At 43.8% G+C, this 288,358-nt stretch overlaps 1 protein-coding gene and 1 long non-coding RNA gene across 3 annotated transcripts in view; one reads left to right on the forward strand and one right to left on the reverse strand.

The window, feature by feature from the left end:
- Nucleotides 1-66,085: 66,085 nt before the first annotated feature.
- On the reverse strand, nt 66,086-226,212 carry LOC141113859 (caspase-3-like). 2 transcript variants are annotated; one of them, XM_073607202.1, is made up of 9 exons: nt 226,120-226,197; nt 214,770-214,827; nt 190,934-191,006; nt 127,061-127,152; nt 107,796-107,893; nt 101,600-101,752; nt 99,272-99,447; nt 83,438-83,555; nt 66,086-66,398 (listed from the first exon to the last, which is right to left on the reverse strand). In XM_073607202.1, exons 4-9 carry the CDS (start codon nt 127,117-127,119, stop codon nt 66,196-66,198), a joined length of 807 nt encoding a protein of 268 aa, XP_073463303.1. In that variant the 5' UTR covers nt 127,120-127,152; nt 190,934-191,006; nt 214,770-214,827; nt 226,120-226,197; the 3' UTR covers nt 66,086-66,195. The 2 variants fall into 2 exon arrangements, with proteins under 2 accessions (XP_073463303.1, XP_073463295.1); XM_073607194.1 differs by lacking the exon at nt 190,934-191,006 and having other exon boundaries at nt 226,120-226,212.
- A 61,474-nt stretch (nt 226,213-287,686) lies between these two features.
- Nucleotides 287,687-288,358, forward strand: part of LOC141113876 (uncharacterized) — a 12,532-nt gene continuing 11,860 nt past the window's right edge. The window contains exon 1 of the long non-coding RNA XR_012236825.1: nt 287,687-288,358. This exon is cut by the window's right edge and continues 8,974 nt beyond it. This is a non-coding gene — a long non-coding RNA (uncharacterized lncRNA).

The raw sequence follows: 288,358 nt of genomic DNA on the forward strand, positions 1-288,358 counted from the left end.
TAGCCCAATAATAAATAATTACTTTATATGCTAGCCCAATAACAAACCAGAATGCGGCTACAACATATACAAAAATGCGGCTACAACATATACAAGCATTCCTTTAAGTGGCCAGGTATCCGACTAGATCTCCGGACTTTATGGAGATCTTATTCCCTCCCCGTATCTGGGAATCCCTCTCATACACTCTTATCCCTGCTTTATGGAGCAGACAGGGCTTATACTCTCAACCCGTCTATGGTTTATGAGTTAGATGTGAGGTTAAGCATAAGCGTCAGACCCCCAAGCTCACAAGCCCTCAAGTTCCCAATCATGTGAGGTAAGGCGCATTCCGTTGCTTAGTTCAGCAATCCCCTTCTAACTCATACCATCCTTGACAAGGCTCATTCACTTTCTCAACAAGACAGACAAGACAGACACAGACAACAAACAAACAAATAATTCCAGCAATATAAACTAAAATATGCAGTAATTCTAGACTCACCACTACAGAGGCTGGTGTTTTAAAACCAGGAGAACCGTAACTGACAGAACGGATAGGCACAAATCAGGGGAGCACAGAATATAAGAAAAATAAAGCTTTTTCTTACCTGCGCAGGTTTTTTGATCTGTGGTTCCCGGAATGCCTGTCCTTTTATTCCGTCAGCGTAGCTCAGCCACCTCTTGTAGTATCATCGGTGAGTCCCTCGTTCGGGCGCCAAAATGTTAGGTTCAACTTTTAAACAAGTTGCTTTAAGTTTATATTGCTTTGTCAAATTATTGCTTCTATAAGAATAATGACACGGAGTCACATATGTCTGTGTCACAGTCCGGAGCAAAAGAGAACTGCACCCTTTACTTCTTTTATAGGCAGCTCTACAAGCAGTAATCTTATCGGCATTACCAAATGAGGTTAAGGTACAAAGAGTTTCTTATCAGCGAACATGTAATGGTTATTCAGCAGTTCCAAATTCCATCTAGATACAGATTGATACGTACACAGAAGAGAAAAGCACAAACAATTTAAATAGAACAATTGATACGTACACAGGTAAGAAAGGAGCACAAACAATTTAAATAGAACAATTGATACGTACACAATTTAAGTGGAACTCTAAGTCATTATTTCAACCCTATCAAAATGGTCACAAACATGGATTATTCACCAGACCCCATTGTGCCGTGGCATCTCCCTGGCTGCATGATTCATTTAAAGTCCCAAACTTTGCTCCTAATTATTAAATTGCCGGGGATGGAGGTACATTTTGATGTCCTCATATAAAGTCCCAAATTCTTGTCTACCTCTCTTTCTTTGTCCTATTGGGGATGGAATCATGTTCCACACATGGTTTATACTTTATTTGGTAGCATACAGTAAATATCTAACACTGTGGAGACACTTATCAATGTGTCTGGCGATTTTATGATGTCATTTTTGTGATACCATTATGCTGTTATACTAATTTGCTATTATGTATTATGTTTTGGAATCTAAGTTCCCTCACTTTTACTGTATTACATTGTTTATATTATTTTATAATGCCATACGAATGGTCACAATTATGGTATACCCACCAGACATCATTACGCTTTGCTACCTACCTGGCTACATGATTCATAATAAGTCCCAAATTTTGCTTATAACTACCCAAATATCGGGGATGGAAGTCCTCAGTTTCTGCCTTTTTTTCTTTTCAAAACACATGAAAGACTGCTTCAAGTTTGCAAAAAAGCACCTGAAGGACTCTCAGACTGTGGGGAACAAGATTCTCTGGTCTGATTAAACTAGGATTTAACAGTTTGGCCTAAATTCTAAATGTTATATCTGGAGGAAGTCAGGCACTGCTCATCACCTGCCCAATAAGAAAAAGGAAAGCAGCCCTGGGACTTTAAATGAGGTGGGAGAGATTGGGACACTTCCACAATAGGTGCAATAAAATGTTTTATTGATCACAGAATGCTGTGTAGAACACATGGGAACAGCAATAAATGTGCGTTACCCGGCATAGTGGCCTAGTTCTAAGCATACGTAAAAAACAACTACAATTCATAGCACTTGATATATACATCCATAAAAAACACTGTACATAAGTGCACATACATGATATAAATTGGTAAAGTACATAATACATAATACATATGCATAAAATGAAGCAGTGTGTGACCAGCTTCAGGTACCCAACAATATGGGCGTACACGTAGCATCGATGGTACCCTACACGTTTCGCAAGTCTTTTCTCGCTCATCAGGGGCTGATGCATGATTCATGTGTCTATAACAAAAATGTTGGAAATAATGAAAATATATAAGTGACTAAATAAATCGGGGTAAGGGTGAGTTGGCAAGGGAGGTCAATGAAACAACGACCTCATACTTACCACTGGGCTGGAGCAGGACACCAAAACACTGGGTGTCACAAATGGCGGCATTAAACAATGCCGGTCCAGGGGCTGAGGGGACGTGGCACCCAGAAGTCGCAGCAGGAGAACTCAGGACGCATAGCACGGACTGCAGGAGGCATGTGGTTGGTGGTCAGAGTGTATCCATAGCCATGTCTAGAAAAAAAATATATATACAAAAAGATGCATGAGTCTCAGCAGACATACTGAAACCAGACTAAGCATCAAAAAATATTCTCTAACCCTGAGAAATGACCAGGGAGGGTTGTGTTGAAAATAAAAAATGTATATATATGAGATAAAATGGTATCTAGTATGGAATATGGTAGGTGATGTAAAGATCGTCATGACAGATAATTAAGGGCAGGGCTGCGGAGAAGTGCAAGCACTTATTAATATATGATGGAAATTAAACCCAAAATGTATGTGGGTAAATGTGTAAACAAACAATACTAGGTGAGTAATATAGTGTGTAGTGAGACAGTAACACATACACAACAAGTATTGAGTGAGAGGGACCACTGAATGAAGGATATTACCTGAGTGAGAGTGATGAGTCCCAGGCATGTAAATGCACTGCACAGACCTCTGATCATAACCGCAGACCAACAGAACACAAATGCAAGCTGCAGCTGCGCCGAGCGTCAAGATATACCCACAGCGGCCACAGAAGCTCCGCCCCCAGTGTCATGTATGGATGGCGATAGGCAGACATAGGAACCGCCAACCCGGGAGACCGGGTGAGCGTGTCAGCCATCAATCGCCCATCCGGGATGTTCCACACAGCTCCAAGGATGTGAGGTCATCACATAGTGGGCGTGGAAAACATGACGCCGACGTGTAGGTGGCCCCACCCGCCCGTGAGGACAGATGAGGACAGCAGGAGGTCAAGTAAACCTCCCTTGTGCACGTCGCAGCCCCCCATACCGGAAGTGCAACGCCACCATCAGACAAGAACCAGCGAGAGGGAACCAAGCCGGCCCAGGAGTAAGCCCCGATATTGACCGGATGTAATGGTGGAAATGAACCCGTGGCAGGAGCAGACCAAGTTTTTGGGCTTAATGGGTGTCTTCCACCCGAATATCGAGAAAAGGGGATAATGGTCTGGAAAAACCACTCTAACACCTCCATCCCTAAATGCAACAAGAAAAAGGAAAGCAGCCCTGGGACTTTAAATGAGGTGGGAGAGATTGGGACACTTCCACAATAGGTGCAATAAAATGTTTTATTGATCACAGAATGCTGTGTAGAACACATGGGAACATCAATAAATGTGCGTTACCCGGCATAGTGGCCTAGTTCTAAGCATGCGTAAAAAACAACTACAATTCATAGCACTTGATATATACATCCATAAAAAACACTGTACATAAGTGCACATACATGATATAAATTTGTAAAGTACATAATACATATGCATAAAATGAAGCAGTGTGTGACCAGCTTCAGGTACCCAACAATATGGGCGTACACGTAGCATCGATGGTACCCTACGCGTTTCGCGAGTCTTTTCTCGCTCATCAGGGGCCGATGCATGATTCATGTGTCTATAACAAAAATGTTGGAAATAATGAAAATATATAAGTGACTAAATAAATTGGGGTAAGGGTGAGTTGGCAAGGGAGGTCAATGAAACAACGACCTCATACTTACCACTGGGCTGGAGCAGGTCACCAAAACGCTGGGTGTCACAAATGGCGGCATTAAACAATGCCGGTCCAGGGGCTGAGGGGACGTGGCAACCAGAAGTCGCAGCAGGAGAACTCAGGACGCATAGCACGGACTGCAGGAGGCATGTGGTTGGTGGTCAGAGTGTATCCATAGCCATGTCTAGAAAAAAAATATATATATAAAAAGATGCATGAGTCTCAGCAGACATACTGAAACCAGACTAAGCATCAAAAAATATTCTCTAACCCTGAGAAATGACCAGGGAGGGTTGTGTTGAAAATAAAAAATGTATATATATGAGATAAAATAGGTATCTAGTATGGAATATGGTAGGTGATGTAAAGATCGTCATGACAGATAATTAAGGGCAGGGCTGCGGAGAAGTGCAAGCACTGCCCAATACCATCCCAACAGTGAAGCATGGTGGTGGCAGTATCATGCTGTGGGGGTGTTTTTCAGCAGCAGGGACTTGGAGACTGGTCAGGGTTGAGGGAACGCTGAATGGAGCAAAGTACAGACATATCCTCAATGAAAACCTGTTCCACTGTGCTCAGGACCTCAGAATGGGATGAAGGCTCACCTTCCAACATGACAACAATCCTAAGCACACAGCCAAGGCAACAGAGGAGTGGGTCAGGGACAACTCTGTAAATGTCCTACAGTGGCCCAGCCAGAGAGACCCGATTTGAACCCTATAGAACAGGGATATGCAATTAGCGGACCTCCAGCTGTTGCAGAACTACAAGTCCCATGAGGCATAGCAAGACTTTGACAGCCATAAGCATGACACCCAGAGGCAGAGGCATGATGGGACTTGTAGTTTTGGAACAGCTGGAGGTCCACTAATTGCATATCCCTGCTATAGAACATCTCTGGAGAGACCTGAAAATGGCTGTCTACCAAGCTTGAGACAGAATGACAGAAAATCTTCTGTGCAAAAGAGTGTCGCGTCATACCCAAAAAACTCAAGGCTGTAGTTGCTGCCAAAGGAGCTTCAACAAAGTACTGAGTAAAGGGTCTGAATACTTAAAGCGGAGTTCCAGTCACCTGTAGAAAAAATAAAATTCAGCAGCTACCAAAATGTAGCTGCTTACGTTTAAAAAAACAGACACTCTCCTGTCCCACGGTCCAGCAGTGTGCTCACCCCAGTCTGTCTCACACGCTGTCTTCGGTCCCCAGCGCCTCCACAATGGGCACCCAGCTGTGACAGCTTGCGGCTTCACAGCCAGGTGCCTACTGCGCTTGTGTGAGTCATGCTGGGTATGTGAAAGGTGGATGCAATCTTCTGGGACCTGTCGGTGTCCCAGAAGACTGCAGTGGGGGCGGGAGGGGGGAGAATTTCAGTTTCTGACCATCGTGCAGTGCTATGTCTTGTATATAAAGAACGCAGCGCTGGATTTGTATATAAGTGAAAAATATACGGTGAAAAATATTTTAACGGTGAAAAATATTTTGTTAGTGAAAAATATTTTGTTATGTGCAAATAATCACTAAAATAATGTCCATGAGTTAAACAAAACCAAAATATGATTAAACGTCCATGGGATACGTGAAACACCACTCTGGATATCTGACTTCCACCGCTGTGAGACCCGTCACCAGAAAGATTGAAGGCTTACTGGACCGCCTTTTAAAAAAGGCATGAATCAATCACTGCTATGGATGCTGTCCCTCTCATAGATGGATCCTGCTGTGAAGCACTAGATGGTTGATCTCAAATCAGTTAGCCATGGAGGAGAGCCGATCCCGGTGGTATAGATATCAGCAGGCAAGGAAGGCTTTCGAGCAGTGCGGTTTATCCCACTGTGATGACAAAGTGAAGGAGCTTATGGAGGAATATTTTGGCAGTTCGAAGGAAGGTGAAGACGTCGAGGGCAAGATTGTGAAGGGTGCTGTGATGGTGAAGAGGATTCAGAAAGACTGGATGCCTTCTACTTCAGGGTAGGTTGTATATTGCTGATCGGAATCTGTCTCCATGTGTTCATCTTGTGCTCATGTGTTCATATTTGTACACATGAGCACAATATATATTTTTTCATAGATTTATATCTTCATTTACAACAATTTACACCTAGCGCAAATTTTTCCTTTTAGAATAATTAAGTGCTATGTCTTGGCCTAGGCCGACAAGGCCCAGGCCTAGGGCGGCACTTTGCGGAGGGCAACAAAAAAGCCGCCCCCCCCACAAGCAAAAAGCTCCCCGTCCCGGTTCCCGTGGCCGCCTTCCGCACAAATACAGCCACGGCGGCCACCTTGTAAATATTGTGGGCATATGTGGGCATATATGGAGCGTGCTTGGCCGGCCAGGAGGGGGTGGGGCGGGAGCGACGACGACTCGCACCCCCATAAGCAGTCGGTGATTGGCCAGGACAGCAGAACATAATCTGACTGGCGGAGGCGGAGCTCAATCCTCCACCCACTCTCCTCCGCACGGCTTTCTTCTTCACTGCATCTTCTCCCCGGCCTGTGGCGATATGAGGAGGAGAGAGAGAGAGAGAGAGATAGAGAGTAGCACGAGGGGAATCCCCAGCCAGTGGCCAGGACAGAAGGTTATGTGACTATTACTAATGTGTGTGTCAAGTGCTCAATATGGAAGTTATTATACTGATGGCCACTGGTGAGCTGCACTGTTATGGTCGCTGATGAGCTGCACTGATATGGGCACTGATGAGCTGCACTGATATGTGCGCTGATGAGCTGCACTGATATGGGCGCTGATAGGCTGCACTGATGAGCTGCACTGATATGGGCACTGATAGGCTGCACTGATATGGGCGTTGATGAGCTGCACTGATATGGGCACTGATAGGCTGCACTGATATGGGCGCTGATAGGCTGCACTGATATGGGCGCTGATAGGCTGCACTGATATGGGCGCTGATGAGCTGCACTAATATGGGCGCTGATGAGCTGCACTGATATGAGCACTGATGAGCTGCACTGATATGGGCACTGATGAGCTGCACTGATATGGACACTGATGAGCTGAACTGATATGGACACTGATGAGCTGCACTGATATGGGCGCTGATGAGCTGCACTGATATGAGCACTGATGAGCTGCACTGATATGGGCACTGATGAGCTGCACTGATATGGACACTGATGAGCTGAACTGATATGGACACTGATGAGCTGCACTGATATGGGCACTGATAGGCTGCACTAATGAGCACTGTGATAGACTGCACTGATGAGCACTGTGATAGACTGCACTGATGGGCACTATTCGGCTGCACTTGTTGCCCCTGATGAGGCCACGTTGATGGCCACTGATGAGGATGCTCTGATGGGCACTGATAAGACTGTACTGATGGGCACTAATAGGCTGCACTGGTTGCCCCTGATGAGGCCGCACTGATGGCCACTGAGGAGCTGCACTGTTGGGCACTGATGGGGCTGCTCTGATGAGCACTGATAAGGCTGTACTGATGGTCACTGATGAGCTGCACTGATGGACACTAATAGGCTGCACTGGTTGCCCCTGATAAGGCCGCACAGATGGCCAATGATGAGCTGCACTGTATGGTCACTGAGGAGGCTGCACTGATGAGCACTGATAGGCGTCACTGATGGGCACTATTAAGCTGCACTGGTTGCCCCTGATGAGGCTGCACTCATGGCCACTGATGAGCTGCAATGTTGGGCACTGATGAGGCTGTGCTGCACTGATAAAGCAGCATTGATATGGGCACTGATGGGACTGTACTGATGGGCACTGATAAGGCGGCACTCTTAAGCTGCACTGATAAGGCTGCACTGATAAAGCAGCACTGATGGCCACTGACTGATGAGGCCACTTGGTACCCACTTTTAATGTACAGAGCCGAAGAGGTGGCGCTCTAAAAGGAAAAGGTGGAGCCTAAACAGGAAAGGGTGTGGTTTACAGATAGGGCGGTTCTTAAACGGGAAGGGGTGTGGCCTTGACAGAAAGGGGTGGCCCATATTTTAATTAGGGGGTGCATGAGTTTAGTAAGGCCTAGGGCAGCACAAAACCTAAATACACCACTGCCGCCATGGTGGTTGGAACAGAAGTGGGAAGTGGGTACCTGTCAAAATCAAGTACCTGCCCCCCCCCCCCCCGCTCCTCAAAAGTGCCAATTGTTCAAGAGGAACAGGGAACGAGTCCTTAAAGCGGAGCTTCTTTTGGGTGGAGCTCCACTTTAAATACATGTGAGATTTCATTTTTTTTCTTTTTAATAAATTTACAGACATTCTAAAATTGTGGTACTGAGTGTAGATTAATGATAAAAAAATGAATTCAAACAACTGTATTATTAGGCTGCAGATGACAAAACTGAAAGAAGTGAAGGAGGTCTGAATATTTTATGAATGCACTGTACTTTGTGCTGAAGGTGCTCCTCTATGCCGTCTCAGAAAGTTCCGTATGGGCAAGTTCTAAGCATAACTCCTCTCACCGATTTCTGATTTCTCCAATTCTTTGCAGAGCTACTAAAAAATCTCATATTCATAAATACAAAAAAGTGCCACTACCTGATAGAATTAGTCAGCTACAGCAATATATAATATTCCCAATGTCCTTGCTTATGATTACTTTCTAATAAATAAACATTTCTGAAAGAAATACACATATCAGAGCTGTGAGGGCTTGTTGACACTTGTGGTGCTCTCTGAAGTGTGATCTGCATTTGGAACACATTTGACAGGCGGTGAGGAGGCGATGTATCGGCTGCCCAAGGCACAGCAATGCACGTGGCTGTGGGGCGGTTGCAGCACGGTCCCGTTCACTTGAATAGAACATGTTCGGCAGTTGGTAGTGCCCACCATATGTGGCAGGGAATATAATTTGCTTCATGGTAACAACATGCCTAAGCCCCGGGCTGCTGCATTTCCAGCTAAAGGGGGAGTGGTTGAGGGGCAGTAAAAAAGTGGCTTAACCACAGGGTTTTTCTGCCTCCAGCAGCTAGTGTAATGTCGCGTACACAGGATCGGACTTTCTGCCAACAAAACCGTGGATTTTTGTTCGAAGGATGTTGGCTCAAACTTGTCTTGCATACACACGGTCACACAAATGTTGGCCAACAATTACGAACGTGGGAACTTGGTGATGTACAAGACGTACAACGAGCCGAGACAAAGGAAGTTCAATAGCCAGTGCAGCTCCTTCTGCTTCATTCAGACCATTTGTGAACTGTTGTGTGACGGACTTGTGTACACACGATCGGACTTTCCGACAACAATGTTTTGTTGGCAGAAAATTTGAGAACCTGCTAAGAAACATTTATTGGCGGAAAGTCTGACAGCAAATGTTCGATGGAGCATACACACGGTCGGACTTTCCAACAACAAGCTCACATCCAACATTTCCAGTTGGAAAATCTGACCGTGTGCATGCGGCATTAGAATGCTTCTAAATAATTAGCTTTTCTGGAATTAAAAAGTGAAATTGAAAATTTTATCTGAGAAGTCACAAGAGACATCTGCACATTCATGATAAGTCATAGTTTTTTTATATCCATCCCATGACTTTTGAAAGTGGGAACTACAATATTTCCCAACGTGTTGAATACGCACGGTCAGGAAATATACTAGGGTGTGTTTTTATAAAGTAGTGGTATCCTAAACACATTGAAAACACATCATTAAGGCTGCATTCACACCTGAGCGATTTCAGCTTATAAAACGCTTGTAAAATGCCCGAAAAACACCCAACAAGCAAAATCCCATTCATTTCAATGGCACCTGTTCACATCTGAGCGTTTTGTCACCTAAAGCAAAACGCCTGAAAAACTCCCTGAGCTCAAAAAAAGAACATGCGCTTCTTTGGGGCAGATTACATTGGTGACCTGAACAAAATTGTGGCAAAAGCGCAGCAAAATCACGGTAAAACGGCGGCAAAATCACGGTAAAAACACGCAACTTTGGAGTGCTCAGGTGTGAATGCAGCCTAAAGCAGTAATAAATCAAAATAAAGAAAATGTTACTATAATACAGCTTACTAATTCTTAAATTTGGTGGCTGCACTATTATTATAGGCTTTTTTCCTTTATTTTCAGGTGGTGATCCAGAAAGTAACATACTTTCTGTCTTAGACCGTCTTCACTCCACTGGAGGAGCAACAGAAACACCTTTGGACAGCAGCATTTTCTTATTCAATTTCCTTTAGATTTACCTGCAACTATGTAGTGCAAGGGCCTGCCTGATTGCCAACAAATTGAAAATATTTAGGTTTGACCTCATATTATATGGTTTTGGTAAATCTAAAGGAAAACTGTATAATGTATGGCCATCCTTCAAAGCACTAGCAGAACTAAATGAACTTTAGGGTAAGGGTAACTCTACCTTTGTGGGAAAAAAAAATAGCAAATAAAAAAAATAATATTGAATACTCAATTGCTACAGAAACCATACTGTAAATTATTGTTATTAAAAATTACCTTTCTTTTTCAGTCTGCAGCAGCTGCCATTTTCTATACATTCCTTGCAATATGCTAATTTTGAGGCATTCTGTACACAGTTGGGGTACAGAACAGCCCCAGAAATGTCATCTCCTCCTTGTGTGAAAACCTCAGCAAGATAAAAATCAGGTTTTAGCCATTCTCTGCAACAAAAATGGAATTTTTGGTGAGACACTCCCTAAGGCTCGGTTCACACTGGGACGACTTGTCAGGCGACCTAGGTCGCCTGACAAGTAGCGTCCCGTTCAGCACAATGGAACCATTCTAATCGGAGCGACGCAAGTCGCTCCGACTTAGAAAAAGGTTCCTGTACGACTTCGGGGGCGACTTGGGGCGACTTGCATAGACTTCTATACAGAAGTCGTTTTGCAAGTCGCCCCGGCAGTCATGTGCAGGTCGCCTCGGTGAGGCGACCTGCAAGTCGTGCCGCCTCTGGTGTGAACCGAGGCTAAGGGTTAAGCACTTCTAAAGGGATGCTGATACTGCAACTGTTCTCATCAGAACCATGAAAGTAATCCTTGCAATGCACATTGATCACCCAGAGGGGAATGATTTTTCTCAACAAAAGTGGAGTTATTCTTTCTCTTTCGCAATTTTGTATTCGTCAACAAAGCCACATGATAAAATAAAAAATTCCAACTGCCACGTTTGCAGGATTGATTAGTGTGTTAAAGGAAGTTGCGTGATGAATATAAAAAGAAAAAAAGAAAACTAAAGCGGCCACTACATCTAACAATTGGTAAGCTGCTATATAATATAATAATTAACCACTTCAATACAGGGCACTTATACACCTTCCTGCCCAGAACAATTTTCAGCTTTCAGCGCTGTCGCAGTTTGAATGACAATTGCGCGGTCATCCATCACTGTACCCAAACTAAATTTTTATAATTTTGTTCCCACAAATAGAGCTTTCTTTTGGTGGTATTTGATCACCTCTGCGGTTTTTATTTTTTGCTAAACAAATAAAAAAAGACCGAAAATTTTGAAAAACATAAAAGTTTTGCTTCTGTTTCTGTCATAAAATTTTGTAAATAAGTACATTTTCTCTTTCACTGATGGGCACTGATAAGGCGACACTGACAGGCACTGATAAGGCAGCACCGATGAGGTGGCACCAAGGAGCGGGCACTGACAGGCACTGATATGCGGCACTGATGGGCACTGGTAGGTGGCACTGATGGGTGGCACTGATATGCAGCACTGATGGACATTGATAGGCGGCACTGATGGGCACTCATGGGTGGCACTGATGGGCACTGATAGGCATCCCTGGTGGCACTGGCAGTGGTAGGCATTGTGAGTGTGCACTGATTGGCAGCTGCCTGGGCATTGATTGGCAGCTGCCTGGGCGCAGATTAGTATTTCCCTGGGGGTGTAGGGGGGGCATACCTGGTGGTCCAGTGTGGATGGCCATCCTGGTGGTCCTGGGCGGCATGATGGTGGTCCTGGGCGGGATCCGAGGGGGGCTGTGCTGATAAACAATCAGCACAGACCCCCCCCCCCGTCAGGAGAGCAGCCGATCGGCTCTCCTCTACTCGCGTCTCTCAGACGCGAGTGAGGAAAAGCCGATCACCGGCTCTCCCTATTTACATCGTGATCAGCCATGATTGGACATGGCTAGTCTCCGTCAGAGACTCTTTGACTAGATTGGAGTTGCGGTGTGTCAGACTGACACACCGCAACAACGATCGCCGCGATGCGCGCCCCAGGGGGAGCGCAGCGGCTTAGTATCCTGAGGACATCATATGACGCCCAGTCAGGATATTGAAACCACTTTGCAGCCCTCATTCTGCTATATGGCGGGCGGCAAGTGGTTAAATAGCCCTCCCTCACTCTATACAATATGAAAACCTTACGTTGCTATCATCTTAACAAGTATCCTTACTGGAAGATTTCTCCCCTTTTCCTATTCTGGTGACAATTTAAAAATTTGGATTTTTTTCAGCCCTCGAAGGTGACTCTCTTTGATGAGGACTAAGAAAGTTGTAAAAACTGGACAGGTGTTCATGTGACCCTTCGCTACTTTATCCAAAGCTAAAAAAAAGTCTTTAGATACACTAAATGTTGATAAGATTGAAGGAGAACTGTTTGTTGGGACTTTAAATGAGGATTTATGGGGTTGTTCAACTCCCCTCCTCCATCCCGATTTTAGTACAAAAAAAGAGAGGTAGAACGTAGGGCGGGACTTTGAGTGAGGCACACGGAAGCAGTGGATATGGGCAAAAGACAAATTTAATTGTAAATAGTTAATACATTTCCACATGGCATTACACAAGATCAATATAAATACTTAGTATTGTATCACAATAAGCGGTCCAACATGGACTCGTTTGCAAATATGTAATAAATGAGAAGCACAATAGCATATAACATATAATATACAAGGATACCGATGTTTACAGAATATAGAGGAGAAGAACACAAGAGCACAACTAAAATGGAACGTCCATACATAGTTAATGGTTAGGTACTCAGAATCTTTCCAAATAACTGTTCTGCTTTATTATGACGCAATTGAAGGTTTTTATGCACATGATTACGTAGGTATCACATTAATATTACAATTGTACGTTTATGGTAACAAGGGGTGTTACATAGGCAGGCTAATGCCCCGTACACACGGTCGGACTTTGTTCGGACATTCCGACAACAAAATCCTAGGATTTTTTCCGACGGATGTTGGCTCAAACTTGTCTTGCATACACACGGTCACACAAAGTTGTCGGAAAATCCGATCATTCTGAACGCGGTGACGTAAAACACGTACGTCGGGACTATAAACGGGGCAGTGGCCAATAGCTTTCATCTCTTTATTTATTCTGAGCATGCGTGGCACTTTGTCCGTCAGATTTGTGTACACACGATCGGAATTTCCGACAACGGATTTTGTTGTCGGAAAATTTTATATCTTGCTCTCAAACTTTGTGTGTCGGAAAATCCGATGGAAAATGTGTGATGGAGCCTACACACACACGGTCGGAATTTCCGACAACAAGGTCCTATCACACATTTTCCATCGGAAAATCCAACCGTGTGTACGGGGCATAATTCTAATCAGGATTCGAAAGAATGTAAACATTTACTGAAAACATTATTAGTGCTGTGTACACAGTGAGGGCAATGTGCAATACATACAAAATAGAATACAATTATATACAGAACTTACAAATTTCCCCCTCTTTTGATCAATATTTGATCACTAACCATACCTGCTATCACCTTTAACCTTTAACCTGGAATCTCCACACGCTTAAGTGGAGGTAGTCCTGGCCAAAGAGGCACAAAAACTCCACTGTGGAGAAAATAATAGCTGAGCAACTTTTTCATTACAAAATGACTTTTCATTGTGAAAAACAAATGATTGATAAGACATATTTACAGAGTACTGGCTGTACACTCCTGTGGCCAGAATGGCCTTCTAGCTGAATTGTGGGCATGCTGACTTATCAGCATATGTAAACACAGACAATTCTACATAAAATGGAAAATGTACAAAAGACAAAATATGACTTCAACATGGCTAAACTACTTTTCAAATATATATATCCCTTACATTTAAAGTAATTGAATCAAAAAGTACCCTAGACTGTGATCACAAGAGGGAAACAAATCAAACACAGAGATTTCTTTAATTTAGTAATTTTTGCAGTGTCTGGTGTGGATCCAGGTGACTTTTCCTTCAAGTTTTGCAAAAATTGTACATGAAGTAGATGCTGTATTGAGTCTCCAAACATTTCCTTATATATAAATGTCTCTTAACAATCCAAAAATCGCCTGGCTTTAGTTTTAGATCCTTCCAAACTTTTAGGATCTGGAATTGGGGAGAAAACACATAAATTAGTTTGTCAAAAACCTTAAAAGATCAGCAACATTCTCTGTGAGATCCGAATGGAGGACTTCAGCTGCTGAGACAAAATATAAGCAAGTGAGTAACACACTCCCAAACCAAATCCCATAGGGAGAGAGTCCAACATCCCCCTTAGGGGCTTCATAAAATATAAGAAAACATTCAGGCAAAAGTTTTCTAGTTTCTTACTCTACTTTGTCCGCTACATTGTAGACAGTAGGGTATGTAAAAATAAAACCTCAAAACTTCTAGTAAGGACTCTCCTATAAAAAATGATTTCCTCTGTTACTCTTTGTACTTTCTGCACTCTATATTTACAAACTACTTCTGATAACACTTTTTACTGTGGCCTTTGCAGTAGCATTTGCCACTGGACATCCAGAAAACATGTCCATACAGACAAAATGCATACTGTACTCGTAAGATCCTGATTTGGGCATCTGGATATATCTTTTTTGTAATCTCTGGAAGGGATGTTCAGCTTTTGGTAACACCTTTGGTAACAGGTAAAACAAGAAGTGGTGTGTTATAAAAACAACTGTGGTGAACCCTGGCTCTATCCCACGCTCATTTACTAAGGCAGTCATAACTGCTTGTGACTGATGACACGGTCCATGTGTCAAGCTGTAGGGAAAAGAGTGGCTGGCAGACATAAATGATCACCTTTTCCAAAGTCCTGTTTCATAAGAAGTTGCCCCCTGTGGACCACTTGTTCTTCTCGTTCTGGGGTCCTTAAAGTTGAATTATTAATCCCAGCTATACTGGGCCAGAACTAGGGTGGAATCTGTGAGTTGCACAGACCCATCAAGTGTCCGGGGCTGTAAATGCAGCATCCTAATGCCCTGTACACACGGTCGGACATTGATCGGACATTCCGACAACAAAATCCTAGGATTTTTTCCGACGGATGTTGGCTCAAACTTGTCTTGCATATACACGGTCACACAAAGTTGTCGGAAAATCCGATCATTCTGAACGCGGTGACGTAAAACACGTACGTCGGGACTATAAACGGGGCAGTGGCCAATAGCTTTTATCTCTTTAGTTATTCTGAGCATGCGTGGCACTTTGTCCGTCGGATTTGTGTACACACGATCGGAATTTCCGACAACGGATTTTGTTGTCGGAAAATTTTATATCCTGCTCTCAAACTTTGTGTGTCGGAAAATATGATGGAAAATGTGTGATGGAGCCTACACACGGTCGGAATTTCCGACAACAAGGTCCTATCACACATTTTTCGTCGGAAAATCCGACCGTGTGTACGGGGCATTAGTCACCTGGTCTGCTTCCATGTGTGAAAGTTAATATGGCTACCTCAGCAAGAACCTGGAAGGCTGAAAACAGCCAATCAAATTAACTTGGTATGCTTTATTGGTTTACCTGCCGAAGTAAAAACAAACTTCTGGCCCTTCAAATGGAACCAAAAGCTCTCTATATCCCGACTATCTATATAAATATACATTCTTTTTATAGCTCACAGGCTTTGCTAAAACATGGAGCTCTGCTTCTTGAGCTGGGGAAAAAGGATCCAATGACTTTGAATACAGAGTATCCTTCTGGGTGATAAACTGCATACTCAAATCTACAAAAAATGTAATATCTGGGTCTTCAGGGAGTGTGTCCTGCACTGGGCTCACAGCAGCTGATTCCTACGCCATCAATTTAACACACGTGTCTTCCTTTGTCTCCAGCCTCCTCCAATAGAGGCAATAAGGTGGCTGGATTCAAATGTACGCATTTTTCATTTTTAGATTTGTACATAAACAAACTCATATTTTAAACCTTTCATTAGACAAGCATTTAGTTAGCTGTATATTTGCTGCACAGAATGTTGGACCATTAAAAATTAAATGTTTGACCAAAACAATATCTAACTTTGTCTAATAGCACCTTTGCATAAAAGCTGCAGCTCTGATATATCGGGGTGAACCCTTCATTACTGGGTCCAGCTTGCATAAATATATTACAATGGCTTGTTTTCTATCACACTGTTTGTGTAAGAACTCCAGTTTCATGTTTCAAAAGACAACTTTTTCCTGGCAATATTATAATAAATGATAACAATGCCCTGCGGTCATGGAGAGATGCTCATACATCCAAAATATTCTTCTGCTTATACCACTGTACTTACAAGGAAAAGGGGCACACAATCCACATATTCTGCTTTGGATTTCAAAAATAAAAATAAATAAAAACAAAAAGGATCAACAATCTGTATGATGGACCAGAAAGCTTTAAAAACTATAAAACAACTGGCTGCAGGTGGCATCTATCCTAACAGGGTGTGTGGACTTGATGTGATGGGTCTGTTATATTTAAATTTTTACTTATTATAACTCTCACATCATGGACCGCACATCAAATTATTATCAAAAACCTTAAAATTTCATTTTTGTAGAAAAACTTCTCATGTATCCCATCCATCTTGGCTTTGTTAAATATTATGGCAGCTGTATTCCAAATAACAATCTCATCTTAATCTTTTTTCTCTCAATAAGGGCTTATTGAATAAATGTAAAATTACAAAATTGTTATCTTAATCTAAACTAATCCCATTTTTTCCCCAATAACTTGGATTTCATTTCCAACCAAAGGTTGTCTAAATGAGAGACAAAATGTGGAAACAAATCCAGACAATCACATTGTCTGATTTTTGAAAGAATTTATTTGCAAATTATAGTGGGAAATAAGTATTTGGTCACCTACAAACAAGCAAGATTTCTGGCTCTCACAGACCTGTATCTTCTTCTTTAAGAGGCTCCTCTGTCCTCAACTCATTTCCTGCATTAATGGCACCTGTTTGAACTTGTTATCAGTATAAAAGACACCTGTCCACAACCTCAAACAGTCACACTCCAAACTCCACTATGGTGAAGACCAAAGAGCTGTCGAAGACACCAGAAACAAAATTGTAGACCTGCACCAGGCTGGGAAGACTGAATCTGCAATAGGTAAGCAGCTTGGTGTGAAGAAATCAACTGTGGGAGCAATAATTAGAAAATGGAAGACATACAAGACCACTGATAATCTCCCTCGATCTGGGGGTCCACGCAAGAACTCACCCCGTGGGGTCAAAATGATCAAAAGAACAGTGAGCAAAAATCCCAGAACCACATGGGGGGACCTAGTGAATGACCTGCAGAGAGCTGGGACTAACGTAACAAAGGCTACCATCAGTAACACACTACACCGCCAGGGACTCAGATCCTGCAGTGCCAGACGTGTCCCCCTGCTTAAGCCAGTACATGTCTGGGCCCGTCTGAGGTTTGCTAGAGAGCATTTGGATGATCCAGAAGAGGATTGGGAGAATGTCATATGGTCAGATGAAACCAAAGTAGAACTGTTTGGTAGAAACACAACTCGTCGTGTTTGGAGGAGAGAGAATGCTGAGTTGCAACCAAAGAAAACCATACCTACTATGAAGCATGGGGGTGGCAACATCATGCTTTGGGGCTGTTTCTCTGCAAAGGGAACAGGACGACTGATCCATGTACATGAAAGAATGAATGGTGCCATGTATCGTGAGATTTTGATTGCAAACCTCCTCCCATCAGCAAGGGCATTGAAAATGAAACGTGGCTGGGTCTTTCAGCATGAGAATGATCCCAAACACACTGCCCAGGCAACGAAGGAGTGGCTTCGTAAGAAGCATTTCAAGGTCCTGGAGTGGCCTAGTCAGTCTCCAGATCTCAACCTTTGGAGGGAGTTGAAAGTCCGTGTTGCCCAGCGACAGCCCCAAAACATCACTGCTCTAGAGGAGATCTGCATGGAGAAATGGGCCAACATACCAGCAACAGTGTGTGACAACCTTGTGAAGACTTACAGAAAATATTTGACCTCTGTCATTGCCAACAAAGGATATGTAACAAAGTATTGAGATGAACTTTTGATATTGACCAAATACTTATTTTCCACCATAATTTGCAAATAAATTATTTCAAAAATCAGACAATGTGATTGTCTGGATTTGTTTCCACATTTTGTCTCTCATAGTTGAGGTATACCTATGATGACAATTACAGGCCTCTCTCATCTTTTTAAGTGGGAGGACTTGCACAATTGGTGGCTGACTAAATACTTTTTTGCCCCACTGTATAAACACCAGCCAATGTTTGAGTTGCTTCAGAGAGGGGGAGGGGCCACATAAATGTAGTGGCCCGCCCAGACCCCATCCCATTGGCTGGTGTTTGATGGCCGTTCGGTCCCGCCCACCCCCTACATCACCCTGACATTTTGACAGCTGGTGTCTCTCCCTGCACGCAGTGTTATTATCTGACAGTTTCATACGCTGAACAGCTCTGGCAATTCTCACAATCTGCTGCCTGTGAACCTGTTTCACAGGCAGCGCAGGCTACACACTTGCTTGGATGCAGCATTTTGGGGCAAATCTCTGGAGACAGCACGGGGTGATTAGGGTGTGCCCAGGCACACCTGGCACACCCCGTGCGCACGCCTATGGGTATACCTCAACTATGAGAGACAAAATGTGGAAACAAATCCAGACAATCACATTGTCTGATTTTTGAAAGAATTTATTTGCAAATTATAGTGGGAAATAAGTATTTGGTCACCCACAAACAAGCAAGATTTCTGGCTCTCACAGACCTGTATCTTCTTCTTTAAGAGGCTCCTCTGTCCTCAACTCATTTCCTGCATTAATGGCACCTGTTTGAACTTGTTATCAGTATAAAAGACACCTGTCCACAACCTCAAACAGTCACACTCCAAACTCCACTATGGTGAAGACCAAAGAGCTGTCGAAGGACAACAGAAACAAAATTTTAGACCTGCACCAGGCTGGGAAGACTGAATCTGCAATAGGCAAGCAGCTTGGTGTGAAGAAATCAACTGTGGGAGCAATAATTAGAAAATGGAAGACATACAAGACCACTGTTAATCTCCCTCGATCTGGGGCACCACGCAAGATCTCACCCCGTGGGGTCAAAATGATCACAAGAACGGTGAGCAAAAATCCCAGAACCACATGGGGGGACCTAGAGAATGACCTGCAGAGAGTTGGGACCAACGTAACAAAGGCTACCATCAGTAACACACTATGCCACCAGGGACTCAGATCCTGCAGTGCCAGACGTGTCACCCTGCGTAAGCCAGTACATGTCCGGGCCCGTCTGAGGTTTGCTAGAGAGCATTTGGATGATCCAGAAGAGGATTGGGAGAATGTCATATGGTCAGATGAAACCAAAGTAGAACTGTTTGGTAGAAACACAACTTGTCGTGTTTGGAGGAGAGAGAATGCTGAGTTGCAACCAAAGAACACCATACCTACTGTGAAGCATGGGGGTGGCAACATCATGTTTTGGGGCTGTTTCTCTGCAAAGGGAACATGACGACTGATCCGTGTACATGAAAGAATGAATGGGGCCATGTATCGTGAGATTTTGAGTGCAAACCTCCTCCCATCAGCAAGGGCATTGAAGATGAAACATGGCTGGGTCTTTCAGCATGACAATGATCCCAAACACACCGCCCGGGCAATGAGGGAGTGGCTTCGTAAGAAGCATTTTAAGGTCCTGGAGTGGCCTAGCCAGTCTCCAGATCTCAACCCCATAGAAAACCTTTGGAGGGAGTTGAAAGTCTGTGTTGCCCAGTGACAGCCCCAAAACATCACTGCTCTAGAGGAGATCTGCATGGAGAAATGGGCCAACATACCAGCAACAGTGTGTGACAACCTTGTGAAGACTTACAGAAAACGTTTGACCTCTGTCATTGCCAACAAAGGATATATAACAAAGTTTTGAGACAAACTTGATATTGAAAAAATACTTATTTTCCACCATCATTTGCAAATAAATTCTTTCCAAATCAAACAATGTGATTGTCTGGATTTGTTTCCACATTGTGTCTCTCATAGTTGAGGTATACCTATGATGACAATTACAGGCCTCTTGCACAATTGGTGGCTGACTAAATACTTTTTTGCCCCACTGTATCTCTGCTGCGGCTCCAGTGCGAATTTGTACAGAAGCCCTGTGCATCTTTTGGTCCGTTTCAGGTCCGAATTCAGCCAAAAATTAGGTATGAAATAGGAGCTGAAACGGTGAATGAGGATGCCCCGGACACCTGGGCCTTTCATGTTGTGCAGCCACGGTGGTGAGCGAGTGGACGCTCCCAATACATGTAACAAGCGATTTTTGTTTTTATATCTAGTAAGTGTCCTCTTTTACTGGGGTTTGCATAAAAGTTTTATAGCAGAGAGCACTATGTCGGCTGTGTTTTTGATTACATGATACATGAGTCCCTTGAAGTAGAGGGACAGCTGAATAATCTCGGAGATCAACCCCCTATCTGTGAAGGATACATTGGGTGGAGTGGAGATTGTGAAAGAAAAATTGAAATTGAAACAGCTGAGTCCTGAAAGAAAGAAAAGACGTTTGGGGAGTAAAAATAGAGAGTTCATTTGAGTCTTCCTTACTCATCCTTGAGGTGAGGAGATTAAATAGCTGGTGGTGGTTTGCACAAGCAATAAGAATTATTGAGAAGCACGGTGATATGATAATAGCACTGGAGCACTACTATCAAGATTGATATTGATTTATGGGACATTTATTATGAGTTTTTTATGAATTTGAATTGTATTGCATGTACACATAGCACTAATTATAGCATTGAATTATCACTGTAGTAGCGCTGCACTCTGTTTTTGTGCGTCTTTTGGTACACATACACATATATTTATATATAGTGTGAACCCAGCCTTAATGTTAGGGGAGTTAATACACTGAATGCTAAATTTGGATTGACTGTAATGTACTTTCAAACATCTTCTACAGTTATGAAATAAAACCTGCACTTTGCAATTGAGAATGACCCCTCTTTTTCTCTTGGGTTCCGCTAACTTTGCTTCTTCTTTTTTTTTTCAAGGAAAAAGATTCCAGGTCAAGTGAAGAAGACCCCAATGAAAGCTGCAGATACAAAATGGTTTATGGGTAGATGTGTTATGAAACATTTTACTGATCTGTAAGGCCCCTTTCACACTGGGGCGGGAGGTGCGTCGGCGGTAAAGCGCCACTATTTTTAGCGGCGCTTTACCGTCGGATTTGCGGCGCTATACGGCCGCTAGCGGGGGGGGGGTTACCCCCCCCCCGCTAGCGGCCGAGAAAGGGTTAAAAACCACTGCAAAGCGCCTCTGCAGTGGCACTTTGCCGGCGGTATAGCCGGGGTGCCCTATTCATTTCAATGGGCAGGAGCGGTGGAGGAGCGGTGTATATACCGCTCCTTCACCACTCCAAAGATGCTACTAGCAGGACTTTTCTTACCGTCCTGCTAGTGCACCGCTCGGGGCTTTCACATTGGAGAGACAGCAGGGGCTGTTTCAGGTCAGTTTGCAGGCGCTATTTTTAGCGCAATAGCGCCTGCAAAACGACCCAGTGTGAAAGGAGTCTAAGTGATCTGTAACCAGTGTCGGTATAAGGTCCTCTAGCACCTAAGGTAAAGATACTAAATTGTACTAGCCCCCACAAATTGTAGTTCATTTAAGGAGTAGAACTAAATGGAAAACTTTTTTTATTTTGGATAGAGTAAGGAAGATTTTTTGCTCTTCATGTCCCATAGCCAAAATAGGAAGTCAGAGTAAATTCCTCCAAAGTGAGGCAATCCCTGATTGTCACTAGAGCGAATGTCAAAAGATTTCCTCTCTATTACTGTTCTGGGGACAATGAAAATGCAACAGCCCCTGACGACATCCCCTTGTGACGAATCACGTCAGACAGAGCTTAGCAAGCTGACGTCATCAGGCATGCGTTTGCCACATGTTATTGCCTCTTTCTTTGTAACTAGCCATTGATTTTTATTCATAAATTTAATACTATGCTGGATTATGCTATGTGCTTTGCCTTCTTCCTTTCTATTTCCCATATATGATTCCTCTGAGAAAAATTGACATTGTGTAGCAGTCGCTTTAATTGGATTCCAGGAATGGTCCATAAGCACTTAAGGTCCTAGGCTTCTGGTAAGAGGCTCACTATTTCACTGGTGGAAGAGCACTGAAGTTGTCACATGTGGATATCTTTCATATGATACATATAATGGATATGGACTTTTGCATCATGTGACCTTATCACTTTATTGTTCAAGGAGTTTATATCTTTTCACCTGAATATCATCACTACATCACATTGTTTTAGTGTTGTCATTATATTTTGCCACTTATTGCACTGGTTGCTAGGATGCTGGCGGGTACTGGCTCACTAACAATCAACAGCCCTGAAAAAGGAAGCTGTCATACTAACCAGTGGTAGTAATACTGATGGTTAATTTTTCACTTCACACTGCAGCTGAAGGCTATCTCCAATGAAAACACATTCATCTCTCTATAGACAGTGCAGAGGTCTCCCTCATAAGTGGTAGTAATACCGCTGCTAAATGAATAAATAATGTGTGGTGTAGTGCAGCCCAAAATTATATTGATAATGTTATATGAAGTGTAAATATATTGATATACAATATTTAAATTGCGATAAATAGGTATAAACAACACAATCTCCAACAAAGTGCAAAATTTCCAGTCTGTATAAAAAGTGCTTCCGATGGGCAGGAGGCGGAGCCTAGCGGAGCAGACATGCATTGTTAGAGCTCCACACCGCTGAGGAGAGAAGAGAAGGACAAAGCGGAGCCTGCAGGCTCAAAAGGTATCCATTTGAACCTTTTTGCCCCAGGGAACAAACTGTGAAAGTTTGGGCAGGAAATATGGTACTGGGAAGAAACCGTGGCAGAAATAAAAATCACCTCACAAAGAGCTCACAGACACTCACTGCAGCTGAAGCAGCTCCAGTCACCTCACAAGATACAGCATCAGGGCGCTCTCACAGACAGAAAATGTCACAGCAAGACTCTCCATTTGAGTCAGATACAGAACAAATCCTCTCACAAACTTCTCCACAAGCCTCCTCAGTATCCCCAGTAATATTATTACAATTTGAAAAGATGCTTCATAAGGCTTTAAAACAAACCTCAGACCAAATAACAAACAGCCTAACCAAAGAAATAAGAGAGCTGGGAAACCGCACCGCAGCCTTAGAAATAAAAATGGATGAAATTGAAATTACAACCCAAGAAAATATAACAGAATTGGAACAATTAAAAAAAGAGAATTTAATACTTCAAACTAAGCTTGAAGATTACGAAAATAGAGCCAGACGTTCAAACTTGCGCATAAGGGGAATACCTGAAACTGTGACAGACCTGCAATCTACTATTACTGCTCTATTACAAGAACTAAAGCCAGATATCCCTATTGAACGTTTAGAACTGGACAGAGTACACAGAGCCCTCACAGCCAAAAAGAAAGATGGACCCCCACGTGATATAATCACAAAATTTCATTATTGCAGAACGAAAGAACAAATACTAATTGCTGCAAGAGAAAAAAAGGAACTTAATTTTCAAGGACACAATTATCAAATTTTTGCTGACCTATCCCAACTTACTATTACTAAAAGACGATCCATGAAACCCCAACTAATGGAACTGCAACGCCACAACATTATGTATCAATGGGGCTTCCCATTTTCAGTCAGATTTAACTACCAAGGTACAATTTAAGGAAGCAGATCAGCAGATGAACTACAACAAACCCTTTTAAAATTAAATCTGACAGAACCCACAAGCAGCAACACTCCCACACGCAGAAGAATGGCATCATCTTCACCTTCAGGCAGCACCCAGAAAATTTCAGAACAAAATGGGAATCATCATTCTCACAAAAGAGGCCGTTATGCCACATCATCCATGGACCAAGAAGATTCAATGGACTGACATCCTAATTTCTGATATCTCTTCATTTATTATACTAAGAGATGGTTCTCTATAAAAAACCTATATTTATAACTGAATGTAACTGCATTCTGATAGTCACACACTGTGTGGGATCATGTTACATTCCAGTTATATTTCTTATTACTTCTGATTCATATAGCCTTAGAATATATAAGTGAAATAAGGAAATTCTTGTTCAGTTATATATTATCAGGTAAAAACAATAGATTTATTACTTTTTAGGACAAATATGTTCAATAATCCAGAAGTAATGGAAGCTTTTTCTTTCTTTTCTTAAAACAAATATATTATTACCTAACTAGTTCCTAGAATTATGTTTTTGTTTATTCTAATCTGAAGCAATACAACCTCAATTTTATGAGTTAACATATCTAAACAGTTACATATGAATAAAATATGTAATTGTTTACTCTAAAAGGGTTAAAATCCCCAAATAATTCAAACTATCTTCATCAATACCAAAGTTATTAACAGTACCTTTCTAACTGAATTATTTAGCCTAGGGCAAGACTAACCATATACAACCACCCTGGAATAAATAATTTCAACAAAAACTATATTCTGCACTCCAATTAATGAAACATCATTTTGATGTCTTTTGACATAGCACTTCTCTCCTGTAAGCGGAAGATCCGTGTACCCCCATTAGCCCTCCTCATTCTCCCAACCATATTATGTGGGAGTGTGACGAAGGCACTTATTCCCCTGAGAGAGATATTTATTCTCTTTCACGGGTAAATTGTGATTACTTGCAAAAAATAATTTATACAATGTATCATCTAATCTCATATGTTTTTTGTTTACTCTTTAGTCCAGAATTCACTGGTTTCTTTTCTATCTATTCATCTCTTCAGTCCACACAGGTTGATCTGCGCAGTTAGCTCTGCATAACAAAAAGTAAGTCAAAACTATTTGATCTATTGCCATGGCACCACTGAATATACTTTCCCTGAATGTTCAGGGAATAAATGTCCCTCAAAAAAGGACCAAAGCCTTCCGTACTTTCCATAACAAGAAGGCTCACATAGTATGTCTCCAAGAAACACACTTCACCAAAGATTCTACTCCAAAATATATTTCTCCTTTTTATCAACAAATTTACACGGCTTCTGCCTGTACCAAGCAAAGGGGAACTCTAATTGCATTTCACCGATCCACACCATTCACCTTATCATCAGAAATTAAAGACCCAGAAGGTAGATACCTGATACTCATGGGTTATATAATGGATACAGCAATCACGGTGATTTCCTACTACGCCCCTAACAAACAACCTACACCATTCCTCTCACATATATTACAAGTGATTAATACACACAAAATAGGAACAGTGATAATGTGTGGGGATTCGAACCAAGTCCTCCTCCCATTTCTAGATAAATCACCTTTTACACCATCCAAAATAACCTCTAGATTACCTTTTTCTCAACTTCTTTCCAAATACAATCTGGTAGATTCATGGAGAGAAAGTAACCCAATGAAAAAGAAATTCACTTATTTCTCGCACCCTCATCAAACCTTCACCAGAATAGATCATATTTTTCTAACAATAGGAATGATACCAGAAATTATTGCATCAGATATAATTCCGATTCCGTGGTCTGACCATAATGCAGTATACACTACTATAGCCTCAGCCATACCAAAAGCGCATGACCCAACGTGGTACTTACCGGACATAATGCTCAAACACCCACTACATCAGATGGCCATTGAACAAGCTTTAAAGGAATACATATCAATTAATAATACAACAGACATCTCCCCAATAACACTGTGGGAAGCTCATAAGCCTGTCTTGCGTGGTACAATACAAAGACAAATGGCACTATTTAAACGGGAACGCAAAAATCTAGCAAAAAAACTAGAACTCAATTTTAATGCAGCCTACATATCATTTCAAGATAATCCATCTCAGAGTACAAAATCTCATCTGGAAAAATCTAGATTGGAATACGATCTATTTCTCATTGAGTCAGTTGATAAATCCCTCAAACGCTCCAAACACAATTTCTACATGAATACAAACAAACCAGGTACATATTTGGCTCGGGCATTAAATTCAACTAACAAATCTTTCAAACCAATACGTTTGAAATTATCAAAAAATGTTTACACTTGTAATCCAGTTAAAATAGTCCATAAATTTCACTCACATCTCGCAACTTTATACAAGACAAACAATGAATTTAATCCTACAGAGGCTGAATCCTTCTTCTCAAAAATAACCTTACCTGAGTTATCTCAGAATCAAAAAAGCAGTTTGGATGAGCCTATAACTATAGATGGAGTTGCTAACGCCATAAAAGACCTAAAACTTAACAAAAGACCAGGCCCAGACGGCTACTCGGCTTTATACTATAAAACATTCTCAGAAATACTCTCTCCCATTCTCACTGAAACTTTTAACAAACTTCTAGATGGACATTCTTTTCGGCAAGAAACACTAATGGCAATTGTTTGTATGATCCCAAAACCCCTTTCTGATGATACTTCCTGTGTGAATTATCGGCCTATTTCTCTGTTAAACCTCGATATTAAATTATTAGCAAAAATAATAGCAAAACGCCTCAATAGCATTATAGGAAAATTAATACATAGAGATCAAGTAGGCTTCATGCCAAATAGACAGGCAGGCGATAATATACGCAGGGCAGTGTTATTGGCACATATTGCTAAAAAACGGAAAATCCCTTTATGTTTTCTATCTCTCGATATTAAGAGGGCATTTGACACAGTATCCTGGCAATATATGCAATATTCATTACAAAAATGGGGTTTTGGACCCCACTTTTTAACATGGATCAAAGCATTATATAATAAACCCAAAGCCTATATAAAATATGCTGGATACAAATCTGAAGCCTTTAATATCGAAAGAGGTACCCGACAGGGTTGCCCATTATCTCCCTTATTATTTGCCCTTATACTCGAACCCATGGCCCAATACATCAGAACAAACCAAACTATAACTGGCATTGAAGTAGGAGGTATTACACACAAATTATGTATATTTGCAGACGATATATTACTTTTTCTATCATCACCACAGGTCTCTGGTCCTAACTTAATACCAGCTCTTGATGGATTTGCAGCCCTATCCGGCCTTATGATTAATCCTAAGAAATGCCTAGTGCTTAATATTTCACTCACAAACATGGAATTGATCCCGGCTAGGGCTGCACTCCCATTCACATGGGCAGAAAAATCAATCCCATATCTTGGAATTAATTTAACAGCATCTCATTCTGACTTATTCTCAACCAATTATCCTCCTGTATTAAGACAGATCACAAATCTAATAAAACAATGGTCGCAACTTCCTTTATCCTGGATAGGGAAGATTAATGCAATCAAAATGACTATTCTACCCAAATTGCTTTATCTATTCAGAGTCCTCCCTATTCCAATTCCTTCCTATTTTTTGAGAATAGTACAAAAAAGAGCAACTTCGTTTATATGGGGCTCTTCTAAACCACGTATACCTATACACACACTACATCTTCCCAAAAATAAAGGAGGCCTGGGATACCCTAATTTTACTAACTACTACAGAGCAGCACATTTGGCCAGTCTGTCCAAATACCATGCAAAACAGGAAATACCATTATGGGTATTTATAGAGGCTTCAGAAAATGACCCTCTATTAATATCAAATTTATTATGGCTTGATCCTAAAGACCGCTTTAAAATTCATAATCCCATAACCAAACACTTCTTATCTCTCTGGGATAAACTAAAAACCAAATATCAGTTACAATCTCCACACAATCCTCTCCTTTCTTTTATCAGAAATCCGGCCTTTTATCCGGCATGGATCTACCCAAATGCTTTTAAAGCTTGGACAACATCAGGCATTCAGACACTAAATGACTTCATAGCATCTAAATCATTCCTTTCATTCCCATCGCTTAGAGAAAAATATGATCTACCAAACTCTGAGATATTTAGATATCTCCAAATCAAAAACTTCTATACACCATTCCTAAAGGTGGGTTACACCATTATCCCAATTATCCATTTTTGAATCAATCTGTACAAAAGATCCATTTGCTAAAGGTACAATTTCATCACTTTATAATCAATTATATGGAGTAGCAAATCTTAATAGACCCTCTTACGTTCAGAGGTGGGAGGAGGACCTGGGACGAACTTTAGAAGACACGGACTGGTCTAACATATGGCTCACATCTAAGTCATCTTCACCCAACATCTTAGCACTGGAGACAGCTCTTTGTTTTCGAGGATGCCCAGAAATAGGCACATATTTACACATATGGTGGACGTGCCCAGTAATCCAAACCTTCTGGAAGGAAGTCTTCGTGATTGCATCTAAAATATTTAAAAAAATAATACAACCAGATCCATATTTAACTTTACTTAATCTAAAACCGGAATGGTTAACACTCTCTCAATTCAAACTTATGATCCAACTAATAACGGCTGCAAAACAAACAGTGGCCAAGGCATGGAAATCTCCTACATTGGTACTAGCAGAAACAATTCACAGAATGAATAATACAATGTCACATGCTAAGATGGTAGCCATCGATCAAAATCAAATTCCAAAATTTGAAAAACTTTGGCATCCTTGGATAAAACAACAGTTCCTGTCAAACTTCAATGACTCTGTCCTGTTGCCATGGTAACAGATTAAATGACTTACAGAGACACCCATTCTAAGGCTTCAAAGAGAACTAAAAAGAATAATAAACTGACGAGCGGGACAACCTTGTGGACCATACCTCTACCTTTCAACCCTTTTTCTTCTTTCTCTTTCCTTTTCTCCACCTTACGATTTAAGCTTATTATCAGAATTTATTTGACCTATATACACTCTACTTGTAAACAATATGTATAGTAGGTATAAATCATTTAAATACCTACAAAAGTAACTAAGGAAATGATATATATCTTTAATTTAGGTTTACGTGAACCCAATGTTTAATATTTGAAATTTCATGATATTTACCTATATAAACCCTACTGTAAAACAATGAGCTTACTTTATAGATCCTTGTAAACTTACTTTATGTATCTTTATAACATTGTATACTCAATAAACTTCTTTTGACAAGGAAAAGTGCTTCCAATATATTAGTGCTGATGGCCATCCTGATAGTATGTGCACCCACTTCACTGTGACATGATACTACTAGAACTCTCACCACCACTTAGTGGAATAACAGCATATTATCAATCCAATTCTCTAGATCAGGGGTCTCCAAACTTTCTAAAGAAATGGTCAGTTTACCAGTTTACTGTCCTTCAGACTTTAGAGGGTCCGGACTGTGGCAAGCAGGAATAGAAAATTTTTCTGGCATCGGTGGGAGTAAACAGTGCCCCATCTTTGGTATTGGGGGAGGAATAGTGCCCCATTGTTGGTGTCAGTGCCAAGAATTATGCCCCATTTTTTGGTGTCAGAGGGCAGAATAGTGTATCATATCAGTGCCACGGATATGAAGGATGCGGTCCCTTTAAGTATTCATGCAGCCATAATGCATAACTCTCAGCAAAGTAAGCACAAAGAACAGGTTCCCATACTGTAGTAAGATAAATTAAATGGCAAATTTACTTCACACTGCAGGCAGGAGGTTCTTGAGAAAGAGGGTTCCTACACCCCCCAAATATTAGGTTCTTTCTCTACCTCTTTATTTCTACCAGGCTCTGTTTTCCTCCTCTTCTGTCCTGGGTACTGAATACATGTTGCTATATGACTAAACGTGCCACAGCCATTTCTTTTCTATTTACATAAGACCCCTTTCACACTGGGGCGGTTTGCAGGCGGTATTGCGCTAAAAATACCACCTGCAAACCGCCCCTAAACAGCCTCCGCTGTTTGTTCAGTGTGAAAGCCCGAGGGCTTTCACACTGAAGCGGTGCGCAGGCAGGGCGGTGAAAAAAGTCCTGCAAACCGCTTTTTTGGAGCGGTGAAGGAGCGGTGTATTCACCGCTCCTTCACCGCTCCTGCCCATTGAAATCAATGGGACAGCGCGGCTATACCGCGGCTATAGCCGCGCTGTACGAGGGATTTTAACCCTTTTTCGGCCGCCAGCGGGGGTTAAAACCGCACCGCTAGCGACCGAATACCGCTGCAAGAACGACGGTACAGCAGCGCTAAAAATAGCGCTGTTGTACCGCCGATGCCCCCACCGCCCCAGTGTGAAAGGGGCCTAAGGGTTGTGTCATTATTTATTTACAATTGTTTGACTGGGTAGTGCTTTGCAATCCCCTGGAATAAACAGCAGAGCAAAAACCGTTGCTTTTTCATGCTTGATGTGATGTGATACTTGGATATTTGAACCTACTGTAGAATAGTGCTTTATATGCTAAATACAACTTTGTTTCATACATGGTGTGCTTACTCTGTAAATTTTAAATCACCAAAATGCTGCAGAACTATTATTTATTCCTAACAAATCTAAATTAAATGGTTAAAAAAATATATAGCATAAGATATATATGTGTTTATCTTCCAATTTGTGAATCTATGGGGCTAATTTATGAAAGTGTTGTTCTTACAAACTGCATATTGACTGTAGAAGGTACCTTTAAATACTTATTTACATCATACATCTGAGTGTCCTTGCTATAATTGATTATAGCATAATAGTGGAATGACTAGTTGGCCTCAAATTCCAACATATAACATAAAAGTGCACATTGCACAAGGTATCTATATAATTCCTTTCATTAACCACTTCAGCCCCGGAAGGATTTACCCCCTTCCTGACCAGAGCACTTTTTACAATTTGGCACTGCGTCGCTTTAACTGCTAATTGTGCGGTCATGCAATGCTGTACCCAAACGAAATTTGCATCCTTTTGTTCCCACAAATAGAGCTTTCTTTTGATGGTATTTGATCACCTCTGCGGGTTTTATTTTTTGTGCTATAAACGGAAAAAGACCGAAAATTTTGAAGAAAAATGATATTTCCTACTTTTTGTTATTAAAAAAATCCAATAAACTCAATTTTAGTCATACATTTAGTCCAAAATGTATTCAGCCACATGTCTTTGGTAAAAAAATGTCAATAAGCATAAATTTATTGGTTTGCGCAAAAGTTATAGCGTCTACAAACTAGGGTACATTTTCTGGAATTTACACAGCTTTTAGTTTATGACTGCCTATCTAATTTCTTGAGGTGCTAAAATGGCAGGGCAGTACAAACCCCCCCAAATGACCCCATTTTGGAAAGTAGACACCCCAAGGAAATTGCTGAGAGGCATTTTGAGCCCATTGAATATTAATTTTTTTTGTCCCAAGTGATTGAATAATGACAAAAAAAAAAAAATTACAAAAAGTTGTCACTAAATGATATATTGCTCACACAGGCCATGGGCATATGTGGAATTGCACCCCAAAATACATTTAGCTGCTTCTCCTGAGTATGGAGATACCACATGTGTGGGACTTTTTGGGAGCCTAGCCGCGTACGGGGCCCGAAAACCAAGCACCGGCTTCAGGATTTCTAAGGGCGTAAATTTTTGATTTCACTCCTCACTACCTATCACAGTTTTGAAGGCCATAAAATGCCAGGACAGTTCAACCCCCCCCCCCCACATGACCCCATTTTGGAAAATAGACACCCCAAGCTATTTGCTGAGAGGCATGTTGAGTCCATGGAATATTTTTGCCACAAGTTGCAGGAAAATGACAAACTTTTTTTTTTTTTGCACAAAGTTGTCACTAAATGATATATTGTTCAAACATGCCATGGGCATATGGGGAATTACACCCCAAAATACATTCTGCTGCTTCTCCTGAGTATGGGGATACCACATGTGTGGGATATTTTGGGAGCCTAGCTGTGCACGGGGCCCCGAAAACCAATCACCGCCTTCAGGATTTCTAAGGGTGTAAATTTTTGATTTCACTCCTCACTACCTATCACAGTTTTGAAGGCCATAAAATGCCAAGATGGCACAAAACACCCCAAAATGACCCCATTTTGGAAAGTAGACACCTCAAGCTATTTGCTGAGAGGCATGGTGAGTATTTTGCAGCTCTCATTTGTTTTTGAAAATGAAGAAAGAAAAGAAAAATGTATTTTTTTTTTCTTTTTTCAATTTTCAAAAATTTGTGACAAAAAGCGAGGTCTGCAAAATACTCCCCATACCTTTCAGCAAATAGCTTGGGGTGTCTACTTTCCAAAATGTGGTCAATTGGGGGGAGGGTTTGCCATCTGGGCATTCCATGGCATCCGAAACTGTGATAGGCAGTGAGGAGTGAAATCAAAAATTTACGCCCTTAGAAAGCCTGAAGGCGGTGCTTGGTTTTTGAGGTCCCGTATGCGGCTAGGCTCCCAAAAAGTCTCACACACGTGGCATCCCCGTACTCAGGAGAAGCAACAGAATGTATTTTGGGGTGTAATTTCACATATTCCCATGGCATGTTTGAGCAATATATCATTTAATGACAACTTTGTGCAAAAAAAAAAAAATTTGTCTTTTTCCAGCAACTTGTGTCACAATATAAAATATTCCATGGACTCGACATGCCTCTCAGCAAATAGCTTGGGGTGTCAACTTTCCAAAATGGGGTCATTTGGGGGGGTTTTGAACTGTCCTGGCATTTTGTGCACAACATTTAGAAGCTTATGTCACACATCACCCACTCTTCTAACCACTTGAAGACAAAGCCCTTTCTGACACTATTTGTTTACATGAAAAAATAATTTTTTTTTTGCAAGAAAATTACTTTGAACCCCCAAACATTATATATATTTTTTAAAGCAAAGGCCCTACAGATTAAAATGGTGGGTGTTTCATTTTTTTTTTTCACACAGTATTTGCGCAGCGATTTTTCAAACGCATTTTTTTGGGGAAAGAAACACACTTTTTTTAATTTTAATGCACTAAAACAGACTATATTGCCCAAATGTTTGATGAAATAAAAAAGATGATCTTAGGCTGAGTACATGGATACCAAACATGACATGCTTTAAAATTGCGCACAAACGTGCACCGGCGACAAACTACATACATTTTTAAAAGCCTTTAAAAGCCTTTACAAGTTACCACTTCAGATTTACAGAGGAGGTCTACTGCTAAAATTACTGCCCTCAATCTGACCTTCATGGTGATACCTCACATGCATGGTGCAATTGCTGTATCTTTACCTAAGGTGCTAGAGGACCTTGTACCGACACTGGTTACAGATCACTTAGACCCCTTTCACACTGGGTCGTTTTGCAGGCGCTATTGCGCTAAAAATAGCGCCTGCAAACCGACCTGAAACAGCCGCTGCTGTCTCTCCAATGTGAAATCTAAGTCATGAAATGCTCGTAGCTTCTGGTTTCTTAGGCCATAGAGATGATTAGAGCCATTCTGGTCTCTGATCAGCTCTATGTGTTTAAATTGTATAATGGGGTATGGCGCTCCCTTTAGGGTATAGGGTAGTAGAGTAGTAGGGGGGGATTTTATTGTGTGATTCCTTGTGACTAGTTATTTACTCCAACTGTACCCCTAATGGTGGTACAGAATACCATCAACCCTATAAAGTGCAAAAAACCTAATGTGCAGCAGTGCAATCTTCAATGAAGCAATTCATAACTCATACATGTGACCACATTAGAGAAAGTAAATAAATAAAGAAACTAAACATTTCCAATATTCATGAATCATACATATGACCACCCTGAAAGCAGGGGGGGGGGGTTATATGCTGAACCCCTAATTATATGATAGATCTTCACCAACAAGCCAGCATAAATATTAGTGACTTATTCACAAAAACCATACATACACCTTAAACCAAATTAAATTAATAAATAATATAACCAGTGATAATAGTCCTAAGTGTACTAGATCATTGATTTTCCCTTATATCACATGAACTTCCAAGTGCATTTTTACTCTTATCTTAGGTGAGCACAACCAAACCACACATGTGAAAGGAATCAGGTAGAGAAGCACTGCAGCAAGGAGGGAGCCATGGAGAATATACCTTAAATACACGGTGAGCGGAGACCAATTTGGATACTTCAGATGATCGCGGTGGAGAGGAGTTTGTGGCCGTGATATCCTATGCTGTTTGCCCCTTTTGGGGTTGCGGGATTCGGTGAGTGGGGACCCGTGAGGGGGAGCACAATAAGTCACCATTATCATCTGAAAGCACCTCAGTCACAGTTCCTTGGGAAATTATTTTGAACATTGGATGAAGATTTTGATTACCATATGGACTATAATTATTTAATATTTATTATTATTACTAATTGCTTTGCACACACTTGCACTAATCTGAGTAAAAATGCACTTGGAAGTTCATGTGATATAAGGGAAAATCAATGATCTAGTACACTTAGGACTATTATCACTGGTTATATTATTTATTAATTTAATTTGGTTTAAGGTGTATGTATGGTTTTTGTGAATGAGTCACTAATATTTATGCTGGCTTGTTGGTGAAGATCTATCATATAATTAGGGGTTCAGCATATAACCCCCCGCTGCTTTCAGGGTGGTCACATGTATTATTCATGAATATTGGAAATGTTTAGTTTCTTTATTTATTTACTTTTTCTAATGTGGTAACATGTATGAGTTATGAAATGCTTCATTGAAGATTGCACAGCTGCACATTAGGTTTTTTGCACTTTATAGGGTTGATGGTATTCTGTACCACCATTAGGGGTACAGTTGGAGTAAATAACTAGTCACAAGGAATCACACAATAAAATCCCCCCCACTACTCTACTACCCTATACCCTAAAGGGAGCGCCATACCCCATTATACAATTTAAACACTTTGCGGAGTCTCCTTAAGGAAGCTTCTTTAGGGGGGCTGCATACCTTACATTCTGTCCTAAGCACAGCGGTTTCAGATACACTTAAACTGATCAGCTCTATGGTCAGCTGGCATCACCGGCTGCATTCTCAGGTTACCTGTTGGGACAGGAGAGCCAGAGAAAAACATGGAAGACAGTGGGAGGGGGGACATTCCATCCCATTGCTTGTAAAAGCAGTCTAGAGGCTAATTAGCTGCTAGGATTGATTTTACATGAAAGCCGACTGCTGGCTGAAAAGAATGATACCAAGATGATACCTAAATCTGCAGGCATCATTCTGGTATAACCACTCAAAGATTCTCATTCGTTGGGAGCGATTGCGAGGGGGTGGCCACGAATAAGTGGACCGCCTCGGGCAACGGGGGGGCGTGATGCGCCCCTCGCCCGCGGGAGGCAGATCACGTACCAGGTACGTGATTTTGCCTGCCCGTGCTATTCTGCCGCAGTATATCTGCGTTAGGCGGTCGGCAAGTGGTTAACACAAACCACACCCCCCCCCCTGAGAAAACACACCGGATCCCTGATCATATCGTCTTCAGGAAGAAGAAAATATATATATATATAAATAATGATCCCACACCCATTTATCTATTCATAACCAAAACTCATTTCGTGCAACACATTATTCAAAATATAATTTAAGAAGGAGGCTTTACAGCACCATATTACGTGTATCAAACAATCTACAAAAAGCAAACAGACGCAAACTAAAAAAAAAAAAAAAAGTCTATAATTTCATATTACTATTATCGTGTTCTATTATATTTGGTGTTTTTATTCAGTTTGACCTCTCCTTACTACTTCATATACCTCTCCCCTTTTCATTTCAATATTCCAATCCACTCTTCTTTGTGTGGTTTTCATTACGTGTTGTCTATCCCGTGCCTAGTTTACCATTATAAATTATCGTCTTCCTTTAATTGCTTCAGATCCGGGCCATTGCCAAATGACGGCAACAGCGCGGATCTAAATTGCCGGGACTACGTCTATTGATGTCGTCCCGTGCACGAGCGGCCTGCGCGCCCCCTGCAGGGCGCCCGGCGCGCTCGGTGATCAGCGAGTCTATGAGACTCGCCTGATCACAGATCAGAGTAAGGGGTCGGTCCCGACCCCTTACCACATGATCAGCTGTCAGCCAATGACAGCTGATCATGTGATGTAAACAGAGCCGGTAATCGGCTATTTTTCCTCCTCGCGCTGACAGCGTGAGGAGGAAAAAAAACCCAATCACCGGCGGCCGTGATCGGGACATCAGTCCAGATCATGGTGATCTTCTGACACACAGCAATAGGCAGCAGTGCCGCATATCAGTGCCCACCAGCGTCACCTATCAGTGCCCACAGTGCCATCAATCAGTGCCACCCATCAGTGCCCACAGTGCCACCCATCAGTGCCCACAGTGCCACCCATCAGTGCCACCCATCAGCACCCACATCAGTGCAACAACAGTGCTACACATCAGTGCCACCTATCAGTGCCCATCAGTGTCACCTACCAGTGCCACGTGGCCTATTCTGACGCTTTTGCATCATCTCCCAGAGGATCACCAACTTAAATCTGACGCTCTCCTGTTTTGATGACATTTGGTTGCCTATTATAAACTGCTTAAATGTGAGTACCATTCTGTCATCTGCGTTCAATAAAGAGTGTTTTATGGTTTTACGCTATGGAATCTCCTCTTTCTTCTCTTATGCCTAAAACGTCACCGTGACCCAGAAACAGCCTGTGGATTGCCGCACAGTGGCATACACTGTGTCTGCGCATTACCCCCGCAGGGGTTAAAGAAGCTGGTGAGTGTCCGCATGATCACAAGACACGATCACCTGGTCACCAAGATTAATACAAATACCTGCCTTGTTTTACAAAGATGTCAAGTTTTTCTCTTAAACTGCACTGAGCACTAGTCACGATTTAACCTATGTAATTATTCAGCAATGTTATGTTTGTCAATCACTATATGGGGTTTTTATGCGGATGGAATAGCTTTGGCTAAAGTCATTTTTTGATTTCCCCCTCCCCCAATTCAAAGGGGGCCAACCTAGCCATTATATTTGCTATATGCGATTTTGTTTATATTTTGTTTATAATTTACATGCGATTTTACATGTGGGATCTGGCTACACACGATTTACAAAGTATTTTTTAAGCTAGGACAACGTTACACCTACACACTCCAAAGGGGGTCACTTTGCTGTTTTATGTTTGGTTTTATTTTCGTTGAATTTTTTATTTGCAATTTTGGTTTATACTTTATATGCGACTTTACATATGGGATTTGGCTACACACGATTTACCAAGTATTTCTATGAATTAGGACTGTGCCACACCCACACACTAACCCTTCACTTACCTTCTGTTTTTTCCACCTTTGGTGGAAATCACATTTGTGGAGGCAGCAGTCCTTTATGCGATTTCTTCCATTGTTTCCATTTTTTTTCATTTTCTCCACTTTTTTCTCCACTAGGACAACGTTACACCTACACACTCCAAAGGGGGTCACTTTGCTGTTTTATGTTTGGTTTTATTTTCGTTGAATTTTTTATTTGCAATTTTGGTTTATGCGACTTTACATATGGGATTTGGCTACACACAATTTACCAAGTATTTCTAAAAATTAGGACAGCGCCACACCCACACACTAACCCTTCACTTACCATCTCTCCACTGTGCCTCCCAGGGGGGAGAGAGTAGAAGGGAAAAAAAACAAACCCACCCCCTCCCAATTTCCCCTCACCAGATGCATCCCACAGACTATCCGATCCAAAACACAGCACTATCCTCCATAGGGTTTAATCCGCCCCTATTTCTGAGGAGTAGTACAGCTATCCTGCCCATGTGTCTTTAAATTTATTCTGTTGGTCCTTAACCACTTGCCACCTGCCCTGTTATCAAATGACGGCGGCAAAGTGGTTTGATATTCCTGACCGGACGTCATATGACGTGATCAGGAATATCAAGCCGCTGAGCGCCCCCGGGGACGCGCATCACAGCGATCGTTGTTGCGGGGTGTCAGTCTGACACCCCGCAACACCGATCTAGGTAAAGAGTCTCCGACGGAGACTCTTTACCACGTGATCAGCCGTGTCCAATCACGGCTGATCACGATGTAAATAGGAAGAGCCGGTGATCGGCTTTTCCTCACTCGCATCTGACAGACGCGAGTAGAGGAGAGCCGATCGGCTGCTCTCCTGACAGGGGGGTCTGTGCTGATTGTTTATCAGCACAGCCCCCCTCGGATCCTACCCAGGACCACCAGGGAAGTTGCCCAGGACCACCAGGGAAGCCATCCACACTGGACCACCAGGTATGCCCCTAGACCCCCAGGGAAATGCCACTGTGTGCCCAGGCAGCTGCCAATCAGTGCCCAGGCAGCTGCCAATCAGCGCCCACTTCAATGCCTACCACTGCCAGTGCCACCAGGGATGCCCATCAGTGCCTCATATCAGTGCCACGTATCAGTGCCCAGCAGTGCCGCCTATCAGTGCCCATCAGTGCCCAGCAGTGCCGCCTATCAGTGCCGCCTATCAGCGCCCCCCTTTTAGTGCCCAGCAGTGCTGCCTTTCATTGCCCATCAGTGTCGCCTATCAGTGCCCATCAGTGCCAACCAGTGCCACCCATCAGTGCCCATCAGTGCCGCCTATCAATGCCCATCAGTGCTGCATATGAGTGCCACCCATCAGTGCCGCCTACCAGTGCCCATCGTCAGTGCCCGTCAGTGCCCGCTCATTGGTGCCACCTCATCGGTGCTGCCATATCAGTGCCTGTCAGTGCCGCCTTATCAGTGCCCATCAGTGAAAGAGAAAACTCACTTATTTACAATTTTTTTTAACAGAAACAAAAGCAAAACTTTTATGTTTTTCAAAATTTTCGGTCTTTTTTTATTTGTTTAGCAAAAAATAAAAACCGCAGAGGTGATCAAATACCACCAAAAGAAAGCTCTATTTGTGGGAACAAAATGATAAAAATTTAGTTTAGGTACAGTGTTGTATGACCGCGCAATTGTCATTCAAACTGCGACAGCGCTGAAAGCTGAAAATTGGTCTGGGCAGGAAGGTGTATAAGTGCCCTGTATTGAAGTGGTTAACCATATGTATCCATCTCTCTGCTTCCATTATTTTTTCCACCTTTCTCTTCCAATCCATTATATTGGGACATCCAGACTGTTTCCAAAACCTAGGTATCAATATTTTAGCTGCATTTAGCAGGTGTGGAGTAACTCTTCTCTTATAAAAAGGGCGTTGTGGTGCATGCGCGACTTCCATGGGACCGGCTGCATGACTGAGTAGCTCCGTCCTACTCGATCCGTTTAGCCTGCTTCCCGGGGCCAGAAGTGCACAAAACTTTCCACAACTGCCTCCAGCACCCCCCGGACCACATTGTGCATGCCGCCGAAAAACCAAAAGGGACGGAAGTCCGCACAGAAGTCACTAACTAACTATCTGCTGTGGACTCAGGAACGATATAGCATGTCCCAAGATGGCGCCAACAGCCCTGCTTCCCCATTATCAAAGACTTCTCAGGACATCTCTGCTCCTTCACAGGACTGTGAGTACTCCCCCCCCCCCCTCTTACAAAGGCTGATCTAGACAAGAGCCTGGAGTCTATTTACAGCAAAATAGCCACCAAGTTCCAAACAGAATTGCACAAAAGCACAAATACCCTAACACAGGAGATCTCTGCTTTAGGAGCCTGTACTGATTGCTTAGAGATTAAACATGATGAACTCAGTATAGCCCACAATGACCTCTCTAGAGAATTTAAATCCCTTACTGCGACTGTCTCTCAATTACAATGCCAGTCGAAGGCCTCAACAACCGCAATCGCAGGAACAATCTCAGGATCAGAGGGGTTCCTGACACCACCTCTGACCTTATCCCTGCTATGCACAAATTATTCCAGTCCCTCCTGCCAGACCATGAGATTGACTCTTTTACCTGCGATCGTATACACCGGGCACTCCGCCCTAAAACCCCCACCTGATAAACCCCCTTGTGACATTGTCCTCTTCTTCAAGCACTTCCTCATTAAAGAAGAGATCCTCAGGGCTGCTCGCAACTCTCATATCGCCCTGGATGGTACTCCAATACAAATATTTCCAGACATCTCCCCAGCAACCCTAGACAGACAGCACTGGTAGATTTGCGATCTACCATATGTTAGGTAAATTTAGTAACTTGTTCATTAGGAAGGTTAGGTTTGCCTCTGTTCAAGCTTGGCTGACGTTGTGTGTGTTTCCATACTGACCGGTGGGTGTCGCTGTTATTACTGGTCAGTGTTGGAAAGGCAACGTGTCGAAGCGTATGGATGCTCTTCTGTCCCGGAGACAACTCGGTGGAGGTAGTCCTCCGAGTTGCATTCTGGGCGAGGGTATTTATGGGACAGACGCCATATTGTGGGGTTCGTTTTACAGCCACCTGCTGGCCCTCCTGGCCGACAGGTATGCGTTAGAGAGCAATCTCGTGGTCCTCCGTTCCGGAGGCCCACGTCGCTGCGGCGCAGGGGTGGGCCCAGAAGCTTGTCTGGGGCCTGCCACAGCAGCCGAGGAATGGTCCTGAGCTGTGTATCCAGAGTGAAGAAGCTGGACAACTGAGGAGATCCCAGGGGAGGACCCGTCATGGAAGGATCACGCAGCGTGCTGGTCTATAGAGGGGCCTGGTGACTCGGTTGGAGGACGTATCCTAAAGTAACTATACAGCATAGTGTTGCCGGGTTGACTTAAAGGTTCAAGCACTGTGACTGACATTCATTGCAGAAAAAAACAATACATCCTGTGGCAGAGGATCGTACAGGTTTATCCCAAACAAGTCTGTGGCAGAGACTTCTGTTCGTGCTGTGTACTGGCTGCTAGGCAAGTGAGAGAGGCCTATCCAGGCGTGCAAGGAGTGTGTCCCACGGGGGGGAGCGCATTCTATTGTAATATCCAAATTCTACCAGGACATTTGTCAAGAATCTTACAAGAAGATATTTGAGTTTCTTCTGCAGTTTCCTTTCTGCCTCTTTCCTGCTACTTCCTTAGTAAATTGTTTAATAAAGCATTGAAAACGTACTCAAGTGTTGGTGCGTGTATCGTCCAGAGGTAAACTCAACGGAACCCTAGACCCGGTGCCGGTGAAACAGAGGGAAGGAGAGTGAAGGTAACAAGCCCGCTTAAACCAGCAGCTCCACGGAGAGTTATTGCTACACCACAGTGCTGGCAAAAGCACACATTCGCTACAGATGGGGCTTCCCCTTTAAACTCTCTATTCCCCATAATGGTACAACTTATACAGCAACTACACTCTCAGAGGGACAAGAAATTCTAGTTAAGTTCAGGCCCGGATTTACTCCCTTTGCCGCCCCAAGGCCGGGTCCTTCAATGCGGCCCCCCCCCCCACACACACACACACACACACACACACACCACGTCCTTTATCGATGACTTCTACAATAGATCAATTAAAAACATATCTCCACACACGAGAACACTGAAAATAACTGGCTTTAATTGTACAGACTAAAAATACTTCAGGGTAAGCGCGCGAGGGGTAAGGATTTTTCGCAGGCAAATTTTCAAGGCAATGGCTGGTGTTAGTGCTTCAATCATCCCCGGCACCATGGTTGTTATGGTGTCAGGATGATTGAAACACATTATTTCTATCATTACATTGTAATATAAACTGAAATAGTTCAACTCACCATAATGCAGAATCATTGGGAGCCCTGAGCGTGTCACTTGCCACCATCTCTTGTCACTTGCCACTATGCCTGCCACCAGATGGGGATATCACTTGCCACGCTGCCTGCCACCAGATGGGGATGTCCCTTGCCACGCTGCCTGCCACCAGATGGGGATGTCACTTGCCACGCTGCCTGCCACCAGATGGGGATGTCACTTGCCACGCTGCCTGCCACCAGATGGGGATGTCACTTGCTACGCTGCCTGCCACCAGATGGGGATGTCACTTGCCACGCTGCCTGCCACCAGATGGGGATGTCACTTGCTACGCTGCCTGCCACCAGATGGGGATGTCACTTGCCACGCTGCCTGCCACCAGATGGGGATGTCCCTTGCCACGCTGCCTGCCACTAGATGGGGATGTCACTTGCCACGCTGCCTGCCACCAGATGGGGATGTCACTCGCCACGCTGCCTGCCACCAGATGGAGATGTCACTTGCTACGCTGCCTGCCACCAAATGGGGATGTCCCTTGCCACGCTGCCTGCCACCAGATGGAGATGTCACTTGCCACGCTGCCTGCCACCAGATTGGGATGTCACTTGCCACCATGCCTGCCACCAGATGGGGATGTCACTTGCCACGCTGCCTGCCACCAGATGGGGATGTCACTTGCCACCATGCCTGCCACCAGATGGGGATGTCACTTGCCACCATGCCTGCCACCAGATGGGGATGTCACTTGCCACCATGCCTGCCACCAGATGGGGATGTCCCTTGCCACGCTGCCTGCCACTAGATGGGGATGTCACTTGCCACGCTGCCTGCCACCAGATGGGGATGTCACTTGCTACGCTGCCTGCCACCAGATGGAGATGTCACTTGCCACGCTGCCTGCCACCAGATGGGGATGTCACTTGCCACGCTGCCTGCCACCAGATGGGGATGTCACTTGCCACCAGATGGGGATGTCCTTTGCCATGCTGCCTGCCATCAGAAGGAGGAGGGCGGAACAGCGGTGCGGGCAATGAGAGATGTCATCTTTCTCCCCCACCGCCGCACCGCTACTACTAGCTACTCTCAATTTTTTCAAAAATGGCGCCGGGCGGTGCAATCACGCTACTGCGCATGCGCCGCCCCGCCGAGCGCTTACGAGCTTTCCCGAGCCCGGCCGGCTTCAGAACAGTGCATGCGCAGTTGCGTGGTCGGCTCACGGCCATCTTTTCTATGGGCACTTGTGCCCTTAATAGGCTGTAATCGGCAGCACGAAAGGGGGGGTGGCCGCGAAGTCGCTGCAGGAGCGGCGCCGCCACTACACCACTGCCGCCCCGAGGCCTGGCCTCGGTGGCCTTCTGGCTAATCCGGCCCTGGTTAAGTTGGGCCTCCTGGATGCTGAATCCTTTCCTCGCCCACCCGCCACACCCAGGCTAATGCCCATCTGGCGTACACCATCTCCGAGATGGGAGCGCAGACGCCCCAGACAAGACGCCAGTCAAAACGCCCATCAAAATTGACTGCAGGCACTTTGTTGTCACTATCAAGGATTCTTTCCTACTACTCACAATGAATCCTAGCTATCCTTTGGAATCTTCTGATGTCTGAACACCATCTACTGTCTTTTTTTGGAAGTGACGGTACACAGCTTATCCGATGTTATAAACTATCTCTTACCTCCTTATTCAGAGAAAATTGACGACTGTCCGAGATACTTTTTTTATTTGCATTAACATACAATTTTTCAGGACAAGCTTTCGAGGTATGTCCCCTTCTTCAAGGTCCAAGCAGTACTGATTCACAAATTTTTAAGCAAAATGTTAAAGAAGAAGAAAAAAAAAAAAAAAGAGAAAACCAAACACATACAAATCAATGGTAATAAAGATAGCAGCAAAGTTAGTGAGATAAGACAGAGGGAGAGCTATAGAATGGAGGGGGGATACTAGTCACAGAGGGGTCGTAAAACTTTAGCATAATGTGTAAGGAAACCAATATCTAAATTTAGGCCAATATTTTTTGTGTCAAAAAGAAGTATCATTCTTAGTTCAAACGTTTTCCTTTCCTGGATAGTTCTGAAATTCCCTTTAAGAACTAAAACATTGAGGTCTTCTATAGTGTAGTCCGGTTGTGAGAAATGATGTCCCACAGGTGTGCATAAACTGTTTTCTTTATGTTCTTTGATGGTATGTCTGTGCAAATTCATCCTCGCTTGCAACTTCTGTCCTGTTTCACCAACATAAGATCCTTTGCTGCACCTTTTGCATTGGATGAGGTACACAACATTACTGGAGGTACAGCTGTAAGATCCCATGATATTGAAGGTCCCATTTGTGTGTGTAACATTTTTGTATAGCTTGATCTGGTTGCATAGTTTGCAGCGTTTTTTATTGCAGGGTTTGCTTCCATTATTTGTGACTTCATAATCAGAGTGAAGTTTCCTGCTGATTAGTTTGTGTCTGAGGTTGGGTGGTTGTCTGAAGCCAATAATGGGGGTAGTTGGAATATTCCTTTCAGAGTTTCATCCTCTGTTATAATGGGTTGTAAATCTTTGATTATCTTTTTGATCCCTTCTAGTGCTGGGTTGTATGTGGTGACTAGAGGTACTCCGTTATTTGTTTTTTTCTCTGTGTATTGGAGGAGATTTTCTCTCCGGGTTTTCAAGGCTGTGTTTATGCTGTTGTTGATGGTTTTGTCTTTGTAACCTTTCTTATGGAAGGAGTCTGCCAGTGTTCTGAGATGTTTATCTCTGTCTTCCTTATTCAGCAAACTTTCAGACTACCTTGAAGGTTTGACCTTCCCATCCAAGGTGACTTCTACACCCTTACAGGAAACATTTGGAATACCTGCATATCTTGCCATTTGTACAACCCTTATTCTTCTTTTAGCTGAGATACAACCAGTCTCCCCTTTTTTTTTTTTTTTTTTTTTTTTTTATTGGAGATGGTTACTTCACCTACTCTTTTTTGATATGGTGATTTTTCCGGGACTTTCTTTGTTTTCTATAAGATACGGTCCTCAGACCCTTAGGCATGGAGACAATCCATATAGATTTATTATTGCATGCACATACAAAATGTTATTTGCTTATCTAGCAGGCTAGTTCGGTGGTGGTCGATGCCATGCTACCCCACTCCTCTCATATCCTGTCTTCCTCTGGAATTCTGGATATGACCCTAGGAGTTAAGGGCGCTTTCGCCCTTTATACATCTAATTTCGCTGTTTCAGGTTCTTGCTACTTGCAACCTGACTCAACATTAGTCCAGCACAAAATCATTCTGCTGGATTTTTTTCTTGTTGTTTTTTTGGTTGAACTGTTTCAAGTTATGTTTTTGTTATTTCAGTTACCGTAGCATTCACAGCCTATCATGCTATGATCTTAATACTGAATATTGTATAAGGTGTTTCCTGGTTGGCATTCCCCTTGTGTTGGAGAATTTTTGCGCTGCACTGACATGGCCACTAACACTTTCAGGTGAGCCTAAACTGTTTTCTTTACATAAATGGTGATAACGTGTATTACGCATAATGTGCGGGGCTTTAATTCTCCTCACAAGCGAAAGAAAGCATTTACTAACTATAAGACACTAGGAGCTCAAATTATATTATTACAGGAGACTCACTTTGCTTGTAATAAACACCGACTTTTTTCCATAGGTCATATAAGCAGGCCTTCTATACCCTATACCAAACCAAATGTAGGGGGGTGGCGATATTTTTCTATAACTCATTCCCCCTAGAGGTGAAACAAGTTTATAAGGATCCCGACAGCAGGTTCCTTATAATTAAAGGTTTAGTGGCTGGACGGGAACTCACAATAGCAAATGTGTATGCCCCTAATGCAGCACAAGCTGCTTTCTTTACTACCTTCTTTAAAATCCTTGAACGATACTCTTCAACACACATGTTTGTGGGCGGAGACTTTAACCTGGTGGCCCACCCCCAGATAGACAGAAGCACTGCTTCCCAGCTTAATTCAGCTTTCCCCAATTCAATGTCCAAAACACTACAATCATTCCAATCATCTGATCCATGGAGAGCACACAATACAGGTGCAAGAGATTTCACCTTTTACTCTCACCCTCATAACTCTTTTGCTAGATTAGATTACATTTTCTGCACTCCCATCATTCTGGCTAACTCCACACATTCTGCTATCCACCTCTGCCCTTGGTGTGACTACAATATGGTCACCTTATCTACTTCTTTAATTGGCCTGTCAGATATCCCCTACACGTGGAGATTAAATGATTCCCTCCTCACTGACCCTATAACACGCCAAGAAATTTCTACCACTATCCAAGAATATTTCACTATAAATGCCACCCCAGACATGTCCCCTAGCACTCTTTGGGTTGCCCACAGGGCGGTGTTGAGAGGCCGGCTCATCAGTATAGCATCACGAAAAAACAACAACAAAGAGCGTTGGCAACAAATTTACACGTTAACCACTGAACTGGACAAACTGCACAAAATTCAAAAATGGAACCCATCAAGGTCCAACGAACGTATGGTAGCTCAGAAAAGACTTGAGTTGGATACCCTGTTATCTACCAAGACGGAAAAATCTCTTTGTTGGTCCATTGCCAAATTTCTCCTACATAGCAACAATGCATCCTCTGTTTGCCCATAAATTAAATCAAACCCTGCACCCCCCCCCCCCCATATCTCTATAAACTCCATAATTCATCGGGTAATGTAGTCTCCCACCCCCAGGTCCTGAATATTTTTGAAAATTTTTACTCTAAACTACTTTCTCACCCACCTCCTTTCCCTTCTCAAACCTCTCAGGACTGGCTAGCCTCCCTTCCTCTACCCACATTATCGACATCACAAACGGATCCGGCCCCTTTCACACTGGGGTGTTTTTCAGGCGCTTTAGCGTTAAAAAAAGCGCCTGTAAAGCGCCTGAAAGAAGCCTCATCTGCAATCCCAATGTGAAATCCCGAGTGCTTTCACACTGGGGAGCTGCGCTGGCAGGGTGTCAAAAAAAAAGTTCTGCAAGCAGCTTCTTTGCAGCGCTTTCGTTTTTTGCCACCGGACTGGGTGCGCCGATGGACCAAGCCCTTTTACACTACCAGCACCTGAAAAACTCCCCAGTGTGAAAGGGGTCTTAAGCGGCGCTTTACCAGCGTTTTTCGGGCGCTGGCAGTGTGAAAGGGCTTTTGCATTGGGATTGCAGATGAGGCTTCTTTCAGGTGCTTTTTTAAGACCCCTTTCACACAAAGGCGCTTCAAAAACGCCCTAAAACGCCTTAGCGTTATTACAGTGTTTTTACAGCGTTTTAGGGGCGTTAGCGTTAAAATTAACGCAACGCTGCAGGCGTTTTAACAGCGTTTTTCAAGCGTTATTGAAGCATGTGTTATTGATGCTATCTTTCTGCTTGCATGTTTATCCTTTGTGATATCATGTAAAATAAGCAGTGTCTTGTAAAGTAACAAGCAGTGTCTTGTTTTACTTCAAATCTTAATTTTTCTGGGATTAATTCTTTTTTTTGGCACTTTAATTTTGTTTTTTTGGCACTTTGATGGTCTGTTTAATCATTCTGACCTTCCCACAAGTTCAGTCCTGTTGTTGTAGATGCTCTCTTTTCTGCTTGCATGTTTACCTTTTTGTGAGATCATGTGAATTTTCTACAGCTCAGGCGTTTTTACAGCGTTTTCAATTCATTTCAATGGAGAGGGGCGTTTTTAAAGCGCTTTTTTCAATGCCCAAAAGCTGCTCCAAAGATGCTGCTTGCAGGACTTTTCTCAACACCTCGCCAGCGCAACGCCTCAGTGTGAAAGGGTCCATTGAGATGCATGGGGAGCGTTTTATGAGCATTTTAATAGCGTTTTAATAGCGTTATTTTTAGCGCTAAAACGCTGCAAAAACGCCTTGGTGTGAAAGGGGTCTAACACTAAAACGCCTGAAAAACGCCCCAGTGGGAAAGGGGTCTTACAGGCACTTTTTTTAACGCTAAAGCACCTGAAAAATGCCCCAGTGTGAAAGTTGGGATTTGTGAAACAGACTGGGATGATTGCATGGATGATGCCTGTATGCTTGAAGCTGCTGAAGATGCAGAATTGGCAGACATAGCTGATCACAGCGTTGCTGAATGGAATCCGGGACACGCTGATATTCCCGATGAACTACTGTTAGAAGCCATCGACAATCATGATACCTCAGTGGAACAATAAACAACGTTTTCTCAGCTTGAAGTCACAGCTGTTTGTGATTTTTGCACTGGATGAGTGTTTTTATGGAGGAGCACTGACTTGTATCAGTAAATGGACATCAGGATGCAGAACCTTGAAAATTGGATCAAAGTTTTGAAAACTCTGCACAAATATGCACTTAATAATTTATCCTTCTTTTTAATAAACCCCTCTTTTTATTTTATTTTATGTATGTGTGTTTTGCCATTTAGGGGATGTTCAATAATAATGATATAGTCAAATGTTTAGAACACACTGCAGGTTTAAGGAGCAGTTTGTGTATATGTAGTAAAAATATCATCTCAAATTATACATTTTTGTACTGAAATAGTGCATTCTTGTTATCATTACATTGTATAAAGTTTAAATGAGTATTTGTTATTCAAAGCTAAACTCCGGTATAATAACTTTAATTTTTATAAATTGCTAAGACCCCTTTCACACTGGGGCGTTTTCAGGCGCTTTAGTGTTAAAAAAGCGCCTGAAAGAAGCCTCATCTGCAATCCCAATGTGAAAGCCCAAGCCCTTTCACACTGCCAGTGCCCGAAACATGCTGGTAAAGTGCCGCTTAAGACCCCTTTCACACTGGGGCATTTTTCAGGCGTTTTTCAGGCGCTGGTAGTGTGAAAGGGCTCGGTCCATCGGCACACCCAGCCCGGTGGCAAAAAACGAAAGCGCTGCAAAGAAGCTGCTTGCAGGACTTTTTTTGATGCCCTGCCAGTGCAGCACCCCAGTGTGAAAGCACTCGGGCTTTCACATTGAGATTGCAGATGAGGCTTCTTTCAGGCGCTTTACAGGCGCTTTTTTTAACGCTAAAGCTCCTGAAAAACGCCCCAGTGTGAAAGGGGTCTTAAAGTGGATGTAAACTCTCCATATACCAAGTAAAGTGAACAGCCTCAGATGATAAACAGGGATGAAACAAATCTTCCTAAATAAGTTTTACATGTAAATATGCTGTCTTCACATTTATCTACTGTTTAGAAAGTGCACATTCTGTTAGAATTTTCACTTCCTCATCATAGGTGACTATTCCTGGAACACTGTGAGAAAGCTGATTGGAGGAAAGGCACCCCCTCCCCACACATGCAGAGCGTGTCAGTGAATTGTTTAACTGGCTGCTAATCTATTTATAGCAACTTCCTCCAACACACAGCTCAGGCTGCTGTCTCCCAGAATGAGTGAGAACTTATCAGGCTGATAACAGAGTTAGAAATAGACAGGTAGGAGAAAGAGACAGTTACTGGACTTAGCTCTTTGAAGAGAGATAAGAAAACACTACAGACAGATATGCCCAGCTCAATTTTCATGAATCGGGTTTACATCCACTTTAACCACTTGCCCACTGGGCACTTAAACCCACTTCCTAACCAGACCAATTTTCAGCTTTCAGTGCTCTCACATTTTGAATAACAATTACTCAGTCAGGCAACATTGTACCCATATGAATTTTTTGTCCATTTGATCACCTCTGGGTATTTTTTGCGCTTTAAATGAAAAACCCAAATCAGTGTATATTATTTGGTCTTTGTGAAAGTTATAGGGGTTGATTTACTAAAGGCAACTAGACTGCGCACTTTGCAAAGTGCAGTTGCACTCTGCAGGTGCAATTGCTCCAGAGCTTAGTAAATGAGTTAAAGTTTCACTTTGCAAAGAACACCCAATCACATACAAATGAAAAGAAAAAAACAGCATGTTTGCTTGCATGTGATTGGATGATGGAAGTCAGCAGAGCTTCTGCTCATTTACTAAGCTCTGGTGCAACTGCTCTTGTAGAGTGCAACTGCACTTTGCAAAGTGCACAGTCAATTTGCCTTTAGTAAATCAACCCCATAAAGTCTACAAGCTATTGTGCCCATGACTGAAAATTGATCTCACCTGATAGGCCGTCAGTACATCTCATTTCTTGAGACCCTAACAAGCCAGGACAGTACAAATACCCACCAAATGACCTCTTTTTGGAAAGCAGACAATCCAAGGTATTTAGTAAAAGGCATGGTGAGTTTTTTGAAGTTGCAATTTTTTCCCACAAATCTTTGCAAAATTAAGATTTTTCTTTTTTTTTTTTCACAGAATTGTCATATTAACAGGTTATTTCTCTCACACAGTATTTGCATACCACAAATTACACCACAAAACACATTCTATTACTCCTCCCGAGTATGGCGATACCACATGTGAGACTTTTACATAGTCTGGCCACATACAGAAGCCCAACATGCAGGGACCACCGTCAGGTGTTCTAAATTACACATTACATTTTTTGACTATCTCTTATACTTTTGAAGGCCCTGGAGCACCAGGACAATGTAAACGTCCACAGAATGACCCCATTTTGGAAAGTAAACACCCCAAAGTATATTCTATGAGGCATAATGAGTCTTTTGAGCATGTCATTTTTTTCAACAAGTTTTTGGAAAATGTGGAAAGAAAATGAAAGCGCATTTCTTTTTTTTACACAAAGTTATTCCAGTGCATGTAATGTATAAAAATATGCTGTATATAAGCTTACTTCCGAACTCTGTTCTCCGCTCACGTGACTGCCCACTGGTCTCCTCCTCTCCTTGTCTCAGCTGACCTCAGCGGGGGGTTCCCAGCACCTCCCCCTGCAGCTATCAGATCGGGAGAGGAGACCAGCGGACAGTCAGCTGAGCGCTAACTGGCGCTCCAAAGTAAGCTATTATACAGCATATTTTTATAAATGACTTGCATTGGGGAGCTGAGTGTTATATATCAGAGGGAACTATAGAAGAAAAAACTTAAAGCGGAGTTCCGCGGAAATATTTTTTTTAAAAGTGGAGTTCCGCGGAAATATTTTTTTTAAAGTCAGCAGCTACAAATACTGCAGCTGCTGACTTTTAAAATATGGACACTTACCTGTCCAGGGCTCCCGCGATGTTCTCACCTGAAGCCAACCTGTTGCTCGGCTCCTGGGTGGAGGCGCCAGCATCTTCAGTAAGGGAATCAGTGAGTGAAGCCTTGCGGCTTCACAGCCTGGTTCCCTACTGCGCATGCGCATCTTGACTGGTCCCTGCTGTCTTCTGGGACCTGTGTGTCTCCCAAAAGACAGTGGGGGGGCGGAGGAGGGGCCAGCAATCTATCGCCGGAAGTGGGAACAAATACCTGTATTAGACAGGTATCTGCTCCCCCCTGAAAGGTGCCAAATGTGACACCAGAGGAGGGAGGAACCGGATAAGCAGAAGTTCCATTTTTGGGTGGAACTCCGCTTTAACAAACACTTTATTCTTATACCTCTTTATGACCATAGGGTTTTACCATTTTGTTTTTCTCTTGTTCCTTTTTTGGTTTAAGTAATTTTGTGGTAATATAGGGTTGCAGTACAAGAGAGCTCTGTTTATTGCTTAGAAATACATATATCTCAGCATGTGTGGTTGAGATATATGGGTTTCTGAGCAATAAACATTTCTCTTTAGTGCTGCAGTCCCTCTCAATTTTTTTTCTTTGTGGTGGTTGGGGGGACCTATGTGGCCCCAAAAAAATCATATCAGACATGAAGGAGTTGATATGTAATGGGGGGGGGGCTTGCACCAAATTTTTTTTTACTATGAGGTTCTCCATTAACATCTCTACAGACCTCATCTGGAATATGGACATGGTACTACCTCATCTGGGACATGGGTTTACAAAGAGGAGCAAGCAGCCAGGAGCTATAATTTACCCGCAATTTAAACTGCATTTTTTTATTATTATTATTATACAGGATTAATTTAGCGACAACAGTGTGCGCAGCGCATTACAATATGAGGGAAGACTAATGCCGTTTACACACGGTCGGACTTTCCAACGGGAAATGTTCGGTATGAGCTTGTTGTCGGAAAGTCCGACCGTGTGTATGCTCCATCGAACATTTGTTGTCAGAATTTCCGGCCACAAATGTTTGAGCACAGATTCTCAAATTTTCCGCCAACTTCACTTGTTGTCGGAAAGTCTGATCGTGTGTACACAAGTCCGTCGCACAAAAGTTCACGCATGCTCGGAATCAAGCAGAAGGAGCCCCACTGACCATTGAACTTCCTTTTTCTCGGCTCGTCGTACATCACCGTGTTCTCATGTTCAGAATTTCCGACAACATTTGTGTGACCGTGTGTATGCAAGACAAGTTTGAGCCAACATCCTTTGGAAAAAAATCCACGGTTTTGTTGTCGGAAAATCTGATCGTGTGTATGCGGCATTACAGTTACAATACAATTCAATATAGGTACTGGTACTCGGGCAAATGCTCCCGATGCTTCCCCCGATACCTAGAAGACAGCTGTGATCGGCGTGTGGGGGAGTTACAAGATTCTCCCCCAGCGGCTTTCAGCTGCTTTAGTGACATACAGCGGTGATCGCTCACCGCTGACTGTCAATGCATCCTCCTCCATGCCCCCTCCGTTGCTCCCCTCCGTTCCTCTCTCCTTTTCTGTCCCCCTCCGCTGTCCCCTCCGTTCCTCTCTCCTTCTCTGTGCCTCTCCGCTGTCCCCTCCGTTCCTCTCTCCTTCTCTGTGCCTCTCCGCTGTCCCCCTCCGTTCCTCTCTCCTTTTCTGTCCCCTCCGTTCCTCTCTCCTTCTCTGTGCCTCTCCGCTGTCCCCTCCGTTCCTCTCTCCTTCTCTGTGCCTCTCCGCTGTCCACTCCGTTCCTCTCTCCTTCTCTGTGCCTCTCCACTGTCCCCTCCGTTCCTCTCTCCTTCTCTGTGCCTCTCCGCTGTCCCCCTCCGTTCCTCTCTCCTTTTCTGTCCCCCTCCGCTGTCCCCTCCGTTCTGCTGTGCCTCTCCGCTGTCCCCTCTCCTTCTCTGTCCTCTCCGTTCTCCCCCTCCGTTCCGCCGTCCCCCTCCTCCTTCCTTTGTGAATGGACAGAGTCAGCTGACTCTGTCCATTCACATAACTGAAACATTGTAATCTTCTGTGATTACGATGTGTCAGTTTATGAATGGAGAGGAGCCGCTGTCTTCTCTCCATTCATTTTCAGTGCAGCTGAGGCTGCAGAGAAAGGGACTGGGAAATCTCTATCATCTGTCTCTTTCTCTGTCTCAAGGGGGAGATATCAGAGGTCTGTTAAGACCCCTGATATCTCACCAAAGCCCCCCAACAGGGCTGATTAAAAAAAAAAAAAAAACACATATTGCAATAAAGAATAAAAAAAAAATTATTGTAAAAAATAAAAATTGTAAATTAAAAAAAAAAAAACACACACACACATACACCGTTCACCCCCTGCCCCCCCCCCCCCAAAAAAAAAAGCACTGTTAAAAAAAAACAGGCCAACAGGGCTGATTAAAAAAAAAAACAAAAAAAAAAAAAACACATATTGCAACAAAGAATTAAAAAAAAATTATTGTAAAAAATAAAAATTGTAAATTAAAAAAAAAAAAAAACACACACACATACACCGTTCACCCCCTGCCCCCCCCCCAAAAAAAAAGCACTGTTAAAAAAAAACAAAAAAACAAAAAAAAAACACTGTCACGTGACATAAAAAAAAAAGTTATTCGGTATTCGGTATTCGGTATCGGCGAGTACTTGAAAAAAAGTATCGGTACTTGTACTCGGTCCTAAAAAAGTGGTATCGGGACAACCCTACTTAAGATTAAGCTCAAGTACAATACACAGTCCAATATATATAAGTCCCAGCATGTTCAGCTACAGCACAAATAGTATTCAAAGTCCCACTAAAAGGCAGGCTTACCAAGCAGGAAATTCTAAATTTTTTTCAGACTGCATATGTCTGTACCAGTGACGGTGCGTCCATAAGGGTGCACGTGTGCCGCCCCCTCTCTCCAGCCACCCCCTCTATCACCAATAGATAGATTCATGCATTGCATGAATCTATCTATGGCCACCGCTGCCACCCCCTATTCAGGCGACCGGCCCCTTTTCGGGTGCAGGGCGCCTGAATTACAGCAGTGGGGAGGGTGTTTTTGAAGCACCTGATAGGCTCTAATAGGCGTCAAAAAAGGTGACCTACGAGCGTCATGCTGGGCGCTCGCAGGTCACTTAGCAGTGCTAGAAAAGCATGAAAAATGAATATTCGCTTTCCTAACACTAAACCGCCTCTCTGCCAGTCAGGTGCTCGGATCTGTTACCTGTCACCTGATTGGCTGAAACGACAGTCGCTGAGATTGGACGCCAGGCATCCAATCATAGCAGAGGACAGGAAGAGAAGACGGGAGAAGACATCAAGGAGCTGTCCCACCGAGACAGGTAAGCGCAGATGGCGGGCCGGCGGGCAGCATTTGATATGGCACAGTGGCTGCGTTTGATGGGGCACAGTGGGAGCAATTGATGGGCACAGTGGCTGTATTTTATGGGGCACAGTGGCTGTATTTTATGGGGCACAGTGGCGGCAATTGATGGGCACAGTGGCGGGAATTGATGGGCACAGTGACTGCGAGTGATGGTACAGTGAGGCTGCAATTGATGGGGGTTTTTCAGAATTTTTCAGTTTGTTTGCACCCCCCCCAAAAAACATTTTAAGCACCAGCTGCCACTGGGCTGTACTCTCTGTAGACAGCAAGTAGTAGCCACCCCACTCTCTATTGAGCTACATAAAAGGTGGGGCTAAAGGGTAAGTACCAGCCCTCTACAGTTAAGCTCCTCTTGACCCTGCCCCAAGCAGACTCTACACATAGGGTAGATTGAGCTTTTCTTCAAGAAACGCTAGACCATAGAAGTCTAGAAAAGGGAATGAAACTTTGGCTTTTGACACTGTACTCCAATCTGTCGGCTCAGGTCAAAACTATTGATAGATCTCAGATGCCTTTCCCATATGAAATGGGTGTCCCCCCTGTGAGCAAAATTCACCTGAGACCACGCTCTGGATCAGGTTAAGAAGTTTTCTTTATTTGACTCATACGAGGAGACAAGTTACAACAAAAGGACAGATATTTGCCTATTCGTTCTGACTGCCTGTCACCCGTGCAATAGGGCTGCATAGACAAACAGTCAGCCTGATAGACGCCTATCTGAACAGATAATTGCCCACTGGTTCTGACTTCTATGACCCGTGCAATAGGGCAGCATACATAGAGTTCAGCCTCATGAGCTCCTATCTGACTTGTCTGACTAACAATTGTAAAACTTGCATTTATATACCCTTTTACAAGCCTTATCTTAGCCATCTCTCCTAGATATGATTGGTTGCTAAGATCTACATCAATGTAGCTAACCATAAATCTGACACCTGTTCTACAACCAGACAAACTTATTCTTTGCCAGAATTCCTATATGTTCATTAAAGTGATTTATAACTGGTTTTATCCAATTAAAAACACCTGTGTAGAGACAGTATGGCACCCAGCTGTGTTAAATCAAACCCTCCTTGTCCTGATAAGATTTAACCAACTCAAAGAGAACAGATTTACGACTTTGGGAATATGAACTTTCAATAACCCCACCTTTATGTGTTATATGTCTTATTGTTTCTCACTATAAAATTCTATGTGTATGTATACATATATGGGTTTCACAAAAAGTACTGTATTATCTACATAAAAACCCACATATATATATATATATATATATATATATATATATATATATATATACACACACACACACACATCTATATGTATATACATACACATACATACATCAGTGATCAGTGTTATCCCATTCAATGTATTTTAACAGTTTTAAAGAGGGCTCAAGCAGACCTTGACCCTGTCAAACTTAGGTAATGTACTGTACATAACTTTCCCATATTCCACATAATTATTTCTAAACCCCCTGTGCAAGATGAACTTATCTTATCTCTGTGATTTATATGTATTTTAAGGACTCGAGACAATTCTGTATAACTTGAATCTATCTTAATGAACTTTCACCCCCAGATCGGTTCGCAGATCGCAGTGCGAACTGTAAAATGGTGCAGGAATCGGATAGCATAAGTGTAAACACCCATGGGATTCGACTCCAGTACGGACCAAAAAAAGGGTCCTGCACCATTTTGGGGCGAATACAATGTGATTTCAGCCATACAGTTTGTATGGCTGAAATCGCATCGCACAGACATCGCATGTGATGTGAACAGCAATGCGGTGTGAATCGGATGCAATGTCTTGCATCGCACTAGTGTGAACTGGGCCTAAAGAAGAGGAACATAAACTAGATGCCTATGCTGACAACATAATCTGCTTTTGCAACCTCCCCTCTGATCTCCATAACCCAGTCTTTTGGAAGAATTGCGTAAATATGGAGAGTTATTGAATATTAAAGTTAATTATTCAAGATTTGAAGCAATAGGTGTTGAGATCACTCAGGACCTCAAGACTTATTATTTGTACTCACTTCAGCTTTAAAGACTCCCATATCCATTACTTGGGGACGCATATTTCTACTAACCTGCAACAGATCTTCAAGCTTCCTTTTAGCCCACTACTCAGAATGTTCAAACTAAATTTCCAATGCTGGGATAGGGAAGTCTTTACGTGGTTTGGCCAGAACAATATTATTAAAATGAATGTGAGGCCACACCTTCTATATTTACTCTAGCCTATTGAAGAATATAGAAGATAACTAATATTCTCGTATCTTAAGGGCGTTTCTGGATACATTTCTGGATGAATAGTATTGATAGTCAGATTGACTTACAAAAAGAAAGTGTGAGTTTATTGTCACACAGTTGGCATCATAAATACAATTTAAAAAGTATAACAGTTCAGTTCCATGTAGGAAAAAATATATGAAATAGAAGCAATACTTAAGAAGCATGTGTGTCTTCCATGTGCTTTTCTTCAATTCCGTCTCATGTGACCAAGAAGCAGGAAATGACGTTGCCTTTGGCTCCTGGGAGAAGGCAGCTGTTCCAATTTGTCTGAGGGTCTTCGTGTAAATATGTCTGCGTCATCTCACCTAGAGAGTGTGTGTGTGTCCTTCAATATTAAAGTGTTGGCTTTATATGTTACATGTGAGGGTCATAACCTCACCAAAACTCAGAACCTTGTATGGCACACATAATGCCATCCTAGAGGACGTACTAACTCAGAGTAATATATGGACTTTGATTGACAAGCTCATGTAACACTCTATTTTTGTATTGTAATATGCTGATCGTGTCACATACTGTACGTCTACTAATAATACATATTACCATCTTAAACAACATTAAGTAAATACATACAAACATTATTAATTATGACTGAGACTACACTACACTAATCCCAACTTAACAGTATTTAAACAAATAGGTATTATTTCTCTAACTACATAGATACGTGTCTATATTTGACTTCTCATGACATTTTATACCAAGATACCTTATATGTCATTCTCAAACTAGCTACGTGCCCAGTATGAGATGAAACCATGGGTCAAAACTGGAACAAGCATCCGTTGACTCCCTTGGATCCTGGAATGGTCAGTCCCAGCATCCCTTAAACAACATCCATTTCTAGAGACTGCTCTGCAGGCCACTAGGTCAATTTTTAGGCCTTCCTCTCTCTCACCCTCCCCTAGTCCCATGACCCCCATACCAGGAGCGACAGAATTTCCACAAAGCAAGGATGACTCTCAATTTATTGCCCTTATCCAACAGGGGACCTTCTGGTTGTTGCATTCTTGGTCTAACAATTGTCTTATGATGAACCGGGCATTACAGTATAACTTTTCAGACATGTTGGACTTCTTAAGCTGTGCCCAGTTGGGAACTTACCTTCACTCTCTGCAAGGTGTACAAAATGCTGAGAAAGCAATCCTTATTTGAGCAAACTTGTCTTGACAGGATTACAGTTAGGGATACCCTATCACTATTATATGCCACATTGATAGAAGTAGAGGCGCTACATGAACTCCCTTTGTTACAGTGCTGGGAATTGGGAATTAAATGTTACTTTTTCTCAACCACAAAAGGATTATTCTCTTTGCGCAAAAGACTTCTATAGCAAGAAAATATCAGGCAGGAGGATACAAGCTCTTCACCAGAAGCTACAGAACCCTAGTGGTCAAACTCCACATACTCCCACAGTTTCAAATTAATAATGGCACTGCCATGAGTCAAAAGGCACCTTACTGCACATTTTCTTGGATTGCCCAAAACTCAGAGATTTGTGGAAGATGGTTGAACAAACAATTAAAACCGTTACGGGTGTGTCTTATGAGGTAGATCCTGATAGCATGATACCCCCCTATCTATTAAAAAGTAAATACTCTTTACTGTGGCATCTCCTTACTCCAGCCCAAGCCTGTATTCCTGCACTTTGGAAACAACCTTCACCCCCCTGCTAAGTTGAATTGGGTAGCCATAATTGAGGAAATTCAACAAATGGAAAACTATACTCAGGAGAAGTGCTGGCAGATTTGAACCCCGTACTTCTTTTACAAAGACCAGAGGCCATTAGCCTCCCAGTCCCACTCTCCTTTCCTCTACCTCTCCTTTCCTCTACCCATTTATACCCTATACCTCTCCTTTCTGTTTCCTCTTTCCTAATACCCACCCCCTTCTTAGTAGGTTCTATGTAAATGTTAACCGAACGTGAAACACTGTTTTTTTGGGAGGCAGCAGATGATAATCCGATGTCAGGGACCAAAACTACCTAGCTATCTTAATCAGACTCCGATGATAAGTACTTTAGCTCCTCCCACCTTTGTAGCCTTTGTGCCATTCCACCTATATGTGATTTGTACTTCAGCTTTCCCTAAATATAGAATTTTTTAAAAAATCTCCACAACAGGATAGGTGCAACCTTGACCTTAAAAGATAAGTTCACATTTTACAAAAAAATGTGCATTTCTTATTTATTTACTCTGCAGCCTGTAAGGGATTGCACCTGCGATCAGCAGATTGCGGGTGCAGTGTCAGGATCCTGCAGACACTCAGTACAGCTATCTGTCCATACCTCATATGGGCAGATAGTTACTGAATGGCAGCAAGAATCAATGAACTACGAGGACGCTCACCAGCGCCCTCACAGTTCATTGAGAACTACAAGCTGTTGGCCGTGGGATGCCTATTAAACCCCTACTTTGTTGGAATAGAAGAGTGGTGAAAAATAGGTTATTCTATAGGAAACTGATCTATGTGAAGGATGCCCTGCCAAATTATAGAACAACTAGGGTGGGTGGCTGTGGAGACCTTGCCCAGTTATACAACTGAAATCAAATCACCCAATTACAACTGCATATACTATACTGTATTGGAACAAAGCAAAATATATGCGTAGTATTGTATAGTCTATTTATAGTATTAAATATATATACAGTGGGGGCGTGTCCAAGATGGCGCTGGGAGCGGACGTCTAGTACCAGAGCTCCCACTCCGGACTAATCTCCTGCTAATATCCTGGTGTGGATTTTGCATCTAACTCCCTGCCATATATCACCAGAAACCCCTGGTGGCTCAGGAAATCGCAGATACAAAAAAGGAGCACAGAAATCGCGAGTTCCTGAGCATACAAGAACGCCGCCGAAGTTTGGGCCTTCCCCGCCTAAGGCCTGTAACATGGAGACGCAGACCCCTGCCCTGCCGGATGGCGCGATCCAGGCTGGATCCCAGGCATTCGAGGCTCTGATGCACGCTATCTCCACTTGCCAGTCCACTCTCACCATCAAGATAGATCATGTCCAGGAGGAAACTGCCCTCATTCGACGCGACATGGATCGATTTAGAGAGCGAGTGGGCGAGGCGGAACGGCGGATCTCCACTACGGAAGATGTGCAAAGAGAACAACATGAGGACATTCAGATCCTAAAATCGAAGGTTAAAACACTTGAAGTTAGGGTCGAGGACGCCGAGAACCGGAACCAGAGGAATAATCTCCGAGTTCTCGGCCTCCCGGAGGGCGCAGAGGGGACGGATCCGGTCGGCTTTATGGAGAAACTACTCCCAACCCTATTACCGAAGGCACAGTTCTCCCCACACTTCTCTATCGAACGCGCCCATCGAATGCCCGCCAGCCGAGGCCCACAGGGAGCGCCACCGCGCACTTTCATTTTCAAACTTCTCCATTACAGAGACAGGGACACCGTGCTCCGCTCTGCCCGCATACAAGGAGAGTTACATTATGAGAACACGAAACTCCTTATCTTTCCGGATTACTCTGTGGAGACACAGAGGCAACGGAAGTCTTTTGATCATGTCCGTGCCATGCTCCGAGAAAAAGGGATCAAATACAACATGATATTCCCTGCCAAACTCAGAGTGCAGGACGGTGAAAAAGTGCACTTCTTCACCTCTCCCAGAGAAGCTGCCGCGTGGGCTGACACCATCCGAAGATGATTTCCTCGGGGAAACTGTGAGTACACTGCTGGAGAGGTAGCGGGGGATTAGTTTCCGGAGGGGAGAGTTTGATCCTTTGGGTGCCTCTGTGAACTCCTCTCATGTCATTAATGGCTAGTGGGGGCTAGGTGTTCAACACCCCCCCTGGTTCTATGCCTTTGGATTTGAGCCATGTTTCCCCCCCCTTAGTAGCATACCCATTGGCGCACCAGTATCTTTAACCCCCAGCATGGAAGCAGACAAGGTACCGGATCTGAATCCTGAACTTCACTCCCGAACGGACTTCCCTCATTGATGCTGCCTGTCATAGAAGATAAGCTGGGAACCTTTACCTATGCTGTGAAGCCACTTCGGATGCGGACATGACACTTTATCCTTAATGAGGCCAGTCCCGGTCTGTATGGACACCTCTCTTATTGCATTCCCTTCTCCTTCGCGCTTCCCCTGCCATTTTCTCCAGCATGGCCTCGACCCCGGCCGGGGTCGGGGGTTCATATGAACCAATGCAAGTTTTGTGCCCCCGGGGCTCCGGGTGATCCACACCATTTTTTCTCCTTACCGGAACTTAAAGTATACTTATTTTTCTTTGATTCACAGAGGTTGGTTGCCTCTAGTTCACTGCCTCCATGATCAGCCTTCGGGCTGAAGCAAGTTTGGGGATACAGACCTACCTCCATTTTTGGGGGTCGGGTGGGGTGGGGGGAGGTTTGGGGATATTGAGCCGTGTTCCTGGCTCCCAGTTTTTCGTTTTTGGTTTTGATTTTGTTTTACATTTTTTGACAGTACTGTGTTTGCTCTTTGTACCTAAAGTAATGACAGGCTCTGATTCGCCTCGGGCATTCCTCGTGATGGCTGGTGGTGAATCAGGAGGGGTATATAAGTTGTATCCTGTTTTTCATATGAATAAGATGTATACATGACTAACCTAGATGTCCTCTCCTGGAACACACGTGGCTTAAACTCTCCACTGAAGCGCTCGTTAGTATTTCAATTTATAAAGAAGCATAATCCTCAAATCTGTGTGTTGCAGGAGACACATCTGATTGGTAGCAAAACTCTTAGTTTGAAAAAACCGTGGGTGGGTCATCACTACCACTCAACTTACTCCAATTTTGCTAGAGGGCTTAGTATTTTGATCCTTAAAACCCTCCCTTTTAAGCTCCTTGATTTAGTCCTAGATCCTGATGGGAGATATGTATTAATACATGCCTTGATATATGACTTACCATGGGTACTGGTGGGGGTATATTTGCCCCCCCCCCCCGGCCTCCTTCAGAATCCTCAATTTGATCTCAGGAGTGCTGGCTCGCTTCCCCCCGGATAACGTTGTGTTGATGGGTGACTTTAACCTTGTTCCGGACTCTGGGTTGGACAGGAGTACAGTGGGAGACACCACACGCCGCGATCTGGCAGACTGGGCTGACACGTACGGCCTGGTGGATGTATGGAGGTGGAAGAACCCTCAGGCCAAGGCCTTTACTTGCCATTCTGCCACACATAGATCCTTCTCTCGCATAGACCTGGCCTACGTCGCGGCGCCTGTCCTCCCCAGAGTTCGGGACATCAGCATACTTCTGCGGGGGATCTCGGACCACGCCCCATTGTTGTTATCCCTGGAACTGACGGTGGACCCGTCGGATAGACTCTGGCGGTTATCCAGGTTCTGGATATCCGACGTAGATGTCGACTCTCAGTTTCGGGAAACCGTGCAGCAATTTTGGGAGGTTAACCCGGGAACTGCCTCTGATAATGTGGTTTGGGAAGCCTTTAAGGCCTCATCAAGGGGTCATTACCAATGTGTTATTGCCAAGGTGAGGAGGCTTCGTAGGGCGGAGCTTACCAGACTAGAGACCGAGGCGACCAGACAGGAAGCTTTATATGTCCGTTCACGTGACCCACGAGACTACATAACACTCCAATCTCTTACCCAACAAGCCCTACTGCTACAGACCTCCCTGACACAAAAAAAGCTGTTATACCAGTCCCAACGCATATTCGAGCAGGGGGAAAAGACAGGTCGTCTTTTGGCCTGGCTATCCAGGGAACAATCTGGGGTGACGGCAATAGCGCAGATTCGTGACCGAGATGGGACACTTCACTCTTCCCCAGCGGAAATTAATCGATGCTTTACCAATTACTACCAGCAATTATATAGCTCACGAGTAATGTATGACCAACAAGACCTTACTGACTACTTGGAAGACATTGACATTCCAGTTCTCACACAATCTGCGGCAAACACACTAAACGCCCCCATTCAATTAGATGAGATACAAAAAGCCCTCAAAATGATGCAGGCAGGGAAAACCCCGGGTCCGGATGGATTCCCGGTGGAATTCTATAAGACTTACATGGAAGAGATAACCCCTAGATTGCAGACGGTTTTTGCCTCAGCTTTAAAAACTGGGTCTCTCCCGGCCTCGATGAGCGAGGCAGTTATAGTACTCATCCCTAAGCCGGGGAAGGACCCTACCCTCTGCGCATCTTACCGCCCTATCTCTCTCCTAAATGTTGACGCAAAGGTCCTGGCCAAAATCTTAGCCATCCGTCTAAACAAAGTTGTCACTGCCCTAACACATCCAGACCAAACGGGGTTCATGCCCGGAAGAGGTACGGATATAAATATACGTAGATTACACACTCACATCGCGGTGGCCGATCCGGGGAACCCTGGGGTGGTGGCCTCACTCGATGCAGAGAAAGCCTTTGACTCGGTCGAGTGGGGCTACCTGTGGAGGGTCCTTTCCAGATTTGGCTTTGGCCCAGTCTTTCTCACATGGATCCAAATGCTGTATGCGCAGCCTAAGGCTCGTATACGCACGGGCAGTACCCTGTCGGAGCCCTTCCTCCTGGAGAGGGGAACCCGGCAGGGATGTCCCCTGTCCCCAGCATTATTTGCTTTGGCCCTGGAGCCCTTGATGGCTCATATTAGGAAAGATAAAAATATTAAAGGCATTAAAGTAGGCCCGTTAGAGGAGAAATTGTCCCTTTATGCCGATGACTCCCTCCTTTATTTGGCTGATGCATCTGACTCCCTGAGGGCTGCCTTGTCTCAGTTTGATACTTTCAGCCGTTTTTCAGGAGTTCGTATCAACTGGGACAAATCGGTCCTCTTTCCACTCCACCCATCCATGCCGCGTATCGATACCCGAACCCCCCTTCGATGGGTCGAAGAATTCACATACTTGGGCGTAAGGGTAGCCTTGTCCTTGGACAGATACCTCGACCGTAATCTAATTCCGGTGTTAGACAAACTCACCAAGCAGTGCACAACTTGGCGTAAACTTCCTCTTACGCCAGTGGGCAGAGGGAATTTAATCAAAATGGGGTATTTGCCTAAATTGTTATATTTCTTTCGACACACCCCTGTCCATATTCCCCAGTCAGTGTTCCGGAGATTGGATAGTATTGTGAGCGACTTTGTATGGGCTGGGAGACCTCCGAGAGTGGCCAGGCGGACCCTTTATCTTCCCCTTTCTGGCGGCGGTCTGGCCCTTCCTAACTTCCTTATATACTACTGGGCGGCGGTCTTGGTTACCGTCCGCTGGTGGTTCTCCCAGCCCAGACAGAATCCAGCGGTCACCCTAGAGGCAGCAATACTTGGTTCATATGCAGCCCTTTCTAATTTAGTCTTCAGGGGATGTAAGGCACATCCGGGTGTCACGGTCCCTATGAAAACTGCGATTCGGGTTTGGCAATGTTCCCGGGCGGCCCTCCGGGATCCTTTGGTGGTTTCCCCTCACACTCCCCTATGGGGTAATCCCCTTCTTCCCCAACTAAACACAATACCTGATCCGGCGGCGTGGGCAACGAGGGGTATTGTTACCCTCAGGCATGTAATGCCAGGTGGTAAGATTTTAACATTCCTAGAATTAAGACAAGCATTTAAACTCCCCCGTTCTTTTCAATTTAAATATTGGCAGCTCCGACATGCCCTCGCCGCCCAATTCCCTAACCCAGTCACTTTAAATTCAGACTCTATCGAGAGACTTCTCACTTCGGAGCTTCTGCTCAAACCACTTTCCACCCTCTACATGTATCTCACAGTAGCTCTTGACACGGACACCTCACAACTGCTGGCCAAATGGAAGATAGATATCCCCAACCTAGACGAAGACACATGGGAGGAGTGCGTCTCTACATTTATTTCCTCTGTGATAGCCTCTAGAGACCGTTTTGTCCAATTAACATTTTTACACAGGGCATACTATACCCCACAAAGGTTGGCATCCATTTACCCCTCTCTCAGCCCACTTTGCACGAGATGCTCCACTGAGAGGGGCTCCTTCTTCCACATAGTCTGGACTTGCAACAAGATACAACCTTACTGGAGAGGGGTGGCAGATGTATTGACAAACATCTGCGGCACCCCGCTGACACTGGACCCGCTTGTCTTTCTGCTCAGTTACCTTGGGGACGTGGAGGGTGACTGTTATACTAAACTAGGTTTGATTTATGCCCTTTACTACGCTAGGAGAGAAATCCTCTTGAGATGGAGGGGCACGGATCTCCCTACAGTGGCCTCATGGAAAAGTACAATTAATAAAGTCCTTCCTTTATACAAGATCACATATGAAAGTAGGAACTGCCCAGCGAAATTTGAGAAAATATGGGCACATTGGTCTGACGTTTGCTGAACTCCTAATTTATACAAATGTGATTATATCATATATACTAGCTAATAGGAAGCTGGGAGTGAGTGTGGAGGGGCCCGTGGGCTTTTCGCCCCCTCCTCCCCCCCCCCCCCCAACTCAAAATACTTTCCATCCTCCATACTTCTAGCAGTGGATTGTTGGGATCAATCTTGGCTCAATCCAGGACTACCGTCCGCTCTATAGAAAATACACACCCCTTCTTCTGTTTTGTACTGTTTTATTGATTACTTGTAACTAGCTGTGGATATAGTTCACATCACAGGCTGTCTTCCACCCTTGGGTACTCCGATTTCAATGCTGCCTGGTAATAAATACTTTCTATAGTAATGCAATCTGATGGCAAATACTGTACTGTTTATACTATTGCTGTTTTGTATTCTTATGATTTCTGAATAAATAAAAAACTCTTACTGTCAAATATATATACAGTATGTGAATATATACAGTATGTGTATATATGTAAAAAAAATGTTGCCAAGTGCCTTTAAAATTTCTGTCAAAAGTTTTATAAGTATGTGTATCTAAGTATGCATGTGCCATACCTGTGGGATCCCAGTGGAAGCAGAGAATCACTGTAGTTGTCACCACTTCCACGATGATCACCGCTATCTTCCGAAACCAGTGCTGAGAGGCAAACCTCCTACATAGTGGATACAAGGGGATTATCACTTGCTTGCTTAGCACAGGCGTCAATTACAGAACACCTTGCATTTTTCTCAATGGAAGACAGCGGCAATCACTGTAGTGACTACTACAGTGGTATTACGCTTCCACAGGGATCCCACAGGTTTGGCAGATGCATACTTACATCCAAGCTAAGCCGATGTAAGTATGCAAAAAAGCCATACCTGGAATTCAAATTTCACCATTTACACCTGGTGATTTGGAATTGCTGGCTGCGATTCTGCCCATGATTCCAAATCATGGTAAAATGTTTCACATTCGTTTGGGTGTAATTAAGGCTACTTTCACACAGAGGCACTTTACAAGTGCTATAACGCTAAAAATAGCGCCTGCAAAGCGCCTTGAAAAGAGCCTCGCCTCTCACTCCAATGTGAAAGCCAGAGGGCTTTCACACTGGAGTGGCGCGCTGGCAGGACGGTTAAAAAAAAAAAAAGTCCTGCAAGCCGCATCTTTGCAGCGCTGTAGGAGCGATGTATACATCGCTCCTAAAGCGCCCCTACCCATTGAAATCAATGGACAGCTGCACTTTGCGGGCACTTTTAACCCTTTTTCGGCCGCTAGCGAGGGTTAAAAGCTCCCTGCTAGCGGCCGAAAATCTCTAGTTAGATAGCAATGTTATGAATGAGTTCTACACAGACTATTTATACTTGGACATGTATTAACTGATTGGATTTTGATGTATCTATGATCTTTCTGTGTACTCTCGTGCTGGGTTTCATAAATAAAAAAAAAAAAATTATATATTATATCATGAAGCAAAAACAAATTATATCATGAAGCAAAACAAAGCCTGGTATTCAAAGCCTGGTATTTTTATTAAGAATCAATTTTACAAATATATCCTTCATTAACAGCATGGGAAATGATTCAGTCTGGTTCATTTTCTGGGTGTTTTTTTCTCTTATAGATAGATATCTTTAGTAAGTTTGCTGACAATACAAGGCATTTCTTTTTTTCCACTTGCTTCATATTTGAATGCAACTTTATGGTTTACACGTGTTAAAATCTGCATCAGCTCATATATCTTCCCATACTTTTTCAGCATCTCACACAGCGACTGAATAAACCAGGAGCCATCAAATATGTTTCTGAATGCCACATAACCTTCAGAGAGAGAAAAGGCATTAAGGTCATTGAATCAGTTGTGTTAATTTTGTATTTAACCTAAGATTAAATTAAAAAAAATCAGAGCCTCCATTTTACCAGCCATCATTCTGTCTCAGTCATTTCCTGGACTACCTGTACTTTAGTTCAGGAACTAATGGTAGGTGATCACAAGAATCAGTCTACCCAGAACTGAAGTTTCAGTTTCTGATACCTGGTGGCCATTATGAGAGGTCCCATGGATTTTGTATTTATGTTCTATTTCAAAGAATGCAGCAGGAAATATTAGAACACATACAGTGGGGTGTATTCCATATTTTAATTGTTGTGTATATACTGTATATTCTCTCTCTTTATTATGGTCAGGACTAAACAATACAATTTTTTTTACCTTTTTTTTTTTAGTCAGGTAAAAATGAAATATTGCATTTACCTGTGTATATATATTTTTAAATATTCTTTATTTTAATTTATTGTTGGAGGTAAAGCATGTTTATGTCAAAAAATATCAGTGCATACATAGAAAAAGGATGTATAATAGAGAAGCTGACTATAGCCCCTCAGTTTGACTTCCAAATACTGCAAACTGAAAACAAATTATCAGTTGTCGTGTTACATATCCTTCTGGGTCATCTAGATATACCTGACAGCCAGTAGAATGTCCTGTCTTTCATTGCTAAGCATTGGTTCAGGGAAATAAAAGATACTACAGACTGGTGTAGAAAGGGGAAGGGAGAGAAGGAAAGCAAGGAGGTAAAAAAAAAAAAAAAGAAAAAAAGGAGGGGTTATGGAGGGGGAGAGGGGGTTGGTGTATAAGGTTTGTTTACTTTAAGTATGCATAGAATCAAGGCACAGGAAAAAACTCCCATCGTCCTAATACTCATTGGCATATATATATTTTTAATATTTCAATATCAAGTCAGCAGGTGGAGTTCTGAGCTACTTTTTACATGTTCTAAAGGCTCTCCCTAAAGTATAACTAAAGGTAAAACTTTTTCCTAGGGCCTTCATGGCAGCATACCCCTGATAGAGCTCCACCTCAAACTCGTACTACCAATGAATAGCGTAAAAGGAAAGTCAAGGATGTCTGCAGCATTCTCCATTTTTTTCCCTCATACCTCATGATCAGTGAATTGAAGCCAGATGTCCCTACCTCTGCCTAGTGCAAATTCAGTCTGGGTTCAGCCTCTTCCAGATGCAGCCCCTCGTCCTGGGCTGCAAAGCACACAAATAAGGCTGGGAACACCTTCTGTTGGTCTTTTGGGGTAAGCAGCATCTCCTCACTTGGAGCATTTATCTGTCAGAATATCAATATGGTGTTCGTTTTTGATCGAAGCCAGGAGAGCAGTACATTAACCTTTCCCTATTTTCTTGCAGGCGTTCACTTTCTTTTTCACCTTTGTTACGCTAGGGATTTCATTTTGCTGAATTAACACTGCAATCCCTTGTTTCTTAAGATGCACTGGAGCTTCCTGTTTCCTGTATATGAATGTGGAGATTGGCCACCGTGCTGCATGTGAAAGGGGGGGGGGCGTGATTTCTCCTGTCTATTTTCCACCCTCCTGCTATATTTAAACATTTGGCATTACATTACCCAGGTCCCTTGCATTTTCCTTTCCTGACTTCTCATGTTCAGCCTACTGGTAATTCCTGCTGTCGTCTCTGCTGGTCCATTCTGTACGTTGCTGTTTAATGGTAGGTTCCTGTTCTGTGGAGGTACTTGTTTTAGCTTTTTGCATTCAAGCTAATATGTTCCTTCTACTCCTCTGAGCTGCTTTCCTTGCGGTTGATCACAACGAGTCAATCGCCACCTGCTCGAGACCCTCAAATGTACTAGGTAAGGGACCTACAGTCAGGTAAGTTCATGTTCTGTAAAAGAGTGCCCTAATGCTGCCTTACTCAAGCAGATTAAGGATTCTAAGGAGTTGGTAGCCGCTCTGCTGTTGCAGCGTTCTGCACAAACCCTTCAGAGGGAAGATACTTCCCTGCCTCAACAAGGTCCGTCTATTAGTGACCTCCCTCATTCAGCAGCTATGCGACTGCACAAAGAACTGCCAGAAGAAAACTCTTCCAAGGATTTCATCAGAGGGCTCCTAACTCTCTGGCTTTAGTATTGCACTTATGCAGTCTTATGTCCAGAGAGTAAAGCAGGTCATCGATTGGAAGGAGCCAGAATAGGCCCATAAGAAAACAAGATACAATCCATTTCTCAAAAACATTAATCCTCTTTTCTTTTAAAAGATCCTGTTGACATAACCGTCCCCTCTCTCTTGTTGGAAGAATAAATATTTTAAAAAATGAAAATTCTTCATATATATATATAAACGCCATTCCCCAACTTGGATACCAAACACATTTTTAAAACAATTTGATGCCGCTATCTACTCTTTCATGTGGAGATCTCGCGCCCCCCCCCCCCCCCCCCCAGGCTAAATAAAGGGATTTTCCAGAGGCCTTGGACATAGGGGGGGCTTGCATGTCCGGATTTGCAAAAATACTACTATGCAGCTCTCCTTTCACATGCTCAGACGATTCCAATGCCTCTGTTGTCCTGGAAGCCGCTTTCCTTGATTCCTATGAATTTTTGAAAAATGCTTTATATCGTGGCCTACAGGGACCATTTCCTTTGACACTTTCTATGAAGGCAGTGATAAGGGCATGTCGGATGCAGGTTTGTAAGCGTCATGAGGATCCCCTGCCAACAGGTGATCCCCTGCCACTTCCTTATGGAATAATTCTTGTTTACCCTAATTTCAAACTATCCCAGACCCAGTCAACGAAAAAAATATTGATAATATTTGTGAAGGGGGAACTTTACTATCTTTTGATGTGTTAAAGTAAAGATATGACCTAATAGATATTTTTGTTAGATTTCTGCAACTCAGATATGCTTTATCATCTCAATTTGGTTTGCAATCTATAACTATCCAACAAACTAACATAGAATCTCTTTTACGAGATGACCAGCTGACTAAACCTCTGTCCAATATCTACAAAACACTTCTTCCCTCGGTTCATTTTGGTCTGGAGAGTCTATACTCTAAATGGCAGGAAGATTATCCTGAATTAGACACGGAGGATGTCTGGGAGTACCCTTTCCTTCAACCTTTTCCTTCAACTAATAGCAGTTTGTGATCATCTAATTCAATAAGTTACTCCATCGAATTTGACACCCAAAACCCTAATGCCCCGTACACACGGTCGGATTTTCCGAAGGAAAATGTGTGATAGGACCTTGTTGTTGGAAATTCCGACCGTGTGTAGGCTCCATCACACATTTTCCATCGGATTTTCCGACACACAAAGTTTGAGAGCAGGCTATAAAATTTTCCGACAACAAAAGCCGTTGTCAGAATTTCCGATCGTGTGTACACAAATCCGACGCACAAAGTGCCACGCATGCTCAGAATTAGGGATGAGCCGAACACCCCCCTGTTTGGTTCGCACCAGAACATGCAAACAGGAAAAAAGTTCATTCGAACCCGCGAACACCGTTAAAGTCTATGGGACACGAACATGAATAATCAAAGGTGCTAATTTTAAAGGCTTATATGCAAGTTATTGTCATAAAAAGTGTTTGGGGACCCGGGTCCTGCCCCAGGGGACATGGATCAATGCAAAAAAAAGTTTTAAAAACGGCCGTTTTTTAAGGAGCAGTGATTTTAATAATGCTTAAAGTCAAACAATAAAAGTGTAATATCCCTTTAAATTTAGTAGCTGGGGGGTGTCTATAGTATGCCTGTAAAGGGGCGCATGTTTCCCGTGTTTAGAACAGTCTGACAGCAAAATTACATTTCGAAGGAAAAAAAACATTTAAAACTACTCGCGGCTATTGCATTGCCGACAATACACATAGAAGTTCATTGATAAAAACGGCATGGGAATTCCCCACAGGGGAACCCCGAACCAAAATTTAAAAAAAAAAAAAAAATGACGTGGGGGTTCCCCCTAAATTCCATACCAGACCCTTCAGGTCTGGTATGGATTTTAATGGGAACCCCGCGCCAAAAAAAAAAAAAAAAAAACGGCGTGGGGTCCCCCCAAAAATCCATACCAGAACCTTATCCGAGCACGCAACCTGGCAGGCCGCAGGAAAAGAGGGGGGGACAAGAGTGCGGCCCCCCTCCTGAACCGTACCAGGCCACATGCCCTCAACATTGGGAGGGTGCTTTGGGGTAGCCCCCCAAAACACCTTGTCCCCATGTTGATGAGGACAAGGGCCTCATCCCCACAACCCTGGCCGGTGGTTGTGGGGGTCTGCGGGCAGGGGGCTTATCGGAATCTGGAAGCCCCCTTTAACAAGGGGACCCCCAGATCCCGGCCCCCCCCTGTGTGAAATGGTAAGGGGGTACTTACCCCTACCATTTCACTAAAAAACTGTCAAAAATGTTAAAAATGACAAGAGACAGTTTTTGACAATTCCTTTATTTAAATGCTGCTTCTTTCTTCTATCTTCCTTCATCTTCTTCTTATGGTTCTTCTGGCTCTTCTGGTTCTTCCTCCGGCGTTCTCGTCCAGCATCTCCTCCGCAGCGTCTTCTATCTTCTTCTCCTCGGGCCGCTCCGCACCCATGGCATGGGAGGAGGCTCCCGCTCTTCTCTTCGTTTTCTTCTCTTCTTCCTTTCTTCTCTTCTTCATTACCTTCTCCGGGCCGCTCCGCATCCATGCTGGCATGGAGGGAGGCTCCCGCCGTGTGATGGCGTCTCCTCGTCTGACGGTTCTTAAATAACGGGGGGAGGGGCCACCCGGTGACCCCGCCCCCCTCTGACGCACGGTGACTTGACGGGACTTCCCTGTGACGTCACGGGGAATGCCACAGGGAAGTCCCGTCATGTCCCGTGCGTCAGAGGGGGGCGTGGCCCCACCCCCCGTTATTTAAGAACCGTCAGACGAGGAGACGCCGTCACACAGCGGGAGCCTCCCTCCATGCCAGCATGGGTGCGGAGCGGCCCAGAGAAGAAAAAGAAGAGAAGAAGGAAGAAGAGAAGAAAACGAAGAGAAGAGCGGGAGCCTCCCCCCATGCCATGGGTGTGGAGCTGCCCGAGGAGAAGAAGATAGAAGACGCCACGGAGGAGATGCTGGACGAGAACACCGGGGGAAGAACCAGAAGAAGAAGAAGATGAAGGAAGATAGAAGAAAGAAGAAGCATTTAAATAAAGGAATTGTCAAAAACGGTCTCTTGTCATTTTTAACATTTTTGATAGTTTTTTAGTTAAATGGTAGGGGTAAGTACCCCCTTACCATTTCACACAGGGGGGGGCCGGGATCTGGGGGTCCCCTTGTTAAAGGGGGCTTCCAGATTCTGATAAGCCCCCTGCCCGCAGACCCCCACAACCACCGGCCAGGGTTGTGGGGATGAGGCCCTTGTCCTCATTAACATGGGGACAAGGTGTTTTGGGGGGCTACCCCAAAGCACCCTCCCAATGTTGAGGGCATGTGGCCTTGTACGGTTCAGGAGGGGGGGGCGCACTCTCGTCCCCCCCCTCTTTTCCTGCGGCCTTCCAGGTTGCGTGCTCGGATAAGGGTCTGGTATGGATTCTTGGGGGGACCCCACGCCGTTTTTTTTTGGCGCGGGGTTCCCCTTAAAATCCATACCAGATACCAGACCTGAAGGGTCTGGTATGGAATTTAGGAGGAACCCCACGTCATTTTTTTTTTCAATTTTGGCCGGGGTTCCCCATAATATCCATACCAGACCTGAAGGGCCTGGTATGGAACTTAGGGGGACTCCCACGTCATTTTTTTTTTTTATTTTGTTTCGGGGTTCCCCTGTGCGGAATTCCCATGCCGTTTTTATCAATGAACTTCTATGTGTATTGTCGGCAATGCAATAGCCGCGAGTACATTTCCTTCGAAATGTAATTTTGCTGTCAGACTGTACGGGAAACATGCGCCCCTTTACAGGCATACTATAGACGCCCCCCAGCTACGAAATTTAAAGGAATATTACACTTTTATTGTTTGACTTTAAGCATTATTAAAATCACTGCTCCTGAAAAAACGGCCATTTTTAAACCTTTTTTTCGCATTGATCCATGTCCCCTGGGGCAGGACCCGGGCCCCCAAACACTTTTTATGACAATAACTTGCATATAAGCCTTTAAAATTAGCACTTTTGATTTCTCCCATAGACTTTTAAAGGGTGTTCCGCGGCATTCGAATTTGCCGCGAACACCCCAAATTGTTCGCTGTTCGGCGAACTTGTGAACAGCCAATGTTCGAGTCGAACAAGAGTTTGACTCGAACTCGAAGCTCATCCCTACTCAGAATAAATAAAGAGATGAAAGATATTGGCTACTGCCCCATTTATAGTCCCGACGTACGTGTTTTACGTCACCGCGTTCAGAATAATCGGATTTTCCGACAACTTTGTGTGACCATGTGTATGCAAGACAAGTTTGAGCCAACATCCGTCGGAAAAAATCCTACTACTATCTACTCTGGGACCTCTGACCAATGCTGGAAGTGTGGTAACAATGAGGCAGACTTCCGCGATATGCTATGGTCCTGTCCTAAGATACAATCCTATTGGGAAGGGATTATTCAATTTATAACAACTTTAACAACTATTACAATTCCCTTGACTGTCTCGGTTTGTTTACTGGGCCTGGTAAACCCCCCTAGTGCATCGTAGAGCAACTAAAACTCTACTAGGACTATTGCTATTCTATGTATGAAATAGCCTGAGGAAAAGTCTTTATATTTTTGGAAGACCCTAGTGAATGCAGCTATTGCCCTATACAAAGCTGCATATCTTTCTCGTGGATGCCTGAGTAATTTGACAGAATTTGACATATTTGGCTAGATCCCCAGAATACTAATGCTGAGCAATGTTGAAGGGTTGGATATGCTTAGAATAGCCAGTCTTTAGATTGTCAATACTTTTTTATAACTTACCCAACCTGTGGATTGGCACATACTCTCCCCAGTGCACCTATCTCACAGTATTGTTGTCCATTGCAAATGGTATGTTTAATTGCTACCAAATATGGTATGTGAGTGCGAGCAGTAAAAGTTTTTTTTCCCCTGTTTTACAGGTATTAACCTGAGAGGTCACCCACAGTTGCTACTTTCTCTGTTTTATGTAGAATGAGCCAGGGAATGCCCAGAGGCTCTGTATTGTAAGTCTTTTTTCATAAAACTAATTCAAATAAGTGGTGATTGTAAAAAAAAAAAAAAAAAAGTGACCACTGCAAAAAAAAAAAAATAAAAAATAAAAAAAGAAGATCCTCTTGACAAGGTGCATTTATCTTGAACTTAAAAGATCTTATCAAGCAGCCAGGGGTGCATGCAAACTGACGATAGCACCAAGCAGTCAGGTGACATTATTAAAGGCGAATACGCGAAAAGCCCTTTCTGCTCCACAGGATTTGAAAAAATCTTTTTGACATGAGGCCTGTTCAAACACTTCCAGTCGAGGCCATGTTTAAGCACTTTACATCAGACTGGGTGAGTCATTGTCACGACCTGGGTGGTTTCAACAATTAGTTCTGGTCATTTTTGGAGTTTTCTCTTATCGGCCACCCCACAATTCCTTCACCCCTGCAAAGGATTCCAAGTTCATCCCAGAAGATAATAATTCTATGGAAGCTTAGTTTCTCTACGGGAGCAAGTGGTACAATAAAAAAAAAAATGGTTGGATGGTGTCCTATGAGCTTTCACACTGAAGCGGTGCGCTGGCAGGACGGTGAAAAAAGTCCTGCAAACCGCTTCTTTGGAGCGGTGAAGGAGCGGTGTATTCACCGCTCCTAAACCGCTCCTGCCCATTGAGATCAATGGGACAGCGCGGCTATAGCCGCGCTGTACGAGTGATTTTAACCCTTTTTCGGCCGCCAGCGGGGGTTAAAACCGCACCGCTAGCGGCCGAATACAGCTGCAAGAACGACGGTACAGCAGCGCTAAAAATAGCGCTGTTGTACCGCCGACGCCCCCACCGCCCCAGTGTGAAAGGGGCCTTAGTGTGCAGTCCAGGCTAGCTCACAGAACACAAAGTCTGATGAAGATGTTGATAATCAACTAACAAAAAAATCAGTTATCTCCAGCTCAACAGATGATACACTTCAAAACCTTCAGGGGGTCGGTATCGTTGCCACCCCAGCAGGTAGTAAGAATGAGTAGAGCTCCTGCTTGTTAGCTTCACAGTGTTTGACCCTGATAGGCAGAAGGTTCGCATGCATTCCCCTAGTGCTGTGGACCCACTGGCACCTCAGACTTTTATAGACGGGATTCCTCCCACAGTGGAAGAAGCTTCACCTTACTCAAGTGATCCAGGTATTGGTTGTTTCCCATCACAGGAATCGTATTCAACATGCTGGAACTAGCACTAACGGATTAAGAACCATCCAGTGCTTCTACAGATAGACAACAGAGCTTCAGTTTCACACATCCAGAAGCATAGGGGCACCCACAGCAACTCCCTGCTAAAGGAAGTGGAGCCCAATATGCTATGGGTGGAAAGGAATCTGATGGACCTTAGAGCAATGTACATACCAGGTAATTTAAACATTGAGGCAGTTTGGTTGTCTTGGAATTTCCTGGACAACAACTAGTGGTCCCTTCATCCGCACATCTTCAATCAAGTTGTGCATCTCTGGGGACTACCTCAGATAGCTCTATTTGCTTCAACAATCAACACCAAGCTGCCAAGGGTTACCTCAAACTTTTTCTGTCACATGGCGGAGGGAGTGGATGCTTTTTTGTGCCCTTGGTATTGGATTCTGGCCTACGTCTTTCCTCCGCCCCTACTTATCTTGAAATTCCTCTTGAGACTTGTGACAGTCATAGCCGCCCTTCCTTATTGCCAAGAAGATTGTGGGCCCCTCTGGCTATGAACCTCAGTTCTTGCCCATGTATATCAGCTCCACTCTTATCTTGCCTTCTAACACAGGGGAGGTTCAACCACCTGAATTTGGAGGTTTGAGATTCTAGGCTGCTCACCGAATGTCACTTAGACTCTCCTAAAGCCAAAAAAACCCTAGACAAAATGCAAATATGCTAGAATATGGGAGAAGTTTGTTGCTTGTGCAGTCAGGAAATGTTTTGACCCTCTCTCTCCTTCATCCTCCCACCTTTTGGGGTTCTTCCAAACTGGTCTAGATCTGGGCCTGAGTCTAAGTTCCCTAAAAGGTACAAGATGGGCTGAGAGTTCCCTTGTAATACAGTTTCTCAAAGGGATAATAAGCATTCACTCTCCTAACAGACATCCTTTCCTCAGGTGGGAATCTTACCATAGTTCTGAAGGTCGTAATGGAACAACCCTTTGCAATGGTGGAACAGTCCTCTAACTCTCAAGATAGCATTTTTAATATAGTTCTAACTTCAGGCAGAAGGATTTTTCTTTTTTCCAGACAGATTATACTTATGCCCCTTAGAAATGTTTGCTCCCAAGGTTGCATCTTCCTTGCATTTGGATGAACCCTGGGCCCTGCTAACCTTTACAGATCCTCAAACAAGTTCCTTAAAGGACCAAGACGTTGCCAGAGTCTTATCGGTCTACCCTGAAAGCAGCCTTCAAGTCATCAAACACACAGTTTGTCATTCCTTGGGGAAAAAAAAACAAGGGAAAGAAGCATTGTCTAGAACACATGTTTTTCTGGTTTGTAAAGTTAATTCAAAAAGCCTTTTCGGGTGAAAGTCATGGAGCCTCCTTCAGTGGTGAACGCTCACTCCACGAGGGCAGTAGCAGCATCTTGGGCAGTGCAAACAAAAACAATTTACAGAGCAGCCTCCTGGTCATCGCAACACACCTTCCTGTGGCAGTACCGAGTGGACCCATGTGCCCTTACAACTGAGTTAGAAAGAAAAAAGCTGTTCATTCTGCACTTACCTTCTCTGATTAAAACATTGTTGATCATCATCCCACCCATGTCAGCTATTATTTATCATGTGTATGTTTTCATGGAGGCACCAGGAAAAAACGAAGTTACTTACTGGTAACGTTCTTTCCCGTAGTCTTTCAGGACAGCCACCTGAGAGCTTGGCTCCTCCCCTCTGTTGGAAACACCTGCGCCAGCTTCTATAAATTTCCTCCTCCCCTGCTGGCTCCTCAGTTCTTTAAAGAACGCCTCCAGTCCGCTGGGGAGACACAAGAACATATGATACACATAATTCATTATATCACATTTCCTGTAAGGAAATCTCTGTGTCTTAATACACAATTGGGTGGGTACCCGGCTGTCCTGAAAGACTATGGGAAAGAACGTTACCAGAAAGTAACTTCGTTTTTCCCCTAATCGTCTTTCAGGACAGCCACCTGAGAGGATAAACTAGCGCTTACCCCTAGGGCAGAACCACGGCTTGTAAGACCTTGAGTCCAAAGGTCTGATCTTTAGCCGCCCAAAGATCCACTAAATAGTGTCTTACAAAGGTGGCAAAGCTGGACCAGGTTGCCGTTTTACAAATCTGTTCCGGCGTTGCTCCAGCTCCTTCTGCTTGCGACGCAGCCATTGCCCTGGTGGAGTGTGCCCTGATACCCTCTGGGACCTGCATGCCTCCTAACCTATAAGTCTGTTCAATGGCTTCTTTTAGCCATCTGGCTATGGTGCGTCTTGAGGCCTTATGCCCTTTTCTTACTCCAGAAATCAAAATAAATAAAAAAAAATAATAAATAAATAAAATAAATAAGGAATCCGTCTTCCTAATCTCTTTTGTTGCTTCTAAATAATGCAAGACGCATCTCCTCACATCTATGGAACCTTACTTCCTGTTCTTTAGAAGGATTTGGACAAAACGATGGTAACACAATCTCCTGGCCTCTGTGGAATTTCGAGGCCACTTTAGGCAGAAATGCCGGATCCATCTTAAAGATTATGCGATCCGGAAAAATCTGAAAAAAAGGGGGCCTGATTGATAGGGCCTCCAACTCACAGACCCTTTTTGCTGTAGTAATTGCCACCAAGAAGACTGCTTTAAGCGTCAGCATCTTCAGGTTGCAACTATCCACTGGTTCAAAGGGGTCTACTGTCATAGTTTGCAGCACTAATGACAGATCCCACTTTGGAAAGACTGTAGTTTGTATTGGTCTTTGTCTGCTCAGTGATCTAAAGAGTCTGATTACCCACGGATCAGATACTAATCTCTTTTCCAGGTAAACTGAAAGTGCTGACACTTGACTCTTAAGCGTGCTAAGACTTAGTCCTTTGTCTATCCCATCCTGTAGAAACTCCAGGACTGCTACTGAGCTTTGTATATTAACTTTGTCTGTACACCATCTGTTAAAACATCTCCAGACCTTTTGGTAGATGTTCCGTGTCTCAATCTTCCTGCTTTTCAGCATTGTGTCTATTAGACGGCCTGAGAACCCTTTTGCTTCTAGCAACTGCTCCTCAGACACCATGTGGCCAAGTTCCACCTTTGCACTTGGGGGCAGTGTACTGGACCCTGGGAGAGTAGATCTTCCTGGATCGGTAATAACCAGGGGGGTTCCACCGCGAGTTCTCTGAGCATAGAGAACCACGGTCTCCTGGGCCAATAGGGCGCTATGAGAATTAGTGTTGTATTCTCTGTATGTAACTTCCTTATTACCGCTGGTAGCAGTACCGGTGGGGGAAAGGCACAGCATTTGTTGAATGCCCACGTCTGTGCTAACGCATCTACCCCGAGCGCTCCGTCCTCTCTTTTCAGGGAGAAGAACGCTCTGACTTTCCTGTTTTCCTTTGAGGCAAACAAGTCCACCTGAGGTATTCCCCATTTTTGAGCAATCTGCTCGAATACCTCCTGCTTCAGCGCCCAATCGCCCTCTTTCACTTTTTTCCTGCTGAGGAAATTCGCCACTTTGTTTAAGTCCCCCTTCAAAAGGACTGCTGACAATGAGAGTACGTTTTCTTCTCCCCATTTTAAGATTTCCTCTGCCAAGGACCACAGGGTTCCACTTCTCGTTCCCCCCTGTTTGTTTATATAGGCGATCACTGACGCATTGTCGGACCTGACCTGCAAATGATGACCCCTCAGCTCTTCCTGGAAGGTTTGAAGTGCATACCATACTGCTCTTAATTCCTTCCAGTTGGATGATCTCCTCCTTTCCCCAAATCCCTTGTGATATCTGAGAGCCTAAATGTGCTCCCCACCCTACGCCGCTCGCGTCTGTGGTTAAGATTCAGGAAATGGGTAGGATCCACAGCCGTCCTTTGTTCATGTTCTCTGTTCTCCTCCACCACCATAAGGTTCTTTTTACCCTTGCTGGCAATAGAACCTTGATGTCTAAGGACTCTGCCTGTGATCCCATATCCTTAATAGGAACACCTGCAGTGGCCGGAAATGCAGGCCTGCCCACTGTACTGCTGGGATTGCGGATGTTAACAGTCCCAGTGTTGACATTATCTGCCTTATGGTACATGGTAAGTTGGCTTGTAATCTGCTTACTTCTTTCTGAATCTTCCCTATTTTCTCTTCGGGAAGAAACAGTCTTTGTTGCGCTGAGTCTAACACATACCCCAAGTATACTATTTGCTGACTGGGTTGTAAATTGGATTTTTCCAAATTTACCAGCCAACCTAGAATCTCTAGAAACATTTGTGTATAGCTGAGGTTTTTTAGTAACTTCCTGGGCGACTCTGCCAATAGGAGAAGGTCATCCAAGTAGGCAATGATGGATATGCCTTTGACCCATAATGGTGCCAGAGCTTCGGCCAGAATTTTTGTAAAAATCCTGGGCGATGAGGAGAGGCCGAAGGGTAGAGCCTGAAATTGAAGGTGCATGATTCCTACTTCTGTCTTTATTGCTAATCTTAGGAACTTCTGACACTCCTGGTGTATCGGGATGTGGAGGTACGCGTCCTTTAGGTTAAGGGAGACCATATAACAGTTTGGGGGCAAAAGTGCCCTTACTGAATATATGGACTCCATTCTGAACCTCTTGTAGGTTATGGACAAATTTAGAGGCTTGAGGTTGAGGATTGGTCTGACCTTCCCTGAAGTTTTCTGCACTCCGAATATGTGGGAATAGAAACCTTGCCCTCTTTCTCCTTTTGGTACCTTGATAATCACCCTTTGTTCTTTGAGTTCCTTTAAGGATCTCATTAATCCTCTGGCCTTCTCCTTGATCTTTGGAAGTTTGGTGATGTATAATCTGTTTGGGAGTGATCTTGAGAACTCTAAACGATAACCTTCCTTTATTGTTCTCAGAATAAACGGGTTGGAAGATATTTCTTCCCATTGCGGGAGGAAGGCCCCCAGTCTCCCTCCCACTGCGACTACTTTGTCATTTCTTCTGGGCTTGCTCAGGAGGACGAAAAATCGCCCCTCCCTTGCCTTTCCCTCTCTGAACCCAAGGTTTCCTCTGGGTCTCCATCTTGGGAGTTGTAAAGCGGGATCTTGTATTCCCTCTTTGCCTCTTCTTACTTTGTTGTGGCTGTTTCCAATTAGCTTTACGCTTCAATAGGAATGCCTTCTTCCTATCTGCAGTTCGGTCCAGCACCTTTTCTAACCCTGGTCCGAACAGCAGATCCCCTGTAAAGGAAATCCCGCAGAGCTTGGCTTTGGACGCGCAGTCACCCTGCCATGTCTTAAGCCAAAGAGCCCTTCTTGTGGAATTGGCTAATGCGGAGGACCTGGCTGCCATCCGAACCAGTTCTGCGGAAGCGTCTGCGATATACTCAAGACCTCGCAGCAGAGTGGGAAATGAAGCCAGAATCTGCTCTTTAGCAGTTCCTTCTTCAATGTGAGCCTGTAATTGATTTAACCAGAATTCTACGTTCCTAGCCACCATCGTGACCACCATAGCTGGCTTCAGGCTACCCACTGTCAAGTCCCATGATTTCTTTAACAATGAGTCCATTCTTTTATCCATCGGCTCAGAAAGAACCCCCATGTCCTCAAATGCCAAGTCTGTGTGCCTTGACACCTGCGAGAAGGCTGCATCACACTGATGCTGGATCTTCTGTAAAGGGAAACCGTCTCTTTAAGGCCTTAGAAAAAAAATGGCTTTCTTTCAGGTTCCTGCCACTCTTTCTTAATAGCCTCTATTGGGACCTCATGAACAGGAAAATTCCTCTTTTCTCGTTCCCCTAGGCCCTCATACATTTGATCGTGCAATGATAACGGTTTCTTCTCCGTTGATATACCTAATGTGGTATAAATGGCCCCTAAAAGGTGATCTACCTCCTCTAATGAGAGCTTGTATCGGGATGGCTTCCTGGAATCCCCATCCAGAGCTTCCCCCTCAGAATCTTGGGAGCCAGAAGTTGCACTGTCAGGTTCCTCTTCCACCTCCTCTCTAGGGGCTACTAAAGGACCTGCACTAGTGGAGGGTATTGCCTGTGCTTTCGGTACCGTTGTTGCCAGAGGAGCAGTCTGAAACTGTGGCATCTGAAACCCCTCAAAAAAGTTTTTGAAGGATTCGAATGCATTGGACAATTCTTTAACAGATGCCTCTAGTTCACCCTGCTCTGAAGAATGTTCTTGTACTAGTTTGCTAATATAATCCTTACATAATGGTTTTTCCCAAGAATCTCTCAGGGTAATTTTACAGGAAGGGCACCTCCTTTTTGAAACATGAGAGGCCCTGGTTTTCTCTGTTTTCTGAAAAGACATAAGAAAAAACTCCCAACCATTAATACATAGTACCCTTGCCTGCATAATTGCAGGAGTGCAACACTTTCATACGGGCTTGCCTTACTAGGGGCCCTATGAATCAACCCTCTGACACCTGAGGGTCTTTAACTTGCCCCCCCCCTTCACCTGTCCCACACTAATTATAGGGGGGAGGGGGGGGTTCAGGCCAGGGGAGCTCCACCCTAGGTTCCCCTTACCTTAACATGGCTGGATCTGGTCTCTGCTGGAGCAGTGAGGTCCACATCCTCTGCATCCGCCATCATTGTGTCACCTCTGGAGCTTCTGCTGTCTCTACAGCATGTACAGCTCCTCTCCAGCCCCATGCCTGGCTCCTTTTCAGTATTCGCGGCCGGAACCGGAAGCCGCGAACCCGGAAGTGCGCTCCCCTTTCAGCCGCGCTCGGTGATGAAAAGGGAGCCCCCCCAACCTCAACCTGCGCTCAGGGATGCGGGGGTGGCAATACACAGAAAAAGTTTTCCTGACCAGGTTAGTGACATAACCGCTGTGGGTCAGTACACCAACATCTTCCCTGGTCTGTCCTAGGAGTCTCTACTCCTCTTTCAGGACATGCTGCATGAGCCTCCCTGGCTCTCCTGGCTGGTTCCTGTGGTGTCTCCCCTCTGGAGGAAACAAAAATAACTGAGGAGGAAATTTATAGAAGCTGGCGCAGGCTTTCCAACAGAGGGGGGGAGCCAAGCTCTCAGGTGGCTTGTCCTGAAAGACGATTAGGGGAAAATGGAAAAATTGTATCGATATTTAACATAATTTTCCTTTTCTGGTGTTTATACATGGCAGTACACACTCCCACCCTTGCTATTATATATTTACAGAGAATGCTGAGGGTGTCCTTGTCTTTTCCTTTTGGCTATTCACTGGTCCTTAGGGAAGAGTCCGTGGAGCTCTATCACAGGTGCGCTGCCATGGCCCTCAAAGGCTCTTTAAGAGACCATGGCAGCGCAGGAAAGGTAAATTAGGGTAAGTATTGATACAATTTTGTGTTTTTTTAAGATTTGGATAGAGCTGTGAGGGGTTAGAACCACTGTTTTTATTGCTGTCTGTGTCCCAAATCCAGTTACTATGTGATGCATAATCCTCTTTACGTTAACAAAAAAAAAGTTGCTTTGCCTCTACCAGGTGAGCCAAATCTTTCTTGTGTGTCTCATGTTTCCCCTTTCAGACACTGCATCTGACAGTGGGAGGGCTTAAGCAGCAGAGGCAGTGCTGCCAATCCAGAAATCAGTTGGCAGAACTAGGTGTGGTGAGCTGCTGACTGACAAACTGCATGCCTGCTAATCAGCTGTGTCAAAACTGATAGCCTAACCCTGTGCAACATATTCTCATCCCAAGAGTTAATTGTTAATTTTCCCTAGTAGATTATGAATAAGGTGATATACTTATTTTATGCCCCACTCCCACAGGCTTCCTCCTCTAGTACAACTAGTACCCCCAAAACGGTTTTCCTTCATTGCCTGACTGGTCATAGTTGACATCATCCCAGTCCTGCATTATACTGGGAAAAGCCAAGGGCCCACCCACAACCCATTTTTTTGGACAGCAGAAGCAGTATTGGCTAGTGGGGTGCAAGGAATAAGGTAATCTGCTATGTGGCCTATTTTCTAAAAAAAAATCTGAAATATTTGTATATATGCCTGCACAAGTCAATTACTATAATAAATACTATAATAAATATATAGATATAGATAGATATATATCTAGATATATATATATATCTCTATCTCTATCAAGTTGTAACTTCCCAAACTAAGTTGCGCTTCCTGAAGACACCACTCTGGTGAGACGTATGTAGAAGCCTAGGAGGACCACTTCTTCCGGGTCCTGTATGACATCACATCCGGCCTGGGATCGAAGCTTAGAGTGCATGCTGGCTCTGGATAGGCAGGGTGGGGCAAAACTATTCACAGAAGCTGTATATATTGGTACCGGACATAGGCACCAATACATGTGAGTGTAAATTTTTTTTTGCCATTTACTGTTTTACTATTTTTAATAAATACTACACAATTATATTTTTAATGGTGTCTCCTGCTGGATTGATGTTTGAGTGCCATTAAACTGAAGGAACATAGTGGAGATCAGCCTAAAGTAATAAGAGCCTTTGAAGGCCATAAACGATACCTGACCTACCTGTAAAAAGGGGTCAAACATCTTTGGTGAGTGTGCATCTACAGTTTTGAGCACAAGTGGTGAAGACATGGATTCATTTTTAATAGAAGAGTCACTTTGAAGAATACTGTATCACAGTTTTGGCATTGTGATTAACATCACATTGCACTTTTCGTTTTTTTCTTTGATATTTTGCATTAATATGTTTTTAGCACTATTGTATATTTTAAAGTATGTAAGCGCAATACTTTCATGTTTTTGGTCAAGTTGTATTTTAGTTTAACGGTATGTTTCATGTAATACTCCAGGCTGGTTGCTGTGTGAGCACAGTAAGGAAAGCTGAATCAACAACCGTTAAATTTTACCTGGGGGAGTAGAGTAATGGCAAAGAAAGTCGGCTTCTATTGGAATTCTACCAGTGGATGTTGTGGCCACACTTGCATAGGGAGTCACACCGCTATCAAACTTGTCTCCTCTGCATGCCTTTAAAAAAAAACACGAACACACGCAATAGTTACATCTATTATATCATATTTTATATAGACTACATTTTAGTAGAACTGGTCTCTTAGCTCAATAAATATATTTTACTAAAGTGGACCTTTGACAGGCTGGCCTACTACATTAAACAAGCGTTCCCAGAATCATTTTTTCTATTAAATATGCATGAATATCCACTTTTCATTTTAATAACTTATCTGTACTTGCTATTATGTGCCTATGGATTTTAACTTTTAAAGGGAGTGAAGTTTTCCCATGAAAATTGTTGTGGGTTTACTACATTCCATATGTTTTTTAGGGTGATTTTAGGGCAAAGAGGGTTTTTTCCCTCTTCAAGTGTTGACATTTCTACATATATTCAAATTTAAAAACACAAGCTGATCACCATAGCCGGAATTTAAAACTAAATCCTTTATTGTAATCCATTTAAAAACAATGTAAGGCAGATATAAAAAATGCTCCATGAATAAATAGATTACAGTATAGGATTTTATTTTATTATACAGCTGTGCCGATCAATTCAGAGTTTTAAAGTTGATCTCAATGAAAACTAATGTGAATGTCAACTATGGATAGAATCTGTACAAACGTTGCAACAACCCCCCCAAAAAAAAAAAATCAACACACTTGTTGCTACAGTCACAGGGGTTTTGCAAGTTCCTTAACGTAAAAGTAAAGGCAAAAAAAAAAAAAAAAAGAGAAGGTATTTGCACTTTGAATTTTTGCAAACAGTATGCAGCATATTTATCAGCAGTGGGAAGCAGAGATTTAAACTTTGTTTATATTAGCCTTTCTTTCTACTTTAGGTTAGGTTCACACCTACGCGGCTCTGCAAATTGTGTTTGCGAGGACACAGCAGACCATTCATCTGGTGCTGTGCCTGTGTTTCATGCAGCTGCACCTTTTTTAAAATGCATCCAGAAGGAAATTGCATGGTGCTTTTGTACTATGCGTTTTTCCACAACCAGCTCTGCAGGTGCATGGGGTGCCATTAGGAATGAATGGCAGCCCTGCACGTCTGTAAAGGTGCAGCACGGTTTGGCTGCAGATGGAGGAACAACTGCGAGTCTCATAGTGTCTCACACCCGCAATCACCTGCACAAGTGTGAACCTAGCCTCAAAGCATATCTAAACTTGAGAAAAAAAATTATTATTGTTGAAGCTTCCTTGTCCTTTGACACCCCCATCAAATCATTCTCTGCAGCTATTACCTTTTGTACCATCACCCCCTCCCTTAGAATGTAAGCTCTACGAGCAGGGCCCTCCTGTACCTTTTGTATTGAACTGTACTGTAATTGTGTTGTCCCCCCTATACATTGTAAAGCGTTTCGTAAACTGTTGGCGCTATATAAATCGTGAATAATAATAATAATAATAATAATATGGTGGCTGCATTCGTTTTCTTGTTTCACATTTTTTGCTTTATTTTAATCCTGTCAATAACTCACTTCCTGTCTTCTCGTAGGGTGACATGGTGACAATCATACTGAGCACTGTGGTCACCCAAGGACAAGGATTGTGTTAGGACTATATAGCACTTCCATTTCTTAATGGGGAGGTGTTTTGTAGTCCACTGAGATAGCAGGGAATAATGCTAACTGATAACAGTCCAGAGGCAGAGAGTACAGGAAGTTAACAGCTCACAGGATTTCTGGCTGGGGAGCAAATAAGAGAAATGTATTGTTAGTGTTTCTATAAACTTGAATGTTGCTAAATTGACAAACATAACCTCAACCATGTTCTCACTTTTAAAGCTGTCCTCCATATTTTAGTGAAGTTTAAATAGTTTGTTTAGACCAAGCTGGTCCAAACAAACTATTTACTTCACTAACACATGCAGTGGCTGTCAGCACTGTATGAACTGTTTGTAGCATCAGTGCTTTCCATCCCACTCCCAGAACAAAATCAAGTTGGGGTGAGCACTGTTCAGACATTCACAGGAGGCTTTGTATTCTATGAATGAAAAAAAAAGCTTCATCTGATTGGCAGAGAAGCAGGCTGGTGACATCACAATTCTGAAGCTTTGTATTCATTTATAGTAATGTGAATGGCTGAACAATGCTAAGCCCAATTCGATTTCATTCTAAGACCCCTTTCACACTGCCGGCGCCCGGGCGTCAGCGGTAAAGCTGAGCTTTTTTAGCGGCACTATTCGGCCACTAGCAGGGCAGTTTTAACATCCGCTAGCGGCCGAGAAAGAGTTAAAAACCAGCAGCGAAAGGGTTAAAACCACCGCAAGGCGCTGCTACATTAATTTCAGTGGGCAGGAGCGGTGTATACACCGCTCCTTCACCGCTCCAAAGATGCTGCTAGCAGGACTTTTTTTAGCGTCCTGCCAGCGCACCGCTCCAGTGTGAAAGCCCTTGGGGCGTTCACATTGGAGAGACAGCAGCGGCTGTTTCAGGGCACTTTGCAGGTGCTATTTTTAGTGCTGTAGCGCCTGCAAAGTGCCCCAGTGTGAAAGGGGTCTAAGAGCGGGAAGTTCCTATCACACTGCCAAAACTCAGCGCTGTATACTGTATGTGGCTAAGGCTACATACAGCGCTGACAGCCACTGCATGTGTAAGTGAAGTAAACAGTTTGTTTGAAACAGCCTGGACCAAACAAACTATTTAGACTTCATTAAAACATGAAGATCAGCTTTAAAATAGTTTAGCATTTATTCAACAACCCCCCACGTCCTTATTTGCTTATTACCAAGTTCCATAGACTCTTATTCCAGAAAAAATAGGGCTGTTTCCTTGTATTCTGTATTAAATCAGTTAGGTATACAAATGAATCATGTGTTACTCACAGTTGAGCTGCCAATATATTCTAAAAAAATTTTGGCAAATTTCATGCTGTTGCAATCTCCTTGTGAGAAACCACAAAATGTCTGGAAATTACTGTAAACCTGCAGCGACAGCTTCTGGGACAAGCGGGCATACAATGCATCCTTCCTCTAAATAACATAGCTTTGCACAGTAAGTTTTATAACCAGACACTATTCACTGAATCCACAGTGAATCGCTTTTCAGAGGAAGGTAGAACAGCAGCTGCCAGACATTCAGGAGGCAATGTCCACATAAAAAAAACCTGGGCGTTTAATAAAGAAAATTTACAAGCCCAGGACAAGTGCCCAATATTTACTCTGCCATTCAGGAAGCAATGCCTGTTTTTTTTTTTTGGGGGGGGGGGGGTTTATCCCAAGGGGGACTTTGTATTGAAATACCATGCCGCAAGAGTGAACCAAGCGGATGACTCGCTATTGCGATGCAGTCCTACTGACCTCAATTTACAAGTTTGACAGGCGGCACCGCCATATATTACCACTTTAGTCAAGTGGTACAGTTTGATTTAACCAACTTTCTATTTCCAGTCTGGAAATAAGAGTGTCTTATAGTACTAAATCACTCTAATGCTCAGGTTGCTTATCTTAAATATACTATATATCAGGTCAATAAAATTTACAAGGCTGTGTGGAGCAAAAAGCAGAATAAACTTGCTTTCATTTAAAACTACTGCTATATGAGCTGGCTTGACTTGCTATCACTTCCAAAAGTACAAAGAGAAAAGTCACAACACATGCAGCAAGAAATAACAGAAAATTTCCTATCAAATACTTACCAGTTTCCTTTTCTGATAGACTCCATGGCAGCATATGTTTGGGCTAACCCTGCCTTCACTCCTCCCCTATAGGACCCCTTTCCAATAAATCTTTGCTCAAAGCCAGCGGCCGTGTTCTGTAACTAGCCTACTCCAGACATTTGGGAGGGAACTCCTGCTGTCATGGAGTCTATCAGGAAAGGAAAATTACGGTAAGTATTTGATAGGAAATTTTCAGTTTTCCTGACAGACTCCATGGCAGCATACGTGTGGACTGGGACACAAATTTGGCCCTGGACTTCCTCATGACTGGCCCACTTTAATTTTGAGTGTCCACAACAGCGCCCCCCCTTACATCAGAGTGTCCCCAACAGCGTCCCACTTACATCAGAGTGTCCCCAACAGCGTCCCCCTTACATCAGAGTGTCCCCAACAGCATCCCCCTTACATCAGAGTGTCCCCAACAGCGCCCTCCTTACATCAGAGTGTCCCCAACAGCATCCCCTTTACATCAGCGTGTCCCCAACAGCATCCCCTTACATCAGCGTGTCCCCAACAGCATCCCCTTACATCAGAGTGTCCCCAACAGCGCCCCCCTTACATCAGAGTGTCCCCAACAGCGCCCACTTACATCAGAGTGTCCCCAACAGCATCACCCTTACATCAGAGTGTTCCCAACAGTGTCCCCCTTACATCAGAGTGTCCCCAACAGCATCCCCCTTACATCAGAGTGTCCCCAACAGCATCACCCTTACATCAGAGTGTTCCCAACAGTGTCCCCCTTACATCAGAGTGTCCCCAACAGCATCCCCAACAGCGTCCTCCTTACATCAGAGTGTCCCCAATAGCATCCCCCTTACATCAGAGTGTCCCCAACAGCGCCCCCCTTACATCAGAGTGTCCCCAACAGCGCCCACTTACATCAGAGTGTCCCCAACAGCGTCACCCTTACATCAGTGTCCCAATCAGTAGCTCCCTTCACATCAGAGTGTCCCCAACAGCGTCCCCAACAGCATCCCCCTTACATCAGAGTGTCCCAATCAGCAGCTTCCTTCACATCACAGTAACCACCAGCAGCTCCCTTCACATAACAGTCCCCACCAGCAGCCCTTCACATCACAATCCCCATTAGCAGCCCTTCACATCAGTGTCCTCCATCTCCTCCCCCTCCCACATGTACTCACCGTTTTGAAGGCAGCTTCTCGTTCCTCTCTCCAGTCATGTGATAAGTGATAGGGGAGAGAGGAAGGAAAGTCTGCTGTTGGTCTATTTCCCCCTGCAGGCTGGAGGGAGCATAACGCCTAATGCTCTCTCCAGCAGCATATGATGGAAGCTGCTCCTCCTGACAGGAGTGAAATTACGATCACTCACTGTCAGAGAGGAGCGGCTCCAGGACCGCACCTGACTGGCCCACTGAGCCATCGACCCACCGGGAATCTCCCGGTAGTCCCGATGGCCAGTACATGCCTGCGTGTGGGAAATGTGAATAAATAAGTGCAGCGCTTAAGGTTGCAAAAAAGCAAATTTGCATAAATTATGTAAATGTGACTTAAACATAAATGTATCAAATAAACAGAGATTCATACATGGTGAAATGTGAATCAACCAAAGAAGAAGTGAAATTTCTGAAAAAAATACAGGTATAGTGAAAAATGTGCTAGTATGGTGACATTACCATAAATCAGGTGAGAGATAGAAATGAGGGTGTTAATATTAAACAGAAACACATCAAATAAACAAGGATTAACACATAATGAATGTGAGTCCAAACTTAAAAAAAAAATGAGAATGACTTCTGAAAAATGTGCTAGTATAATAATGTGCTAGTATAACAACTGCACAATAAACAAAGTCCAAAAAACGAAAATGGTGATATGTAAAGTCCAAAAAAATCCAATTAGATGTGCAGTCCCGTTAAAAGAGAAACATAAAAAAAAAAAAAAAAATGCTGGTATAATGAAAAATGTGCTAGTATGGTGACTATACCATAAATAAGGTGAGATATAGAAATTGGGTTGTTAATATTGAACAGAAACACATCAAATAAACGAGGATCAACACATAATGAATGTGAGTTCAAACTCAGAAAAAAATTAGAATAATTTCTGGAAAATGTGCTAGTATAATAATGTGCTAGTATAACTGCACAAGAAACAAAGTTAAAAAAAACAGAAATGGTGAATGGTAAAGTCCAAAGAAATCCAATTAGATGTGCAGTCCCGTTAGACATATGGGGCATTCCAATCACCGTTATGAACTGTGAAGGAAAAAACAGAAGTACCACCACCATAAACAGGGGGAGGCTTACCAGATCTTATTGACTTGGCGGGGCTTACACCACACAAGTCTGCAGAGCTTATTAGGTTGAACACATCTGTTGGAAACAACTGGTCCTAGATCTGTATCAATCAATCGACCTTGGACTGTAATTGAATAGTAACTCGAAGGCTCCAATCATAGTGAGGAGGGTGGAAGGAAAATGCCAGAAGGGATATATCATGCAATGAAAAGATGGGCCAACATAGCGTGATATCGTATAAAAAAGGCAATTTATTAAAAATAGAATAAAACACTCACATTTGGAAGAGTAGAAAAAAGCATGTGTATAACAAAGAGTGAGGTCCACCCGACGCATTTCGACTCCACAGTCATCATCTGGGGTGTGGACCCCCTGCAACAGCATAGCTTATAAAGTAAAAATGACCCCAGAACCTGCTAAACACCAGAAATGGCTCCACATGACATCACTTCTGGTTCCTGTGTCGCGAAGGAAATGGATACCTAGAATATCCAGGTCAACATTATGTGCGGGTCTCCATAGTATATGATGTACATAACAAAATAAAAGGCGGATAAAGTACAGTGCACAGCCCTACAATTACAAAATGTCCTTATGTCAAACCAACACTTCCTTGTAATGAAAATGAGGCTTGGTTTGGTGATATCTGTCATACAATGTGACCAGGACACATTATGAAAACGAGGCTTGGAATTGCGTAATGGCTATCAAATAGGCCAGACAAGCCTCGCTGTGAAAACGAGGCTTGGTTAGCTGGTGTCCATTTAATATGGGAAACCAAGCCTCATCATGAAAACGAGGCTTGGTATAGTAACCTCCGTGTGACTAGGTGAGATAAACATAATAGTATAGTAACCAAGCCTCGCCGTATACACAGAGGGGCCGATCACATGCCGTCCCGAGCCAATCAGCAGAGAGTAAATCACAATAACAGAAAAAACGTCCACCCGCCCCACAGAATGAAGAAAGTGCACATGATTTAGTTATTGATACTAAAGCCAGCTTAAAGGATCAAGGTGTTCTATTGGATGTAAGTCCAACAGCGGCTGCAGCAAGGTCTGAGGTCAGCGGTCAGAAATCAAATGAGATAAATACTTATAACTAAATATAAACCAAATATAGACAAAAAAGACCCTACTCCAAGAGTTAAATGAAAAACTTAAAAATAACATTGTTAACAACAATAGAGAGTGGGTTAGAAATAGCCCATATACACAAATAAATAATACAAATAAATTTGTATGTTGAAAAATTCATAAAAAAGGAGGGGGGGGGGGCTTCCAGGTGATCTCAGAGCAAAAGTAGGCAATTAAGCTCTATTTAAAAAAGAGTTAATGTCCCACTCTACGTTCATTCCCTGTGGATGGTGGGTCTGTAATTCATAGATCCAGAAGGTTTCTAGTCTGGATACCCCTCTCATCCTAGCTCCACCCCTCCATGGGGCAATGTATCTGTCAATAATAAGAAATTGAGTCCCTGTAGGGTCACGTGCATGGTGTTGTCGGTAGTGGCGAGGAACTGTATGTTTAGTTCTACCAAGTTTTATTAGATTGATATGTTCAGTAACTCTAACCGTAAATGTTCGTATAGTTCTACCGACATATTGCTTCACGCAAGGGCAAGTCAGTAAATATACCACATGGGTTGTGGCACAAGTACAGAAATGCTTGATGGTATAAGATCGACCAATTACCTTAGAGCTAAATTCCTTGGTTGCTCTACGACCACAGGAGTTGTGATGCCAGACTAGACACTATTTGCAGGGGTAATAACCTGTCCAGTTGTGAAAAAATGTGGGTCTAACTGGGGGATTGATGATGGATGGTGCAATCTTGCTTTTAAGTGAGGGTGTACCCCGGTAAATGACCTTGGGTCTCTCAGGTAGAATAGGACCAAGTATTTTGTCATTCCTCAAAATTCCCCAGTGCCGTTCAAAAATGTCTTTAATATGTTTATTACCAGTCAGGACCCAGTCGGGAATGACCATTTAAAGTTGTCATCACCTTCTCGCTGAGGTTTGTCTGCCAGCAATGAATCTCGATCGGTATTTAGAATTGTAGAAAGATCTCTATCTACGTCGACCTGATCATAACCTTTGTCCAGGAATCTCTCCCTCAAGATGTTAGCTTGGGACTTGAAGGTGGCAGTGCAGTTTCTGCGAAGCTGCAGAAACTGGCTTTTAGGAACTGAGCTCAACCATGATTTGTGGTGGCAACTGTCTGTGGGTATAAACCCATTCCTATCAGTAGGTTTAAAGTGGGTACTCAATATGAAATGTTGTTCCGATCTTTCAATCACAAGATCCAAAAAGTTGATTCTGGAAGAACTGGATTGGTAAGTTAAAACAATACCTCGATCATTATCATTAAGAGTCAGACAGAATTCTTCCAATGATTCTGAGGTTCCAGCCCATAGGAGGAGGACATCGTCAATGTACCTGGCCCACAAAACCAAATGTGGATGGGCCAGGGCATAGACGACATCCTCCTCCCACTTGGCCATAAAAAGGTTGGCCAGACTGGGAGCGAATTTTGCTCCCATCGCCACACCCGTGAGCTGTAAATAGAAACGACCATCAAACCAAAAATAATTGTGGTGGGTGGCAAAATCTAATAACTCCAAAATAAAATCAACCTGGGGGATGGCGAGAGTGATGTCTCTTTTCAAAAATTCCTGTGCAGCCTTCATTCCTCTCTGATGGGGAATGCAGGTGTACAAGGAAGCGATGTCAGCTGTAGCCATAATGAGGTCACCTTCAATATTAGATTGGGATAGAAGATTAACCACATCCTTGGTGTCCTTAAGGTAGGAAGGTGTTTTTCTAACTAGTGGTTGCAGAAAATAGTCAATGTATTTTTCAATTCGGGAGGTAATGGAATCTATCCCGCTAATTATGGGGCGTCCAGGGGGATGGAGGGGATCTTTATGGATCTTGGGCAAATAATAAATGATAGGGATTTGTGGGGCCAACGGAACAAGAAATTATTTTTCTTTATGATTTAAAATCAAAGAGTCAAACCCTTTGCAGATAAGACTGGTCAATTCCTTTTTATATTTGGATGTAGGGTCATTAGGTAGTTCAATATAAGTGGAGTGGTCACTTAAAATATTATACATTTCCCCCATGTAGTCGGCTTTGTTTAAAAGAACTATACCCCCACCTTTGTCGGCGGGGCGAATAACCAAATCCTTGTTATCACACAAGGATTTGAGACCTGACTCTGGTAAGGGGTTAAAAGTCCGTTTAGGTGGTAATTTAGCTAGATCTTTAAATACAAGGTCTTTAAACATGTTTAAAGCCGGGGCCAACTGAGTCGAGGGGTTAAAAAGAGAAGGGTTAGATAACCCTGAATGGACAGTTCCTGACGTAACTGCCCTTGCAACGTTCCTAGTAGGGTTGGAGGTGATATAACGTTGTATATTGACTTTTCTAATATATTTGTGAACATCCACAAAAGTATCAAACTTATTTAACTTCTGTGGAGGAGCGAATTTAAGGCCCTTATCTAAAACAGTTTTTTCTTCCTGTGTTAATACTGTACTACTTAAGTAAAAAACGCCTTGGCAGCTTATGTTCGCCTTCTTTTTTCGCTTCTGGGTCCTCCTCCCTCCTCTGGACCCTCTTTTGGTCCAGGGTCTCTTTTTCTGCCCTGGGGGTCCTCGTGACAACCCTGATTGTAACGAGGGTTAGAGTTAGGTTGTTGGTAACCATAAGGGGTCTGATTGTGCTCAGCCCTAGGGAATGGATACACTCCTTCTCTATGTTGATCACGAAGTGGAGAGTATCGATTGTAAGTGGATATAGGTGGATGACTATAGAGGGAGGGTGTAGGGCAATTAGTGTATTGATTATAAGATCTAACAGGGGACCCCCTATGATAAGAAGTGTCCCTCTCATAATAATCATAATTATCCTGATGGGAATCTTTTCCTCTGCGTCCTCCCCCTCTATTAAAATTCTGTCCCCTCCCCCTTTGTGTGTTCCTAGGGGTGTGGACATTTTGAGGTCGGCCCCTCTGGGGTTGGGAAGTCTCACCAAATGGTTGGCTTCTACTCATAGAGGGTTTGGGTTGAGATGGAAGTTGAGTTGAGGGTGATAAGGCTATGGTGCCACCATTATTCGTTTCCGTGGCTGGATCCGATATAGATGGTTTTTGCCAACTAAACACCTTGCCTGACCTATAGTCTCCTATATACCATGTATATTTCTTATGTTTCTTTGTTTTCTGGCCCCCATCTTCTTTAATAAGGTAAGCCTGAAGGTTCGAGGATAGGGAATTGTACTCCACTGAGTTTTTATACCTAAGGAGTCCATCTTTTAATTCCTTAATCTCACGATCTAATTCAGAGAGGTGGCTCTGTTTCCTAGTAATGAGGAAGCTTAAGAGTTTAATACCAGCTTCATTAAAATAACTATACCAGGACTCAAGGTCCGTCTCTCCCTGTTGTGGGTGAATGTCCCACCGGAGACTTCGAGGGACCATGTTTTCTGTCACATACTGCTCAAGAAACACAAGGTCCCATTGAAGATGGAGTTCCGACACCATGATGTTTTTGAGCCTTAAAAATAAGCCTTCAACTTCGGTGTCACTGCCAGTTACGACAAACACCCCATCCGTGTTCACTGTGCATGATTCGCGATAGTCAAAAACATCCATATTCAGATAGGATGTGTGAACACTGATAAAACTAATTGGTCACTGCAGCAATATGAAGTCTGATAATACAAAAAATAAAGTTAAAGGAATACTGCGCTGTGAACCTGCAACCTAGCAGCCAGCACAGCTTGTAGACAAAAAGCAAAAACTGAATAAATAAGTGCAGCGGTAAGGTTGCAAAAAAGCAAATTTGCATAAATGATGTAAATGTGACTTAAACATAAATATATCAAATAAACAGAGATTCATACATGGTGAAATGTGAATCAACCAAAGAAGAAGTGAAATTTCTGAAAAAATACAGGTATAGTGAAAAATGTGCTAGTATGGTGAATTTACCATAAATCAGGTGAGAGGTAGAAATTAGGGTGTTAATATTAAACAGAAACACATCAAATAAACAAGGATTAACACATAATGAATGCGAGTCCAAACTCCAACTTTTTTCCAGAAAAAATGAGAATGATTTCTGAAAAATGTGCTAGTATAATAATGTGCTAGTATAACAACTGCACAATAAACAAAGTCCAAAAAACAAAAATGGTGATATGTATAAAAAAGGCAATTTATTAAAAACAGAATAAAACACTCACATTTGGAATAGTAGAAAAAAGCATGTGTATAACAAAGAGCGATGCAAACAGGAGGTCGACCCGAGCATCGCTCTTTGTTATATACATGCTTTTTTCTACTCTTCCAAATTTGAGCGTTTTATGCTATTTTTAATAAATTGCCTTTTTTATACGGTATCACACTATGTTAGCCCATCTTTTCATTGCATGATATATCCCTCCTGGCATTTACCTTCCACACTCCTCACGATGATTGGAGCCTTCAAGTCACTATTCAGTGACAGTCCAAGGTCGATTGATTGATACAGATCTAGGACCAGTTGTTTCCAACAGATGTGTTCAACCTAATAAGCTCTGCAGTCAATAAGATCTGGTAAGCCTCCCCCTGTGTATGGAGGTGGTACTTCTGTTTTTTCCTTCACAGTTCATACCGGTGATTGGAATCCCCCATATGTCTAACGGGACTGCACATCTAATTGGATTTCTTTGGACTTTACCATTCACCATTTCTGTTTTTTGAACTTTGTTTATTGTGCAGTTATACTAGCACATTATTATACTAGCACATTTTTCAGAAATTCTCCTCATTTTTTCTGAGTTTGAACTCACATTCATTATGTGTTAATCCTCGTTTATTTGATCTGTTTCTGTTCAATATTAACACCCCAATTTCTAACTCTCACCTTATTTATGGTATAGTCACCATACTAGCACATTTTTCATTATACCAGCATTTCTTTTTTTTTATGTTTCTTTTTTAAAGGGACTGCACATCTAATTGGATTTTTTTGGACTTTACATATCACCATTTTCGTTTTTTGGACTTTGTTTATTGTGCAGTTATACTAGCACATTATTATACTAGCACATTTTCAGAAATCATTTTCATTTTTTTCTGAATTTGGACTCACATTCATTATGTGTTAATCCTTGTTTATTTGATGTGTTTCTGTTTAATATTAACACCCTAATTTCTATCTCTCACCTGATTTATGGTAAAATCACCATACTAGCACATTTTTCACTATACCTGTATTTTTTCAGAAATTTCACTTCATCTTTGGTTGATTCACATTTCACCATGTATGAATCTGTTTATTTGATATATTTATGTTTAAGTCATATTTACATAATTTATGCAAATTTGCTTTTTTTGCAACCTTAGCGCTGCACTTATTTATTCAGTTTTTGCTTTTTGTCTACAAGCTGTGCTGGCTGCTAGGTTGCAGGTTCACCGCGCAGTAGTCCTTTAACTTTATTATACGTGTGGGAAATAACTCGCCGTACACACCCAGGTGGGCAAAATGTTGAGCAAAGGAAGTTTAACACCGTCAACCGACAGTACTTGTAAGCCAAAATTAACTGAAGATAGGGCAGCTGGTTCAACACAGTATTGGGACACAAACGTGTTCATAGATGACCAGGAAGCCACCCTGCAAGTTACTTCGGGAGCTATATGACGCAAAACTGCCCAAGATGTAGAACCACTACTGGTAGGGTGAGCAGACACTATGTCCAAACGAGCCAAGCCCTTGGCTCTGTGAGCCTGTTGGATGACCTAGACAACCCGTGTTTGATGTGATGTAAGTAAAGACAGCACAAGCCATGACTGTACAGAGGCCATGTTCAGCACAAGCTATTACTGTACAGAAGCCATGTTCATTGAATAACCAGCAGGAATAAGAAACACCACACAGGAAGTGAGTACAACAGCGATGCACCATAGAGTTGCATTTAAAGAAACACAACATCCATGACAATCCGTGCCACAATCGCCCTAGCAGCAGACATCTATTGAACAACTTTGACCAGATTCTCCCATCAACTTTGTCTGCGTTCATTCTTCTCGAATTCAAGAGAGGGGAGATGACTCTGGAAGAGCAGCCGAGGACCTCCAATCTCAAGAACCAGACCGTCAGACGCAACCGTGCCAGACATAGATGTAGAATTTTACTCAGTGTCAGAAGGCCTGGCCTGAGGAGAAGGTGAACTGGGCTCCAGAAGCTGAACTGTGCTAGCAGGGGGAACCATGACCTAATTGGCCGATAAGGCATCACTGCCACTAACACCACAACCCCTGTTTGGAGTCTTCGTAGAAAACCAGAGGTTGACCAGGACTGGAAAAAATGCATAGGTCCTACTGCATTTCCAATGATCCATCAGGGCATCTGCACCTGAAAACCTCCACATGTAGAGACCATTCGTTGTGGACTCTGGAAAGAAAATCTGTTAGAACATTTTGGACTCCGGGAGCATACACCGCTGAGCTGTAGGCTCGATTCTTCTGAGCCCAAGACATAATTGGCTCCGCTTCCTGTAATAGAGAACAGGCTGTGAGTCTCCAGGCTGTCTTTTAACGTAGGAGACCGCCGTAGTGTTGACTAACCTAGGAGCACTGACACTCTCTTTGTTATATGGTGAAAGCCCTGAAATCTGCTTCCTCATTCTCCATCCACATTTCCATCCTTTTCAATATGGCCACAAGAGCCCAGGCCGACTTTCGGTCTATTCACTGCATCTTCCAAGGAAAAGGGACATGCTTGCTCACCTCATTAAGGCCTCAGCCATTTAGAGAGGCAGCCTTTAGATGCTTCACATCCTTATCTCTGAATGGATAGAGCTTGGCCATCTTGCTCAGAAGGGAGGTATGTCTCGCAACCTTGCTCCACATATCCAAAATTATGTCCCCTAATTCTGTTAAGAATGAGAATTTAGAACACTCTCTCTACGGCTATGTCTCAAAGTCGTGCGATTCAGAGTTCAGCCCGATCCAACTTTACAGTCTCTGGATCAAAGTTGCATCAAAAGTCGCATCAAAGTAGCACAGGAACCCCTCAAAATCGCTGCAACTCTAAGTTGCATAGATTGGAACAGGTGCCATTGAACTTAATGGGCTGTGGCCTGCCATGCGAACCCATATGTCCAAAGTCGCATGACAAGTCGCACTAGTGGAAACGGAGCCTAAAGGTGCTTACAGAACTTTCTTCCTCTTGCTTTGCAGGAGACTCTACCTTGGTTGGGACAGTTCCAGTTCTTCCTGGTCAGCCTAGTAGGAGAACACGCCGCAATGGCTGTTGGACTTCGTTTGTGGCTTGTATCCCACTCTGTAAGGAATTCTTGCACCACATGCGTCACTAGGGATTCCATTTGCTGGAAAACACCACCACCTGGACTTAGCATGGCTCACACAGAGACTTGCCCTCTGGGACCGGAGTCCCGCATCCCCAGCAGGTTCCCTCCTTGGAGTGGCTGACATAGCGGTGGATGCATACAGGAGGATTCATAGCTTCTGCTATAAAGGCTGGACCTTGACGGTGACCTATGCAAATACATTTGGAAGAGGAATGTTGTGACTTAATGAGGTCTTTATCATCTTGTGCTGTGTATTGTCAATCTGACCTAGAAGAGCTCACAAAAGCAAAATAGGATAGAAAGAAAATGGTTAAAGAACCCAAAAAGATTACCCAGGTCAGCAAGGAAAGGAAAGGGTTAAACCCACCCTCTCATACCTGCTACACAAGGGCTGGCCACACAGGGGGGCAGTGATACATCCACAGTGTGAACTGCACAGGTGATCAAATCATAGCAGAAGCACACAGAGGCAGCATACCAAGGTGTTAATGCGGAGCATATACCTGTGATGAATGCACACAGCATTTAGGGAAACTGCTGAAACCTGCCCACAGAGAAATCCCAATATCAACAGTAAGGATGAGCTCCGGCGTGTTCGCACACTCCATGTGCAGAGCCCACCAGAAAGTCGGCACGACGCTGCGCTAATCACAGGCAGTGAGACATTTCCCGATCTCTGCAGCCGCACATCGGGAAAATGTCTCACTGCCTGTGATTATCGCACGTGGAGTGTGCGAACACACCGGAGCTCATCCTTAATCAACAATACTGACCGCTGATTGAATTTCTCCACTGAAATGACGCCACCCCCAGCGCACATGCGCTGGGCCTAGAGTTGCCACCTCATTCCTTTAAACCCGAACACATATAAATTATACAGGTTCTGAGACTAATTAAATGCAGATAAGGCACCAAGTGAGTTTAATTACCACCTTAATCAGCCACAGAACCTGTGTAATTAATATGTGTTCGGGTTTAAAGGGATGAGGTGGCAACTCTAGCTGGGCCCCTGGGCAGGAGTAACCCAGGGATCCCTGGCCGGAAGAGAAAGCAGCTGCTTGGAACGCAAATGCGCTCCTGCTACCACAGACTGGAAGACATTAGAGCCAGAGAAGAAACAGACAAACAGAAACACACAAATTACTGCCATGGAATATGTAATATAAAAGTATACATCACAGTACACGGCAACTTCAATCCTGCTTCCACGATCAGAACGGACCAGGTAGGTTGATCACACCGGGCTTGGGGAAGATAGGGCTATCTGGACATTGCACCACTTGCCTGCCAATGGCCAGGCTTTCAGGTAGACGAATAACCAAACTGGTCCTTAGGAGAAGGACAAAAAAGGAACACGGCCGCTGACTTTGAGGAAAGATTTATGGGAGGGGGTGGAGGCGGGGTTATCCCACACGTATGCTGCCATGGAGTCTGTCAGGAAAAAAAGATTACCTGAATAAAGAAAAGTTTTGGCTTCCCGACTAGTTGTTTGCAGCTTTCTCCTTTGAATAGGTTAAACAGGAACTCTTCTTCCATGAAATCATCATAACAGTAAAATCCTCCGTCTTTTCCATGGCTTAATACAACACAAACAAAGCAACCTCTTTGACTGTGATCTTCCTCGGCAACTTAAATACAGAAAAAACAAATGAACTAATAAGAAGAGTAAAAAGTCAATGAACAATTTCATAACAAACACAAACCGAAATAGTGTTATAATAAGCCTCATGCATGAAAGCATCTATAATGACGGTTTAAAACATGAAATGACAGATTTCAGCTTGGTTGTGTTATGATGATGATACATATGTGGGCAAAGATACATTCACTGGCTGTCTTTTTTATTTTTCCCTCTAAATATAGTGGTGCATTGACCTGCAAGAACACTCAGGTGACTATCAGTGTCTAAGGCAGTGGTTCTCAACTCCGGTCCTCAGGGCCCACCAACAGGCCAGGTTTGCCAGATAACTGAAATACATCACAGGTGACATCATCTGCTGCTCAGTGATTGCAGTATTCTAGTCTGCATCTCCCCAAGGTAATACTTAAAATCTGTTCTGTTGGTGGGTCCTGAGGACTGGAGTTGAGAACCACTGGTCTAAGGCAATGGCAGGTGACAAAGGTGTCAGAAGACAGTTGAAATTTGCCTGCATGACGGACCACCTTCCAGTGTCTAAGGGCACCTTAACCATTTGACCTCTGGAAGGTTTTACCCCCTTAATGGCCAGGGCATTGCTTGCTATTCAACTACTTTAACTGGCAATTGCACGGTCATGCAACACTGTATGCAAATTCAATTTATATAGTTTTTACACAAATAGAGCTTTCTTTTGGTGGTATTTGCTCACCAGTAGATTTTTTATCTTTTGCGATCTAAATGAGAAAAGACCAACAATTTGGAAAAAATAATAAAAATAAAAAAATTCTACCTTCTGTTATAAAACATATCCAATAAAAAAATCGAATTTCTTCATAAATTTAGGACGAAATGTATTATGTTATATGTCTTTGGTAGAATTTTTTTTTCAATTAGTGTATATTAATTGTATAGTAATTGGTTTGTGCGAAAGTTATAGCGTGTACAAACTATGGTATATATATATTGGAATTTATGCAGCTATAGATGCTGTACTGTAATGGAATTGAACAGCAATTTATAGTGGGACTGTGATAGGGTGATAGACCCTCCCACTATATGGGAGGGTCACTAACTGACACTGACGTCACTAGTGACACTAATACAGTTATCAGTGATAATACTGCACACTGACACTGTACTAATGGCACTGGCTGATAACATCTAGGGGCAATCAAGGGGTAACTATGTGCCTAACCATGCTTGCTGCTTTTACTTTTGATCTGGCTGTTTTTTCTCTTTAACCACTAGAGGACCAGCCGCCACAGTTATACTGACGCAGGTTGGCTCCCCTGGGCAAATCACCGTAGCTGTACATCGGCCGCTTTAAGACCACTAGGGGGAGCGCCCACGGTGTGACGACGGAGCCGATGTGCGTGCCGGGCGCTCAGGATGTCGGCCGGGCACCCACGATCACTCCTGAGAGAGAGAGAGAGAACGAAGATCTATGTTCTGTCAGGAGAGAGAAGACAGATCTGTTGTTCATACTAAATATGAACAGCGATCGGTCTCCTCCTCCAGGTAGTCCCATCCCCCCACAGTTAGAATCACTCCCTAGGACACACATTTAACCCCTTGATCACCCCCTAGTGTTAACCCATTCCCTGCCAATGACATTTATACAGTAAATATTTTTATTGGGGGGTTATTTATTATAGCAAAAAGTAAAAAATATTTCTTTTTTGTTTATAGCGTTGTAAAGGGTTTACAACCACTTTAAGTGGTTAAAGCTGCACTTCTGTTAGTCAAACAATATTTTTGTTTGTTTATTAAACTTTTTTATTTTACTTTTATTTATAAACAGGTTATATATCACAATGGCTAAATCTGTGTCTATAGAGGATGTTCAAACCTTAATACCATAAATAATAACATGTTAATAGATTTTTACTCCAGGAGTATATAATGAGTTTGGCAATTCTAGAGAAATGCTTAAATAATGCATTACAATTTAACTAAACCCATTCGATTTTAGTCAACTAAAATATAAAACTAAAACAATTCAGATAACTTACATACGACTAAAACTAAAACAATTCAGATGACCAAAATATGACTAAAATTAAAATGCCATTTCAGTCAAAAGACTGTGACAAATTGAAATTTGAGGTCATAAAATAACACTGCTAAGCAGTAATACTGACCTTTTTTCATTACTTCAGCTATTCTTTCAGCTGTTGCATTGTTCTCAATTCTTACTTCGAATTCATAACTTGTAAAGACCTCGCTGAGTGATTCCACATCTTTATTAGTACCTGGTCGATCTCCTGTTTCCAGGTTTTCTCTCTTAATTAGCTCTTAAAAAAACATTAATAAATAAAAAAAACTCATAAAAAGAATATTTCAGCTAAAGAAATATTGTAAATCATTATATATTATAATATATAGTATATAATATCATATAGTAGTGATTTTGAACAGCCTCATGTAGTATGTCTTGAGCCTCTGACAGTCTCCTGCAGTATGTCTACAATCTCTGACAATCTCTTATATCAAGTCTGCAATATCTGACCATCTCCTGTATTATAACCATGGTCTCTTATAATCTCTTATATCATGCCCATAGTCTTTTAATATATCCTGTTGTGTGTTTGCTGCCTCCGATAATGAATGGTCACAGACTGTATGTGGAGCCCTTTGGTGAAGTTGGAAGATGCACTTGAGACCCCTCATATCAAAAAGTTGACCACCACTGGTCTATAGTGTTTAAAATCAGCTACATCAGTTATTTTCAAAACATAAAAAACTGTGGTTAAATTGACATAAATACCATATTGATCAGTAGTGATAACTTTCTAGACATATGTAAGGGGCCTCAGTGTGGTTTTGCTGTCTGCTCGGCCACCCTGCATTCACTGGAGAGCTGGGCTGTAGAGGGGGCGGGAGCAGCCAGTTCAGGCTCTCAGGGGCTCACTGAGAGGCTGAGCCAGGTCTAATCTAATCTAGTTTTTGTAATGGTTTAGATCATGGATCTGCAATTAGCGGAACTAGCTGTTGCAAAACTACAAGTCCCATCATGCCTCTGCCTCTGGGTGTCTTGCTATGCCTCATGGGATTTGTAGTTCTGCAACAGCTGGAGGTCCGCTAATTGCATATGCCTGGTTTAGATGAAAAGGAAGCTTCCTGCTAATTTCAACAAACATAAGTGTGTGTGTGTGGATTTTGTTTGTGCGCTGCCTTTTTGTGTTTTATTATTTATTAATTTTTTCTGTTTTTGCTTATGATAATCCTGCAATTAAATTTTTAGGGGTTTGAGGCGAGGAATTCTGATAACCAAATGTCATGGTTGTTATTAGCTTTGTTTGTATCCCTGCTTTTCTAATGTGATTTTTAATGTGTCTAATTTTTAGTGCCTTACCCTTGTAGCTTGTAAGCAGAGCCCTTCTAATTATATTGTCAAATGATGGAGCATCATTTCCATGCCTTTTTTATTTATTTATTTTTTTCCAAGTACATTAATGTAACAAATGTTTATACTACTGTTGCAATAAAAAGTTGATTGTTTTTTGCTTTATGTTTGATTTTTGCAGACTTTAAATACATATTTTCTATGTGCTCATAGCCCTTCAAATCTGTATTAAATCTAGTTGCATACAAAAGTATTTGGTTGTGCAAACATGCAAGTCCTTGAGTAGAAAGTGTAATGGGGGGGGAGGGGAGAGAGAAAAACAAAAAAACAAAAACAAAAATCCCTGCTCCAGGGCTCTATTAATTCTTTTGTGGACTAGGTAAAATTACCTAGTTTTGTGGACTAGGTAAAATAAAGTGCGCAAACCTAAAAAAACTGTGAAATTATGAAATAATTTTATATCATAAAGTCCACCTAATGATGATAAAAAAGATAAAAATAGTGAATGTCTATATATATTTCAATGCACAAAGTGGATATCCATATATTCAGCAGTGTGTTCTTATTATTTCAAAAAGGAAAAAAAGAAGAAGATTGCCTCTTACCAGACAGGATGGATCCCAAATTATATCAGGTAACCACCTGCAGTATTCCACACTGTTGGCTCCCAAGTGAGCAAGACCTCCTCCCGCTGTACTGATCGATCCACCAGTGATCACGGAATAATGTGCAAACACTTCCCAATCCTTCAATAGGTCAGCTCAGTTGCTCTCCAGCATCTGTCTGAGGAGCCCGAGCCATTGGTAAATGCACAGTCCCAGGTGTCTCCTTGTCCCAGGTGTCTCCTAGTCCAGGCTTCATTGTCTTCAGGATCCCAGGCAGCAGAGATCAGCAGCAGGAAAGGCATAGTGAGCATGGGATCCTGCAGACACTGGAGCCTGGACTAGGAGACACCTGGGACTAGGGGACACCTGGGACTAGGGGACACCTGGGACTAGGGGACACCTGGAACTGTGCATTTACCAATGGCTCGGGCTCCTCAGACAGATTCTGGAGAGCAACTGAGCTGACCTATCGAAGGATTGGGAAGTGTTTGTACATTATTCTGTGACCACTGGTGGATCGTTTAGTACAGCGGGAGGAGGTCTTGGGAGTCGACAGTGTGCAATACTGCAGGTGGTTACCTGATAACAAGAGCTTTTGATCCCTATAATTTGGAATCCATTCTGTCTGCTAAGAGGCCAATCTTCTTCCATTTTCCTTTTATGAAATAATAAGAACACACCGCTGAATATACGGATATCCACTTTGTGCATTGGAATAAGTATAGACATTCACTATTTTTATCTTTTTTATCATCATTATGTGGACTTTATGATATAAGATAATTTCACAGTTTTGTTAGGTTTGTGCACTTTATTTTATATATATATATATGTTGAATTGAGTATATTTTTAGGTTGCTGCACACATATACATATATATGTGTGTGTGTGTGTGTGTATATTTTGCTTTCACTGAATTTTTGCCTGAATTTTTTCTTACATTAATATTTATTTTTGGTTAAGTGCAAGATATTATATTTTAAATATAAACCATGAAATATGTCAACTAAATGTGAATTCTCTCTAAGTACCAAATTAAGAAACAAATACCCCCCAATTTTTTTTTTTTTTTATTTGGCGTGGGGTCCCCCCCAAAATCCAAACTAAGCCCTTTGGGGCATGGATTTTAAGGGGAACTCCACACCCAATTTTTTTTCAAAAATGGCTTGGGGTCCCCCCAAAATCCATCCAAACCCTTATCCGAGCATGCGGCCTGGCAGGTCAGGATAGGGGGGGGGTCGAGCGAGTGCCCCCTCCTAAACTGTACCAGGCCACATGCCCTCAACATGGGGGGTGAGAGTTTTGGGGCAGGGGAGCTCTGCAACCCCCACCCCAAAGCACCTCCTCCCCTTGTTGATGGGGACAAGGGCCTCATCCCGACAACCCTCGGCCGGTGGTTGTCGGGGTCTGTGGGCGGGGGGCTTATCGGAATCTGGAAGCCCCCTTTAATAAGGGGGCCCCCAGATCCAAGCCCCCCCTATTTGAATGGGTATGGGGTATGAATGGGTAATGGGTCATGTGACGTCAAAAGGGGCTGGGTCATCTGGTTATGTCACCGGGTGACCCGCCCTTGGCTATATAACAGCTGTCAAAACGAAGAGACAGCAGTCGGCGTGAGCCCTCCCATGGAGGCAAAGCGTTTTTAGTTTTTTCTATTTTTCGGGTCCGTCAGGCGACTTAATTGACGATGGCTGTACATCGCGGGACACTTTTGTTTCCTTTTTAACCACTTGCCTACAGGGCACTTATACCCCCTTCCTGCCCAAGCCATTTTTCAGCTTTCAGCGCTGTCGCACTTTGAATGACAATTGCACGGTCATGCTACACTGTACCCAAACACATTTTATAATTTTCTTTCTTTCTTTTGGTGGTAGTTAATCACTGCTGGATTTTTTATTTTTTACAAAAAAAAAAAGACCAAAAATTTTGAAAAAAAATTTTTTTTACTTAGTTTCTATCAGTAAATTTTGTAACTAAGTAATTTTTCTCCTTCACTCATGTGCGCTGATGAGGCGGCACTGATGGGCACTGATAGGCTGAACTGGTGGGCATTTATGAGGTGACACTTATGGGCACTGATTAGGTGGCACTGATGAGGAGGCACTAATATGCCGTACTTATGGGCACTGATAGGTGGCACTGATATGTGGCACTGATAGGCGGCACTGATGGGCACTGTTAGGTGGCACTGTTAGGTGGCACTGATGGGCACTAATAGGCGGAACTGGTGGGCACTGATAGGTGGCACGGATAGGCGGTACTGATGGGCACTGATGGGCATTGATGGGTGGCACTGATGGGTGACACTGATGGGCATTGATCGACAGCTGTGATGGGCATTGATGGGCAGCACTGATAGGCGGCACTGATAGCCAGCACTGACTGGCATCGCTATGGGCACTGATTGGTGGCAGTGGTGGGCACTGATTGCTGGCACTGGTAGGCAATGGTGGGCACTGATTGGTGACACTGTTGGATCTATATTGTAATCAGGGCACTGATGATCAGTGCCCTGATTACATGCCTAGATGTCCCCCTGCGTGGAGATGCCGCTGATCAGTCACACTCTGTCAGTGTGAGGCGAGGAGCGCCGATTACCGGCATCTCCATGTTTACATGTGACCAGCTGTGATTGGACACAGCCGATCACATGGCTGCAGACGCAGCTCTTTACAGAGATTGGGGTCATGCCATGTCCTAGCAACACGGCGCAGCCGTGCGAGAGCTGCCGTTCTGGGATGCCTTCATATGATGTTGTCCCAGAACGAGAGCCACACCACCCCGCCGTCATTTGACGGTGGGCGGGTGGCAACTAGTTAATAAAAGAATTGTCAAAAACTGTCTCTTGTTTTTACATTTGGACACTTTTTTGGTGAATGGGTAGGCCTACCCATTCACATGGGGGGGCCGGGATCTGGGGGCCCCCTTGTTAAAGAGGGCTTCCAGCTTCCAATAAGCCCTCCCCCTGCAGACCCTGACAACCACAGCCCAGGGTTGTCAGGAACATGCCCTTGTCCCCATCAACATGGTTACAAGGTCTTTTGGGGTGGGGGTGCAGAGCCCCTCCTGTCCCAAAGCACCCACCTATGTTCAGGGCATGTGGCCTAGTATGGTCCAGGAGGTGGGGTTCGCTTGTCCCCCCCCCGTTCTTCCTGGCCAGCCAGGCTGCATGCTCAGATAAGGGCCTGGTATAGACTGGGGGGGACCCCACGCCATTTTTTATAATCTATGTTGCCGGGAGCCAGCAATACATTACAGCTGCAAGCAAGTTTAAATTAAATTTTTTCCTTTAGAAATATAATTATTGCTGCAGCATGTTCTTGACATCGCACAGATGCACCACTTTACAGGCACATTAGGGGACCCCCAGGCACGAGATTTAAAGGAATATTTCATTTTTATTGTTTCACTTTAGGCATCATTAAAATCACTGCTCCTTTATAAACTATTGTTTTACAAACTTTTTTTGCATTAATACAAGTCCCCCAGGGCAGTACCCAGGTCCCCATACACTTTTTATGCCAATAACTTGCATATAAGCCTTCAAAATTAGGACTTTTAATTTTGCATGTTGGAGTTCCATTGACTTTAAAAATTCGCGCATATGCTGATCTGACATTTACAAAGGCATGTTCACTGGCAATAGCGCACTTTTCCATTTGCATGTTCACCCAGTTAAAGTCTTAATTGGCTGAAATGGGAGTAACTAAATGTAGAGTGACCATTACTTCCTGTATTTCTAAGTAAATGAACCTCAGTGTGTTTGCCTGCATCGGATCACAAGGTATTGAAGTACCATGCCACCCAGTTGCTCTGCATTTTGCAAAAGTAGTGCAGGCACTACTTTTGTTGCAGTCCAGCATGATTTTAACCCATTCAAATGAATGGGCTGAAATCGCACTGCACTGGGGATCACATGTGAATCGCACAGGAACACACAGCATGTTCCTTGGCAATTCATGGTGTGAACCGACCCCAAGTAACAATGTGACTGGGTGACATTGCTGCCAGGTGCGCAGGGCCAAGTAGGAAACACAGTCGGTATTGTGGAGCTGTGGATCGCTAACCAGTTGTATTGAGCATTTGAAATAAGAACTAGCAGTGGTACCACATTGCCAATAAATTAAATTCATGAAAGTCATTTTGGCAACTTTTGTGGCCCTTTTGTTAATTAGAAGCCCAAAATAAATGGGCACCAATCGCACTGCACTGAATTGCATCTGAATTGCACAGGAATGCAGTATAATTCACATGCACTTCATAGTGTGAACCGAGGCTTATTCTTCTAATGTCCCTGCTAAACTAACTGTATTTCATAAGAATAACTGAGCTTAAAGAACACAGATGTCACAATAGTATGATTTGAAAATATTTCTGATTACCTACCAGGAGCCAACTTTTCAATGTTTATAATGACACATACTCCCTTCTTAGGATAATCCATTTCATATTTGTATTTTTTTATGTCTTCAAGGTCTTCATCTCTTGTAATGGAATAATTACAGGTCAGAAATAAGTAGTACATAAATAAAAAAAGTACAAAAAATACACTTACAAATAAAAAAAAACAATAATATAATTTAGGGGTTCAGACCATCCTCCTATGTACATCACAGGCAAAAGTATAATCTTGTTGGCTGTCTTGAACCCAATGAAACAGAAAAGACACACTTGCTGTTGGGTACACATTATAAGGGTTATGTACTACATTTTGGGAACATCATGCAAGTTTATTTTCCAACGTGCTGAGTTTGGTGTTTCAGATTTGTTTTATGCATGATCAAGAAGAGGAAATAGATCACATTTTTTATGCTCTTTATAAAACCTTTTCAAAAACATACTTTTTGTCTCTGTGGTCATTTCTTAAGATGTTTTAAGTAAAGTGAGATCTCAGAGTAATACATCTGGCCACAGGCAGCCAACGTATCATTTCTGGAACAAGAAGCACTTTTTTCCTCCTGTGTACTCCCCATGGCCCTATATAATTATTCATGCCCTGGATTATTGGATTCGTAGTTTGCAACAACAAAATTAGGAAAAACAGAATTGTGGAGCAGGACACCCGAAAGAACTTAAGTCACAGCGAAACATCAAAATATAAAAATAATACTTTATTAGAAAAAGTTTTTTTTCTACAAGAGCTTAACCTCCCTGGCGGTATGATTATTTCAGATTTTTGCGCCTCAAAGCGGTACAATTATTTTGCATAGAAATTTGGTGTTTTATATTGTAGGCCTGTAATTCTTAACAATAACACACTTATATCTGTCCACCAAGAGTCTAGTAGATATCCCGGGTATGATGAAGTTTGAAACACAAAAAAATAAATTATAATATAATAAATAAATATAAATACTTAAAAAAAATAATAATATAATAATAATAAAATAAATTTCCCCACGATTCACTATCGCTCAATTCTGCAAGTGTTCTAATTTACTATCGCTGTTTTCTAGCTGGTCTAAAGCCACTTTTGACATAAAGGGACACTTTTTGGTTGCTATGGACAATCTCCAGTTTCCAGGCAGAAAGAACAGTATATATAATATAAAACTGCATGCAGGGCATTGGACAAAGCACTGGGGACAAAAGGGATGTGAAATAATTTCATACAGAACTGTATTCTGTAAGATTACAGTACTGTATGTGTTATGATTTTTACTTTTTTTTTAAATTTGCTGCCAGGATCCGCCCCTGTGCATCGCGACGCTCGCAGGGAACGGAGCCTGGCACAGAGAGGCTTCGGAGGAGGACAGAGCCCGCAGACACAGCGGGGGACATCGCAGGATCCTGGGGACAAGGTAAGTATACCGCACCAGGATCCTGCAATGTAATCCCGAGTGTGGCTCGGGGTTACCGCTAATGGTGCTGAAATTTAACCCCGAGCCACACTCAGGAATACCGTCAGGGAGGCTACGCACCCAAACCTACACTCCATTAAAAGATAAAAAGAGCAACGTTTTTCTGTATCATAATTAGCCCAGCCCCTCGCTGCAAATAATTCAGATCTTGTAGCCTGACTAATTCTCACATAAACTGGCTCAAGAAATAATAGCAGAGATTTTCCCACATGTACACATATCGACTACACGGATAAACATAGATCTCTTTATAATTGCAGTCCCAGAGATTGGTAAAGCCTTAAAATGGTTCTAAAGTTTTTTACTTTAATGCATTCTCCGCAGCAAGATGAAAAAAAAAAAACATTACTTGTTCTAGCCCTCCTGTCCCTATACACTTTGTTGGCTGCCGTTCCAGTGCTGTCCCAGCTGCAGCACCACTCTCCTCACTTCCTGGTCTCACAGGAGACATTGGGCTCTATTCACAAAAGCATCTTGCATGCAGTAATTAGGTGTCCAGACACATTTTCCCTAAATATCGCATGTGATCCTGAAATTGTCAATTCGCTATACTGTTTTGTGGTATTTACAGCAAAACACTCAAAACTGTAAGTAAATACTGCATGAAAAGGGGTAAAAGTCAATTCACAGAAGGAAATAAATAATTAAATGCATGCGGTAATCAACCGGTTCCCGACCGGCGCATTCTGATGTACGTCGGCAGAATGGCACAGCTGGGCAAATGGGCGTACTCGTACATCCCTTTAAATTTGCCGCCGTGCCATTGCGTGAGCGTCGCCCGGGAGCTCCGTGAGTCGGGTCGCGGGTCCCGCAGACTCAATCGCCGTGGGGATACCCGCCTCACGGCGAGGAAGAACGGGGAGATGCTAGTGTAAACAAGCATCTCCCCGTTCTGCCTAGTGACAGTGTCACTGATCTCTGCTCCCTGTGATCGGGAGCAGAGATCAGTGACACACGTAGCCACGCCCCCCCTCCCACAGTTAGAAACATTCCCCAGGACATACTTAACCCCTACACTGCCACCTAGTGGTTAACCCCTTCACTGCCAGTGTCATTTACACAGGAATCAGTGCATTTGTATAGCACTGATTGCTGTATAAATGACAATGGTCCCAAAAATGTGTCAAACATGTCCGATGTGTCTGCCATAATGTCGCAGTCATGATAAAAATCACTGATCAACGCCATTACTAGTAAAAAAAAAAAAAAATTAATAAAATGCCATAAAACTATACCCTATTTTGTAAACGCTTTAACTTTTGCGCAAACCAATCAATAAACGCTTATTGCAATTTTTTTTTTACCAAAAATATGTAGAAGAATACGTATCGGCCTAAACTGAGGAAAAAAAATGTTTTTTTTTAAATATTTTTTGGGGATATTTATTATTGCAAAAAGTAAAAAATAATGCATTTTTTTCAAAATTGTCACTATTTTTTTGTTTATAGCGCAAAAAATAAAAACCGCAGAGGTGATCAAATACCACAAAAAGAAAGCTCTATTTGTGGGAAAAAAAAGGACATCAATTTTGTTTGGGAGCAACGTCACAAGACCGCACAATTGTCAGTTAAAGGGACGCAGTGCTGAATCGCAAAAAGTGCTCTGATCAGGAAGGGGGTAAATTCTTCCGGGGCTGAAGCGGTTAAGTATTGGTCCATGCATGCAGTATTTAAGGAATGTAAAAATATAATAGACAATGTTGAGTAGTCTCTTCCTTTTTGGATTAGTTCTTCCAACAGTTATGCATAAAAACCTAAATATGGAAATCATTGGCGCTGATTTACTTCAAGAGGAGTTCCACCCACCCCTCTAAAAATGAAAAGTCAGCAGCTACACATACTGTAGCTGCTGACTTTTAACATTAGGACACTTGTTTCCATTGACTGGTCGGGTGCTGCCGCCGCCTTTGCTGGTAAGGGAACCGGGCAGTGTAGCCTTTCGGCTTCACAGTTGGGTCCCTACTGCGCATGTGCGAAGCGAGCTGCGCTCTCTCACTGGCCTGGCAGAAAAGGAGGGAGGAGGAGGGGGGCCGAGCTGTTGACGTACTTCGCCACGGCCCAGTCTCCCGGAAGTGGGGACATGGTACCTGTCAAAAACAGGTCCCTGTTTCCCCCTCCCCCTGAAAGGTGCCAAATGTGGCACCGGAGGGGGGGGGAGACGAATAAGCGGAAGTTATACTTTTAGGTGGAACTTTGCTTTAAAGTATCACTAAAGGAAATTGCTGTCTTGACTCCATTAAGGAGATTCACTCTCTCTATTTGTCATGGATTTTCATTATCATTGAAAGGGAAAGTAATAGAAAATCCCAAATGTTGTGTTGTCCCTAGAAAAGTAATAGAGGGGAAATCTTCCAATAAGACAGATGAAAATAAAACTAACAGGGTTTATAATTCTCCCTTATGCCGCATACACATGAGCGGAATGTCTGACAGAAAAAGTCAGACAGAAGCTTTTTCATCGTCTTTTCCGACGGGCCCAGAAATGGAACATGTTCTAAATATTTCCAAACGGAACCAATTCCTATCTGCAAAACCGATCGTCTGCATGCTGCTCCGACGGACCAAAAACGACGCATGCTCTGAAGCAAGTACGAAACAGAAGCTATTGGCTACTGGCTATTGAACTTCCTTTTTCTAGTCCCGTCGTACGTGTTGTACGTCACCTCGTTCTGGATGGTCGGACTTTGGTGTGACCGTGTGTATGCAAGACAGCTTGAGTGGAATTCCGTCGGCGGATAAACCTTCGGAGTTTATTCCGACGCCAAAACCGGTCGTGTGTACGTGGCATAACTCTTTCCAAAATGCATAAAAAAGTTGTGCCTATAGTTCCACTTTAAGGCTAATAGATTGCACTTTTCAAGTTTCTTCCGAGCTTAGTAAATAAGGTAAAGCTTCACTTTACAAAGAATACCCAATCACATGCAAGGAAAATAAAAAAAGTGAATTTTTTCTTACACATGAGAGAATGATGGAAGTCAGCAGAGCTCCCACTCATTTACTAAGCTCTGGAGGAACTGCACTTGCAAAGTCCTCAGTCTATGTGCCTTTTTGTAAATCCACCCCATTATATGTAGTGAAATGTATTTATTTTCTCCGGTCAGTTTGCCAGAATTTTGTAGATTTTTTTTTGCGTATATACAAGCATATACATCATTGGCTGTTAGGGGCATCTGAGGTCTTTTTTAACTGCCTATAAATGCCCCTCCATGTTAGCCCATGTGTCCATGCACACATAAACTGTCAGAGGCGTTTGGAGGCATAAGCATTTAGGGGCAGTAGAAAAAGACGACAGCTCGTGCTTCCAGGAGCAGTAAAAATGAGCTGTAAAAGTGAAAAAAGCCTCTAAAAGCTGCTAAACGCTGTAACAAGCTGTTAGACGCATTTAGCCGCGTTTGGCGGTTTTAGTCGTTTTTACAAAATAGGGAGTGTTTTTACTGAATAAAAGACAAAAAACGCTAGCGCAAAAAAACACTCATAAACGCTGATCAAAGCTATTCAAAAACGCAACTAACAGTGTGTTTTTAACACTGCTTTTTCCTGGCAGCGGCGCTGGCTTTTTTTTAATGTCCTGTGTGCATGAGGCCAAAGATTTGACAGAGGGATACCAGAGTGACAAGAACATCAGAGAATGACGAAGGCTATTCTCTAGCAAGAAAATACGGACTTTTGCCAAATGTCACAAAAAAAATTACTTTAAAGCAGGGTTTCTCAACCAGAGTTCCTTGGAGCCCTAGGGTTCTTTCAGACGTTACCAGGGGGAAATTACACACATATACTGTATAAATACAGGCATACCCCACTTTTAAGTACACAATGGGGTTTATTTACTAAAGCTGGAAAATGCAGGCTCACTTCTGCATAGAAACCAATCAGCTTCTAACCCCAGCTTATTAAATTAAGGTTTGGTAATAAAACCTGAAAGCTCATTGGTTTCTATACAGAAGTGAGCCTGATTTTGCACTTTCCAGCTTTAGTAAATAAACCCCATTGTGTACTTAAAAGTGAGGTATGCCTGTACCCTTCTTCCATCAATAAAAAAGATAATGTATTTTTTCTTAGTGGAAGACAGGTATTTAAATATGTGTGTGATTTCTTTTTATACTATTTTCATTCAATATTTGACAGTTATAAAGATATTTTATTTTAACTTCATTTAAAGCAGTAGTAAACTCCGCTTGGTCATTTTTACCTACAGGTAAGCCTATAATAAATCTTACCTGTAGGCAGTGGCGGTGTGTCCATTAAGGGCACACGGGCGCCACCCCCTATCTCCAGCCACCCCCTCTGTGTACTATGGATAGATTCATGCATTGCATAAATCTATCCAGGGCCACTGTAGCCACCACCTGTTCAGGCGTCCGGCCCCTTTTCAGGCGCCTGAATTACAGCGGTGGGGGGTGTTTTTGGAGCACCTGATTAGAGCCATAGGCTCAAATAGGCTTCATAGAAGGTGCACTACGAGCGCAAACCATTGTGTTTGCAGTGCACCCAGGTGTGTTAGCAAATGCTTTGCTAACACAGAACCGCCTCTCAGCCAATCAGGAGGCGCAGATGTAATACCGGGCACCTGATTGGCTGAAGGCAAAGGTGATCCCATTGGCCGCCTAGAAAAACAGGAAGAAGGCACGCACAGAGGACACAGCATCCATCTCCCCACTACCCCTCCAACAGCACACCGCCTGACCCACCACTACGATAGGGTAAGTGCCGGGCAGACGGGGGGGGGCACAGTAGCTGCATATGATGGGCACAAAGGCTGCAATTGATGGAGCACAGTTGGCTGCATTTACGGTGCACGGTGGCTGCATAATATGGGCACAGAGGCTGCAATTGATGGGGCACAGTTGGCTGCATTTGATGAGCACAGAGGCTGCATATAATGGGCACAGTTGGCTGCATTTGCTGGGCACAGTTGGCTGCATTTGCTGGGCACAGAGTCTGCATATGATGGGCACAGTTGGCTGCATATGATGGGCACTGGGTCTGCATATGATGGGCACAGGGTCTGCATATGATGGGCAGAGTTGACTGCATTTGCTGGGCACAGAGTCTGTATATGATGGGCACAGTTGGCTGCATATGATGGGCACAGTTGGCTGCATATGATGGGCACAGGTGGCTGCATATGATGGGCACAGGTGGCTGCATTTGCTGGGAACAGAGTCTGCATATGATGGGCACAGTTGTCTGCATATGTGGGAACAAAGGCTGCATATGATGGGTCACAGTGGCTGCATATGATGGGCACAGTGGCTGTATTTGATGGCACAGTGGCTGCATATTATGGGCACAGTGGCTGCATATTATGGGCACAGTGAGGCTGCAATTGATGTTTTTGTTTTTGTAATTTTTAGTCCGTTTGCGCCCCCCCAAATATTTTGAGCACCAGCCGCCACTGCCTGTAGGTAAAATGAATATCTCCTAAACGTGCACCATTTAGGAGATATTCTCCCTGGATGCAGCCAGTTATGTCACCAGTGCGCTCTGAAGGTCTAGCATACCTTGCCGGACCTTCTGAGCTTTGTGCCAGAACCAAGGGCTCCCACACGCATGCGTGGGAATGTCATTGCGGCTACGGGTATTCACATAGCCGGAGCGTGCGAACCCGGAAGAAAGACTGGGGGGAAGATGTCAGCCCTCTCAATGGTGACAGTACAGTGCTGGAGAACTTTGTTCCAAGGTGAGTATTTCGAAGTGTGCTAGTATACGGTGCGTACTAGCACATTATGCCATTGCCTTGTAGGTTTTTTTTTTACAACAGCCGCAGTTTACAATCGATTTAACTTGGTTGTTTTTGATACGCCATGTGTGTCCTGAGAAAGCAGCTTCCCTTTGCCTGGTATTCTAATCACCTTTATTCTTTTGTATTAATACATCTGCTGCAGGGAGCGCACTGACTTGTGAGTTGGCATATTTCTACAGATTAAAACATTTTACCTCTTTATTAGCACTAAAAACTGACAGGGGTTCTAATTCTTCTCCACTGTATTTATCACACTGGATATCGCATGAAATAAAATACAGAATGGTTTAATGAGAAAAATACTGCATATTTAGCTGAAATACCACATGCAGTATTTTAGTAGCCTTTTCTGTGAATCGCAAAAAAACTTTTTTGAAAAAAACACTATGAGCTATTTTACCACAATTTTAAAGAGGAAAATACTGCTTCATGAATGGAGCCCTCTGAGAGCAGTGGAAGCCATAAACTCCTGCTGCTGTCAGTCAAACTCCTGTGAGGAAGGAGAGGGGACTTGGCTTGCCAGTGCAGTGTGTGTCTATAGATGCACACATCCCAGCTCGGAAGCACAAATGCACGGGTGCCCCAATAGCACATGGCTTGATAAGGGAACACTTGTAGGAAGAAGGTGCAGAGAGCGTGGCAGGGGAGTTCCAGGAGAGGAAGTAAGGGACTGCTCTGTGCAATATCGATGCACAGAGCAGGTAAGTATAAACTCTTTTTTATTTTAATTAAAAAAGCCTTAATCACTTTAATTGGTGATAAGCAAAAGCAGATGAAAAGCATATTGAAGCCACGCATATCCAAAGATGTGATACAGGCAAAAGCAGACTTATGCTGGCCATACACTATACGAAAAATCGGCCGAACCCATTTTCGAAAAACGAACGTTCGACCGTGACCGCAAACGATCGTGCCATCATATAATGACCGATAAATTGTTCAGTGGACATGAATAAATAATTTTTTGTTCGTTTTTTTACATATACCTAGTGCAGACAGTTCGGACGGGAAACACATTAACCTTGCAATTTATCGTACGTTCGGCAGAAATTTTCCAAACTTCCCGTTCGTTTTTTTCCCACAAAAACGTCACAAACGATTATCGATTTGTGCCCATTAACTTGCCGAAAAACGAACGATGTGTCTATACGAACGATTTTTCGCCCGATTTTTTTCGTATAGTGTATGGCCAGCATTATGCTGGCCATACACTATACGAAAAATCGGCCGAAAAATCGTTCGTATAGACACTTCGTTCGTTTTTCGGCAAGTTAATGGGCACAAATCGATAATCGGTCATTATATGATGGCACGATCGTTTGCGGTCACGGTCGAACGTTCGTTTTTCGAAAATGGGTTCGGACGATTTTCTGTATAGTGTATGGCCAGCATTAGCCTGTGTTAGTAGGATGCTATAGTTCAGGGATCAAAATTTCAAGTCCTGAGCTACTAGCCAGGCCTCAAGGGTTACTTGCCAACAGTTGCCCCACCCAACCCCTACCCCACCCTTCCCCTAATTCCGCCCTTAAACATGCCCTCATAAATTTCATGAAATGACACTTAAATGTTTTTTGCAGAATTAAGTTATAAAAATAAATATTAACAACAACTTTATCAGTGCCCATCAGTGCAACCTCACCTGTGTCCAACAATGCAGCCTACCTGTATCCATAAATGCCACTTCACCTGTGCCCAACATTGTAGCCTACCTGTGTTCATCAATGCCGCTTCACCTGTGCCCAACAATGCAGCCTCACCTGTGTCCATCAATGCAGCCTCACCTGTGTCCATCAATGCAGCCTCACCTGTGTCCATCAATGCAGCCTCACCTGTGTCCATCAATGCAGCCTACCTGTGTCCATCAATGCTACTTCACCTGTGTCCATCAATGCTGCTTCACCTGTGTCCACCAATGCAGCCTACCAGTGCCCAACAATGCAGCTTACCTGTGTCCATCAATGCAGCCTACCTGCGCAGGGGAAGAGAGGAGAGGAAGAGGATTGCCGGCCTGTCAGAAACCATGAATCAGACTGAGACAGAAGTACAGTTAAATCACACTTGTTTAATAATAATAAAAAAAAGGTAAACAGAGTAAACATAGTCAAAAAATAGCCAGAGTTCAGGAACCAGAACTAATAGTCAGACAAGCCAAAACGTCAGGGAGCCAGAGAACAGCGTAGTAAAACAGCAAGCAGGATCTGGAGCCAGGAACATCGCTTGATTTCAGTTCCCCACGCTCACATACAGCCCCGCCTCCTGGCCCGGGGACTTTGATATATGTCACATGTCCCCAGGATTGGAAGGGTGTTCTGTCTATCAAGGTACCCGGGCCAGAAGGTGGGGCTGTATGTGACAGCGAGTGCAAGAAACACATGGCAATTGAAATGAAAGCTGTTAGAGCAATGTTCCACGCTCTGATGATCCGGCCGGCTCTCTCTTCTCTCTTCCTCTGGGCGATCACTGGGAGAAGAGCTCCCATTCAACCCCACCCCCGCTCCCAGGCAGCCCACACTCGCCAGCCCTCATCTTCCACTCGCAAAAGTAGGCGAGTGAAAAATTTGAAGACTGCTATAGTTCATTGTTTTTTTGCTGCTCATACCGTGCCTTGAAAAAGTATTCATACCCCTTGAAATGTTCCACATTTTGGCATGTTACAACCAAAAACATTCATGTATTTTATTGGAATTTTATGTGATAGACCAACACAAAGTGGCACATAATTGTGAAGTGGAAGGAAAATGATAAATGGTTTTCATTTTTTTTTTTTCAAATAAATATCAGAGGTTTGTTAGAGAACCTCGGTGAACAAACAACATCATGAAGGCCAAGGAACACACCAGACAGGTCAGGGAAGTTGTGGAGAAGTTTAAAGCGGTTGTATAGTCTTTTTTTTTACTTTTACCTACAGGTAAGCCTATAATAAGGCTTACCTGTAGGTAAAAAAAATATCTCCTAAACCTTTACGGTTTAGGAGATATTCCCCTTGCTATGCGCCGCTGACTGCAGCGGCACATGCGCACAGGGGATTCTCGGCTGAAGCCCGGCAGCTGCCGGACCTTGCCGAGTAAGAAATCTCCCGCGCGCATGCGCTGGAGTGATGACATCACGGCTCCAGCCACTCACAGCGCTGGAACCGCGATACCCGGAAGACACGCCGAGGCAACATGACAGCTCCCTCGGCGTGGACCAGGTAAGATACTGACGCCTCGTTCTATGGTAAGTATTTCATAATGAGCTAGTATGCGGTGCATACTAGCTCATTATGCCTTTTGCTTTACAGGGTTAAAAAAAAAAAAAAAATTTGCGGGTGTACAACCGCTTTAAAGCAGAGTTAGGTTATAAAAAAAATATCCCAAGCTTTGAACATCTTACGGACAGTGTTAATTTTGACATCAAATTTCGATTTCGTTTTAGTTACAGTGTTTTGCCTAAAATGCCATTTTAGTTTTAGTCGTATTTTCGTCATCTGAATTGTTTTTGTTTTAGTCATATTTTAGTCGACTAAAATCTCCAGTAGATTTTAGACATCTAAAATCTAATAGGTTTAGTTACATTTGAATGCATTATTTAAGCATTTATTTAGAATTGCCAAACTCATTATATACTCCTGGAGTAAAAATCTAATAACATGTTACCATTTATGGTGTTAAGATTTGAACATGCACTACAGACACAGATTTAGCCGTTGCGATATATAACGTCTTTATAAATAAAACCAAGTTTCATAAACAAACAAATATATTGCTTTTTGACAAACAGAAGTACAATTTGAAAATATAAAAAACCCAAAAAACTGTAAACTCTATTGCCTGTAATACAATTGCATGTTACTTGAATATATCACCAACATTAAATATTAGGAAAAAAAATAAGAACAGCCTTTTTCTTATTTTTTTTCTTTTAGCAGCTTAGTAGATGCCCACTACATATTCTTATGTGGTAGTGCAGTATAAATTTTGACGTCAAATTTCAATTTATTTGAGGGCGTGGCCAGGATGTGAGCCGGAGAAGATGCGTGCCTTCAGAGCTCCGTGCAGATCTGTTCAATTATCCCTGACTACTGACTCGATTTTCGCCGTCAAGATGTCTATCTGTTCCTCCAAGCACTCGGATCTCCCTATCACAGGGATCATGTCTGCTACAGGCCTGGGAAAGGCGCAAAAGGACCCAAAGCCCCAGCGCCCTGAGAAGGGGTGGCCCGCTAACTCACCAGGCGCCATCTTAGCATCCATTTCCGGCGCACAACGTGGGAAAAGGATGGAGCAGAGCCCAGTGGTATCCTCTCCGGACATGGCGTCTCCTTCTCCAGAGCTGGAAGCTCCTTTATCTCCCACGCTCTCAGGGGCAGCCCCGGACTCCATCTCTAAGCCTATACTGGCGGCCATTGAGGGCTTTAAGACCATGCTAATGGTCCGTATTGAACACCTGGCATCTGAATGCACCCTGATCTGCCATGATCTGGACAAAATCAGAGGGAGGCTCACAGAGGCAGAGGGCCGGATCAGCACGGTGGAAGATCAGCAGGGATCCCAGGCTTCACAATTTGCAGACCTACAGTCGCTGGTGATTTCATTGCTCAATAAAGTGGACAACGTTGAGCACAGACAAAGGCGCAATAACATTCGTGTGGTGGGCCTGCCGGAGGATGCGGAGGGCTCTCGCCCTGCTGTTTTTGCTGAATCCCTGTTCAAATAGTTGCTGCACTTGCCTGACATGCCCCCTACCTATGTGGTGGAAAGGGCTCACAAAGTACCTACCGACCGTTGCCTGGAGGGAACACCTCCAAGGCCGTTCCTGGTGCGTTTATTAAACTTTCGTGGCAAAGATATGATCCTGGCAGAGTCCCAGAAGCACCCTGAATTACCCTATGAAAACACCAAAGTGATGTTTTTCCTGGATTTTTCAGCTGAGGTTCAGAAGCGTTGCAGATCCTTTAACGAAGTGAGACGTAGACTCAGAGAAAAAGACATCAAGCAAAGCACGTTTTCCCCCCGCCGACTGCATGTTCTCCACCGGGGCACCGTACGTTTCTTCGACACACTTATGGAGGCCAATGACTGGATCGATGGTTTGTGAATACAGGGCTGGTAAGCATGCGGTTGGAGATTCAGTTTTCTGCAACTAGGGTTCCTTTGTGGTGGGCAGGGCTGCTTATGATAATCCTATAGGGGGTACACTAGTTGCCTATGTTGCTCACTATCTAGTTTCTGTTATCACTATGTCGCTGACTGGCCTGGACTGTACCCAAAGGCTCACAAAATATTTTTCCTGTGGGGGTTGCACACCTACTGGAGGACAGGAGAGTCCTGCATCCTACATGGGTTCTAGGGATATCCTTGATTGAAGCATGGAGCAGTGGTGGCACAAACACCTACATTTTCCAGACTGTCGGACTCAGGAATTTTTTCTTTACATATTTTTCTGTTTTGTTTTAGACCGTTTTTCATGGTCACACTTCTCTACTGTTTTGGGACAAATTTTGGGAACAAGCTGCGTGTACAGGTTTCAGTTTCATACACTGCAGCAGGGAGTTACATGGGACTGGGTTCTTGTTTTAAGGGAATGTGCCATGTTTCATACTGGGCCCTTGGTTACCTGTACACACGGTTAATTTCAGACCCTTAGGGGTCTCTTGGTCACTTCATTCTGCAATGCTAACATACTGCATAACTTATGTCTTGCTAATGTATGCTCATGGCGGGGTCAACTATTAATGTAGTGTCTTGGAACGTCAAAGGTGTGAACGATAAATTCTGTCGAGCTTTGATGTTCCAATACTTGAAACCACTTAATTCCCATGTGGTGCTTCTGCAGGAGATGCATTTGGATGTAAACAGGCTTTTGACCCTGCACCACTCCTGGATCCAGCGTGCGTTACACGCTAATTACTCCATGTACGCCAGGGGGGTAGCTATTCTAATCAGCAAGATGGTCCCTGTACCATCCATCAAGTTATATGTGACCGGAGGTCGGTATTTGATAGTTGTTGCTGATCTATACATAAAGAAAATGGTGCTGGTAAACCTCTATGTTCCACCCCATTTCAGATACAGGTGTTATAGGATTGATAGGCAAGTTGGCTCCCTTCATGCATTTACCCCTTATTATAGCAGGTGACTTCAATGCCATATTAAATGCCGCCCTGGACACCTCTAATACATCTAGGGCAGCATCTGTGAGTGACTACTGTTTCCTTAACGGAGCTGTGGAGATGGAAAAATCCTACTACCAGGAGTTTCTCACATTTATCTAAAACCCAAAGATCTTCCTCATGGATTGATCTGGGGTTTGCCAATGCCCCCATGCTGCAGTTGGTGAGGGGAGCCAATTATCTAGCTGGTGGTTTGTCGGATCATACACCTTTATCTGTACACATTAGTCTCCCCTTGCAGATTGGGGGGGGGGGGAGCATGGAGGTAGAACCCGGGTTCGTTGGAGGTGGAGTCAGTGTCTTCTCAGGTGGCGCCATATTTCTCGGGCTACTGGGAGGACAACCTCGCTTCAACTACTTTACCTATTGTATGGGATGCCTTCAAGGCGTATATACGTGGACAGTATATCTCAGCCATTAAACAGGCTCGTAAGGCTTTCAATATCAAGTTGCAAGAACTACAGAATAAGGAAAGGGCTTGTGAACTAGCTCATGCAACTGACCAGTCAGATGTCACGTATATAGAATTGTTAGAGGCTCGCTGTCTTCTGGCGCTGCACTACACTGAGCTGATGCATACTTCTTGGACGAAAAGAGTCTGTCTTTGAACAAGGTGATAAGAACGGAAAGTTAATAGCTATGTTAGTTGCGAAACAGAGTCCAGCCAAATATACCTTGCATTTAAAACACGCAGGGGGATATACTCACAGATCCAACTGCCATTCTGGACACTTTTGTGGAATACTATAAAGCATTGCTCCTATTCTGGCTTACAATGAACAGGACTTAGAAGCTTTACTGTCATCCCTGAATTTTCCTGTTCTTTCTAAAATGGATAGAAATAACCTGGAGGCCAAGATCACGGTGAAAGAGATTGAAACTGCTATTAAGGCCTTCCCCCCTCACAAATCTCCAGGTACAGGCGGGTTTTGTATAGAATTGTATAGGCTACATTTGGAGGTTCTGGTCCCGAGACTTAGGGCCTTGTTTAATTTCTGTCTGGAAAATAAATTTCTCCCAGACTCCCTTATGGAGGCTCAGGTGATTCTGTTCCTTAAACCGAGCAAAGATCCTTTGTCCTGCTCTTCATATAGGCCTATAGCTCTCCTAAATCAGGTTTTAATGATCTTGACGAAGATACTGGCTTCCAGGCTGTCACCACTTATCATTACCTTGGTGGACATAGACCAAACGGGTTTCATCCCCCAGAAGTCTACGGACACTAACCACTAACCTTGACCATGCTAACTCCGGGGCTAGAGTGGTAGTATCCCTTAATATGGCTAAAGCCTTCGATTCCAAGGATTGGAATTACATGTCTGTAGTTCTACGATATATGGGATTTGGAGATGTGTTTCTGACGTGGATCTCTTTGCTCTATAATAGACCTAAGGCAGCTATAAAGATTGTCGCGTCGGTTCCCCCTCAGTTTGCGGTGGGTAGGGGAACACGTCAGGGTTGCCATCTCTCACCATCCTTATTTGCACTTGCAATCGAACCCATTGCCTTTGCTCTGCAGAGCTCAAGAGGGCGTTGGAGGTAGGAGGTATCTGGGAATGCACTGCCCTGTATGCAGACGACATGCTACTTTTTTTACAAGACCCAGCATTATCTCTAGAGGCAGTGTTTGCGATCCTATGTAATTTTGCCCGTTTCTCGGGTCTATGAGTGAATTGGGAAAAATCCAATGTACTGGCCATTGATGCGGGAGCCCAGGCTCAGGCATCGAAAATCGTCCCCATATCTTGGGTATCTGAATTTAAATATCTTGGTGTCTGTATATCCTCCAGAGTAGGTGATTTTATGACACTTAACTTACTCCCACTACTTACCAAGGTAAAGATGCAGCTGGATGCCTGTAAACATCTGCCGCTCTTCCTGATTAGAAGAATACACCTTCTTAAAATGAAAATTCTACCTGTATTCTTGTATTCTCTGCGGAATTCACCACTTTGGGCCCCCTGCTCGTTCTTTAGGTGTGTGTCTGTTTAGCTCCTTTCTGTGGTCTACATCACATCCCAGGATTAGTCTCCGCACCTTGCAGGAACCTTTGGAGCAGGGTGGACTGGCATTACCAGGCGTGTCACTATTCGTGCGTGGAACAAGGCGAAGGTGTTCATGCAATCTGATACTGGAGTATGGTCACCAGATACCCCCCTGTGGTTCAACCCTAGACTGCCCCATTTTGGTGTTATACTGGACCCAATTATCTGGGCACGAGTGGGCATCAAACAGTTGAAGAAAATAGGGGGGAAGGAAACTACTTCCTTTTGATCAACTTAGAGATAAGCACAGCTTGCCGAATTGGTATCTCTTCTATTTTCCGCTGAGGCATGCATTCATGACACAGTTTGGTACAGATACATTGGAGCTTGGGTCTTCTCCTTTTGTTATTATGTGATGAATCCCTGCAAAAACCATTGTCGGAAGTATATAAAGAATTGTTTGTGGAAAGGCCTAAAATGCTCAGCAAGTGTAGGGACATGTGGAGTTCTTTAATACCTGATTTTCAGGGGGATGACGGGATGATATGTGGGATCACTCGTTCGGGGCTCTTGTGTTGGCTCGTGATCGGCTTATCCAATTTAAACTACTTCACAGGGTTTATTATACCCCAGCTAGGATAGCCGGTATTTACGGTACTGGTACCACGAAATGCTGGCGCTGTACTACTAATCCTGCCAATTTTGACCATATATTCTGGCACTGCCGACCGATACAGGAGTTCTGGACGGGGGTTACTCGCACCATTCAGAACTTGTTGTCCTTCCCCATCCCCCTGACTATTTCTGTCTGTTTGCTGGGACTGGTGGAGGAGGTGGCACTACGTAGGGCCCAAAGGACCATGATATCCCTTTCTCTGTTCTACGCATGCAAAGCCATCTTGTTATGCTGGAAAATGCCTGAACCTGCCATAGTGTCTTACTGGAAGGGCATTGTCAATAAAGCACTGCCCTTCTACAAAGCAACATATCTAAGCAGGGGTTGTCCCAAAAAGTTCAAGAAGGCATGTCAGTGATGGCTTGTGGCTAATGATACTCTAGCCTAACTGTCCAAGGGTCTGATTATCGTAGTATTGTTCTATTTGGGAACTAGGTGAACTGAAATTTTGAATGCGACCAAGCAGTTGTCAGACTGCTTGAGACTCCAGTTTATACTATTCCAGTAAAATGATGTTCTGTTGGGAGGGCTACTAGTTTTGATTATGCTCCTGCACTTTATGGAATGTTGCACAGGGGAGTGGAGGGGGGGATGCTGGGATGTTTTGTATGTTTTTGTACTGTATGTCTTGTTTAAAATGTTGAATAAAAACAATCCCCCCCCCCCAAAAAAAAAAATTCAATTTAGTTTTAGTCATAGTCTTTTGACTAAAATGCCATTTTAGTTGTAGTCATAGTTTTGTAATCTCAATTGATTTAGTTTTAGTTGTATTTTAGTCAACTAAAATAGTATTAATTTAGTCTACAAAAATATTTTAGTCAACAAAATTAACACTGCTCACGGAGCACTGTTCAATCCATCATCTGAAAATGGAAAGAGTATGGCACAACTGCAAACCTACCAAGACATGGCCGCCCACCTAAACTGACAGGCTGGGCAAGGAAAGCATTAATCAGAGAAGCAGCCAAGAGGCACATGGTAACTCTGGAGGAGCTGCAGAGGTCCAAAGCTCAGGTGGGAGAATCTATCCACAGGACAACTATTAGTCGTGCACTCCACAAATCTGGCCTTTATGGAAGAATGGCAAGAAGAAAGCCATTGTTGAAAGAAAGCCATAAGAAGTCTTGTTTGCAGTTTGTGAGAAGCCATGTGGGGGACACAGCAAACATGTGGAAGAAGGTGCTCTGGTCAGATGAGACCAAATCGTAACTTTTTGGCCTATAAGCAAATCGCTATGTGTGGCAGAAAACGAACACTGCACATCACCCTGAACACAACATCCCCACTGTGAAATATGTTGGTGGCAGCATCATGTGGGGATGCTTTTTTTCAGCAGGGACAGGGAAACTGGTCAGAGTTGATGGGAAGATGGATGGAGCCAAATACAGGGCAATCTGAGAAGAAAACTTGTTAAGGCCCATACACTCGATCGAACTTTTCGACAACAACGGTCCGACAGACCTGTTTTATCAGATAATCCGACCGTCTGTATGCTCCATCGGACAATTGTTGGTGCTTTTTCAATAGACAAATGTTCGCTGTGCATGCTCTCAAACTTTGACAACAAATGTCCGATGGAGGATAATCCGATCATGTGTACACAATTCCATTGGACTAAAGTCCAAAGTACAAACACGCATGCTCAGAACCAATGCTAAACATCAGTCAACAATAGCAGAAGTTGCCCAAAGGGTGGCGGTAAAGAGCTGAAAAACCACGTGATTTGGTGAAAGTTGGCTGAAAATGTTCTGCTGTGTGTATGCAGACCAAGTTCACGGCCAACGCCCATTCGGACAAAAATCCACAGAAAAGTCTGATGGAAGTCCGATCATGTGTATGAGGCTTAATGCCGCGTACACACGGTCGGACTTTTCGTCTACAAAAGTCCGACAGCCTGTCCGACAGACTTCCTGCGGACTTTCGGCGGACTTGCAGCAGACTTTCTAACGAACGGACTTGCCTACACACGACCACACAAAAGTCCGACGGATTCGTACGTGATGACGTACACCGGACTAAAATAAGGAAGTTCATAGCCAGTAGCCAATAGCTGCCCTAGCATGGGTTTTTGTCCGTCGGACTAGCACACAGACGAGCGGATTTCGGGGTCCGTCGTAGTTACGACGTAAAGATTTGAAGCATGTTTCAAATCTAAAGTCCGTCGGATTTGAGGCTGAAAAAGTCTGCTGAAAGTCCGGAGAAGCCCACACACGATCGGATTACCAGCCAGCTTTAGTCCGTCGGCGTCCGTTGGACTTTTGTAGACGAAAAGTCCGACCGTGTGTACGCGGCATAAGAGTCTGCAAAAGACTTGAGACTGGGACGAAGGTTCACCTTCCACAGGACAATGACCCTAAACATACAGCCAGAGCTACAATGGTTTAGATGAAAGCATATTCATGTGTTAGAACGACCCAGTCAAAGTCCAGAAAATTGCTGTTCACAGATGCTCTCCATCCAATCTGACAGAGCTTGGGCTATTTTACAATGAAGAATGGGCAAAAATGTCACTCTCTAAATGTGCAAAGCTGGTAGAGACATCCCCAAAAAGACTTGCAGCTGTAATTGCAGCAAAAGGTGGTTCTACAAAGTATTGACTTGGGGGACTGAATACAAATGCACAACACACTTTTCACATATTTATTTGTAAAAAAATTTGAAAACCATGTATAACATAAAATCCCAATAAAACACATTTACATTTTTGGTTGTAACATGACAAAATGTGGAAAAATTCGAGGTGTATGAATACTTTTTTCAAGCCACTGTATATATTAAGCTGTGATGTCGTTTTTAACGTGCAGTTATTCCAGTTAACGCAGTCAGTCTGAGATTTGAGCTTGTATGTTAGACAACTCCTCCAAGCTGAAAGCCACCTATGAAGGCACTTTGATATTTGCTTAACTGCTCTGAAGCGTAAGCCACTGCTTGAATCAGGGCTGAGGGCTCTTGAGAGGAGTACCGAGCAGGGTGCTGTGATGTTTTCAGGCAGCTACCTATGTACAGCACCTTGCCAGCCCCTTGCACTAGTCATGATCTGGCTGCATAACATAGGGAAGCACAGAGAACCAGTGATTACATCACTAGATCCAACATAATGTAAAAAAAAAACCAAAAAGGTTTCCTGTAAAAATATATTAGCATATTGATATGGGGAGAAATAGGAACCAGGGAAGGCAAAAAAACATGCAGAATAAAATTCAGCTTTAAACATATTGCTATAATTACATATTTACCTGTTGGAATCTGAAGGCTCTGCCACATTCTGAGAGCTATGCCCCTCTTCTTCAGCCATATCTGACACTGCTTGAGCTCAGTGATTGAATAACTGAGAACATTAAACAGAGTGTTAAAGGTGAGCTGTACCAAAAGAGAAAGCACATTCACAAACATTATTTATCGGCGTATATTACGCACTTTTTTCCCCTTAAAATCAGGGGAAAATCGTGCGTGCGTGTTATACGCCGATACCCCGCCGATTATGAGCCTTTTGGCGGCTCTCGGCGGGTTTCGGACGTTCTCGGCGGCTTTCCGCCATTCTCGGCCGCTCTCGGCCGCTTTCGGCAATTCTCGGCCGCTCTCGCAGTCCCGCGTGAGCCACTGAAAGCCGAGTGTGCCCGAAAGCCGCCGAGAACGGCCGAGAGCCGCCGAGAATGGCCGAAAGCGGCCGAAAGCCGCCGAGAATGGCTGAAAGCCGCCGAGAGCGGCCGAGAACGGCGGCGCCATTTTTAAATGCCAGATGTCTGTAAACGACACAGGGCAAGGCTGCAGACTACTGATGGACACTGACAAGGCTGCAATGGGGGACAAGGCTTCAATCAGGGACAATGCTGTAATGGGGGACAAGGCTGCAATGGGGGACAAGGCTGCAATCAGGGACAATGCTGTAATGGGGGACAAGGCTGCAATGGGGGACAAGGCTGCAATGGGGGACAAGGCTGCAATGGGGGACAAGGCTGCAATGGGGAACAATGCTGCAATGGGGGACAAGGCTGCAATGGGGGACAAGGCTGCAATGAGGGGCAACGCTACAGATGGACACTGACAAGGCTGCAGATGGACACTGATGAGGCTGCATTGATGGGCATTTAAATGTAAGTTTTTTTTCCTTAACCACTTCAGCCCCGGACCATTATGCTGCCTAAGGACCAGAGGACTTTTTCCAATTTGGCACTGCGTTGCTTTAACTACTAATTGCGCGGTCATGCAACGCTGTACCCAAACAAAATTTGCGTCCTTTTCTTCCCACAAATAGAGCTTCTTTTAATGGTATTTGATCACCTCTGCAGTTTTTATTTTTTGCGCTATAAACGGAAAAGGACCGAAAATTTTGAAAAAAAATGATATTTTCTACTTTTTGTTATATAAAAAATCCAATAAACTCAATTTTAGTCATACATTTAGGCCAAAATGTATTCGGCCACATGTCTTTGGTAAAAAAAATGTCAATAAGCGTATATTTATTGGTTTGCGCAAAAGTTATAGCGTCTACAAGCTAAAATGGCAGGGCAGTACAAAAGCCCCCCAAATGACCCCATTTTGGAAAGTAGACACCCCAAGGAAATTGCTGAGAGGCATGTTGAGACCATTAAATATTAATTTTTTTTGTCCCAAGTGATTGAATAATGACAAAAAAAAAAAAATTACAAAAAGTTGTCACTAAATGATATATTGCTCACACAGGCCATGGGGATATGTGGAATTGCACCCAAAAATACATTCAGCTGCTTCTCCTGAGTATGGGGATACCACATGTGTGGGACTTTTTGGGAGCCTAGCCGCGTACGGGGCCCCGAAAACCAATCACCGCCTTCAGGATTTCTAAGGGCGTAAATTTTTGATTTCACTCCTCACTACCTATCACAGTTTTGAAGGCCATAAAATGCCCAGATGGCACAAAACCCCCCCAAATTACCCCATTTTGGAAAGTAGACACCCCAAGCTATTTGCTGAGAGGCATGGTGAGTATTTTGAAGCTCTCATTTGTTTTTGAAAATGAAGAAAGACAAGAAAAAACTTTTTTTTTTCTTTTTTCAATTTTCAAAACTTTGTGACAAAAATTGAGGTCTGCAAAATACTCACTGTACCTCTCAGCAAATAGCTTGGGGTGTCTACTTTCAAAAATGGGGTCATTTGGGGGGGTTTTGTGCCACCTGCGCATTCCATGGCCTCCGAAACTGTGGTAGGCAGTGAAGAGTGAAATCAAAAATTTACGCCCTTGGAAAGCCTGAAGGCGGTGCTTGGTTTTCGGGGTCCCGTACGTGGATAGGCTCCCAAAAAGTCTCACACATGTGGTATCCCCGTACTCAGGAGAAGCAGCAGAATGTATTTTGGGGTGTAATTTCACATATTCCCATGGCATGTTTGAGCAATATATCATTTAGTGACAACTTTGTGCAAAAAAAAAAAAAAATTTGTCTCTTTCCCACAACTTGTGTCACAATATAAAATATTCCATGGGCTCGACATGACTCTCAGCAAATAGCTTGGGGTGTCTACTTTCCAAAATGGGGTCATTTGAACTGTTCTGGCATTTTATGCACAACATTTAGAAGCTTATGTCACACATCACCCACTCTTCTAACCACTTGAAGACAAAGCCCTTTCTGACACTTTTTGTTTACATGAAAAAATTATTTTTTTTTGCAAAAAAAATTACTTTGAACCCCCAAACATTATATATTTTTTTAAAGCAAATGCCCTACAGATTAAAATGGTGGGTGTTTCATTTTTTTTTTTCACACAGTATTTGCGCAGCGATTTTTCAAACGCATTTTTGGGGGAAAAAACACACTCTTTTAAATTTTAATGCACTAAAACACACTATATTGCCCAAATGTTTGATGAAATAAAAAAGATGATGTTAGGCCGAGTACATGGATACCAAACATGACATGCTTTAAAATTGCGCACAAACATGCAGTGGCGACAAACTAAATACATTTTTAAAAGCCTTTAAAAGCCTTTACAGGTTACCACTTTAGATTTACAGAGGAGGTCTACTGCTAAAATTACTGCCCTCGATCTGACGTTCGCGGTGACACCTCATATGCATGGTGCAATTGCTGTTTACATTTGACGCCAGACCGACGCTTGCGTTCGCCTTTGCGCGAGAGCAGGGGGGGACAGGGGTGCTTTTTTTTTTTTTTCTTTATTATTTTTTTTCTTTTTTATCTTATTTTTAAACTGTTCCTTTCATTTTTTTTTTTTTAATCATTTTTATTGTTATCTCAGGGAATGTAAATATCCCCCATGTTAGCAATAGGTAGTGACAGGTACTCTTTTTTGAAACAATTGGGGTCTATTAGACCCTAGATCTCTCCTCTGCCCTCAAAGCATCTGACCACACCAAGATCGGTGTGATAAAATGCTTTCCCAATTTCCCAATGGCGCTGTTTACATCCGGCGAAATCTAAGTCATGAAATGCTCGTAGCTTCCGGTTTCTTAGGCCATAGAGATGTTTGGAGCCACTCTGGTCTCTGACCAGCTCTATGGTCAGCTGTCTGAATCACCGACTGCATTCTCAGGTTCCCTGTTGAGACAGGAGAGCCAGAGAAAAACACGGAAGACGGTGGTGGGGGGGCATTCCCTCCCACTGCTTGTAAAAGCAGTATAGAGGCTGATTAGCTGCTAGGATTGCTTTTACATGAAAGCCGACCGCTGGCTGAAAATAATGATACCAAGATGATACCTAAACCTGCAGGCATCATTCTGGTATAACCACTCAAAGTCGTGAATGGCGTACCTGAAGACAAAAAAATGGTTAACAATAAAACACAGTAGACGGTAAAGTATAAAAAATTGCATACCTGAAAAGCAAACATGATAAAACATAATAACAATAAAACATTGCAGAATAGAATACAATAAAAAAGAGCAGAACAATAGAGAGAGAATAGAGAGAGAGAGAACAATAAAACAACAACTATTTTTTTTATTTTATATATATATATATATATATATATTTTTTTTTTTTTACACTTTTTTTTGTAACTAACTTTTATAACTGTAACCGGTTCCAGGTTTGGGTCTCTCGAAATGCGATGGCATCTTGGGAGACCCTGTGAAAGTGTGCCTAGTCTGTGCAATGTTGTACTCTACGCTAATACTCAACTAGTGAATGGTAGCATTCAAAACATTCACCAATGCAAAGACCAGGATTGTCAGGACAGGAGGGACAATAATAGCGGGTGTCACGCCTATATCCGCACTTGCTGCAGACACATCTTTTTTGGGGGGGGTTTGTTGGGTAGGGGTACTCGGGAGGACATAAAGAAAATGCCTCTCATGCAGCCGACTGCAGCTTGAACTGCACGTATGGGACTCGCCACGTCACCAAGTGTTACTGCAGTGCTGGTTTGACTACGTCCGGGGTGTACTAGGCCGCTGGTGCTTGCCAGTTCACCAAAACGCTACCAAAAAAACTGTTAGCGATCGCAGGGATCAGGCCTGACTCTGCGAACACTGCAGTTATGCGTTTAGTGTTTTGTAAGTGACAGTGATCGATCGATACTGCACTTGGGTGGGCTGGGCTGGGCTGGGCCGGGCGGAGGGGCAAAACGCAGGTGCTGATTCCGCTAACGCTGCGTTTTTGGGAACCCTAAACTGCTGGGGACGCTAGTATAGATCTGATCGGATCAGATATTGATCCGTTCAGATACTATACCACTAAGGGAGGTGTACGGTGCGTGTGTGGGTGTTAGTGGTACTGGCGCTAACCTGACGCTGCCTGGGGCTGGTGCTTGCCAGTTCACCAAAATGCTACCAAAAAAACTGTTAGCGATCGCAGGGATCAGGTCTGACTCTGCGAACGCTGCAGTTATGCGTTTTGTAAGTGACAGTGATCGATCGATACTGCACTTGGGTGGGCTGGGCTGGGCCGGGCGGAGGGGCAAAACGCAGGTGCTAGCAGGTATCTGGGCTGATCCCGCTAACACTGCGTTTTTGGGAACCCTAAACTGCTAGGGACGCTAGTATAGCTCTGATCGGATCAGATATTGATCCGTTCAGATACTATACCACTAAGGGAGGCGTATGCTGCGTGCGTGGGTGTTAGCGGTACTGGCGCTAATCTGACGCTGCCTGGGGTGACGCATATCACCGCTGGGTGATCAGGGGGCTAAACCTTCATTCAGTAATAAACGGCGGGTGCCCTGACACTATAAAAAATAAACAAACTAACCAGCTTCACCCGTAACACTTATACGGTGATCAGTGGTGAAAGGGTTAACTAGGGGGCAATCAAGGGGTTAAAACATTTATTAGATAGTATATGGGGGTCCCTGTCGCTATAAAACGCTGACGGCGAACCTAAATATTTACGTCCCTAACTAGCGTCACCAGCGACACTAATACAGCGATCAGAAAAATGATCGCTTAGCGACACTGGCAACAGGGGGTGATCAAGGGGTTAAAACTTTATTAGGGGGGGTTAGGGGGGTACCCTAGACCTAAAGGGGGTTAATACTAACTGCCCTACCACAGTAACTGTCACAAACTGACACCATGCAGTAATCAGAAAAAAAAAAACTGCTTGGTGTCAGTGTGACGGGGGGGGGGTGATCGGGGGGGGGCGATCGGGGGGGGATTGGGGGTGTAATGTGTGCCTGGCATGTTCTACTGAGTGTGTGTGTTGGTGCACTCACATTGAAAATACCAAGCCGAGGAGAGATGACATCATTTCCTTTGCCGCGTGAGGCGGTCCTCAAGTGGTTAAACTTCCCTCCTAAAAGTTTTTTTCCTTAAAATTCCCTCCTAAACTTGGGGTGCATGTTATACGCCGATAAATACGGTAATTTCCTAAGCTACAATAAACCTGTGAACCTTGTACTACAGCATTCCAGGGAATACTCATGTATAAGTGGCAGCAGACATCTCTACCAACATTTAGGTCCCGAACAACATACTCTGAAGGTATGTTGTGGTATTTGGCACCAAGTCTTCAGTAGCAGATCCTTTAAGTCCTCTAAGTTGCAAGGTGGGGCCTCCATGGATCATACTTGTTTTTTCAGTACATTCTACAGATGCTCAATGGATTGAGATCTAGAGGCCAAGTCAACACCTCAAACTTGTTATTGTGTTCCTCAAACTATTCTTGAACCATTTTTGCAGTGTGGCTGGGCATATTATGCTACTGAAAGAGACCACTGTTATCAGGGAATACTGTTTCCATGAAAGGGTGTACTTATTATTTATTTCAGGTACTTATATAGCACCATCAATTTACACAGAGCTTTACATATACATTGTACATTCACATCTGTCCCTACCCTCAAGGAGCTTACAATGTAAGGTCCCTAAACTCACATTCATACATGCTAGGGACAATTTATACAGGATCCAATTAACCTACCAGCATGTCTTTTGGAGTGTGGGAGGAAACCCACGCAGGCACAGGGAGAACATGCAAACTCCAGGCAGGTAGTGTGATGGTTGGGATTTGAACCAGCAACCCTTCTTACTGCTAGGCGAAAGTGCTATCCACTACACCACTGTGCCGCCCATACTACACCACTGTGTCGCCACTTGGTCAGCAACAATGTTTAGGTAGGTGGTATGTGTCAAAGTAACATCCATATGAATGGCAGGACCAAGGTTTCCTGAGAGAACATTGCCCAAAGCATCATACTGGCTCTACCAGCTTGTCTTCTTTCTATAGTGCATCTTGGTGACATCTCTTCCCCAGGTAAGCACACACTCACTCAGCCATCCAGATTAAGTTAAAGAAGACATGATTTATCAAACCAGGCCATCTTCTTCTCTTGGTCCAAATCTGATTGGTTCACGTGCATTGTAGGCGCTTTTGGCTATGGACATGGGTCAGCATGAGCACCCTGACCGGTCTACAGCTATGCAGCCCCATACACAACAAAATGCGTTGCCTGTTTTTTCTGCTTTCAACGTATCAACTTAATGGACAGCATATTTACTTACTGCCTAATATATCTCACAGACTTTAAGATGGCATTGTGAGAACAAAATACATGTTATTCATTAGGGATGAGACGGACACCCCTCGGTTCGGTTCGCACCAGAACATGCGAACAGACAAAAAATTTGTGCGAACATGCGAACACCATTAAAGTCTATGGGACACGAACATGAAAAAATCAAAAGTGTTCATGTTAAAGGCTTATATGCAAGTTATTGCCATAAAAATTGTTTGAGGTCCAGGTACTGCTCCAGGGAACATGTATCAATTCAAAAAAAAGTTTTTACAGTCTGCCTGTAAAGTGGCGCATCCTTCTCATGTGTTTTACTGTGCCTCAGCAAAATTATATTTCTTAAGGAAAAAATGTCATTTCAAATTGCTTGTGGCTGTAATGTATTGCCAGTATTGCAATATAGATAAAAATCAATGAAAAAATTGGCGCAAGTTCCCCCCAGTCCATACCAGGCCCTTCAGGTCTGGTATGGATATGAAGGGGAACTCCACGCCAAATTAAAAAAAAAAAAAAAACAGCGTGGGGTCCCCCCAAAATCCATACTAGGCCTCCACTGGAGGCGTCCCGACGACTGCTGTCTATTCGCTATGACAGCTCTTAAATAGGCAAGAGCGGGGCCACCCGCTGACGTAACCAGTTGACCCGCCCCCCCTCTGACAGCACATGACGGTCTCGCCCTTTGCGTATATAACAGCTGTCACAGCCAAGAGACAGCAGTCGGCAGTCTATTTATTCTATTCATGGTCCCAGCTGTCTTGAGATCATTGACAAGATTCTCCCTAGTAGTTCTGGGCTGATTTCTCACCGTTCTCATGATCACTGAAACTCCACAAGGTGAGATCTTGCATAGAGCCCCAGACCGATGGAGATTTTCAGTTATTTTGTGTTTCTTCCATTTGTGAACACACCAACTGTTGTCACCCCCTCACCAAGCTGCTTATCGGTGGTCTTGTAGTCCATTCCAGCCTTGTGTAGCTCTTTGGTCTTGGCCATGGTGGAGAGATTGGAATCTGATTGATTGCTTGATTGCTTCTGTGTGCAGGTGTCTTTTGTACAGGTAACAAACTGAGATTAGGAGCACTCCCTTTAAGAGAATGCTCCTAATCTCAGATGGTTACCTGTATAAAAGACACCTGGGAACCAGAATACTTGCTGATTGATAGGGGATCAAATACTTATTTCACTCATTAAAATGCAAATCAATTTATAACTTTTTTGAAATTTATTTTTTTGGATATTTTTGTTGTTATTCTGTCTCTCACTGTTAAAATAAACCAACTATTAAAATTATAGACTGATAATTTTTTTGTCAGTGGGCAAACGTACAAAATCAGCAGGGGATCAAATACTTTTTTCCCTCACTGTACGTCGCTACTTTGACGTTAAATACCGTTGTTATGGCAGGCGCTAGCTGCCATAACCCGGGTATTTTTAAAAACAGCGGACTGTCCTCTTTAGGATAAAAGTGGTCTCAGCGGCGGATTTGCCATTAAATCACTTTTACCGGAGCCATCAGTAGCGGCAGAGCAGAACGGTTCCTCTCCCCTCACTGCCTGGATGCAGAGTGAGGGATCCCCGCTCGGCTCTATAGCATTGGAGGGCGGAAGCGACGTCAATTCCGCCCAATGCTCTTAAAGGGGAAATTGTATTTTTTTTCAAATTACATTTAATTTTTTTTTTTTTTTTTATTGCATTTTAGTATAAATATGAGATCTGAGGTCTTTTTGACCCCAGATCTCACATTTAAGAGGTCCTGCCATGCTTTTTTTCAATTACAAGGGGTATTTACATTCCTTGTAATAGGAATAAAAGTGACCCAATTTTATTTATTTTTTTAAAGGACAGTGTAAAAATAAAAAATAAAAAGTAAAATAAATAAGTAACAAAAAATAAAATATAAAATTAAAGCGCACCGCCCCTCTGAGCTCGCACGCAGAGGCTAACACATATGTAAGTCGTGCCTGCATATGAAAATGCTGTTCAAACCACACATGTTAGGTATCACCGCAATTGTTAGAGAGAGAGCAATAATTCTAGCCCTAGAACTCCTCTGTAACTCTAAACTGGTAACCTGCAGAAATTTTTAAACGTCGTCTATGGAGATTTTTAATGGTAAAAGTTTGTCGCCATTCCATGATTCCACAAATTCCACAATTTTGAAGCGTGACATGTTGGGTATCAATTTACTCGGCGTAACATTATCTTTCACAATATAAAAAAAAATTGGGTAACTTTACTGTTGTCTTATTTTTTAATTAAAAAAAGTGTATTTTTTCCAAAAAAAAGTGCGATTGTAAGACCGCTGCGCAAATACGGTGTGACATAAAGTATTGTAACGACCGCTATTTTATTCTCTAGGGTGTACTGGTAATAGGGTTGTAGTTTAATAGTCATTTATATATGGAATTTTACTTTTGGATAGTTTTTAATAAAGATTTGTACCTATATCACTGAATTGTCCTCATAGAAGAGTTCCTTTGTGCTTGTCACGTTTTTCTTTAGGGGTACAATGTACCCCTACCCATTCACATAGGGGGGACCGGGATTTGGGGTCCCCCTTGTTAAAGGGGGCTTCCAGATTTCGATAAGCCCTCCATTCGCAGACCTCCACAACCAATAGCCAGGGTTGTGGGGATGAGGCCCTTGTCCCCATCAATATGAGGACAAGGTGCTTTGGGGGGGACCCAAAAGCACTCCCCCAATGTTGAGGGCAAGCGGCTTGGTATGCTTCAGGAGGGGGGGGCTCATTCGTCCCCCTCCTATCCTGGCCTGCCAGGCTGCTTGCTCGGATAAGGGTCTGGTATGGATTGTGGGGGGGACCCCATGCCAATTGTTTTTTAAATTTTGGCATGGAGTTCCCCTTAAAATCTATGCCAAACCCAAAGGGCCTGGTATGGATTTTGGGGGGGACCCCATGCTGTTTTTTTTTTTCAATTTTGGTGTGGAGTCCCCCTTAAAATCTATACCAGACCCAAAGGGCCTGGTATGGACTGGGGGGGGGGCATACTGTTCTTTCTTAATTCTGTCATAGGGTTCCCCTTAAACACTTCAATACACTATATTATATACTATACACTGCTCTATATACCCTGCACTATATTATATATACTACACTGACTGTACTATATACTCTGAACTGCAGTATATATACAGTATTATACGGACTGCACTATATACTCAACTGCAGTATATATACTATACAGACTTCACTATATACTCTGCAGAAAAATTGGGCCTTAGGTGTTGGTGGTGCCAGAACACTGTAACTCCTCCTCACAGTTACTCTTGTTGGGCGCAGGAACGGGCCCTGCTGTTAAATATTATTTAAAAAATTCTAATTATATGCCAAATTGGGCCTTTGGTTTTGGTGGTACCAGAACACTGTAAACCCTCACAGTTACTCTTGTTGGGTGCAGGAACGGGCCCTGCTGTTAAATATTATTTCAAAAATTGTAATTGCATGTCCCTGTTAAACGGGGCAGAAAAATTGGGCCTTTGGTTTTGGTGGTGCCAGGATACTGTAAACCCTTACAGTTACTTTTGTTGGGTGCAGGAACGGGACCTGCTGTTAAATATTATTTCAAAAATTGTAGTTGCATTCCCCTGTTAAACAGGGGCAGAAAAATTGGGACTTTGGTTTTGGTGGTGCCAGGACACTGTAAACCCTCACAGTTACTCTTGTTGGGCGCAAGAACGGGCCCTGCTGTTAAATATTATTTCAAAAATTGTAATTACATGCCCCTGTTAAACAGGGGCAGAAAAATTGGGACTTGGGTGTTGTGCCCTAAAACAAAAATATTGTTGGAAGCTAGCATCATCAAGATTCAGGAGAAATAGGATAGGCAGCATAGGTAATCTTCGAGGGATCCCAGATCCATAGCAAATTCAATCAGTTACATCAGCATCAGGGGCTTGATAGCTGCTGATCCATGACTGATTAATTTTTATAAATGTGAGCCTATCAACGGAGCCTGTGGACAAGCGCACTCTTTGATCCGTTACAAACCCTCCAGCAGCACTGAATGTGCATTCAGAAAGCACCCTGGATGCAGGACAGGCCAGTAGTTCAATTGCATATTGAGCAAGTTCTGGCCAGTGGTCCATCCTCAAGACCCAGTAACCCAGTGGATGCTCTGTTGGAATAGTCTCCAAATCTGCTCTTGCCCCTAGATATTCCTGCACCATATAATGCAGACACTGGCGATGGTTGCTTGAACCTATCAGACTTTGGCGCTGAGGACTGAAAAATAGTTTAAAGGCATCGGTCAGCTGGCCACCTTCTGCACCGATCTTTCTCTGACCCTACGAAGCCTCAGAAACACGTTGTCCAGCACCAGGAAATGGTAACCTCCCAGGGTCTGGAAAGGCGTTATACAAACTTTTCTTCAAGGCCTCCTGAAAATGTTTCATCCTCTGCTCCCTCTGCGAAGGCAGGATGAGTTCTGCAACTTTACCCTTGTAACGTGGATCTAGAAGGGTTGCCAGCCAGTAATGATCCCTCTCCTTGGTACCACAAATCCTAGGATCCCTTTTCAGGCTTTGCAGAATCAGGGAGGCCATGCAGCGTAAGTTTGCAGAGGCATTAGATTCTGAGTCCTCTGGGTCACTAAGGATGGCATTATCCAGAACTACCTCCTCCCAGCCACGTACAACTCCTTGGGTTTCTGCTGACTGAAAACCATCCCTTGAAGACTGCTGCTTGTTATCCTCTACATCCATGCTAAAACAATCCTCCTCCTCCTCCCCTTCTTCTTCTTGTGTGTTTTAAGGCCCCGCAGGAATACTGTCTGCATAAAGAGGGCCTTGAGAGAAAAGGAAGTCCTCCTCTTCCTCCTGCTGGTTCTGCCTCAAGTGCCCTGTCCATGATTCCACGAAGTTTGCGCTCCATCAGGAAGACTAGAGGGACAGTGTCACTGATGCATGCATTGTCGCTGCTCACCATCCTTGTGGCCTCCTCAAATGGTGACAGGTAGGGATGAGCTTGATGTTCGGGTCAAACATATGTTCGACTTGAATATCGGGTGTTCGCCTGTTCGCCGAAAAGCGAAAATTACAGGGCGTTCGTGGCAAAAGCGCTGCGGAATGCCTCATAATGCACTGCGATATGCATTGCTGTATGATGATTGGCCAAAGCATGCACCTAACCTGCATGCTTTGGCCAATCCCAGCGCCCTCTGCTAAGAGAGCCATAATTGGCCAAAGGCAGGGTGCCTTTGGCCAATCATGGCTCAGGGGACTAAGTCCATGCCCCACACTATATAAGGCTGCCTACACGGCAGCCCTGTGTAGTGTTGCTGGTGTGGATGGAGAGATAGCTTAATTTAGATTAAGCAGGCAGGTTATTCAGTTAGTGGCAGTGTATATATATATATATATATATATATATATATATATATATATATATATATATATATACTCTTTATTACAAAATATTTACTTACAAATTATTTGACATAATTTACATTATCTTTTCCTTTTCCTTTCTTCCAAAATATTAACATATATATCTATTTTCATACCCATTCACTCTTGCAACTCATTCCTTCCCTCTTATCCATCTTATGGTCACTATTTCCTCCCCCTTCTTACTCACTTTATACTATATTTTCAGGTCTTCCCACATCCATCGTTAAGTGTGATTTGTTAGACTTTGCCCAAATCTTCTCATATTTCTGCACATTTCCTCTTTGTTCATACATTATTCTCTCATGCGGTACAACTTGGTTTACTGCTCTCACCCATTGATTTATTGTTGGTGGATTTGGCTGGATCCATTTTTCCACTATTTGTTTTCGAGCCAGGAATAATACTTCTTGCAAAAATATCCTAGTATATCCACACTCTCTTTCTTTTACTACCCCCAGCAAACATAATTCCACAGTGGCCAAAATAGATTTATTTATGACTTTTCCTAATTTCTTGACCACCTGTCGCCAGTATTTCCCTATACTTCCACACTGCCACATCAAATGGAGGAAATCCGCCCCCCACCCTCTCCACATCTTGTGCAGCCTGCATCCTCCCCATCCTGTACAGTCTGTTCGGTGCCAAGTATGTCTGATGTATTATATTTAGTTGAATTATCCTGTTATTTATTGCTGGGGACACTTTCAAGTGTGAGGAGCAGATTTCATCCGAGTCCTGATCACTCATTCCCGGGATGACCGCCTGCCATCTGTCCCTCACACCCACCGGATCCCCGCTTATTTTGCTCTGTAATAGGTGTGAATACAACTTGGATATCAGTTCCTTTGGTCTTTGAGATCTTAATATACCTATAAGGGGATATTTAGAAATTTTTAATTCCTTTCTTCCAAGCTGTACCTGTAATATATGTCTTAACTGTAAATATTTATAAAATTGTTTGCTCTGAAGGTTATATTGTTTACACAAGTTCTCATATGACACTATTACGCTATTATTATACATCTGTCTAATAGTTGTTACTTTTTTCTGTTTCCAAAAATTACTATCTTCAAATATTTCTAATTTTTTGAACGTTGGATTATTCCATAGGGCCGTTTCTGGTGGGATATCATTAAATCTGGTCAATTTTTTTGCCTCCTTCCAAACTGACCTAGCCAACTTTAGAATGGGAATTTTTACTCCAACCTTTCTTAATTCTGTAGTTTCTAATCCTACCAGTAGATCTCCTACCTGCATTTTATTTAGCAAATATTTCTCCACCCTCGTTTCTTGTTCCTGTATTACCCAGGTTCTTAGATGTTTTGATTGCCCCGCCAGAATATATATATATATATATAAATATAAATCTGGTATTGCCAACCCTGCTGCAGTATTAGGTCTTTGTAGCGTAGAGAGTTTTAATTTGCATCGCCCATTTTCCCAGATAAACCTAGTTAGCTGGGAGTTTAATTTTTTAAATATATATTTTGGTATCTTTACCTCCGAATGCGCCATCACATACAGACACTTCGGTAGTATAATAGATTTAATCAACTGTATTCTCCCTGCCATTGATAACGGTAGTTTTTTCCATACTCCCAATTTGTTCTTCACATATTCTACCAAGGGGTCTATATTTGATTTAAGAGCTTCTTCTGGTTCCAATGTAATATTTATTCCTAAATAATTGAATGTTTCCACTATTTTTAATGGGGTCTGAGGTTTCCCCCCTCTCCTGGGCCCAATAACATCAATGCGGATTTCTGCCAGATTATTTTAAGCCCTGATAGTTTCCCGTATGTTTCTATTATTTTCATTGCCTCCCCTAATGAAGTATGCATATCCTCCATGTATAGTATGATGTCATCTGCATATATTCCTATATGTTCAATGATTTCCCCCACCCTGATCCCTTTGTATATTTTGGATTGTCTAAATCTATTCGCCAGTGCTTCTATTGCCAGTGAGAACAATTGGGGGGACAACTGGCACCCCTGTCTTGTTCCCCTTTGCAATTTTACTGAAGGAGACAGTACTCCATTTATTAAGGAGTTAGAGCATGGTTGTTTATACAATATTCTCACCCATTTTCTAAATCCTTTCCCAATTCCACTTTTCTTCAACATTGCCTGCAGGAACTCCCATTCTATGGAATCAAATGCCTTGGCCGTATCCAACGAAGTCAAGGCACTCGACTCCGGGAAGTACTCCCTCAGCTGAACCATAAACTGAGTTCTCCTAATATTATTTGTGGTGGACTTCCCCGGCATGAATCCTGTTTGATCTTCTGATACAATGGATAAAATTACCCCATTAAGCCTCTTCGCCAATATCTTTGCCAATACTTTGTAATCAATATTTAGCAACGATATTGGTCTATATGACGCACAATCTTTTCTATCTTTTTCTGGTTTTGGTATCAGTATTACTGTTGCCTCATACATGGAGGAAGGCATCTCCCCCCGGCCAAATGCCCCCCTATACATTTTAGTCAGTATCGGAGCTATTATTTCCACATACCGCTGGTACATTTCCAACGGGATACCATCTGGTCCCGGAGACTTGCCCTTTCCCATAGACTTAATAGCTTCTTTTACCTCCTCTACTCCAATATCTTTCTCCAATTGCCCTTTTTGTTCTTCAGTTAACTTCAGAAACTCTAAATCCTCTAGATATTTCTCTATCTCCTCTCCTGTGCATGTCAGTGTCAATGTATACATTTTATCATAATATCTATAGAAAGTTTCCACAATGTCCTCCACTGTATCTCCCCTTTCTCATCTCTCACCTCTGTTATGGCTAATGTAGATACTTGTTGTTTTATCAGGTAATTTACTATTTTATTGGCTTGATGTCCTTGCTCAAAGTTTTTTTTCTTTAACTGGAACCTCTTACGTTTATTTTTGATTATTAATTGGTTCTTATATTGATGCACCGCTCCTACCCATTTTATCTGGTTTATAATTGAGGGGTTCTTAAAGCGGAGTTCCACACAAAAATGGAACTTCCACTTTTCGGAACCCTCCCCCCCTCCGGTGTCACATTTGGCACCTTTCAGGGGGGAGGGTGGTGCAGATACCTGTCAAAGACAGGTATTTGCACCCACTTCCGGCATAGACTCCCATGGGAGTCTATGCCTCTTTCCGTCCCGACCGCGCTGTCTGCTGGGAACACACAGCTCCCAGCAGAGAGCGGGAACCACTAGGGACGCGCAGCGCGACTCGCGCATGCGCAGTAGGGAACCGGGAAGTGAAGCCGCAACGCTCCACTTCCTGATTCCCTCACCTAGGATGGCGGTGGCAGCTGCCGAGAACCGAGCGGGTTCTCGGCGTCCCCTGCCGACATCGCTGGACCCCGGGACAGGTAAGTGGCCATGTATTTGTAGCTGCTGGCTTTTAATATTTTTTTTTTTTGGCGGTGTGGGTGAACCCCCGCTTTAATAAACTCTGCTTCGGCCTGCTTACATACATCTTCCATTTCCTCTTCTTCTTGTCTATTAGAGCGTTTAATATATGATATTGTGGATCTTACTATCCCTCTTAAGTACGCTTTAAAGGTATCCCATGTTGTGCCCTCCATTATACTGTCACCATGGGCCTCCAAAAACATTACCATTTGCTCCGGTATGCGGTCATTTGACCTATTCTGGGTTAACCAATAGGGCTGTATTCTATATCCTGGCCGCCTTCCTCTGGGACCTATCTTCAACCCAAAGGAGTGGTCAGACACCCCTTCAAGCATATATGTAACCGAGTGCACCATTGGGAGTATTTTCTCATTCCCCAGTGCCAGGTCTATCCTAGACATGCTCCCTCTACCTGGTGCATGCCACAAATAGGCTCTGACCCCTGGGTTTCTAACCCTCCATAGATCAAACCATTCTACCTCCTTCAAGAAGTTTTCCAGTATTTTAGACCCTTCTCCTCTTCCATTGCTTTTTTTCCCAAATCTATCCATCTTTGGGTCCAACTACATATTAAAATCTCCCATACATATAACATGTGCATCTGGGTATTCTGACATAAATAACATTGCTTCCTTCAATACTCCCAATGTGGCTGGAGTTGGGTTGTATATCCCCATAATAACAACTGGCAGTGAGTGCACCAGGGCAAAGATAAAAACATAGCGCCCATCTGGATCCCTCCTTACCCTGATGCACTCCCACGCCACCGTCCGATGCACCATTAGAGAGACCCCCCTTGAAAAAGTTGTATGGCATGAATGATAAGACCATTGTATCCATGTTTTTTTCAAGTAATCGAGTCTCTCTTTAACCATATGTGTTTCCTGAATACAGATTATTTTAGCCTGTATTTTTCTAATCCCTGTAAATACCTGTGCCCGTTTTACCTGCGTGCCCATACCCCTCACATTCCACGACAAAAACGTGCAATTACTAGCCATATTTACCCTTTCTTAACCATTCTTTCACCAGGAAGCCTGATTTCTACTTCTCCTCTTTTTCCTTAGTAACCATATTCTCATTTTCCCTCCATTCATCTTACTTCTTACACATCCTTAATTTTAGGGCATTACCGACATATAGCATCTGCTCTTATATAGGTAATTCATCTTGTTTCAGCCTGTCTACTCCTCAACCCCCCTCCTCCAGTAAAAAGAAAAGAGGGTTGCAAATAATAAACCCCTCCCCATTGCTAGAGGAGGCGGGAGGGAAAAGAAGAAGAAGGAAAAAAACAAAACATACTTTTCCCCCCTCTTCTTCCCCATCTCCCTCCTCTCCTTCCCCATCCCCCCCCCTCTGCTGTGTTCCTGTGCTTGAATTATAGATGTATATATATGTGTATAGTACATATCTTCCTCCCCATTGTATTCCTTTTACCCATTGTGCCTTTATTCCCACTTCCTCTTCTATTACTCCCTCTGTTACTCCCGCCCATTCCATAATTCTATTCCATATGTTGTGTTCACTAATTACTTGATTAATAACCTCCCTGAATACTTCCCTTGTTTATCATAACAACCTCCATTTTTCCCCCCTCGTGCTTGTGATTTGTGTAAAAAAAAAAAAAACCGTCACCATCAACCCACATATTACCACTCAAAACACTGATATCAAATCTCACTCTTATCCATCCCCTATCAGGGGCACAACAAAACTCCCCAACTGTGAAGAGAGGGGTTCAATACCTTCTCTTGTATCTCCGCTATGTCCCCTGCATTAAACCCCCGGCAGGGGACACAGGGGGAAGAGAAAAAAAAACCCCAAACACATCTCCAAATCTTCTTCTCATTAAACCCCCCCCCCCCGCCATTAACCAAATATAGTTTTCCCCCTCTTATTTTTCCAATATTTTGTCCCGACAGCGTCTTTTTCTTAGGTTATCTCACACTTTTACATTTCCTATTATTTAGATACAACTGTTTAACTGTTCGAATCCACTCTCTAACTTACTCCGGTGTGTTGAAAAACAAAGTCTTTCCTCCTTCATCCACTCTCAACCGGGCTGGATATGCCATGGAATACTCTATTCCTGCTTCTCTCAATTTCCTTTTAACCTCATAGAAGGTTGCCGGCTGCTTTTGTAACTCTAGAGAGAAGTCCGGAAATATTGACATTTTACTATTCTCATGGTGAATCTCTCCCTTTTGTCTTGCTTTCCACAGAATTGTGTCTCTGTCTCTGCAATTCAAAAGTCGCGCCAACAGTGGTCTAGGGGGAAACCCAGGCTTTGGTGCTACTGCGGGGACCCTGTGCGCCCGTTTCACCGCGAATGCTTTTGATACCTCCATATCTGGGAATGTATTTCTCAGCCATTTCTCAATAAAGTCCCCCCGGGTTAAACCCCTCCACCTTTTCCAGAAGTCCTATTATTCTTATATTATTGCGGCACATCCGATTTTCAAAATCGTCTGTTTTCTGCTGCCATGTACCAATCAGTTTTTCTACTGTTGTTATTTTTTTGGGTATATGTATTACTGTATCTTCCAGTTGAGATATCCTGTTTTCAACTTCAGCCATCCTGTCTCTAATACTTTGCATATCTTGCCTGAATAGTCCTATGTCCATTTTTATCTCATCCATTTTACCTGTCATCCATTTGTCCGCTCACCTGCTCCAATGTCAGCTTAGCTGATTTCTCCGGCTTCTCAGTCTGAGACGGGCGTGCTGGCTTTCTGGGCATCCAGCGCTGATGGTCCGCCACCTCTTGTCTGCGGAGGGCTCCGCACGCCGTCTGGTTTGTCCATCCTTGCGTACTCTTTAAGGCGGTCTGCTGCCAATTGTTTGCTGCTCATCTCGCCGCCAGGCTTGTTTTTCCGGGTCGTGGGTCTCGGTAGTGTGGATACTAATCAGGATGCTGTCAGAGACTCAGGCTGAACTCAGAGCTTCCACTGCTCACATCCAGTCGTATGAGCGGAAGTCACGCCTATATATGTATATATATATATATATATATATGTATATATATATATATATATATATATATATATGGCTTTTTTTTAGGGGGAACTTGGTGGAACTCAGTTCCACCACCTCTGGCTTAGACCCTTTGGTGCCTGCTCTGGTCTAGTTTTTGTGTTTACAAGTGACAGCTCTGCACTCTGTATGTAACCCCCGTAAACTCTGTACTCTGTATGTAATGCAATCCTGATATTTAATGCCCCTTTAAGACCTTTCTACTGTTTCTGAAATATGACCACACCTACTATTTGATGTGATTTGGAGGGTGTGTGTGGGGGGAGAGGGGTTTAGGGGAGGTCCTGTTTGAGTTCCAGCACCTATTGTTTGAGAAAAAAAGCCCTATATATATATATATATATATATATATACTCTGCATCCAGTGTAGCCTATATCTACAGTGCATTCCATGGTGTACTGTTTCTAATACACTTGAGGCAGTGTCTTAATATATATATATATATATATATATATATATATATATATATATATATATATATATATATATATATATATATATATATATATATATATATATATATACATACATACACAGTCTTGTATATATATATATATATATATATATATATATATATATATATATATATATATATATATATATATATACACACACAGTCAGGTCCATCGACACAATTGGGACATCGACACAATTCTAATCTTTTTGGCTCTATACACCACCACAATGGATTTGAAATTAAACAAACAAGATGTGCTTTAACTGCAGACTTTCAGCTTTAATTTGAGGGTATTTACATCCAAATCAGGTGAACGGTGTAGGAATTACAACAGTTTGTATATGTACCTCCCGCTTTTTAAGGGACCAAAAGTAATGGGACAATTGGCTGCTCAGCTGTTCCATGGCCAGGTGTGTGTTATTCCCTCATTATCCCATTTACAAGGAGCAGATAAAAGGTCCAGATATATGTGATCCAAAGAGCTGTCACTATCTGTGAAGCAAGCCATCATTAGGCTGAAAAAACAAAAACAAACCCATCAAAGATATAGCAAAAACATTAGGTGTGGCCAAATCAACCGTTTGGAACATCCTTAAGAAGAAAGAACGCCCCGGTGAGCTCAGCAACACCAAAAGACCCAGAAGACCACGGAAAACAACTGTGGTGGATGACCAAAGAATTCTTTCCCTGGTGAAGAAAACACCCTTCAGAACAGTTGGCCAGATCAAGAACACTCTCCAGGAGGTAGGTGTATGTGTGTCAAAGTCAACAATCAAGAGAAGACTTCACCAGAGTGAATACAGAGGGTTCACCACAAGATGTAAACCATTGGCGAGCCTCAAAAACAGGAAGGCCAGATTAGAGTTTGTCAAACAAAATCTAAAAAAGCCTTCACAGTTCTAGAACAACATCCTATGGACAGATGAGACCAAGATCAACTTGTACCAGAGTGATGGGAAGAGAAGAGTTTGGAGAAGGAAAGGAACTGCTCATGATCCAAAGCATACCACCTCATCAGTGAAGCATGGTGGTGGTAGTGTCATGGCATGGGCATGTATGGCTGCCAATGGAACTGGTTCTCTTGTATTTATTGATGATGTGACTGCTGACAAAAGCAACAGGATGAATTCTGAAGTGTTTCGGGCAATATTATCTGCTCATATTCAGCAAAATGCTTCAGAACTCATTGGATGGCGCTTCACAGTGCAGATGGACAATGACCCGAAGCATACTGCGAAAGCAGCCAAAGAGTTTTTTAAGGGAAAGAAGTGGAATGTTTTACAATGGCCAAGTCAATCATCTGACCTGAATCCGATTGAGCATGCATTTCACTTGCTGAAGACAAAACTGAAGGGAAAATGCTCCAAGAACAAGCAGGAACTGAAGACAGTTGCAGTAGAGGCCTGGCAGAGCATCACCAGGGATGAAACCCAGCGTTTGGTGATGTCTATGCATTCCAGACTTCAGGCTGTAATTGACTGCAAAGGATTTGCAACCAAGTATTAAAAAGTGAAAGTTTGATGGATGATTGTTAATCTGTCCCATTACTTTTGGTCCCTTAAAAAGTGGGAGGCACATATACAAACTGTTGTAATTCCTACACCATTCACCTGATTTGGATGTAAATACCCTCAAATTAAAGCTGAAAGTCTGCAGTTAAAGCACATCTTGTTTGTTTCATTTCAAATCCATTGTTGTGGTGTATAGAACCAAAAAGATTAGAATTGTGTCGATGTCCCAATATTTATGGACCTGACTGTATATACTCTGCATCCAGTGTAGCCTATATCTACAGTGCAATCCATGGTGTACTGTTTCTAATACACTTCAGGCAGTGTACACGGTATCTAATATAGTGTGTACAGTGTCTACTACACTCCCTTTGGTGTACACAGTATAAAATACAGTGCATCCGTAGTACAGTTGCTAATATAGTGCAGACAGTGTACACAGTATCTAATACAGTGTGTACAGTTTCTACTACACTTCTGGTGGTGTACACAGTACACAATACAGTGCAGCCGTAGTACAGTTTCTACTACACTTCTGGTGGTGTACACAGTATCTAATACAGTATAGTGTGGTGTTGCAAAACAAAATATGCATCATGTCCGGAAGACCACCAAGGAGAGGCAGATGCTCACAGGCCACTAAAAGAGGGCAAGAAGCCTCTGTATCTAAAGTCAACTGTGCTGGTCGTGGACATGGTGCATCCTCTGCAGGTGGCCGTGGGGAATGCTTGTCCTTTTTTTTCTGCTGCTGGCCGTGTTATTGAGCCAGAACATGCAGAAGAGTTGGTGGAGTGGATAACAAAGCCGTCCTCATCCTCCTCTTCCTCTGTCACCCAGGCTCAGAGTAGTTTGCCTTCCAATGCAGCTGCCAAAGCAGCCTATTCCACCGGCTCCTTGTCCACAGTCACTCCTTCCGTAGCCCCACCATGCTGCTGGAGGATGCGCAATGATTTGAAGGCTCCGATGTTGGTTCCCAGGTTGAGGAAGGGAGTAACGTGAGCCTAGAGAGAGAGGGTGCCATAGAAGGACAAGAAACTGCAAGTCATGTTCCCCCAGCTGCAGCATACTGCCAAGTTTGCTCCAGTGACTAGGAGGGAGGGGATGATGAGGTCACTGACTCTACTTGGGTGCCTGAGAGAAGAGAGGAGGAGGCACTACCCCAATGAGGCAGGATGTCCTCTAGGTAGCAGCTTAAGGGCAGCCACCCTATTGCATCACACTGCAGAGCTCCACAAGTGCAGGGCACTGTTGACTCCCCGCTGACTTTTAAAAGTTCCTTGGTGTGGGCCTTTTTCAACACTTGTGAAGCAGATCGCACCGTTGCTGTTTGCAACCTATGTCTGAAGCGGATCAAGCATGGCCAGAACAACAGCCTCTTAAGCACCACATGCTTGACCAGACATATGATGACCTGCCTTGCAGTCTGTTGGCAACAGCACTTGAAAGACCCACATCAAAGAAAAAGGCAGACTTCTCCTTGCTTCTTGGATCTCCAACCCCACTATACCTCCAGTCCTCTCAAAAACCTGCACTGAGAGGAATGAAGGTATAGTAATACTTGCAGCCAATCTGCTAGCAGTACACCACCATCTGATTTTAGCAGGCAAATTTCCCTACCCCAGTTGCTGAACCGTAAAAAGAGGCCATTCCGGCTCTCTGTCGGCATGTGGAAGGCAATGTTTTCGCCTCATTGGACAGGGCGGTCAGTAAGGTGCATATTACTGCTGACTCATGGTCCAGCAGGCATGGGCAGGGACTTTACCTTTCCTTCATGGCACACTGGGTAACTCTGCTGGCAGCTGGGAAAGGTGCAGGACAGGGTTCAGTATTGTTGGAGCTTGTTCCACCACCATGCCTCTAAAATGTTAGTGGTGATTCTGCCACAGCTCTCTCCTCCACCCCCTCCTCTTCTTCTTCTTCTATGGCCTCTTCTGCAGATTTGTCCTCTGAACCAGCGGTGCTCTGTAAGCGTTCAAGGGGCTACGCAAGCAGTTAGGCAAAAAGATGCCATGCGGTGCTTGAGTTGGTCTACTTAGGGGACAGGAGCCACCCTGGGGCAGAGATTCTGTCAACTCTGCTGGGGCAGGCTCAGAGGTGGTTGACGCCATACTAGCTTCTGCCAGGAATGGTTGTATGCGACAATGGCACCAACCTTCTCTCTGCCCTCCGACAGGGACACTTGACCCATGTTCCATGTTTGGCACACATCCTGAATTTGGTGGTGCAGCGGTTCTTGAGCAGGTTCCCAGGCTTACAGGATCTCCTGAGGCAGGCCAGAAAAGTCTGTGGTCATTTCTGCCGGTCATACAATGCCAGCACTCGGCTGGCTGACATTCAAAGGGAATGTAACCTGCCCAGCAACCGCCTCATTTGTGACATGCCCACCAGGTGGAACTCAACGTTGGCAATGCTGCAGTGGCTGCACACGCAGCAGAGGACCATCAATGAGTACCTGTGTGAGTATGGCACCAGGACAGGGTCAGGGGAGCTTGGTTTCTTTTCGCCACGCAAGTGGCTACTGATCAAGGATGCATGCACTGTCCTGTCACCATTTAAGGAAGCCACGAGGATGGTGAGCAGCGACAATGCATGCATCAGTGACAGGGCACTTGGGACAGAACAGCGGGAGGAAGAAGAGGACTTCCTTACCTCTCAAAGCCCCCTTTATCCAGATAGTATTCCTGTGGGCCTGCCAAACACACAGGAAGAAGAGGAGGAAGAGAAGGATTGAGTCAGCATGGACGTGGAGTATAACACTCAGCAGCAGTCTTCAAGTGATGGTTTTCAGTCCCCAGAAAACCAAGGAGTTGTACGTAGCTGGGAGGAGGTTGTTACGGATCATGTGATCCTTAGTGACCCAGAGGACTTAGAATCGGATGCCTCTGCAAACTTACGCTGCATGGCCTCCCTGATTCTGCAAAGCTTGCAAAAGGACCCTAGGATTCGTAGAGGGATCATTATTGGCTGGCAACCCTTCTTGATCCACGTTACAAGAGTAAGGTTGCAGAACTCATCCTGCCTTCGCAGAGGGAGCAGAGGATGAAACATCTTCAGGAGGCCTTGAAGAAAGGTTTGTGTAATGCATTTCCAGACCCTGGGAGGTTAAAATTTCCTGGTACTGGACAACGTGTTCCTGAGGCTTTGTTCAGTCAGAGGAAGAGCGGTGGAGAAGGGGGCCGGCTGACCGATCCTTTTAAACAATTATCAGTCCTCAGCGCCAAGGTCTGATCGGTTCAAGCAACCATCACCAGCGTCTGCATTACATGGTGCAGGAATATCTAGGGGCAAGAGCAGACTTGGAGACTTTTCCAACAGAGCATCCACTGGGTTACTGGGTCTTGAGGATGGACCACTGGCCAGAACTCAATATGCAATTGAGCTATTGGCCTGTCCTGCATCCAACGTTCTTTCTGAACGCACATTCAGTGCACATTCAGTGCTGCTGGAGGGTTTGTAACGGATCATAGAGTGCGCCTGTCCACAGACTCCGTTGATAGGCTCACATTCACAAAAATGAATCAGTCTTGGATCAGCAGCTATCAAGCACCTGATGCTGATGTAACTGATTTAATTTTCTATGGATGTGGGATCCCTTGAAGACTGCCTATGCTGAGTGACTACCTCCACAATCTTGATGATGCTAGCTTCCAACAATATTTTTGGTTTAGGGCACCACCACCCCCCAAAGGCCCAATTTTTCTGCCCCTCTTTAACAGGGGAATCTAATTACAATTTTTGATATAATATTTCAAAGCAGGGCCTGTTCCTGCGCCCAACAAGAGTATCTGTGAGGGGTTACAGTGTTGTGGCACCACCACCACCCAAGACCCAATATTTCTGCCTCTGTTTAACAGGGGTATGTAATTACAATCATTAATCTAATATTTAAATGCAGGGCCCGTTCCTGCGCTCAACAAGAGTATCTGTGAGGGGTTACAGTGTTGTGGCACCACCACCCAAGGCCCAATTTTTCTGCCCCCGTTTAACAGGGGCATGCAATTACAATTCTTGATATAATATTTCATAGCAGGGCCCGTTCCTGCGCTTAACAAGTGTAATTGTGAGGGCTTACAGTGTTGTGGCACCACCATCACCAAAGGCCCAATTTTTCTGCCCCTGTTTAACAGGGGCATGTAATTCCAAATCTTGATATAATATTTCACAGCAGGGCTGTGTTGCGTTTGTTACAATATGATTTTTTTTTATTAATCAGACTTACAATACATGGGACATAACATTACATAATAGTGGTTGGTCGTTGAGATATTGTCAGTTTTTTGGCTTGAGTAGATTTCTCAAACAAATGCTGTTTTATACAATGGGGGTAAATATCATTGTTGTATTCAATTGACAGTTCAATTAACAGGCTATTGTCTCTATAGCTACAGTAAACAAGTAAGAAATGTACTTGTCTCAGGTTCTTTCAGCTCTCAAACTGAAAAAATGACTGTTAGATTACTGTCAGGTGTTGGCTTGATTAGACAATGGTATGTAGATACCATTTTTGTATTCAATTGACAGTTTGCAACAGTCCATTGTTTCTACAGCTACAGTAAACAGGTATGTTTTCTGTTGTTTGGTAACTATGGTAAACAGCCTGACACATAAAAGGGTGAGTAGGGACACACACACACACACACACACACACACACACACACCATCCTGCTCTAACATCAAAAGCCACCCATGATAGAAGAACAGTGCCTGACGCTCCAGAAGAATCGTTGCCAATGGAGATCACGAACATACAGTAACAGAAGATAAGTAACCTTTAAGTGTATTTGTACTATTACAGACCATAGGCTGTTCAGTTTGCTGGGCATTTTGCTTGTTAAAGATATCTGTCAGTCTTGTATTGTATTCTTAATATTGTAATAGTTTTGTATTTACAACATCTTTGTATAGTAAAAGCACATTTACACACTGCAGAAATCTCAGCTTGCTCATACCAAAGAGTAACCTTGCTAGATAGACGCAAGCAAAACAAGGGCCCATTCCTGCACCCAACAAGATTAACTGTGAGGGCTTACAGTGTTTTGGTACCACCACCACCAAAGGCCCAATTTTTCTGCCCCTGTTTAACAGGGGCATGTAATTACAATTTTTGAAATAGTATTTCAAAGCAGGGCCCGTTCCTGCGCTCACCAAGAGTAACTGTGAGGGCTTACAGTGTTCTGGTACCACCAACAACTAAGGCCCAATTTTCTGCAGAGTATATAGGGCAGGCCATAGAGTATATATACTGCTGTTCAGAGTATATAGTGCTTGGGGCCTGGGGGACCCCCACGCCATTTTTTTTCATTTGGGTGTGGGGTTCCCCTTAATACCCATACCAGACCCAAAGGGCCTGGTAATGGACTGGGGGAGGGGGGGACCCATGCTTTTTTTTCAATGATTTTCATCTACAGTAGACCTGACAATACATTACAGCCGCGAGCAGTTTTAAATGACTTTTTTTCCTTTAGAAATGTAATTTTGCTGTGGTATTGTTCTAAACACTGGAAAACTGTACCACTTTACAGGCATACTATAGACACCCCCCAGGCATGATATTTAAAGGAATATTTATTTTTTATTGTTTCACTTTAAGCATTATTAAAATCACTGCTCCCAAAAAAAGTCTGTTTTTAAAACTTTTTTTTGCATTGATACATGTCCCCTGGCGCAGGACCCGGGTCCCCAAACAATTTTTATGCCAATAAATTGCATATAAGCCTTCAAAATGAGGACTTTTGATTTTGCATGGTCGAGTCCCATTGACTTTAAAAATCTGTGCATATGCCGATTTGACATTTACAAAGGCATGTTCACCGGCAATGGCGCACTTTTCCATTTGTATGTTCGCCCCGGTTAACCACTTCAATACCAGGCACTTAGACACCTTCCCGCCCAGCCCAATTTTCACCTTTCAGCGCTGTTGCAATTTGAATGACAATTGCGTGGTCATGCTACACTGTACCCAAACAAATTTTTTATCATTTTGTTCCCACAAATAGAGCTTTCTTTTGGTGGTATTTGATCACCTCTGCGGTTTTTATTTTTTGCGCAACAAATAAAAAAAGACCGAAAATTTCGAAAAAAAACCAAGTTTTTCTTTGTTTCTGTTAAATTTTTTTGTAAATAAGTACGCTTTCTCCTTCAATAATGGGCACTGATACGGCGGCACAGATGGGCACTGATACGGCGGCACTGATGGGCACCGATGAGGTGGCACCAATGAGGTGGCACTGATGAGGTGGCTCTAACGGGAACTGATGATGGGCACTGATAGGCGGCACTGATGGGCACTGATAGGTGGCACTGGTATGCGGCACTGATGGGTACTCATAGGTGGCACCGATGGGCACACATAGGCGGCACTGATGGGCACTCGTAGGTGGCATTGATTGGTATATATGGGTGGTACTGATGGGTACGTATGTGTGGCACTGATGTGTGGCACTGATGGGCACTGATAGGTGGGCACTGATGGGCACAGATGGGCACTGATGGGCACTGACAGGTGGCACTGATGGGCAATGACAGGTGGCACAGATGGGCAATGACAGGTGGCACTGATAGAGCATTGCTGGGCAGATCTGGGCATATCATGGACATAATAGTGCCAATCAGTGCCCATTTGTGGGCACTGATTGGCACAGATTGGGCACATGTGGATGGCCATGGGGTACATACCTGGCCATCCACGTTGCCCCTTCCCTGGTGGTCCTAGCGGCATCCCTGGTAGTCCAGTGGGGTGATCTGAGGGGGGGCTGCGCTGATAAACAATCAGCGCAGACCCCCCCTGCCAGGAGAGCCGCCGATCGGCTCTCCTCTACTTGCGTCTGTCAGACGCGAGTGAGGAAGAGCCGATCAACGGCTCTTCCTATTGACAGCGTGATCAGCCGTGATTGGACACGGCTGATCACGTGGTAAAGAGCCTCCGCTGGAGGCTTTTTACCAAGATCAGTGTAGCGGTGTGTCAGACTGACACACCGCTCCACCGATCGCCGCGATGCGCGCCCCCGGGGGCGCGCTGCGGCATGTTATCCTGCTGGACGTCATATGACGTCCAGTCAGGATAACACAACCACTTCCCGGACGTCAATCCGCTATAGGGCGGGCGGGAAGTGGTTAAAGTCTTAATTGGCTGAAATGGGAGTAACTAAATGTAGAGCGACCAGCAACTGGGGTAGTGAAATTTGCCTGCTGCAATCAACTGGTGGTGTACTGCTGTCAGATTGGCTGCAAGTACTTGTGGCACCTATTGTTATACCTTCATTCCTCTCAGTGCAGGTTTTGAGAGGACTGGAGGTATAGTAGGGTTTGAGATCCCAGATGAGGAGCAAGGACAAGTCCACCTTTTTCTATGATGTTGGTCTTTCAGATGCTGTTGCCAACAGATTGCATGGCAGGTCATCATATGTCTAGTCAAGCATGTGGTGCCCAAGCGGCTGCTGTTCTGGCTACGCTTGATCCACTTCAGACATAGGTTGCAAACAGCAACGGTGCGATCTGCTTCACATGTGTCGAAAAAAGCCCACACCAAGGAACTTTTGCAAATCAGCAGGGAGTCAACAGCGCCCTGCACCTGCGGAGCTCTGTTGTGTGATACAATAGGGTGGCTGCCTTAAGCTGCCCCCTGGAGGACATCCTGCCTCATTGGAGTTGTGCCTCCTCCTCACTTTCCTCCTCTCTACTCTCAGGCACCCAAGTACAGTCAGTGACCTCATCATCCCCTCCCTCCTTGTCACTGGAGCAAACTTGGCAGTATGCTGCAGCTGGGGGAACATGACTGCCAGTTCCTTGTCCTTCTGTGGCACCCCCTCTATCTAGGCTCACGTTACTCTCTTCCTCAACCTGGGAACCAACATTGGAGCCTTCAAATTTCTGCGCATCCTCCAGCAGCATGTAACCGACACTGGTCGAATATTTCTAGTCACTCCTCCGTGCCTGATGGTGGGGCTACAGAAGGAGTAACTGTGGACAAGGAGCCAGTGAAATAGGCTGCTTTGGCAGCTGCGTTGGAAAGCAAACTACTATGAGCCTGGGTGACAGAGGATGAGGAGGACGAGGACAGCTTCGTTATCCACTCCACCAACTCTTCTGCATGTTGTGGCTCAATAACATGGCAGCAGCAGAAAAAAAGGACAAGAGTGCCCCACGGCCACCTGCAGAGTATGCACCATGTCCATGACCACCACTGTTTACTGCCCTCTTTTAGTGGCCTGTGAGCATCTGCCTCTCCTTGGTGGCCTTCCGGATATGATGGGTATTTTTTTTTAACACTGCACTACACTGTATTATATACTGTACACCTGCTTCACTGTATTATATACTGTGTACACCGCCTGAAGTGTATTAGAAACTGTACACACTGTATTCTATACTGTATATATTGCCTGCACTGTATTAGAAACTGTACACCGGCTGCACTGTATTATATACTGTGTACACCACCTGAAGTGTATTATAAACTGTACACAACTGTCAGAAACCATGAAACAGACCAAGACAGAAGTGCATTAAAGATCACACTAGTTTAATAATATAATAGTAAAAGGTAAACAGCAAATGTAGTCAAAACATAGTCAGAGTTCGGCAACCGGAACTGATAGTCAGACAAGCCAGGACGTCAAGGAGCCAGGGATCAGCGTACTTCAGGAAAAGCCAGAAAATCAGGAAACCGGAGAATCAGCGTAGTGGAACAGCAAGCAGGATCAGGAACCAGAAGGGACATCAGCCAAACAAGTCTTTAACAGGTACACAGGAGAATCTCTGATATGTTGACCAAGGCGAAGGCAGAGAAGATCTGAACTGTACAACTTAAGCAACCAGCAGGACTGACAAGCAGGATATCATCATCAGGTGAGTCACTGTGGAAAAGATTGGAGCTGGCAATTAACCAACAGCTGAGCGGCCTGCTCTGTGAAGGAAGGGCTGAGCCCAGCCCTGACAGTACCCCCTCCTTAATGACCCCTCCCCTTAGGAGGACCACCAGGTTTGAGGGGAAAACGTCTATGGAAAGCATGGAGGAGGACAGGGGCATGTACGTCTGAGGATAAGATCCAAGAGCGTTCCTCCGGGCTGTACTCTTTCCAATGCACCAGGTACTGTGTGTGCCCACGGAACCTACAGGAGTCAACAATTGACTGTACATTATACTCCTCATGATTCTCAACCTGTACTGGGTGAGGACGTGGCACTGAGGTGGTAAAGCGGATTGCAGACCAAAGGTTTTAATAAGGAGACATGGGATACATCTGAGATACGAATATTAGAAGGAAGGTCTAAAGCATGAGCCACTGGGTTAATCTTGCAGAGAATACAGAAAGGCCCAATAAACCGAGGAGCCAACTTTAGTGATGAAACACGGAGTTGAAGGTTGCGAGATGACAGCCAGACCCTGTCCCCAACCTGGTAGGAAGGTGCAGGCAGGCGTCTGCGGTCAGCATGGAGTTTGTACCTATCATTGGCATGTCGCAAAGCCTCCTGAACCTGTGCCCAAGTGGAACAAAGACCACAGAGATTCTCCTCTAATGCAGGAATGCTCTGCGGAACAAATTAGTCAGGCAACATAGAAGGTTGGAAACCATAGTTCTCCATAAAACGGGGACAATCGGGAAGCAGAATTCAAGGCACTATTGTGAGCAAACTCTGCCCAAGGTAAGAGGTCTGACCAGTTGTTATGATGGTCAGAAATATAGCAACGTAGAAACTGCTACGTTGCTATATTTCTGAGAAAGCCAGCTGAATTCCCAACTGTGCACAAAAGGCTTGCCAGAACCGGGACACAAACTGACTACCCCTGTCCGAGACCATCACCTTGGGTAGCCCATGTAAGTGAAAGATCTCCCGAGCAAAAATGGAAGCCAGTTGCTTAGATGTGGGCAACTTCTTAAATGGAATGCAATGAGACATTTTTGAGAACCGATCAACCACCATAAGGATAACTGTGTTGCCCTGAGAGTTGGGTAACTCCACAATGAAATCAATGGACAAGTGGGTCCATGGCCTCTCTCCATTGGGTATGGGTTGTAGGAGGCCCACTGGAAGATGTCGTGGTGTCTTACTCTGAGCATACACGGAACAAGCAGCTATGAAGGTGGCTACATCAGCACGTAGACTAGGCCACCAGAATTGTTGAGCCCAAAAGAGTTGATTCTTCTCTGGGTGACCAGCAGCCTTGGGAGAATGGTAATTCTGGAGCACGGCAGCACGGAGACTCTAGACTCTATAAAGCAGAGGTCAAAAGGTTTCTCAGGAGGAGCATGGATCTGAACAGGAAGAATCTTGTCACCCAAAGGAGAAGTGAGACTGGTGCAAACCATAGCCAAAATACGATCAGGAGGAATCACTGGAACAGGAACCAATTCCAACTTGGAAGTGGAGGAAAATTGTCGCGACAAAGCATCAGCCCTTACATTCTTAGTACCGGGTAAGAATGAGACTATCTAATTGAAGCTTGACAAGAAAAGAGCCCATCGCGCCCCTTCTGGGAGAGAGGCGTTTAGCTTCAGACAGGAATGTGATATTCTTATGGTCAGTAAGAATGAGAACCGACACAGTGGTACCTTTAAGGAGATGCCTCCATTCCTTAAGGGCTAAAATGATCGCTAACAACTCTCTGTCCCCAACCTCGTAATTGCATTCTGCAGGTGACAATTTCTTGGAAAAGTAGCCACACGGATGCATAGCGCTCTCAGAGGTAGGACATTGAGACAGAAGGGCACCAACTCCAGTCTCAGAAGCATCAACCTCAAGGTTAAAGGGTAACGTAATATCAGGATGTGCCAACACAGGAGCAGAAACAAAGGCAGCCTTAAGACTCTCAAAGGTCTTAATGGAGTCCGTAGACCAACTCTGTGGGTTACCGTCCTTTCTGGTCATATCAGTCAGGGGTTTGACCAGAGATGAGAAGTTACGAATAAACTTCTGATAATAATTGGCAGAGCCAAGAAAATGTTGAAGAGGACGTATACCTACAGGTTGGGGCCACTGTAGGACTGCAGAAAGTTTCTCTGGGTCCATCGAAAAAACAGGAGTGGAAATGACATAACCCAGGAATTTAGCCTGTTAGCAATGGAACACGCACTTCTCCAATTTACAATAGAGTTTGTTTTCTCTCAGCTTCTGAAGCACACGACAGATGTCTGTGTGGTGGCTCTCTAGGGACTTGGAAAATATGAGGATATTGTCGAGATAAACCACCACACATAGCTGCAACAAATCTTGGAGGACATCGTTGATAAATTCCTGGAAAACTGCCGGGGCATTGCAAAGGCCAAATGGCATTACGAGGTACTCATAATGGCCTGTTATGGTATTAAACGCAGTTTTCCTTTTGTCCACCTCCTTAATCCTCACGAGATTGTATGCCCTTCTCAAATCCAGCTTTGTGAAAACCGTTGCTCCCTTGAGGCGGTCAAATAACTTCTTAATCAACGGAATTGGATAAGCATTCTTCTTGATCGTGAAACAATTGAGACCCCTATAATCAATACAAGGTCTTAGTTCACCACTCTTCTTCTTCACAAAGAAGAAACCAGCACCAGCAGGAGATGAGGATTTGTGAATAAATCCTCGAGAAAGTGCGTCTTCAACATACTCCTCCATGGCCTTATCCCTTGAGACCGACAAAGGGTAAACCTGGCCACGAGGGGGTATGGCACCAGGTTGAAGGTCAATTGCGCAATCATATGACCGGTGTGGAGGCAAACTACCAGCTTGACCTTTGTAGAAGGTATCGCTAAAATCGCAGTACTCCTCCGGCAGGGAGAAGAGTAAAGAGGTGCACAGGACCTTAGCCACCTTCTGAAAACATGTCTTGTTGCATTGTGGCAACCAGGAAAGAACCTCAGCACGAAGCCAATCAAAAGAGGTGTTGTGCCTCTGTAACCAAAGATAACTAATAACCACTGGGAACTTAGGTGGGGAAATGACTTGGAATTGGATTATCTCATGGTGAAGAGCCCCTAGAGCCACGGACAACGGAACAGTCTCATGGGTCACATGGGCAGGCTGAAGAGGTCTCCCATCAAGAGCCTTAATGGCAAGTTGAGTGGCACGAAGCTGCAACGTAATCGAGTGCCTAGATACAAAGGCAGCATCAATGAACAGGCCTGCAGCCCCAGAGTCTATTAGAGCCTGTATCTCAACGGATGACTCAGACCAAGAAAGGATAACCGGGACCAGGGGCTTTTCCTTTTGGACAACTGGGGATGAAGTAACATCACCTAAGGTCTGTCTGCTACAGGACCTCAAGGTTCGGGCATTCCCAGGACGGGTAGGACAAGACTTCAAAAAGTGACCAGCCTGGCCAAAATAAAGGCACAATCTCTCCCTCCTCCTAAAGGTTCTCTCATCCGCAGAGAGACGTGTGAAGCCCAAGTGCATGGGTTCACCCTCACTGACCGACTCAGTTTCAGGAGGAATGGGAAGTAAGGGAGGCAAGGGTGGGACTGGAAAGCTTGGTAACAAATGTACAGGAGGCTTTCGCAAGTGCTCCTTAAAAGAGAGTTTTTCTCTGAGTCTGGAGTCTATGAGGATGCCAAACATGATCAACTTCAATTCAGTGGGTATATCTTGGGTTGCTATCTCATCTTTTATGGTATCCGAGAGACCATGAGAAAAAGCAGCCACGAGGGCCTCATTGTTTCCAAGCAACCTCTGCTGCCAGAGTAGGAAATTCAATGGTAAAATCGGCAACAGTTCTCGTACTCTGATAGACATGAGGCACTTGGCAGCAGAAGCGGAGCGTGCGGGAACGTCAATTACCCTCTTAAAGGAAGCCACAAACTCTGGGTTACTCAGGACAACGTTTTTTTGCGTCTCCCATAGAGGGTTTGCCCAGGCCAAGGCTCTCTCAGAAAGCAAAGATATCACAAAATCTACTTTGCTTCTGTCCGTGGGAAATGCCTGGGGCAGCATCTTAAAGTATATCTCAACCTGGTTGAGAAACCCTCTGCATTGGACTGGATCGCCACCAAATTGCTGGGGAAGCGGAGCAGAACCAGACATACCTCTTAGAGAGGTAATACTCGAGGTGGGTACCTGCACAGAGACTGGAGCAGCAGCAGGGGTGGCCTGCAACACAGGTTGTACCAGAGCAGCCACAGTGGGAGATTCCAGGTGAGTCGTGCGATTCAGGAGCGTCTGTAATGCCATGGCAACTGATCCATGGAGTGATCCTGGTCATCCAATCTGAAAAAAATATTGAAAAGTAAAAGTATGGGTGTGGCACTGTTCCTTTTTGTATCCTACGTGATTTGTGGTGTCTTGCTATATGCACCTCTAATTAAGTGAATGATGATAGTGGTTCAGGGAAAAAAAGCAAAACCTCTAACGTGATAAGGGATAAACAAAAATGAAGATAAAAGTGTGAATATGAGGTCAGGCAACGTCACATAAACTTGTGGCTATTCTGACACGTGACACAATATAGGATAGTTAAAGTGCTTACGTGATGATCAATTCAAAAGTGCTTATTTGGTTTCTCAACCTTATTGAATAGGGAGGGGTGGGAGGGGGGGAGGAGGGGAAGGGCAGGAGAGTGGGGGGGAGGGGAGAAAGGGAAAGGATATGGAGAAGGGGGTGATAGATGAATGGACGAACAAATACACCAGAGTAATTTATAACCTTTCGGTAAAAGTGCATATGTGCATTTGCTAAAAAAATGTGTAAATACACGTGAAAGTCCTCCAATAATATTCAGTGCAATAATCCTTAGTCTTGTTTCCTTGAAGGTAATATTCTTAGTTTCATAGGTGTAAGTGTTGTTAGGGTCTTGTGGTCTTAATGTGCAAACACTCACCAGCTGTCTTCACCCCTGTTGGGGTATCAGGCAGTCACAGTCTGTGCCACTGTGCGGCAGCTCCTGGCAATCTCAGGATCGTGGTAGTTAACATAAAAAGAGAGGGGATGCCCATAGTGTGAAACCATTTAAAAGAATTTTATTTCAGAGATAAATAGAGCGGTACTCACATTTTGAAAGTTCATACATGCAAAAAAGTAAAGACCAGTTCGTATGCTAGCAATCCTATGTTGTTTGGGAGAGGCAGATTAGGCCACGCCCTACGCGTTTCGTCATTGGACGTCTACGGGAGCGTGACCTCTACTGCACCTCCCACCCTTATATAGTATGCAGCTTCTATTCTGCACCTGTGCTGTAGGCGTTCGTTTTTGTTGAATTATCTGCGGACTGAAGTCCGCTGGCGGCCATTTTGTCTGTGTTTTCCGCAGACCGTTGTCCGCAATGTGACAAGCGAATTGAGATCCGATGGCGGCCATTTTGCCTATGCTTTTGGGGACCGTAGTCCGTATGTATCAAATATTGCAGGCAAGTAATGAAGGTGCTTGACTTGGGCCTTAAATATGCACCTGACAAAAATGTAGATCCCTTTGAAGCATATATAGATTTACAAAAATTTATAAGGAAACTAAACATAAAATTTTTTTTTATAATGAAAGGCAATAATGGAATTCAAATGGAGAGAGACGCTCCAATGTTTCAACATTCAAAATTAAAAAACAACTCTATATTTAACCCTAACCTACAACAAAATGAAAGCCTTACTGTGTTCAACAAAATAGTAGAACAAGACCTGAGGAAATTGAAACCGAGAAAAATAAAAAGAAATATCTGGAATACCATTAAAGAAATAGAGGGGAAGAAAAATATAGTAATTCGGCCGGCAGATAAGGGAGGTCTAGTTATACTAAATAAAAGTGACTATGAAGTGGAAATGAATAAATTGCTGAAAACGCCAAATACATACAAAAAATTGAGGGGTAATCCGAAAGCCGAATATAGAAAAAAAATTGAAAACCTACGTTCGGAAAGGCGAAAAAACAGGGATTTTAACCAAAAAGGAAGCAAGGTACCTAGTCCCAGAAACGGCGAAAACCCCAATTATTTATTACGTTCCCAAAATTGACAAAGACCAAAAGAACCCCTCCTGAAGACCCATAATAAGCGGCATTGACTCAATATTTTCGAGATTAGGAGAGTATTTAGATGGTTATTTACAACCATAGGTGGTGAAGGGAAAATCTTATTTGAAAGACAGTAAGCAACTGATTGCGGAGTTGGATAATTTCAAAATAAATGAAAAGGACATCTTAGTCACTATCGATATAAACTCCCTATATACAAACATTGTCCAGAAGGACGGCCTAAGGGGTGTGGAATGGGCCCTACATCTATTAACTGATCTAAAAGGAGAACAAATTAAATACATACTGGAAGGATTAGAACTGGCCATGAACCATAACTACTTCTGGCATAAAGGAGACTTCTACACCCAGACCAAGGGAGTAGCTCTGGGGGCTAAATATGCCCCCAGCGTGGCTAATTTGTTCCTTAACAAATGGGAGGAAGAACAAATTTACAGCGTTAATAGAAGAAATCTGAGGCTATATCGGCGATACATAGATGACATTGTCATAGTGTGGGGTGGCACTGAAGAGGAGCTGCAAAGTTTTTTTTGACTAAACATCTATGGACTCACATTTTCGGGAAATTGGAATAAGGAAAGTATAGATTACCTGGATTTGCAAATATACAAAAATAATGGATATCTGAACACTAGAACATTCTTTAAGAACACGGACAGGAATGGGTATATTCCAACCAACAGTTGTCACCACCCACAATGGATTGGTAACATCCCCAAAGGACAACTCATGCGAATATATAGGAATTGTACCGACAAAAATGAATATGATAAACAAGCAGATATCTTAATCAATAGATTTGTGGAAAAAGGGTACAAAAAGAAAGATCTAACATCACTAAAAGGAAAAGTCAGAAAAATGGACAAAAAGACATTAATAGAAGGAACACGGAACCAACAAAGAAAAGATAAAAATAAGAACATTGACTTAGCCTTCCTAACAGGATATAATAGGCAATACAAAAGTGTTGAAACCATAATAAAAAAACATTGGCCTATTCTACAATCGGACAAAGCACTAAACCCCATATTACCGAAAAAACCCATCTTTATCTACAGAAAGGCCCCAACCCTTAGGAACAAACTAGTGCATAATGCACTTGATCCTCCCAAACAGATAAGGATAGGAAATAACCTAAAAGGTTTTTTATAAATGTGGAAACTGTTTGCCATGTAAGATTAGCAAAAAAACAAACAAGAAAATAACCAGTTTTAGGTCGACGTCTAATGGAAGGGAATATAAAATCAGGGAACTAATCACCTGTAGCAACACCCATGTCACCTACGTACTAGAGTGGCCATGCCATAAACAGTACGTGGGAAGAACAACTAGACAGTTACATATCAGGATCAGAGAACATATTAAAAATATCAAAAATGGTTTTAATAAACACAGTGTCTCTAGACACTTCAGGGACTATCACAATAGAGATCCAGCATGTATGACTTTCTATGCTATTGACAAAATTAAGGGGCACTGAAGGGGTGACAACAAAAGAATCAAGGGGTATCACAAAATGAAACCAAGTGGATTTTCCAGTTGGACACCCTTCACCCGATGGGAATGAACATAGACGTCGACATAAACTGCTTTCTCACCAACTTTTAATTTTAATATTATAGAATATAACATCAGTAGTTGAACCATCAAAGGTTAACCTATGAACAAATTTTAGGGACTTACACTGGTACTGCACTTGACCCAAATCAACATATCTGATTATAACACTGATCCATTGGGACATGTCCGAAATAGCCTATTCATACCAAACATCCTGGGCACATACCACTGTACCTGACTTTTTTCCATTAAATTTTTATCTAATTTTTCCCTTTTGCCAGTATGATCTAAATGAGTAAATAAAGTATAATGTGTGAACACCAACACTTATGGCCTGATACATCTATCTGCATATAGGGAATTATATCACCCCTACCTACGATGTCATTACAGTTTACCAAGTATACCATGTCTTCTCCACTTTTTGGGATTAAATGCCAACATGAAGTGAACTTACCAGGATATAACCACCAACCGACCCAAGATATAATAAACAACTGCACCACTGTACAGATCCAAGATACCTAAAACATCTATGTCATCAATAATTCACAAGACGTTAAATAACTAATTTCTTCCCCATTTTGCCGTTATGCATGATAATTCATTACACTACTCCATAATAATTCACTTAACACATGCTGAATAACTGTATCTCTTTACCCTCTCACCTACCTTAGTCATTAGGATTATTTCTCCCATATGAATAATGAATACAGCAATCTGTCCATCTGGAAACAATTATTATGTGTGAAAGGATTCAGCATATTTACCAAGTTTAGTAGTTCCTCCATAAAAGTGATTTTTAATCCGTTCATTATATGAATACAACTAAACCAATTCCTGTATGAATGAACGTGATTCGCGGGGGTTTTTTAATTTTTAATTTTTAATATTAATGTTGATTTTTGATATTAATTTTAATGTTGATGTCAATTTTAATATTAATATTAATTTTAATCTCTAATTAACTTTAATTTAAGCAGACCATCCTTATAACTTGTAATTCCCCTTCATAACGATACTGTTAGGATTTGGTCACATGTAAATAAACATGATTTGTCGTTTGGTAGCCAAATCGATCACATATTTTTAACTTTTAATACTTTATCATTGTTTATATTGATCTTGTGGGGGTTTTTCTATTTTACGATTTTTGTTTAATTTTATTTTTGTTTAATTTTAATTTTATGTCTATTAAAAACTTTTTATGTTTTGAATTTTTAGCATTGGGATATATGAAAGTTATAGTACCTAGATATAATGTGCGGAATCTTTAGCCAATTCGTTTTAAATTGAATTACATCTGCTACACCTAGGTATGGGGCTGTGGTGACACCGATGTAATAACTGATAAATCACTGCAAAGGTGTCCCGAAATGTTAGTATACCACGATACCACAGCAAGCACAGCCTAAATACGGACTTCGGTCCGCAAAAACACAGGCAAAATGGCCACTAGCGGACCTTTACTTGCCTGCAATATTCGATACACACAGACTACGGTCCCCAAAAGCATAGGCAAAATGGCCGCCATCGGATCTCAATTCGCTTGTCACATTGCGGACTACGGTCTGCAAAAAACACAGACAAAATGGCCGCCAGCGGACTTCGGTCCGCAAATAATACAACAAAAACGACCGCTTACAGCACAGGTGCAGAATCGAAGCCGCATACTATACTATAGACGTCCAATGATGAAACGCGTAGGGCGTGGCCTAATCTGCGTCTCCCAAACAACACAGGATTGCTAGCATACAAACTGGTCTTTACTTTTTTGCATGTATGAACTTTCAAAATGTGAGTACCGCTCTATTTATCTCTGAAATAAAATTCTTTTAAATGCTTTAACACTATGGGCATCCCCTCTCTTTTTATGTGAACTACCACGATCCTGAGATTGCCAGGAGCTGCCGCACAGTGGCACAGACTGTGACTGCCTGATACCCCAACAGGGGTGAAGACAGCTGGTGAGTGTTTGCACATTAAGACCACAAGACCCTAACAACACTTACACCTATGAAACTAAGAATATTACCTTCAAGGAAACAAGACTAAGGATTATTGCACTGAATATTATTGGAGGACTTTCATTTGTATTTACACATTTTTTTAGCAAATGCACATATGCACTTTTACCGAAAGGTTTTAAATTACTCTGGTGTATTTGTTCGTCCATTCATCTATCACCCCTTCTCCATATCCTTTCCCTTTCTCCCCCCCCCTCTCCTGCCCTTCCCCCCCTCCCCACCCCTCCCTATTCAATAAGGTTGAGAAACCATATAAACACTTTTGAATTGATCATCACGTAAGCACTTTAACTATCCTATATTGTGTCACGTGTCAGAATAACCACAAGTTTATGTGATGTTGCCTGACCTCATATTCACACTTTTATCTTCATTTTTGTTTATCCCTTATCACGTTAGAGGTTTTGCTTTTTTTCCCTGAACCACTATCATCATTCACTTAATTAGAGGTGCATATAGAAAGACACCACAAATCATGTAGGATACAAAAAGGAACAGCGCCACACCCATACTTTTACTTTTGAATCCAGCTTTTTCCACCTCATGTGGTGATTGCATATTGGGGGCAGCAGTTCTAGTCTATCTGAAGTTCACCGCAAATAACTTCTCTATATTTCCACTGCGCGGGGCACCATTACACCTGAAAACAATATTACCAACAAGGTGATTGACTGTATCTTACTGGCCTTCACCTACTGTCAGAAACCATGAATCAGACCGAGACAGAAGTGCAGTACAAATCACACTAGTTTAATAATAATAACAGTAAAAAAGATAAACAGCAAACATAGTCAAAACATAGCCAGAGTTTTGGTAACCGGAACGGATAGTCAGACAAGCCAGGGTGTCAGGGAGCCTGGGATCGGCCAACTTCAGGACAAGCCAGGAAATCAAGAAACCGGAGAATCAGCGTAGTGGAACAGCAAGCAGGATCAGGAACCTGAAGGGACATCAGCCAAGCAAGTCTTTAACAGGTAGACAGGAGAGAGTCTCTGATATGTTGACCAAGGCGAAGGCAGAGAAGAACTGAACTGAACAGCTTAAGTAACCAGCAGGACTAAAGAGCAGGATATCATCATCAGGTGAGTCACTGTGGAAAAGATTGGACCTGGCAATTACCCGACAGCTGAGCGGCCTGCTCTGAGAAGGAAGGGCTGAGCCCAGCCCTGACAACACTGTATTATATACTGTGTACACTACCTGAAGTGTATTAGAAACTGTACACTGTATTATATCCCTTTCACGCCTAAGTCTGTTTCTGACATTTGCTGCTTACAAGTTAAAATCCATATTTTTTGCTACAAAATTACTTAGAACCCCCAAACATTTTATATATATATATATATATATATATATATATATATATATATATATATATATATATATATATATATATGTTTTTAGCAGAGACCCTAGAGGATAAAATGGTGCTCATTGCAATATTTTATGTCACATGGTATTTGCACAGCGGTCATTGAAGCACACTTTTTTGGAAAAAAAGACACTTTCATGAATAAAAAAAAACTAAACAGAAAAGCTAGCCTAATTTTTTTGTTAATGTGAAAGATGATATTACGCCAAGTACATAGATACCTAACATGTCATGCTTTGAAATTGCGCCCGCTCTTGGAATGGTGACAAACTACGGTACCTAAAAATCTCCATAGGCAACGCTTTAAAAAAATTTATGGTTACCAGGTTAGAGTGCAAAGGAGGTCTTTTGCTAGAATTATTGCTCTCACTCCAACGATCGCGGCAATACTTCACATGTGTGACTTGAACACCGTTTACATATGCGGGCGTGACTTACGTATGTGTTTTCCTTGCTCCACGAGCTTGCGGGGACGGGTCGCTTTAAAACATTTTTTTTTTTTTTTTTTACATTGTCACTTTAAAAAAAAAAATTCTGGTCACTTTTATTGCTGTCAGAAGGAATGTAAACATCCCTTGTGACAGTAATAGGTCGTGACAGGTAATCTTTACAGAGGGATCGGGGATCTGAAAGACCCCAAAAGCCTCCTTTGCATTTCAAAGTATTCAGATCGCCAAAAAACTGCAATTCTGAATACTGTCGTTTTTAAAAAATCGGCGCCATTGGCAGCCGAGTAAACCGGAAATGACGTTGTGACTTCGCTTCCGTGTGTTTACATAGAAGACTGTAACAAAGCAGTTTCTGACTTTGTTATAGTCTTACTCTAGCCGGCGGAAGTGCCGGATAGCAGAACGGGTCTCCCGGTGGGACGGGAGGCCTGGAAAGAGCGGCGGAAGGCGGGGGGGGGGGATTTTTAGCCGCATTGGTTGTATCCCTTAAGAGACGAACCCCACTCTCTAAACAAAGGTATAACAATGAAAGCCACGAACGCAAATGGGCATATGGTCGGCGCTAAGGGCATATATTGTGTACACCGCTTGCACTGTATTAGAAACTGTACACTGGATGTGCTGTATTATATACCGTGTACACCGCCTGAAGTGTATTAGAAACTGTATACACTGTATTCTATACTGTGTACACCTCCTGGACTGCATTAGAAACTGTACACCGGATGCACTGTATTATATACTGTGTACACCACCTAAAGTGTATTAGAAACTGTACACACTGTATTCTACACTGTGTACACTGCCTGCACTGTATTAGAAACTGTACAGTGGCTTCACTGTAATATATATATCTATATATAGATATAGATATATAAATATAGATATATATATCTCAAATACACTACCACTAACTAACTAACCTGCCTGCCTAATCTCTCCGTCCACGCCAACAACACTACATGCGGCCGCTATGTAAGCAGACTTATATAGTGTGGGGCGTAGACTTAGTCCCCCTGAGCCATGATTGGCCAAAGGCACCCTGCCTTTGGTCAATTATGGCTCTCGCAGCAGAGTGCGCTGTGATTGGCCAAAGCATACAGGTCAGGTGCATGCTTTGGCCAATCATCATACACTAATGCACTGCAATCTCGCAGTTTAAATTTGCTGCGAACGCCCCATAATGTTTGCTGTTTGGCGAACAGGCGAACACCCGATGTTCGAGCCGAACTTATGTTTGACTTGAACATTGGGCTCATCCCTATTATTCACCTAACCTTCCAGTCGTTATAAAGTTATGACTGATCGAGGTATATTATCAACTGGCACTGCTATTGTTGTCTCCCATACTGTGTACATTAGTATTCCAAAAATCTAAAATGCATATGTTAATGCACTTTTCTCACTCACCAAAAAAATAAAAAATCTGCAGCACTGAGAAAAGGTTACTGTAGAGCAGAAACATAAGAAGTGTACAAGGAAGCTTAAAGTGGTTGTAAACCCTCACATAAACCGAGTGAAGTGACTCGCCTCAGGTGAAACACAGAGATGAAACAAATCCTCCTAGATGAGTTGTACCTGTCTATCTGCAGTCTTCTCTACGTCCATTAAAAGTGCTGAATGTGATTTTGATATTTATTCCTTAAAGGGATGATCGGGGGGGGGGGTTAGGGTACCACATAAAGGTATACTCTCATATTGATCTCTTTTTTATTCCCCATAGTCAATAACATTTGGTTGTTGAAGCTACTATTGGGTCGATCACTTGGTCGGATCATGTGGCAATTTTTTCTGAAATATAACAACTCGGATATCTGACGCTCGGGTCCTACATAGTTACATAGTAGGCGAGGTTGAAAAAAGACACAAGTCCATCAAGTCCAACCAATGTGTGTGATTTTATGTCAGTGTTATATTGTATATCCCTGTATCTTTTGGTGCTTATCTAGAAGTTTTTTGAAATGATCAATGCTCCCCGCTGAAACCACTGCCTGTGGAAAAGAATTCCACATCCTAACCGCTGTTACAGTAAAGAACCCTCTACACAGTTTAAGGCTTAACCGCCTTTCCTTTAATTTTAGTGAATGGTCGTGTGTCTTATTAAATTCGCTTTTGCGGAAAAGTTTTATCCCTATTGTTGGGTCACCAGTACGGTATTTGTACATTGAAATCGTATCCGCTCTCAATCGTCTCCTCTCCAGAGAGAACAAGTTCAGTGCTCGTAACCTTTCCTCATAATTAAGGTCTTCCAGTTATTAGTTTTATTGCCCTTCTCAGGACTCTCTCCAGTTCCAGCACATCCTTCCTGAGGACTGGTGCCCAGAACTGGACAGTATACTCCAGGTGCAGCTGGACCAGAGTCTTGTATAGTGGGAGAATTATTGTTTTATCTCTGGAGTTAATATCCTTTTTAATGCATACCAATATCCTGTTTGCTTTGCTTGCAGCAGCATGCCATTGCTGGGTATATATATATATATATATATATATATATATATATATATATATATACTGTATATATTTCATAATCAATATTTGTGGACCTGACTGTATATATATATATATATATATATATATATATATATATATATACACACTGTGACAATATGCAAGGTGATATAGTGGATAATCGCTATATTTCACCTCGCATTCGTTCTGTTGAAAGGGATTGAATCGGAATCCGGCCCGGGTTTTTCCAGCCTCTGTGGTATTCTAGGTTCCGGTCTGGATGTTCTGGTCCACTTGAACCCACACTCAGCTGGACTTTAAATGACCAGGAAGAGAGCACAACAGAGCTCTCTGGTTTTGAGATTCAGGAAGGAACCTGAGTGAGAGGAGTCCTGGGTATTGGACTAAAAAGGTTTGCTTTTCTGCATGTTTTTTGGGTGATGGGGACCAGCCCCACACTGTATAGAGAGGAGACTATTTGTTTAGTTAGCGCCTGGACAGCAAGGATTTAATTTACTGTTTGTTTGTTTTTATTTTGCAAGCCTCCTGCAAATAAACCTGGCATCCGCCAGATTTTGAAGAAAGTGCCCGTTTGCTGACTGTCATTCAGAAAAAGGTGATCTCCACGAGCTAATTCCCCACACGTGGTGGATTTAGCGGGCAATTTCTGAAGATGGAGGAAATGATAAAGGCCCTGCTACATGCCAATGCAGCCCAGCGGGAAACCAACCGCCAAGTCGCAGAGACCGCTGCAGCACAACAGGAGACCCAGCAGGAGATGAACCGGCAGTTCGCAGAGGCTCTTGTGGAACTAAGGAAGGAGGTCCTCACTGCCTGTGCCAGTGGAACCAAAGATAATACGTGCCTCCTACCACCTACAGAAAATGACACCTGTCGATGATGTCAAGGCATATCTTGCGACTTTTGAGAGAGTTGCTGTCCGCAAAGGATGGCCAAAAGAACAGTGGGTGGGTCTGTTGGCCCCATTTCTGTCAGGAGAACCTCCAAAAGGTCAATTTTGATCTGGAACCAGACAAGGCCCAGGACTTTGAGATGCTGAAGAAAGAGATACTCGCACGCTTGGGTGTCACTATGGCAGTCCGGGCCCAGCGCGTGCATCAATGGACCTACTCCCATTCTCAAATGTTCGATCTGATCCACCTCAACAGGAAGTGGTTGCAGCCGGAGACCTTGACAGGCCCTCAGATCGTGGAGCGTATGGTGATGGACCGGTACCTGCGTGCGCTCCCTGCTGCTCTGAGGAAGTGGGTCAGACAAGGGGATTCCAAAACTGCAACCCAGTTGGCGGACCTAGCAGAGAGGTACATCTCTACTGAGGACTTGGTGGACATGTCTATGCCCCACTTCGGTGTGTCTAGGGGTACAAGATCGCCCGGCTGTTCTGGTAAGACTGTTGCGGGGTTTAAGAGCATGGGGAAGTTTGATAAGACTGTTGTTACAGCTGATGAGACTGTGGGTCCTAGACCTGGAGACTGGCCAAAGAAGCCAGGAAGGTCTCTGGGACCTTTAAGAGGACTGGGGGTAGAGCACATATGGTGTTTTCGTTGCCATGCATTAGGGCATATTGCTGCAAACTGTCCTATAGATGATGAACCTATGCAATGCGATTATGCTTATATGAAAAGGTGCATGTCTCTGTTTGCACAGGTCGCATGTACTACATCATGTCAGAGTCGCATTGAAAAACAGATGTGTGTTATTTCAGTGGATGGAAAGCCACTCACAGCCTTGCTAGACTCTGGTAGTGTGGTGACCCTAGTCAGGAATAATTGTGTGAACCCCACAAATCTACACCCCAGTACTATTGGGGTAATTTGCATCCATGGGGATACTCGGGACTACCAGACAGCGGTGGTTGAGGTTGATACCCCCTGTGGCACTGTAACCCATTCAGTGGGGGTGGTACCTTCACTGCTTCATGAAGATTTAGTGGGGAGAGATTTTCCCCATTTTTGGAAGTTATGGGAGAGCAAAGGGAGGCTGGTAGATGGAGCTCCCCCTGCTGGGGAAGCACGGGAACTCTCACCGGACCCTTTTTGCCAAAAGGTGGGGGGTGCTGTTGGTGGGACTGAGGAAGCTAGAGATACTCTTCTTTTCCCTGTCATGGCTGGGGAGCTGGAGGACCTGGAAGCTAGCTCCCAGCCTGAGGGTAATGAACAGGAGAACACCGCTGACCTTGACAATGAGAGTAGCCAGAATGTGGTACCCAACTTAGAGGTCAGGAGAGAGGATTTTTGTGTTGAGCAACTGTAAGAAGCCACCCTCATGAGAGCCAGGGAAAACATTAAGATGTTGGATGGGGAACCCGTAGATCCCAACTGCGGTGTGTCTTTCCCCTACCTGGCCATTAAAAACAATTTATTGTATCAAGTGGTAAAACGTAGAGAGGACGAGATAGAACAGCTACTGGTTCCCAAACCCTTCCGCAGGGTGGTGCTAGACCTGGCCCATGGTCATGTAATGGGGGGACATCTTGGTATTGGAAAAACCAGGGAGAGAATCGCCCAGAGATTTTTCTGGCCTGGGGTGTATGCAGATGTCAAGGAGTACTGCGAATCGTGCCCCGTGTGCCAAATGTCTGCGCCGTCACCCCATTTTCGCAGCCCTTGTCCCTCTGCCAATAATTGAGGTTCCCTTTGAGAGGATTGGCATGGATGGACCTGGTGGGGCCGGTTGTGAAATCTGCCCCGGGGTCACCAGCATATTCTGGTGATCCTGGACTATGCGACGCGCTATCCCGAGGCCATACCCTTGCGCAACACCTCCACCAAGGCTATCGCCAAGGAGTTGGTCCAGGTATTTAGTAGAGTGGGGATCCCTAAAGAGATCTTAACCGATCAGGGTACCCCATTTATGTCCAAGGTTACCAAGGAACTGTGTAGATCAGGGGTCTTCAAACTATGACCCTCCAGTTGTTCAGGAACTACAATTCCCATCATGCCTAGTCATGTCTGTAAATGTCAGAGTTTTACAATGCCTCATGGGATGTGTAGTTCCGCAACAACTGGAGGGCCGTTGTTTGAGGATACCTGGTGTAGATTATACAAAATCTCCCATCTCCGTACCTCTGTCTACCACCCCCAAATGGATGGTCTAGTCGAAAAATGTAATAAAACTTTGAAAAGTATGCTAAAAAAGGTGGTCGACAAAGATGGGAGAAATGGGGGTTTTTTGCTACCATATCTCATGTTTGCCATACGTGAGACACATTCGGGAAGGAACCTGAGTGAGAGGAGCCCTGGGTGTTGGACTAAAAAGGTTTGCTTTTCTGCATGTTTTGTGGGTGACGGGGACCAGCCCTACACTGTATAGAGAGGAGACTATTTGTTTAGTTACCGCCAGATGGCAAGGATTTAATTTACTGTTTGTTTGTTTTTATTTTGCAAACCTCCTGCAAATAAACCTGGCATCCGCCAGATTTATCGGCAAGGTGACAGTGCGGGCAGTGCCGGCTAAACTGTGTCCGATGGTAGATGAACATGCACATCAGTACACAGTCACAGATCACTGCCCAAGTCAGGGGGTTAATTAAACCATTAGCCAGTAATATGCAGCATGAAGGGGTTAATGTACTGACACTGGCCACTAATTCAGCACAAGGCGTTAATGAACACTGCCATTGATCTCTAATGCATTAGTGGCCAGTAGCTGTTAATTAACCCCTTTGTGCTGCATTAGTGGCCAGTGTCAGTGTTAACCTACCGTATTTTTCCGTGTATAAGACGCCCCCATGTATAAGACGCCCCCCACTTTTCCAACCCAAAATTAAGAAATCAATATTTTAAACAGGTAAAACAGAACACAGTTTTATTTAGTAATTACCGCAGGTAAAGTTTACATACCAGTATATTATGCAGCATATCACTTTATTCAGCCTCTGTTGCATCAATGTTCTCTTCTTCATCACTAGTGCCAGACAGAATTTCTTCAGCTTCTTGTGCATCACTGCTGTCTTCTGAGTCACTGTCTATATATGTGAGATCATCCTCAGTTCCGTCCATTTCATTGCTGATTCCACATTTCTTGAAGGACTTCACAATCACCTCTTGTTTGACGCCATACCATGAGTTAAGGACCCAATTGCAGACCTCAGTAATGGTTGGTTTTTTCACTCTTCCTGCCGGTGTCAAGTTATCACCTGCTTTTTGCATCCATCTACTCCATTCTTCTCTCATCAGGACTTTAAAAGGCTTGTTTATTGAGACATCTAGTGGCTGTAGCTGACCTGTAAGTCCACCAGGAATAACTGCTAGGTGTGTTCGCAAATCTGATGCAACCCTTTTGGTCTTTTCTGTTAAATGTGCTCGGAATTGATCAAAAACAAGCAGAGCTGGCTTCTTTAAGAGCCCTCCAGGTCTTCTGGACCAAACCTTTGCAAACCAAATGGCCATAATGTCTTCATTCATCCATCCCTTCTCTTGAACTTGCACAATAATGCCAGGTGGTATGGTCTCTTTTTAGGATAGGTTTTTCTCTTGAAAATAAGCATAGGAGGCAGTTTAGTACCATCTGCACAGCATGAAAGCACAGCAGTATAGTGTGTCTTTTCATGGCCACTTGTTTTAATCGCCACTGTTTTGATTCCTTTCACATCAACAGTTCTGTTGGAAGGCACATCAAAATTGAGAGGAACCTCATCCATGTTTGCAATCTGACTTGGTTCAAAATCATATTTTTTCCTAAGTTGTATGACATAGGAGTGAAACTGTTGGATTTTATCCTCATAAACTGGTGGCATTTTCTGAGCTAACTTTGTTCGTGTTCTCATGGCCAACCCTTCTCTCCTCATGAAATTGAAGCACCATTTTGCCTTTCCTGTAAAATCAACAATGTTCATTTCACTTGCAAACATTCTTGCCTGACATTGAATAAGTTTGGTTGACACACATAAGCCACTCTGGCGCTGCTCTAAAATCCAAGTTTTAAGCCTCTGCTCCAAATTTGGCCATTTTGCTGGTTTTCCCCTTAAGGCCTTCTTCTTTTTTGGCATCTTAAGGAGTTGCTCTTCCTGTTTTCTCCACTGTCTGATCATACTCTCAGTGGGGGGGAGGTCCAAACTGTCTCTCTGCAGCTCTATTCCCATGCTCTTTTGCATAGCTAACTACACTGAGTTTGAATTTTGCAGAATAAGACAATCTCTTACTACCGGTACTGTGTGACATCTTGTCAAAACTCTCCGCTCCGCTCTCCGCTCCCTGATGCATCCGCGCAAGCTCCACGTCGAACGGGATCGCATCAGCGCCCTCTCAACCTCTGCCCCCACCTCCAGCTGACGTCACTAACATTCGGCTTGTGATTGGAGGAAGCCGCTATGACCAGCTACGCACCCGCGCGGCTCTCTCCCAGGCTGACTGACCGTGTATAAGACGCTGCTCGATTTTCAGTCAAAATATTTAGGAAAAAGTAGCGTCTTATACACGGAAAAATTCCGCTGCAATACAAAGGGGTAATTAACACTGCCACTGGCCACTACTGCATTAGTGATCAATAGCAGTGTTCATTAACCCCTTGACATACCTCCCAACTTTCTGAGATGGGAATGAGGGGCACCTATCGGCAAAAGTATGCAGGCATAGGACACATCCCTTGCCACACCCCTTTAAAGGAGAATTGTACAAAAAAAAATAAGATTGGTTAAACTCACGTCGTTTTTTTTTTCACCACTGCTATTCCTTTATATTGGCATTTGGAATCTACAAATGCAGCAATTTAGAAATCAGATGAAAGGTTTAGCACTGGGAAACACTTTTTGATGGATAAAAAGTGCATTTTATATACATCTATATAGATCAGACCAAAATGAGGAGGAATGAGGGACAGAGGGACATTGCTCCAAATCAGGGACAGTCCCTTGAAATCAGGGACAGTTGGGAGGTATGCCTTGAGTTGAATTAGTGGCCAATGTTAGTGTTAATTAGCTCCTTCATGCTGCATGGTTTTAAATTAGCATATCACCACTGGCCATCTATTCTGGGACTAATATTGCAGCTACTGCACCAACATTGGCGGTTATTATTGCGGAAAATGACACCAACGCTGGGGATTAATATTACACAAACTGACACCAACGCTGGGGATTAATATTACACAAACTGACACCAACGCTGGGGATTAATATTACACAAACTGACACCAACGCTGGGGATTAATATTACACAAACTGACACCAGCACTGGGGATTATAATTGCAGGTGTCTGACACCAATACCGGGGATTATTATTGCAGAAAATGACACCAATACTGGGGATTATTATTGCAGAAAATGACACCAATACTGGGGATTATTTTTGCGGAAACTGACACCAACGCTGGGGATTAATATTACACAAACTGACACCAACACTGGGGATTATAATTGCAGGTGTCTGACACCAATACTGGGGATAATTATTGCAGAAACTGACACCAACGCTGGGGATTAATATTGCAGAAACTGACACCAATACAGAGGATTATTATTGCAGAAACTGATAACAGGTCAACCACATCCACTGGTAAACTAGCAGAGGCTTCAACAACAGTTCCCACATCTTCCCACTGCAAAACCAGGTACGCTCCCCCGCCCCCCCACAAAAGGTGCCAAATGTGGCAGTGGAAGGGGGGGGGTTATCACGCTTTATGTGATGATGATTAAGCCCCTCCCCTTCATGACAATATCGAAAAGGGGCGGAGCATCGGTGACCTTAAAATTACACCCCCCCCTGAAAAAAGTTCTGCGGGCACCCATGATCACTGTGTTTATTAGATCTGACTAGGGGCATCTCCTGGATTACATACCAATCGGCATGTCAACAAAGAAGGCTATACAGCATTACTGCTGCTAGGTGACCAGCTGGGGGCTCAGCTCTCTAAAACCAATAGTGCCAGCCTTCCCCTGCATGTACCCATAATTTCACCAGCACTAGGTCCTAATAGACTGCCGCCACTGCCAAGGAGACAGACACCAGACCAGCGCTGTCAATAGAAGGGGCAGGACAGCAAGAGGAGGCTGGGGAACCCCACAGTGGCAGAACACCCGGGCCTGGTCACAAGTGCAACCCTGGTAGTTCTCCCACTGAACCTTATATTTTCCTGGTGTGCTGGTGACATATCTCTTGTTTTCTGCCACCTTCGGGGGCCCCAATACAGTAGGAAGGGGGCTCAATGAAGATCATGTGAAAGGGTCCTGTTACAGGATTGTAATAAAGGCCCTGCAACAGAAGTAAAGGGCCCCAGGATATATATATATATATATATATATATATATATATATATATATATATTGCATTTTATAGTTGGCCCCCCTACTTTTGTCCCTGTCCCCCCCCCTCCCCCCCAAATATGAAAGCTGGAGATGCCACTGTACCTTGTTAAGATGTTTAATGGGCTGGGCGACTCAACCTCTTTTCTCACAGAATCTCTGAAAGCCCTTGACTAGGGCAGTCAGATAACTCACTACCCCAAACCACACATGTATTATCATTATTAATAAATAATGACACTGACACCTGCTGGATGTAAATGGCCTGCTCGGCCTTTTATTAATAAAACCAAATAAAATAACTTATTATTCAAGAACTATTCAGAAAATATTCCAGCTCCAATCCCACTCTTTGGTTGTAGGTCCCTGACGACCCCATCTTCAACTTTTTTTGGTCTGTAATACTTCTTAGTTAGCATCTGTCCCCAGCCGCCAGAATTGCCTTGAGGACCACTAACTGACCACGGACCCCCAACAACTTATTACAGTAGTCTAAACTTAAAACCAGACTAACCGGGAAGACTCCATACCTGAGAATGGGTCCCCATTCTCTCAATAACTCATGTATTTTATACTTATCGCCAAGAACCCAACCGCCTTACCTTTTTTCCTTTCAACCTCTCCACTACCAGAAACCTCTTTTATTAGGGCGGGAGGGAGGGAACTTTCCAACCTGCTTCTTCCTCCAACTGCTGACCTCTGATCTCACCCCTCCTGGACTTCAATTACCACTCCTCCCCCACTCGTCCTATCCTCCAATCCAGTAAGACTAATACTTTGTCAAACACCCCTCCTTTATTTAATCCTTTTCTCTCCGTAAGTTACTTACACCCTGTCATGTATGTCCTGCGCCTACATTTGCAATTTTGGCGACGTACATGTCATATCTCGGTGATACCTAAAAAAGGTAAAGATCCTATGCAATGTGGAGCTATAGGCCAATCTCTCTATTGAATGTAGATTTGAAATTTTTTACCAAGATTCTAGCGATGCGATTGCAACAGTTGCCTTCTCTGATCCATCTCGACCAAGTGGGGTTTGTCCCGATGTGGGAAGCTCGGAACAACACTATTAAGGCTTTGAATTTAATTCATGTGGCAAATTCAACCAAGACCCCATGTGTGTTCCTCGAAACAGACGCAGAGAAGGCCTTCGATCGGGTTAGTTGGCAGTTTATATATTCTGTTTTGTGGCATATAGGATTGGGAAACAAAATGCTTTGGTGGATTTCAAGTATTTACACCTTACCAACTGCACAAGTTAAAGTAAATGGAGCTTTATTTTTTCCCTTTAAGGTGACCAATGGGACCAAGCAGGGATGCCCATTGTCCCCTCTCCTATTTGCTCTTTCTCTTGAACCTCTCTTACATAAAGTTCGGTTAAACCCCGACATCCTGGGACTGAGGGTGGAAGGAACTCAGCATAAGGTTTCGGCCTATGCTGACTATATGCTTTTTTCTTTGACTAATCCGACGATATCTCTTCCGAAATCTTTTTAGTGAAATGGAGATCTATAGCTTATTATCCGTTTTTAAGATACATTTTTCAGAGTCAGAAGCTATGGGAGTAGGGGTCCTCAACGTCTTGCTAAAGGCACTGAAACTAAATTATAAATTTAAATGGACGGATCAAGCCTTGAAGTATCCAGGCACTTTTATTCCAGCGGATCTCTCATGTACATATGAGTTTAATTTCCCACCACTTTTACATAAAGTGCGAACCTTTTTGGAGGAATGGCATAATGGATTCCATGCCTGGTTTGGACGGTGCAATATAATAAAAATGAATATTTTATCAAGGTTTCTATACTTATTCCAGGCTATACAGTGCTGTTTCTTGGCCTAGGCCGACAAGGCCCAGGCCTAGGGCGGCACTTTGCGGGGGGCGGCATCCCCGCACGAAAAAAGCCCCCCTGTGCCAAGTCCCGGCTCCCGCACACAAACCGTTCCAGCTACAGACCTCCAGGCAGGCGGCTTACTGCAGCCTGTAGTGGCGAAAGAGCGGCATGACTTGGCCGGAGAGGGAGGGCGGGGACTAGCAGCGTGACTTGCCCGGGGAGGAAGGGCGGGGATTAGCGGCCAGTGATTGGCAACTGACGGAGGCTCCGCCTAACCTCGTCCGTGACCTCTAGGCTCAGCGCAGGTGTACTCACTCCACTGTCTACTGTCACTAGTAAACACAGAAGCCTCAGTTCTGTGCTTATTAGTGACAGCCCTGAGCGCATCTCTCCCGCTGGCGTCCACTTGCCCGGGGCTGTGTGATCATGGGCAGGAGGGCGGGGCATTACTTCAGACGTCCGGATGGCCTGATGATCCTGGCAAGTGAAAAGAGTTGCAGCCACACTGCGTGGATAAAGCCAGAAAGAAGGGGGGGTATCTTATGCAAAGCTGAGGAGATACAGAGGGAGCAGAGTTAAAGAGATGCAAAGCTTAGCTGTTGGGGGTTGCGGAGATAAGCTGTAGGAAAAGGTGCAAAGGTGAGTTGTGGCCAGGGGTGCAGAGGTTAGCTGTAAAAAGAGGTAAGTGTGAAGAAGTGAGCTGTGGTCATTGAAGGGGGAGGCGTGCATAGGTGAATTGCAGAAGCATGGGGGGCGCAGAAGTGAATAACAGACATGAGGTGAAGAGGTGAGTCGCAGAAAGAGGGCGCAGGGGTGAGTCGCAGAAAGAGGGCACAGGGGTGAGTCGCAGAAAGAGGGCGCAGGGGTGAGTCGCAGAAAGAGGGCGCAGGGGTGAGTCGCAGAAAGAGGGCACAGAGGTAAGTCGCAGAAAGAGGGCACAGAGGTAAGTCGCAGAAAGAGGGCGCAGGGGAGAGTCGCAGAAAGAGGGCGCAGGGGAGAGTCGCAGAAAGAGGGCGCAGGGGTGAGTCGCAGAAAGAGGGCACAGAGGTAAGTCGCAGAAAGAGGGCGCAGGGGAGAGTTGCGGAAAGAGGGCGCAGGGGAGAGTTGCGGAAAGAGGGCGCAGGGGAGAGTTGCGGAAAGAGGGCGCAGGGGAGAGTCGCAGAAAGAGGGCGCAGGGGTGAGTCGCAGAAAGAGGGCGCAGGGGTGAGTCGCAGAAAGAGGGCACAGAGGTAAGTCGCAGAAAGAGGGCGCAGGGGAGAGTTGCGGAAAGAGGGCGCAGGGGAGAGTTGCGGAAAGAGGGTGCAGGGGAGAGTTGCGGAAAGAGGGCGCAGGGGAGAGTCGCAGAAAGAGGGCACAGAGGTAAGTCGCAGAAAGAGGGCGCAGGGGTGAGTCGCAGAAAGAGGGCGCAGGGGTGAGTCGCAGAAAGAGGGCGCAGAGGTGAGTTGTTCACAGGCGGTGCAGATGTGAGTTGCCAAAGAGTGTGGGTGTGTAGATGTGAGTTGGCAAAGGGTGGGGGGGGTGCAGAGGTGGGTTGTGCATGTGTGGGAATGAAGAGGTGGGTTGTGGATGGGTGGGTGTGCAGATATGAGTTATGGACATGGGGTGCAGGTGAGATGTGGATTGGGGTGTAGTAGTAAGTTGTGGGTGCAAAGGTGAGTTGTGGCTGGGGGTGCAGAGATGAGTTGCGGACAGGAGTTCAGAAGTGAGTTGTAGATGGGGTGCAGAGGTGAGTTTTGGACGGGGGGCAGAAGTGAGCTGCGAACAATTTTGGACGGGGGTGCTGAAGCAAGTAGTGGTTGGGGGTGCAGTCAGTGCTGTTTCTTGCCTAAGGCCCAGGCCAGCACTTTTCAAGGGGGGGGGGGCGACGTCCCAGCATGAAAAAAGCCCCCCCTCCCAAGTTCTGGCTCCCGCAGACAAATTGTCCCCAGCTACAGCCCCCCAACTGGCAGCGGGCGGCTTACTGTAACCTGTAGCTGCGCTGTTTTCTGGTGGTGACATGACAGGGGAGGGAGCACTTAAAGCAACTGATGGAGGCTCCACCTACCCTCCTCTGTGGCATCTATCGCAACTTCCTCCTGCCCAGGCTCTGTGTTTACGATTGGAGAGAGGAGGATGAGGGGAACCACCAGGACAGCCAGGTACGATTCTTATACCTCTTGTGCACTTTTTTTTCTGTTCGATAAGCTGCACTAATGGGACTGTATTGATGGGCACTGATAAGCTGCACTAATGGGACTGTATTGATGGGCACTGATAAGCTGCACTAATGGGACTGTATTGATGGGCACTGATAAGCTGCACTGATAAGGCTGCACTTATGGGACTGTAGTGATGGGCACTGATAAGGCGGCACTGGTGGGACTGCACTGATGGCACTGTACTGATGGGCACTGAAAATAATAGATACATTTGAAATGGTATACAAAACAACAAAACATACAAGTAGGCCCTTGGTACCCACAGAGAGGAAGAGGTGGAGCTCTGAGTGGAAAAGGTGGAGCCTAAAGAGGAAGGGGTGGGGTTTACAGATGACAGGGCGGGTCTTAAACAGGAAAGGTGTGGCCCTGACAGGAAGGGGTGGGTCATAATTTAATTAGGGGGTGCACGAGTTTAGTCAGGCCTAGGGCAGCACGAAACCTACATACACCACTGAGGCTATAACCATTGCTATTTGCCATGCAATTTTTCAAATGAACCCATGCACTCTTTTCGAGATTTATTTGGGTAAAAAAAAAAACCCCTCCCCAGGCAATATGGTGGGTTAGCGGTTCCCGTCCTGTACAAATATTATCAGGCAACCCTTCTAAGTCATTTGACTGGTGTCGACACAGGGACTTAGAAATCAGGCAGAGTAGTGTGCTCTAGCCTTTTTCTTAGGAGTAAGCTATCCTCAAATGAATCTTTCCTTTGTTCCCCATTTTGGGGAACCACCAATTTGTCTACGGAAGGGAACTTTTGATATACTGATAGATCAATTGGATTTCTGGCGAGCAGTACAATTAAGACCTTTCTTACATACTTTTATCTCCCTCTGACACATTTGATCGCAGTTTACTCCCATTTGAAGAATACTGCACTGAGAGAGGACCACTTTTCCATACCCTCTCAAGGATGTACGCTTTTCTTGCGAAAGTGGGAGCTGGATTTGGATAGGACCTTCTCGGAAGCATAGCGTACCAACATAATACATTCTATGGAATGGGAAGTAGCAGCGCTGACAGCAGTGATATTGAACAATATGTTATAATAAACAGTAAATTGATTAAGCAAAAAAAAAGTGCATAGGTGAAAAATAATGTCCATCTATATAGAAAAATAATGTTCAAAGCCTTAAGCCCATAAATTAATCTTCCAATGTGATGATTAAATGAAACAAATACGATGATTGAATAAATAAATCCTCCACCGCACCGTAGTGATGACACCACATAGAGTGCTCGCTTACCCCAAGGCAAGCTTTAGAAGCTTGCGACCTGTTACCCGGTCAGGGCCTTTGTCCAAGAGGAAATTGGGGAAGATATTCCAACAAGCCCAACGGAAGGGGTCAGTCCCAGCACAGATCTCGTCAAGTACACAGGTCACAAAGGTAGCAAGATGAGTATCACTCAGAGGTTCCCCAAAAAAAGGAAAGGAATCGACATATCGTAATCCTGATAAACTCGTATTTATTAGTGATTAGAAAGACACTCACAATGTCACGGAGATAAAACAGCAAAACAGCCGGCCGGCTATAGCAAACACCCGTCCTGCAGACAGTACACGCGGAACGTCAGCACGTCAGCTCCTCCCTTACATCCTCATACATTCTATATTTGAATCATCAATCTGCATGCAAATGCAGGAAACAAATTTCAAGATTCTTTCCCAATGGTATCGACCCTGTCTTTACTTCATAAATCCTTCCAAGAGGAACGGAGGACACTATTACATAATTTTTGGTCCTGTCCTAGAATTGGGAATTTCTGGAAAGAGGTCCAGAAGATTATTAAAAAATGTAGTGATTATAGAATCTGGATTTTTTTTTTTTTTTTTTTTTTTTACTGAATGTCTCCAAAATTCCTGTTAAGACATATAAGAAGTCTATTCTGTGCCATATCTTGAATGCAGCCAAATCTTGCATTCCTCTTACCTGGAAACAGACACAACCCCCTTCAGTGGGATTGTGGCTTAGGGAGGTAGAGGAATTGAATCGGATGGAATATTTCGTTTGGACATCCGGCAGGATGAGAGATATATACAAAAACATGGTCTTTATCTACTTCAATACAGGGCACTTACACCCCCTTCCTGCCCAGGCCATTTTTCAGCTTTCAGTGCTGTTACATTTTGAATGGCAATTGCGCGGTCATGCTACACTGTAACCATGTGAAATTTATATCATTTTCTTCACGCAAATAGAGCTTTCTTCTGGTGGTATTTAACTCACCTCTGGGTTTTTTATCCTTACCTAAAAAGACTGAAAATTTTGAAAAAAAAAAAACGTTTTTCTTAGTTTCTGTCAGTAAATTTTGTAAATAAGTAATTTTTCTCCTTCACTGATGAGGCGGCACTTATGGGCACTGATTAGGTGGCACTGATGAGGCACGAATATGCCGCACTTATGGGCACTGATATGTGGCACTGATGAGCCCTGATAGGCGGCACAGATAGGTGGCACTGATGGGTAGCATTGATGTGCAGCAGTGATGGCCAGCACTGACTGGCATCACCAATGGGTACTGATTGCTGGCACTTATGGCCACTCACTACAGTGCCCTGATTACATGCCTAGATGCTGATCGGCTCTCCTCTCCTCACACTCTGTCAGTGTGAGGCGAGGAGCTGATTGGACTGATTGGACACAGCCGATCACATGGTTAAAGAGCCGCGGCTCTTTACAGAGATTAGGGTCACACTGTGTCCTAGCAATGCGGCGCGGCTGCGCGCGAGAGCAGCCGTTCTGGGCGCCATCATATGACGTCCACCCAGAACGAGAGCTGCACCGCCCCACATGTGGTTATGGAACTCTTATTAATTCAGAGGAAGGAAGGACTCTCAATGATGTGAGCCCTACTAGTTGAAGGAATTAGGACTTAGTTCCTCTCCTCCCTACCATCCTTTGGAGATGAGGAGGAGGGGTGGTAGAGGCAGGGGAGGAGAGGATATTTATTTTACTTTGTTATTTTATTAATATTTCTCTTTCTTTTGTTTTTTCGTTGGGGGGGGGGGGAGAGGGGGGAGCTGATTGGAGAGAAGAGACACACCCCCTCCTCACAGCTCACAGGAACAGAGCTGAGGCTTTCAATCTGCTGGAGATCTCTACTCTGTTTCTCTTGGTGTCAGGAAAACTTGTTAGAAGTGTCTTATGCCGATAGCTGAGGAACAAAGCAGCAGACAGAAATTACACTTAGTGCTCACAATTGAGACAAGCACACACTATAGAGGGATATGCTTTGTTCATATTTTATGAACTATGGTTCTATGGTCAAAATTTAAAAGGTCAGAACATTATATTTTAATTATTTCTAGCCTACTCCTATTAGTCTGAAAAATCTTAAAGTTTGTGAGCCTATTTTTTAAAGATCCCCACACATTTGTTTTCTTCAGTTCTGTGACACATATTCACTATACCTTGCTGATACGCACTACTATGTCATATAATTCACACAGCCTGTCTTCTGAACTGCAGAGGTGCTGAGAAGGAGGAGTTTCAGGAGGTGGAGTCAGTACAGGAATCACTTCTAACAGGCAGCAAGGTACTTACTATGGGATATGTAGTCCTTTTGTCAGGTCACCTGAGACCAGGTGACAGATGCACTCTGTAGGAGTCGGAAGTGCACCGCTAGGTAGTGAACCATAGGACTGACTGCTGCGGATTGAACCCTGGGAGGTTCAGGAAGCAGGTCTACTGGATCACACTGGGAGCTAGAGCATAGATTCCCCAGGGCGAGGAGTCTAAGAGCCAGCAGGTGTTCATCAGAGCCTCTAGTGGTGAGGATGGACTGAGCTGCAGTCTGGCTCCAGGTCGCGGCCCCCAGGGTCTCACAGCTCACGGTAGACTACAGGAGAAGAGGAAGGAGGCAGCAGGCTGGAACAACAAATAAGTAAGGGATAAGCCAAATGTCAGGGCGACTAGCAGACAAGGATAAACATAACACCCCAAAGGTCAGGGTCACAAGCAGACAGGGAAAGTCGAGAACAGGCCAAAGTCGGTAACTGGAATCAGACGTAGGAAACACAGCAAGTACACACGAAAGCTAACACACAATGGTTGATCAGCACTGCTGGCTTGCAGTGCACAGGTTAATATAAGGTTCCCTGATAGGGCCTGGGGTGGGGCCATGCTTAGAGGAGAGGTTATAAAACCAGCCAGGTGTGAGTGGCTGGCCTCTTAGTCTGAACACATAAGGAGAAGGTAAGCTGACAGAGAAAGATTACTGCATAACTGTAACGAGCCCCTGCTCGCTCGGTTTCACTCTCCCGACACTCCTCTGCGGCTATTGAATCAGATTGCAGATCGCAACGTCTGATGGTTCGGTCATCCGATGCTCCGTGATTCAAACTACAGCTATGTGCCGTTCGAATCCAGTTGTGATAGCTCAGAACAAACACCAGAAAGGGCTGTATGTAAGTTCAAACAGGAATCTCACTTTTATTGGATGCACACAACACAATTTTATACACAGCAGTTTGAACACCCCACCCCCAACAACCACTTTCCTATTGGTCCATTGTAAAGTACACTTTAGTCTTCAATTAAGGTCCTCTTGGCCATGCAAATGAGGACTTGAAACAGGGTCAGCAGGGATTGGTCCGATAGCTTGAATAGGAGGACTTGTATACAGAGAAATTAATAAATTGGGCTTTGGACTTTTTGGGCACAATAATTACTATGTGGATATAATTAAAATTCTAGTTTATTAGAAATTATTTAAAATATAAGGGTAAAAAAGAAGAACAGATAGGATTCAGCTCATAATCACACATTTACAAATTATACACTCCATACATAGCTTAGTGATGTAAAAATTGATTTAGACAATAATTGGAACTACCAATCCTATTTACATACGATTGTATTGTATTGGACAGAAAGATATGCAGTGGTGACAATCGGATCCTAAATTGGCTCGACATGTTGCACGCCAAACGCGCTTCTTCAAGAGCACAGAACTGAATACTGTAATAAACAAGATATTTACAATAAATGATTCACATAGATATGTTACAGTCAGTTATAATTGAATAATAGCATAGTGATATCATAGATTCTAAAATGCTCTTACCCCCCCCCCTCTTCCCCACCCCCCCTTTCCTCCTTACCCCCCCCCCCTTCCAAGATTTTCCTTCCCCTTTTCTTTTTCTCCTGCCTCCATCCCCTCTTCCAATCCCTCTTTCCCCTCCCCTCCCCCACCCCTTCCCCTTCCTTTTCCCTTCTCCCTCCCCTTCCCCCATAATACATTACTAGTAGCTTTACCTCTGTTGGAGACAAATAGACCTACCAATTACATAGTTTATTGCTTACTTTCATTATTACCATGTTACATATGTCCCCATAGTATCTGAATATTACCCGGACTTTGCAGGACAGGCACCTCCTGATGGGCCTCATTGGCGGTATTTTAGAATCTATGATATCACTATGCTATTATTCAATTATAACTGACTGTAACATATCTATGTGAATCATTTATTGTAAATATCTTGTTTATTACAGTATTCAGTTCTGTGCTCTTGAAGAAGCGCGTGTGGCGTGCAACATGTCGAGCCAATTTAGAATCTGATTGTCACCACTGCATAGCTTTCTGTCCAATACAATACAATCGTATGTAAATAGGATTGGTAGTTCCAATTATTGTCTAAATCAATTTTTACATCACTAAGCTATGTATGGAGTGTATAATTTGTAAATGTGTGATTATGAGCTGAATCCTATCTGTTCTTCTTTTTTACCCTTATATTTTAAATAATTTCTAATAAACTAGAATTTTACTTATATCCACATAGTAATTATTGTGCCCAAAAAGTCCAAAGCCCAATTTATTAATTTCTCTGTATATAAGTATGATAGGACGTGGCACCCGTAACATATACTGTATCCGCATGACCACTATGCACTGATACTTTTAGAAATTTAATAAATTGAATAGGAGAACTGATATGTGTAATGACACAGAGAAGCCCCAGGGGGGAATTAAAGTACATAAACAAACAGTCAAACACAGAACAATGCCTTCCTTCCAGACCATGGACCTGTCTGGAGGGGTTTAGCCTTAAAACAGGCCAGCAGATCCAAACCCACCCCCCCCCCCCCCCCGTGTAATAGAATCAAAGGGAAATACTTCAGTATTCCAAGCTTCATGACAATAACCATGACACCTTTGAAATTGTAGGTAGAGAAGAAGCTGCAGAGCATGTTGGGAATCCAGAAAGTTCTAGAAATAGACAACCAGCAGACAGACAGAACTCACAACATGAAAGGAGATTTTTCAAGAAAGCTTATATTGGATTGCCAAAAATAACTATTGTTTGTATTACTATTACAATTCTGATGTTATAAAATGAAAGTGTATACTGTGACCATAGATTTCCTTTAACCACTCGCTGTCCCGCTCCTGTAGATATACTGCAGTGAGGAGGCATGGGCAGGCCCAGTCAGATATATGTGTGATCTAGAGTTGCACGATTAATCATTAAGAAATCGTGATCTCGATTCAACCCCTCTCACGGTCTTAATCTGGCATTAACACGATTCATGTAACAAGTGCAGAGCAATTCTCTGCTAAGAGCTGTCAAAGAAAGAAAAAGCTGGCAAAGTTTATCACAACATTGCTCAGCAAAAAAATAAAAACAAAAAAAAACATTGTATCATTTGGTTCTTTTAGATCAAAGGGATACATTTCAGTCTGTAAATGGAGGTCAGTTTAACTACTTAAAGTGGATGTAAACCCTCACATATACCCAGTGAAGTGAACAGCCAGATGATACACAGAGAAGAAACAAATCCTCCTACATAAGTTTTACATGTATATCCGCTGTCTTCAGCTTTATATACTGTTTAGAAAGTGCACGTCCTGTTAGAATTTTCTCTTCCTGATTCACCTGTGGGTGTGGATTCTTGACATACACTGTGAGACAGCCAGTTGGAGGAAAGTCACACACCCCCAAGGCAGAGACTTGCAGAGCTGTGAATAGACCATTTCTCTGCTAATCTATTTATAGCACCCACCCTGACATAAATTTCAGGCTGGTTTTATCACAGTTGTCTGAGAACTTGTCAGAAGTTATCATGCTGATAACAGAAGAATGGAGCAGGAGAAAGCCACGAGACTTGGTGCTTTGGAGAGAGATATGAAAAAACACTACAGATATATGTGCCTAGCTCAAATTTCATGAATTAGGTTTACATTCACTTTAAAGACTGATGCGACGTACACACGAGCGGAATTTCCATCAGAAAAAGTTTGATGGGAGCTTTTCATCGTCGAAAATTCAGAAGGACTTAGAGAACATGTTCTATATTTTTCCGACAGAACAAATTCCTATCAGGAAAACCACTAGTCTGTATGCTGTTCCGACGTACCAAAAATGACGCATGCTCTGAAGCAAGTACGAGACGTCCTATGTGTTGTACATCATCGCGTTCTTGACGGTCGGAATTTGGTGTGACCGTGTGTATGCAAGACAGCTTGAGCGGAATTCAGTCGGAAAAACCTTCAGAGTTTAATCCGACGGTAAAACTGGTCGTGTGTACAGGCCATAAGCCTTTTTCTGAAACTTGTTGCTTACAAGTTAAAACCAGTATTTTTTGCTAGAAATGTACTTAGAACCCCCAAATATTATATATATTTTTTTAGCAGAGACCCTAAAGAATAAAATGGTGGTCGTTGCAATATTTTATGTCACACTGTATTTGCGCAGTGGTCTTTCAAATGCAATTTTTTGGGGAAAAATACACTTCAATTAATTAAAAAAAAACAGATCGGTAAAGTTAGCCCAATGTTTTTGTATAATGTGAAGATGTTATGCCGAGAATCGTGAGAGAATTGTGATCTTTATTATAAGCAAAAAAAAAATTGTGATTCTCATTTTTTGCAGAATCGTGCAGCTCTAACGTGATCTAGCCCCTTCCAGGTTAGAAGCATGCAGCAGGCCCGCTTAGATGTGCAGCGCTCTCTTCCTGTGACTGCTGTGTCACTACTGATTACTGTCACCAGCAGTGGCGGATGGTGGGCTTTTCAACTGGGGGGGACGGCAAGCAACCAGCACTGCCCCTCCTCCGCGCAGCATGACACTGATGCACCCCCCCTGCACCAGGGGCGGCCGCAGGACTTGCGGTACTGTCAGCCAGCTAACCCCCCTCTCCAGGTCTGTCACTTACTATGTGATGGGCGGGCTGGCTGTGTCCTCTCCTCGCTGGCTGTGTCCTCCTCTCCTCGCTGGCTGTGTCTTCCGAGCAGTGGCGGGTCCAGCTGCAGTGTCTCCTCTTCCACAACACTAGGCATCCAATAGGATTTCCTGGCGCTTTGGCAAATCGGGAGACCTCACTGACCTGCCCCCTGATTGGCGGGGAGGCGCTGTACTGTGAAAACAGCGAAAATGTATTCGCTATGGTCACACAATTGGGTGGGATTGGGGCACACTCTTTGCGCCCCGAGTCCACCCTATTTTGAAGCCTATTAGAGCCTCTGGCTCTAATCAGGTGCTTTAAAAAACACACCCCTGCCCACCCCCGGTGTAGGAATCCATGTGTCCGGCGTCCTGAAAGGGGCCGGGGACATGGATAGAGAGGGCGGAGGAGGTGCGGAGGCGTTGGGGGGAGCACCACCCATGCGCCCACAATGCACGGACCGCCACTGGTCACCAGCAATGGATAACCAGACTATCATATGATCACTATGATTGGTGAGAGAACATTGGTGAGAGTGTGCCTGCACTGAACACAGGAAAAGGGAAAGCTTTGGAGGCTTCATATACCCCAGGACTGTTGTCTTGTTTCCCTCTTTTATGAAGCAATTCACAAAACAGACAGCTGCAGACTGCATTTTGTGAATGGCCAGGAGGAAAGGGAAGCAGACACAGCTATAGTGCTGGGGTCTATGAGACCTGCAGTGCTTGCATCCAAGTGGGCACAGAATTTATTTTCTGCCAGTGGATTGAAAAACTGCTGGAATACTGGGGAGGGTTTTTTTGCGAGCAGAGTGGGACTGCATTATAGTAAAAAATGCACACTACTGACATATATCCCCCACACCCCTAGCTGTTCCTAACCACTCACCTGCTTCCATGTCCACATTGCTGGATCCAGTGTTTCCCCCCTCCCTTCCTGCTTTCACAGGAAAAACTGAGGGCAGCGGAGCCATACGCTACAGTCAGTCATACTACTGTAAGGCGAGAGCAGGGACATCTATGTACACGTTCCCACTTGGTGTGGGACTCAACAGGAGCATGGAAGCATGGTTGCCTTTATAGTACCCACCTTGCTACAAGAGGTAGGCACCCTAAGGAGGGGAGGAGCCTACAGCATTGGATCCAGTGTTTGACAAGAAGTCCTGAAACGATACAAAAAGCAAAAATAGTGTACTTTCTTAACTAAAGCTGCCTATAGATGAATTGAAATATGACAGGATCAGCAGGGAAGGACCTAACTTCAGTCCAGCTATGGCCATTCCTGTTCATGGGAAGTCAATCTAACAATCAACTTCTCATGAACAGACTTGTTGGAAAATTTTGCTTCAATCAGCACATGCAGCCAATAGGCTGCAGTTAGCTCAGCGAAGCTGGCCCCCCTACAATCAGCACAAATAAAAACTCAAGTGTGTTTCTTTAGTGGTTTCTTTTGTGCCGTAAAAATGTACATTTGTGCTGCTTTTATTTTTAAGATATTAGCAATTGTTTTTTCCAGACCATGACATCACCTAGCCCCCCCTACAACGTCCAAATGACACAAAACTGGTCTCGTTGGTTAGTGCTACGTTTGTGCTGTTTTGTGCTGCTAAAAATTCCGTTCTATCTCTTATCGTTTTTGCATTATTAATGATTTATTAAAGGTCACCAAAGGTCAGTCAGCCCCCCTACAACGCCCAAATGACACGAAACTGGTCTCGTTGGTTAGTGCTACGTTTGTGCTGCTAAAATTTTTTATTTGTGCTGTTATGGTTTTTAAGTTATAACAGTTTATTTTTTTTTTTCAAACCCCACTCACTTTGCCCACCCTACAATCAGCACAAATAAAAACTCAAGTGTGTTTCTTTAGTGCTAGATTTGTGCTGTTTTGTGCTGCTAAAATTTCCGTTCCAACTTTTATTGTTTTTGCGTTATTAATGATTTATTAAAGGTCACCAAAGATCACTCAGCCCCCCTACAATGCCCAAATGACACAAAACTGGTCTCGTTGGTTAGTGCTATGTTTGTGCTGTTTTGTGCTGCTAAAATTTCCATTCTATCTTTTATCGTTTCTGCGTTATTAATGATTTATTAAAGGTCACCAAAAGTCAGTCAGCCCCCCTACAACACCCAAATGACACGAAGCTGGTCTCGTTGGTTAGTGCTATGTTTGTGCTGGTTTGTGCCGTAAAAATGTACATTTGTGCTGCTTTTATTTTTAAGATATTAGCAATTGTTTTTTCCAGACCATGACATCACCTAGCCCCCCTACAACGTCCAAATGACACAAAACTGGTCTCATTGGTTAGTGCTACGTTTGTGCTGCTAAAAATTCCGTTCTATCTTTTATCGTTTTTGCGTTATTAATGATTTATTAAAGGTCACCGAAGGTCACTCAGCCCCCCTACAACACCCAAATGACACGAAACTGGACTTGTTGGTTAGTGCTACGTTTGTGCTGGTTTGTGCTGCTAAAATTTTTATTTGTGCTGTTATGGTTTTTAAGTTATAACAGAATTTTTTTTTTTCAAACCCCACTCACTTTACCCCCCCCCACAATCAGCACAAATAAAAACTCAAGTGTGTTTCTTTAGTGCTACATTTGTACTGTTTTGTGCTGTTTAAATTTATGTTCTATCTTTTATCGTTTTTGCGTTATTAATGATTTTTTTAAAGGTCACCAAAGGTCACTCAGCCCCCCTACTACACCCAAATGACACAAAACTGGTCTCGTTGGTTAGTGCCTCATTTGTGCTGGTTTGTGCTGCTAACATTTTTATTTGTGCTGTTATGGTTTTTTAGTTATAAAAGCTTGTTTTTATATTTGTGCTTTTTTGTGTCATAATAATAAAAATTTGTGCTGCTTTTATTTTTAAGATAATAGCAATTTGTTTTTTCCAGATGATATCACCCCGCTCTCCTGTCACGTACCTGGTTAGTGAGCTCCTGGTTAGAAAGCAGCCATGGGAGCACAGTGAGGTATGAGTGCCTGTGATCAGTCCAGTAGACTGCGTGGTGGCAGTAGTCAGCAGGTGGATGTGGCGGCAGAACCAGTTGGTGGCAGATGAGCTGGCACTGAGCTTAGCTGGTGGCAGACTGTGGATAAGCAGCTGGAAGCAGGAGACAGATGAGACCTTGCTGGGCTAAAGAGCTGTAGCAGGCTGGATGAGCAGGATGCAGGGTCAGATGAGCCGGGTCCATAATGGTCAGGCAGATCAGGCATAGACGGCACACAACAGGATAGTCGGGTCACAAGCCGAGTCAGCAACAGGAGGTAGATCAGGCAAGAAGAGAAGGCAGAAGCAGAGTCCAGAGACAAGCCAAGGTCAGGGCAGGTAGCAATCAAACGTAGGTCAGGAGCAAGCTGGGTTAGGATCAGAGGTCAAACACAGGAATCAGGAATGAACACACAGAAGCGGCACACCAAATTGTTAGTGCTGCGTTTGTGCTGTTAAAATTATTATGTGTGCTGCTTTGATTTCTTAATTGTAAAAGTTTGTTTTTATTTGATCAAACCCCACCCACTTGGCATCCCATGTTATTAGATACTATAAGGCCTCATGCAAACGAGACACTGTTAAACGCGTTAAATAGTAAATAACTGAAAAACAAAAAGTGGTAGAACTGATATTTAAACAGCACAAACCAGCACAAAGGAGGCACCAACCAGCCCAGTTTCATGCCCTTTGTCTCTTGTAGGGGGGCTGGGTAACCTTTGGTGACCTTTATTAAATCAACAATAACTGAAAAACAAAAGGAGATAGAATGGAAAGTAAATAGGCACAAACCAACACAAACGTGGCACTAACTAACCAGCCCGTTTTCATTTTGTTTGGCTGTTGTAGGGGGTGTCAGGGAAGGCTTTCGCATAGCACAAATGATGTCTCCCTGTACATACATATGCGCAGACTGGCAACTGGCTGGGCAGATGAGTGTGAGCCTGTCACCAATGCTGGCACCAGACAGACTATTTAAACAGGCTGCAATTTGGTGTGCTGCTTCTGTGTGTTCATTCCTGATTCCTGTGTTTGACCTCTGATCCTAACCCAGCTTGCTCCTGACCTCCGTTTGACTGCTACCTGCCCTGACCTTGGCTTGTCTCTGGATTCTGCTTCTGCCTTCTCTTCTTGTCTGATCTACCTCCTGTTCCCGACTTGGCTTGTGACCCGACTATCCTGTTGTGTGCCGTCTAAGCCTGATCTGCCTGACCATTATGGACCCGGCTCATCTGACCCTGCATCCTGCTCATCCAGCCTGCTACAGCTCTTCAGCCCAGCAAGGTCTCATCTGTCTCCTGCTTCCAGCTGCTTACCCACAGTCTGCCACCAGCCAAGCTCAGTGCCAGCTCATCTGCCACCAGCTGGTTCTGCCACCACATCCACCTGCTGACTGCTGCCACCACGCTGTCTGGACTGATCACAGGCACTCATACCTCACTGTGCTCCCATGGCTGCTTTCTAACCAGGAGCTCACTAACCAGTTACGTGACAGGAGAGCGGGGTGATGTCATCATTTAGAAAAAACAAATTGCTATTATCTTAAAAATAAAATTTTTTTTTGGAAATTTTAGCAGCACAAAACAGCACAAACATAGCACTAACCAACAAGACCAGTTTTGTGTCATTTGGGCATTGTAGGGGGGCTGAGTGATCTTTGGTGACCTTTAATAAATCATTAATAACCCAAAAACGATAAAAGATAGAACGAAAATTTTAGCAGCACAAAACAGCACAAACGTAGCACTAACCAACAAGACCAGTTTCGTCTCATTTGGGTGTTGTATAGGGGCTGAGTGACCTTCGATGACCTTTAATAAATCATTAATAACGCAAAAACAATAAAAGGTAGAACGGAAATTTTAGCAGCACAAAACAGCACAAATCTAGCACTAAAGAAACACACTTGAGTTTTTATTTGTGCTGATTGTAGGGTGGGCAAAGTGAGTGGGGTTTGAAAAAAAAAAAAAAAACTGTTATAACTTAAAAACCATAACAGCACAAATAAAAAATTTTAGCAGCACAAACGTAGCACTAACCAACGAGACCAGTTTCGTGTCATTTGGGTGTTGTAGGGGGGCTGACTGATCTTTGGTGACCTTTTAATAAATCATTAATAACGCAAAAATGATAATAAATAGAACGGAAATGTTAGCAGCACAAACGTAGCACTAACCAACGAGACCAGTTTTGTGTCATTTGGGCGTTGTAGGGGGGCTGACTGACCTTTGGTGACCTTTAATAAATCATTAATAATGCAAAAAAGATAAAAGATAGAACAGAATTTTTAGCAGCACAAAACAGCACAAACGTAGCACTAACCAACGAGACCAGTTTTGTGTCATTTGGACGTTGTAGGGGGGCTAGGTGATGTCATGGTCTGGAAAAAACAATTGCTAATATCTTAAAAATAAAAGCAGCACAAATGTACATTTTTACGGCACAAAAGAAACCACTAAAGAAACACACTTGAGTTTTTATTTGTGCTGATTGTAGGGGGGCCAGCTTCGCTGAGCTGCTGCAGCTCTGTTCAATATATTCTCATGGCAAGGGAGTCTCACTGTCAGAATACAATGACACAGTGGGAGGATTTCTGCATTGACCCCGAATGTGTGGCTGTGGGAATCGGTTCGTTTTTTTTAAGTTTAGCCCATTGGCTGAATGAAAAAAAACTCAGCCATGTATTGCCAGCTTTATAGTGCACATTACCCAATATACCACAATAGTACCTATTTCCCCATTGTTTTACAGAACAGCCCAACCGCTGTTATGCAAATGCTTTTCCTGATATAACAATGGCATGTGGCAGAAATATTCCCATCAGAAGCTGAACAGTTTTTAGCAAAATTAACAAAACTGAGGCACCTTTGACACGGGCAACCCATCCGATGGACTCCGCTTTGCTCAGCGGGGGGATCGATCTGTTGATTCCCTCTGAGCAGGCGGATGACAGGTCACTGTTCAGAGACGGACCTGTCATAGTCCTGCTCTCCTCTTTGGGGAGATCGGATGAAAACAGACCGCCTGTCCGTTTTCATCAGATCCCATCCCATCCTCTAGACTGATGGAAAATTGGGTCACCATATGTCTAGATTTCAGGGACAGGATCGGATCAGATATTGGCGGATGTCAGCGGAGATGTCACCGCTGACATCCGCTGCTCCAGAGGAGGTGGATGGAGTGTCCGATCAGGTCCACCTGTAAAACTGTCAGACGGACCAGATTGGAAAGCCCATGTGGAAGGTGCCTGAACCAAAGTGTTTGTGCCTGGAAGAGTTACAAATCTGGCCAGAAATGTGCAAATAATAAATAAATGTGATAATCCGCTTCATATGACTAAAAGCTGCAATACACATTAGTGTAAAAAAATATACAGTCTTAATAAACTCAATAGTGTATTGTCCTAAGGTTTTCACCACAGTGTGTCCCTGCAGACATTTGGAAATTGCCCAAAGTGCTCCCTCCACCATAATCCTGGAATACACTTACCAGAAGTGCATGCCTATCCTGCAACAGATTAGGCAAACACAGCTAGCTTGTGTGATTCCAATAAAGATGGTGTTCACATTTGTACTTTAAAATACTGTTTTCACCTTCCGCTCCTCAGCTCCCCAGATAGATGTATAAATGTCTAAAGAAGAGTCAGTGTTATATAATTCACACAATGTTATTGAACACAATGAAAATATACTCACATTAAATTAATAATAGGCAGAGACAGAAACCAAGCATTCCTTATAGATCACTAGTTTGGCAGGGGGATGAAGCGATCTGTCAGCTGCTCAACCCCTTCATCGTTCTCTCAGCACTCACAGCTATGCAGACACAAACCAGTACTATTGCCAGGGTCAGGCTCCACCCCTACACGTTTTGTCCACATCGACTTTATCAAGGGGGATGTCTGATGCCAGAAAACCCTCTCATATATACCCAAGCCCGATCCTGATGGATCCCAGGTACTAGCAAATGAGTTATCACCCAGAAAGAGGCACAATATGGATTAAAAATATCTATAAAGATACTTTTATCCTCCGGTAATGTGCAACAACAATAAACTTTAACACCCAATTGTAACTAAAAAATAAACAATTAACTCATGATTTAATGGGCAGTTTCCCATGATTAAGCTGCAATGTCTGGTACACAGCACGATCCATAAAAAAAAAAAAAAAGTGTAAATAAAACATCAAATTTCATTACATTTGTTAAACCGAAAAAAATTATCATGAGATATCATAATACAACAGATTTATTGACAATATTAAAAAAAAAACATAAAATCAACCTACAATGTTAATTCTATCAAATATGCAGTATCTCACAAAAGTGAGTACACTCCTCACATTTTTTTTGTAAATATATTATTATATCTTTTCATTTGACAACACTGAAGAAAATACACTTTGCTACAATGTAAAGTTGTGAGTGGAGTGTACAGCTTGTATAACAGTGTACATTTGCTGTCCAATCAAAATAACTCACACAGCCATTAATGTCTAAACCGCTGGCAACAAAACTGAGTACACCCCTAAGTGAAAATGTCCAAATGTGGCGGAATTAGCCATTTTCCCTCCCTGGTTTCATGTGACTCGTTAGTGTTGCAAAGTCTCAGGTGTGAATGGGGAGCAGGTGGTCACTGGAAGTTCAACATGGCACCTCATGGCAAAGAACAACTCTTTGAAGATCTGAAAAAAAGAATTGTTGCTCTACATAAAGATGGTCTAGGCTATAAGAAGATTGTCAAGACCCTAAAACTGAGCTGCAGCACGGTGGCCAAGACCATACAGCGTTTTAACAGGACAGGTTCCACTCAGAACAGGCCTCGCCATGGTCGACCAAAGAAGTTGTGTGCACGTGCTCAGTGTCCTATCCAGAGGCTGTCATTGGGAAATAGACATATGAGTGCTGCCAGCATTGCTGCAGAAGTTGAAGGGGTGGGGAGGTCAGCCTGTCAGTGCTCAGATGCACACTGCATCAAATTGGTCTGCATGGCTGTCGTCCCAGAAGGAAGCCTCTTCTAAAGATGATGCACAAGAAAGCCTGCAAAAAGTTTGCTGAAGACAAGCAGACTAAGGACATGGATTACCGGAACCATGTGCGGTGGTCTGATGAGACCAAGATAAACTTATTTGGTTCAGATGTGTCAAGTGTGTGTGGTGGCAACCAGGTGAGGAGTACAAAGATAAGTGTGTCTTGTCTACAGTCAAGTATGGTGGTGGGAGTGTCATGGTCTGGGGCTGCATGAGTGCTGCCGTCACTGGGGAGCTACAGTTCATTGAGGGAACCATGAATGCCAACATGTACTGTGACATACTGTGACATACTGAAGCAGAGCATGATCCCCTCCCTTCAGAGACTGGGCCACGAGGCAGTATTCCATCTTGATAACGACCCCAAACACACCTCCAAGATGACCACCTTGCTAAAGAAGCTACACCCTATTGAACATTTGTGGGGCATCCTCAAACAGAAGGGGGAGGAGCGCAAGGTCTCTAACCTCCACCAACTCTGTGATGTCATCATGGAGGAGTGGAAGAGGACTCCAGTGGCAACCTGTGAAGCTCTGGTGAACTCCGTGCCCAAAATATTGACACTTTGGGCCCAATTTGGCCACCGTGCTGCAGCTCAGTTTCAGGGTCTTGACAATCTTCTTATATCCTAGGCCAGGGATATGCAATTAGTGGACCTCCAGCTGTTGTAAAACTACAAGTCCCATCATGCCTCTGCCTCTGGGTGTCATGCTTGTAGCTGTCAGAGTCTTGCTATGCCTCATGGGACTTGGGATCCCTGGCCTAGGCCATCTTTATGTAGAGCAACAATTCTTTTTTTCAGATCTTCAGAGACTTCTTTGCCATGAAGTGCCATGTTGAATTTCCAGTGACCACCTGCTCCCCATTCACACCTGAGACCTTGCAACACTAACGAGTCACATGAAACCAGGGAGGGAAAATGGCTAATTGGGCCACATTTGGACATTTTCACTTAGGGGTGTACTCACTTTTGTTGCCAGCGGTTTAGACATTAATAGCTATGTGTTGAGTTACTTTGGGAGGACAGCAAATTTACACTGTTATACAAGCTGTACACTCATTACTTTACACTGTAGCAAAGTGTCGTTTCTTCAGTGTTGTCACATGAAAAGATATAATAAAATATTTACAAAAATGTGAGGTGTATATATACTTTTGTGAGATACTGTATGTAGCACTAACTCTCGGTGGAGCTGCTGGTTTAAGCGGGTCTGTTACCAGCACTTTGCTTCCCTTTGTTACACCGGCACTGGGTCTAAGGGTTCCGTTGAGCTTACTGCTGGACGACACGCGCACCACACTGGAGTACATTTTCAATGCTTTATTAAACAGTCAAACTTTAGGAAGTAGCAGGAAAGAGGTGGAAAAGTAAACTTTCAGGAGAAACTCAAATATCTTCTTCTAATATCTTAGCAACAAATGTCCTGGTAGATTTCAGATAATTGGATGGAATGGGCTCCCCTTGTGGGACACACTCTTTGCTCGTCTGGATAGGCCTCTCTCACCGGTCTAGCAGCCAGCACACAGCACGAACCTAAAGTCTCTGCCACAGACTTACTTGGGGGGGTAAATCTGCATGATCCTCTGCCACAGGATGTATCAGATCTTCTGCAGTGAACAGTCAGTCACAGTGCCTGAACCTTTAAGCCGAACCGGCAACACTATGCTGTATAATTACTTCTTTTGGATACGTCCTGCAACCGAGTCACCAGACCCCTCTATAGACCAGCACGCCGCGTGATCTCTCCAAGACGGGTCCTCCCCTGGGATCTCCTCGGCTGTCCAGCTTCGTCACACAGGACTGACAGCGCAGGACCATTCCTCGGCCGCGGTGGTAGGCTCCAGACAAGCCTCTGGACCCACCCCTGCGCCGCAGCATCGCGGGCCTCCCGATCGGAGGACCACGAGGTAGCTCCTTAACGCATACCTGTCGGCCAGGAGGGCCAGCAGGTGGCTGTAAAATTACCCTAAAACATGGCGTCTGTCCCATAAATACCCCCTTCCCAGAATGCAACTCGGAGGACCACCTCCACTGAGCTTGCCTCCGAGACAGAGGAGCATCTATACACTTCGACATGTTGCCTTTCCAACACTCAATTTACTAAATTTACCTAATCTGCGGTAGATTGTAAATCTACCAGCACTACATGTATATTAAGGGAGGGTGGCAGTAAAAACGTGCATTCAGTATTTTTAGCATTGTACCACAACACACAGTGTTATTGAGTGTGTTATTTAATGTTGCAGTGTGCTGCAATGCAGGTACACTAATGCCTTGTACACACGATCGGACTTTCCGACGGAAAAGGTGGGATCGGAGCTTGTTGTCGGAAATTCTGACCATGTGTAGGCTCCATCTGACTTTTTCCATCGGAATTTCCGATACACAAAGTTTGAGAGCTGGATCTAAAATTTTCCGACAACAAAATCCGTTGTCGGAAATTCCGATCGTGTGTACACAATTCCGACACACAAAGTGCCATGCATGCTAGGAATCAAGCAGAAGAGCAGCACTGGCTATTGAACTTCATTTTTCTCGGCACGTCGTACGTCATCGCGTTCTTGAAGTTCGGAATTTCCGACCAACTTTGTGCGACCGTGTGTGCAAGACAAGTTTGAGCCAATATCTGTCGGAAAATATCCGATGAATTTTGTTGTCGGAATGTCCGATCGTGTGTACAGGGCTTTAGAATGTGCATTGGTGTGTCATTCAGAATGAATTGTACTAACATGGGGAATGTGCATTCCTGTGCAGTGTGGTAATGTGCACTGCTGCAACTGGACTCTCAATATAAACAGATATATCACTTTGGGGATTTCTGTTACCAGATATGACCTGGACTGTTGTCTATTAGAGTAATGTGCAGTAAATCCCTTTTGATAAACTTCAAAACTATGCTGGCGTGGTTGTCTGGTGTCATCCTATACCAACATTATGGGTACATATATCATCATAGCAGTGGCGGGACTTTCAGGATCGCAGCAGTCGCACTTGCGACTGGGCCCTGGCTTTCTGCCGCTGTGGGGGCCCCCCCCAAGACCCGGCATCTCCCCCTGCACCTCTGTCTGTCCATTTTAGTATGCAGCCGGGGGAGGTGGGAGGCGGCGATCAGTAGCTGTATGGTGCCTGCGAGGTGCTTGTCATGTGGAAAAGATTCACTGACGACGTTCTATTTATTTGGGATGGCGACTCTGAGTCTTTATCCACTTTTCTCCTTTTCCTTAATAGTAATGATAGGGGCATAGTCCTCACTCATGAGGCTAGTTCAATCCAGATCCATTTTCTAGACTTATTGATAACTATAGTGGATGGGAGAATCACTACATCCACCTTCTTCAAATCCACTGATAGGAATAGCTTTATTCCACTCAATTCGTGCCATCATCGCTCATGGTTGTCCGCTGTCCCCAAGGGCCAATTTCTACGCTTGAGGCGGAATTGTTCAAATCTGGATGATTTCTTTAGAGAGGCCTCGTCTTTGAAATCTAAATTTTTAGATAAAGACTATGAAGCAACAGTGCTAGACTCCTTGATTGTGGAGGTAGGAAATAGGGACCGTATGGAACTTCTAAGAGATAAACCCCCCCAGGTCAACAATGAGGAGGATTTTAGTCTAGCTTTCTTACCACATATTCCAGCCAACATTGGGCCATTAAGAGAATTATTAAAAGACATTGACCGGTGATTAAAAATGACCGTATCCTTGGCCCCCTATTATCAAACAACCCTCGTGTCCTATTTAGGGGAGCCACTAGCTTGAGACACACTTTGGCACCAAATGTCCCTGATCCACCTCAGCGCCCAACTTTCTTTGGGGATCTGAAAGGCTTCTCCCCTTGTAGGAGATGTAAAGTTTGTAGGGTAAACGCATTACGTCAAAGGAGATTAACAGAATTTACATCAGAAGGCACTTGTGTCACCTACCCTATTGATTCCCTTATAACATGCACTTCTAAGTGTGTGGTATACCTCCTTAGGTACTTTTATAGGGATAGAAAAGTATGTTCCACATTGGCGTGGCAGTAATGGGAAGCGAACCATATCCAGATCAGAAACTAACTGGATTGGTTCCCATGCCCCCAATGGATTGAACATAGAGTGGGACATCAACTGTTTTATTAACAACAGTTGATGTCCTTATAACACATCGGCTGCTTTTGTTGATGGCAGTTGATGTCCCCCTCTAGCACATCCTCCTTAGTGATGATTAGATTCTAGATATCAAGTATATTTTCCTTTGTGATGAATAGATCCCTAACATTTTATCATAATAATAATGAATTGCCTATTGAATTTTTATTCTTTCCACATAATTGCCTGGATTTAGGCCGTTGGTAATTTTGGTGTAACGCCCGCAATACTCCACTAGATGGCACCGGAGACAAGTTCTCATGCTGCTATCTTTATATAATTAGGTTTAACGATCAGACAGCTTTCCTTTATAATTAATTAATGGCCTTCACATCCGTGGTGATTACTCTCTTCAGTGGATTTTTTAGAACCAATTAGAACGAAGTTTTGCCTCTTGTGAACCACAAGCGCTTTCCAGTATGATGCCCGGGGATTTAATGCGCATGCGCGTGCGTTGGTGCGTACCCCGGATGACGTCAGTTGTGACGAAACGGCCATAGGGTCACAACATCGAACGCACCGCGCATGCGCGCTTTCAATTTAAACGGCGATAGTGCCGTTTTTTATCTTTTTTACTACATTTTATGTTTTATACCTCATTTTGCCAAATAAACAAGCCAAAAGTTATTTGCACCAGTGGAGCATCTCCCTCTGTTTCTTTTTTGGCACTATAACACCATTTTTTGTGCTGGATCCGTGGATGTTACTAAGTTTTGCCCTATGAGGGGATATCCCAGGATAGGATTGTGGAAGGTATCCATAGCTGCTGTCGGCTGGCTGCCCGGGAAGGAGTCCGATGCATTGGCCCAGCGGTGTCCTTTGAAGTATCCCTGTGGTGGTCTACTTACATCTGCTAAGCTTGTTTTGACCCCCCTGAATAAGGGCGGTCACAGGCTTTCTGGTAAGCCTTCGATTTATCTATCCGGTGGTGGGCAAACAATGAATGGTGAAGATCCCTGAAACCTGCATAGAATATCTATACAACATACACACTGATTTGGACTTTTATGTTTTTATTCACTTTTTTACAGTCTGTGTGTTTATGTACTGTGGAGCACTTTACCTATTGTTTAATCACGAATGATTGTGATTTTGTCACTATCTTGTTAGGTTTGTTTATACTGATTAAGAGAGTTTTTCACTATTATCCATGATAATTGGTTTATAAATTTCACCATTTATATATATTAATTAGTCCAGCGCTGCACTTCCTAAATTGTAGAGGCTCTCTGGGGACTCTGATATAGGGGGGCCCTCTGGGGACCCTGATGTAAGGAAGGGGCCCTCTGGGGACCCTGATGTGAGATGGGGTTCTCTGGGGACCCTGATGTAAGGGGGGGCTCTCTGGGGACCCTGATGTAAAGAGGGACTCTCTGGAGACCCTGATGTAAAGAGGGGCTCTCTGGGGACCCTGATGTTAGGAGGGGCTCTCTGGGGACCCTGATGTAAGGAGGGGGCAAAAATGATAATAAGGGCAGACATAATCAACAAATAGCACCACATCCCATAATTTATAAAAATAGGAAAAAAGAGGGGGAACAAGGGGTTGAGAACAACCCAGGGACTTTTAAGGTGCTTAAATTTAAAGATTAATAACTACAATCTTAAATTCACATTTGAGCTCAGTCAACCTTACCTTTTTGGATGTTCAAATTGTAGCCAATAAAGATGGGAGCATAGGAACGACCCTGTATCGTAAGCCCTCTGCAGGGAATTCCTTGCTCCATGACACCAGCTCCCACCCCACTCCTCTCATCACAAATGTGCCCTACGGGCAATATTTGAGAATTAAACGCAATTGCAGTGCAGACTCTGATTTTGAAAGGGAGGCCAGTTTGCTGCGGTCACGCTTACAAAAGCGCGGCTACAGCTACAAATGCCTCAAGAAAGCCTACCTCAAGGCTAAAAACCACAACAGAGCCTCCCTTATACATGACTCTAAACCAAAAAGGGCTAATCCAGGTGTTCAGCTTATCACCAGGTTCGCAAGCCAGCACCGACAGGTGCGAGAGATTATGAAAAAATATTGGTACCTCCTGATGGGAGATGAAAAAGTTGCCAAACATCTGAAACCATACCCTAAAATTACCTTCAGGCGATCCTGATCCCTTAGGGACACCCTGGTACACAGCCATTATGATACTCAAACTAAGATCTCCAATGAAATCCATAAAGGGCAGTAGACCATGCCATCGATGCAATTTTTGCAGATTTATATACGCGGCACGAAGCATTCTGCTTCCTAATGGCCGCCTCTTTAGACCCAATTTTTCAGTAACATGCCAATCAATAGGCATTGTATACATCATGCAACGTGAATGTCAAATGTTCTATATTGGTAAAACCAAACAACCCTTTTTCTTCCGAATAAGAGACCATGTCTCTCTGATACATTAAAAAAGAATGGAAATTCCTGTTAATTGACATATTGGTCTACACCATAAGTTTGACAGTATCTATATGCATTTCTTTGGCCTTGAACATATCCCCCCGGGAGACAGGGGAGACGATTACGACAAGTTGCTTCTGCAAAAAGAGGCACGTTGGATACATGAGCTATCAGCTTTAACCACTTCAGCCCCGGAAGGATTTACCCCCTTCCTGACCAGAGCACTTTTTACAATGTGACACTGCGTCGCTTTAACTGCTAATTGCTCGGTCATGCAATGCTGTACCCAAACGAAATTTGTGTCCTTTTCTTCCCACAAATAGAGCTTTCTTTTGATGGTATTTGATCACCTCCTCGGTTTTTATTTTTTGCGCTATAAACGGAAAAAGACCGAAAATTTTGAAAAAAAATGATATTTTCTACATTTTGTTATAAAAAAAACCAATAAACTTAATTTTAGTCATACATTTAGGCCAAAATGTATTCGGCCACATGTCTTTGGTAAAAAAAATGTCAATAAGTGTATATTTATTGGTTTGCACAAAAGTTATAGCGCCTACAAACTAGGGTACATTTTCTGGAATTTACACAGCCTTTAATTTATGACTGTCATTTCTTGAGGTGCTAAAATGGCAGGGCAGTACAAAACCCTCACAAATGACCCCATTTTGGAAAGTAGACACCCCAAGGAAATCGCCGAGAGGCACGTTGAGCCCATTGAATATTAATTTTTTTTGTCCCAAGTGATTGAATAATGACAAAAAAAAAAAAAATTACAAAAAGTTGTCACTAAATGATATATTGCTCACACAGGCCATGGGCATATGTGGAATTGCACCCCAAAATATATTCAGATGCTTCTCCTGAGTATGGGGATACCACATGTGTGGGACTTTTTGGGAGCCTAGCCGCGTACGGGGCCCCGAAAACCAATCACTGCCTTTAGGATTTCTAAGGGCGTAAATTTTTTATTTTACTCCTCACTACCTATCACAGTTTTGAAGGCCATAAAATGCCCAGATGGCATAAACCCCCCCAAATGACCCCATTTTGGAAAGTAGACACCCCAAGCTATTTGCTTTGAGGCATGTTGAGTCCATGGAATATTTTATATTTTGAAACAAAATGCGGGAAAGTGACAATTTTTTTTTTTTTTTTTTGCACAAAGTTGTCATTAAATGATATATTGCTCACACAGGCCATGGGCATATGTGGAATTGCACCCCAAAATACATTTAGCTGCTTCTCCTGAGTGTGGGGATACCACATGTGTGGGACTTTTTAGGAGCCTAGCCGCGTACGGGCCCCGAAAACCAATCACCGCCTTCAGGATTTCTAAAAGGTTGTAAATTTTTTATTTCACTCTTCACTGCCTATCACAGTTTCGGAGGCCATGGAATGCCCAGGTGGCACAAACCCCCCCAAATGACCCCATTTTGGAAAGTAGACCCCCCCAAGCTATTTGCTGAGAGGCATGGTGAGTATTTTGCAGCTCTCATTTGTTTTTGAAAATGAAGAAAGACAAGAAAAAAATTGTTTTTTTTCTTTTTTCAATTTTTAAATCTTTGTGACAAAAAGTGAGGTCTGCAAAATACTCACTATACCTCTCAGCAAATAGCTTGGGGTGTCTACTTTCCAAAATGGGGTCATTTGGGGGGGGTTTGTGCCACCTGGGCATTCCATGGCCTCCGAAACTGTGATAGGCAGTGAAGAGTGAAATCAAAAATTTACGCCCTTAGAAAGCCTGAAGGCGGTGCTTGGTTTTCGGGGTCCCGTACGCGGCTAGGCTCCAAAAAAGTCTCACACATGTGGTATCCCCGTACTCAGGAGAAGCAACAAAATGTATTTTGGGGTGTAATTTCACATATTCCCATGGCATGTTTGAGCAATATATCAATTAGTGACAAAAAAAAAAAAAAATTGTCTCTTTCCCGCAACTTGTGTCACAATATAAAATATTCCATGGACTCGACATGCCTCTCAGCAAATAGCTTGGGGTGTCTACTTTCCAAAATGGGGTCATTTGGGGGGGGTGGAACTGTCCTGGCATTTTATGCACAACATTTAGAAGCTTATGTCACACATCACCCACTCTTCTAACCACTTGAAGACAAAGCCCTCTCTGACACTTTTTGTTTACATGAAAAAATTATTTTTTTTTTGCAAGAAAATTACTTTGAACCCCCAAACATTATATTTTTTTTAAAGCAAATGCCCTACAGATTAAAACGGTGGGTGTTTCATTTTTTTTTTTTCACACAGTATTTGCGCAGCGATTTTTCAAGCGCATTTTTTGGGGAAAAAACACACTTTTTTAAATTTTAATGCACTAAAACACACTATATTGCCCAAATGTTTGATGAAATAAAAAAGATGATCTTAGGAAGAGTACATGGATACCAAACATGACATGCTTTAAAATTGCGCACAAACGTGCAGTGGCAACAAAATAAATAAATTTTTAAAAGCCTTTAAAAGCCTTTACAGGTTACCACTTTAGATTTACAGAGGAGGTCTACTGCTAAAATTACTGCCCTCGATCTGACCTTCGTGGTGATACCTCACATGCATGGTGCAATTGCTGTTTACATTTGACACCAGACCGACGCTTGCGTTCGCCTTAGCGCGAGAACAGGGGGGGGGGGACAGGGGTGCTTTTTTTTTTTTTTTTGCTTTTTTATCTTATTTTTAAACTGTTCCTTTCATTTTTTTTTTAATTATTTTTATTGTTATCTCAGGGAATGTAAATATCCCCTATGATAGCAATAGGTAATGACAGGTACTCTTTTTTGAAAAAAATGGGGTCTATTAGACCTTAGATCTCTCCTCTGCCCTCAAATCATCTGACCACACCAAGATCGGTGTGATAAAATGCTTCCCCAATTTCCCAATGGCGCTGTTTACATCCGGCGAAATCGAAGTCATAAAATTCTCGTAGCTTTCAGTTTCTTAGGCCATAGAGATGTTTGGAGCCACTCTGGTCTCTGACAAGCTCTATGGTCAGCTGGCTGAATCACCGGCTGCATTCTCAGGTTCCCTGTTGAGACAGGAGAGCCAGAGAAAAACACGGAAGACGGTAGGGGAGGGGGGGCATTCAAAAGCAGTCTAGAGGCTAATTAGCCGACAGGATTGCTTTTACATGAAAGCCGACCGCTGGCTGAAAAGAATGATACCAAGATGATACCTAAACCTGCAGGCATCATTCTGGTATAACCACTCAAAGTCGTGAATGGTGTACCTGAAGACAAAAAATGGTTAACAATAAAGCACAGTAAATGGTAAAGTATAAAAAATTGCATACCTGAAAAGCAAACATGATAAAACATAATAACAATAAAACATTGCAGAATAGAATACAGTAAAAAAGAGCAGAACAATAGAGAGAGAATAGAGAGAGCGAGAGAGAACAATAAACGACAACTATTTTTTTTTTATTTTATATTTTTGTTTGTGTTTTTTTTTTTTTTTTTTTACACTTTTTTTGTAACTAACTTTTATAACTGTAACCGGTTCCAGGTTCGGGTCTCTCAAAATGCGATGGCATCTTGGGAGACCCTGTGAAAGTGTGCCTAGTCTGTGCAGTGCTGTACCCTACGCTAATACGCAACTAGTGAATGGTAGCGTTCAAAACATTCACCAATGCAAAGACCAGGATTGTCAGGACAGGAGAGACAATAATAGCGGGTGTCACGCCTATATCCGCGCTTGCTGCAGACACAACATCTTTTTTGGGGGGTTCGTTGGGTAGGGGTACTCGGGAGGACATAAAAATGCCTCTCATGCAGCCGACTGCATTTGGTTGGGGATGTGAATGGGGGAAGTACGGGTGATGCAGAAGTGGTGGGTTCCCAATTAGGATTGGCGAATGCAGCAGGAAGGGCATTATGGGCACGACGGGCCTGTGTTTGTCTTCTTCTTGGTGGCAGCGGGACACTACTTGTGCTTGCCACCTCACCAGCTTGAACTGCACTTATGGGACTCGCCTCGTCACCAAGTGTTACTGCAGTGTTGGTTTGACTACGACCGGGGTGTACTAGGCCGCTGGCGCTTGCCAGTTCACCAAACGCTACCAAAAAAACTTAGCAGGGATCAGGCCTGACTCTGCGAACACTGCAGTTATGCGTTTAGTGTTTTGTAAGTGACAGTGATCGATCGATACTGCACTTGGGTGGGCTGGGCGGAGGGGCAAAACGCAGGTGCTAGCAGGTATCTGGGCTGATCCCGCTAACACTGCGTTTTTGGGAACCCTAAACTGCTGGGGATGCTAGGATAGATCTGATCGGATCAGATATTGATCTGTTCAGATACTATACCACTAAGGGAGATGTACGGTGCGTGCGTGGGTGTTAGCGGTACTGGCGCTAACCTGACGCTGCTTGGGGCTAGTGTTTGCCAGTTCACCAAAACGCTACCAAAAAAACTGTTAGCGATCGCAGGGATCAGGCCTAACTCTGCGAATGCTGCAGTTATGCGTTTAGTGTTTTGTAAGTGACAGTGATCGATCGATACTGCACTTGGATGGGGTGGGCTGGGTGGAGGGGCAAAACGCAGGTGCTAGCAGGTATCTGGGCTGATCCCGCTAACACTTTTGGGAACCCTAAACTTCTGGGGACGCTAGTATAGATCTGATCGGATCAGATATTGATCCGTTCAGATACTATACCACTAAGGGAGGCGTATGCTGCGTGCGTGGGTGTTAGCACTACTGGCGCTAATCTGACGCTGCCTGGGGCGACGCATATCACCGCTGGGCGATCAGGGGGCTAAACCTTTATTCGGTAATAAACGGCGGGTGCCCTGACACTATAAAAAAATAAACAAACTAACCAGCGTGATCAGTGGTGAAAGGGTTAACCAGCGGGCAATCAAGGGGTTAAAACATTTATTAGATAGTATATGGGGGTCCCTGTCGCTATAAAACGCTGACGGCGAACCTAAATATTTACCTCCCCAACTAGCGTCACCAGTGACACTAATACAGCGATCAGAAAAATGATCGCTTAGTGACACTGGCGACAGAGGATGATCAAGGGGTTAAAACTTTATTAGGGGGGGTTAGTGGGGTACCCTAGACCTAAAGGGGGCTAACAATAACTGCCCTACCACACTAACTGTCACAAACTGACACCATGCAGTAATCAGAAAAAAAAAAAAAAACAGCTTGGTGTCAGTGTGACAGGGAGGGGGGGGGTGATCGGGGGGCGATCGGGGGTGTAATGTGTGCCTGGTATGTTCTACTGAGTGTGTTTGTGTTTTACACTCACAGTGATGTCTTCTCTCCTCGCCGGAACGGAAAATACCGAGCCGAGGAGAGATGACATAATTTCCTTTGCTGCTGTTTAGCATACAGCAGCAGAGGAATGATTCTGATTGGCTGGGAGCGATCGCGAGGGGGGGGGCCACGAACGGATGGTCTCCCCCTCACCTCTCATCACTCCCAGTCACAAGCCGACCGCCTCGGGCACCGGGGGGGGGTCCGATTGGACCCCCCGCCCGTGGGAGGCAGATCACGTATGGGTACGTGATTCTGCCTGCCCGTGCCATTCTGCCGACGTATATCGGCTTGAGGTGGTTAAAATACCCGGGACTCAAAGATGCATTTAGTTTCAAACCATTTTTGTGAATAGTACCTAAACATTTTCAATTCAAACCTTTCCAACTTTTCCTTCATTATTCTTTCCTCTATCTTTTACCTTCTGTAGCGCCCACCTACTTAGGTGTGTGCTGAAAGGTTAGAGAGGTTTAGAGTTAACTGTCAATTTCAGGCATTACCCTCTTTGGTTTAAGCCTGGCTGGGTTTGATTTATTAGGGAGGAATGATAGTGTAGGATGGGGGGGGTGACCACCTGTATTCTGCAAAAGTGACACTTTGTCTGACCAGTGAGAGGTGCTGGAGGACAGGTTGATTTGATACAGGATGTAGTTAGTGGTATAGGTAACCCTTAGCCTATCATTAATTTGTATGGGCAGGGGCTAATAGGGCTATATAACTGTGGGTCACATGCTTCCTGCCATGCTTGCTGATGGGAAGAGGACAGCAAAGGAGTACAGAATGTAGACGCTGTTACAGCTTAAGAACTCTCCCCTCTGGGGAGAAGAACCTGCCTTAACAGGAGGAGAGATGGAGGAATCAACTGTGGGAATCTGCAATATCTAAAAGGAGAGGCTGCTACCACCAACAGAGGAAAAGAGCTGGGAGAGAAGTGGGCCCTCTTTTGGCAGACATGGACGGTCGCTCAAATGTACACGTGAGTGCATACCCAGAGAAACAGTATTTGCAATGGCTGAGGGTGCGGAGGATCACCTGGGAGAAATCCTAACAGCCTGTCCGGGAACTCTATTCAGAGTATTGTTCTTGGGACTTAAGTTGAAGATTCTGTGTGGTTGGGAAGTAGTGGTAAACAGGAGGGAGAAGATTTGCAGTCCATTACAGGAACCAAGTGATTAAGGCAGCTCATATTTCTAGAAGATTTGTTTCATATTCTTTCTGCAATGTGCTATGGGAAGGAATAAAGTTATTGTTCTTTTGTTTCAAGACTGTTTGCGGTGTCATCAATGCAGGGAATTGGGGGTAATGGAACAAACTGGGAGAAAGGAACGAACTATTAGCAGCTCCTACGGGGGTAGTGCGCTTCACTTCTTTCACTTATTTATTTTCCATTTTTCACTTTTATATATTTATATTCTTTTAATAGTATATCTGTATTTACTTTTTTCCCCATTTACTGGATACTATGTCTTCACAGGCTGCCCTTTAAATCAGGATGCATCTATCAATAATGCAGGTAGTATTAATTTAACATCACTTGGCCTCTCATTCATTTATGTCCCTGTCCATACTTTTTTGGTTCACATGGACGCCAGGGGCACCCAGTGTGATAAGCGAATAATCAATCGCTTTTCACTTGGGAGCCCTAGAGGTTTCAGTCCCGATCGATGGCTAGGATGGGGGCAGCATTGTTTATATACATCCAATAATGTGCCCTCTTGGGATGAACACTGATGTCGCCATCTACTTAATATTATTATTATTTTTGTTTTTCCTTTTAAACTTATTTTGTTATAATTTGTTTGGCCTATTTCAGTTGCCCTGTTCATCATTACCTTTTCAAGATGGTGCTCCAGGCTTCTGCTGCCCCATAGACGTATTGGGTGTATTTTGCCGTTTTGCGCATGTGCACTGCTAACTTATGACGCAGCCAGCGTCAAGCGATGACGCTGCCGCTCTCCTCATCCTCCGGGCATCCTCACTACACGTCTGCATCCCGGCGGTGACGTCAGACGCCGCCGGGATGGAAGGTTTATAAGGATGCGGTTACACACCGTCTGTCACAGGCTCTCCACTGGAGGAAGGGGTTTCATCTCTCCCAAACGCTGTGCCTTTTTGATTCCTCTTTACAAGTAAGTGTCCCATATGCAGCTATGTCTGGTTTTGACAGAAGCTGCATACAAGGATTTCTTTTTAATTAGTCTTTCTTTTGAAGTGCTAGTTCACACCAGACGCAGTTCCGTGTGCTTTTTTTCTGCACTAAAAATGCATGCACAGTGTTTTCCATGTATTCCAATGGCTCTAGTTCACACCATGCAGTCAGTTTCTGGTGCAGGTGCTGGTCCATACTTGCAGAGAGGGGTTTCTACCTCTAACAAAAGATTTTAGATTCTACTAAAGGTATTTTTCCACATAAATAATATGGTTATTGTTGGATGCCCTGCCTGATATTTAATTCCAAATATAAAATTTTTAAATATTCATTTCCATTTACCCCTCATACTTTTTTGTCCTTTTCATCAAGGATACATAAATTCTATATCCTTCTTTGGCCATATAGGATGGGAGCCTTTGGTGTGAGAGACCTAGTTGATGTTTCTGCATTGCTGATGCTACTTAGCAAGCAATTTTTATTCAATACAATTTATCTTCATTTTGTGGCAGCCTGGTAAGATCATAAACATTGATGTATTATTATTTTTCTGTTTATTATGTATTATTGTTTTTTCAACTGTTTTTGCAGTTCATGTATGATTCATTGTCCATACACATTTTTACACATATCTATGTTTATTGTAGATCGCAAATTCTATCATGCAATTATGTAACATTATACCTCATTCATGTTTTTCTTTATTATCATTTAGAGTATACCACAATCTATGCCAAAACTCCTGAGGAAGCTCCAAATGAGCAAAACATGTTGAGTGGTATTGAACCAAGTGTTTTTTTCTACTGCCTGCCCACTATAAGTTGTGAATATTGAGATACACATATTGTCTTTTTATTAATAATGGTGTCATGTTATAATAATATTTGTTTTTATTTATTTATCTATTTTTATTGTAATAATAAAAATTATTATCTTTTATGGATAAGTTGTACATGTTTCCCTACTCTATTTACCTTGAAATTTAAGCACCTTAAAAGTCCCTGAGTTGTTCTCAACCCTTTTTTTTCCCCTCTTTTTTCCTATGTAAGGAGGGGGGCTTTGGGGATCCTAATTTAAGTAGGGAGGCTCTCTGGGGACCCTGAAGTAAGGGAGGCTCTCTGGGGACCCTGAAGTAAGGGGGGCTCTCTGGGGACCCTGATGTAAGGAGGGGCTCTCTGGGAACCCTGATGTAAGGAGCGGCTCTCTGGGGACCCTGATGTAAGGAGGGGCTCTCTGGGGACCATGATGTAAGGGGGAGCCCTCTGAAGACCCTGATGTAAGGAGGGGCTCTCTGGGGACCCTGATGTAAGGAGGGGCTCTCTGGGCACCCTGATGTAAGGAGGGGCTCTCTGGGCACCCTGATGTAAGGAGGGGCTCTCTGGGCACCCTGATGTAAGGAGGGGGGCTTTGGAGATCCTAATGTAAGGAAGGCGCCCTCTGGGGACCCTGATGTGAGGAGGGGCTCTCAGGGGACCCTGATGTAAGGAGGGGATTTCTGGGGACCCTGATGTAAGGGAGGGCTCACTGGGAACCCTGATGTAAGGGGGGGCCTTCTGGGGACCCTGATGTAGGGAGGGGCTCTCTGGGCACCCTGATGTAAGGAGGGGGGCTTTGGGGATCCTAATGTAAGTAGGGAGGCTCTCTGGGGACCCTGAAGTAAGGAAGGGGCCCTTTGGGGAGCCTGATGTGAGGAGGAGCCCTCTGGGGACCCTGATGTAAGGAGGGGCTCTCTGGAGACCCTGATGTAAGGAGGGGCTCCCTGGAGACCCTGATGTAAGGAGGGGCTCCCTGGGGACCCTGATGTAAGGAGGGGCTCCCTGGGGACCCTGATGTAAGGAGGGGCTCCCTGGGGACCCTGATGTAAGGAGGGGGGCTTTGGGGATCCTAATGTAAGGAGGGGCTTTCTGGGGACCCTGATGTAAGGAGGGTCTCTGGGGACCCTGATGTAAGGGGGAATCTGTACTCAGATATGTAACGATATTATATATATATGTATATACACACACACACGTATATTATATACATGTGTATGCCCGCCCAAGCGACTTTCTTTACTCTGCTGCTATGGGCTCTAGCCTGAGACCGTAGACCTAGCAACGCCCCTGGTGGGGGCTCTTCATAGTTTCTTGCACCAGAGCCCTGAAGATTCTGGTTAAGGCCTCTGAACCACAGGGCTGGAATCGGCATACATAGTGTGTTTGGCATTAGGAAACCTGCCATGGAAAGTTAGTCATACAGTATAACAATAATTTATAGAAACTAGGACTGGGATAGGATACTGACCTGCACAACTAAAAGGGGGAGAGGAAAATACTGACCTGGATAGGTAAGAAACAGCCCATGAGAGAGACAATGACCTGAATTACTAAGAGACAGTTCTGGTGAGAAAGAGATACAGACCAGAAGTACTAAGACAGCTGGAGAGATATTTACCAGAGGATCTAAGAGACAGTCCCAGAGAGAGGAAGAAACTGACCAGAAGAGACAGGTCCGGAGAGAGAGAGATTCAGAGATACGATCAGATTATCATACGATCGCTTCAAGAGCGATATTTTTGGTATGATTTTCTGATAGTGTTGGAGAGAGAGAGAATATTTTAGATACTGATCTATATGAGAGTGCCATAAAGAACAGTTTGACCAGAGAGAGAAAGATTTCCCTGTAGAGCCTTGGAGGGAGATAGCATTACTGCCCTGGAAAAAGAGAGAGACTGGAAAAAATCCCAAATAAACACTTTAAAGAAAAAAAAAAGTTCTTCATATTCTGAGAATGGCCTTGGTAACATTTATAAATGATAAAAAAACAAAGCTAAGGAATTACAGAAGGACTATCATCATGAGAATTATTTCACATTCCATTACGTGGTAGCTTTAACCTAAAGCCAATGATAAAGTAAACCTGACCTTTGTATGAGAATAGCAATTTACCTAAAAGTATTGTAGCGGTTTGTTCTTAACGTACCTGTAGTAGGAAGAACACGTTTCCGAACCGTATCTGATGTAAAGACTGTAATTGAAAGCTGGAAGACAAGGGTTATATTAGTCTATTCTAAGTAGCAGAGGGGTGGGTCATTTATCACCATTGGCAGGAAGGGTGTACAATACACTACAACACATGACATCACCTCCGATTTTTTATTCTGTCGTACAGAAAGAGAGAGAAAGAGGAGGGAGAACGACTGACCAGAATAACTAAGGGACAGCCCTAGAGAGAGAGAGAAAGAGAGAGAGAGGGAGGGAAAGAGGAGGATGAAAGAGAAAGAAAGAGAGAGAGATACTGACCAGAATAACTAAGAGACAGCCCAGGAGCAAAAGAGAGAAAGAGATAAAGACCAGAAGGACTAATTGGGTTTACACACGATCTGAAAATTGGACGAAAAATACCATCAGTACAGTTGTCGTCCAAAAATACAATACAATACAAATACACTACAACACATGACATCACCTCCATTTTTTTTATTCTGTTGTACAGAAAGAGAGGGAAGGAGAGGGAAAGAGGAGGGAGAGAGAGAGAGAGAGAGACTGACCAGAATAACTAAGGGACAGCCCTGGAGAGAGAGAGAGAGAGAGACTGATCAGAATAACTAAGGGACAGCCCTGGAGAGAGAGAGAGAGAGAAAGGAAGAGAGAGAGAGAGAAAGGAAGAGAGAGAGAATGACCAGAAGAACTAAAAGACAGCCCTGGAGCAAGAGAGAAAGAGATACTGACCAGGGGAACTAGCACAGTCCTGGAGAGAGGACGATACTGGCCAAAAGAACTAGGAAACAGCCCTGGAGCAAGAAAGAGAGAGATACAGACCAGAAGGACTAATTGGCTGTACACACGATCCGAAAATTGGACAAAAAATACCACTTTTGGCGCAATCTACAATAATCGGATCATTAGTACAGAGCTTTCAAGAGCCCATCATGACAGCTCATTCGATATTATCCGATCAGACAAACATGAAAATTTTTCTTGTACGATACCAGATCGTATGATTTTCGTTTAATCAGTACAGTTGTCATCCAAAAATATAATACAAATACACTACAACACATGACCAGGGGCAGCCTGTCCATAGGGGGCGCCCGGGCGCTGCCCCCCCTCCTGTAGTAACCAGAAAAAAAAATAAAAAAAAAAAAAAAAATTTTTTTAAACGGCCCCTTTAAGAAAAAAAAAAAATGTCCTTTAACGAAGTGCACTGTGGCGCCGGACACAGTGCACTATGGGAAGCGCCACGTCAATGCAATCACGAGATTGCAGACATGGCGCTTCATTTGTGGCGCAATCGAAAATGCCGATTAGCTTCCTCCCGTAGTGATTCTATGGAGCATTGTGGTTTACATTTCACTGTTACTTCCGGGTTTCGTGAAACCAGGAAGTGACGTCAGCAGCTCCGTTCTTTGCATGGAGCGGAGCTGAAAGCAAGTACTCTGGGGGTGGGGCGCTGCACGCTGTTTCTAGCTACAGGAAACAGTCATGTAAACTGTGCCTGAGTGAGCACTCACTGACTGGTATAGCAGCTCCACCCATTCCTCTAAGCAGATCCATGTCGGGACTCGGGAGGAAGAAACTGGAGTGGAGGAGAAAGTCAGCCAGGTCAGTCCAGTGAAGGGGAACGAACTATCCCCCCTAGTGAGATGTGCAGACATTGTCCCCATGTCAGGAGACCCATTACTGGAGGCACTGTGAGTCCAGACTCCGAACACTGTGCAGGGAGAGGGAATTGACTGAAACTAAGAGCAAGTGAATAATACTTCCCGTCCCTGATCTCATCCCACCCACTATCCCTCTGTCCCTGATCCCACGCCCACCCACCATCCCTCTGTCCCTGATCCCATCCCACTGTCCCTGATCCCATCCCACCCACCATCCCTCTGTCCCTGATCCCATCCCTCTGTCCCTGATCCCCCATCCCTCTGTCCCTGATCCCATCCCATCCACCATCCCTCTGTCCCTGATCCCATCCCTCTGTCCCTGATCCCATCCCTCTGTCCCTAATCCCCCATCCCTCTGTTCCTGATCCCATCCCACCCACCATCCCTCTGTCCCTGATCCCATCCCACCCACCATCCCTCAGTCCCTGATGCCATCCCACCCACCATCCCTCTGTCCCTGACCCCACTCTCTGTTCCTGATCCCATCCCACCCACCATCCCTCTGTCCCTGATCCTATCCCTCTGTCCCTGATCCCATCCCACCCACCATCCCTCTGTCCCTGATCCCATCCCTCAGTCCCTGATCCTATCCCACCTATCATCCCTCTGTCCCTGATCCCATCCCTCCCACCATCCCTCTGTCCCTGATCCCATCCCACCCACCATCCCTCTGTCCCTGATGGGCTGTGAGACAGATTGATGTGTCATTAGAGTCCTGTGTATAATGTAGAGCCTGGTATATGATTTGCAGAGTCCTGTGTATAATGTACAGCCTGGTATATGATTACAGAGCCCTGTATATAATGTAGAGCCTGGTATATGATGTACAGAGCCCTGTGTATAATATACAGCCTGGTATATGATGTACTACAGGGGACGGAGTGGGTGGATTCTATAAGGGGTGTGGCTTATGAGACGTGGAAGGGGTCAAAAGGGTGGGCGGGGTCTAGCGCCCCCCCATCTTAAAACTTCACCAGCCGCCACTGCACATGACATCACCTCCGATTTTTTATTCTGTCGTACAGAGAAGAGAGGGAAAAGGGAGGAGAAAGAGGAGGGAGAAAGAGAGAGAGAATGACCAGAAGAACTAAGAGACAGCCCAGGAGCAAGAGAGTGACCATGAGAACTATAAGACAGTCCTGGAGAGAGGACGATACTGGCCAAAAGAACTAGGACACAGCCCTGGAGCAAGAGAGAAAGAGATACAGACCAGAAGGACTAATTGGCTGTACACACGATCCGAAAATTGGACGAAAAATACCACTTTTGGCTCAATCTACGACAATCGGATCGTTAGTACAGAGCTTTCGAGAGCCGATCATGACAGATTATCCGATCAGACAAACATGAAAATTTTGCTCGTACGATACCAGATCAATCAGTACAGTTGTGGTCCAAAAATACAATACAAATACACTACAACACATGACATCACCTCTGATTTTTTTATTCTGTCGTAGAGAAAGAGGAGGGAGAAAGAGAGAGAGAGATACTGACCAGAAGAACTAAGAGACAGCCCGAGAGAGAGAGAAAGAAAGAGATACTGACCAGGGGAACTAACACAGTCCTGGAGAGACGATACCCCTGTAGGACGATACTGGTCAAAAGCACTAGGAAACAGCCCTGAAGCAAGAGAGAGAGAGAGATACAGACCAGAAGGACTAATTGGCTCTACACAAGATCCGAGAATTGGATGAAAAATACCGCTTTTGACGCAATCTACGATAATCAGATCGTTAGTACAGAGCTTTCGAGAGCCGATCACGACAGTTCATTCGATATTATCTGATCAGACAAACACAAAATATTTTCTCGTACGATACCAGATTGTACGATTTTCGTTTAATCAGTACAGTTGTCTTACAAAAATACAATACAAATACACTACACCACATGATATCACCTCCGATTTTTTTATTCTGTCGTACAGAGAAGAGAGGGAAAAAGGAGGGCGAGAGAGAGAATGACCAGAAGAAATAAAAGACAGCCCAGGAGAAAGAGATATAGAGCAGAAGGACTAATTGGCTGTACACACGATCCGAAAATTGGACAAAAAATACCACTTTTGACGCAATCTACGATAATCGGATCATCAGTACAGAGCTTTTGAGAGCCGATCACCACAGGTCATCGGATATTATTCGATCAGACAAACGAAAAAAATTTTTCTCGTACGATACCAGATCGTACGATTTTAGTTTACAGTTGTCGTCCATAAAATACAATACAAATACACTACAACACATGACATCACCTCTGATTTTTTATTCTGTCGTACAGAGAAGAGAGGGAAAGAGGAGAGAGCAAGAGGAGGGAGAAAGAGAAAGAAAGAGAGAGAGAGACTGACCAGAATAACTAAGGGACAGCCCTGGAGAGAGAGAGAGAGAGAAAGAGAGAAAAAGAAAAAAGAGAGAGAGACATACTGACCAGAAGAACTAAGAGACAGCCCAGGAGCAAGAGAGAGAGAGATACTGAGGGATATCTACTGCAACTCCCTCCTCATTGGTTTACCTTTAAATAGGCTATCCCCACTTCAGTCCATCATGAACGCTGCGGCCAGGCTCATCCACCACACAAACCGCTCAGCGTCTGCTACACCCCTCTGCCAATCCCTCCATTGGCTGCCACTCAGTCACCGAATTAAATTCAAGATACTAACTATAACTTACAAAGCCATCCACAACCTGGCCCCTAGCTACATCTCTAACCTAGTCACAAAATACCAACCTAATCGTTCTCTTCGCTCCTCCCAAGACCTCCTGCTCTCAAACTCCCTTGTCACCTCATCCCATGCTCGCCTTCAGGACTTCTCCAGAGCCTCCCCCATCCTCTGGAATGTTCTTCCCCAATCCGTCCGATTTTCTCCTACTTTATCCACTTTCAGACGATCCCTGAAAACTCATCTCTTCAGAGAAGCCTATCTGGCCCCCACCTAAAAACTGTACATTTATCTTCTCAATCAGCACATCACCCACAGTTATTACCTCTTGTATCTCTTGACCTTCCCTCTTAGATTGTAAGCTCTAAGGAGCAGGGCCCTCTGATTCCTACTGTATCAAATTGTATTGTATTTGTACTGTCTACCCTCAAGTTGTAAAGCGCTACGTAAACTGTTGGCGCTATATAAATACTGTATAATAATAATAATATGTGTCAGCAGCACACTAGGGAAACTATTCAACAGTATCCTCAATAAGCGTATCCTCAACTTCCTGACACAACACAATGTCCTCAGCAGAAGTCAGTCAGGGTTCATGCCAAACCATCGCACTACAGACCACACCTATACCTTGCACAGCCTCATCAAGAACCATCAAGAACCATGTCTACAATACAAAAAGGCTTTTGACTCCGTGTGGCACCCAGGCCTGTTCCTCAAACTATTTGAGAGTGGAATAGGAGGGAAAACATATGTGGTTATCAAGACAGCTGCAGTGTAAAGGTGAATGGGAAAAGTACCGAACACTTTCTGCAAGTCCAAGGAGTCAGACAGGGCTGCAGCCTAAGTCCAACCCTCTTCAACATCTACATCAATGAACTGGCTGCAGCTCTAGAATCCTCTCCAGCACCAGGACTGACTCTACATGACACTGAGGTGAAGTTCCTGCTGTATGCGGATGACCTCCTACTTCTGTCACCAACAGAGAAAGGCCTACAAGACAGCCTGGAAGTGCTGGAGAAATACAGTGCCACATGGGCGCTACCAATCAACTCAAGTAAAACAAAGATCATGGTGTTTCAAAAGAAAAATACTAAACAAACAAAAAACCCTTCCTTTACATTAATCAACTGCACTGAAACTAACAGCTACACATACCTCGGCTTAGAAATTAACAAATCAGGAAGTTTCAAGCCAACCATAGAGGCACTAAAAGACAAGGCATGCAGAGCCTTCTATGCCATCAGAAGACAGCTGTACCACCTAAAACCACCAGTGAGAGTCTGGCTCAGAATATTTGATAGTGTCATCACCCCAATTCTTCTTTATGGCAGTAAAGTTTGGGGTCCTGTCACCTACCCAGGCCAATCCAAATGAGACCCCAGCCCAACAGAAATATTCCATCTGGAATTCTGCAAGCACCTCCTCCAAGTCCATCGGAGCACCTCCAACAGTGCTTGCCGGTCTGAGTTGGGCAGATTTCCCTTACTTCTCGCAGTACAGCAGAGGGCGCTATCATACTGGGACCACCTACAAAACAGCAGTCCCAACTCATACCACCATAAAGCCTTACTGAACAGTAAAGACCAGTCCAAGCCGTGTGGCCTGCAACAACTCATCAACACCTTGTCTATCCCAAACTCCCAACAATGCGGCCTGACAAAATCTCAAATAAAAAACATAATCAATGACTCCAAAGAAAAACATGTTGAAGAATGGAGAAATGAGCTAACAAACTCCAAAAAACTAACTGTTTACCAGTCATTGCAGAGAGACTACAAACTGTCCCCGTACCTGGAGGTGCTACAAGACCCCAAAAACAGACAGACCCTGAGCCTGTACAGACTGAGCGCCCACAGCCTGGAAATCGAAATAGGACAGCACAGGCAGACCTACAAGCCCAGGGAGAGTAGACTGTGCCAGCAATGTGACCAGGGGGTCCTGGAGGATGAGGACCTCTACCTGCTACATTGCCCAAAGTACTCCTCAGTGAGGGACACTCACTTCCAGAGACTCTCCACTCTCATCCTGGACTTCAGTTCTATAGAAGAGAAGAGGAAACTCCAATTTCTACTGGTAGAAGAGGAGCCAACGGTAAAAATTGCTGCCCAATATGTGACAGCGTGTCACCGACTGAGAGGGACATGAAAGACTGAAGACTTAAAAACCCTTTACATGGACTTATGCCCATTCCCCTCTATATTACCCCCCCGCCTTCTTATAGAAACTTGACTGCTTTGGCAATACTAACATGCATGTGGTCCTGCCAATAAAGCTTATTTGAATTTGAATTTGATACTGACCAGGGGAACTAACACTGTCCTGGAGAGAGGACAATACTGGCCAAAAGAACTAGGAAACAGCCCTGGAGCAAGAGAGAAAGAGATACAGACCAGAAGGACTAATTGGCTGTACACAAGATCCGAAAATTGGACGAAAAATACCACTTTTGATGCAATCTACGATAATCGGATCGTTAGTACAGAGCTTTCGAGAGCCGATCATGACAGTTCTTTCGATATTATCCGACCAGGCAAACACAAAAATTTTTCTCGTACGATACCAGATCGTACAATTTTCGTTTAATCAGTACAGTTGTCGTACAAAAATACAATACAAATACACTACACCACATGACATCACCTCCGATTTTTTATTCTGTCGTACAGAGAAGAGAGGGAAAGAGGAGGGAGAAAGACTGACCAGAATAACTAAGGGACAGCCCTGGAGAGAGAGAGAGAGAGAGATACTGACCAGGAGAACTAAGAGACAGCCCAGGAGCAAGAAAGAGAGAAAGAGATACTGACCAGGGGAACTAACACAGTCCTGGAGAGAGGACGATACTGGCCAAAAGAACTAGGAAACAGCCCTGAAGCAAGAGAGAGAGAGATACAGACCAGAAGGACTAATTGGCTGTACACACGATCCGAAAATTGGACGAAAAATACTGCTTTTGACGCAATCTACGATAGTCACATCGTTAGTACAGAGCTTTCAAGAGCCGATCACAACAGTTCATTAAATATTATCCGATCAAACACAAAAATTTTTCTTGTACAATACCAGATCGTACGATTTTCGTTTAATCAGTACAGTTGTCATCCAAAAATACAATACAAATACAGTACACCACATGACATCACCTCCGATTTTTTACTCTGTCGTACAGAGAAGAGAGGGAAAGAGGAGGGAGGAAGAGGAAGAGAGAGAGAGAGAGAGAGAGCAGGAGAACTAAGAAACAGCTCAGGAGCAACAGAGAAAGAGATACAGACCAGATGGACTAATTGGCTGTACACACGATCCGAAAATTGGACAAAAAATACCACTTTTGACGCAATCTACGATAATCGGATCATTAGTACAAAGCTTTCGAGAGCCGATCACGACAGTTCATCCGATATTATCCAGTCAGACAAACACGAAAAATTTTCTCGTACGATACCAGATCGTACGATTTTCGTTTAATCAGTACAGCTGTCCTCCAAAAATACAATACAAATACACTACAACACATGACATCACCTCCGATTTTTTACTCTGTCGTACAGAAAGAGAGGGAAAGAAAGGGAAAGAGGGGGGAGAAAGAGGAGGGAGAAAGAAGAGGGAGAAACAGAGACTGACCAGAATGACTAAGGGACAGTCGGAGAGAGAGAGAGAGAGAGAGAGACTAACCAGAATAACTAAGGGACAGCCCTGGGGAGAGAGAGAGAGAGAGAAAGAGAGAGAGAGAGAGAGAAAGAGAATGACCAGAAGAACTAGGAGGAAGAAAGAGGAGGGAGAAAGAGGAAAGAGAGAGAGAGAATGACCAGAAGAACTAAGAGACAGCCCAGGAGCAAGAGAGAAAAAGATATAGACCAGAAGGACTAATTGGCTGTACACACGATCCGAAAATTGGCCGAAAAATACCACTTTTGGCGCAAAGTACGATAATCGGATCGTTAGTACAGAGCTTTCAAGAGCGGATCACGACAGTTCATCCAATATTATCCGATCAGACAAACATGAAAATGTTTCTCGTACGATACCAGATCGTACGATTTTCGTTTAATCAGCACAGTTGTCGTCCAAAAATACAATACAAATACACTACACCACACGACATCACCTCTGATTTTCTATTCTGTCGTACAGAGAAGAGAGGGAAAGAGGAGGGAGAAAGAGAGAGAGAATGACCAGAAGAACTAAGAGACAGCCCAGGAGCAAGAGAGAGAGAAAGAGATACTGACCAGAAGGACTATTTGGCTGTAGAAAGAAAGAGAGAGAGAGACTGACCAGAATAACTAAGGGACAGCCCTGGAGAGAGAGAGAGAGAGAAAGAGAGAGAGAGAAAGAGAAAAAGAAAGAGAGAGAGAGATACTGACCAGAAGGACTAATTGGCTGTACACACGATCTGAAAATTGGACGAAAAATACCGCTTTTGATGCAATCTACGATAATCGGACCGTTAGTACAGAGCTTTCAAGAGCCGATCACGACAGTTCATTTGATATTATCTGATTAGACAAACATGAAAATGTTTCTTGTACAATACCAGATCGTACGATTTTCGTTTAAGCAGTATAGTTGTCGTCCAAAAATACAATACAAATACACTACAACACATGACATCACCTCCGATTTTTTTATTCTGTCGTACAGAGAAGAGAGGGAAAGAGGAGGGAGAAAGAAGAGGGAGAAAGAGGAGGGAGAAAGAGGAGGGAGAAAGAGGAGGGAGAAAGAAGAGGGATAAAGAAGAGGGAGAAAGAAGAGGGAGAAACAGAGACTAACCAGAATAACTAAGGGACAGCCCTGAGGAGAAAGAGAGAGAGAGAGAAAGAGAGAGAGAGAGAGAAAGAGAATGACCAGAAGAACTAGGAGGAAGAAAGAGGAGGGAGAAAGAGGAAAGAGAGAGAGAGAGAGAATGACCAGAAGAACTAAGAGACAGCCCAGGAGCAGGAGAGAGAAAGAGATATAGACCAGAAGGACTAATTGGCTGTACACACAATCTGAAAATTGGACGAAAAATACCACTTTTGACACAAAGTACGATAATCGGATCGTTAGTACAGAGCTTTCGAGAGCCGATCACGACAGTTCATTCGATATTATCTGATCAGACAAACACTAAAATGTTTCTTGTACAATACCAGATCGTACGATTTTCGTTTAACCAGTACAGTTGTCATCCAAAAATACAATACAAATACATTACAACACAAGTCATCGCCTCCGATTTTTTATTCTGTCGTACAGAAAGAGAGGGAAAGAAAGGGAAAGAGGAGGGAGAAAGAAGAGGGAGAAAGAAGAGGGGGAAACAGAGACCGACCAGAATGACTAAGGGACAGCCAGAGAGAGAGAGAGAGAGAGAGAGAGAGAAAGAGAATGACCAGAAGAACTAGGAGGAAGAAAGAGGAGGGAGAAAGAGAGAGAGAGAGAGAGAGAGAGAGAGAGAGAGAGAGAGAATGACCAGAAGAACTAAGAGACAGCCCAGGAGCAAGAGAGAAAGAGATATAGACCAGAAGGACTAATTGGCTGTACACACAATCTGAAAATTGGACGAAAAATACCGCTTTTGATGCAATCTACGATAATCGGACCGTTAGTACAGAGCTTTCAAGAGCCGATCACGACAGTTCATTCGATATTATCCGATTAGACAAACATGAAAATGTTTCTTGTACGATACCAAATCGTATGATTTTCGTTTAAGCAGTATAGTTGTCGTACAAAAATACAATACAAATACACTACAACACATGACATCACCTCCGATTTTTTATTCTGTCGTACAGAGAAGAGAGGGAAAGCGGAGGGAGAAAGAGAGAGAGAGAGACTGACCAGAATAACTAAGGCACAGCCCTGCGGAGAGAGAGAGAGAGAGCGAGCGAGAGAGAGAGGATCTAAGAGACAGTCCCAGAGAGAGGAAGAAACTGACCAGAAGAGACAGGTCCGGAGAGAGAAACGGGGAGAAAGAGAAAGAGATACTGATCAGGGGAACTAAGACAGCCCTGGAGAGAGGAAGATACTGTCCAGGAGAAGTGAAAGACAGCCCTGGAGAGAGGATGATACTGGCCAAAAGAATTAGGAGGCAGCCCTGGAGCAAGAGCGAGAGAGATACAGACCAAAAGAAGTAAAAGACAGCTGGAGAGGTATTTACCAGAGGATCTAAGAGACAGTCCCAGAGACAGGAAGAAACTGACCAGAAGAGACAGCCCTGGAGAGAAAGAAGGAGAGGGGGAGAGAGAGACAGAGAGAGACTGACCAGAAGAACTAAGAGAGAGCCCTGGAGAGAGAGAGGAGGAAGGAGAAACTGACTAAAAGAACTAAGAGAGAGCCCTGGAGGGAGAGAGATAGTGACCGTAAGAACTAAGAGACACTTCCAGAGAGCGATAGAGAGAGAGATACTGACCAGATGATCTAAGAGCTCTGGAGAAAGAGAGAATGGGAGATACAGACCTACAGAACAGCCCTAGAGAGAAAAGGTGGATAATGAACAGAAGAACTAAACAGACAATCCTGGAGAGAGTGACCTGAAAAAATAAAAGATAGTCATGCATCGAGAGAGGAATTGAGGTTCTGACTTGGGGAACGAAAAGACAGTCCAGGAGAGAGAGAGGGAGATATTAATGTCTGGTACACACAATGAAATAATCAGACGAATGATTGTATGTTTTTTTTTTTTTTGCATGCTAATCTCATTTCAAAAATGAAGAGGTTACTAAAGTTACAAAAACTCTCGTATGAAAAAACAAAAATTTGGAAGTGATGTAGTGTATTGTATTTTCAGAGAGAGAGAGAATTTTAGACACTGATCTACAGAACTATGAGAGTGCCATAAAGAACAGTTTGACCGGAGAGAGAAAGATTTCCCTGTAGAGCTAAGGAATTACAGAAGGACTATCATCATGAGAATTATTTCACATTCCATTACGTGGTAGCTTTAACCTAAAGCCAATGATAAAGTAAACCTGACCTTTGTATGAGAATAGCAATTTACGTAAAAGGATTGTAGCGGTTTGTTCTTAACATACCCGTAGTAGGAAGAACACGTTTCCAAACCTTATCTGATGTAAAGACTGTAAGTGAAAGCTGGAAGACAAGGGTTATATTAGTTTATTCTAAGTAGCAGAGGGGTGGGTCATTTATCACCATTGACAGGCAGGGTGTGGATGAGTCAGTGTTCCTGTCAGTTCAGTTAGTTTTGCAATCACCTGTAAAGATAAGAAATTTAGACATTTGTACTTCTAATCTATTCCTGAATTGGAACCAAATCCCTCTACTCATCCCATCATTACTCAAATGTCCCTCTTCTTGGTCTAATGTATAGAGAAAAAATATATAGCAGTGAAGTTATACAAAATTTTCAGAGCTATTCATCCTGCAAAAACTGCACATACATTAGTTTTGTGTGATGGGACAACATTCAGTGCTACAAAGCTACTCTCTCTCTCTCCCTCTCTCTCTCTCTCTCTCTCTCTCTCCTCCGTCTATCTCTCCTCCCGCTCTCTCTCCTCCCTCTCTCTCCTCTCTCTCTCCTCCGTCTCTCTCTCTCCTCCGTCTCTCTCTCCTCCGTCTCTCTCTCTCCTCCGTCTCTCTCTCCTCCGTCTCTCTCTCTCTCTCTCTCTCTCTCTCCTCCCTCTCTCTCTCCTCCCTCTCTCTCTCCTCCCTCTCTCTCTCTCTCCTCCCTCTCTCTCCTCTCTCTCTCTCTCTCTCTCTCTCCTCCCTCCGTCTCTCTCTCTCTCTCCTCCCTCTCTCTCTCTCTCCTCCCTCTCTCTCTCCTCCCTCTCTCTCTCTCCTCCCTCTCTCTCTCTCCTCCCTCCGTCTCTCTCTCCTCCCCCCTCTCTATCTCCCTCCTCTCTCTCTCCTCCCTCCGTCTCTCTCTCTGCTCCCTCCGTCTCTCTCTCTCCTCCCTCTCTCTCTCTCCTCCCTCCCTCTCTCTCTCCTCCCTCTCTCTCTCCCCTCCCTCCATCTCTCTCTCTCTCTACTCCCTCCCTCTCTCTCTCTCCTCCCTCTCTCTCTCTCCTCCCTCTCTCTCTCTCTCTCCCCCCTCTCTCTCTCCTCCCTCCGTCTCTCTCTCTCTCCTCCCTCCGTCTCTCTCTCTCTCCTCCCTCTCTCTCTCTCTCTCCTCCCTCTCTCTCTCCTCCCTCCGTCTCTCTCTCTCTCCTCCCTCTCTCTCTCCTCCCTCTCTCTCTCTCTCCTCCCTCTCTCTCCTCCCTCCGTCTCTCTCTCCTCTCCCCTCTCTCTCTCTCCTCCCTCTCTCTCTCCTCCCTCCGTCTCTCTCTCTCTCTCTCTCTCCTCCCTCCCTCTCTCTCCTCCCTCTCTCTCCTCCCTCTCTCTCTCTCCTCCCTCTCCCTCTCCTCCCTCCGTCTCTCTCTCCTCCCCCCCTCTCTCTCTCCTCCCTCTCTCTCTCTCCTCCCTCCGTCTCTCTCTCTCTCTCTCCTCCCCCCCTCTCTCTCTCCTCCCTCTCTCTCTCTCCTCCCTCCGTCTCTCTCTCTCTCCTCCCTCCGTCTCTCTCTCTTTTTCTCCTGCCTCTCTCTCTCCTCCCTCTCTCTCTCCCCTCTCTTCTCTCTCTCTCGCTCTCCTTCGTCTCTCTCTCTCCTCCCTCTCTCTCTCTCTCTCTCTCTCTCTCTCTCTCTCTCTCTCTCCAGGTCGAATGTTATCCATTCATAAAGCATAGAGAGAATTAAGAAAATATTGCATTATGGCCACTAAATCGAGCTAACGATCATAGTAACAGATATTTATCATCTCCATCTATTGGCCATTACGCTGTATTTTCCGAATTTACTTTACTCTTTATTAACGCCTTCAATACCAGGCACTTTTGCCCCTTCCTGCCCAGGACAATTTTCAGCTTTCAGCACTGTCACACTTTGAATGACAATTGCGCGGTCATACAACACTGTACCCAAACTAAATTTTTATCATTTTCTTCCCACAAATAGAGCTTTCTTTTGGTGATATTTGATCACCTTTTGGGGTTTTTATTTTTTGCTAAACAAACTAAAAAATACCCAAATTGTTGAAAAAAAAAAAGTTTTTCTCAGTTTCTGTCATAAAATTTTGTTTTCCCCTTCACTGACGGGCACTAATGAGGTGGCACTGATGGGCACTGATGAGGCGGTACTGATATGTAGAATTGATGGGCGCTGACAGGTGGCACTGACAGGTGGCACTGATTGGCACTGACAGGTGGCACTGATGGGCAGCACTGATGATGAGGTACTGATGTGTTACTGACAGGTGTTACTGCTGGGCACTGATTGGCACTGTAATGGGCACTGATTGGTACTGTGGTGGGCTCTGATTGGCACTGTGGTGGGCACTGATTGGCATGTGATTGGCACATCTGAGGGGGCTGTGCTGATAATCAATGTGCTGATTATCAGCACAGACCCCCCCCCCCCCGACAGGGAGAGCCGCTGATCGGCTCTCCCTGTCAGCGCGAACTGAGGAATGCCGTTTACCTGCACTTCCTGGTTCACGCGATGATCAGCTGTGATTGGTCACAGATGATCACGTGGTAAGAAGCCTCTGACAGAGGCTCCTTATCACGATCGGAGATGCGGCATGTCAGACTGACACTCGCGATCGCCGCGCTGCACGTCCCCATGGGCGCGCGCTGGCATGTTATCCTGCTGGACATCATATAACGCCCAGTCAGGATAACAGAACCACTTCCTGGCAGTCAATATGCTATTGACCGGGTGGGAAGTGGTTAATGAATGACATTCCATTGTGACCGCATTCACACATAACAAATGTTTAGCCATGAAAATAGCTCTGTACATTTTTTATAAATACACCTCTATGTAACTACCAAAAAGTAAAGTGTAAAGCCACACGATCGGATTGTTGGTCACAGGGCTGGACTGGGACAAAAATTTGGCCCCGGACTTCACCTAGACCAGCCCACTTTATTTTTGCAAACATGCACCAAAACAGTATATAAAACTATACGCAAATGCGCAATATGGATACTTATTGAGTTTGGGATGGATTTGAGGGAAGCGGTGCGGCCTTTGTATGGGGCATCAGAGCGTCTGGGGGGGAAATTGCCAACTTGCCCCCTGGTAGGGTGACCACATTTTCAGACTGCCATTCAGGGACAATTTTGCCAAGGACCAGGGGTGATGTAGTCTCAGGGTTGAGGGAGGTGAGAGAGAGATAGAGAGGGGGGAGAGAGCGGAAGGGAGAAAGAGAGGAGGGGAGAAGGGAGAGGAGAGAGAGAGAAAGGGAGGGGAGGAGAGAGAGAGGGGGGCAGAGAGAGAGAGGGGCAGAGAGGGGGCAGAGAGAGAGAGGGGCAGAGAGAGAGAGGGGCAGAGAGAGAGAGGGAGGCAGAGAGAGAGAGGGGCAGAGAGGGGGCAGAGAGAGAGAGGGGCAGAGAGGGGGCAGAGAGAGAGAGGGAGGCAGAGAGAGAGAGGGAGGCAGAGAGAGAAGGGAGGCAGAGAGAAGGGGGCAGAGAGAGAGAGAGAGAAGGGGGCAGAGAGGGGCAGAGAGAGAGGAGGGAGAGAGGGGTCTGGTCAGTGCTCAGCTAACTCACTTGAATGGTGGGGGGGGCTTTAGTGTGGCTGTCGGCTGCTTGTTTAATCTTCCTGCTCCCTCTTGCTCTTCATAGATGCAACGCATGGGCAGGGAGAGAGGGGCGGGAGAAGCAGTGTTTGTCACAAGCTGGCTGAGGAGCAGTGTGCGAATCCTCTCCTCTAGGGCAGCTGCACCGAGCCGGCTGTCACCCACTGCCCACACGCTGACATCAGGGATCATCCAGAGGATGGATCGGCAGCGGCCGTCGGAGGACTTCCCCACCCACCAGCGTGACCTTACAGTAACCTATCGCAGCGGCAAAGGAAGTGCTCTGTGCTACAGGTGGTGGGCGAGCCGGCAGTGAAACACTAAAGCACCGAGCCAGCTCCCACCATCCCGGCAAAGTCCACCCCTAAATTGCCGCCTTGGTCCCATGGTAGGGACGGCAGTACAGCAGTGCTCAAAATAATGGCTGCACGGGCCGCGCATCCATTATTTTGACAGGCTGTCACTGAAACAGGCCCACTGAGCCATCGGCCCACCGGGAAACTCCCGGTAGTCCCGATGGCCAGTACATGCCTGGTTGGTCAACAAAACCGTGGAATTTTGTCTGAAGGGTGTTGGCCCAAACTTGTCCTGCATACACACGGCACACAATTGTTGGCCAACAAATACAAACATAGTGATGTACTACGTTGTTTTTCAGCTCTTTAGCCCCGCCCTTTGGGCTCCTTCTGCTAATTTCGTGTTAGTAGAAGTTTGGTGAGTGTTGATTCGCACTTTTCATTTCGCACTTTTCATTTCGCGCTTTTCATTTTGCGCTTTTCAGTTTGTTTCTGAATGGCCGTTCATCAACCAGACATGTTGCAGAATCGGAGGAGATAACATGTTATTTATTATTGGTCTTGAAGTTATTTCTTTGATATTATTTTTTTGCTTGAATAATGATTTGATTTGGTATATTTTCTATATTTTTGGATGCATAGAATGCACTTCTTGGTTAAGTTCTATTGGCAGATAGCATGTCTAATTTTATTTGTTTTTCTTTTTTTAATGCACAATAAAAAAAATTGTGGAGAATAATACTTGGCTATGTGTTTAAATGACAGTTTGGGAGTAGGCAGTTACATAAAAAAAATTACAATGTAAAATTAACAAGGAACACCAAGATAGTTGTATCTTTGATCTTAAAAACTACAGGATAATGGTGTTGTGGTAACTTGCCCAAAAAAACCCAAAAAAAAACAATAATATTATTCTTGATATAACTAGAAAAAAAAAACCTTTGAAAATTTGTTTGCAATAAGTCCATCAGTATCACCAGCAAAGCAGCTTCATTATTATCCCATTAAAGAAGAAGAAGAGAATTGTGCACTGCATTTCGAGATTTCATAATTTGCCACGTCACGAATGTGAATTCTCCACTACAACTGCTAGTTTACAAGACCGACCGCTTCTGGCTCGTCCTTGCTTCCGAGCATGCGTGTTTGTACTTTGGACTTTTGTCCAACGGACTTGTGTACACACGCTCGGAAAATCCGACAACAGACATTTGTCCGTGGAAAATTTTAAAATCTGCTAGCCAACATTTGTCCGTGGAAAATCCAACAACAATTGTCCGATGGAGCGTACACATGGTCGGATTTACCGCCAACAGCCTGTCATCACACATTTCCCGTCAGAAAGTCCGATCGTGTGTACGAAGCTTTAGAATGCCCTAAACTTCTTATACAGCCCTTAAATTATTATTTGCTGTTATTATGTGTAATTGTGTGTAGGTTTCCCCAGTTGCTATTTGTGCATTCATTCTTCATGCTCCGTGTTTTTGGGGGTGTAGCAGGTGTGTCACTTATACTCAGTACTTTCATAAAGTATTCAGACCCCCTTTCATTTTTTTCAATTTTGTTATGTTGCAGCCTGATACTACAGTTGTTTAAATACATTTTTTTCAATTAATCTACACTCAGTACCCCATAATGACAAAGTGAAAGCAGAATTTAGAAATGTTTGCAAATGTATGAAAAGGGAAAAACTGAAGTATTACATTGGCAAGTATTCAGAACCTTTGCAACAACACTTAAAATTTAGCTCAGGTGCCTCCCATTTCTCTTGATCGTTGCCGAGACGTTTCTACACCTTGATCGGAGTCTACCTGTGGTAAATTATATTGATTGGAAAGGCACACACCTCTCTATAAAAGGCCTCAGAGCTGACAATGCATACTGTATCAGAGCAAAACCCATGAAGTCAAAGGAACTACCGCAGAGCTCAGAGACAGAATTATTGCAAGGCACAGATTTGGGGAAGGCTACAAAAAAAATTGGCTGCACTGAAGGTTCTCAACAGCACAGTGGCCGCATTCTCAACTGGAAGTCGTTTGGCACAACCAAGACTCTTCTAAGAGCCAAACTGAGCAATCAGGAGAGAACAGCATTAGTAAAAGAGGTGACCAAGAACCCGATTGGTCACTCTGACTTAGCTCCAGAGACTCTGTGTGGAGATGGGACAATGTTCCAGAAGGGCAACCGTCACTATAGCCCTCCACTGATCTGGGCTTTATGGCAGAGTGGCCAGACAGAAGCCACTCCATGTGCAAAACACATGAAATAATTAGGAGCAAAGTTTGGGACTTTAACCACTTGCTTACTAGGCACTTAAACCCCCCTCCTATCCAGACCAATTCTCAGCTTTCAGTGCTCTCACACTTTGAATGACAATTACTCAGTCATGCAACACTGTACCCAAATGATTTTTTTTGTCCTTTTTTTCATACAAATAGAGCTTTTTTTTTGGTGCTATTTGATCACCTCTGGGTTTTTTATTTTTTGCGCTATAAATGAAAAAAGACCGAAAATTTTGAAAAAAAACAAATTTTTCCTAATTTCTGTGATAAAATTTTGCAAATTCGTAATTTTTCTTCATACATTTTGGCCACAATTTATACTGCTACATATCTTTGGTAAAAATAACCAAAAATTTGTGGAAATTATTTGGTCTGTGTGAAAGTTTTAGAGTCTACAAGCTATGGTGCAAATCATAAAAAAATTATCACATTTGATGTACTGAGGCCTATCTCATTTCCTGAGACCCTAACAAGCCAGGAAAGTACAAATGCCCCCCAAATAACCCATTTTTGGAAAGTAGACATTTCAATGTATTTAGTTAGAGGCATGGTGAGTTATTTGAATTTTTTTTTTTTTTTCCCACAAAATTGTCATTGTAATAGCTTATTTCTCTCATATGGCATGTGTATACCACAAATGACACCCCAAAATACATTCTGCTACTCCTCCTGAGTATTATGATACCACTTGTGTGTGACTTTTTCACTGCCTGGCCACATACAGAGGCCCAACATGCATGGAGCACCATCAGGTGTTCTAGGAGCATAAATTACACATCACATTTCTCAACCACCTATTACACTTCTGAAGGCCCTGGAGCACCAGGACAATGGAAACACCCACAAAATGACCCCATTTTGGAAAGCTAACACCCCAACGTATAATCTATGAGGCATAATGAGTCTTTTGAATGGTTTATTTTTTTCCAGAAGTTTTTGGAAAATGTGGAAAAAAATGAAAACGCATTTTTTTTTACACAAAGTTGTCCGTTTATAAGATATTTCCAACACATAGCATTTAGATAGCAAACATGACACCCCAAAATACATTCTGCTACTCCTCTTGAGTATTACGATACCACATGTGTGGGACTTTTTCACTGCCTGGCCACATACAGAGGCCCAACATGCATGGAGCACCATCAGGTGTTTTAGGAGCATAAATTACACATCACATTTCTCAACCACCTATTACACTTTTGAAGGCCCTGGAGCACCAGGACAATGGAAACACCCACAAAATGGCCCCATTTTGGAAAGCTAACACCCCAATGTATAATCTATGAGGCATAATGAGTCTTTTGAATGGTTTATTTTTTTCCAGAAGTTTTTGGAAAATGTGGAAAAAAATGAAAACGCATTTTTTTTTTACACAAAGTTGTCCGTTTATAAGATATTTCCAACACATAGCATTTAGATAGCAAAAATGACACCCCAAAATACATTCTGCTACTCCTCCTGAGTATTACGATACCACATGTGTGGGACTTTTTCACTGCCTGGCCACATACAGAGGCCCAACATGCATGGAGCACCATCAGGTGTTCTAGGAGCATAAATTACACATCATATTTCTCAACCACCTATTACACTTTTGAAGGCCCTGTAGCACCAGGACAATGGAAACACCCACAAAATGACCCCATTTTGGAAAGCTAACACCCCAACGTATAATCTATGAGGCATAATGAGTCTTTTGAATGGTTTATTTTTTTCCAGAAGTTTTTGGAAACTGTGGAAAAAAATGAAAACACATTTTTTTCTACACAAAGTTGTCCGTTTATAAGATATTTCCAACACATAGCATTTAGATAGCAAAAATGACACCCCAAAATACATTCTGCTACTCCTCCTGAGTATTACGATACCACATGTGTGGGACTTTTTCACTGCCTGGCCACATACAGAGGCCCAACATACATGAAGCACCATCAGGTGTTCTAGGAGCATAAATTACACATCACATTTCTCAACCACCTATTGGACTTTTGAAGGCCCTGGAGCACCAGGACAATGGAAACACCCACAAAATGACCCCATTTTGGAAAGCTAACAACCCAACGTATAATCTATGAGGCATAATGAGTCTTTTGAATGGTTTATGTTTTTCCAGAAGTTTTTGGAAATTGTGGAAAAAAATTAAAACACATTTTTTTTTACACAAAGTTGTCCGTTTATAAGATATTTCCAACACATAGCATTTAGATAGCAAAAATGACACCCCAAAATACATTCTGCTACTCCTCCTGAGTATTACGATACCACATGTGTGGGACTTTTTCACTGCCTGGCCACATACAGAGGCCCAACATGCATGGAGCACCATCAGGTGTTCTAGGAGCATAAATTACACATCACATTTCTCAACCACCTATTACACTTTTAATTCAATCTTATTTTATTGAAAAAAAAAAGCATACAAGAAAATGTACTTCACATATACATCATTAGTAGTAGTAGTGTTTATAACAATAGATCCAGTGTATTCGCAGGATACATATTGTAGTACGTTATGTGTGCAGATCACAAGGAAAAAACATTGTTTTAATTAGCATAATGAGATATAACAAGGATAACCAAACAGCCCTCACCATATATGGGAGGGGATTACATGTAAACTTCGTGTGTTTTTACAATCAACTTATTCCAGGAACCTGTTATGTTGTATAGGATTAGCTTGTGCGGGTCGTATTCTGAGTCTGGATTTTACGGAGTACATTGATATGAAAAGGAGAAGGATTAGGGGGAAAGTAGAGAAACAGAAAGGTTAGGAACTGGAGTCGCTCCAGCATGGTCATGGGGCGGTACCGTCCAGGTTGCCCTCTGCCCAGGGGATGAAGTCCGATGAGTATCGGAACATGGACCACGAAGTCCACGTAAGAGAGAACTGGTTGTCTTTATTAGATTCCTCAGCCAACAGGCGTTCAAGGTCCCTGATGCGATCCACCTCAATAGCCCACTCCCCCAGGGAAGGTACAGTTCTTGACTTCCAATATCTTGGGATCTCCATTCTAGCAGCAGCCAAGAAATGGCATAATACATCTTTTTTAATGGATTTGAGCGTGCCCGGGAGCATGGACAAGAGAGCTATCTCGGGTGAAGGAGAGAGAGCCGTCGCCATCAGCTTGCAGTATAGTAGGAAGATCTGTTGCCAGAATTTTTGTATGGGTGGGCATTCCCACCAAATGTGGAGCATGGTGCCCCTGGAGTTTAAACATCGCCAACAAGTATCTGGGTTTGTCAAGTTGAAGTGATGTATTGTCGAAGGGCATCTATACCACCTCGTCACCAGTTTAAACCCCTTTTCTTGAGTTTTAGTGGCTAGGGAGAGCTTGTGTGTTAGAATAAAGCATTTTTGCCAGTCAATGGGGGAGATGGAGTGTTGGAGATCTTTTTCCCAAGCCTTCGTGTAGGGTGGGAGATCAGGGTGAAGAGCATTCAACAACAGGGAATAAAGCTGTGATACCACGTGTGTTGGAGGATCGTTTTGGAGGAGCATATCCTCAAATCCTGTGGGTTCAGCTAGAATATCTTGTATTGATTGGAAGGTTTGGATATAGGAAGTCAGTTGTTGTTTCTGAAGCCATTGCATAGGGTATCTAGAAAGCGATTCAGGGGGAGTATCTGGCATTAGAGTGGGGTCTGTACGAAGAATCTGAGATAGCCTCCTATGGTCTTTTTTCCGCCAAGGTCCAAAGCTTGTCACGTGCATAGCCGGTGGGAAGGCTGGGGTCCCAAATAAGGGGGTCATAGGTCCCGAAGGATTGGATATGTTACCTCCAGAGTTTAGGCGATCCCAAATTTGGATCGTTTGGCGAGTGAGGTCACAGAGGGGGAGTGAACCCCTACGAATTGCGGGTGTGGTCCATGGAAGAGCTGAGAGATCAATGGAGTTCATATGGCTTTCCAAGTGAACCCAGAGCCTCGTCGAATGGTTATGAAACCAGTCCAATATGCGAGTAAGTATTGCTGCCTTATGGTACAATGAAGCGTCCGGGGCTCCAGCTCCCCCTCTTGCTTTCGGAAGAGATAACGTTTTGTATCTAATTCTAGGACGGGCTGAATTCCAAATAAATTTAGAGAACAGCTGGCGCAATTTCCGAAAATAGGAGTTAGGTATGTATATAGGGATTGTCTGAAATAGGTACAAGAACCGGGGAAGGACATCCATTTTCAAGGTGTTCACCCTACCAAGCCAGGAGAGCCGTTTAAATGTGTAGTTAGACAGATCGGCCTGAGTAGTTCTGAGAAGTAAGGGGGTAAAATTCTTGGAAAAGAGTTGGGATACATCCTCCGGTATCTGAATACTGTACCAAGGTATCTGATGGAGGTGGATCCTGTTTTAAAGGAAAAGGCAGTAGAAAGCCTGCGTAGGTCCGACTTTGGCAGAGAAATATTGAGAATTTCCGATTTATTATAGTTTACCTTAAAGTTACTGACTTCCCCGAATCTCTGGAACTCCTGCATCACCGAGGATAAAGACAAGTGTGGACGTGTCACAAATAGAAGAAGGTCATCTGCAAACAGAGCAAGTTTAGTTTGAGTGGGTCCGACTGTTATTCCGTGCACAGAGGGATTGTTTCGCAAAGCAATGGCTAAATGTTCCATGGTGAGAACATACAGGAGGGGAGATAGGGGGCATCCCTGTCGTGTCCCGTTAGAGATAGAGAATGCCGACGACAAAGAACCATTCAGTCTTATCCTAGCGGATGGAGAGGAGTATAGGGACATTATCCTTGAGATCATGTGGGCTCCCAGTCCTATTTGTTGTAGAGATAACCGAAGGAATTGCCAATCTACTCGGTCGAATGCCTTCTCTGCATCGACTGTTAAGAGGCATAAAGGAATATCGTGGGTTCGGGCATAGTTGGATAAAAGAAGGGTTTTCAGGGTGTTATCCCTTGCTTCTCGGCCACTCACAAATCCTACTTGATCCAAGTGAATCAAACTGGGCAACAATGGTTGTAACCTGTTGGCTAATACTTTAGCGAAAATCTTCAAATCCACCCCAATCAAGGATATTGGCCTATAATTTGTACATAAAGTCGGGTCCTTCTCTGGTTTTGGAATAAGGGAAATATGAGCCTCAAGTGTTTGTGGGGGAAACACTGAGCCCTCTGATACAGAATTGAATACTTTAGTGAGGAAAGGAATAAGGAGGGGAGCAAATAATTTATAAAACTTTGGGGTGAAGCCGTCCGGCCGGCCCTGGGCTCTTGCCAGTTGGTGTACTTGCAATGGCTTTCGCAACTTCATCTGCTGTTATAGGTGTTTCAAGTTCGGTAATGGTGTCCTCATCCAAAGTGGGGAGCGCAGTTTCTCTGATATAAGAGGACTTGTGCTCCTCTGTAGTAAAGGGGGAGCCTGACGATTGGGCCACAGGTATGTTATATAGGGATTGATAAAAATCCCTGAATGTCTGCGCAATCTTAGAAGGTGAGGAGATTAATTCTCCATGCGGTCCTTGGATATGGGGGATGAAGGTAGAGGATTTTTTTGGGTGCAGGGAGCGGGCCAGTGACCTGCCACACTTGTCTTGGAATTTATATTGATGGAAAGCAAGTTTTTCCGCAAATGTACGTGCAGATGTCTCATATAGACCTCTGAGATGTAATCGGGCTTTGGAAACCTCAGTGAGCGTTTCGGTGGTTGGGGAACGCTTATGGTCAGTTTCCAGGTTTCGGAGCTTCTGGATTGCATCCACTATAGTGGCTGAGCATTCCTTTTTCAGACGAGATCCTAATTGAATAAAGGTTCCACGTAATACTGCTTTCAGTGCCTCCCATTGGATGGGGAATGACGTGGTATCTTGTGCGTGGTCCCCAAAAAAGTTAGAGATTGTTTCCGAGATACATGTAATACAGTCCGAGTTAGCTAGCAGTGAGTCATTCAAGCGCCATGTCCACTCCTTGATAGGTGAGGAGGGGAGCGAGAATGTCAAGTATATAGGGGAGTGGTCTGACCAGATCATAGATTCTATTTCACACTCAGGAGACCAGTCTAGGCAACTGTGGTCGCTCAATAGATAGTCTATGCGACTATAGGTCTGGTGTACCTGAGAAAAATGTGTGTAGTTACGAGTCTTGGGGTATAATACCCTCCAAACGTCTACAAGGCGTAAGTCGTATAGTACGCGTTTCAGGGCCCTCAATTTGGGGAATGAGATACGTGACCTTGAAGTGGAGGAATCTAATGTTGGCTCCAGGGGAGTATTAAAATCTCCACCGAGGATGAGTTTGCCCTCCATGAATTCAGATAGGATCTTCAGATACTGCAAAGCTGATGGAACTTGGTTAACATTTGGCAAATATATATTAGCTATCGTAAATTTAACTCCCCACAGCAAAAATTTCACAAAGACATACCTTCCCTGAGGGTCGGAGAGATGATCTAACAATTCAACGGGGAGGCTTTTGTGAAAAGCTACAGATACTCCCTTAGTTTTCTGGGATGGATTAGTTCTATGGATCTATCTGTTAAAATATCTGTTAGAGCAAGGGGTGGAGGCTGATTGAAAGTGCGTCTCCTGCAAGAGGAGTACATTAACTTGGCATTTATGCATTTGATATAGAATTTGTCCCAGTTTAGAGGCAACATTGAGTCCATTTACATTGTATGAACATAATTTTAGTCGAGGGTGAGACAACACTGTATAGGCCATGGTGGAGCGAAGAAATAGAAAAGAATTTGAAAGTCTAGAAAAAGAGGGGGAGGCGGTTTGGGAAGATACGGAAAAGAGAAGGTAGTTGCAAAAGGGGAAGAGGAATGGAGAATGGCTATTTAGAGGACACCTGGGAAAGGTGTCTCAAAACAAAATCTAATGTGTTCGCAGCAGCAAAACACTCCGTGAAATATCACGTGCTAGGAACAAATCTTGCCAAACCTATTTGGGGAGGGAGGTCGGATTAGAGAGGTCTGAGTTGTGAACCCGACAACATAGCAGGCATATATAACGTATATGTATCACACCCGTCTATCATAGTTACTTAATATTTTAGGTTATAGAAGAACATAGCATATATCTAATCAGTGTTTGAAAAAACACTTGAACACCCATAATCAGTCAGCTATTATCACAAGCGATAGTATGTATAACAAACATTTAAATGATGTAACATTGAGGAATTTAACTAGTTCTATGGTGTAGGATAAGCTAGGCCCTGGACTGAGAGGAGACCAAGAAGCCCATAACAGGTAATAAGGTATCTTCTGGAAGACTCCAAGTCAGTCAGCGGGTCCCCAGGCCCAAAGAACTAGAAAGGCACATTGGTTACAGATATCACCCTAGAGACTTAGTGGTGGGCTCCACTCGGGCCAGGCCGCATCCCGAATAAAAGAATCATAGGGTTCTGGAAAATTGGATAACAGAGGAAGGTTTCTTAAGGAAACGATGCTCGTAGCATTCAATTTGGTCTTGGTATGGTCCATGTGTGGATAAGTGTACATTTAAAGCTAGGGACGTCCGGTGTCGAATGGAGCTCCCACGTAGCCAAAAAAAAAAACAAACCAGTAACATTACCACCGTCTAATCTACACCCTTCTTTAAATGTAACTGTCCCATTAAGGGCAACACAGCACCCCCCCCCACCTCCCGAGCTTAGTAGACTTCTATACTATCCCTGTAAATGGAGTGGTATAGTTAGTATGAGTTCATAGGAGGGTACAGAGAAAACACAGTATCATTGCAAACCTGGACCAGTCCCTTAATGAAACTGTGGAGTGAAAGGTGTAGATCCATTGTAAAACATTGAACAGGTAGAACAAGTAACAGTGTTGACTCACGTGGGGAGCCAAATCAGTCTTCCGGGGATGTTGGACGTCTTGCTCTAGGACCAAAAGAAGCAGATCTAGATCTTGAGAGTCTGCGACGTTGTGGGAGAGGGCCCTGTAGTCGTTGACGATCCTCTGGAGGGTCTAGCCAGTTCGGGATGCTGATAGGGTCTTGTGCAAGGAAGGTGAAGAAGGCAGGAAGTTGTTCAGGGTCCGACAGAACAAACTTACAGTTGTCGTCTCGGGTTACCTTGATACTGAATGGATGGCCCCAGGTGTAGGAAGCCCCTGCTTGACGGATCAAATCCAAAAGTGGGCGGACCGCCCGTCTCATGTATAAGGTGTTGCGGGAGAGGTCCGGATAGAGGTGTACTGTAGATCCATCGAATTCTACAGGACCTAAGCGCCAGGCCTTACGCATAATCTCTTCCTTGAGGGTATAGTAATGAACCCGGCATAGGACATCGCAGAGGCGGTCGCTGCGGTCTCCCCCCATGCCTCCCACTCTATGCACTCTGTCCAGTTCAATAGGGGATGTAACTTCCCTGCCCAGGACCTGGTTGAGGATAGAAACGACAGTGGGTTTTAGATCAGTACCTGAGGTTGCTTCCGGCACTCCCTGTATCCTTATGTTGTTCCTGCGGCTCCTGTTTTCGCTGTCCTCTATGCGGAGTTGGTGTTGCCGCAAGCGGGATAAATGTGACGCGGTTGCAGATTCGAGGGCCACAATACAAGCCGTATGGTCATCTTGGGTAGTAGCCAGAACGGATACAGCATTCTCTGTCGTTTAAACCCGATGCTGGAGGGCTTGTAGTTCTACATGGAGGGAGGCTTCCATCTTGGAAGCCCAGGATTCAAAGTCCGCCCTAAAAGCAGAAAGAAGGGCTGTAGTCGCAGAGCCGGCTGATCCGCCCGAGGCCGGAGGAAATAGCTCCGCGGGGCCATCTTCGGAGGGGATGTCAAGGGGCATAGCGGCCATTGAAGGGGCCGAGGGCTCACCCGTAGCGTCCTTGTACTTTGAAGAGTCCATGTGAGCCAGAGAAGGAGGTTTAGATTTGCCTGGGGTGCGACTGGCCACCAGCTTGTCCTTTCCCGTGCGGGAGTCGAGTGATGATGTACGTAGTAGGTAGCGCTGGATTGTACTTTGCTGCAGCTCAGCGGAGTCAGAGGAGTGAGAGCTTGAGGATGACATAGAGATTCCGGGTGTAGGTAATTTGCAACACAGCCTGATAATGTTTGGAGAGCACAGAGCTCAGTAGCCCATTTCTTCAGCCATCCATCGTCAGCCAGGAAACATGATATCTAGTATGGGGATAGGACGGTCGCTACCTGCGACTCTGGAGCCAGGGCTGCGTTCCCTGTTAGTTTTTTTGCACCACAGTATGAGATGGAAACGTGTTGCAGAACTATGGCTAGGTAGCAAACTGTCAGCCAGGGAGTATTTATTCTGGGAAAGGGGTTACAAGTGGCAGCTGGGTCCTCTGGGCAGTTCTTTTGACAGTGTAGATACACAGTGATCCAGGAGCAAAGGGGTTAAGGAACAAGTGCATACACTGCAGCAGAGTGAAGCAAGATGGCCGCTCCACGTGGCCCCAGGGTTAGTGTTATAATCCACCCCACGAGTGGGGGTAAGTATTGGTTTAGGTCCTTTCTGAGGTCACAGTCTGCTATATCAGGGCACCCTGGTGTTTAGATTGGCCCTGGAGTGAGCACAGGAGAGATAAGGAAGCTACTGAGGTGTAGTAAGATGGCCGCCACTTACTGTGTGTGATGGTAGTCCAGGCTGGCATGCAGGAGTGGCACAGGGGAGAATGCAGGCTTCGGTCAGTAGGCTGGGCTGCTCTGGTGTCTGTGTGGAAGTAGATCCAGGTGCGGAGTAGCCAGGAAGGCCTGGATGTGTAGGCCGGGTGCACCAATATGGCCGCCGCTCCCCCTGCCAAGGCCGAAGCTGCGGCCTGTAGTTAAAATGGCCGAAACACGGGACCGCCGTGTCAGCGGTCCCAGGCTAAGCCGTCCCTGTGTTCGTGTGGGGGGAGAGGCAAGTGTTGAGCGGCCAGGAAGATCCGGATGCGGCCTGTGCGGGCCGGGTTTACCAATATGGCCGCCGCTCCCCTTGTCAAGGCCGAAGCCGCGGCCTGTAGTAGATTCAGCCGGCTCTCGGGATCGACGTGCCAGCGGTCGCAGGTGGCACCTCCGTGTGCAGGGGGACCCCCGGTTTGGTGAAAATGGTGAGGCGGTCCTGCTAGGGGGAAACGGATGAAGATATTCCCCAAAATGGCAGGAGCTCTCACTGGGCACTTCTGTTCAGGTCTCTAGCCGGCCACGCCCCCCCCCACCTATTACACTTTTGAAGGCCCTGAAGCACCGAGATCAATGGAAACACCCGCAAGATGACCCCATTTCGGAAAGCTAACAACCCAACGTATAATCTATGAGGCATAATGAGTCTTTTGAACGATTCATTTTTTTCCAGAAGTTTTTGAAAAATGTGGAAAAAAAATGAAAACGCATTTTTTTTACACAAAGTTGTCCGTTTATAAGATATTTCCAACACATAGCATTTGGATAGCAAAAATGACACCCCAAAATACATTCTGCTACTCCTCCTGAGTATGGCGATACCACATGTGTGAGACTTCTACACAGCCTGGCCACATACAGAGATCCAACATGCAAGGAACACCGTCAGGTGTTCCAGGGACACATAGCATGCACATACCAAGAATTACACCCCAAAATACATTATGCTGAGCAAAGCGTAAACAAAAAAGATTACCTGTGGTTGTAGTAGCGCAGTTGTACACAGGAGGATAGCACTGGTCCAGGCAGCAGGCAGGGACTTGGTCAGCAGCGGCGAACACAATTGTCCAGGCAGCAGGCAGGGTTACTGTCCATATAAAGTCCAGGGTCAGTGCAGGCAGAGATATTGTCCGCAGTGCCAAAAATATTGGTCCCGGTAGTAGGCAGGTCCATGTGGTGTGGTCAGTGCAACAGGCAGAGGCATGACTGCAGTAAGTCCTACAGGCAGAAGTAGGGCCTCGTTCAGGACAGAATGGGGACAGGGGTAGAGGCTTCTCCCACCCAAATCTCTTTGAAGCCTCCGAGTCTCCAGACCCTAATCTAGGATTGAGAAAACAAAAAAAATTGTTTTCTTCATCCAGAAAAACAATTCTGGAGCCCCTCACATATGTGAGACCCCTGTGTTGAATCCCACTAGTCCAGTTGCAGGGTACAAGATCAGTCCAAGAGGCAGGCAAATATCATGGTCAAACAGTCCAAGGTCAGTTCCAGATCAGGCAGAGGTATGTACAGAATCGTTGGGCAGAAGCATGGTCGAATAACAGTCCAGGGTCAGTTCCAGATCAGGCAGAGGTATGTGCAGAATCGTTAGGCAGAAGCATGGTCGAATAACAGTCCAGGGTCAGTTCCAGATCAGGCAGAGGTATGTACAGAATCGTTAGGCAGAAGCGTGGTCAAATAACAAGCCAGGGTCAGTTACAGAGGAGGCAGTGGCATAAGGGGTGTGAGGGTAAATTGCAGGAACCTAGGCTTACGTTTACCATACTTCACTAATAATTTTGTGAAGTATGGTAACGACGAAAACATTCACCTACGCAGAGGCCTGGTTCAGAAGGACATTGTGCACAATAATAAGATGTGTCTCTTCTGAATCCACCTCTGGTACACACCTTACATTTTTTTTGCCGTCGTTGGCCTGTTGGTTTGGGAGGGATCTTATCTGGAAAGTGGCGTTCGGAGAGTCGACTTAGAACATCAGATCGGATATTTTCTGGGGGGCCGTTCGGGAATGTAAGGGCAGTGAAAACTTCCTCCTGGTAGCCAAGGAAGCGTTTGGGGTTTTGGGTGGAGTTACGATAAATGACATAAGAATTGTAGATGGCCAAATGAAAAAAATAAATTGCGACTTTCTTTTTTTTTTTTTTTTTCAAATATAAATTTTTATTTCAAAAAAGGAAAGTAAACAATCAAAAATAGAATTGTATTACATTCTCCAGCATGTCATCCATTATACACAATTGAAAACATATTTTGACCATAACAGTAAACTGGTATTTGTGTTTATGAATTCAAAATTGCTAGTTGACATCCAGCTAACCGAGTCAGTGTTTACAGATATTACCAATCAACGCCTGCTACGTACGATGTATATTTCGTTTCTGGGATGTTTTGAGATTACTGTCATGTAATACCTCCAACTTAAGAACCAGAAATACAATAAAGGAGGCAAATAGATTCCACTGAAGAACACTACAAAGTAAAGAGACAAAGAAGAAAGTAGATAAGAAAGGAAAGAAAGAAGAGAAAGACAGATAAGAAGTTTTTAGAAAGAAGGGAGGGGGTGGGTAAAGGGGGGGGGGGTATTCGACTCAGGTGAACCGTCTGCTACTAAATTGTTTTGTTCTATGTTGCCAGAAGGGCTATTCCCTCATCTGAAAGTATGAACATATTCCACAGCCTCCATGTCTGTGAGTGTTGATCTAGTTTGTTTTGTGCCGTTTGAACCAGGTCTTCCAATCTCCTGATCTCTTCCACCCTGCGCAGCCACAGCCCTATAGACGGCGGAAGCGTCTGCTTCCACAAGAGGGGAACACACGCTTTAGCTGCGTTCAGCAAATGTCGTACTATCGATTTTTTATAGGCTCTAGGCGAGATCGTAGTTGCGTGAAGCAGAATTAGCGCCGGATCATCACTTATTGTGTAATCCGTGAATTTTTGCGTTATCATACGGACTGTCGTCCAAAAATGATGCAGGAGTGGGCAAGACCAGAAGATGTGGAGGAGCGTCCCCTTACTCGTTTGGCATCTCCAACATTTGTCAGATGTATCCGGGAAGTATTCATGAAGTCTACTAGGCGTGTAGTACCATCTAGTCAGTATCTTATAGTTAAGTTCCTGTATTTTGGTGCATATAGATGATTTTAAGGAAAATGTGATGATCATTTGTATTTGGGCACTAGTAAATGTACGTTGTAAGTCCTTTTCCCATGCACGTATAAACGTCAAAGCAAGTTGTTCAGAAGGGGAATTAATCAAAGCATATGTTTTGGATAGGACTTGAGGTAAATTTCCCTCGTCATTACAATAGCTTTCAAAAGTCGTTAGGTCACGATTAAACTGTGACGGGTTGGGGATCGTACAAAGAAAGTGATGTAGACGTATTGCAGTCCAGAATGGGAGTCGAAATTGGCCACTCTCTAGAGTTAGGGATTGTATGGACGGCCATTTGTTGTTTATCAAGAAATGAGAAGCTCGATCTCTACCTGTCACTCGAAGTGATTCAAATCCTAATCGTTCCAGGCCTGGAGGAAAACCTGTGTTACCCAGAATTGGGTATAGAGGTGAGCTATCTGTGGATAAGGAGTTTGCAAGTATCGCGGCATTTCCCACCCTAAGTGACGTGCCAATTATAGGGTGCGATTTCAATGTCCAAGGTAGTTTGTCAAAGCACCAGACCGCTCCCTGCAACGGGGCCTCGGACTGTGCCTGTTCTAGGTGTATCCATAACCTGTTGTCGCTGTGTCTACACCAATCTATTATTCTGCCCAGATGTACTGCCCTATAGTAGTTTTTTAAATCTGGAAGGGCTAATTCTCCACAGTGTTTGGGAAGGGTAAGATAACTTCTACGCAGTCGAGGTTTTGATTTCCCCCATATAAATTGTATGAAAATAGAGTGTATTTGCTTAAAATATTGAAGCGGGTTTTTAATTGGCAGGGTTTGGAACAAATATAAAAATTTCGGGAGTATGGTCATTTTGATTAGATTGCACCTACCAAACCAAGAGTGTAGCCCCTTGTTCCATTCTTCTAACAGCATTCTAGATTTGATTAGTAGAGGGGGGATGTTAAGGTCGAAGGTGTGTCTTAGGTCCCTGGGAATCAAGGTCCCCAGATATTTAAGGGATGTATCTGACCATCTGAACTTAAATTGTGATTTTAAAGAGCTCAGTCTATTTGGCGTTATATTAATTCCCATGGCCTCTGACTTATCAAAGTTGATTTTTAGATTGGAAAGAGTGCCATATTTTCCAAATTCCTTCAAAAGGTTCGGGAGTGACACTGTAGGGTTAGTTAGGTTGAACATAAGGTCGTCTGCATAGGCAGAGATTTTGTATTGAGTATCCCCTACTGTTATACCTGATATATCTGAATTCAATCTTATAGTGCAAAGAAAGGGTTCTAACGTTAGGGCAAAAAGGAGGGGAGAGAGCGGGCATCCCTGTTTGGTACCGTTTGTTATTGGGAACGAATCTGAGAGAAGTCCGTTCGCTTTGATCTGTGCAGTGGGTGTAGAGTATATACTAGATATCCAATGTATCATTTTGTGTCCCAGACCAATATGCTTAAGGACCGCCAGCATGAACACCCAATTAACTCGGTCAAACGCCTTCTCAGCGTCTGTGCTGAGAAAGACGGATGGGACATGTTGTTTGTTTACCTCATGGATGAGGTTGAGTACCTTGGTGGTATTATCCCTTGCCTCTCGGGCAGGGATAAATCCCACTTGATCCAAATGAACTAAATTTGGCATAAACTGTGTCAGTCTTTTGGCTAGGATTTTTGTGAATAGTTTAAGGTCCACGTTCAAGAGCGATATGGGCCTATAGCTGCCACACGCCGCTGGGTCTTTGTCTTCTTTGAGTATAATAGATACGTGTGCCCGTAAGGTATCTCTCGGCAAGGGATCCCCCTTACCTAGCCCATTAAACATCTTCACCATATGGGGGCCTAATATTGTCAGGAGTGTTTGGTAATATTGTATTGTCATCCCATCTGGACCCGGAGCTTTACCCGGTTTCATCCCACCTACCGCTCTCTGCAGTTCCTCTATTGTGATGGGATCTTCTAGCCCTAACTTATCCTCTAAGGACAATCTGGGCATTTTAGATGCTGTAAGGTAGTCATTGACTGTGTCATCAGATAGCGGTTTAACAGGGAGGTTATATAGAGAAGCATAATATTTCTTGAATGCATCCGCAATTTGAGTTGGTGTGGTCTGTTTTTGCCCTTTTACGTCAATAATTTGAGGAATGTACGTATTAAGTCGATGTTTTCTGACTGACCGTGCTAGAAGTTTCCCGGAAAGATATTTTCCTGCATATTTGCAGGGCAGCTTTAGCTCTATATTGTAATAGATCAACAATTTGTTTCCTGAGGGATGTTAGGTCTGCTTCTATTGAGACGGTCGGCGTTTGTTTGTGTTTGGCTTCTACGTCATGTATTTTGTCAAGAAGAGTCAGTAGTAGTCGTTCCCTTTCTTTCTTAATGCGTGCACCGTGCTTTATAAATATGCCTCTTATTACCGTCTTATGGGCTTCCCATACTATGCCCGGGTCACAATCTCCTATGTCATTAAGTCGGAAGTAATGTGTCAGTTCAGTCTGTACGTCTGCCAGGACCTCTGGCGTCTGCAATAGACTTTCGTTCAATCTCCAAAATTTGGGTCTGGTCGTCAAGGACGGTGACAATCAGTAACACATGGTGATAGGTGCATGGTCTGACCATGTGATGTTGCCTATCTCCACCCTGTGAACTGCCTCTAACTGACTATGGGGGACAAAGAAGTAATCTATTCTCGAGTATATTTTGTGTGGAGAGGAATAGAAAGTATAATCGCGTTCCCCGGGGTGAAGTAATCTCCATGCGTCTATCAGCCGAGTGTCATGTAATTCTTGAGTTATGCGTTTGTGTACTCTAGAACGTATGGACGTGGATCTGGATGATGTGTCTTCCGATGCGTTTAAGGGTACGTTGAAATCTCCACCCAGCACTAAATGTCCTTCCACGTATTCCGTAAGTAAGTTCAGTGTGTGATGTAGGAAGGTGTCTTGTCGGTCGTTCGGTGCATATATGGTGGCTAGTGTTACTTTGGTACTTCTAAGTAAGCCTTTAATGAACACATATCGGCCATTCGGGTCCACAAGGGTATCTGCACAGGTCCAGGGTACTGTCCCTGCAATAAGTATTGATACTCCTCTGGACTTGGCTTTCTCATTAGTGGCATGGTAAGCATGTGGAAAGTGTCGACTTTTTAGATATAGCTGATTTCCTGTCCTAAAGTGTGTCTCTTGAATAAATGTGACGTCTATGCGAGCTCTTTTAAGGTCAGACAAGAGCATACGGCGTTTCTCTGGAATATTAAGACCCTTGGCGTTCAAGGAATATATATTAATTGAGTCCATCCTCACCTGGGTCAGAGGAGGTTAAGGGGTGAGTGTGGGATAAGGGTATAGAAGGTGGGAGAATGTAAGGAAGAATATATGTAGAGAAAGGAGAAGATAGAAAGAGAAGACGAGATGAAAAGACCGTCAAGTAAGACGTCTACCAGTTGGTTTGTATCGTCTGTTTACTAAAGTAAATTAAGTAAATTACTTTGCAAGAGAGCACGTCCTGGGCCTTACCAGGAGACTTGCTCCGACCTATTGGGGGAGAGGTAAGAGCAGACCAGTGAAGGTGTCCCCGGTCCGTCCCCTACCACCCAGCTTGACAGCATTATATAAACCTCTACTTAGAGTCTTACTATATATGTCATTGAACATGGCAGAAAAAATAAAAGAAACAACCAAAAAAAAACTCAAGTTAGCTCAACAAATAATCCGAGCAGAAATTTTTGTAGGGTGTATGATGTAAAATGCATAGCATCCTGATTTGTTGTATAGCCACTAACTGTGGGCCATGCACTTTACAATAGTATATAAATACCTTTGAGAAAAGATAGGGGATGTACAGTATCCTCGCTACCCCTCAAGCGAACCCCTTCATTACTACCATGTCTCCCTTCTGAAACTAACCACCCCTCCTATACTACTTGCGTCTTCTCCTAAGGGGAGTCAGAACTTCAATAAAGGTATATGCCGGTGGGCGTGTATACAGATGACCTTTCCTCCATAACCAGAGATCTGAGACCTCCCATGTCATCCTCACATAATGGGAGTTTATCCGCGATGCTATTCATCTCCTCCTGCTAACGTGGGTGGATACCTCCTTCTACTTCCCTCACTGCCCATATTACTCCGCAGCATCCCATCCCTGTTTGGCAACTCGAGATTTCTCAAAACCTGTCTCTAGGGGCATATGTATGATAACCAGATAAGGGTAAGCAATCCTGCCCCCCTATATTGCCCCATTAATAAAATCAATATTATAAGCAACTTTATAAGCAATACTAATATCAATGCTCCCTTAGCCAACATCCCCCCGTTATCATGTATAGGATACACAAAAAAAAAAAAAACACCACAACCCCGTTAGAGTCATACTGTGTTATATGTAATAACTTGGATCCAAGTTCTGAATATGTTCTTCAGGACCTTTCAATCAGTTAGGGGTATATGTGGCAATTGTGGCAATTGTAATCCTGCGTTAAAATATCGGGTCAGATGAAGAGGGGGCCACAGTAACTTCACAGGTTATTTCAGTAACAGTCTGTGCAAATAGTCTCCCCTCTTTCGTGCCATTTTATGGAGCTGTTCAGGTAGGGTGAGACATCTTTATCAGCAGGGGGGGGAGAGAGCAAACAAATCACAGGAGGATTGCAGTGAGGACATGAAAGGTATATGTCTGGGGATAGCATCACAAAAGGACAAAGAGGTCATGTGGTATCCATCAAAAAAAGAAAAAAGGGGGGAAACGGAAAAAAATTATATATATAAGAAGGGGGTGCATACAGGATTATCAGTGGTAATAGATAGCAGCTGCTATCAGCTCACCGCTCGAAGTGATTCGTTCAGTCTTCCCTCGGCGCTTCGGCAGAAGTGTAGCGTGACCTGCGTTGGTTCCGCCGTGGTCTCGGTGATCGGGATCTCTGCCTGCCAGATGATCCAGGTCGGTTGTTATACCGTTCCCCTCAGACGCAAATTATTGCGTCTGCTGCAGTCTTCGGCCTCCTCCAACCGCAGCTGTTGAGTGAGGAGCGCCGAGGCCTGTGTAGTTTGAGCTGCCTCGACTACCGCCAAACGTCTTTCAATCGTGGTCATTGAGGATTCTCCCACTTCCACTCGTCCTGACAGGGTCTGTATCTCTTGCCTTACCCCCTCTATTTCCTGCTGGTGGGAAGCCTCTAGTCCGCTGACAATGGCTTCTAAATCTGCTCTGGTTGGAAGGGCTTGTAAGAGCGCCCTTAGCTCCGCATCAGCCCTCAAAGTCAGCGGTGTGTGTGAGAGGGAGAGGGACTCCTGAGAGTCGGAGCGGAATATACTGGGGATTGAACAGTCTAAATTCTGTACCGTCAGTGTCGACATCTGGCCAGAGGTAGTCTGTCGTTGCCGGTCCTTGTGTGCGCCGGGCCTTGTGGTGTCCGCCATCTTGGTAGCTGGTGCTGCCCCTGGAGCATTCACTAAAAATCGGTGTATGTCCCCGCCGTTACGTGGTTTAGGAGACACCCGCTGTCTGAATCTGCCTCTCCGCTTTCCAGCAGAGTACATACCGGGTGAAACAAGCAGAGTATATGCGATTAAAAGCTGGTAATGGACGGGTCAGGCCGGGAGTTCCTCAAAAAGACGTCCTCACTCGGCCATTTCGAGACCACGCCCCCAATTGCGACTTTCTTATACCAATGGTATGTCTGTCTTGTAGCAAGGTACGGTTCCAGCATCTGGTCATTCAAGTCGACTCCCCCCATAAACAAATTATAGTCAAAGATGCATTTAGGTTTCTGTACGGGGCCATTTCTTCTGGGGATTTCCATGAAGGTATCATTGTGGATTGAAGACAACATGTACACATCTCTTTTGTCTCTCCACTTCACTGCCAAAATCTCGTTGTTTCGTAGATTCGCCGTTTCTCCTTTTCTCAATTTTTTATTGACCAGACTTTGAGGAAAGCCCTTCCGGTTCTTTTTGATGGTACCACATGCAGGCGTCTTCTTCCGATGCAGGTTGTGGAACAGGGGCAGAGATGTGTAGAAGTTATCTACGTACAGGTGGTAGCCTTTCTCCAGTAAGGGGTATGTGAGGTCCCAAACAATTTTCCCGCTTGATCCCAAGTAGCCTGGGCAATTAGGGGGTTGCAACTGGGTGTCCTTCCCTTCGTACACTTTGAAGGCATACAAGTAACCTGTGACTCGGTCACATAATTTGTATACCTTCACCCCATAGCGGGCCCTTTTACTGGGAATATATTGCTTTATTTTAAGCCTGCCACTAAACTTAAGAAGGGACTCATCCACACATATGTTTTTGTCCGGGGTAAACAGCAGGGGGAATAGTGCAGAAAAATAATTTAAAAGTGGCCGAATTTTGAAAAGTCTATCATAGTTTGGGTCATTTCGTGGAGGGCACTGGGTATTGTCGTTGAAATGAAGAAACCTCAATATCATGAGGTATCTGTTTCTGGGCATTACCTTGGAGTATACTGGCATGTGTTGGAGGGGGTGGGTTGACCAATAGGACAACAAAGTGTTTTTTTTCGTGAGTCCCATGTTAAATGTGAGCCCTAAAAAAACCTTCAACTCCTCCACCGTTAGGTCTCTCCATTCGTAGGGACGGGCATAGTAGGACGTTGGATTATTCGCAATGAATTGCTGTGCATAAAGGTTGCACTGGGCCACAATACTTGACAGCATGTCCTCGGTAAAAAATGAATTAAAAAAATCTATTGGGGAAAAATTCTCCGTGTTCACCTGGACTCCTGGCTGGGCAGTGAATGGGGGAATGTTGGCTTCTCCTGAATTAGGAGGAAGCCACAAGGGGTTCTGCAGGGCATAGGGAAGGCTGGCATGGGTCCTTGGCCTTTCTTGCCGAGGCACTGCAGTGCTGGTGGATGGCACTGCGGTGCTGGTGGATGGGACTGCCGTGCTGGTGGATGGGACTGCCGTGCTGGTGGATGGGACTGCCATGCTGGTGGATGGGACTGCGGTGCTGGTAGATGCCACTGCCTCCCCACCAGAACGCCTTCATTTGGCGGGCCGAATCTCTTCCTCCTCTGAGTCACTCAGTGTTTCACTACTGAGGACTGGCTCATAATTTATGTCCGACTCGGAATCGGAAAGGGAATCTGAAAAAGAGAGCTCCCCGTTGCTCTCGTCGGCCTGGGACAGTATTTGGTACGCCTCCTCGGCGGAAAAGCTTCTTTTGGCCATGGTTGCTAAGCCTGCACTGATGGGCACTGATGAGGCGGCACTGATGAGCACAGATGGGCACTGAGGTGGCACAGAGGGGCACTGATGAGGTGGAACAGATTTGCACTGATGAGGTGGAACAGATGTGCACTAATGAGGTGGAACAGATGTGCAGATGTGCACTGATGAGGTGGCACAGGTGGGCACTGATGAGGTTGCACAGGTGGGCACTGATGAGGTGGCACAGGTGGGCACTGATGAAGCGGCACAGGTGGGCGGCACAGATGGAGCGGCACAGATGGGGTGGCACAGATGGAGCGGCACAGATGGGGCGGCACAGATGGAGCAGCACAGATGGGCACTGATGAGGCGGCACAGTTGTGCACTGAGGCAGCACAGATGGGCACTGATTGGCACAGGTGGGCACTGGGTGGCACAGGTGGGCACTGATGAGGTGGCACAGGTGGGCACTGATGAGGTGGCACAGGTGGGCACTGATGAGGTGGCACAGGTGGTCACTGATTGTGCAGATGTGCAGCTGGACACTGATCACCGCTGGGCAGACAGGTGGGCACCGATTGGCACAGGTGGGCACCGATTGGCACTGTACTGATGGTGCACTGTACTGATGGGGCACTGTAATGATGGGGCACTGTATTGATGGGCACTGTATTGATGGGCACTGTGGGCACTGTAGGCACAGTAAATCACAGACAAACACTCACAGAACGCTGACAGATCTCTCTCTCCTCACACGCTGTCTCTGTGTGAGGAGAGAGAGCCGGCAATGAGAGATGATCTCAATTGTTTACATTTCAGATCATCTCTCATTGGAGGCAGCGATCGCGCTGTAAACGGCCGCTGTGATTGGCCGTTTACAGCGATCTGTGATTGGCTGTGTCCAAGGGACACGGCCAACACAGAATTTTCCCGTTGCGCGCTCGTGAGCGAGGAAAGGGGAGGCCGTCATATGACGGCCTCCTGGGAATTGACATCCGCGCTGAAGCCATCATTCGGCTACGGCCGGATGTCAGGAGGTTAAATAAATCATGCAGCCAGGGAGATGCCACAGCACAATGGGGTCTGGTGAATAATCCATGTTTGTGACCATTTCTATTGCATAATAACATAAAATAAAAAAGGTAAAAATAAGGAAACTTTAATTCCAGAACATAATAAATAGTATATAATAACATGTTAACATAGCAGCATAATGGTGTCACAATAATAACATCATAAAATAGCCAGACTCATTGATACGTGTCTCCACAGTAATAGGTGTGTACTATATTCAAGTTGGTAGGATCCAAAAGAAAATATACTAAATAATATATGATGGTAACATAAAAGGCATCAAACATCTCGGTACATTTTGTGGCTACATTGCCACTCTTCAGGAGAAGATGCATTGTAGATGACTAAAAAAGGTAAGTATTAGGTAGAATAATAATTAAAAAGAAAAGTCATATCCCCCACTCATACTTACAGACCAATTATGAGTCTGAGCACGGGCACTGGAGGGCCGGGACCGGCCGGGCAAATCGATAGCCCTGGGAGCTGAGGCAGTGATCCCCATATGTAGATGGAAAAACCAACAAACAAGGCTTGCCCCGGGGAAAAAATCTCCCTATGATGGTGAAAAGTGATAGGAACCAAATGTGTAAAGAGTCCATCTAAAAAAGATATGTAAATGGTGTGATAAAACTTATAAAACTTACAAATATATATATATATACACATAACAGGGCTGGACAGGGACAAAAATTTGGCCCTGGACTTTATCCAGACTGGCCCACTTTTATTTTGTGAACACGCACAAAAACAGTATATAAACTAGACATGGTACAGGAGATGGCCAGAGACTGAGGACATACAACAAGAGATGGTCAGAGACTGCGGAGATACTACAGGAGATGGTCAGAGACTGAGGACATACAGGACATACTACAAGAGATGGTCAGAGACTGCAGAGATACTACAGGAGATGGTCAGAGACTGCGGAAATACTACAGGAGATGGTCAGAGACTGCAGACATGATACAGGAGATGGTCAGAGACTGCAGACATGATACAGGAGATGGTCAGAGACTGCAGACATACTACAGGAGATGGTCAGAGACTGCAGACATACTACAAGAGATGGTCAGAGACTGCAGAGATACTACAGGAGATGGTCAGAGACTGCGGAAATACTACAGGAGATGGTCAGAGACTGCAGACATGATACAGGAGATGGTCAGAGACTGCAGACATGATACAGGAGATGGTCAGAGACTGCAGACATGATACCGGAGATGGTCAGAGACTGCAGACATACTACAGGAGATGGTCAGAGACTGCAGAGATACTACAGGAGATGGTCAGAGACTGCGGAGATACTACAGGAGATGGTCAGAGACTGAGGACATACTACAAGAGATGGTCAGAGACTGCGGAAATACTACAGGAGATGGTCAGAGACTGCAGATTTGATACAGGAGATGGTCAGAGACTGCAGACATACTACAGGAGATGGTCAGAGACTGCAGACATACTACAGGAGATGGTCAGAGACTGCAGACATACTACAGGAGATGGTCAGAGACTGCAGACATGATACAGGAGATGGTCAGAGACTGCAAACATGATACAGGAGATGGTCAGAGACTGCAGACATACTACAGGAGATGGTCAGAGACTGCAGACATACTACAAGAGATGGTCAGAGACTGCAGAGATACTACAGGAGATGGTCAGAGACTGCGGAAATACTACAGGAGATGGTCAGAGACTGCAGACATGATACAGGAGATGGTCAGAGACTGCAGACATGATACAGGAGATGGTCAGAGACTGCAGACATGATACCGGAGATGGTCAGAGACTGCAGACATACTACAGGAGATGGTCAGAGACTGCAGAGATACTACAGGAGATGGTCAGAGACTGCGGAGATACTACAGGAGATGGTCAGAGACTGAGGACATACTACAAGAGATGGTCAGAGACTGCGGAAATACTACAGGAGATGGTCAGAGACTGCAGATTTGATACAGCAGATGGTCAGAGACTGCAGACATACTACAGGAGATGGTCAGAGACTGCAGACATACTACAGGAGATGGTCAGAGACTGCAGACATACTACAGGAGATGGTTAGAGACTGCAGACATGATACAGGAGATGGTCAGAGACTGCAGACATGATACAGGAGATGGTCAGAGACTGCAGACATAGTACAGGAGATGGTAGTACAGAGACTGTATTTATGGCTGAACCCAGTATAAAAGTGTAATGTATCACAGGGTTGCTCCACTCTATTTAAACCAGCTCTGCAAGATCAAGTCAGTAATCTTCATTTTGAAAGTACATCCATGTGACAGAAGACAGCAGCACATCCAATTTCCAAAATACAAATTGTCTTACAAACAGTGAACTGGTCAGGATTAGTGGAGGACAATAAACAGTTAATGGGTCTGTGAAGCTTCTAGCATGAACTAGCAGTAAATCCTTCCAAAAAACATCACATAAACCGTGCAGCACACACAGAGCTCTGGCTAAATAACTGAAAAGAAATTGAAATGGTTACCAGCCAGCCACGTGTCACACTGTCACTGGACAGAGAGAGAGTCCCGGAGCAGAAGGAGAGAAAAGGAGAGAAAAGGATCAGCGTAGGGCAGTGTTTCTCAACTCCAGTCCTCAAGGCACCCCAACAGGTCATGTTTTCAGGATTTTCATTATTTTGCACAGGTGATTTGATCAGTTTCACTTCCTTAGTAATTACCACAGCCGTTTCATCTGAGGGAAATCCTGAAAACATGATCTGTTGGGGCGCCTTGAGGACTGAAGTTGAGAAACACTGGCGTAGGGACAGCATGACAGGTGTGGACTGCACAGTTATTCTTTTATAAAGAAAAACTTGTCCCCTTTAAGAAAAGGGGAGTGACCGGAGCAGGGGAGGCGCTCGGGTTAGTGAGTGAGAAGAAAGAGAGGGGGAGTGACGTCATTAGAGAGCGGCGGTGAGAAAGATTCCCACCCACCCTCCCGAGTTATGGTTAAATAGAATTGGGGCTGTAAGGACAGCCCGTGCAGTGGTTGGGTCTTTAGAGGAGGAGAAGATGTATGTTATATGTATATGTAACATGGTTGGTACCCATCTGTGGTATGGGGTTATCAGGTATCTTCCGGTTACGAGGGGTTAACCAGGAAGGGGTAAAAAGGTAGGTCACTGCAAAGGTTGACTACCATCTCTGAGTCCGGGGGCTTGCGACTTGAGGCCTAAAGTTAAAAGAAGTTTGTCGCAGTGACCAGTGGAATGTGTTCCTTCGAAGACCCCAAAAAGTACATAAAAAGTTGTTTAAGAGTTATTTAAAATGTTATTTAATTTTATTGTAATTTGTTAATAAAAGGCCGTCAAGGCCATTTACTCTAAAATCTTGTCACATCATTTGTGGGGGGATTTGGAGGGGGTTAGGGGGTCCTCGCTTATACTCTCATAAGCAGGGGAGCGTAGAGACTCGGGCTGTCACTGTAAACCGGCCCACTGAGCCATCGGCCCACCGGGAAACTCCCGGCTGTCCCGATGGCCAGTGCATCCCTGCACATATATATACATACATACACATATACAGTGGGGACAGAAAGTATTCAGACCCCCTTAAGTTTTTCACTCTTTGTTATATTGCAGCCATTTGCTAAAAGCATTTCAGTTCATTTTTTTTCCTCATTAATGTACACACAGCACCCCATATTGACAGAAAAACACAGAATTGTTGACATTTTTGCAGATTTATTAAAAAAGAAAAACTGTAATATCACATGGTCCTAAGTATTCAGACCCTTTGCTCAGTATTTAGTAGAAGCACCCTTTTGATCTAATACAGCCATGAGTCTTTTTGGGAAAGATGCAACAAGTTTTTCACACCTGGATCTGGGGATCCTCTGCCATTCCTCCTTGCAGATCTTCTCTAGTTCTGTCAGGTTGGATGGTAAACGTTGGTGGACAGCCATTTTTAGGTCTCTCCAGAGATGCTCAATTGGGTTTAAGTCGGGGCTCTGGCTGGGCCATTCAAGAACAGTCACGGAGTTGTTGTGAAGCCACTCCTTCGTTATTTTAGCTGTGTGCTTAGGGTCATTGTCTTGTTGGAAGGTAAACCTTCGGCCCAGTCTGAGGTCCTGAGCACTCTGGAGAAGGTCTTCGTCCAGGATATCCCTGTACTTGGCCGCATTCATCTTTCCCTCGATTGCAACCAGTCGTTCTGTCCCTGCAGCTGAAAAACACCCCCACAGCATAATGCTGCCAACACCATGCTTCACTGTTGGGACTGTATTGGACAGGTGATGAGCAGTGCCTGGTTTTCTCCACACATACCGCTTAGAATTAAGGCCAAAAAGTTCTATTTTGGTCTCATCAGACCAAAAAATCTTATTTCTCACCATCTTGGAGTCCTTCAGGTGTTTTTTAGCAAACTCCATGCGGGCTTTCATGTGTCTTGCACTGAAGAGACTTCCATCGGGCCACTCTGCCATAAAGCCTCGACTGGTGGAGGGCTGCAGTGATGGTTGACTTTCTACAACTTTCTCCCATCTCCCGACTGCATCTCTGGAGCTCAGCTACAGTGATCTTTGGGTTCTTTTTTACCTCTCTCACCAAGGCTCTTCTCCCCCGATAGCTCAGTTTGGCTGGACGGCCTGCTCTAGGAAGGGTTCTGGTCGTCCCAAACGTCTTCCATTTATTTTTAATAAATCTGCAAAAATGTCAACAATTCTGTGTTTTTCTGTCAATATGGGGTGCTGTGTGTACATTAATGAGGAAAAAAAATGAACTTAAAGCGGGATTCCGGCCAAAAAAAAAAAAAATTAAAAGTCAGCAGCTACAAACACTGTAGCTGCTGACTTTAAATAAGTACTTACCTGTCCTGGGTGCCCGCGATGTCTGCCGCCCGAGGCCGACCTGTCCCTCGGCTCTCGGGTCCCGGCACCGTCATCCTAGGTAAGGGAAACAGGCAGTGGAGCCTTGCGGCTTCACTGCCAGTTTCCTACTGCGCACGCTCGAGCGGCGCGGCGCTCTGTGAATGGCCCCGAGGTGTTCTGGGAACACACACAGTTCCCAGAAGACAACAGGGCCGCTCAATATATATATATATATATATATATATATATATATATATATATATTTGTACGTTTTATCACACCATTTACATATCTTTTTTAGATGGACTCTGTACACATTTGGTTTCTATCACCTTTCACCATCATAGGGAGATTTTTTCCCCGGGGCAAGCCTTGTTTGTTGGTTTTTCCATCTACATATGGGGATCACTGCCTCAGCTCCCGGGGCTATCGATTTGTCCGGCCTGTCCCGACCCTCCAGTGCCCGTGCTCAGACTCATGATTGGTCTGTAAGTATGAGTGGGGGATTTACCTTTATACGACTTTTCTTTTTAATTATTATTCTACCTAATACTTACCCTTAATACTTTTTTAGTCATCTACACTGCATCTGCTCCTGAAGAGTGGCAATGTAGCCACAAAATGCGTCAAGCTGTTTGATGCCTTTTATGTTACCATCATATATTATTTAGTATATATTCTTTTGGATCCTACCAACTTATATAGAATATAGTACACACCTATTACTGTGGAGACACGTATCAATGAGTCTGGCTATTTTATGATGTTATTATTGTGACACCATTATGCTGTTAACATGTTATTATATACTATTTATTATGTTCTGATATTAAAGTTTCCTTATTTTTACCTTTTTTATTTTATGTTATTATGCAATAGAAATGGTCACAAACATGGATTATTCACCAGACCCCATTGTGCCGTGGCATCTCCCTGGCTGCATGATTCATTTAAAGTCCCAAACTTTGCTCCTAATTATTACATTGCCAAGGATGGAGGTACATTTTGATGTCCTCATATAAAGTCCCAAATTCTTGTCTACCTCTCTTTCTTTGTCCTATTGGGGATGGAATCATGTTCCACACATGGTTTATACTTTATTTGGTAGCATACAGTAAATATCTAGCACTGTGGAGACACATATCAATGTATCTGGCGATTTTATGATGTCATTTTTGTGATACCATTATGCTGTTATACTAATTTGCTATTATGTATTATGTTTTGGAATTTAAGTTCCCTCACTTTTATTGTATTACATTGTTTATATTATGTTATAATGCCATACGAATGGTCACAATTATGGTATACCCACCAGACTACATTACGCTTTGCTACCTACCTGGCTACATGATTCATAATTAGTCCCAAATTTTGCTTATAACTACCCAAATATCGGGGATGGAAGTCCTCAGTTTCTGCCTTTTTTTCTTTTTAAAACACATGAAAGACTGCTTGAAGTTTGCAAAAAAGCACCAGAAGGACTCTCAGACTGTGGGGAACAAGATTCTCTGGTCTGATTAAACTAGGATTTAACTGTTTGGCTTAAATTCTAAATGTTATATCTGGAGGAAGTCAGGCACTGATCATCACCTGCCCAATACCATCCCAACAGTGAAGCATGGTGGTGGCAGTATCATGCTGTGGGGGTGTTTTTCAGCAGCAGGGACTTGGAGACTGGTCAGGGTTGAGGGAAAGCTGAATGGAGTAAAGTACAGACATATCCTCAATTAAAACCTGTTCAACTGTGCTCAGGACCTCAGAATGGGATGAAGGCTCACCTTCCAACATGACAACAATCCTAAGCACACAGCCAAGGCAACAGAGGAGTGGGTCAGGGACAACTCTGTAAATGTCCTACAGTGGTCCAGCCAGAGAGCCCCGATTTGAACCCTATAGAACAGGGATATGCAATTAGCGGTAGAATATAAGTGAAAGTGTCCTTCGCGCTAATAGCGAGAAGTACTGGAATGGTGACCAAAATGACAAAACTAATTCAAATGTAAAATTGTAATAATAAACGTGGTGTGATAATGTCTAATAAAGACTGCAGCAAAATCAAAAAGTGTTCACATTACACTTCAATAGCAATAAAAGTGAAAAAAATCTTGCGCATCAAATCTATCACCATATAGTCTGAATAGTGACTGATACATATATTGTGAAAGGAAAGAACAATGAACCACTGTTCAAAATTAAATAAAATATCCTAGTGACGTGATAATCAATAATATATAAGTGTAAAGTCCATAAGTGACAAGGTAGATAAGCTGGGATCAGATGTGTAGGAAAGGTAAATTGACATTCATGGTAATCTTCATATACAAAGTCCCGATGTTATCAGGCTCTCAGAACTCTCACCTTAAAACGAATATATTCAGGCATCAATGGGTATCTTTTGTTGACCCTGTATATTGTGGCGTAGTGGTAATCGGGATCTTACATCTGTTAATGGCTGAGTAATTGCCTTCCCACTCTTCATATAAGGAAATACCTGTTCGACACCATTTCCACCAAGGCTCCACAAGCCCGGTGGAATGAAGAAGGGGAAAGAGAAAGAAGCCTCCAATGGTGTAGTAAGGTGAATAACTCAGCTTTATTATTATCAAAAAGGTGGTCTCTTACATTTAAAAACGTTAAAAATAGCATAAAACAGAAAGAGCGGTGTTTGAGGCGCCTCCTTATGTGACTTCCGGTTTACGTCTGCTCTCCGCCACGCCCTACGCGTTACATCACCGCTCATGTCTTCATCTGGGGACAGATGATCTGAGTAGCTGCTTACTTTTAAAAAAACAGACACTCTCCTGTCCCACGGTCCAGCAGTGTGCTCACCCCAGTCGGTCTCACATGCTGTCTTCAGTCCCTGGCGCCTTCACAATGGGCACCCAGCTGTGACAGCTTGCGGCTTCACAGCCAAGTGCCTACTGCGCATGCGTGAGTCAGGCTGCGCATAGTGAAAGGTGGATGCAAGCTTCTGGGACCTGTCGGTGTCCCAGAAGACTGCAGTGGGGGCGGGAGGGGGGAGAATTTCAGTTTCTGACCACCGTGCAGTGCTGTGTCTTGGCCTAGGCCGACAAGGCCCAGGCCTAGGGCGGCACTTTGTGGAGGGCGACAAAAAAGCCACCCCCCCACAAGCAAAAAGCCCCCGTCTCGGTTCCCGCTGCCGCTTCCCGCACAAATACAGCCCCGGTGGCTGCCTTGTAAATATTGTGGGCATATGTGGGCGTATATGGAGCGTGCTTGGCCGGCCAGGAGGGGGTGGGGCGGCAGGGACGACGACTTGCACCCCCATAAGCAGCCGGTGATTGGCTAGGACAGCTGAACGTAATCTGACTAGCGGAGGCTGAGCTCAATACTCCAGCCACTCGGCTTTCTTCTTCACTGCATCTTCTCCCCGGCCGGGGCGATATGAGGAGGAGAGAGAGAGAGAGAGGAGCACAAGGGGAATCCCCGGCCAGTGGCAGGACAGAAGGTTATGTGACTATTACTAATGTGTGTGTCGAATGCTCAATATGGAAGTTATTATACTGATGGCCACTGATGAGCTGCACTGGTGAGCTGCACTGTTATGGTCGCTGATGAGCTGCACTGATATGGGCACAGATGAGCTGCACTGATATGGGCACTGATAGGCTGCACTGATGAGCTGCACTGATGAGCTGCACTGATATGGGCACTGATAGGCTGCACTGATATGGGCGTTGATGAGCTGCACTGATATGGGCACTGATAGGCTGCACTGATATGGGCACTGATGAGATGCAGTGATAGGCTGCACTGATATGGGCACTGATAGGCTGCACTGATATGGGCGCCGATGAGCTGCACTGATATGGGCGCTGATGAGCTGCACTAATATGGGTGCTGATGAGCTGCACTGATATGAGCACTGATAAGCTGCACTGATATGGGCACTGATGAGCTGCACTGATGAGCTGCACTGATATGGGCACTGATGAGCTGCACTGATATGGGCACTGATAGGCTGCACTAATGAGCACTGTGATAGACTGCACTGATGAGCACTGTGATAGACTGCACTGATGGGCACTATTAGGCTGCACTTGTTGCCCCTGATGAGGCCACATTGATGGCCACTGATGAGGATGCTCTGATGGGCACTGATAAGACTGTACTGATGGGCACTAATAGGCTGCACTGGTTGCCCCTGATGAGGCCGCACTGATGGCCACTGATGAGCTGCACTGTTGGGCACTGATGGGGCTGCACTGATGAGCACTGATAAGGCTGTACTGATGGTCACTGATGAGCTGCACTGATGGACACTAATAGGCTGCACTGGTTGCCCCTGATGAGGCCGCACAGATGGCCAATGATGAGCTGCACTGTTGGTCACTGAGGAGGCTGCACTGATGAGCACCGATAGGTGTCACTGATGGGCACTATTAAGCTGCACTGGTTGCCCCTGATGAGGCTGCACTCATGGCCACTGATGAGCTGCACTGTTGGGCACTGATGAGGCTGTGCTGCACTGATAAAGCAGCATTGATATGGGCACTGATGGGACTGTACTGATGGGCACTGATAAGGCGGCACTCTTAAGCTGCACTGATAAAGCAGCACTGATGGCCACTGACTAAAGAGGCCACTTGGTACCCACTTTTAATATACAGAGCCGAAGAGGTGGAGCTCTAAAAAGGAAAATGTGGAGCCTAAACAGGAAGGGGTGTGGTTTACAGATAGGGCAGGTCTTAAACAGGAAGGGGTGTGGCCTTGACAGAAAGGGGTGGCCCATATTTTAATTAGGGGGTGCATGAGTTTAGTTCGGCCTAGGGCTGCACAAAACCTAAATACACCACTGCCGCCATGGTGGTTGGAACAGAAGTGGGAAGTGGGTACCTATACCCCGCTCCTCAAAAGTGCCAATTGTTCAAGAGGAACAAGTCCTTAAAGCGGACCTTCTTTTGGGTGGAGCTCCACTTTAAATACATGTGAGATTTCATTTTTTTTCTTTTTAATAAATTTACAGACATTCTAAAATTGTGGTACTGAGTGTAGATTAATGAGAAAAAAATGAATTCAAACAACTGTATTATTAGGCTGCAGATGACAAAACTGAAAGAAGTGAAGGAGGTCTGAATATTTTATGAATGCACTGTACTTTGTGCTGAAGGTGCTCCTCTATGCCGTCTCAGAAAGTTGCGTATGGGCAAGTTCTAAGCATAACTCCTCTCACCAATTTCTGATTTCTCCAACTCTTTGCAGACCTACTAAAAAAATCTCTTCATAAATACAAAAAAGTGCCACTACCTGATAGAATTAGTCAGCTACAGCAATATATAATATTCCCAATGTCCTTGCTTATGATTACTTTCTAATAAATAAACATTTCTGAAAGAAATACACATATCAGTCCTGTAAGGGCTTGTTGACACTTGTGGTTCTCTCTGAAGTATGATCTGCATTTGGAACACATTTGACAGGCGGTGAGGAGGTGATGTATCGACCTCCTCACTGCCCATTTTAAACTCATAAATACTGGACTAAGGCACAGCAATGCACGTTGCTGTGGGGCGGTTGCAGCACGGTCCTGTTCACTTGAATAGAACATGTTCGGCAGTTGGTAGTGCCCACCATATGCGGCAGGGAATATAATTTGCTTCGTGGTAACAGCATGCGTAAGCCCCCAGCCGCTACATACACACAGTCACACAAATGTTGGCCAACAATTACGAACGTGGGAACGTGGTGACGTACAAGACGTACGACGAGCCGAGAAAAAAAGAAGTTCAATAGCCAGTGCAGCTCCTTCTGCTTGATTAAGAGCATTCGGGAACTTTTGTGTGACGGACTTGTGTACACACGATTGGACTTTCCGACAACAAGGTTTTGTTGGCAGAAAATTTGAGAACCTGCTAAGAAACATTTATTGGTGGAAAATCTGACAGCAAATGTTCGATGGAGCATACACACGGTCGGACTTTCCGACAACAAGCTCACATCCAACATTTCCCGTCGAAAAAATCCGACCATGTGCATGCGGCATTAGAATGCTTCTAAATAATTAGCTTTTCTGGAATTAAAAAGTGAAATTGAAAATTTTATCTGAGAAGTCACAAGAGACATCTGCACATTCATGATAAATCATTGTTTTTTATATCCATCCCATGATTTTTGAAAGTGGGAACTACAATATTTCCCAACATGTTGAATATGCACGGTCAGGAAATATACTAGGGTGTGTTTTTATATAGTAGTGGTATCCTAAACACATTGAAAACACATCATTAAGGCTGCATTCACACCTGAGCTTTTTCAGCTTATAAAACGCTTGTAAAATGCCCGGAAAGTGCCAGAAAAACACCCAACAGGCAAAATCCCATTCATTTCAATGGCACCTGTTCACATCTGAGCGTTTTGTCACCTAAAGCAAAACGCCTGAAAAACGCCCTAAGCACAAAAAAAGAACATGCGCTTCTTTGGGGCAGATTACATTGGTGACCTGAACAAAATTGTGGCAAAAACGCGGCAAAATCGCGGTAAAGCCACGGCAAAATCACGGTAAAAACGTGTGACTTTGAAGCGGCCAGGTGTGAATGCAGCCTAAAGCAGTAATAAATCAAAATAAAGAAAATTTTACTATAATACAGCTTACTAATTATTACATTGGTGGCTGCACTATTATTATAGGCTTTTTTCCTTTATTTTCAGGTGGTAATCCAGACAGTAACATACTTTCTGTCTTAGACCGTCTTCACTCCACTGGAGGAGCAACAGAAACACCTTTGGACAGCAGCATTGTCAGTCTGGGGAGAGGGTAGTATTAAGCTGGCCATACATTATGCAATTTTCTTATTCAATTTCCTTTAGATTTACCTGCAACTATGTAGTGCAAGGGCCTGCCTGATTGCCAACAAATTGAAAATATTTAGGTTTGACCCAGGGGCGGATCCAGGGGGGGGGCAACAGGGCAATGGTGAGTTAAACCATTTAATTTTTATAACAATGTAATAATAGTAATAATGCGCTTCAATCATCCTGACACCATAACAACCATGGTGCCGGGATGATTGAAGCGATAACACCAGCCATTTCCCCTATAAATTTACCCCCAAAAAAACGTATTTTCTGGCAGTGCCCCTCCCGAGACTAGGCTCTGGATCCGCCCCTGGTTTGACCTCATATTATATGGTTTTGGTAAATCTAAAGGAAAATTGTATAATGTATGGCCAGCCTTCGAAGCACTAGCAGACTTAAATGAACTTTTCTTTTTTTTTTTTTTTTAAACTCTTTATTACAAAATTTTTACTTTCAAATTATTTAACATAATTTACATTATCATTTCTCTATCTTTTCTTCCACAATTTTAACATATATATCTATTCTCATACCCATTCACTCTTACAACTTATTCTTCCCTCTCATCCATCTTATGGTCACTAATACCTTCCCCTTTTACTCATTTTATTTATAGATTTTCTGGTATTCCTATGTCTGTCGTCAAGTATGATTTGTTCCACTTCGCCCAAATCTTATCATATTTCTGCATATTTCCTCTTTGTTCATACATTATTCTCTCATGTGGTACAACTTGGTTTACTGCTCTCACCCACTGATTTATTGTAGGTGGATTTGGCTGGATCCATTTTTCCACTATTTGTCTTCGAGCCAGGAATAATATCCTAGTATATCCACACCCTCTTTCCTTTACCACCCCCAGCACACATAGTTCCACAGTGGCCGTAATAGGTTTATTTATGACTTTTCCTAATTTCTTGACCACCTGTTGCCAATACCTCCCTATACATCCACACTGCCACATCACATGGATAAAATCTGCTCCTCCTTCCCCACATCTTGTGCAGTTTGGCGCCTGCATCCTCCCCATCCTTTACAGTCTGTTTGGTGCCAAGTATGTCCGATGTATTATATTTAATTGAATTATCCTATTATTCATTACCGGCGATACTTTCAAATGCGAGGAGCAGATTTCATCCCAGTCCTGATCACTCATTCCCTCTGCCATCTGTCCCTCACACCCACCGGGTCCCCACTTATTTTACTCTGTAATAGGTGTGAATACAACTTAGATATCAGTCCCTTTGGTCCTTGGGATCTTAATATGCCTATAAAGGGATATTTGGAGATTTTTGGTTCTTTTCTTCCAAACTGTTCCTGTAATAAGTGTCTTAGCTGTAGCAGGGGCGGATCCAGAGCCTAGAATCGGGAGGAGCACTGGCAGAAAATACACTAACTGACCCCCATACTACACTAACTGACCCCCATGCTACACTAACTGACCCCCATGCTACACTAACTGACCACCATGCTACACTAACTTACCACCATGCTACACTAACTGACCACCATACTACACTAACTGACCCCCATACTACACTAACTGACCGCCATACTACACTAACTGTATGTATTGTAACAGGGGCGGCGGAAGAACGGAAGTCTCAGACAGTCTGCCTATTACTCCAGTCTCCAGCCTCCTCCAGCATGATGAGCATCTAGTGTCGTGTCCAGGCTGTGTCACACTGTCACGTCGGTCGGCTCTGAGAGACTCGAGTCCGACCTCCGACGTGACGGTGACTCACTCACTCACTGCAGTGTGACTGACCTGACTGACGTCACTCGTTGCTAACGCCAGGGCCGCCTGGCGTCTAACAACGAGTGCAGGGAAGAGGCTCCACCCACCTGTCCTTCCTTCAGTGTGAGTGACCGCCGCTGCCCGTACGTACCACACCAGGGCTGGACTGGGACAAAAATGTGGCCCTGGACTTTATCCAGACTGGCCCAGGGCACAGCACATCGGGGCACAGCGCACATCGGGGCAACAGAACACAGCACATCAGGGTACAGCACATCAGGGTACATGAGGCACATTTGGGCACATCAGGGCATTTTTGGGCACATCAGGGCACATGGGGCACATTCAGGGCACATGGGGTACATCAGGGCACATCAGAGCACATTCAGGGAACATTCAGGGCACATCAGGCACATGGGGTACATCAGGGCACATTCGGGACACATTCTGGGAACATCAGGGCACATGGGGCACATGGGGTACATCAGGGCACAGCAGGCACATGGGGCACATTCAGGGCACATCAGGGCACATGGGGTACATCAGGGCACATTCAGAGCACATCAGGTACATGGGGTACATCAGGGCACATCAGGCACATGGGGTACATCAGGGCACATCAGGCACATGGGGTACATCAGGGCACATCAGGCACATGGGGTACATCAGGGCATATTCAGGGAACATCAGGGCACATTCAGGGCACATGGGGTACAATCAGGGCACATTCGGGGCTCATACAATCAGGGCACATGGGGTACAATCAGGGCACATCAGGGCACATGGGATAAATTCAGGGCACATTCAGGGCTCATAGGGTACAATCAGGGCACAGCGTTTACTTGTTTTCTTCATATGAAGAGTAGCGCAGGCAGCCTCTGTAGTAAGTTCCCTCTCATGTCACGCTGCTGCTGCTCCCCCCGGCGGTCCCTCTTCCTCCTACTCTCTTCTCGTCTATCCCAGTCCAACGTGACGCCGTGACTCACTCAGACACTGCAGTGTGACTGACCTGACTGACGTCACTCGTTGCTAAAGCCAGGGCCGCCTGGCGTCTAGCAACGAGTGCAGGGAAGAGGCTCCACCCACCTATCCTTCCTTCAGTTTCAGACAGCCGGCGCCCGTACGTACCACACGCAAGTCTCTCTCTCTGCACCGCTGATCGGCACATGTGAGAGAGAGACTCAGGCCGGCAGCGGAGCGGCAGGAGACAATTACATTCAGACTCAGAGTGTGCTATTATTTCGGGGGGGGGGGGGGGGCAATTGCCCTGTTGCCCCCCCCCTGGATCCGCCCCTGAGCTGTAGATACTTATAAAATTGTTTACTCTGGAGGTTATATTGTTTTCACAGGTTCTCATATGTCAATATTACATTATTATTGTACATCTGGCCAATAGTTGTTACTTTTTTCTGTTTCCAATAATTACTTTCTTCAAATATTTCAAATTTTTCGAACGTTGGATTATTCTATAATGCCGTTTCTGGTGGGGTGTCCTTAAATCCCGTCAGTTTTTTTTACCTCCTTCGAAACTGACCTGGCCAGCTTTAGAAGGGGGATTTTTACTCTGATCTTTCTTAATTCTGTTGTTTCTAATCCTACCAGTAGATCTCCTACCTGCTTTTTTTTTAGCAAATATTTCTCCACCCTCATTTCTTGTTCCTGAACTACCCAGGTTCTTAAATGTTTTAATTGCCCCGCCAGATAATATAAATATAAATCTGGTATTGCCAACCCTGCTGCAGTGTTAGGTCTTTGTAGCGTAGAGAGTTTTAATTTACATCGCCCATTTGCCCAAATGAACCTAGTTAGCTGGGAGTTTAATTTTTTAAATATATATTTTGGTATCTTTACCTCCGAGTGCGCCATCACATACAGACACTTCGTTAGTATAATAGATTTGATCCGGTGATTTTTGCACTGCACCCAGGGGAAGCCTCGATACCAGCAAACACTCCTCTAAAGAGGGTCTCACAATTTAGGTATTTAGAAGTTGAGATACACAGAGACTTGACACAGTTTATCCCTCTTAACTTGACCCCGATAATGTCCCTGCTGACTCAAAGATGCGCTGCCTGGAAAACACTGCCCCTGACCCCAGTGGGCAGGGTCAACCTGATCAAGATGTCCATATTACCCACATTTTTGTATATCTTTAGACAAGCGCCGGTACATATACCAAATGCATTTTTCAAAAAACTTGACACCGTAATTACTGCTTTTATTTGGAATGGTAGCATACCTAGAATATCTAAAAAAAACTCTGCAGCTGCCTCTTTCACTGGGGGGACTTGCTCTACCATGTTTCCTCAAGTATTACTGGGCTGCGGTACTGGTCACTCTGCGATGGTGGCTGTCGGAGGAGCCAGCGAACCCTGCCTCCACTTTAGAGGCGACTTTGCTGGGTTCTTACTCAGAATTGAGGAATTTACTTCACCGAGGACCTAGATCTAACCCTAACGTTACTCCCTCAATGAGGACCACTCTAAAAGTTTGGGAAACTGTCAGAGGCAAGAACAGGAGGTCTGATAGCTGGTCCCCCCGCACTCCCTTATGCGGGAACCCGCGTTTGTCACACTTCCAAACTATTCCGAATCCGGTGATATGGGCCCGCTATGGAATAACCACAGTGGCGGACATAATGTCCCCGGATGGCCTACTTCCATTTGACATCTTAAAGCAGCAAAAAGGACTACCCAACAGTATGTTCTTCAGATACTTACAGCTTCGGTACGCATACCACTCCCAGTTCTCCACACCACTGGTGCTGGGAACTACTGGGACTGAGCAGTTGTTGAGTGAGGAAGGAGAAAAAAGAATCTTGTCTTGTACTTTATACACTGCTCTGGCAGGCCTGGACACCTCTAAGGTCTCACAGTTGTTCTCGGTTTGGCAGAGCGATATACCCCTGCTGGCTGATGACGATTGGGAGGAAGGTATTCAGCAATATTTCCCTTTGATGATATCTGCCAGAGATAGATTCATTCAACTAAAATTCTTGCATAGAGCCTATTTCTCCCCCCAGCGTCTTGCAAAAATATATTCTACTAACGACCCGGTGTGTACCAAATGTACAGCGGAGGAGGGCTCCTTCTTCCATGTGGTTTAGTCCTGCCGGTATATACAGACTTTCTGGAGAGGGGTAGTTAATACGATAAATCTAGTTGGCAAATTGAAAGTTCCATGTAATCCGATTCCCTTGTTGCTAGGAATTGTTGATACATTGGATGCTCCCCAGGCTAAGAAACTGTTTGTATTTTACGCAGCATTTTATGCCAGGAAGGCGATCCTGCTGCATTGGAAAGGTTCCACTTCCCCAATAATACACTTTTGGAAAAATCTCATTAATAAAGCCCTTCTGATGTATAAGTTAACCTATCTTGGCCGTAATTGCCCTAAAAAGTTCACAAAAATTTGGGACCCCTGGGTATGTGAGGAACAGCTGGCCCTAGACTAGGGAATTAACTGTAAGGAACATCACCCTGCACCTAGTGGCTGCAGTAGCGGTGGCACTGGGCCATACATGCTGAAACTCTGAAATGATGACACTACCTGGTTAACTTCGGGATTTCACTAAAAACGGTGTCTTGTCCCCCCCCCTTCCACACTGGGAATTCTGAGGAACGACACCCCCTGCAACTTTTCTCTACTGAATCCTGTATGGGTTCACACTGAAGAATGAGACTCTCACTCATAGATCCATATTGTTTAATCCCACTGAGGATGGTGATGTTGTTATTTTGCTCCCCATGATAAAATGATAATGTTGTAAAGGGAATACAACCAGATTGAGATCCTTTCACTCTGCCCCCCCCCCCCCCTTCCCCCTATTTTCCCCCAATGGTTATCTAAGGGAATTATTGATGGAAATGTAACATCTACTTCAATATCTATGTATGTTGTACATTATGACCACTGCACAATGTTTTTAATTGTTTCTTTCTGTTTTATTGAAATAAAAAACTTTATGTTAAAAAAAAAAAAAATAATAGATTTGATCAACTGTATTCTCCCTGCCATTGATAACGGTAGTTTTTTCCATACTCCCAATTTATTCTTCACCTATTCTACCAAGGGGTCTATATTTGCTTTAAGAGCTTCTTCTGGTTCCAATATGATATTTATTCCTAAATATTTAAATGTTTCCACTATTTTTAATGGGGTCTGGGGATTCCTCTCTTTTCCTGGCCCTAATAACATCAATGCGGATTCCTGCCAGTTTTTTTTAAGCCCTGATAGTATCCCATATGTTTCTATTTTCATTTTTCATTGCCTCCCCTAATGAAATGTGTACATCCTCCATATATAATATGATCTCATCTGCATATAGTCCTATATGTTCAATCCTATCCCCCACCCTAATCCCTTTGTATATTTTGGATTGTCTAAATCTATTAGCTAGTGCTTCTATTGCCAATGAGAACAATTGAGGGGACAACAGGCACCCCTGTCTTGTTCCTCTCTGCAATTTCACTGTAGGAGACAGTACTCCATTTATTAAGAAGTTAGAGCATGGTTGTTTATACAGTATTCTCACCCATTTTCTAAATCCTTTCCCAAATCCACTTTTCTTCAACACTGCCTGCACGAACTCCCATTCTATGGAGTCGAATGCCTTGGCCGTATCCAACGATGCCAAGACACTCGACTCCAGAAAGTACTCCCTCAGCTGAACCATCAGCTGAGTTCTTCTAATATTATTTGTGGTGGACTTCTCTGGCATAAATCCTGTTTGATCTTCTGATACAATGGATAAAATTACCCCATTAAGCCTCTTCGCCAATACCTTTGCCAATACTTTATAATCAATATTTAGCAACGATATTGGTCTATAGGACGCACAATCTTTTCTGTCTTTTTCTGGTTTTGGTATCAGTATTACTGTTGCCTCGTACATGGAGGAAGGCCTCTCACCCCGATCAAATGCCCCCCTATACAGGGGCATTATCGGAGCAATAATTTCCACATACCGCTGGTACATTTCCATTGTGATACCATCAGGTCCCGGTGATTTGCCCTTTCCCATAGACTTAATAGCTCCCTTTACCTCCTCTACTTCAATATATTTCTCCAATTCCCCTTTTTGTTCTTCTGTTAACTTCAGAAAATCCAAATCCTCCAGGTATTTCTCTATCTACTCTCCTGAAAGGTCCATGCAATATGCAGGACCAACATGGGAGAGCCAAAGGGGAATGCATGTTCCCTGTTCTGTATTTCAGGATGGCAATTGGTGGGCAGCAGCCTCCACAGGGTAGCAACAAGCAGCTGATTGGTGCAATCTGGCGGGCCCCTTAAGCCCGCGAATTTCAGAGGTGATAAAAGAGGGCCGTCCGGCCGTTATCGTCAGACCGTGTGGAGCAGGACCGGGACTCACACCGCAGCGCAAGGATGGACCGTTCCCCTGTGGGAAGAGAGAGCCTTCTTCGTCGCCTAATTGAGAAGGCAGAGAGTGCCGGAGGGGAGGAGTGGCTCCTTCACTGCCTGGAGGCTGGTCAGTCCGAAGCTCCGCCCAAGCCGTCTTTTAGCACAGCCCAGGAGAAAATGGAGGAGTCCGCAGCAGACATGCGCAGTCCGCGCCGACAGCCGAAGAGGGCAAAGAAGAAAGCCAGAGAAGAGCCATGCTGGCAGAGGGCGAGCTCGCAGTGCCCCCTATATGAAGACCCCCCCACATCAGGAAAGCGCTAAGCCAGCTGTTGCAACAAGCATTGAGCAGACAAGGAGTTTGCCTATGGGTGAGACTCGCACTTTTAGTAATGTCACTGATCTAAATAGTTTGACTGATACTTTAGCTAGTATTGTGAGAGAAATTAAAGGGGCACACGCAGTTGGTGCTAATGTTAGTACAGCATTAGGTGCACAGTGCTCTGGTGCTTTCCATGTCACTGATAATGATGCTTTACAGGGGGCACAGCTATCTGGTGCTATGAATACAAATGATGGTATGTCACAGCATAGTCTGGATGATGTCAGCCCTATATGGCGCAATTTGTCAGAGGTGCCCTTTGCTACCAATGCAAGTGCACCAGTGCAAAAACCTTTTCAAATACCTCATTCTCTTAACCCCTCTCCGCGCGCCATCCACCCTGTAGTGGCGGAGTCCTCCTTTAAGATTTCTATGCCGTGTGAAATTTCACCGTTAGGTTTTCATTTGCCTGACGCTGTTAAAGGGAAGATTTGGAGGGGGGAATTTGTAGATTTATTGTCACTATTGCCTGCTTCCAAAGATTTCCTACCTAAATTTGAAAGGAAGGCCGAGGATCGCTCTGAGGAAGATAGGAGACGTTCTGTGCCCAAAACTTTTCAAAATTGGTTGCAAGCTTTCTGCATTTATGCAGCGGTGCTGGGTGAGCAATCCCCAGATAAATGTTCAGGCTTATTTCAGCACGTGGACATAATCGCGGAAGCTTTTCGTCATTTTGGTGGTACCTCATGGTTTACCTATGATGAAAATTTCAGACAGAAATTGGCGGTTCATCCATCTTTAAAATGGGGTTGTAAGGATGTCGGCTTATGGCTGAACCTAATGCTGCCGCAGAAGCCCTCATTTACACCTCGAACGGTTGCCCCACATAATGCCTTTCGCAAGGGGTTCTGTTTTGCTTTTAATGAAGGGCAGTGTAAATTCCTGTCAAACTGTAGGTATAAACACGAGTGCTCCTATTGCAATGGGGCCCACCCAGCGAATAGGTGCTTTCAGAAGTCATCAGCAACTTCCCTCCCATCCTTATCCAGGGACACTGGTGGCAAAAGCCATGACTCCAGTGAGTTTGTTAAGAATGCGACCATGGTTAGATCTCTACCCAGATCGCACGATGGCACGGCTCCTAATTGACGGTTTCCAGGATGGTTTCTTGGTTCCCTCATTTTCTGGGCCGGGTTGCGTTTTTGTAAAGAACTTACTGTCTGCTAGGAGGCATCCTGTCATTGTTCAAGAAAAAATAGATAAAGAGGTTAATGAAGGCTGGGTAGCTGGCCCTTTCCGCAGTCACCGTTTTCTAATTTCCGTCTTTATCCTTTGGGCATTGTCGCCAAGAAGGAGCAGGGTACTTTCAGACTTATCCATCATTTGTCCTTCCCAGCTGACAATTCACTTAATGACGAGGTTTCAGAAATCCTCGCCCCTGTTTCTTACTCCTCTTTTGATGAAGCTCTAATGCTTTTGAGGCGTTTTGGACAGGGGGCGTTGTTAGCTAAGGCAGACATCAAATCTGCTTTCCGTCTGCTACCCGTGCACCCGCAAGGTTTCAATTCCCTGGGTTTTCATTTCCAAAACAAATTTTATTTTGACAAATGTTTGCCCATGGGCTTCTCCTTATCATGTTTTTATTTTGAGGCATTTGCTACATTTCTACATTGGGTTTTGTCGGAAGGTTCCCCTACTGGGGGTCTGCTACATTACTTAGATGATTTCCTTTTTATTGGCCCAAAGGACTCACAGTTATGTCTTGAATCATTGAACTCGTTCTTTGATATCTGTGATTCCTTTGGGATTCCAATCGCGCATGAGAAAACTTTATTTCCATCAACTACTATTGAATTCCTGGGGATTATCATAGACTCGTCACTGATGGAGTTTAGGCTACCCAGAGAAAAGTTGTTCCGTATGAGAGCAATGATCTCGTTGTTTTTATCCAAACGCAAGGTTTTGTTGAAGGAGGCTCAATCCCTATTAGGTCTTTTTGCGTTTACAGCTCGGGTCATTCCTATTGCCAGAATTTTTTCTAGGCGCTTTGCTTTGGCTACGAGGGGTTTGAAGAATCCTTACTCTCATGTTTGCATTTCTGCAAAGGTCAAAGAAGACTTAAGAATATGGGATTCTTTCCTTTGTAATTTTAATGGGTCTACGGCCTGGCAGCATCCTTTTATAGACAATTTTAAGCTGAATTTCTTTACAGATGCCGCTGGTTCATCCGGCTTTGGAGCCTTCCTGAATGGTCTCTGGTGTGCCTCTGAATGGCATTCCAGTTGGCGGCTTCCAGATATTTTGCATAATATAGTCCTCCTCGAGTTGTTTCCTGTGGTAGTTTCTGTGGTAATCTGGAAAGATAAGTTCATGAATCGCAGGGTAATGGTTCATACAGATAACAAAGGTGTACTTTTTGCTATCAACACATTGTCATCCAAGTCAGAGCCAGTTATCAAACTCTTACGTTTTTTCTTTCTCGTTTGCAGTTTCACAGATTCTGGGAGTTGGTTCCATCAGCGGATCGACACGGCACCCCTTGCCCAGATTGCCTCTGGGGCTTGATTTGGGATAACTGCTCATCTCCAGAATTCGGTAGCACAGAAGACATGGCAAGACTATAACCTAGCCTGGTCCAGATGGTGCTCTTTTTGCTCTGACATGGTGGTGGATGTTTTAGACGTTAATGATTATATCGCTTTGGCTTTTGTGTCCTACCTGATGCAGGCCCAGCTCAGCCCTGCCTCAGTTAGTAAGATTTTAGCCGGGGTTTCCTTTTTTTCTTAAATTTTCTGGTAGACCTGCTGTTAGGTTCAACTTTTAAATAAGTTGCTTATAGTTTATATTGCTTTGTCTAATTATTGCTTCATATAGGAATTAAGACACAGAGTCAGGTATGTCTGTATCAAAGTTCTGAGCATAATGGACTGCTGCTCTTTACTTCTTTCAAAGGCCTTTTATAGGCAATTATACAAACAATAGCATCAGCACAGCCCCCCCACAAAGGGCAAGGGTAAACAACAACAGGAGTCACCTGGGCTACGAACACAAGCTTCAACACCATGGCAATACAGTTACAAGAAAACAAAAGCAGCTTCAATTGAGTTCAACAGCCAAAAAGTTACATTCATAACAGATTACACGTAGGCATTATATTAAGTGAGAACTCTAAATTAAATCCCTGACCTTATCAATTTCCCCCTTTGACATCATCCTCTCCTTCCCTCTGGGTCCTCATGAATAAGTTCTAGTCAGTTTTTCCCCAGAGTCCTTTCCCTGACCGCAAGTTGTCAGAGGGGTAGAACCCATCCCCCTAGGTATTACCAACATCTTAAAATTCAAGAAGAGGAGTTTTATAGGAGTAGGGTGATGTCAATACACATTTATCGGTATGCCCTGTCTATTCTCCTAATTTTCCTATTTATTTTCCTGTATACACATATATTCGTGATTGTAAGTGATATTAATATTAGAATAATAATTACCATTGGACGTAACAACCAGTGAAAGGTATTGGTTGCTGTAGAGGACATTCCACTAAATATATCCCACCAATGTGGTGCAGTATCCTGTTGTATCTGTGAGGAAAGATGTACTAGTCTACCTTTGTCAATAATTGCGGATACAAGGTTATTCTGTAGGGTATGTTCTAGTGCTTCTATGTGTTGTCTTAACAACTCTGATTGTTCCAAAACCTGTTTTAGTGGGTCTAAAGAAATTATAAAGGGTGTAGTGTCAGTGAGATTATGTACCTCATAAACTGAAGAGAATACCTTATCGGCGTCTGGTTCAAAAAGATAGGTGTCGTTACCCCATTGTAATATTTTAATCTTTTTTATACATCCCGCAAATGGCGCCGATTTATTTATTTTCCTGTATACACATATATTCGTGATTGTAAGTGATATTAATATTAGAATAATAATTACCATTGGACGTAACAACCAGTGAAAGGTATTGGTTGCTGTAGAGGACATTCCACTAAATATATCCCACCAATGTGGTGCAGTATCCTGTTGTATCTGTGAGGAAAGATGTACTAGTCTACCTTTGTCAATAATTGCGGATACAAGGTTATTCTGTAGGGTATGTTCTAGTGTTTCTATGTGTTGTCTTAACAACTCTGATTGTTCCAAAACCTGTTTTAGTGGGTCTAAAGAAATTATAAAGGGTGTAGTGTCAGTGAGATTATGTACCTCATAAACTGAAGAGAATACCTTATCGGCGTCTGGTTCAAAAAGATAGGTGTCGTTACCCCATTGTAATATTTTAATCTTTTTTATACATCCCGCAAATGGCGCCGATTTATTTAATGCTGACATGGTGCGGTTATCATTAGTAATGATACAAATATGCTGGGGTCCTATTTCTATGAATCTATTGTTCACATTAATCGGTGTTCTTTGCATTTTGCATATGCTAGTTTGGTATTTTAACAAGCAAGGTTCATATACTGGGGAACTTCTGCCACATACCATTCCCTTATTAGTTCCTTCACATAGATTTAAATCATGGGTTCTGTTTCCTTTATCTACATATTTCCCATATATTTCTGGATACCAAAACTCGTTTTTAATTACTAGTGGCATAACCACTATTTTACACATTTCCATTACATCTGCTACCCGATATGCTTCAAACCTTCCTACACACCATTTCTCCTCACATTCTATCTTATCCCCTTTTACTTGGAACCATACACCATCGTCAGTTAGACCTTTAAAATATTTCATCCAGGTATGATAATTTCCCAACTGTAGTTCAGTCCTGGCCCTATTTATTTGTATATGATAGGATAAGAGGTTAAAAGAGCACTGTGTGAAATTTACAAACTGTTGACTTTGATTCCACAGCTGGAGCTCTGCTCCTATAGTGTGATTTATTAACCCTCCCAAAAATTGTAATAGGGGTATTTCTTGCAGTTGGGTTTCAAAAGCGGTGGGTAACCATTTGCTTGTGATAGTCAAGCTGTCAGCTATGTGTCCCCCTGCATGCTTCCATCTGTTGTTCATTTCTTCTATCTCTACCGAGTTTAAAATTCCCATCCCTGTACCTGTCAGTCCCAATAGTGTGTCGTATCATTCTCGTTTATACCTACACTCCGGTATCGGGGGAAAGGTGATATTGAATTTTATTTTTGTTTTCTGTTGTGATGTTGATACATTTATGCAAGTGTTTGGTACGGGTGTTAATATGGAGGATTCAATTATTGGCGTTACTTCTTCCTCCATTTGTATGTGAAATCCATAGGTCTGTGCATACCAATACCACCCATCATTTCTCTCTTCCCTCCACCAAGAGGCACAGAGGAAAGTACTTGATTGATTAACGGTAATATCTGTCAGATTGAACATCCCTTCTGATATATTTTCTCCCCCTGCTTTATGGACTAATATTTGGTACATTTGTCCTACCACCCGTTCCCGTGCTTGTTTCCACGTCTGTGAAAGGGATATTTTATGGCACCTATGATTTTTACTGTTATTGAAAGGAAAGAGCATATTGTCATTCCACTGGAAGGTTATAGTTACTTCTGAGAGTGGGTCTGCCTGTATCCATGCAATACCTACATCTATATGAAATGGTCGCCTGTGTCCTTTAACAGTGTAATTACCTACATCATAATACTTATTCATCTCATATCCTGAATCATTTGCTACTTTAGGATCATCTATAACCCATTGAAAGTTTGCTGTTTCCTCTACCTCAATTACATTAATACCAGGAGTCCATGCATGTATTTGTAAAACAACAATTTTCAACAGAAAATATGTAAGTAGATATTTCATCATGTTGTTTTCTCGGGTTGTTTCTTGCAGTGTGATGTGTGTATCCAGGTAGGTTTTCCTTCCAGCTTTACTGTAGTGGCTGTGGTCAGAAGCACTTGATAAGGACCTTCAAACCCTGGCTCCAATGTCTTTCTGGTGTGTTTCTTTACATATACATAATCCCCTGGTAGCAGAGTATGTGTACCTGCTATTGAATTAGGGTCTGGAAGAGAAGAATACCCACTTTTGTGGATCTTAGTTAGACGTTGTTGTAATTGTATTACATATGCAGTCAAACTGTCACATTGCAATTGCATACTCTGTGGAAAGTATAGACCTAATCTAGGCGCATTACCAAAAAGTATCTCATATGGGGACAATCCTGTTTTTCCTGTTGGAGTGTACCTTATAGAGAATAAAACCAAAAGCAGACATTCAGGCCATGGCTTGTTTAACCCTTGCATTGCCTTTTGTATTTTTAACTTTATTGTCCCATTTACTCTTTCCACTGATCCTGAACTCTGTGGGTGGTAAGGGGTGTGAAAACTTTGTTGAACCCCTAACATGGTCATCACATTCTGCATGATTTCTCCTGTAAAGTGTGTTCCCCTATCTGATTCTATGGTTTCAGGAAGACCAAACCTAGGTATTAACTCAGTGATCAGTTTCTTAGCTGTGGCTTTAGCTGTAGCTGATTTTACTGGATAACTTTCGGGTCAACCTGAAAATAAATCGATACACACGAGGACAAACTCAAAGGGGCCGCTCTTAGGCATTTGTATGTAGTCAATTTGCAGTCTCTGGAAGGGGTATTGGGCCCGGACCTGGTGTTTTCGTGGGGTTTTTACTCTCTGTCCTGGGTTATTCAGGAGACAGATTTGGCAGGCTGCACAGTAGTTTCTGGCAGTACTACTGAATCCAGGGGCGAGCCATCCTTGGTTCACAATCCTATACATGGAATTGGAACTGACGTGTGTGGGTAGGTGAACTGCCGCTGCCATTGCTGGGTACAGAGAGGCAGGTAGGCATATTTTGCCTCCTTCCCTCCATACATTGTCAAGGTCTGGTGCTGCTCCCATTCTGACCCACTTATCTTTCTCGCTCTCCCCTGCTTGCTCCTGTAATTTACTCAGCTGCTGCCATGTTGGTTCTGGGATACTCACCTCTACCGCTGCTAAGGTCTCAGGGCTTCCTTCCCCTAGAGCTGCCTGTTTTGCAGTCAAATCTGCAAATGCATTTCCTTTTGCCTCAATTGTTTTTGCGCTCGTGTGTGCCGCTATCTTCATGATGGCCACTCGTTTAACCTTTTGAAGATTGTTCAGGACTCTCTTAATCCCTTCTCCATGTTTTACAGGTGTACCTGCTTCTGTCAGATAACCTCTAGCCTTCCATATATGGCCATAATCATGCGCTACGCCATAAGCGTAAGCGGAGTCAGTGTAAATATTCCCTTCTCGTCCTTTTAAGTATTCTAGGGCTTGTTCTAAAGCTTTTAATTCTGCTTCTTGTGCTGACATGTGGGCTGGTAAGGGCTGTGCGTCATTCACCTGTGTATCAGTCACTACGGCATACCCTGTGTGATATTTACCCTTGTCATCAGCAAACCTACTACCATCTATGTACAAAGTGTGCTCAGCATTTAAGATTGGTGTATCTGTAACATGTGGGAATCCCATTGTCTCCTGTTCCATGAGCTGAAAACAATCGTGCTCATTTACTTCCTTAAACAAAAGAGTGTCAGTGTCCTCATTTCTTTTCTCACTAGTACTATTAGCACTATCATTCCCCCTTGCCAAATCTGGTGACTGAAGAGGCAAAAAGGTGGCCAAATTTAAGGTTGTACAGCGCTGAAAAGTAACATTTGGAGGTAAGAGTAAAGTACACTGTAATCTTAATTGCCTAGCCATTGAAATGTGTTTGGGCTGTACCTGAGACAAGATTGCATGTATGTCATGTGTGGTATGCACTACGACTGGATTGTCTAGAACAATCTCTGATGACTTATCTATGATAATTGACACTGCAGCTACCGCCCGTACACAAGACGGTGAACCTCTAGATACTGGATCTAATGCTGCTGAAAAGTAAGCGACTGGTCTTTGTTTTAAATGTGCCTGTGTCAGAACACCTGTGGCATGTCCAGTGATCTCAGCAATGTACAGATTAAATATCTTGGTGTAATCTGGTATACCAATAGCCGGGGCAGAAATCAACAACTTTTTCAAAGTGATAAACGATTCATAAGCTACTTCTGTAAGCATATACGGTACAATTTTCAAACAATCGTATAATGGCTGCATCAAAGCGCTAGCATGTGGTATCCACTGTCTACAATATGACACGATACCTAAAAACATACGCAATTGTTTGAAATTTCGTGGGGGTAACATTCCCTTTATCACTTGAACCCTCTCCTCAGTGAGATGTCTCGTACCCTGTGATATACAATGTCCCAAAAAGATAACTTTTTCCTGACACACTTGTAACTTTTTCTTATTAACCTTGCAACTTTTTTCTGCCAAAAATCGCAACAAATTAAGGGTGGTGGCCAAACAAGTTTCCTTGTCAGGGCAGCATAACAATAAATCATCCACATATTGTAACAATACACAGGAATCTGGTGGTACCCATTCTCCTAACACCGTTTGCAATGCTTGCGAATACAAGGTAGGTGAATGCGCCATACCCTGAGGTAGGCGTGTCCAGGTTAGTTGCCGATTTTTGATTGAAAATGCGAAGCAAAGTTGGCATTCTTCAGCAAGCGGGACGGAAAAGAAAGCATTCGCTAAATCTATAACCGTAAAGTACATACTGGTTGATGGTATTTGTGACAGTAATGTATGTGGATTGGGTACTAAAGGTGTCATCGGGGCTAGTATTTTGTTGACCGCTCTAAGGTCTTGGACCATTCTATACTTAACCGGACTACCGGCTACTGATTTCTTTTTAACCGGGTACAAGGGAGTGTTTGCCGGTGATTTTACCTCTTTTAGAACTCCACTTTTTAAGAAGGATTGGACCTGCATTTCTATGGCCGCCTCTTGAGGTGCACTAAGTGGATACTGCTTTTGTTGGGGAAGCACTGCTCCTGGAATCAGCTGTAGGGTAACCGGAGGTATGGGCAAAAGTCCAACATCAGCTGGATGTTTCTCCCATAGTTCTCCTGGAAGGGACGACAAAATCTGATCTAAGTCTGAAGGAGGTGGGCCGGACAATTCCGATTCCTCCTCTAGGTATTGTATCAGGTTACACATCTCCATGTGTTCTTGATTATCCCCTATAGCTAAGGTGACAGTGCCATCTGGGTGATAGGTAATGTTAGCTCCTATTTTCTGCAAAATGTCAGCTCCTAACAAATTAGTGTGGGCTCCTCTGGATACCAGAAAGCGTGAAAGGAACATGTGGTTTCCTACTTTAACTTTCAGAGGTTTTGTAAGCGGGGCGTCGGCTAAAATGCCATCATATCCAGTTATTAGTAAAGTGTCAGGTGATTTTTGGCCAGGGAGTAGTTCAGAGTCAGAAAGTAACGAGCATGAAGCTCCTGTATCGACTAAACAAGAGATTTTCTTATTACCAACCGTTATATTTGTCTTAAGCATTGTTGTTTTGGATTTTTCTAAAACCGGGGTGAGTCATGCTCGTGGACCATCTCCCTGCTGCCTGATATGACTATTTTTGTTGTCCCTGGGCTGGTTCCTTCTCTGATTAACTGGAGAATCAACACCTTCCTCTCCTTCATCCCTTATTCTTTTCCTACAGTTGCGTCTGATGTGACCAATCTTGTTACAGTAGTGACAGGTAAGGGGTTTGCGAAAGAAACCTCTACCTTGCTCTTGGGGACCCCCGAGTGCGTTGATAGCATGAGATTTCCTCCCTTTGGTTTCTGCTAAGTCCACCTCTATGCCTTGCGCTTTTTGTAACAACGTCCCTCTATCTCTAGTTGCCCTCCACTCTGGTGTGCAGGCTTTCAGTCTCTCACTTATCTGTGGAATTAATCCCTCCATAAATTGTCTATTGAAGGCTCGGATTGTGACTGGCAGGACCAAGTCCAATCCCTCATCTGCCATCATACTTTCCATAGATAAGTAAAATTCCGATACAGTCTGTCCTGGCATTTGCTTCATGGGTGATATGGACCCCCTCTCCTGTTGTTTTGCCTGACAAAAAGCTTCTAATCTAGCAATAAAAGGGGCCCTTGAGTCTATATGTCTGACATGTCCTGCCTCCAGGTTGCCCTCCCCATCAACTTGTCCTGCAGGTCTGTGTGGACCTATTTCTGTCATAAACTGGTTAAACAGGGTCAGAGTCATTTTGTGTCTGCATAGATCCTCCCCGTCCTGCCAGGTTGCTTCATGTGTATTCATTAACTGTGTCACAAATCTACAGAAAACAGCTGGCTTTACTATAATGCATGTATCAGTGCGTACGGGAGCTACAGTTTCTGAATGAAATTCTTATACTCCACAAACCTGAAAAAAAAAAAAAAAAACATTCTCTACCCTTAAGTACAGGATATATCTTGTGTGGTTTACGTTCTATGTCAGTATATGGGGGTGGGATGGTTGAACTAAGATTATTAAAAATTTCAACATTTTTTGTTCTTCTGTCTTTCATATCCCAACCATCACAGTCTGGATTATATTTCCACCCCTCTTCTTTCGCTCTATTTGAGACCTTAATTAAGCATTGAACCTGACGCATCCATTGCTTCTCTAACACCTCTCCTTGTCTGTCTCTTTTTATTTCACTCCATACATCCGGGTCTAAGCCCGCTGCTCCTTTCACCTTAAATTTACGAAGGACATCCTTTAAGTCCTGTGCTTCAGTTTTCCCATAAATGTTCTTAATTATCTGTGGCACCGTATAGTGCGCCACAATTCCCTGACGGGGTTTTGTGTTCCTCTGGCCCATTCTAACAGTCCTGCCTAGGTAGCGTGTGGGACACTTAGTGTACAATATAATGCGGCTACAACATATACAAGAATGAATAATTACTTTATATGCTAGCCCAATAACAAACCAGCTAAGTTACACTAGTTCCTCGTTGCCTTCCTCCTAGGGTGCTAGAATACTAGAAACCTCTTCCGGAATGAGATTTCTGAAATCGAATTACTTTATATGCTAGCCCAATAACAAATAATTACTTTATATGCTAGCCCAATAACAAACCAGAATGCGGCTACAACATATACAAAAATGCGGCTACAACATATACAAGCATTCCTTTAAGTGGCCAGGTATCCGACTAGATCTCTGGACTTTTGGAGATCTTATTCCCCCCCTCGTATCTGGGAATCCCTCTCATACACTCTTATCCCTGCTTTATGGAGCAGACAGGGCTTATACTCTCAACCCGTCTATGGTTTATGAGTTAGATGTGAGGTTAAGCATAAGCGTCAGACCCCCAAGCTCACAAGCCCTCAGGTTCCCAATCATGTGAGGTAAGGCGCATTCCGTTGCTTAGTTCGGCAATCCCCTTCTAACTCATACCATCCTTGACAAGGCTCATTCACTTTCTCAACAAGACAGACAAGACAAACACAGATAACAAAAACAAACAAATAATTCCAGCAATATAAACTAAAATATGCAGTAATTCTAGACTCACCACTACAGAGGCTGGTGTTTTAAAACCAGGAGAACCGTAACTGACAGAACGGATAGGCACAAATCAGGGGAGCACAGAATATAAGAAAAATAAAGCTTTTTCTTACCTGGCCAGGTTTTTTGATCTGTGGTTCCCGGAATGCCTATTCCTTTTTGTTCCGTCAGCCGCGTTCGTCCACCTCTTGTAGTATCATCGGTGAGTCCCTCGTTCGGGTGCCAAAATGTTAGGTTCAACTTTTAAATAAGTTGCTTATAGTTTATATTGCTTTGTCTAATTATTGCTTCATATAGGAATTAAGACACAGAGTCAGGTATGTCTGTATCAAAGTTCTGAGCATAATGGACTGCTGCTCTTTACTTCTTGCAAAGGCCTTTTATAGGCAATTATACAAACAATAGCATCAGCACAGCCCCCCCACAAAGGGCAAGGGTAAACAACAACAGGAGTCACCTGGGCTACGAACACAAGCTTCAACACCATGGCAATACAGTTACAAGAAAACAAAAGCAGCTTCAATTGAGTTCAACAGCCAAAAAGTTACATTCATAACAGATTACACGTAGGCATTATATTAAGTGAGAACTCTAAATTAAATCCCTGACCTTATCACCTGCCTTGACCTCTTTTTTCTCGGTCAGTCAGATCCTTAAAGGATTTCGGAAGTCCTCGCCTACAAAGGATGCTAGGCGCACTGTTTCATTTTCTTTATTAATCAGACTAATGTCGGTTTTGGAGGATGTTTGTTTTTCTAGTTTTGAACTCCTGCTTTTCAGGGCAGCATTTTCGGTGACCCTTTTCGGTGCCCTGCGGGTGGGTGAGTTTACGGCTCAAAACAAATCATCTTCTTCTTTTCTGTTGTTCTCTCATGTGTCCATGCAACCGGACAGTTTACGTCTTTTTCTTTGCAGGTCCAAAACTTTTGGGTTGGGTAATGGTAAGTGGATATCTCTGGCCTCCTCTCCCAACCTGTTGCTATGCCCTGTTGCCCACATGGCCAATTATATAGCGGTTAGACCCTGCTTTGACGGTTCTTTCTTTATCCATCAGGACTTGTCTCCTTTGACCAGATACCAGTTTTCTGCTGTGCTTTCCTCATGCATTAAGCGCCTTAACCTAGCAGGTTTGAAATTCTCATCACACTCCTTTAGAATTGGGGCTGCCACTATGGCTAACCTATTGGGTTTCCCTCCTGAGAGTCAAAAGAGGGTTGGCAGATGGGTTAGTAATAGGTATAAGCTTTATGTTCGCCCTGAATTGTTAATTGTCTGATTTTATTTTTCAGATCCTCCTAAATACATTATTTGGATTGTAGGCCACTCCTACGTTTATTGGGCTGAAAGGCTGGCTGCATCCAGGAGCTATTCCAGCAATTTAGGTCTGGACTTTAACGAATTTAAGATTTTGTGGTCTGGTGTTAGGGGTCTCAGATGGCGTAATCTTAGAGACCATTTACTATATTTATCTTCTATTTGGCCAGCCCCGGTAGTTTTAGTTATTCATTTGGGAGCGAACGATATTGGCAAGGTTAGGACGTGGGAATTGCTTTGCGAGAAGAACGATTTTTGTGCCATCAAGCTGCTGTTACCTCGTACTATTTTGGCCTTTTCTGAAATGGTCCCTAGGCTCCTTTGGTCCCCCTGGGGTAATTTATTTTATGTGGATAAAATTAGGAGACGTTTGAATAGGACCATTCATAATTTCCTTGCATCATCTGGGAGTTTGTCCTTCCGCCACTTAGAGTTGGAGGGTTTTATTCCAGGATCATTTAGAGATGATTTGGTGCACCTATCAGACATTGGTATTGATATTTTCAATATGGGTCTGCAAAGTTTGATTGAGAATGCCATGGTGTTGGGGGGACCTCAGCCAGCAGCTGCTCTCCTGGCCTCGGTCGGTGGGGAATAGTCGTCCAGCATTGTCTGGATGGACACCGTATAATTTTGATGGTTATATAGCCAAGATGGCTTCATATTTATTTGTATTTTTTTAAACATTGACAGGTTACCCTTGAACAACACCATGGCCAATATTTTATTACCAAATTAATAAATGGTTAAAGAAAGAATTGTTGTTGTCTCTTTGTTTAATAACTCCTTTGTGCTAGCCCATGAAAGGTCCATGCAATATGCAGGACCAACATGGGAGAGCCAAAGGGGAATGCATGTTCCCTGTTCTGTATTTCAGGATGGCAATTGGTGGGCAGCAGCCTCCGCAGGGTAGCAACAAGCAGCTGATTGGTGCAATCTGGCGGGCCCCTTAAGCCTGCGAATTTCAGAGGTGATAAAAGAGGGCCGTCCGGCCGTTACCGTCAGACCGTGTGGAGCAGGACCGGGACTCCCACCCCCCCACCCCTTTATTTAATGCATTAGTCATGGGTTGTTCAGTGGGGAATAGTCGTCCAGCATTGTCTGGATGGACACCGTATAATTTTGATGGTTATATAGCCAAGATGGCTTCATATTTATTTGTATTTATTTAAACATTGACAGGTTACCCTTGAACAACACCATGGCCAATATTTTATTACCAAATTAATAAATGGTTAAAGAAAGAATTGTTGTTGTCTCTTTGTTTAATAACTCCTTTGTGCTAGCCCATGTACATGTCAGTGTTGATGTGTACATTTTCTCATAGTATCTATAGAAAGTTTTCCCAATGTCCTCCACTGTATTAACCATCTCCCCTTTCTCATCTCTCACCTCTGTTATAGCCAATGTAGATACTTGTTGTTTTATCAGGTAATTTACTATTTTATTGGCGTAATATCCTTGCTTAAAGTTTTTTTGCTTTAACTGAAGTCTCTTACGTTTATTTTTAATTATTAATTGATTCTTGTATTGACGCACCGCTCCCACCCATTTTATCTGGTTCATAATTGAGGGGTTCTTAATAAACTCTGCTTCGGCCTTCTTACATACATCTTACATTTCCTCTTCTTCTTGTCTATTAGCTCGTTTAATGTATGATATTGTGGATCTTACTATCCCTCTTAAATACGCCTTAAAGGTATCCCATGTTGCCCCCTCCATTATACTGTCGCCATGGGCCTCCAGAAACATTTCCATTTGCTCCGGTATATGATCATTTGACCCAATCTGGGCTAGCCAATAGGGCTGTATTCTATATCCTGGCTGCCTTCCTCTGGAGCCTATCTTCAACTCAAAGATCAACCCAGAGTGGTCAGACACCCCCTTAAGCATATATGTAACCGAATGCACCATTGGGAGTATTTTCTCATTCCCCAGTGCCAGGTCTATCCTAGACATGCTCCCTCTGCCTGGTGCATGCCACGAATAGACTCTGACCCCTGGGTTTCTAATCCTCCATAGATCAAACCATCCTACCTCTTTCAAGAAGTTTTCCAATGTTTTAGACCCTTCTCCTCTCCCAAGGCTTTTTTTTCCAAATCTTTTAATCTATCATATTAAAATCTCCCATACATATAACATGTGCATGTGGGTATTCTGACATAAATAACATTGCTTTCTTCAATACTCCCAATGTGGCTGGAGATGGGTTGTATATCCCCATAATAACAACTGGCAGTGAGTGCACCAGGGCAAAAACAAAAACGTAACGCCCATCTGCATTCCTCCTTACCCTGATGCACTCCCACGCCACCGTCTGATGCACCATTAGAGAGAACCCTCTTGAAAAAGTTGTGTGGCATGAGTGGTAGAACCATTGTATCCATGGTTTTTTCAAGTAATCGAGTCTCTCATTAACCATATGTGTTTCTTGGATACAGATTATTTTAGCCTGAATTTTCCTAATTGCTGTAAATACTGAAGGGATATTTAGCTTAACCACATCCATTTTAAAACTTAGTTTCCATTTTGTGTTTTTCCCTGTACTCTATTTCACATATAACTAGGAGTGTAATGTAATCTAGTTTCGTTTCTCACATCCCTGTTATCTTTTGTGTTTCGTTTCCTGTAAAGCACGTGATATCTTAAAAATAATTAGTTTCACTTTTGTCATAAATTTTTTCTGTATTTTATTGGATAATTTGTATGACGCGGTCAAGGGGCAGTAGTATCTGAAAGCCTCCTTTAAATATTCACACCAAAGAATAAAGATTAGATTTGCTCGGCGAGACTTTTGTTAGTTTTTTATCATTGTCTCAATTGGCCAATCTCACAGGTCTGTGGGGATTGTAAGGTACATCTTATGCAGACTTATCGAGGGTCTAAAAATATCCCTAGACAATCTACATTTGCCAGCAGAATGGCGGCTCTATCGGGATTGATCATAATACGTCCAGTGATTTTGATTTATATTTATTTTTCTCTTGCCGTGATTTATTTAGAGATCGATTCCTTTTAAGGGACCTATAATTAGTTTTTTAGAACTCGATAGATAAGCCCTGGGTGGGCTTCAAGAAACTGTTCTGAGAAACAGTAAGATAAGCCTTGGGTGGGCAGAAAATTGCTCTGAATAGCAATAAAAAAACCCTGGGTGGGTTTTAGAGGACTTTAAGGAGAAGTCCGTAGAAAAAGACTGCAGCCGACTGTTTTGGGTAAACAGTGAGATAAGCTCCGTTAGAGCTTAATGAGTTATACAGTACTGTAATTATAAGAAAAAGTCTGATAAGGTGTGCCGGACAAAACCCGATCTCGTAGCTGTCATAAGATGATTTGTAATCTGTGTAATGTTTGTCTGTGTGGAATTTGTCGGGTGTCATAAGGTAAGATGACACCTTTTCCACTGCACTGTTTATTTTTTAATGATTTATAAATGAATGCTTTGACCCTAACGTTTAAGATATAA

This window comes from Aquarana catesbeiana, linkage group LG01 (genome assembly GCF_042186555.1).
Source record: "Aquarana catesbeiana isolate 2022-GZ linkage group LG01, ASM4218655v1, whole genome shotgun sequence".
In the NCBI taxonomy this organism is placed as follows: Eukaryota; Metazoa; Chordata; class Amphibia; order Anura; family Ranidae; genus Aquarana; species Aquarana catesbeiana.

Coding starts and splice junctions, on each gene's coding strand:
- LOC141113859 (XM_073607194.1), bottom strand. CDS start 127,119: ATGGCTGAAGAAGAGGGGCATAGCTCTCAGAATGTGGCAGAGCCTTCA. Junction 107,894..127,060: donor GAGCCTTCAGATTCCAACAG/GTAAATATGTAA, acceptor TTCCATTACAAG/AGATGAAGACCTTGAAGACA. Junction 101,753..107,795: donor CATTGAAAAGTTGGCTCCTG/GTAGGTAATCAG, acceptor TGTTTTTTTAAG/AGCTAATTAAGAGAGAAAAC.